This window comes from Ammodytes marinus, assembly GCF_949987685.1.
Source record: "Ammodytes marinus genome assembly, chromosome: 21".
In the NCBI taxonomy this organism is placed as follows: domain Eukaryota; kingdom Metazoa; phylum Chordata; class Actinopteri; order Uranoscopiformes; family Ammodytidae; genus Ammodytes; species Ammodytes marinus.
Genome location: NC_137225.1, coordinates 14,695,676 through 14,984,033, shown reverse-complemented (window position 1 = coordinate 14,984,033; position 288,358 = coordinate 14,695,676). Strand labels below are relative to the sequence as shown.

The 288,358-nt window shown below is 41.2% G+C and overlaps 13 protein-coding genes and 1 long non-coding RNA gene across 18 annotated transcripts in view; 6 read left to right on the top strand and 8 right to left on the bottom strand.

The window, feature by feature from the left end:
* Positions 1-1,675: 1,675 nt before the first annotated feature.
* trim55b (tripartite motif containing 55b) lies at positions 1,676-6,030 on the top strand (the record flags this gene model as incomplete). 2 transcript variants are annotated; one of them, XM_080049824.1, is made up of 8 exons in its annotated part: positions 1,676-1,804; positions 2,324-2,493; positions 3,168-3,345; positions 3,560-3,655; positions 4,357-4,590; positions 4,696-4,718; positions 5,110-5,234; positions 5,328-6,030. In XM_080049824.1, 8 exons carry the CDS (start codon positions 1,676-1,678, stop codon positions 5,486-5,488), a joined length of 1,116 nt encoding a protein of 371 aa, XP_079905950.1. In that variant the 3' UTR covers positions 5,489-6,030. The 2 variants fall into 2 exon arrangements, with proteins under 2 accessions (XP_079905950.1, XP_079905949.1); XM_080049823.1 differs by having other exon boundaries at positions 3,165-3,345.
* Positions 6,031-7,627: 1,597 nt separating this feature from the next.
* crhb (corticotropin releasing hormone b) lies at positions 7,628-8,140 on the bottom strand (the record flags this gene model as incomplete). The annotated part of the gene is made up of 1 exon (XM_080049968.1): positions 7,628-8,140. The coding sequence occupies one exon, from the start codon at positions 8,138-8,140 to the stop codon at positions 7,628-7,630; it is 513 nt and encodes a 170-aa protein (XP_079906094.1).
* A 20,922-nt stretch (positions 8,141-29,062) lies between these two features.
* rrs1 (ribosome biogenesis regulator 1 homolog) lies at positions 29,063-31,292 on the top strand. Its single transcript, XM_080050246.1, has one exon. It carries the CDS (start codon positions 29,082-29,084, stop codon positions 30,210-30,212), a length of 1,131 nt encoding a protein of 376 aa, XP_079906372.1. The 5' UTR covers positions 29,063-29,081; the 3' UTR covers positions 30,213-31,292.
* An 11,953-nt stretch (positions 31,293-43,245) lies between these two features.
* Positions 43,246-53,197, bottom strand: mybl1 (v-myb avian myeloblastosis viral oncogene homolog-like 1). Its single transcript, XM_080049789.1, has 16 exons — positions 53,085-53,197; positions 50,246-50,345; positions 49,929-50,000; positions 49,597-49,689; positions 48,651-48,871; positions 48,341-48,542; positions 48,177-48,251; positions 47,794-47,904; positions 46,320-46,559; positions 45,843-46,205; positions 45,564-45,703; positions 45,337-45,451; positions 45,079-45,195; positions 44,769-44,873; positions 43,978-44,169; positions 43,246-43,592 (listed from the first exon to the last, which is right to left on the bottom strand). Exons 1-16 carry the CDS (start codon positions 53,105-53,107, stop codon positions 43,467-43,469), a joined length of 2,295 nt encoding a protein of 764 aa, XP_079905915.1. The 5' UTR covers positions 53,108-53,197; the 3' UTR covers positions 43,246-43,466.
* Positions 53,198-58,828: 5,631 nt separating this feature from the next.
* Positions 58,829-73,241, top strand: sgk3 (serum/glucocorticoid regulated kinase family member 3). 2 transcript variants are annotated; one of them, XM_080050283.1, is made up of 17 exons: positions 58,829-59,019; positions 65,328-65,513; positions 65,637-65,720; positions 65,932-66,004; positions 66,136-66,211; positions 66,473-66,551; positions 66,978-67,027; positions 67,149-67,206; positions 67,525-67,608; positions 67,706-67,837; positions 68,378-68,490; positions 68,693-68,729; positions 69,205-69,291; positions 69,615-69,710; positions 69,938-70,093; positions 70,278-70,367; positions 72,379-73,241. In XM_080050283.1, exons 2-17 carry the CDS (start codon positions 65,418-65,420, stop codon positions 72,547-72,549), a joined length of 1,482 nt encoding a protein of 493 aa, XP_079906409.1. In that variant the 5' UTR covers positions 58,829-59,019; positions 65,328-65,417; the 3' UTR covers positions 72,550-73,241. The 2 variants fall into 2 exon arrangements, with proteins under 2 accessions (XP_079906409.1, XP_079906408.1); XM_080050282.1 differs by having other exon boundaries at positions 58,829-59,024.
* A 281-nt stretch (positions 73,242-73,522) lies between these two features.
* mcmdc2 (minichromosome maintenance domain containing 2) lies at positions 73,523-84,071 on the top strand (the record flags this gene model as incomplete). Its single annotated transcript, XM_080050674.1, has 14 exons — positions 73,523-73,619; positions 73,725-73,855; positions 73,950-74,009; positions 74,138-74,333; positions 74,465-74,587; positions 74,697-74,798; positions 77,041-77,169; positions 77,357-77,594; positions 77,704-77,909; positions 78,025-78,191; positions 82,627-82,806; positions 82,934-83,073; positions 83,438-83,547; positions 83,905-84,071. 14 exons carry the CDS (start codon positions 73,523-73,525, stop codon positions 84,069-84,071), a joined length of 2,046 nt encoding a protein of 681 aa, XP_079906800.1.
* Positions 84,072-91,040: 6,969 nt separating this feature from the next.
* On the bottom strand, positions 91,041-97,021 carry LOC307268034. 2 transcript variants are annotated; one of them, XR_013845434.1, is made up of 14 exons: positions 96,904-97,021; positions 95,657-95,710; positions 95,436-95,506; positions 95,290-95,343; positions 94,991-95,061; positions 94,525-94,578; positions 94,232-94,304; positions 93,280-93,333; positions 92,968-93,038; positions 92,512-92,556; positions 92,200-92,272; positions 91,748-91,796; positions 91,439-91,511; positions 91,041-91,134 (listed from the first exon to the last, which is right to left on the bottom strand). It is a non-coding gene; the product is annotated as an uncharacterized lncRNA (long non-coding RNA). The 2 variants fall into 2 exon arrangements; XR_013845435.1 differs by lacking the exon at positions 96,904-97,021 and adding an exon at positions 96,766-96,859.
* A 2,382-nt stretch (positions 97,022-99,403) lies between these two features.
* Positions 99,404-100,229, bottom strand: tcf24 (transcription factor 24; the record flags this gene model as incomplete). The annotated part of the gene is made up of 2 exons (XM_080050055.1): positions 99,404-99,517; positions 99,810-100,229. 2 exons carry the CDS (start codon positions 100,227-100,229, stop codon positions 99,404-99,406), a joined length of 534 nt encoding a protein of 177 aa, XP_079906181.1.
* A 2,785-nt stretch (positions 100,230-103,014) lies between these two features.
* Positions 103,015-107,465, bottom strand: ppp1r42 (protein phosphatase 1, regulatory subunit 42; the record flags this gene model as incomplete). Its single annotated transcript, XM_080050053.1, has 7 exons — positions 103,015-103,136; positions 103,688-103,822; positions 103,994-104,111; positions 105,830-105,946; positions 106,766-106,904; positions 107,090-107,256; positions 107,334-107,465. 7 exons carry the CDS (start codon positions 107,463-107,465, stop codon positions 103,015-103,017), a joined length of 930 nt encoding a protein of 309 aa, XP_079906179.1.
* A 5,999-nt stretch (positions 107,466-113,464) lies between these two features.
* cops5 (COP9 signalosome subunit 5) lies at positions 113,465-121,329 on the bottom strand. Its single transcript, XM_080049876.1, has 8 exons — positions 121,058-121,329; positions 120,556-120,790; positions 119,574-119,702; positions 119,098-119,163; positions 117,458-117,543; positions 117,164-117,275; positions 116,294-116,442; positions 113,465-113,761 (listed from the first exon to the last, which is right to left on the bottom strand). Exons 1-8 carry the CDS (start codon positions 121,192-121,194, stop codon positions 113,671-113,673), a joined length of 1,005 nt encoding a protein of 334 aa, XP_079906002.1. The 5' UTR covers positions 121,195-121,329; the 3' UTR covers positions 113,465-113,670.
* Positions 121,330-122,428: 1,099 nt separating this feature from the next.
* cspp1a (centrosome and spindle pole associated protein 1a) lies at positions 122,429-134,611 on the top strand (the record flags this gene model as incomplete). Its single annotated transcript, XM_080050052.1, has 28 exons — positions 122,429-122,474; positions 122,571-122,668; positions 122,787-122,867; positions 123,423-123,512; positions 123,800-124,044; positions 124,174-124,245; positions 124,793-124,884; positions 125,021-125,117; positions 125,199-125,256; positions 125,533-125,825; positions 125,922-126,028; positions 126,893-126,980; positions 127,253-127,349; positions 127,659-127,806; positions 127,916-128,056; positions 128,204-128,274; positions 128,437-128,580; positions 128,702-128,848; positions 128,935-129,033; positions 129,133-129,193; positions 130,079-130,205; positions 131,080-131,195; positions 132,292-132,429; positions 132,632-132,666; positions 132,778-132,838; positions 133,329-133,438; positions 133,900-134,038; positions 134,418-134,611. 28 exons carry the CDS (start codon positions 122,429-122,431, stop codon positions 134,609-134,611), a joined length of 3,195 nt encoding a protein of 1,064 aa, XP_079906178.1.
* Positions 134,612-134,950: 339 nt separating this feature from the next.
* On the bottom strand, positions 134,951-185,593 carry arfgef1 (ADP-ribosylation factor guanine nucleotide-exchange factor 1 (brefeldin A-inhibited)). 2 transcript variants are annotated; one of them, XM_080050330.1, is made up of 39 exons: positions 185,259-185,593; positions 169,984-170,014; positions 167,088-167,244; positions 166,731-166,877; positions 165,466-165,645; positions 162,298-162,703; positions 161,733-161,858; positions 160,092-160,342; positions 159,427-159,557; positions 155,199-155,433; positions 154,417-154,516; positions 153,937-154,076; positions 153,699-153,807; positions 150,904-151,105; positions 150,685-150,796; positions 148,918-149,123; positions 148,715-148,799; positions 148,418-148,583; positions 147,875-148,026; positions 147,615-147,743; positions 147,353-147,511; positions 146,525-146,669; positions 146,242-146,332; positions 145,922-145,962; positions 145,619-145,788; positions 144,954-145,105; positions 143,629-143,801; positions 141,811-141,971; positions 141,598-141,728; positions 141,242-141,371; positions 140,895-141,030; positions 140,314-140,452; positions 139,897-139,960; positions 139,614-139,755; positions 139,381-139,520; positions 138,858-139,029; positions 138,522-138,660; positions 136,742-136,859; positions 134,951-136,260 (listed from the first exon to the last, which is right to left on the bottom strand). In XM_080050330.1, the coding sequence occupies exons 1-39, from the start codon at positions 185,380-185,382 to the stop codon at positions 136,039-136,041; spliced, it is 5,814 nt and encodes a 1,937-aa protein (XP_079906456.1). In that variant the 5' UTR covers positions 185,383-185,593; the 3' UTR covers positions 134,951-136,038. The 2 variants fall into 2 exon arrangements, with proteins under 2 accessions (XP_079906456.1, XP_079906457.1); XM_080050331.1 differs by having other exon boundaries at positions 162,298-162,697.
* A 4,011-nt stretch (positions 185,594-189,604) lies between these two features.
* cpa6 (carboxypeptidase A6) lies at positions 189,605-204,582 on the bottom strand (the record flags this gene model as incomplete). Its single annotated transcript, XM_080050251.1, has 11 exons — positions 189,605-189,819; positions 190,247-190,331; positions 190,435-190,637; positions 191,395-191,485; positions 191,997-192,107; positions 193,475-193,579; positions 193,703-193,798; positions 194,262-194,382; positions 195,656-195,780; positions 200,060-200,135; positions 204,467-204,582. 11 exons carry the CDS (start codon positions 204,580-204,582, stop codon positions 189,605-189,607), a joined length of 1,344 nt encoding a protein of 447 aa, XP_079906377.1.
* A 13,770-nt stretch (positions 204,583-218,352) lies between these two features.
* prex2 (phosphatidylinositol-3,4,5-trisphosphate-dependent Rac exchange factor 2) overlaps positions 218,353-288,358 on the top strand; it is a 101,017-nt gene continuing 31,011 nt past the window's right edge. Inside the window, exons 1-32 of the mRNA XM_080050609.1 lie at positions 218,353-218,732; positions 233,761-233,832; positions 234,949-235,071; positions 236,639-236,743; positions 240,063-240,164; positions 241,101-241,262; positions 244,365-244,498; positions 245,745-245,848; positions 247,306-247,455; positions 248,194-248,335; positions 253,777-253,877; positions 254,910-255,013; positions 255,097-255,146; positions 260,697-260,772; positions 261,642-261,714; positions 263,337-263,479; positions 263,833-263,925; positions 264,980-265,128; positions 265,234-265,319; positions 267,507-267,643; positions 269,594-269,711; positions 270,379-270,563; positions 272,352-272,513; positions 274,933-275,179; positions 275,637-275,844; positions 281,250-281,432; positions 281,924-282,018; positions 282,731-282,813; positions 283,762-283,852; positions 285,983-286,111; positions 287,158-287,199; positions 288,113-288,210. Of these exons, the coding sequence (XP_079906735.1) occupies positions 218,595-218,732; positions 233,761-233,832; positions 234,949-235,071; positions 236,639-236,743; positions 240,063-240,164; positions 241,101-241,262; positions 244,365-244,498; positions 245,745-245,848; positions 247,306-247,455; positions 248,194-248,335; positions 253,777-253,877; positions 254,910-255,013; positions 255,097-255,146; positions 260,697-260,772; positions 261,642-261,714; positions 263,337-263,479; positions 263,833-263,925; positions 264,980-265,128; positions 265,234-265,319; positions 267,507-267,643; positions 269,594-269,711; positions 270,379-270,563; positions 272,352-272,513; positions 274,933-275,179; positions 275,637-275,844; positions 281,250-281,432; positions 281,924-282,018; positions 282,731-282,813; positions 283,762-283,852; positions 285,983-286,111; positions 287,158-287,199; positions 288,113-288,210 (3,885 nt within the window). The 5' untranslated portion in view covers positions 218,353-218,594. The remainder of the gene's footprint in view (positions 218,733-233,760; positions 233,833-234,948; positions 235,072-236,638; positions 236,744-240,062; positions 240,165-241,100; positions 241,263-244,364; positions 244,499-245,744; positions 245,849-247,305; positions 247,456-248,193; positions 248,336-253,776; positions 253,878-254,909; positions 255,014-255,096; positions 255,147-260,696; positions 260,773-261,641; positions 261,715-263,336; positions 263,480-263,832; positions 263,926-264,979; positions 265,129-265,233; positions 265,320-267,506; positions 267,644-269,593; positions 269,712-270,378; positions 270,564-272,351; positions 272,514-274,932; positions 275,180-275,636; positions 275,845-281,249; positions 281,433-281,923; positions 282,019-282,730; positions 282,814-283,761; positions 283,853-285,982; positions 286,112-287,157; positions 287,200-288,112; positions 288,211-288,358) is intronic.

The following is a 288,358-nucleotide window of genomic DNA, read 5'->3' as shown; positions in this document are numbered from 1 at the left end:
CTCCCTAGTGGTTCTGCGCATGCGCACTCCGAAAATAACAATCCTGCGTGAGCAGCCGTCAGATTCTGCTACCTTTTTTTGCTACCGAGTATTTTCTTCAAAACATGTTTTTAACTGCGTAATTATGCTACACATATGTTTAAATTGTGCCTTTTGACCTGTGAGCATGTAGACACTGGCTTTGCTGCTGAATATAGAAATAAAATTATAGGCTTTTCTATGTGTTAACTTTACCAGACTCGGAGTGGAGAAAGTTTTCGCCGGTGGTGGGGGGGGGGGGGGGGAGGGGTGTACATAGGTAGTGGTGTAAAATAACGTGATTCTGTAGTGGGAGCATTATTTGATAGAGACAATTGATCTCACATTATACCCTACTAAATCTATAATAACGTTTTAAAGTAGCATAAAAATATACAGCTTTCATTGTAGGCTACATGGGGTGAGTAGTGGTGTTGTAAGTAACGTGATTTTGTAGTGGGAGCATTATTTGATAGTTAATGGGTCTACAGATCAAATACGCTACCAATTACGTGAGGTAGCATTTTCTGATAGGGTATGCATCGTTTGATGAGGTAATTGTCTATACGCTACCATGACGTAGGGTAGCATTTTCTGATAGGTAGCAAAATCTGACGAGGGAGCAGAAAATGTCAGAACACCGGCTACTTGCTGCAGTTGGTGTAGCGCTCACAACGTCAAAAACCCATTCTGCCGTTGTAAACAGACGGACTACGGCTCTGACTCGCTCTGCCTACAGCGATAGGAGGTGATGACATAAATTCTCGGATGCTCAAAATTCTACTCGACCGCCGTAACCGTCCTCTCAACCGTCGTTGCTTAAAGTCCCGCGGTTCGGACCGTTCGGACTTATGTTGCCTTTGATGTCTCTCCAAAAAGCTAGCAAAAACGTCATGCTAATATTTAAGATAAACGTGCGATATACGTTGTCAACCTATGTCAACCTTATTTAGGCCAGGTTGAGATTCTAAACTTTTCAACTCTTCTTGACTTTTTATTAGGTCATTATTCTTTTTAGGTTTATCCTTTGTTTGCCTCTCCCTGGTGTTAATCTTTTTTCTCTCCTTTATTGTGTTTTTTTTCTTTTGTTTTGGCCAATTTGATGAAGGGAGGCTGAGACTCCAGAATTGCATTGCGTATTGTCCTTTCTTTGTTGAAAAGTTTCAAGAAAAAAATGTAATTGCCAACCATTGCTCCAGTTATGGTTGCTCATATGACAAATAAAAAATCTTAAATATTTCGGGTAGGTAGCCTAGCTTCCATCCTTTTACCCAATCCCGTAAAAAACACAAACAAAGCTCTCACTGCACAGACACGTAGCCGACACTGATAGCAGTGTAGAGGAGAATGCTTGGGCCGGTATAGACAGCTGTTCTGTAGGCCGTCTACTGCACTGCTCAGTTTCAAATATGGGCAAGGTATAAATGGCAACCTTTCACGTGACAGCAATAGCTGCTAAAAACAGAACTGACACCAGCGAGATAGAAGCCCCACACCCGCCAGGATAAGAGCAGCAGGCCCAGTCCTCAGCCTGCCTGGGGCACACTTTGGTTTGCTTTCAGAAACGCAGTGTTTACTAACTTTACTAGCTTAAGTGGGCTTTTTGTAACCAAGTCTTTGGTATTTTTTGGGGTCTTGCTAAGCTTGTTTTTGAAAAATGAATACCATGGACAACTTGGAGAAACAGCTGATTTGTCCCATATGCCTGGAAATGTTTACGAAGCCTGTGGTTATCCTTCCCTGCCAGCATAACCTCTGCAGAAAATGTGCCAATGATGTTTTCACGGTAAGAAACTGAAAAAAATGCCACTGCTTTGTTTTAGGTAGGCCTGGAATGAAGAGAGTAAATTCCTAATAACTTGAGGAACATTGTTATATGTTTACGAGCTTGCCATTTGCAGGTCCAAATTAGCCTATGTTTTTGGCATGAGGTAGGCCCATTTGTAAATATCTATCTATCTATCTATCTATCTATCTATCTATCTATCTATCTATCTATCTGATCATAAATCAATATTAAAAACATTAATAGGCCTAATAGCCTACATCTTTACCATCAGAAAACATCAGAACTGGAATTTGGTTGTTGTGTTGGTCCCTGCATTACGACATAACAGTGCAATTCACTGTATTGAGTTTTGATAATGGGGTTTAACTTGTTTTTATGGACCAGCAATCCATTTAATTAACAATTCACAACATACTGAGTCAATCAATTTCATTAATTGCTCCTACTGAAATTATTCTATGTATAAACCCCATCATACTAAATTTCGGGTTTGATTTTGTGACTTGTTTATCACAGGCCTCAAATCCATACCTTCCAACAAGAGCTGGCTCGCTGACGTCTGGTGGCCGCTTTCGATGCCCGTCCTGCAGGCATGAGGTTGTCCTGGATAGGCATGGGGTCTATGGGCTGCAAAGGAACCTGCTGGTGGAGAATATCATTGACATGTTCAAACAGGAGTCCAGCAGGTGAGACAAATCAGATACACAGAGGTAATCGATTCTGCTTGTCTTAATAAAAGACAAAAACAGCATGTTATTCCCTTCCCAGCTCAGAGCAAGGCTTTGTCTGTTAGTCAAAGCTGTCTTTAACCCTAAGGGTGAATAGAGATATGAAAAGGAGAATAGGGTGTGGCATTAGTTAGTGTCAGAGCTGGAGTAGATGACAGGAGGTTTTTCTAGTTGTAGTCATCATCTTTCTTTCAGATGATTTCCCTAATCTGAGTAGTTGGCTTTGTAGGCTTGTATGACATAAGATTCACAACACTTACACTCAGGAAGCTCAACATCTGATAATCGAGTTAAATGTTTCTGGACAATTAACTGATATGTTGACGATTACTTATGGGATAAACTGACCTGCCAATGTAAGAACGAGTCATTCTTATAATCAAGAAATCACAGATAACACCACGCACCTGCACCCATACCTTTATGCTTACGCGGTGTGATGGTGACGTATTGATTACAGTGCTGACAGTTCACGCGTGCATGTCAAGACAGCACGGATGGATTATCAATACACTACTGAGATGTGTACCTGTGACATTATCAAACTGACATCACTCATCACATCAGTATGCACTGATGCACTGTGCACCCCTGACTGGAAGATACAACTGTTTTTCCTTTCATCTCAGCAGCAGCAAGCCAGCGCCAGAGAGGAAGGAAGAGACGCCCATGTGCGACGTTCACGCCGAAGAAAAGATCAATATTTTCTGCGTGACCCACAGTGTGCCCACATGCTCCATGTGTAAGGTATTTGGGGCTCACAAAGACTGTGAGGTAGCACCCATAAGCAGCATCTACGAGACGAAGAAGGTGAGGCCCGAAATACTAATGGAGGTCATGGACACTGTCAATCATGAGATTATGATAGATGGATTGGATTGATTGATAAGTAAACTAAATCACTTAAATCTGGCCATGTTTCACAATGAAGTACTTCAACATGCATTTGAACTTTGTCCCAGATTTGAATCACACATGATCCCGGATTCCCTAGTATTTACTCTGTTGCGACCTTGCACCCCAGATGGAGCTGACTGACGGGATCGCCATGATGGTTGGTAACAACGACCGGATGCAAGGCATCGTTAGTCAGCTAGAGGAGGCCTGTCGTGTCATAGAGGTCAGTGTCCGATTGCTGTGGTGCCTGGCCGCTCACTCACGCAGCAAGCCTCTTGCTCCGTGCACACGCTAATGCACCTGCACTCACCTGAGCCGACGTACATTACTGACATAATGTGTCCTTGCCACTCTGCCACTGCTTTTAACCGTCCGTGAGATTTGGAAAGAGAGGAAAAAAATAATGTTTGGTATTCCTCCTTCTCTTCTACATGCACTTAGCAGGGCACTCCATTCCATTCTCACTCCGGCCTGTTGACATTAAAGAACTAGCGGTGTAATTGATGGAGGGAGAACAGACAGCTTTCCTGTGGTCCACATGCCACATTTGGGCATAGTAGGGAGGAAGCTGGATTGGCTCCAGTCCCCCAATGTATCACCTTCAGTGGCGTCACTCAGGACGGACATGCAGAATGAGCTTCACTGTCCTCCCTGCAAATATATTGCTATCCAATGGGCTAAATAATCAAAACATTTGCAAATTTTACACCGCATAGAACACAGAAAGCAACAACTATTACCTAATTTTCTTTGGCTAGGTCTTTGGACTTGAATTTCCTTAACTCAGTTGTACGCTAAAGTTACATTTACCACCCACCATCCTGTGATGAATGTTTAATATGGACGGACTTTTATAATTTGGGTTTGTTTCCCATGTGTGTACATGTGTGTGTTTCCTTTTGCCTTTCACTTGTGTGTGTATAGGAGAATGGTCGGAGGCAGAAGACTCTAGTTTGCGAGAAGTTCGACCATTTATACTCTATTTTGGAGGAGAAGAAGAGGGGGATGAGTCAAAAGGTAACCGCAGAACAGGACGAGAAGGTGAACTATATCCGAGGCCTGACCAGGAAGTATGGAGACCATCTGGAGGAGAGCTGTAAGGTCGTGGAGAAGGGAATACAGATAATGGAGGAGCCAGAAATGGCTGTATTTCTGCAGGTCATTGTCAATACACTATAGGGTTCAATTGATTGTATTAATCATCAATATTTGATGAAGTAGTTTGATGTTTATTTGCTCTTTCTTTCCTTGTGTTGCTTTCAGAACTCAAAACCTCTTCTCAAAAAGTGAGTACATATTTTCATGTATCAATCATTAGACAGTCAGAAAGGTAAAGGAATTAAACAATATGGAAAAAGACTAAACATTACTCAAATAGTATTTAAAATCGACTACTGGCTATATCTTTCTTATAATTTCAGTGCTTTTCAGTTGTTTTCTTGCTGTTTTCTCATATTGTTGTGAATTTTAAACCCAATGTGCGTCTGCAGCTGTGTCGTGCAGCAAGGTCACACCTGCTAGATCTGTGAAACGTAGCAAATCCCCATCTTGAGCTGTGACATCCTGAAATAACGTGTGATCACAAATTGATGATATAGGCTATGTAACAAGTGCCACATTAGATGAGGGACCTCCCCCCCCCCCCACAAATATGCTAATCTCACCTTTTGCACACAGTATTACAGATGCATCCAGTATGGCACACCTGGACAAAGTGGAGCGCGGCTACGAAAACATGGATCACTTCACCACCAATTTCAAGAAAGAGAGCATGGCCCTGCGCAGCATCGACTTCATCCAAGGTGAATGAACAAGGGTTGGGCGATTGGATGGCAGCAGTTAACTGCATTTGTGGCAGTCTTGACTTTTATTTCCCCTTCCTGTTCCCTCTACAGATGATGAAGACGAGGACGAAGAGGATGAGGATGGAGAAGCGGGCGCTGAGGAAGGAGAGGGGGCCCAGACTGTTTCGGGAGGCAGCGCTGCAGTTACAGCCGCCTCCGCCCAACCCTCTGCCCCGCAGCAGACCGCAGCAAAGACCACTGCTTCTCCCTAGCCGTCAGCCGCCGGCCCAGACAACATCTTAACCAGGAGCAGGATACGTTTTCCTCCCTAGATGTTGATTTCAGGTCAGTTGTGGTACTTTTTCTGCCAGATCGGGGGCAGCAGTGAGATGGATTTACATCGGCGCTAAAGGCCAAAAGTCTGAGTTGTTGTGGCAGATCATAAGGAGGGCACAGAAGTTTCAGTTCCCTTGCCCATTTATTGTGATTGTGTTAAACTGCGTCACTGCATACTGACTGATCTTTTTTTTTTGTCTGATTTCTTGTAACTGATCATTTTGGTTCCTTCTTTAGTTGTTTTGTTTTTTTATTTGACCTATTGAATGACAGACAGGCTATGATTGTCCACTGGTTACTTCCAGAAGTCAGACGTGCTCACACATTTTTTATAGCTGACCTTTTGCGACTCACTGCTTAAACTATATCATTAGAGAGAATGACAAGGGGGGGTGCTCAGGTTTTCCTGCCTGTCGTATACTTTTTTTTATGACTGATATATCTTTATGAGTAGTGTAGCAGAGTAAAGTAACTATCACTGTGACATTTCAGTATTTCATACATGATGTAGCAGCCTCTATTATGTGTTCATTGGTGTGTAACAAAGGTTAATTCTCCTGTTATGAACAAAAGGACAAAAACATTTTGCCCTATTATTGTTTATGATATTGTATGTGTCATTAAAACAGATTTGTACAAACACCTACGGAATGGCATTTCTAAAGTCGTGCTTTATACCAGATTAACCGAAATGCAACTGTTTCTGTCTCATCAAGCGTGAGAAAAGAAAATTATTTTTTTTCTCTGCCTGTATCTCTTCTTTGCACATTTTCATTTATTTCTGTTAAAGCAGATCCATCTACAAAAGGCATCAGTGACATTTTTATAGCTTGTTCAGACAGTTGTAAGCTTCCTCACCACAGTATTCTCAGGATACGGTTCCTGCTCACAACCTACTGTACATAACAGACTGCAGCGTACCAAGGGCCGCCGGTTATCTTATTTGCTGCCCTGCGATGGTCTCAGCTTTGCTTTGACTCCACTCTTGAGGCTGTCCACGTTGAGTCCCGACTAATTATTGTGAGAGTGAGTTGGATCCTTTACAAATGGGCTCAATGCAGCACTAAGCCCCAAGTCGCTAAGTGGGCCAAACAGAATGGGATGACTCACACCCACAGCTCTTGTTTGGTTTACCCCGGCACCGTGGGTCAGGGATCAGCACAGCATGCACAAACACAGCTTCTTTTACACCCATTAGATATCACTGTTGCATCCTTCAGCGGTCTGTGGATGCCTTTTGCCAGTATGATGAGAATTGCCTCTTGAGGTTTAAGGGGGTTTGGATGTAGAATGCTGTACAAATATCCTTCACCTGCATGACTAAACCATCCATATGAAAATGTTTGTATGTTGGTCAATTTTTGTTCTTGGCTCCAGAGCACTGCCTTGGTTACCCCATAGGATTTTTATATTCAGTTAGAAAAATCTTTTTATGTCAATCAATATTTGTGTCGGCAAGGCTCTCTTTTCTTCTTTTACCTTGAACCATTAAACCTATATTCATTTCTCCAATGTGATATTTCCAATCTATGAGTCAAAGAACATTATGGAACGCATCTGCTAATCCATATAGTGATTAAAAGCACCGGGAATAGTTAGTTTTGAAGAATTATTAACTCGTATGTAAGGATGTCCACAGAGAATTGAAAGCATTGCTTAGAATCTTTTATTAAAAAATATAGATATGAGATGTTCTCTTGCACAACAGAAAATGGCTGGTTGCACATAAGTTTATTAACAAACATAAATATCATAAATACAGTGACTCATAATCTAAAACATAATGCCAACTTTGTCAATTCTATTTTTCATGTCTCAACCAAAAAGATATTTAATATCAAATATGAACGGTGTAACTACAGTTTTGACACCAACATTACAATGGCAAGGTACAATCGGATCATAATAAGTCAAGCCTGCTAACGCTCCATAGTTTGAGGTTAAAGCAATAAATTATACCAGTGATAAAGCAGCACTATATTGTACAGAGCATGTTTTGTGCTGATGGTAAAAAATAAATAGGAGGAAAAAAAAGAACATGGAAAGGAGATCTTTGGCGGACTGAAAAGGGCTCTTTATTTCCCGAAGAGCTCCATCATTCGTCTGTTATTTTGCGCTTGTGTGGCCATCTGCTCCGCCTTGGACATCTCCATCATCTCCCGGAGAAGGTGGAAGGTCAGATCTAGGGAGATCGGGGGGTCCTCGGACCTCCTTCCCCGCTCCATCGACTCGAACCCGCGGTCACCGAAGCCGCCTAAGAGCGCCATGATGTTCCCAACTTTCCCTTGTAAAAGACGCCGCGTCTGCTGGAGTTGCAACGCTCTGTTGTAGAGTGCAGGTGACCCGCCCGGATACATGGATGATGATGGGAAAGAGTTCGAGTCCCCGTTGCCCAGTCGGATGAAATACTCCTCTCCAAGCCGCTCCAGGATGGGACCAGACTGCTGCTGCTGCTGCTGCTGGGAGTTTTGGCTTTGGGGAGCTGGGACGCGCAGGGCACCGCCAGGGCTCTCAATAGCCCGACATTCGTAGCGGGGTAAGAAGGCAACTAGCAGAATCACGGTGGTACCAAGTAAATTGAGCTTCATGTCAGGATATCAACAGGAATCTGAGAAGGAAAAGAAAATGCCTGCATTGTTTTCATGTTGTATGTTTATTTTTTAAATTCAATTTCTAGTGAAACATATGCTGCGTAAAGAGGAATTTACGCACGTATATCAGGCACGAAATACTCCACATTACATTAATGTGATTCATTTAATGTGATTCGTGTGGAATATTTCGTGCGTAAAGATTGTTTGGATTATTGGCACAGTAAACTAGACGCTATCTATGCTTCATTTCAGTACAATAAAACAAATTCACGTTTGACAACAAAAAAATAATAATATTAATAACAATCCACTTCGTGATCTGTAAATACATGTGTTAAAACGTTTGTGAAAACCAAAGATGTGATTCATCCGAATCAATTTGTGGAAACAACAACAACAACAACAAAAGGTAATTTGTAATATGCCAAATAAGGCATTCAAACAACTCACAATACGGATTAAATAAAATAAGCTTTTCATACCTTTAATCTTTAGATGAGGTCCAGTACAGCCGTGTAGGTTGCCAGGTAGTTGGCGAGATGCCGCCCTCCTTCACTTCTTTGGAGAAACAAGTATATAGTTACTTAAAAGAGTAGATGCTGAATGGACTTATATAGCCAACCTCACTATAAATGCCGCGCTCCAAACTGAGATGGAGTCTGCGCGTTCTTGCATGGGTGTAACGTGAATAGACGCCTCTGACAAAGTGCTTTAGTTTAGATGAGATGAGTCATATGTGAGAGTGCGCGCGCGTGCACGAGCGTCTACCTCTGTGCTTTCAGAATAGCCCTGGCTGTAAGTGCCACACCTGCTGATATTTTCACTTGAAGCAATTAGTTCAAAATATAGAGAATTGTATTTCTATTTAGAACGCTCAAAAGTGAAGGACAAGAGAATTATGTAAAAATAAAAGTGTGATTTTTGCTTTTGTCCTGCTCATTCTGAGATGAATGTGTCCAGGGATTTTAATATGCTTTGCATTGCACAAACATTTCTTATTAAATAACTCACTACAGGGACTGTTTCTTTTTTAACAACTTTGCATCAGTTACAGAGCCACACAGGGACAATGATGAAAAATGAAGAGACTAAACGAAAGTGGAATTGTATCAAATAGTAGGTTCAACAGGTGTATTTTTGTCTAATTGGTCCGGACTGACTTTGTTTGTCCACACCACAATAATGATTCTAACTCAGTTTAGAGGTTGACCTGTGTTGTAGTCAGAGAATGGGATTCTGCAGAAAGCTCAGGCTGAGAGATGGGCATTTTCTCCCAGTGATTAATTTCTACTGCTGCTGCACACACTTACGTCACTACCTCTGCAACTGGGTGCATCCTCCACCTCGCTCCAAATAGGCCCATCGCAGAGCCTTTCAAGATGGAAAGCTTAATCCAATATCAGAGAAACCATTAGACAGTTTGATGATAAAAACTAGAACTCTCAAATGCCTTCTATGAAGTCTGTTTTGCTCTTACGTCAACTATCGTGCCATACAATTCAATTACTAATAACTCATGTGTGTGGATTCACATATAGTGAAATGTTGAAATAATTAAATGAAAGATGAGAAACACATGGTACTTTTCCATTAAAGCATGAACTCCACATATTTGTTAAGTCACCTTTTACAACGTGGTAGAAACCCTTCCCATTAATCCTTAACTCTAAATCCATTTCACCCAGACTTTCAGCCTAGCAAAAAACTGAATTCCAGACATACCTTACTTGCAGAGGTCAAATTGAGCACGTATACTGTGCACTCAAATAAAGAAAGAGCCAATATAAGAAAGAGGAAATGCGAACATTTGATTTTGTGGTCACAAAGTACAAGGTTTATTTTTCCATCAATTCAAAGCCTATCTGAATACATTGTTGCAGTGAGGCCAGGGGTCAAAGAGTGATTTGTAACCGCTGTGAAGTTCTTTCATCCTATAGCATCTTCACTTTGTCGCTCTTTGTGCTCCATGTTGCTCCAGGGGAGGTGTCAGGTCCCATCATGAGAAACACATGTTGGCTGACACAAATAGAAAACACCACCCGATGAGGGAGTGAGTGCTCCTGGTCAACTCATGTCACCTCATTTTCAAATCACTGTCCCCTAAACACTTGGAGAGATATCCTCTCTTGTGACGCCATGCCGGAAAAGACTTCGGCATAAAACATTATCCCTTTGTTTCCTCCATTAGAGCGAGTCTCTCGGACAATTAGATTACATTAGATACAATTTTACTGATTCCTGAGGGGAAACTTAATTTGACCTCTGGTGCTGACCTCTCTTTGCTGATAGAACATGAAAAAACAAACAAATCAAAAGTTGAATCTCTACAGCAGACACTGCAGACTGCTTCTGAGAATGGCTTTCACAGAATCACTGTCAGGCAGACACTCTCCATGGCAACAGGTTCTTTTAATTGATCATTTGCTTTTCTAATTGTGATCCGTTACGTAGAGGGACAAGTGCTTCTCGCTAAACAGTCCCCTTCCTTCATTAATTGGACAGCTTTCCCCAAGTGGATTGCTGGTATTAGGGAGTGTTTTTTTTTTACCCCTAATACTCCATTTTGACAAACTAATTTTATTAAACAAGGTCACTCTGGCTGTTGAAATTGGACAGGTATTATGGTGCTGATCTCCGGGACACACTCAGACCACGGCGTGACCTTAGCACTGTAACACAGGCGTCCTTTTACTTTATGGTGCAGTGATATAACTTGCTAAGAACACCTCTCTAATAGAAGTGAGAGCTTGGCCTTTCGTCATAAGACAAGAAGACGCGGAACCTTCTTACATAAATGGATTTCCTCTTTTACAGTTGACCACAAAGCTTTCATTCATCCAGACCACTAGAAAAATAAGCCATTAAATGCATGATAATGATCACAGCGGGTTAAGGCTTAACAGACTCATCAATTATGTAGAAAGAAAGCTGCTGTACCTGCTCCAGTTGACTTGAGGTTTTGGTATTCTTCGGTGCTTATAAAAAAAAGTATCTATTTTGGAGTTGTCCTGCTGCGTGTTTCAGTATTTCCCTGCAAGATGTTCGAAAAAAGTTGAAATCCAACAATCTTCTGAAGCTTGTGAAATTATCACCTTTTAAAACATTAAACGTGAAACATCTGGCTTTCCTAGGCTTCCTCCTATGGTTTGCATGCAACTTAACAGTATGTATGCAGTCTGCATACAGAGAACGTGTGAAGAAAAGCTGTCCATAATGCAGCCGAACCCCCAAGGGACATTCTGTCTATACAAATTTAACATATGTAGCTCTGAAGGGGTTGAACCAGAAGCTTCGCTAATGCTTGTTCACATAGTGGATGCAAATCTCATCACACATCTGTAAGGACAATATTTAATCTCTTCTATAAAAAAGTAGATGAGAGGGTAAAAGCTTCCCTTCTCTCATTTGTGAAAAATATCAATGTACTCAAAACCCCTGATTGTTTGTATAGGCAACTCACACTCAGTTCTAATGCACACACATACCCCACTAGACATGCCACCAGTGGAAACTACACTATTCCACAAGCCAAAACAAATTCAAAACAACGTACAGTGTTGTATAGAGCTATGGTTGAATGGAACTCCCTCCCGGGGCATATCTCTAAAAATCTGAATAAAACTGGGTTCAAAAAACATGTGAAACAACACCTAATTGCTGTCCGCATTAGAGAGAGACCTGCTATTTTTATATTTTTAAATGCTTTTTGGTTTTTTTGTGTATTAATGGTTTCGTTCCTGTATGTTTTGTGATTGTTTTTCTTTGTATACATTTTTTGTTATTTATTTTTTTTTATTTATTTTTTTTTTTTTTTATATATATTTTTTTATATGTTTTTCTTTTTTGTATATGTTTTGTGTGGACCACAGGAAGAGTAGCTGATGTTTCTGCATCAGCTAATGGGGATCCTAATAAAATAAATAAAATAAAATCTATATGTTCACAATCATGGCTGGGGTCAAACAATGAGACCAAAGATCCTAATATCCTCCATTTAAAAACGTATCTGTAAATTGCATGGTAGATACAAGGTGTGACCACCAGTCTGCATTATACACTGAAAACATTTAATTAAAGGACAATCTGGTGTTTTTCTATATCTTCCTTATTTCCAACAAATCCTTGTAAAAAAAGAAAGAAGACAAGCTAGCCCATCCTTTATTACTTTCCAATGACTCTAGCCCGAGCCTATTTGTTCCAATAAAGGTGTTAACCTTTTTAAAAAAGAGAGAAAAAGGTCTCAAATAATTTTTTTTTTATAAATGCTGCAATTCTTTCCTACCACAGCTGTCATTTTATTTTACCAAAGGGTACTTAAACGTGAGTTGCAATTGTTCAGAACTATATAATACACGTTTGGTGTTTGAGGTTTTTACAGCACCAAGATGGTGGTATGGGGTATAAATGTTTTCATTGACAGGCCACGTCACTGGACCACATCTGGATTAAAACGACTTCACAGGGCAAAAGCAATAGAATGTGGCCTTGGATGTTAAATTAAACTTTTTATCACTGCAATTCTACTAGGAAATGAATGACCTGCTATACTGTTCAGCACTGACGCAGTATTTCAATCTCACTATTCAGTCTAAATTGAAAGTTTCTCGTTGTCATAAAAGTTATTCCTGCTTTGGAAGTTCATAGAATGCTATTATAATATGTATTGGATATCTTGGGTATATTCCCTAGCGACTAAGTCCATTTTCAGTATTTTATCCATCTGTTTTTTATGTAAATTGATATACATTTCTAGGGGTTTTTCAGGTAATGATTAAGGTTCTGCCTCTGTGCATGATTTCATGGTATCAAGTGACATTTTATTTCAGTGATTCGTGTCTTGCGCGGATAAGGTTTTGCTTAAATCCATGGCAGCAGATGTCCATGTTAGTCTGTGTAGATTTGATGGCTTCATAAAGTGACAAAAATTGCTATCTCAAGAAAAATCTGGGGCAAAGCCATTCTACCAAAATTGTTACCCACTTTCCTTTTCTCTGTGATAACACCTTTTGACCACGATTGGCTTCTGATTAATCTGAACATATAACTCTGTATGTTAGATGTGATACTGTCTTCTCTGTGTCGTCTCATCGTCTTTAAGTCATTTTTCAACCCAGTGTTTCTGTGAAAAAAGTCTGGGCTTGTCAATTCTTTATGTCCCTGTAAAGTGTGATCAGCAGCGGTAGAACAAAGGAACTCCAGGCCCTTGGTGCAGAGTGATTGACAAAAATGATATGTATCAACCCTGACAGTTATCAGGCCGGCTGACTTGACTGAAGACAGCCAGAGAAAAGAATCATTTCAAATGATTTTCTGAAGTTTCGACTATGGCGTGTTTTTGAGCCTCAATGACCTTAAAAATCTCTCATTTTGTTCTTGCAAAGGGGCTACAATCATTCCATGTAACAATCAGTGGCATAAAGGGCTGAACGGGTTTCCTCCTGTCTCTGTGGATGTCTGTCACTTTGTTCTGTCATATAGCAATCAGGGGTTTACTCAGATGTTTTTCTTTGAGGACATTTTGATCTGGGGTAGGATCCAAAACAAGTTCATCAGACCAGGCATAGTTGAAGCCAAAATGGTTGCGCCTGCTATCATACAACTTTATTTCCCTTGTGTAAAATTTTAATGTGTATGACAAAACTCTCCCCAAGTCCTATGCTTTGTTTAGAGGAAGAAATACAGTCAGATTTGGTAGATGTTTTCATTGTAAAGGGGTGTGCTAATGAGAGGAAACAGTGAAGTGGAGGCAACGTGGTCTTTTCTTCATTTCTTCAACAAATCATGTTGGCTGAGACTTCCTTTTTTTATTGGTCAAAAACATGCAGTCACAACAAGTTACAGTTCAAAAGCCAAGACTGCTTCATTACAGAAATGTTCATCTATTACTACAGGGCATTGACCAGTTCAGTCAATACACATAATAACAAATGTGACGTCAATTATGTCGGACTTGACTTCCCGGCCTAGAAATGGCTATATAATACAAACAAATACAAACACTTCTTGCACCTTCTTAAAGCCATGTGCACAAAACCTCTCAAATGGTTGCACTGGGCATTTGCCCCATAGCACGCATAATGGATGTCCTCCACCACATTAGACAGGATGCAAGCCAGTGAAGATGCAGTGAAATCAGCTGTGTTTGTGCGGTATGACACGCGTTGTTGTTTTTCAGAGAATGCATTTACAATAGTCTAATGAGGAAAACAAGGATTGTGTGAGTTATTGTGATGAGATTAAGAAATATCTTGACGTCCGTTGTACAGAAAGGGGACTACCCTTGACCACACAGACTTGACTCCGTCCAATAAAAACAGAACTCACCCCCTTATCTGTGCATGTTTAGCCCCTGGGTAAACCACATGAATCATCCCTTTTTTCTTTGTTTCTTTTCTCTCCTTTTTCTTGTTTAAGATCAGAAGATTACTGAGGGTTTTCTCCAGTTAAGTGGCAAAGTATTCCTAGGCATTCATCATCTGATCACGCAAGGGCACCAGGCATTAAAACAGACAATTACATCAGGCATCCCTCTCAAAATAGCACAGGAAAGGAAAAGATATACGGATAGACGTAAAGAGCTAAATTAAATTAACAAACTGCGGGGGGTTTGGCTTTGGTTACTGTTCAGGGAATAATACATTTTTTTATGAATAAAATCACTGCACTGAAAACATGAAACTGTGTCAGACAATCACTGCCGGACTGAATTGTGTTCACTGTGATTAATTCGAGTGAGTGGCTGTAATTTAAATGCTTCCTGGGCTTGGCATCAATCAAGCAAACTGGTCAGAATAAACTAATGCCTTAAATCACTCTATGGAGATTCACACATTAATCTGGAGCACTCAGAAAACCCTTTCAACCTCAGGCTTAACCCTCCTGTAAGAGAGAGAATATACAGTACGAGAGATATTGACAACACATGTGAGACATGTGGGTCTCCCAAACATTTAGCAACATGGAGGAACTGGTGCAACCGTCCCTGAGCTGCTTATTTTGAAACTTTAACATATGAGCAAAGCTAGCGAGCACATTTGTCATAAAATTCATACTGAGGTTTTCAAGTAGCCTGGAAATCCTAAATTTGCTCAGCCTGTTGGTCTGTACACAATCCATTGGAGCTCATTAGCGATGTCGGAAAATTCCAACCTGCCAATCATATAGTTCAATCTGATATGGGCAGTCCAGAGCCCTATGTATGGGGATCTGGGGCGGACATACCCAGAAGACTACAGTGCTGTGCATGCGCCGTCGAAGCTGTGATGTTTAACCGCAAAGATGACTGTGAATACGTTGTTTGAGTTTGAAACGGCTTTGGCCTCGACACTTAATATTTGGATTTTAACCCCGCTGTTTGCTAAACGAAAGGGGCTGAATGTCACCTTGTTCATTGCCCTGTTTAGTCCTAGTGCTTTCCAATTGCGAGCAGTGGTATTTGAAATGCACACGTAGGTGTCACCCTTTCAGTTGGGAAGGTAAAATAACCGTGGCCAGACCCTATATCGTTCTAGATGTGGGTCTGGATTTCCAAGCTAGATTTCAAGGCCATAACACTGCAAGTAGTGTGGTGTTAATTGTATCACCTAACTGTCGGAAAGAAAGAAAGAAATCGAATAAGCATATTTTTCAAACTATTCCTTCAAATTTGATTAAAAGGACCAAGATATGTGCTGAACAGAACATTTTACAGTTCAGAAATAAAATTGTAAGGCCACCCTGGTGGACATGTAATGGTGACCCATTTTCTCAATAAACACTAACATCTGACATCTCCAAACTGTGAATTCTTGGTCGACATATTCACCTAAAAGGATATATCTGTGACAAGTTAAAATCCACTGATAATGTCATCTATGCTTAGCATGTGTATCTGTCTGACTCCATATTGGTAGTTCGTGAAGGAGATATTTCCCCTATTCCTATCGTTTGAGTAGATTAAACTAGATCAAACTTTTTCTTTAAGATTATTTATTTCTATAATAAAAATCCATAAACCCGTCAGGTTGGCTGAGAAATACTTTGACACAAAGCTGAGAGCGGGACATGAAAAGTTGACATGTAGACACATGGTTCTACCTTCTTTTATGATAGTTTTAATCTCAGTTATCTAAAAGTTTTCCAGCTACCTTAAATTTCTTCCATTGTCTATTTTCACTAAAGACACATACTACCTTTGGTTCCTCTTGGCATCAAAGTTGTCATTTTTGAATCCTGAAATAATCTCTGTCTGTAGATTAAGTCTTAACTTGCTTGCTAGCACTGACCAGCACTGAGCTGCTAACCACATTCTGCTTCAATGCTGCAACCAACAACACTTTGATTAATTACTATACACTGTCTTCAAGGGAGAATACTCACTTTACCCAGTATCTATTATTTTCCAAATAATACAGACACAAGTCACACAACATAAAATTGAGGTTTGTCTCTGTCGCCCTTGCCCTGTCGAGACAGAAATTGAGATTTGCTTTAATGATGTCTTGTAATCAAATTACCACACCATTTAAAAACTCTTTAAGTGCTATGTGATGGAAGGAGACAGTGATTGCTTTGGAGCTCGCTCCGCTGCAGGCTACTGTGAATAGAAGAAATTAATTTCATCTCAGGTTGGAGTACCTGCATTTACATAACTAATTGTTGTTTGCACTTTTTACAAATTCATCAGTGTGTGCAAAACACATATTCCATATTACACTCAACAAGTATGCACAATAACTTTCCGATTAAGTGAACTGCTCTTTGAGCGCTCTTTCCATGCAGTGTTTGGTAATTAGATAGTTTTTTTTCTCTTCCTCGTCTTAATCCTTCCTGATTTGTCCAGTTCAGTGGACTGTGCATACAACTCCCACACAGGCGATTGTCAACTCAGGTGGGCTTCCCCTAGTTCCTTGACCCCTCTCAACATGGGCATTACATTAGCAACAGTTATGTCATCATTAATTAGATGAGGGATTTGGATATCGGCACAACACAAATCTCTTGCTCTGCACTGAACTGGAAGCCATCACTCTCCACTGCATTATTTATTGTATTTTACTTTGTGTATCCCAGCACACGTATATGTATGCATGGGTATATTTCTAACACGCACACAGCGACGCATACTTCACATCAATAGGAAGCATGCAGAGCTGAGCACATGCAGCCATCTGCCTGATTGATTTGAGTGATATAACAGTGAGCCGGGGGCTGGACATAGTTTCGATGAACTTGGGTTGGCAATGACTTTCAAGCAGGGCAGAAGGAGACAGTAGCCTAACTAACTACGAGTAGGTTGTAGATACCCTGCAGCGGTTCACACAATGCTGCTTTGGTGCACTGCCTGCAAAGGCATGTAAAGAATCACAAAATAGATCCGCCGTCCGGTATCTGTTCCAAATCATCTTTGACACTGAATCATTCTGTTTATAATCCGGGGTACACCATAGACTGTATATAAAGGGGGTACACATGGAGTTGAGGCCCTGCGGCTGTCACTCAGCGTTATTCACATTATTATCATTCACATATTGACACCATGTACACGTGCAGTCAAATGAATCCCAAGTGTAAATGATTCATAAATCTGTGCTTTGGAGGAAAGTATTGGTTTAAAATAAACCAGAGAATTAGCACAGTGCCGGGTGACTGTTTGTTCACAACAGAGTTTAGGATGTTTATAAGGACTCTATATAAATGGAATGAAAGACCTGTTTTCCTGTTTCTTTTCCCCCCCATCAGATCATTTTTGACCTTTGCCGTTATGATCCCAACTCACTCGAACCCCTTTCTCCTCTTCCTTTTGAGTCCAAAATGACAACAGAGTAGCGGGAACCCCACATTTAAAAACTACCACCTCACATTGAACCTCAGAGCCCAGAGGAGGGTGGACAAAATTAAAATAAATACCAAATCATATCAAGTACCAAGTATCAAGGGAAGCAGCGTCACAATTTGCTTTGAAAAGCATATTCGAGCCCTCTTTCGATGCTGTCACAGTCCGAAACTGTGTTTACTGAATAGCAAAAAATCCCCCCTTTGAAGGATGAATGAGGTGAGAACCTGACTTGCAGGCAGAGATCCAACATTTCCCATAAAGATTCATTAATTTTCAGATCATTTCATTTCTCAGGGGTGCAGTTTTTATGATACTTACACCAGGTTTGTTTGTTTGTTTTGCTTCTTTGTGCACAGGCATGTAAGTGGTTTCTGAAAGGCAACCCTTCATTCATTTCAAGCTTGGTGTGCTGAAGGTCACAAACTACATATTTCTGGAGACTGAGTGAAGAAAGGGGCCGCTTTTTGAGGCTGTACGTTCTGAGGCACTTTGTCCACATCTTCCATGTGCACCTTCCATCATGATGTCTGTATATTCGCTACACGATGCTTTGCAAATGTAATAGGGGACACATTCCACTAATGTCCAATCGACATATGAATGACTCACCATTGCATTTGTGATCATAATGTATGAATTCCATTTGTCATGTGGTGTTTTGTGACCACCTACGAATACAAATGGCTTTTAAATGCAAATCAGAGAGTTGGCTGTTCTGCCATATTAATGTCCTCATCATTATCCTCATCCCAATTCATTTTAATCTGGACATATCTTAAACTTCATGTTTAACTGTCTCTGATCAATTCAACACAGTTTAACAGAAATTATTGCTTTACTTCTAAGATCAAATGTTATTTTATTGTGTTTGAGTATTCTCAACCTGAGACCCCTCGTGAAATTGATCAAAATGGTTTTACTTACACAAAGTATAGGGCAAATAGAGAGGGGGAGGAGCAGGGATTGAATTTGCATATCAAAGCAAGCATACCAATGCTGGAGGGGTCCTTGCATAGATGTATGTGATCAATATTATTTATAGCTCGGGAACGTCCCCCTGGGATCCTGATGCTGTTCGGTGTCTGCCATGCTACATCGGAAGACAGCCCAGCGAGTGTAGCTTGCAATCATGGGACTGTTGCATCATGTCAGGCGAACGGGGGTTGCATGATGTGTGACCTACATTTAATCAAACAATGCAAACTGTCAATGAGGGGCGCTCTCATAAGAGCAGGGGACGGGACTATATCTTACCATCAGTTGATTTCCCTGCTCCGTGGATGACATGCATCTAGTCATACGGGAATGTTTAGCATGCCAGCAACACACTGACACTCTGTTAGCGATAAGTGACAGTGGCCCTGAGGATGAGAGGAGCAAGGTGACTTCTGCCCTTTTGCTAATGAGCACCTCTGATCCATTCAACAGCATTGACTGATACAGGAGGAGACGCCTCTGTTTAATGGCGGAGTATTCCCCAGTGAAATGCTCGGCACTGAACATATCATACAGAAGCAGGGTATGAAAAGTATGACGTTATTTACGGCCGCAGTAAGGTAAGATATTGGCCAATGAGATAGAAAATTGAAAAATAGCCACAACTTTACAGAGTAAATTAAACAGCTTGTAAAAATGATGGTGAGTAAGAAAAAAAAGACAAAAATAAGTTCATCTCTAAACTTGACCTCTGATGTAGAGCCAGGCCTGCCCAGACAAATGACTGGGCCCCTGAAAAGGTCCAGTCATTGGGCCCCCTTTACTCATACTGAACTTGTATCAATGTGCATGATGCGCTTATTCCTACATAAACACATACCTGTACACAGGGTCGGTTCTAGCCAGTTAGATTAGGGTGGGCTACTGGAAATAATAGTGGGCAGAGACACCGACGATGTGAGGGCGCGCAGCGCGCGAGAGGAAGTTTTGTGCTCTTGCAAGATCTCTGCACCTGCTTTTTGGCACATTCACTGTAACATTTACTGTAATGTAAGCTTTTAGACACACCAATGCTGTAAGGGGGGTTTACCATGATAGCACTGCTACCAGAAGCTTTCCTCATCAGTATAACAACCATCTGCTACCTTCGTTTAAAGGCTAAATATGTAATTTTCTGATTTTCTTAGAAAATAATAGATAACATATACAGAATAATTTCAAAGACACCTCAAAACTTGATGAAATATCACAGTATCTCTGAATTGAAAATACAGTTCTGCTAGCAGAAATACTGATATTAAGGAATTTTCCGGGGGTCTAAAGCCCTTGAAAGTTCCTTTTTTTTCTTTCTTTTCTGGTACCCTGATTTATGTCCAGGTCCTGGCATCACTGAGCTTGCTAGGTTAGCTTGCTCATCATCAATGCATGCAACGGTTTTGAGGGGGAAAAACGACCCATGATACTTTTAGTTTTTCAATATAAAATGTAATATATTTTACCCAAGTAACAATGAATTTTTTCTTTTATAGAAAGTTCTCTTGCGAATATAGCGTTCATAATAAAGGTTGGCTAAATTAAGTAATCTGCAAAAAAATTAATAAAAAATAAATCTCTCTGGGCCCCCCCTGGTGGGGGGGCCCTAGAAAGCTTTCCCACTTTCTACCCCTTATGGCCCTGTGTAGAGCCAATAACTTCATCCACTTTCCAGTTCTATTCACAATTGATGAAGAATTGTTGAGGTTCAATAGCCAGATAAAATGTCCAAATGACAAAAACCTCTCCAAACGGCAGTGGTGCCAGATTTGCTACCAACGAGGGAGACAACAGCACTTCCACGCACTTTCTCTGAAAAGGCCAATTTATCACTTGTGAGAGTGCATATTTAGTTACTTTGGAACAATTTCTTGCTTTATAATAATTTTTCCTTACTTTTCTCCATGGTCCACTGCCATCAAATCAGTTGGTTGTCAAGTTGAGGAGCACTTAGCCGCTAAAAGCCCTCTTGTCTTCGATAAAGCATGTGAAGGGTACGTCATCAAGGTGGCTCGCTTTCTTTCTAAAAGCCGCACTTTCGCACAGACTGATGAGTGCCCATTAAAATGCATTTAAAACACTTGTTATACATGAAGTTATATATACCATGTTCAGCTCTCTTTCGTGTACATACGATCTATAATAAGCACCAAATGATGTCTGATTGATCAAATCCTGCATCCTTCCTGCAGTGAACAATTCCCCAAAGGAATTATTGGCTGTCTGCATTCGTTAAGCCCAGTATCAGCCTAATTATACGCCAATGTTCACCTACGGACTAATTAACGATTGATCAATAAGGGCCCTGGATGCCCTAACGTAAGGGCCCGACACTCAGCCCCCTCATTATTGGAGCTGCACCGAAGCTTCAAAGAGGATTTCTCAGGCTCTACCTGAGGGTCTAGATGACACATTATTGGTTCGGCAAAAGTTGGTTCTTCATCTCTATTTCTATGTGTGTGTGTGTGTGTGTGTGTGTGTGTGTGTGTGTGTGTGTGTGTGTGTGTGTGTGTGTGTGTGTGTGTGTGTGTGTGTGTGTGTGTGTGTGTGTGTGTGCGTGTGCGTGTGCGTGTGCGTGTGCGTGTGCGTGTGTGCGTGTGTGTGTGTGTGCGTGTTCCTGGATGTGATTATAAGTAGGCCTATGTGAAAAATACCACAGGCTGTAGAAGATGATGACAAGCTATTTAAAGACACTTTACAAGTCATGAGGCAGAGAGGAGATTTAACATGATTATGAGGTGAAAGACGGGAGAAATCTGTTAGAGTACAAATTTAACCGTGATGCGTTTGAATTGCTCATTGTGTGCTCCTCTAAAAGAACACCAGTTAAATAAGTAGAATATATTAAAATATAAGTTTGGCATTTTTGTGAAATGTATTTATTTGTTTTCTTCCAGAGAATTAGATTGGAAGATTGACACCACTCTCATATCCGTCAGCCAAATATTAAGCTACTGTCTTTACTGTTAGCTTAGCTTATTGCACAAAGCCTGGAAATAGGAAAACAGCTATAGTGGTTCAGTCAAAAAAGAGGTAAAAAAAATCAACTTAAAAACATTATAAATCTTTTGTTAAATTAGCGCATATCATACACCCCTTTCTCCCCATGTATCTGCTCTCTCCACAATTTTACCATCAAAAATGCCAAAAAATATATTATATTAGTACGAAAGCCAAAGCATGAAGACTTTTGTATAGTTTGCTAGCTTCAGAGGTACAGAGCCTGGATAGCCGCTGCCCCCTCTTTCTAGTTTGTCTGCTGAGCTAAGCTAACTGGCTGCTTGCGATACCTTCACATTTTAGTTTCCAAACATCAGTGGTATCATTTTTTTTTCATTTAACTCTTGGCAAAAAAGCATATTTACCAAAATGTCAAACTTATTCAAGCATTTGACCAAATAGGCATTACACTCCTAAAACATTTTTAACTCACGTGGATAGTTTTTGATATTGTTTTTTTATTTTAAAATCAATTAACTAGAAATATCAATTTTTTAAAAACACATTTTTCTAACATGTCAAAACCTGGGGCCAATTTAATCCAAACTGCAACTCGACCTGAGTTGAGTGGCAAGCTACAAAGGTCTGGCAAGTTCTATAAAAAATTTCTTGACGGGTCCACAATCATATTACACTGAAGGTTGTATTTGCACTTCTGGATATGAAATTATTATAATTTTTTCTTCAGCTTTTGTCCTACGTGCATTCTTTTCCTAAACCACGACTGATTATTGAGGAAAGCAAATACAGAAAAAGGTGCCAGCGAGAAGTAAAAGATTCTTTCATCATTATTCTCACAAGGTACTTGGTAGAGATAGCACGGGGTGGTAGTCTATGATGTCACTGTGATGATGCCCCACAGTGTTGCTGAATACCAAACTGAGGGACGACCTCTGCAAGTTGCCATAACACCATAGGCGCTAAACAGTTCTGACTTCTTCCAACATCCAGCATGGAGCCACCGCAGCACATGCACACTCACACAAACACATACGTCATGCACTTGCCCTCATGATGCGTGCCCACTCCATCTCTCTTTCTCACACACACACAAACACACACACACACACACACACACACACACACACACACACACACACACACACACACACACACACACACACACACACACACACACACTCACACACACACACACACACACACACACACACACACACACACACACACACACACACACACTGGTAATGTGGTTGGAATGATATCTCAAGGACTCTCCCTTCTATGCCCAACTGGTTTTAGGAACCCAGCCAGGTTTGGGGCAGCAGTCGAACTGCGTCACGTCAGTGCACTTCCAGGAGAGACCACACCTGAGAACAGCACGCCCACTGTGAGCTGGCTCCAGAGTGCTGGGTAATACACGCCACAGCAAAAGGTCTGGACACAGGACTCCCCATTTTGTCGTACTTTTCAAATGTTTTAAATGAATAGTAGAGCTGCAGTTTAGTGGAGCCCTCGTGGATGCCCCTTTTACGCTGCAAAACATCAAACAGGTGATGCAGTTTATCTTCTGGCTTGTCCTTCTCCAAGTGTGAGATACCACGCGGAGCACACGTCAGTTTAGGGGGAGCGGGCAGCTGTGAGGCATTACACAGGGCCAAATAGTGTTACTGGCCCGACCACAACAGATCAATAAAGCCACTGACCTCAACTGTCAGACAACTAAACTCTGGGACGTTCATTTCCTTTTTGCATTGGGAACAGGAAGGGGATGTAATCTACAAAAGTGCCTATAAGCCTATCAGCTAGCAGCTCAGTCATGTGGATTTTTTGTTTTTGCATTAGCAGCTTAGGGTTAACCCGGACAGACAGTCCCTTTTTGTAGCGATTCCTCGCTGAGGAAACACGTCACTTGTGGCGCTGTTACCCATGATGTTTAACACTGCAATGGATCTATAGATCACTGTATGTTCAGGGAATATTCCTAAGCCTCCCATATGCTTCCTTTGACACGTTTGAACCTTGGGAATCGTCCTCTACATGCTCAATCAAAAGCAGACTTCATGCTATATGGTCTGATGTAAAGCGTATAGAAGTTAATTCAAGGCAACAAGAAAATACGTGTTAAATGTAATTATAAAAGACCAAGCAGGTCAAAGAATGCAATGTAATAATACAGCAACTATAAATACACGAATAAACTGTCAACAGCTAATCATGTTCAATTTAGGCCAGGAAGGCACTGATGAGATTATTTTCCCCTTCATACTCTATCTGGCCCTGCAGCGCTCTCACCGCTTCTTTGATGGCAACTTTAGGAAGGAGAAATAAGTTTCAGGCCTCAGGCTCCTTTTTTGCATGAATGCATGTCCTTTATTTTCCCCTCCTGTGATTCACGGTACCAGTGTGGACACCAGTCGGAGGGTATATTTAAAGATGACGTTGACAAAAAGTGAAGCACAGGTTTTCACTTGGCTTAACGTTTTCCTCTGTGAAGAAATGCAGTCTAGTCTAGTCATAGACAAAAAAAACTGTGTAGGTGACAATATGTGGCATGAATGGTCTTGGTTGTCCTTTAAATAATGCACACATCTTATCCTGTCAGAGTTTTGGCTTCACTCCTGCTTAGTCAACCATTCACAAACTGTTTTCATTCATAAAAAAAGAATGAACGTCTTCAAAAAATGAAGGGCTGTTCTGGATTTCAAATGTTTGAGGTAAGTGCCTCTGTTTGTTTGTTTGTTAGTTTGTTTGTTAGTTTCCATGTTCTCCCTGTATTCTCCCACATGATTATTATGGAGCCACACAAATAGTACAACAAAGTGATGTAGCAGATGCAGCTGAATTATGGACTTGGTGGGTAAGGCAGGTGAGAACATACTTGACCAGAAATGGATGATTGTCCAGTCTGGGATAAAAATAAGAATTTGTTAATTTAGTTATATTTATATTAACTTTGTTAAATCAGACAAAATAACTTGGGCTTAAGTTTGTTTGAACATCTCCCCTTTTGCCAATGTCCATTTAATCAATTACTATTCTTGGATAAAATGCTGAGGTACTTGATCTGAGTAACTTTTTTTCCAGCTACTTTATGCTTGTACTTCATTTCATGTCTTTCTTTATCTTGATATTATTTGCTCATAAGTAAAAGGTCTGACTACTTCTTCTGTCACTGTATATGACACTGTGAACTCTGGTGGTACTCCATGCACCATGATGATAAAATAAAAAGAATAAAAGAATCCGCTCTGTGAAGAGGATTGAGCTTCTTTGGCTGAGAGCAACAAATAGAAAAATCCAAACCTGTGAGAAGGGCTTTTCACATGAAAGCAGCAATAGGCTCACACTAGGGAGGGAGAGCATTTTTTCAAAATCTTATCCTTTAAGCACATTTAAGAGACGCAGACACTGAGGCTGCGGATGACTTTGCTCCATGGTCACACAGCTCATGGAGAATTGTATCTTGCCCGTGTATTCTTCCATAAAAAGAAAAACGCCATGGGGAAGTAATCCCATTTGGCTCAATTCAGCCTTGATCAGAAGTCAGCAGAAAAACCCTTCAACACTTGTGGAGACACTGGAGGCGGTGAGAAGTGGCCAACTGGAGGACTAGGTTTAAATTGGGATCTTTCAGACGATATAGCTACATTCACGTCACAGAGGACCATATAGCCTTCTCTAAGTCAGGACGGGGACTTTGGGCCCACTAATTACGCATTTTCTCCCCGCATCACAAACACAGCATCACTTGTGACCTTATCTCTGCGCCTGTCAGACTGTTAGCATTAACATGGCAAGTGTGGCGATGAATGTAATTACTGGAGCCCAAAATAATAATGCCATCGTCTCAGAGCCACCAGCAGCCAGTCAATTGTAAAAGGGCCCCCGCCCCCGCTCCTCTTCCCATATCCTCCAAGTCTGTGGAGACGGGGACCAAAATAGAGTTATTAGAGTGCTGGATCTATGGGAGAAAACAAGTACAGAATACATTACAGAGACGAACGGATATTATTAATACCTCAGTGAATTTAATCTCTCATGAAAACACTTACAGTAGGCTAATCGTATCAGGAAGTTTTTGACAACTCCAGAACTTTAAAATTATGTGCAGACATTATAAAGTTAAATTGTGAAGTGTTTTGAAATATTTCTCAATTCTTTAAAGAATGTTTTAGCCTTCAGCTAGATAAATATCTCTGATTTTGGAAAACAAAAGTAAATGAAAAAATATACAGGGGAGAGTGGACTTAGTTGTGCCAGTGGGGAAGTAGTGCCACCCCTTGTTTCTAGAAAACCGTGGAAGAAATTGGAAATGTGACCATTTAAGAAGAGCTATCCATTTGACTCATCCTGTAAAGAAGGGAGACACAAGGAATAAGATATAAGCACATTTAAGCTAAAAAAAACTGTGTTTTGCCTTTCAAAGTAAAATTTCCATGATCAAGGTTTTTTGATTATTGTGTCTGAACAATTATAGACAAGTTTGAAAACATTTGACACATGTTTTAGTGCTATAGTATGCTACACTTTGAGTCTATATAGTTAGCACGATGTCAACCCTAAACTGCTGCATCATGCTAATTATCCAAAATTCTGGGGTTGGGGTGATTTGTGCCAAAGGGCCTGGGTGAGTTATAAGTAAGTAAGTAAGTAACATGTATTTATAAAAGCACATTTATAACAGTTTGCACTGTCCAAAGTGCTGTACATAGTGCATTCAGTATAGGTAAACAATGAAGATAAAATAACAATAACAAAAATAAAAGACATAAAGCCCATACATACACATATAAACAAAGATAGTAGTGCAGAGGTAAGATAATTAATGGGGAGGAAAAGCCAGGTTGTACATATGGGTTTTGAGCCTTGATTTTAAGGCAGAAATGGAGGGGTAATCACATTTGTCAGGTGGCAGTTGGTTCCACAAGCACGGAGCAGCTAGTGCAAAGTAAATTTCTGAGAGTTGTGCCAGTGGCATGGCTGTATACGCTGGTCACCAAAAAGAAAGTGATTGTCTACAGTAGCTCAGAGGAGACTGACATCTCCATTCCACTTAACGACATCACTGATGAGAGTTCAGATGGCCAGAAAGATGATGATGGTGACTTTGTCATTGTGAGCTTAGCAGGTAAAACCACCTAGATCTGCTACGCCTTGTTTAAGAAAATTGACCATCAATCTTTGTAAAATATTTACTTTATTAACTTTAATTAAACCTTAAATAAGTAATTGTCATATGGATTTGTCTTGAATTACAGTTTATGAGATATATATCAATGGCACAATTTACCCCATAGTATTCTTTCCAAAGGCACAACTTACACCACACCGGGGGCAAGTTGTGCCACAAGACAACTTTTTTTCCGAAAGCTATATTTCTTAAACAGTTTATTCCAGATCCAAAGTTTGTATTGCCAGGGATGCACAACATCCTGAAATATATGTACATATTTGAGTTGGAGACATAACTGTCAAGGCCTCACTTAAAACGGCTACGAGTAACATTTAAATATCTTTTAAACAGCCTCATGTTTCCTCTGATAATCATAAATTACCTTTAACAGCAAACGAGACCATCAGTGCAAAGAAAGACGTTTTTATATAGTTTTTATTACTGCTTTTGGTCTGGTCGCACACCCAGTCCGATTTTCGGTTCGCTCGTGCAGGCTCTATGGTCACATATCCTTATTGGTCGCAGATTTCAGTGTGGAGCAGCAATGCGATTTGAGAAGCCTATCCCTCCAGGTGAGGGAAGGGGAGCCTTGTTTGAGACAGTTATTTGTCGTCATAATGACTGATAACGGGGCTGAACCATCAAAGAAAAAAAAGAGAATGCAATGAAGAAAAGCTAAAAGGGAGAGTGATATAGGCTACAGGCGGGACGAGGGCGTTGCCAAGCAACGTGTATACAATTTCACGAGAGCGAAACTAGACTGCAGTGTTGAATGAAGCGGTTGGTACTAACACAAAGTTTGCTTTGCTTCACCATCATCAGATAACCAGTATCTGAAATAGTCATTATTTACATCAACAACATAAACACATTACCTCATCGTGATCCATACTAACTGCCGTCTCTCGTTCATTTGCTTTCTGTGAGGACACGTAATCTTTCAGCTCCGTGAGAGAGGGTAGTTAGGTGACGCTGCTGCATCAACTCATTGCAATCAGGTGTGTGTAGCACTGACTGGCATTAGTTGATTAGCAGTGTCAAAACCACTCTCACGGAGCCGAAAAGAGTCCTCACACTTTCAACACACGGACATGCACTATATTGCGCCCTTCTCAGTTCACACTCGCACGCCTGGCACGAGCTAGAAAACAGCTTTGCAACAGCGGGCGTCGTAAAAATACTACCGCTTTTGTCCAAAGGGGACGCCAACGTGCCATGTTACTCGTAGTGGCTTTAAAAGTCACTTTGAGTAAAAAGTGGCACATCTCCCCCCACTCTCCCCTACACAGTTGCAAATCAATACGTTTTGATATTTTTCAGCAAATTCAAAAGTTATTCTATTTTATTCACTTTTTTATTTCTATTCAGCTCAGATTTTTCATGAATTGTTGTTATTTAGGGTTTTGAAGTTTCCGTGAACCGTAGCGTCTTGTCCCTGACATAATTTTTCTATTTTACTTTTACTATTTTTAGCACAAGGAAGTCAAATGCTCCAACATTTTGGCTCTAACTTAGTTTGCGAACTGTTTGCATGAGAAAGCATCATATACAGAGAATACTTTTTTGAAGTGTCAAAATTAAAAGGGAATGCAATATATATATATATATATATATATATATATATATATATATATATATATATATATATATATATATAATATTTTTATATTTTTTATATTTTTTATATGAATTTTATATATGAATGTTTTAGCATTTACGGGGTTATCCATTGAGGGATTATTATTATTATATTTATTAAACATAATATCATCATTATTTTATGTGTTTGTTACTTTAATTACAATTTAATTTGTATAATGCATGCATTTATTTATGCTGTATTCATTTTAAAGCGTCAAAAAGCAAGCTACTTAAAAATACAAATAAATTAAATTGACAAATGTCGCCCTCTTGTGGCCACACGTGGAACTTCACAGTCCCAACTTTGAACCGGAAGTGATTCTGTATGTTTTTCCTGTCTTTCCGCACGTGGGACGTCAACAGCAACGAGCAACATGGACGCGTTCAGTGTGGAAGCGCTGTTAGCCAAAGCCGACCAAGATGAGGCGGAAAAACTGAAAAGCATCTCCGTCAAAAAGGAGCTAGACCTGGAGTTTGACATCGGCAACTTGCTCGCGTTTGACAAGAACCGCATCGAGACCCGGGACTTCAGAGAGCAGAAGAAAGACATTTTCCTGCTCTCGTTAGCTCGTGACAACACGCAGCTGCTCATCAACGAGATATGGAAGCAGCCGCCGGTGAGGGTCGAGGAAGCTATCGTGGTGAAACTACCGGACACGGTGACCCCACTGCCCAGAGAGAAACGTCCTCCCAAACCAAGACCTCCCACTAAATGGGAAGAGTTCGCCAAGCTGAAGGGCATCCAGAAGAGGAAGAAGACCAACTTGGTTTGGGATGAGACCGCTAAGGATTGGAAGAGACGCTGGGGCTACCAGAGAGCCAAGGATGACACCAAGGAGTGGCTGATCGAGGTGCCCGAGACAGCGGACCCCAACGAGGACCAGTTCGTCAAACGCGCAAAAGCCAAGACGGAGAGAGTGGCCAAGAACGAGTATAACAGGCTGAAGAACATCGCCAGGGCGCAGAAAGGCAAAGTGCCAGGCGTGGGGCTGACACCCGTGGCCTCGCAGTCCAAATACGACCTGGCCAGAGCCGTGGGCGTGGCCAGAACCTCCACAGCGTCCATGGGCATGTTCCAGGACCGGCTGCCCAAAGAGAAACCGGCAAAGAACCAGGGCAAGAGGAGGAAGTTCGAGGCTGTCATCGGTGACTTCTCCAGCGAGAAGCAGAAGCAGCTGGAGCTCCTGAGGGTCATGGGCGGCAAGCAGCCCAAGCTGGACATCACCAAGGCGGTCAACAAGCAGATGAGAGAGGACGACAGAGAGGAGGCTGCCGCCAAGTACAAGAAAGGTGCAGGCAAGAAGGGACGCAAAAGCAGCATGGGAGGGGGAGGGAAAGGCAAAGGACAGGGTGGTAAAGGACAGGGTGGTAAAGGACAGGGTGGTAAAGGAATGGGTGGCAAAGGCATGGGTGGAAAAGGAAAGGGGCATAAAGGAAAAGGAGTCAAGCCTGGGGGAAAGGGAGCCCCAGGGGCGAAGAGGAGAGGTAAAGCTGGGAAGCGCTGAGTCAGGGCCCACTCCCATAAACCTCCTGTGATCCTGTGTGTGCCTTGGCGTTGGAACAACAGTCCGGACTTAAATGATGCAAATATGAAAAAGACTGTTTTGATTCATTTTTTGTCTTGATTCATCTGTGTCTGTTGGGACTATTGTGGACATTTGTGTCTCTTTCTCTTTCCAAACCTGTCAACAAATCAAAAACATGTGTATTATTGATTGCAAATACTTTAACTGCAGCCTGCAAAAATTAAAACAAAAAAACAGATGATTGTTTTTCCTTTCGTGTTGCAAGGTAAATGCAGAATTTTTATGTCTCTTTAAAGACCTTTTACAGAGCGGACAGGATTTCACGTCTAATGTAAGCAGGAAAGGGCGCAGGTTTATGGCATAACAACAACATACAATGTATGCATGACACAATCACGTAGAAGAAAGAATTTGCAACGTACAAAAAAAATAAGTTCATATAGCGCTGCATTACAAGATTTCTATCTAAAAGCGTAATTTTGTATTCAGTAGAAGGCATAACTTTTACACTGGTGTGGCAGTAGTTAGATAAATAGGAATTCCGCCACTATTCCTTGTGTTATTGTATGACGCTTTTACAACCGTGACATGTCAAATTATCTTTAGTAAAAAAACTAAAGTCCCGCTTATCGTTCTTCATTAAGAGTGCTGTATATTGAAACCAATGCATTAATTACTGTATAATGTTCCAGTATGCATGGCCAGCAGCTGGGATTAAAAAAGCTAAATTGCCTTCAGTCATAAATAAAAAATATTTATCACACCCAACCTGGATAAAGATGTATTTCTAATATAATCTGGCTATGTAAAATATAGCTGTGCAGCAACTAAGGAAGACTGATGACATGAAAAAAAGGAAAAAGTCTATCATGGTATATTTTATGTGGAAGGTGCACTATGCATGTTTAGCGGATGGGGGTTTGTTGACATTTGCAGAGCTTGCAGTTTGTTTACTTAACATACTTACTCAATGTAATTCTTAATATTTAATCATTCTATCATCATAAATCAAAACAATGATTTTGAAACACATGGAACCAAATGTAAGACTAGAATGTGTTAAACAAAACTGTTTGCCCTGCTGCTGTAAATAACAACAGTTAAAAGGTTTTCAGGTAGCTTTCTAACTTCAAACAGTGTTCCAGGGATCCAATTTTCCCATAAGGAAAGTTTGTTAATTAATTTATGAGAATATATCTTAGAAAATGTTCACTTCTCTGACACACCCAAAGCTACATAGTGCGCCTATAAATTATGTTAATGCATCATTATGAAGAACAGTTAATTAAGATAATTTTGTAGTAGTTTTTTTGTTGTAGATATTTATGGGTTTAGAAATCTTGGTAAAATGCTATGGCAATTTTATTTAATGTATTTATATAAATATATCTATATATATTCAAATAGCCCAACCCTTGAAAGATCTTTGTATTAAATCAGGTGCCACAAACTCGGGGCCAGTAAACGCATCACAGCAGCAGATTAAATATATTGTCAATGAAGAGACGATGGTTTGAATGAACCAATGACATCTAGCATTTCTGAATTATCAGCTGCATCTCTGCTAATGTCCAAATTAAACCAAACTAATGCAACAAAATAGTTTATTTTTTTCTGTATGATTTCATCTGTAATTTCATAGGGGCCCCTGTCCTGTCTGACCAGATACGTGCTTGAACACGGAGGTGCTCAGGGTTTGTGTATTTTCCTTTTAAGTAAGTAGCCCAAACATCAGATAGATTTTCTGTTTTAATCTATGGGTTTTTGGTTATGTAAAGGCTTTGCTCTGTCCTTGGTGTAAAAACTGGAGGCATCATGCTGAATTAGCAGCAAGAGAGAGAGAGTTACAGATAGCTAGAAAAGCCCAAAAGTTTGCATTATCATTAGTGAGCAATATTTTTTACCCTACAGGCATGAAATGTGAAGTGTTGCCTGCTATAAAGAGACTCCTCTCATAGCCTAAGGGTTTGCAGTCCAATCAAGAATTTTGCAAGACTACTGAAGCGCAAAATTATAATTAGGTTAATTAGTTTTCTCATCCATCTACAGTTGTTTCCTCTTTCAAACCCTAAATGCACCAACACACTTCTCCTTGTTTGGTTCCCCAAAACGCCTCACAGGATTGTTCCCTGTTGATGTTGATTGGGATATACATAAAAATAAAATGCACCTATTTTCTTGGTAGATTTGTCACAAGAAATTAATTTGTTCTGCCCTTAAAAAGCAAATGACATGACCCTTTTTTTTAAATACAATGTTTGGAGGTTTTGCTTTTAGCAGACTTCGAATCTCACAATTGTCCAGCTGAGTGATCTTCCATGTTATTGACTGATGCTTTTTAATCCCTGACACTAGCTCACAGCCAAGCTCCATCGAACTAAAAGCGGGAAAAAAGGCGTGTGTGTGTGTGTGTGTGTGTGTGTGTGTGTGTGTGTGTGTGTGTGTGTGTGTGTGTGTGTGTGTGTGTGTGTGTGTGTGTGTGTGTGTGTGTGTGTGTGTGATGGTTTGGGGAGGGGTGGTATTCAATCACCATCTGTTGAGCGGTCCGCCACCGTGTCCCCAAGCCCATCATTCATCTTTGTCCCTGCTCACCCAAGCCGCTGAAAAATGGGGACACACTCAATAACCCTAAATCAATCCAGCTCTCTTGACGAGGTAGAAATTATGAATCCTCAGCCACGTGAGGCGAGCAGCAGCAGTGGCCTCTAAACTTCTCTCACATGTGACCAGATGGTCAGGGAACAATAGGCGCTGACATGAAGATGATGAGGTGATCAGGCATGATCTCTGTCATGAACACTGCCTGTTTATTCCATCATTGAGCTAGAAACATACTGCAAATCTGTGTCTGAATTTAATCTTGAAAAATAAGAAAACTCAACAAATAGCATAATAATCATGCTTTTATGCCTTAAACTAAATTCAGTGTGTGTGTGTGTGTGTGTGTTTCGTCCTGTGCATGTTTATTCCTTTGAAGGACGTGTTGTTGCTTGTGTCCAGCTGAAGTCAGTGCTGCAGTGGGTTAGTCAGCTGCATTTATTTAAAAGGTAGTGCAGAGAGAGAGAGAGAGCGCAGGAGCAGTCAGCTGGCGTTCAAGAGTCAGATCTTCAAGATGCAGCACATCTACATGCACAGCAATGAACACTTTGAAGTCTTCACCACTGTCCTTGTTCCACAAGGTGAGTGGAATCATGTCTGCAGTGAAGTGTGGTGTAGCATCACATTATTTACACTGAGAGAGAGCAACTGTGTAAGATGTCAGATTCATAAATAATGGGGTAGCTCCTTTGATCTCTTTCCCTGCCCTCTGTGTATTCACTGAAGGACGTGGTTGTAGTGATGCTTATGTATATGCATTTATCTTAAGAGACTCTTGTGCACATTTTCAGCTATGACAAATGATGCAACTAACATTTTCTGCTGATTCACTTCCACTGTCAATGGTTAACAGGGAGGTATCGCTACAGAGCAGAAGCTGAAAAGGCAAGTTAAATATTCAGATTAATTTCAATATCCATCTCATATACTAAAAATGAAAAAGTATCATTGCCCGCAGGTTGTTGATTTAACATCATGTGATGCAGAAATATGTATCAGAGAGAATTCATTTGTGTTTTCCAAGCCATAAATGTGCTGGAGATTGTTTAATATGTGAGTTTGACATTGATGCAATGTCATATCAGTCAATTTTCTGTTGCTCCATCACGTGTTTCATCTCACTAATTATTCTGACACACATGGACCATATTAATGAATAAGAAAGTGAGGGGTAAACCAGATTGTGTCTTTCTATTTCACATCACAGCAGTCGAAGCCTTGACCTTAGACTGTATTTTGAGTTGAAACATATTCCTGTCCATTAAACCAACCTGTAGACTGCAGAGAACACACAAGCAGCGACTGCAGCTTTTATCAGTGATGGTTGAAAGTCAATTTCTGTGTATAATTTGAGAGTGCATCTTGCAGTTTTGAAATGCACTCACGAACACCAAAAAACAACCTGCGTGACTGTAATTCTCCCTCTGTCCACTAGATGGTAGTGGTGCACAGCTACAGGCCCCAGTGGCCAGACGAGCTGGAGCTGTCTCCGGGTGACGTCATCCTGGTGCTTTCCAAACATGAGGAGGAGAGGTGGTTTGGGCGGCTGCAGGGCGGCCAGCGGGGCTACTTCCCCGCCTCCTGTGTGATGGAGCTGAGCCAGGTTGGTCGGCTGCCCGAATGAGCTCAGCAATGCAGCAGTACAGAACTGTGCTGTTGTTGCTGCTGCTGCTTAATGTCAAAAGGCACATTGTACTATCTGTTTTTCTCTTCCACAACAGTGTAGCTTTTATAGACCATGACAACCTAGTTTCTCAGTCAGCTTTTTACTTTATGTAAAGGGTTCTGAATTAATAATATATAAGGAAGTGTTTCTCCCCACACTTTAATTTCACTTACATATTTAATCATGCATATTTGAAAGGGCGTCAAGATCAGTTTACTCACGAGGAATTCTTTCTATTAAAGTTTGATTAAAAAAAAACTGATGATGTCATTGTGATGTTATTAGGGTTATATCAGCTTTGACTTGAAATGTTTTTAAAAAACTTGAATCATGCCTTACAATCTGGAGTTGTGGCGTTTGCATCAAGCAAACATTTATATTAGGGAGGTTGGAGGAATGGTCGAATTAATGAAAATCTTGAATTTGCAATTATTGAAATGCATTGTGGGAAATTAAGTAACCAGTGTTTTTTTAGTCATTTCTCGCCATCTGCTGTTTCAATTTAGACCACTCCTTTTTTATTAGTCTCTTGTGTGTCTTAATGGACTTTATAGAAGTGTTAACTAAATTGCTCCAGTTAACAGGACAGCAACTGTAGCTTTTAGTTTTGCAGTTTAAAGCTCTTTGGCAGTGTTTTGAATTAGCATATTTTTGACAAAGAATCTTTTTAACATCGTTTTTTTTATAACAGCAAGAACAGGTTATGTAGTGGTTTAGACGTGTTTGATCTAAGTAAAGAAATCAATTAAAGCAAAATAATATCAAAGGAGTTTGAGCTTCATATAATATAACAGAAGATACTATAGGAAGTGTGCAGTTAATTTAAGGGCATCTGTTCGACTTTCTTTCTTTTGTTTCCTTTTTTTTACTCTAACACACACATTGGTTCCTTTTCTCAGGTGAACCTTCCTCCAAGACGAAGCTCAGTCTGCGCCAACGATTCAGGTGTGCGAAGTCGGCATGGAAAGTAAGTGCAAAACTCATACAGGGTTCACAATGACAAACAAACACGCCCCCCTCCCCCCCCCCCCCCCCCCAACAAGTGCACGCACATATACATCATGCTCACACCCAGCACCCAGCAGCTGTTCCATCACTGAACCCCCCCACACTTCCCCCATCCCAAAATCCCATCCCACTGCTCTCTGCCCAGCAGCGCCCCTGAACAGGTGGCCCCTCTCGTTCCTCATTAGTTGACAAAGCACACTGATTACTTACCCCCCCCCCCCAACACACACACACCTACACACACACACACACACAACACACACACACACACACACACACACACACACACACACACACACACACACACACACACACACACACACATGCAAGCTAGTCAATCCCGCTCTCACTGCATCTCATTAAGGCCAAAGAGGGGAAGCAGGGAGAGGAAAGACTTTGTACTTGTATCTAAAAGTGGATTTGAAAATATTCGATGGTTCAATGAAAATCTTGGGAATATTGAATAGTTATAATAAATCTTCAAATACAAAATAACTTTTATATCAGGGCAATTGATTCAGTGCTGCAGAAATTGTTTGGATAGATTACAGTATCTCTCGTGCAGTGTTTAACAGTAGGAGGCGTTTATATTTTGACAGCCTGCCACTTAGCTTTGCACACACACACACACACACACGCACACACACACACACAAGCACACACACAAACACAAACACACACACACACACACACACACACACAGCCCTCTGTATAGCTCTGTACGTGCCTGTCTTGTCTGCTTGCGGTGGAATTTGGGTCATGAGGAATAAACAGGGCCTTTGTGTTTGTTATTTCCTCTTTGTCCCCCAGTGGACACATTCTGCAGGCGCCCAAGAGGGGGAGCAGAGGAGGCGGGCTGGATGGGGGCCAAGGCGAGGGAGAGGGCCCCTTTCTGGTGCGGAGGCCTCAGATCCCTCTGCCTCAGTCCGTGGCCTCCCAACCTCAGACACATAGATCCCTGGGCCTGCTCCACAGGATCTTGTCCAAGTGCCGGAAAAAGAGTGAATGCCAGGGAGCAACCAACGGGGCCTTCGTGGACGACTAAAAAGAGGCCCTCTTCTTTGTCCTGGATGGCTGAGCTCAGTTCACCTCTGCGAAGCTGCACTACTGTGGGGGGATGGTGTGTGTGTGTGTGTGTGTGTGTGTGTGTGTGTGTGTGTGTGTGTGTGTGTGTGTGTGTGTGTGTGTGTGTGTGTGTGTGTGAACGAAAGAACCTACTGTTTGAAAAGACAGGTCTTGAATTCCCTGATGTGGGAAGCTTTTCATTACCACACTAGCTATTCTTGACTTGCCTGCATTTCTAGAAGCAAGAGGTTGAATGGTGGGTGTACAAACCTAGATCAGTGATGTCATAGAAGGTGTTGGCCTATGCCTGTTGTGACATCACTAATAGGGGCGTGGCCACAAGAGCAACATTCCTGAAAGTTTGAATGCACATGGAGTTGAGCAACTTTACATTTTTTTATTTGCCCTGTTTTTCACTATTACAAGTGCCAGGCTTATGCGTTGAAAACTAAATGATTACAATCATATGTGTAACAAAGAGCAGTAACATGGAAGTTAGTGGCAATCAATGCAATAAGCAATAAGTGACACATCACTTAATTAATGTAGCCTTTTTCTAGATGCTGTTACCTAAGGAAAAATGTTATTTCTATTGTCTCTGCGCATTTTATTACATGATTCATCTTCTCATGCACATCTGTTGATATGTGTATATTTGGCAGCTTGATATGCAAATATAACTATGATTATAAAACCAGTAAATCCTTCTTATTTCAGTGGAAACATGCCTCTGTGTGTTACTTCATACTTCAGCTTCTGCTCATTTTCTTTTTGAACACACTCACACTGGGCCTCCCTCCTAATAAACAGTGCTGGGAGGTAAAAAAAAAAAAATGAAAAAAAGAGGTCTCTCAAGCAAAAGGAAGTTTGATGGAGGCCTGCTGAAAGCCTCGCCAATGAGGACCAGGGATTGTGCCGGTTACCACGGCGACGCTGGAGCAGCTCTCAGATGTATCATGTAGTCTCCTTCCTCTGCGGTGCCTCCCAGCGTGTCCCCGTAGAGCGGGGTCTCTATAGGGTGGGCTGTAGATTACCTCCTTCCAGAATACACAAAAACCCAACCTAATCCTAACCTTGGCCTTGACCTCCGTAGGGAAAACACAAACACAACCCCCCTTTCACACACACACACCCCCTTCCCTCCCGCCACCATTTGATTTCTCTGTTGTATAATCCTTTGTAATGAAGGCTGTAGGAGGCAGTCACTCTGGGGCCAGTGTTTTGGGCGGCATGTCATGCACACACTGTAAACAATTGCTGTAAATTTACAGCAGGATTTCAACAGCATTTACCTGTTATTTATAAAAACAGCATTTAACTGTTAAAATAAAAGGCAGTCTGTTAAATTACAGTCCTTTGCTGTTATTTTACGGAACGGTAATGTTTTTCAGAAATACTGAACTTTCCTGTTAATTTACCATCAAACTTAGAAGGGACAACTTGACATGAGCTGCCTGCACATGTGAAGCTTATACAATTTTCTACATTAATCCTCATCCATCCACATCTTAACTATTAAGTGTTGTTTACTTTATATCCTCTGGTTAAGTTTACTTGAAGATGAGTTAAATCTACTTGGAAATGGAAATTGCAGTTAACGTAATTAAATCAAATTAGTTTTACTAAACTGAAGAGTTGTGTTTACTCAGTAGAATGAAGGAAACGGATTGCCTTAGATAAATCAAGTAAGCACAACAAAGTGTATTGTAGAGACGCCCCCTTTCCCACAATGACTTGCACTGGACTAAACGTTTGTTATGTTGCTATTTGCACCCTCAGTAAAGGGGATGTTTCATTCCATTACCTCACTATGCATTTTGTTTAAATAAAACATTTCTGTGTGAACTAACTGTTATTTTCGGTTATAACAAACGGTTTGTGGAAATCTTAAACAAGATCCCTAGTTCAACTCAGGAGACAATTTACAATAGAAATTAATCATTCCATTGAACTTGATATATTGTAAAAAAGTGTCTTGAAGTAACAAACAGAAGCTGCTCTCTGTGTTTAGCATTTGAACAAATAGCGGACATAGTAAACTTATATGGGGATGAAACACATCTGCCCAATGAAATATAACATCCCCTTCGCTCACGGTGCAAACAGCAACATAACAAACATTTAGTCCAGGTTCATCCCTTTTTTCATTAACAGTATAATCCTGTCAATTTTAGTGACAGTCAAATAATGTTAATTTAACAGTAAGAAAATGGCAACCCTGCTGCCAGTTGATTAATGTTTTTTTACAGGGAAATTTCTTACAGTGCAGGGAAGGGTTGGAAATGACACAAAGAGAGACAGCTCCACTGCTCCTCTGGACAAACTCTGATACACAGGGAGAATATCTGTGTGGGCCTTTCCATTGCCTTTACTGTTGCATCTTATCAGAGCTTGTGACTCTCACTTTTTAAATAGAGGGGATTACAATGAACACAATACATCAGGATCTTAAATAAGGTAATATGTGTACTTCCCTTAATGAGTTATACTGTACAATAGCAAAAGTGATGGATTATAAGGCCTACTCACTTACAGGTTGGAAGTAAATCATTTCAGTTCTGAAGATGAGGTTACATAGTGTGTAGATGTGATTTATTTGTAATCTTAATTTAAAAGAATATTGTCCACTTCAAAACATGGCAAATCCCCAGTCAAATGGGAGCCTTAAAATACCTCACAAGGCGCTGACACACAAGTGGAAACAGTGACCTATATAGGGCGTAAAGGCCAGGGTCCAATTTTAACACACACACATAAACAACCCCAGGGCTTTGGACTCTCCCGCCTAAAAGTGCTGTGCCCATGCCGTGTTGCGCTGGGTGTCTTCAGGGGGGATGAGGGTAGAGGGGGAGGAGGGGTAACAGGGTGCCTGCCAGATGACTGCTCTGTCAGCCCAATAATGGGTTGCCATCTGCTGTCTAGCATACACAAAGACAAACAGTGTGTGTGTGAGTGAGTGAGTGAGTGAGTGAGTGAGTATGAATTTGAGCACTCGCTTCTGGGTGTTTGTGAGCTTCAGGGGAAGAAGGCAGGAGAGATTTGGTCAGTCGCCTTGCAGGCTGTTTCATGTCTTCAATGTCTACCTTGTTAGACACAAACACACGTACATGTACACACACACACAACTTACTTAGTACATTAATGGCTTAAGATATCAAGGGTACTAGACCTGTAGTGGATAATAATAACAGGTGGTGAATGGCATGTTAGTCCATTAAAAAATTAGAAAAATATAATTCACTCTCAATAACATCTAACAATATCAGTTTTATAATACATCAAGGCAAGGCCCTGCACAACAGGTATGCCTAAATGTCAACCATATAGTCCAAGAATTGCTCAATTATATGCATGAAGCATACGGTGGAGGGGCGGCTGCCAATAACCAATTAAGAGGCAAAAGGTCCTTGACATCTTGCAACTCTTAGTGCGGGTCAAAAACAAAACAAAAGACCCTCATGTAGCGGGATGAGAGCGAAGGGAGGACAGATTGATTGAGAGGACATGGCGTGCATGCGGCGCCCGTGTGTTTATGTGCACATTGTTTATATGCATCTGCACTGCTGCCCCCTCAGCATAAGGCAAGTCGTCACGTCCTTTGCCGCCCTCCGTTTAGGGGGCAATGAGTGAATGGGCCTGTAAAACCAACAGCCCTGAGGACAAAGGAGCCCAGGGGCATTAAGTCATGGGTGAGTGGGCCCCTTTAGGGCCAGCAGCTGACCCTGTGGAGAGGCCTCTTGTTCTGGTGGAGGGGGCTCGTGTCCCTGGACCCCAGGCCAAGATGACAGCATCCCAACATATACATACACACATGACAGTAGAGGGGTTGTGGGGGGGTCGGCATAAACCACTCTATCAATTTGAGACCCCCAACCCCAACAGTTCACCTGCATGGCCTGTCAACTCCACCTGGGGCAAAAAGTGACAAAGTCAGATTAAAAAGGTGGACGGTTTTGATTTGTTCCGTCAAGAAAATGCCTTTCAAGGAATCTGTTTTTGGCAAGAGCTCAAGAGGTTGCTGAGTGCCTGCTGTGAGCATGTCAGAAAAACTACAGGATCATCAAAAATCTTTATTATGTGGAAAAACACCATGTAACCTATACTAATTTGTACAGGGGCACTTGGCAGAGAGGCAGCTCCACTCAATTGCAAATGTGTAAAAAAATAAAAAATAAAAATAAATGCAGACACAACATTTTAAAATGTCACGCAACATATGCATTTATTTATTTTTTCCAAATTAAGTACACAGTTACTAAGACAGTTGGCAGGATTACTATGGTACCTTGGTTATGATTTAAGATGAAAATGCTACAATACAGAGCAAGTGTTATATTTGTGATTTACCTCGTCAATTAAAGTCAGCATCTTGTGTATTTCATCATGCATAACTACAGTAGTATATGACAGCTGCTACTATCCTGTGTATACTGTACATATATATATGTACTCAATTCCCTCAAAACCTATGATGTTACATGGCCGGATGTTGTTAAACACACAAACATTTTAACTCCGACAAATGGAATGTACAAACACAAGTCAAACCAACAAACAGAACGTATAACACCATTATATACAGATTAGACACATCTCAGCCACTGGATTCAAATAGAAATGTCTCACATGGAGTCTGCTTTCTGTTTCAGAGTTATTTTCTGTGATCTTTCCACTTGATCCCCCCGACAAGATTCCCCTTTCTTATTCTCACTGGAGTGCTTAACGCAGGATAATCCAGATTATAACTAATACTGGATCCACTAATGCCGATAATACAAAGACCATATGTAGCTGTAGTGTAACTCCACGCAGATTATAGAACTTTTTTGTTGTAGGGATGGTTAAAAAAAAACCTGCATAAATCAAGCCTGTTAATAAGGAAGCACAGTGCAGTACATTTCTGAAGAATCACACCCGGTTTTGTGGATAATTATATTAAATTTTTAAGCATTTAGTTCTTACGCAGTGTGAAATAAAGAGTGAGCCTGTAGAGTGGGGTCAGAGGCCTTCTTCAAGGGCGTTTCAGCAGGATACAATGTTGTTGAGACTGTGGCTACCGCATTGGTCAAACGGCCATGTTTACCATTTTCCCCATAGCCACCCGTCTACAAATGTTGTGAATGTGAGACTTACTGAACACTACTGTATGTAGTGTAATTTAAGCACACATTTATGCAGCAGAACAGGAGAACTTGTTAAAATCAAGCAGCAAGATCCTCACAAAACACAGAGACAGCCGCACAGCACACAAGCAAACATAAAAACACACACAAAATAAAAATAAGGACAAGAGCTACATCATCAGAATGAACAAACATTTAAAATTAAATGATTAAATGATAAAAAGTGCAATTTGTCTATGATTAGAGGTTGGAGATGGAGTTCTGCTACCTATTAGCAAAGAACACATTTGACTTAAAAGGAGAGATAAAAATATGTCCTATCTATATGTAACAAGATGGCAGATACAACTACATAATTATTACTCCCTAGTTTAGTTTTGCCAGATCCGAATAATGTAATAACATTAATATTATTTTTCAGTGTGTGTTCTTCCAACTTGGAGTAATGAAACTGAATTGTAGCCCAATCCTGATTTTGAAAGAGAAAAGGCAATAAAATTCTTCAATAATTTCTCTTAAATGTTTTTTTTAAAGAAATAAATAAATTAGTAGACATTAAATAAATTAAAAAAAACTACAGCCTTCACATAATAAGTATATCCTTCTTGACCAAAAGCTTGTTGTAGAACACTGATGATATAAAAACTGGTCAGTATCAACCGTGACACACTGAAACGACCGACCGCAGCAATGGTGACCATTCATTCTCTATCAAAGAGACTTTACTTTAGAGCACAGTATGGGCTTTTAGGCTGTTTTGTCAGCAAAGTTAAACTTCTTAAAGAACTCATGGTGTCCGATTTATATTAATATCTAAGCTTTAGAGCCGTCAGATAATAAATTAAAAAAAACTGAAATAAACATAAAAGGTACCCTTCCATATCTTGAGGTTCCTACACATGTTCATTGCAATGAAATACATTCAACCGATGTCTGGACAGACACTATGGCCTTGGAAAAGAAACGTGTTGTTAAAAAAAAAAAAGACAATTGCCATCCAGTTTGCCCTTAAAAACTCAAAATTCACTCAGTAGTGCAACTGACCGTTTCTTATTTCCATCCTCACATCACAGTGGATAGGCATTTAACATTGTTGTCACCCGAAAATAACCACGCAACTGCTTTTTTTTGTTTCTCTAATTTTCAAAGCAATGCTTACTATGATGTTCTGTCCTGTATGTGTCTGGAAAAACCCATTGTGTGATCAAATAGATGGCTGTCAATAAAAAGCAACACATTTTGCCTGTACGTGGTTTTGATCTGATGACAGCAATGGGGCAGTTCAGCAAAACAAGCTGGAGGACATACACAATGAGTAGCGTTAGATTATAAAATGTTTTTCTTGTCATTTAAACAATATATTAACAATATATAACTCCGAAGCAGCCACTGCTAGCAATAAACACTATTTCTACAGCCTACTGTATGTGCAGGTTGCTTAACATTACAGACTAGTGCAGAAAACAATTCTAGCCTTTTCCTATCTGTACAGAACGGCTTATGTTGCCAGGTTGTGTGTATTCAAAAAGGAAAAATACAGGCCAAACCTATGAACAAGTACTTGGGCAGTGACCTAGAAATGTGTTGAAAACAATAATCAGCAGCCATGCCTTTTATGTGGATGTCCTTGGCAGTGCATTTCTGCTTCAAAAGAAATATAAAATAATTTGACTTCACTGGATTGTCTCTTACAGGATTCAGTGGAGGTTTTCAGTTGTTGGACGGGTGTAGTAGTAGTAGTATTAGTATTGCCTGCGCAGCAAGGGGGCGGCATTAAAGCACAAGAGCCCTTGAGGTAGAGCAAGAAGAGGGGTAAGGGTTCAGGTACTGACGGGCTTGTTCTGTCATGATCAGTTGGTCCTCTGTCTTCCCATAAACCACTGCTTCCCACTCACTCACCTGCAGAGAAGGCAACCAAGAATTACCAAATGGTATGGTTACCAAAGGAGCTTCACAATTAGAATCGAATATATTATGAATCTTATCTCTAGTTGCCACTGATCTACAGTTGGCAGATATGTTGCTATGTGCAAAGACAAGCAGGGAAAAAAGAGACTGCAAGCTAGTAAACATGTATATATTAACATTGCAGGAGTTGAAATACTTCAAAAATCAGTTCTGTGGGAGGAAATTATTTATGTTATTATGTTTGACCACAAGAATTCTGTTTTCAATAACACTTTATGAAAACAAAACTTCTGTTTGTTTAAGGTTAACTCATTTAGAAAAAAAACTATTTTATGCAGGTCACTTCAGATTGATCTAAAAACTACCCTTTACGTACCTGTCCTCTGGTGTGTTTTGGTGCTTTGTGGGAGGCAAGAAGCTTCTTCATGCGGGGGCTGGTGAAGTGTTGAGGGTGAACGGGGACCAGCGAGGGCTCCTCTCGCCCGGACGTCAAAGGACGGCTGCACTCCTCCTGCTCAGGGATTGGGGAGATCAGTGAAGAGCTCGTCAATAGATTTTCATCTGGCACCTGCGATATGAGGTTCAATAAATGATCATGGTGAGCTTAATCCAAGTAGCTTTTAAAAAGTAATGTCTATCACCAAAATGTCAAAAGGCTAAACATTTACCTAAATAATTTTAAATGTAGTTAGTTATCCAGAAGTTGAACATGCATGTGTTTTTCTACAACACCACATTCCAAATTCATACACTTACACAAACATCGTACACAAACACAGTTACAACCACACTTTACTATTGTTGGCCACTGAGTAGCCCTTTTATGTGCCCTATGGTAGTAACTGTTTTAATTGGGCTGTATTGTACTTTCACCCATTTCATTTTAATTGCAGCCATTCTACATCACTGTCTAAATGTTTCAATTGTTTTTGTCTCTTCATCAGCTTGTTGTGTATTTGATGTATTTGCATTGTATATTGTGCATGTATTGTTGTTTTCTACTTTGCATTTGTTTGACTCGACATCGTTGCAAAATTAGGGTCACCCCCTCAATTGATCTCTCGAGTATAAATAAAGGTTAAATGAAATCAAATTAAAAGCATTCTCAACTAGCAACAGAATCTGAACCAGTTATTATAAACCAGTATTGTGAGTTTTGTGACATACTTGTGCATCATTGTGCTGCTCTTGGAAGAGTTGGACGTTAAGGCAATCTTTCCCCCAGGGGTCCAGCACCAGAGACTTACGCACCTTTCTAGCTGGGCCATCAATCTGCAATCAAAGGGCCAAGATACAAATAACAGTAAACGCTCGAGTTCCACCCAGGGAAGAGCTACGTATACAGCTTTGTCTGACTACTATGAGTGAGCCCAGTAAAATCCTTTCATTTGTGAATCAGTATACATTTGTTTCTTCAGATAAAAAAAGCAAGTTGGTATATTTCAGTGAGGGATGAAAGTGTGCATGCTACACATACATTATGTTTCCAGGCTCTGTAGTCCAGCTGGACGTCCACTCTGTTAAAGATGTCTGCTCCAGTCTCCTGCTTCAGAACTTCTCGAATGTCTTCTTCTAGATAGGCCAACGGCTGTGGCTAATAAAAAAACACACGCATTAATACAACCGCGAAACCTTGCAGCTATACACTGTAGCAAGGTGTGAAAAAAGGTTATCATGAATATGCGTGAAGTGTGAGAACATACAGCTAATGTCATAACCACATATGACCGTTTACCTCCATCTTTAGTGGCCCATGCATTTTCTCCTGGGCGGCCAAAGCATTTTTGAAGGGAGTCGGTGTCCTCGGTGTTGGAAACATGACAGTTTTACGTAATTTGGGGGTCCGCAACCTAGAGAGTTGACAGATAATATTAATCTCTCTTTCGCTAACAATCTCATTAAATTAAAATTCAAGATTGGACAAGGATGTATACAGCATTTAAATATACTGTATTTAATTACCCATCATTCTCTTTCTGGTGCTTGGGTGTGGTTTCTTTCTGGAGCGGTGTGTTGAGGAGACACCTCTGGCCACACACAGGAGTTGAGGTGAGGGCGGGGTTATCCAGATTCAGATGCTCCATCCCTGATATGTTGCAAAACTGAGGATACAGAAATAAAAGGCATATTAGCCAAGTGAAAAAAATAAAATACTTCCTCATAGAGTCAAAGTACATCATTTCTATGAGAAAGTAGCCAACTGAGGGGTGGAGTAAAGGAAGACAAACAGGTTTCACTCACTCGAGAAGGCGTGAATGGCAGCAACTTTGTGGGAGTTTTCTTGGGAGAATTGGATATATTTTCCAAGAAGGAGGAGCAGGTCCTGTCACACAGAGGAGATGGCGGCTCCCCCCTCTCTCTCCTCCTCCGCCTCCCAATGGATGCCTGGGTGGGCTTGGATGCGTTGATAGGAGTCAGGGAGGTCACAAATGGAGCGCAGTTCTTATCGCGGCGAGAGACGGCAGTCGTAGTGTTGACGGTGTAGCCCATGGAGTTGTTGATCCTCTCTTGCAGGAGAGTGCTGTAGCCGGCCTGGTTGTGCCTGGGCGGCGTCACCGTCTCCGACAGGTCGAAACTGTCCACGTCGTTCCACGCCACAGGGTCCTGCAGAGCGAAACACATCTACACTGGATCTTTAATACATTCAGGACTTTTTTTGGGTGAACAAATTCCCACTGAGATGCATTTGTTCTCCATTGTGCTCCTTGTGCTACTCACTGAGTCAATGAGCTCCATGGTCTCGGCAAACTCCGGTATGGTCTGCAGGTTGGAGAGCACCGTGCCGGCCTCCGCAGCCAGGAACTTGCTGGGAGACACAGGAAGCTGTGGTGGAAGTCCCTGGGGGATTTCAGGGCCCCTCCAGGACCTTCTCTCTGCCGGCTCCTCTATGCTGCTGCTGCTTGTGGTCAGCGTGTCATCTGACAAACTGTCGGACCAGGCCGAGTACTGCTCCAGACTCTGGAGAGGGCAAGGGGGACGAAAGGTGTTAAGATTGGTAGATGTCAAGTACAATTCCTCTGCATCAGCTTTAACATGATGTGTGACTTGAAAACACTGGTGGTACTACAACATATCAGGCCAATCTTAAAGCCCCTGTAAACCTTAATCTACAAAAGCTTTCTGACTATGTAATTTAGGGAGTGAGTTGCATCAAAGTTAGCATCTGAAAAGAGTAAGGAATATTCATAAATCTAAATTAAAAAGGTATTGTCATGTTAGTTTGATTAACTTTTTTTAAAATTTGGTTAAGATGAGGCAGGCTATGCTTTGGTGCTTACACAATAAGTATTTTGAACCAATCGCGGCAGTACTCTGCCTGAACGTTCTAAAAAACAAAGAATGTTGCAATGGAGACTGTCTTATATGGCCACAGCCAAAATAAATTGTTTTAACTTTAAGTTTTAAAATATTTATAAACATTTATTTGTAATCAGATTTTTGTGAAAGCTAATCGAGACACCAAACTTTGATATCATATATTGATCTTGACTGTTTTAGACCAGGTTTCCAGAGGCTTTAACCATTCAATCATTCAATATGAATATGAAGTCTGAACTGACAGGAAAAGGATGACACATTACATGAATGGAATGAATTGAATGTGAAAAACAGCATCAGGGAGGGGACAGAACAGACACAGGAGAGACAGAGGAGAGTGCTTGGTTCAAACTGCTGGCTGTGCGTGGGCATGGGGGCGAGGGAGCAGCAGGTTTATGTTTGGAACGATGGTAATGGAGGCGGGAGTGGGGGGGGGGAGTAGTATGGCAACCAAGCACAGCTTCAGGCCAGTCTGAATGAGTAGCGAGATGGGGAAGGTGGTTACTATAGCAACACTACGGCAGATCAGGCTACAGACACACGTTCATGTGCGCCATTCTCATTTTCTCACGTATACACTGCAAAAAGTCAATTACACTGAGTCATTTTGGCACGAGTCTGTCAAGTCTTCTGTCAATCAAAGGATTTGGGGAATTTTCTACAAACAAGTGTGAAGTGTAAGAGAAAAAAATTCCCTTCTTTAATTCACTTTGATTTGATTTTATGACTCATGTTGAATGACTTTTTTTTTTAATCAATTGAGTTTAATTTGTACTGAATTTTTTTTAACTTTTTACAGTGTATGTAGGCTACAAACACACACAGGCTATGCTGACTAAGTATGCCAACACACATTTTCGGAGTGTGTTCTTACACGTGGACCTCTGCACTGCACTTGTCGTTGGACTTCACACTCTGCTGACATAAGCAGGAGCTCAAGCTCCTTTATTCTTTGCTCTCTGTCAGGGTCATCCAGGCAAGATGGCTGAAATAAACAAACGTCAGGGAGGAGAGGTTGAGAGGACAGGAGGAAAAGAAGAAGTTCAGAAAACCAGACAAAAAACAGATTTACACATAAAATACCATTTTTATGGGAGCGTCCGAGGTTTACAGAGATTGACGAAAGTTAGGTGAAAATAACAGGACATTCAAGCGTTTGATTTGGAGTCCAGAGTTAGCAATCACAAAGATAACCACAGAAAGTCCAGGAAAAAGGTGTTTTCCCACTAGCATGCAAAGACATACACAAAGACTCACCGACATGAAGTCTGAATTATCGGGAAGACTGTCCAACAAGTTTCCACTGTGAGGATCATAGGGATATCCCCCCATCTAAAATAGAGAGAATGATACTTGAATAAAAAGGAAATAAAAGAATAATAAAAACACTACATAGTTTGGAGTCTAGAGGGGAAATGGACCTGGTTGGGTCCTGGTATATGGAGGGGACTGCGATCACAGTGCTGGGGCTCTGCCGGAGTTGGAGGACATGGTCTGTGGTGGCGCCTCTTCCCTCCAGCTTGAGAAGAAGTGAAACTCTTGCTGCCATCTTGAAGGTACCCCTCATGCTCCACCTTCCTCCTCATGGTGGAGTTCCAGTGGTTCTTGATGGAGTTATCTGTCCTGTTGGAGATATTATTTTTTACAGCAGCAACATTTTAGCAAAGTGCCCGTTTCATGACCCAAACTGGAAGTGGAGATATGCAACGTGCATGTGCCAGACCATCTTACCTCCCAGGAAGAAGCTTGGAGATCTCTGCCCAGCGGTTGCCAAGGCGTTTGTGGGCTTCATAGATGATGCTGTCCTCTTCCTGAGTCCATGAAGACTTCTTCACTGCTGGGTTGAGGTGGTTGTGCCATCGTTCACGGCACTGCTTTCCAATCCTCCCCTGGAGGTGCTTGGCAATCACTGACCAACGCTTGGGCCCATACTTGTGGACCAGGTCTATAACCTGCACAAACCAAAGAAGGGAGAATTAATAGACAGTTTTATAACTTAAATCAGAAATGTATAATCTATATACGTACACTGCTGGATATTGTGGAAATGTACTCCGTCATACTGTATTCATTCAATCTATAAGATTGTATGAAGTGGAAAATAACATCCTTTTACTTTTCTAATTTCCAGCAATGGCAGTGTTTAGAAAGCATTGACTGTAGCAGTGCCTCGGCACCGTTTATTTGGCTGTGGCTGAAAAATGTTGTGATGTCATTGTTGGCGGCTCAGACTATTATTGATAGGTCTGTGTTTCTGTTATGATGCCAAGATGTTGGAGGAATGAAACACCATTCTTGAAGAATGGCGATCCATTTAAGGAATGCATTGTACATCTCAGAGCTGAGGGAGGATATACAAACTAAGGCTGGGCTACAAACTAGTGACTCGGAAAGTCCGTGTTTTATTAGGGATGACATAGTGGAGCATTTACTTTGCTAGAAAAGGGAGCCAAGGCAAAGAAAGTTTAAGCGCGAAAGTCACCTCGCGCATGTGCAAAGCCCCGCTGTCCCCTATCTGAAGGTAAAAGATACATTGCATATTGTGGCATTTGTGTTTGTATCGTGGTCATTCACTTAAGACTAAGCTGCTCTCCACAGCTTCCTTCTGTCTCCCCTATCATTTACCTGTTTCAAACCTCCCTCTTTAACCACAACAGGAACTCCCAGCTCCTCTTACCTTTTGATCCTCCTCTTTTGTCCAGGGTCCTTTCACCAGCTCTGGGTTGAGCACCTTCTGCCAACGGTGCTGACACTGGCCATCTGTCCTCCCCTGTGACAGAGCCAAACACTTCATTACACCACACCACTACCTAACATAAACACCTACAGACATCCGCCCATCCAGTCATTTACCATCACTGTTTAAAACATCCTATAGAGGAACAATGTTTATTATGAGATTGTTTGGATGGTCATTGACTGCGAGATTGCAAAGAGATGGAGCAATATGGCTCCCAGCAGTAAGACACCACGCTAATATTCTTACTACACAATGCAGTACATACTTACTGGGAAACAGTTGGCTATCAATTTCCAGGAGTCAGTTCCATGCTGCTCAACACGTTTTTTCAGCTTCTCATCCTGAGAAAAGGGGAGGGAAGAAATTAAAACACAATCCCTCCTGAGGAACCTCCAAAATCTACATTAACACATTGTCCACATTGTCATATTGATCCAATATAATTACAGCAGCAACCCTAACATGTGTGGAGCACACACTTCAACACCTTCCAATTTGCAAAAAAAATAAAGATAGTCACGGTTTGACTTGTTGAAAAAAAAAAATCTACAGAACCAGCATAGGTTCCAGCTCTAAATAAACTTGCCTCATCTCGGGACCACTTCACTTTGCACAGGGTCTTTTTATCTTGGCTCTTGTCTTTACTCTCTGGGTCTGTGGAGTGTTGCTCTTCATCCTCATCGTTGCTAAAAATACACAAGGAAAAATGTGGAAAGGGAGTAAAAGAAGAGTAGATTTTATTAAAGGAGCCAAAACATTTATTTAAAAAAGGTCAATGACTGAAAGCAGCAATAGTGATTGCTAATACAAGCACCAGAATCAGTTAGTTTCCCTTTCAAGAATTTGAAACTAAGATACAAGAATGTATCATGATGAGTGATTCAGAAAAAATATATGCCTCGAACATTCAAAGCTCTATACTTGTAAAATGTATCCTGCCATTGCACAAGCTCTGAAGGTAAGGGAGAGCACTAAGAAAAGATGCAAAGCGACTAACTATTACACAGGCACAGCTTTAAGTACATTCATTTAATTTTGTTCTTCTGATCTGTAGTGCATGCACGAATAAGTGTGGAAAAAGACAAGACCACTAACAATGTATCACTATTTACACCTGCCAATTATAAACTACAGCATTAAAATGTATAAGCACATTTTGGTGATTCAAAATAGATATTAAAAAAACAGGACAGAAAACAGTACCAAACTTTTCCTTGATAGATTTTGAACACCACCTGATTTTGACAATCTTTACCAGAATCAAAAGGAAAACATGACTGCATACAAGAACAAGAAATTCCTCTGTACTGACACAAGAAGTTGGCAGGTAGCACTGTACTTCTGTGTTCCCATAAAACTTGCTGCTGGGCTACACTCTCTTTGAGGTAGTGCTGAAGAGTTTGAGAAACTGAGGACAAAATTAAATTCTAAGGGCTGTTACAACACAGCAATCCTTCACAATCACACATGCACACAATTCAGCAGCGCACGCAGGAGTGTCTTCCTCAGGTTTAGTACTGGACTTTGTATGAAAGGTCTTCTTCAGTGTGGAAACATGAACATGGAAAGTGAATTTTTGGTGGGGCTTGATTCCCTCACTAGAGCAAAGAGGAGTGGGGAAGTCACTCTGAGCCTATGGCTGAACAGGACGGAGGGGAGCGAGAAACAGCGCGATCCTGCATCAACAGGCTCTTTCACCTTTAGAGGTGTGTTAGTGTGTGTGTGTGTGTGTGTGTGTGTGTGTGTGTGTGTGTGTGTGTGTGTGTGTGTGTGTGTGTGTGTGTGTGTGTGTGTGTGTCACTGAGATGGAGGAGGTGTGGTCAGGGGACTGGCAGAGCCCTAACGGTCCAGTTGTTCAAAAAATTAAAAAAAAACAGGCAGACTTTATATAATCGCTTCCCATTTCGTTTAACACATTATTTACTCCTAAGCACTTTGGAATAATGAAAATATAATGTTAAAATATGCTTAAAAAGTTGAAAAAGGCACAATTGTATCAGCTGAACACATCAGTAGCAGTAAAACAAATAGACAAACCATCATGTTTGCATCATTGAGTTTCGCTTTTATAAGCAGTTAACGGGATACTATTAAATAGAGGATTTGCATTCAGATCAAGGATAGGATAGGATGCCCTGAGCTGTTCTAATTAGAGGATTGGAACATAGTTAGTTCAAGCCTTATACAAGCAAAACTGAAGCTGCAGTTACCATTTCATTAATTGTTGATTGATCTGTTGATTTTTTCTTTCATAAAATGTTTATTTTAGAAATATCAGAAAACAGTAAGAAAAAAATATCAATCGCAATTTGTCACAGCCAAATGTCACATCTTCAAAAAGCTTATTCTATAAAAAAAATATATATTTATTTTAATATGAACTGACAGTATAGGCATATCTTACAATTTGATGACCTGCAACCAGCAAATATTCATCAGTTCTACTTGATTGATTAATAAAACTACTAGTTTATCAACAAATTTGGTGGCAACTATTATTACTTCGATCAACTAATACATTAATCAACTAAGGGTTTCAGCAATAATTGTGTGACAGTACTAGATTGCAGATACTGTATAACTTATCAAGTCTAAGCACAGAAAACCACATCTGTTTTCTTTCTCAGGTGTTTGGCGTTGGGGTCTTTGAAAAACAAAGAAGGGCTTTGGTAACACTTAGGTACTTTTTTTCCATTGGCATTCCCTCTCTCAGCAAAAACACAGTGTTCCAAGAAGACCAGATGATAAAAACTTGAATGTAAGAAACAGAAAACAATTTTACTAATGTCGCTCTTTTAGCTTGAGTTTGATTTAGAGAAAACTGTATCTGACCAGTTACCAAGTTTTGTTAAATGCAACTAATCTGAGTGATTTATCACTTTTAAGTGATGTGTTTCATAGGATGTTGCTGTTGAATAGCTGCTGTTTGACAATGTGCTGAGGGCCTCCCATGAATAGCAAAAACATTATGCAGCCCATATATTGCTGCACCATTAGGAAAACAACAGTGTTAGGTAACTCTATTTTTTTTTAATTATTATCTTTTTTTTTTTTTTTACATATAATTACATCATATACAACTTAAAAAGACGTACATGGTTAACAACATCTAAGCATACTGTCAGGATACTGGTAGAGGTACGTTCTTATAACAATTAATTATCATTCTCATTTATTATTTGTATTATTGTTACTCTGTACTAGTCAGCTATTACCATTCATACATCTCCTTGAACAGTATGACTGAGCAGGTGCACGTGAGGTTTATGCTATGCTGTCAAACATGAAAACTTGATGCACACACCATCATTAGGATACGGATACCAAAACTCATATTATATTTACTACAGGTACATTTAAGAAACTGTGACAAACAGACAGAGCAAATTGGACATTGAAACATTATTATTATCGCTGGCACCCACCTGCGTGTTTTCACGTCGTCCATGACAGTCAGTAGGATGGTTGAACTTTCTCAGAGACGAACCTGTGTTTTGCAGCTTTCTAAAATCCCTCATGAATAGATGTTTATCCATAGAAATCGCTGTCAATCATCGCTGGTTTTCTTCCGAGCATGTAGCTAGCACTTTGTCGGCTAGTCAGAGAGCTAACTTAATGTACAGTCCATAACATTACTCTCTCTCTGTAAAAGCCTTACTCAAAGTCGGTGACATATTTCCAAAGAAAAGTGTCTCTTATTCTCTTCTGGTACTTGTTTCTGAGAGCAATATCGCCACAAAAATCCGATATCAAGCAGCAGAGACTAGCACATTCGTGTCATTGCTGGCCGTCCGGACTGTTTCTATCTTTCTTGTCTATACCTCCTTTCAGCGTTATGATATTTGTCCATCCCGCCGATTCTCGCGCCCAGCCCTCTGCACAGGCGGCCTCGCTCCTGATTGGTCAGAAAGGGGGCTGTGAAAAGAGGAGTCGCTACTCGAAACGGATTGGGCAAACAAATGAGGAGAGGCTTGTGTGTGATTGGTTAGAAGTTTGATGAAGTCATGTTCCATTGGTTGAACATATTTGAGGAGGCGGGCGTTACGTTGCTGTCACCTTCTGCTGCAGAATGGATCTTTTCATCAAGGCGGTGGTGGCTCGAAGAAGGGTGCGGGGGACTTTCGGAGGCCCCTAAGGGGGTTCCGGGTTGCCACCATGGCCACAGTTTACTGAAACTCAAGTTCTATTCCTCTTTTCTACAGTTCTGAGATGTTATTTTGTTATAGTATCAATCAATAGTTATTATCAACACGTATTCACTGAAGAATACGTCTCTACTGAACATTTTTAAAGCGTATTCTGACAGATGGTGCACTACTAGGCCTATATGGAAATGCATTGCGCATTGTACCTGTGGGCTGTTGATTCATATGGCCAATGATATTGAATTGTCATTACATAATTGTGGTGCCTTATTAGAGTAGTGACAGAAATAGTGACAGCAATTATTATGATTAATGTAATTATCACATCATATTTGAGTGGTTAAGGCTTGGGGCTTGAGATTAAGTTAAGTTAAGTTAAGTTAAGTTAAGTGCCATAGATACACAATATTTCCTTTAGCCTTGACAGGCCTCCATATCTAAAGTGAATTTAGCTGCTTCTCAACATTGGCTTTTGCTGACACCTTGTGGACAAAACCTTTGCATCTGCACTGTTTATTGGTTTCATGAAACAGCAACAAATATATATATATATATATATATATATATTTTTTTTTTTTTTTTTTTATTATATATTAATATATTTAAAGTGAAAATGTATAGGCTATATGGTTTCTCCATCCTCTGAACTTTTCTAAATGTTTGACTATCCTTTTACTTAAGCAAAACACAAGTGGATATTATTATTTATACGTATGATTATTATTCTGGAAGCTCATTTCATAACAGCAACATTTCGTTGGTCAAGATGTTGACGTAGGCCTATAATCCTGAGGTAGCCTATTATCTCACACTTGTCACTCTTAATTCCTTTATTAGCCTAATTATTGTAAAACAATTTTGATACATTCTAATACATTCATAATTTATGATTTTCAATCTGTTCATTTTCTTTTGGCGGTCAATTTATGATGGATGATTTTTTTCTTTTTTTTTATATATATATATACGTACTGTCTTTCTACCTGTAGGTGACACTGTTTAACTGTTTGACTTCTCCATGTTGTCATTCCTGAGTGTAAAATAAACTGTATTAAGCAAACCACAAACTTCCGGAAATTAGATTTTCTACTTTTAAAAATAAAAGCACAAATTCGGCCTATCCAAAACAATCAAACTGTAATCACAAAACATAAAATAATATTGTATTATTGGATAAAAAGGTAACGCCTTGTATTTGATTTAGTCATTATTATACAAATACTACAAATTACACAGCTACAATAGTTCAAAACATTAAGAACACTATGTTCAACTTACTCTATAGGTAAATATTTTCCAACCATCTTGCACAGAGCAGAAGAACATTTTGCACCTGGGGCCAATTGCATAAAAGTGGAATTAAGACATCCAGGATGATTGATAAAGCCAGCCTTGACAAAGTCTAGCCTGGGCACTTTGGATTAGTCAATTGCATAAACGCCAATCCAGGATGAAAAGGGGCTGCTTTGTCAAGCCAGCTGTAAGTAATTCTGTTAAGTGCCAGCCCACAGCTTGCAGAGGTAGACTCAGAGATCGAACACAGATTTACTGATGGAAAAATGGAAAAGACGGCCCATTTTCCCACAATGCCTTGTAGTTTAAACCGTAACTCAGGGGGCAGTTCATTTCATACAGCAGATGTATTCTCTGCCATCTGATCTTAATGTACCTGCATTGTTTTATGATAAAATAGTTGACAGTGAGCAGTCTGCAGGTGTATTTAAAAAATAGAATATCATGGAAAGTCGATTCAAAAAGTGAAACTTTCATAGATTCATTACTCAAAGTGAAATATGTCGGGCCTTTTTTTGGATGATTGATTGATCATGTAATAAAAAATGCAGTATTTCAAAATATTAGAATATTGCTGCAACCAATCAGAAAAAGGATTTATAATACAGAAATGACGACCTTCTGAAAAGTATGTTTATTCTAGATTAATTTCACATAATGTGTAATGAATCCATATTTAAGTTTCAGTTTTTGAATTAAATTACAGAAAAAAGAACATTTTCATTGATATTTAATTGTGTTTCAAATGCACCTCGATATAGTTATAAGTATAAAGTGAATTTGTTTGACCGACATTTGCAACGTCATCTGCCATCGATAATCAATTGTATAAATATAGCCCGTAATATGAACAGACTATCACATAAGGTTCAGGTTAAATAAATAAAAAAGAAGAAGAACTATTTAACTAAATGACAATGCAGTCAAGATCATGGAATAACTGTTAAACACCTTGATTTCAGATTGGAGTGACAGCTGACTGAGCCAATCAGGCAACAGAATAAGTTTATCGACCAGGGGCCTATTGCATAAAACTAGGATAAGGGATTAACCTAGGATATTTCGGTTATCCTGGCTTGCGTTAGCCATGATCCGGTTGCATAAAAGCGGAGGGACAGAAGTTACCATGGAGATTTATCCTTTACGTTTAGCCTGGTCCCGACCAGGCTAAACGTAAAGGATAAACTTATTATGTTGCCTGATTGGCTCAGTCAGCTGTCACTCCGATCTGAAATCAAGGTGTTTAACAGTTATTCCATGATCTTCTGTGTATTGCTTTATTTTCATTAGCCTGTTTTAAGGTACCACATAAAAGACTGCATTGTTATTTAGTCAAATAGTTCTTCTTTTTTATTTATTTAACCTGAACCATTTATAATTAACTTAATTATAATTCGATTAAGATGCAATGATATAAATTATAATAATTGATGTTCAATATTGCAGGCTATATTTATACAATTGATTATCGATGGCAGATGACGTTGCAAGTGTGGGTCAAATAAATTAACTTTGTAGTTATCACTATATCGAGGTGCATCTAAAACAAAAAAATTCAATATCAATGAAAAATTCCTTTTTTCTGTAATTTAATTCAAAAAGTGAAACTTAAATATATTCTAGAAATTCATTACACATGGAGTGAAATTAATCTAGAATAAACGTACTTTTCAGAAGGTCGACATTTCTGTATTATAAATCCTTTTTCTGATTGGTTGTATGTAACATTCTAATATTTTGAGATACTGGATTTTTTATTCCATGATCAACCAATCATCCAAAAAAAGGCCTGACATATTTCACTTTGTGTAATGAATCTATGAAAGTTTCACTTTTTGAATCGACTTTCCATGATATTCAATTTTTTAGATGCACCTGCAGCAGACTGCTCACTGTCAACTATTTTATCATAAAACAATGCAGGGACATCAAGAACAGTTGGTAGAGAATACATGTCCAGTATGAAATGAACTGCCCCCTCACTTACGGTTTAAACTAGCAAGGCATTGTGGGAAAATGGGCCGTCTTTTCCATTTTTCCATCAGTAAATCTGTGTTCGATCTTTGGGTCTACTTCTGAAAGCTGTGGGCTGGCATTTAACAGAATTACTTACACCTGGCTTGACAAAGCAGCCCCTTTACATCCTGGATTGGCTTTTATGCAATTGACTAATCCAAAGTGCCCAGGCTAGACTTTGTCAAGGCTGGCTTTATCAATCATCCTGGATGTCTTTATTCCACTTTTATGCAATAGGCCCCAGGCTAAACGTAAAGGATAAATCTCCATGGTAATTTATGTCCCTCCGCTTTTATGCAACCGGAACGAGGCTAACTCAAGCCAGGATAACCGAAATATCCTAGGTTAATCCCTTATCTTGGTTTTATGCAACAGGCCCCAGGGCCCACATGTCTCAGATGTATATGTTTGTATGTGTTTGTTTGTTTTTGTTTTTCAATCTGATCAATGGAAAGATTGTATGTGTAAGCAAAGGCACCTGCATATTACAATATCAATTCAAGTCAGTGCTGTGTAGACATAGGCTTTTAAACAGTTTCCACATTATTCTTTAGGTCGATTTTGGTTGTGCAGGTTGTCTTTCAACATTTATTTATTCAAGCCCACCCTATTCCTATATAGATACATTTATTTTGGTCTACTTTGAAATGACAAAAAATGTATTATATCGTAATATTGTATTCATCCCAAATTCAAGGCAAACTGTATTGTTGCAGTAGCAAATAAATAAACAGAATCAAAAATCATATGATCATTAAAAATCAAATGTTCTAAAATTCAAGATACAAAATGTCCATGGTTTGTTTCTCATTTTTATGTGCATAGTCCATCGAACGTTTTCTATTAAAAGAAACTAACAAAAAGTAACTTCAGCTGTTCTTTTTGAGCTGAATACAAAGCACAAATACATCGAGATGATTCTTAAACCTGCAGTGTGTAGAATTTTGGGTTTTATTTCCTAGTAGATTTTGTAGAAAGTAATTATGATATCCATAAGTACATTTAATTTAGTGCATAATAGCTGAAAAACATTTTTAGATTTTTTTTTCCCCTTAGAAAGGGTCTCATATATGTCCATATTTCTGCATATTTTGGACCAAGGCCTAGTGCCGCCATCTTGAAAGTGTCATAGTTGGAATGTCATTAGGTGCATTGTTTAAAATGTAGAATTGTTCTTGTCCTTGAAGGCCATGTAGCTTCTGTTATTATTCTAAAGGGTTGGGGTTACCCAGGGAGCGTTGCATTCTAGAACTTTCTAGAACTTTCTTGATGATGTCATATTACACACTGCACCTTTAAAGGTGCAGTGTGTAATATAACAATGCACCTAATGACATTCCAACTATGACACTTTCAAGATGGCGGCACTAGGCCTTGGTCTAAAATATGCAGAAATATGGACATATATGAGACCCTTTCTAAGGGAAAAAATAATAATTCAAAACGTTTTTTTCAGATATTATGCACTAAATTAAATGTACTTATGGATATTATAATTACTTTCTACAAAATCTGCTAGGAAATAAAACCCAACATTCTACACACTGCAGGTTCAAATCAAAAACAAAATTCCGCCACCGTTTTATCTGCTTTTATTTTGAAATGAAGTTCAGGAAGTGCCCGGTGTATTCTGCCTAGACTGAGGCAGTAGCTGCAGTTTGTGAAGTCCCGTGACAAATCTCATTGGAAGTTTCTGCGGCCAGTAAAGACTGATGTTTCCTGGTTTTCTCACTTGTCAGACGCTTGTGGGCAGCACGAAAATATACTTTCGGGTTTGGGTGTTTGTTGGGGGCTTTTGCCCGACCTAAAACGCTGGAAACGTATCATGTATGGAAAGATTGAATGCTGGAGAGTGAAATATCCCTACTGGACATACGGAAATAGATGAACACCGCATTAAAATACTGTAAGGTACGTGGTGTTCATGTAAACGCTACCTTGTTCTGGTTTCGCTAACGTAACCACGGCCAGCTGTAGGGGAATATCTATCTAGCATACGATGCACTGGTATCAATATATGTAACATACAACATGTCGTTTGTAGTTAAACGTAGAGTTTGAAATTGTAACTTTTTCCTGATCCACTTAGAGACAAAACAGAAGTTTTACCGATGCAAAATAATATAAACAAAGCAAAGTTGGCTACTTAGCCGTGTGATGAGAGTCTCAAATTAGGAATATGTGGAATTGTTAGCTTTTGCTGTGTTGTTTACAGTTTTTATTAGGCTACACTGGAACTTGTTAGACTCTAGACTAGAGCATGTCAAACCTTCGATTTCGTGTGTGTCGGTATCTTATGTAGCCAGTGTGTGTGTGCGTGTGTGTGTGTGTGTGTGTGTGTGTGTGCGTGTGCGTGCGCGCGTGTGTGTGTGTTTTCAGCTCCTCCCTTCTCTGGCTAATTTTTTCCTCCTCTCGTTGGGGGAGAAGGCATGCTTTTTTTCTGTATGCCTATAGCAGGGGTGGCCAACCAGTCAGAGACAAAGAGCCACATTTTTAACTGTGTTACTGCAAAGAGCCACATCGTACACACGGGTACACACAGTGGCGATTCCAGGAAATTTTGACTGGGGGTGGCCAAGGTGGGCCACAGAGTTAGAGTGGGGTGGCCATCGCACCCCTGAATGAATAGCATGTGATATGCTGTACAACCAATTCAAAGATGATTTATAATCCCAAATGCCCACATCATGTTAGTATCCATTGTAATGTTTGTCAGAAAACTAAACCCCTGAAGGGGGGTCTGGGGGCATCCCCCCCCAGAAGATTTTTTTTGTGTTTTTAACATGTAATCTAAGCATTCTGGTGCATTCTGGCGAAGATAATAAAGGAAAAAGTCAATATTTATTTCAGCTCAGATGAATAGTAAAATTAGCAAGACAACATAACTTGCTAGCAGCCAGATGCCTAACAACTGCACAGAGGGACGGATGACCACTAGCTTTTGACCAAATATCTTGCTAAAAAAATAAACCTTTATTTATGAAAGTCTGCCCTTGCTAAGAACATGTTACACTCGCTAACTACAAACTTTAATTTTTTTATTCAGATTTCAAAAATCTGCTGGGACACGTGCCTATACACATGCATGGGTGGCACGCATGTCACAAGCACACTTATGCTGTTTTCAAGACCTTTGCTGACCAGAGACCAGTTCTAGTGCCTACCATTAATTTAGTAATTGAAAATTGAAAACTGATCTCATATCAGTGGATTGGAGTGTTTGTGTGATGAACTTGGCAACTACCTATCAAAAAAAGTTAAGAAAGAAAAAAAAATACATATCATCTCTGAACTAGGATACATATCAGGAAAAAAATGTAATTAAAAAAATAAAATGAAAATAAAAAATAACATTTGAACTGGGGGGGGGCACTGGGGTGGCCAGTAAGATTTCAGGGGGGGGGGGGGCGTTTTTATTTTCGCGGGGAGCTTGCACATGCATGCACAAGCATTATTTATCAAAAAAAAAAAACAGGGGGCCCCACACTAGGACTTGAAACGGGCCCCCAGATCGTTAAGGCCGCCCCTGTGATAATGACAGGACTGGACTCCTACAGTACTAAAGACGACAGGGCAGTCATTTTCAACAATGAACATTGTGTGCACTGCCTCACACACAAACTCTCAGTTCAACCAAGTCCACAAACAAAAATATAACAATTTAAAATAGCGTTTTTCTCTTACTATGCATGTTGCTTTGTGGGACTTACTTTTAGCATGGAGAGAGGTGAAGTGGCGCCGAAGATTTGAAGCCTTGAAATGCGCAAATGACACCTGGCATATAAGGCAGAATGGCTTGGCATAACGTTCAACAAAAAATATGAACTCTCCCACTCTGTTTCGGAACGAACTTGACACAAATAGTTTACTCACGGAAAACCTCCCTCCAAGCTGAGCGGGCAGTTTTATGTTGCGTCCGCACCAAACGTTTGCGAACGTTATGTTGCGTCCTCAATTAAACATTTGCGAACAGGCATACACATAGGGCCTACACATTAATGAAATAAAAAAGGAAATAATAGACAACATGTAAAACGAACGTAAGAGCCGCATGAAACGTTTGCGAACATGCACACACATAGACCAACACAAAAAAAAAGTATTAAAAAAAAAAAAAAAAAAAATTATAATCACATAATTTGATATGAACTGAAGAGCCGCACGAAGCTGGGCAAAGAGCCGCATGCGGCTCGCGAGCCTCGGGTTGGCCACCCCTGGCCTATAGGCTAATGCACGTATCCGTGGTGCAATTTTAGAGTTGTAGCCTAGGCTACTGGTACAAACTGTCACATAGTCTCAGGTGTTGTGAGCTTACCGAACGTTTCAGCCAAAACTAAGCAGAAGTAGGCTATAAGCGGGCCGATGCCGTGTTCTGGGGACATGTTGTCCACTTGTCCACCCACGCATAGTTGTTCTTTGACTAGATAAATTATGTGTCAGACCTCAGGCTGTCAAAATGAATCCCTACATTGGAAGTTGATTCAAGCTGTGTGGTATGGACTGTGGACAGTGACACACTACTTAGTTGGATGATGTAGCAGGCCTACTAATGTTTGTTTTTCTCCTGTGATGCTATTACATAAAACCCATTTTACAACATATTGGTTAAATATAAATTTGTGGTGACGTGAAGGATGCTTTTCTTCTGAATCCTTTCTTTTCTGTTCTCCAAAGACACAATTTCAATTCTGTTATGAAGAGATCTGCTACTCTTGTTTGCTATGAGTTGAACGCAGCTGGTTCATTTATGTAACAGGTGGCTAATAAGAGCATGTTTTGTAGAAATAGATGGACTTAATAGGTATAACCTACATGGCACACTATTTTGTCATCTGGTTTTGCCCAACTAGATCTAGTATTTCCTACATCTGCTGAAAGTGTCATATTGTTCGCCGCACAAGCTGATTCAGACCTGTTTCTAAAGGGAAGTGGACTCCATTGTTGCAGACAGGGGATGACTGTGGGCTGTCTGCACAGTCAGGTTAGGCTATTTGTCCAGATGCTGAGGTCAGTTGCACGAACCAGGGTTGACTGAGTTCATGCTCCACACTTCTTCAGCTGCACTTCCTCAAGTAGATTTCTGTCTCTGTTTATCGCCTTATAATTAGATACCCTTTTAAAATGAGTGTGATGTTTATGTTATTCAGTTTATCCCAAACTTAACAGATATCATAAACATGTGTCCAAACTTTTCATGTGTATTGTCAAAGCTTAAACATTGTAGCCTAAGTGAATCTAAACTTATTTTTGATAATTACTATAAGTAATGTGAGTAGTTGCACTACCTGGTCATAATGGCTTTAATAGACAGCACTTATAGGCTATCTACTTCAGGTATTTGTGTGGTTGTGTGGTCCACCGACAATTTCGGCACACTTCCGTGTGTTTTTGTTTTGTTTTATCTGTGGATGCATGCCTGATTGAGCTTTCACATCTGATTTACCATTGTAGGGGGACTTCTGCTTTGTTTTTCTTCACTTGTGCTTGTCACGTATGATACACAAGCACGCACCAAAAGAAAAAAATATGTTCAACATCCTTATAGGATATCCCCAGGCAAGGATGTGCGTTTGAGCTAAGCAGGAAGAATGCTATTTTTGATCCTGTGTAGTAGTAGTGCAGCGTTTTTGTGCCTGTCAGCACAAGTAAATTCATGCTGTGCAGCGAATGCACGGCACACTGATCTTAAACAGCAGCTAGGGAATTGGCTTTAAATCCTTATTACAAACTAGACCAAGTTTGGTGTGGTGAGCTGCTGCAGTATTCCCTGTGAAGGAGTAGCAGTGTCAGCTGAAAATTAAAGTTGTACTACAAGGGTATAGGTTATGTTTGCGTTTAACTAGAAATATGTCTGGAATGTTAAAAAGCGGGTCCTACCCAGTGACGTTCACGGACCATTTGCTATAAAGAAAACGAACAGATGTGATATAACTCAGGGGAAATAGTTAGCCATTTTTTGTGTATATACCAGCCACAGTTGCTCACACTCTACCAGCTCTATGGCTGGCAGAGGAGAGAAACATGTAGCTAGTTTTCCTTTGCCACAATAATAGTGTTTCAAATAACATTTGAGAACATTGAAGAGCTATAAGAATTTATAGATTTTTTATTTTAATTTGTCAAGATAACATGGAAAACTTCTTTTGGATTCAGTTTATCAAATGTTAAGATTTTCTCTTTATCTCTGTTCTATTTCATCGTCAAATGAGTATCTTTGGGTTGGCTTATCCACTACTCCAATTAAAGTCATTGTTAGCTCAAGTCTTAGGTTTAGTTTTAGAAAATTCAGCATCAAAGTAAAGACTATTCTTGTGGTTTGTCTTAAAAAGAGATGTAGGTCAAAAAATGGAACTAAAAGAAAGAAGAGGGCCAGTGATGCAGAGAGTATGGAGGTCCCTCCGACTGCACACATGCATTTTAAAGAGGGCGTCTCTTTTGCTGTATACCCTCACTCCAACGTGAGCAGAATGAGTGATCCATTCAGGATGCGTTCAAGATCAATACGCGAAGGGACAACGTTGACCTAAAGCAGGTTTTTCTGTGTTTTGTTAGCAAACAGTGAAATTAACACGGGCTGTGTCTAGTAGGACAATAAAACTACTAAACCAATTAGGCTGACCTCACTTACATGAAACAATAGACAAGTCAGTACATCAGACAAAGAGCTTTGTTTTAAAAGAAACAGGCGTTGCGTAACTCATGGTGAAGGAAAAAAGATTGTTTAGTATCTACCTTACCCATTATAGTTTTATATCATGTCCTCAGGTCAGTTGAAGACATATTCCCCTTTAAACTCTTTGCAATAGTCATGAACTTTGCCCCACTTCTTCAACTTCAAGGAACTGAGGTCTTGACCTTTTGTTTCTACATTTGTCAGGGGAAATACTAAAATCTGTTACACTTCAGCCATGAGCATTCCCTAAGCGTTGGGGAAGAACAACTCCGGGGGTCTAAGGCTTAACCTATTGTATAACTCCAGCTTCAAAGACACCATGGGAAGGTTATTTAAAAATACCTTTCTACTGACCGGAACAAGGGAGAATGTCAGAGACCCCAGCATGGGAAGAGAGCTGGCGTGCAGTCTCTCTCTCTCTCTCTCTCTCTCTCTCTCTCTCTCTCTCTCTCTCTCTCTCTCTCTCTCTCTCTCTCTCTCTCTCTCTCTCTCTCTCTCTCTCTCTCTCTCTCTCTCTCTCTCTCTCTCTTTTCTGTGTGTGTGTTTCTGTGAGCGCTTTCACAATGCTAGAGAACGTATGTGTGAGATGAGCACATGTGGAAGAGGTTGCACCGAAGAGACTTGTAATTCTAATGTAAGGGAAATAAATAGTAATTCATCCTAATTTATACATTAAAGATGTCAAAATGAGAGGGAAGATGGGATATTCATGCTCAGAAGAAGAAATTAGTTAACTGGTTCCTCTGGGAGGGAGCACACCTGCTGTCATGTTGCAGCTCACTGACCCTCCTGTTGTTGCCGGAGCACTCTCGCTACAATCTTTACCCTTCAAGAAATCATGGGCACCTCTAGATAAGGTCTCCAACCAGCAACCTTTAGGCATACACTTTTATTGTTTTGTGTGCAAGCAACAGTTGATATTTTTGCTAAATGTGCACTGATAGTTTCTTTAAATTTTTCCATCCATCTACTTCCCAAAAAGAAAGAAAGGAGTGCTTTTAACATTTACTACAATTACAGTCTTCTGCATGCTGCTAAATGGTAACAAAACTGTTCTCAATTTAGGGCCCCAGCAAATATCTGTTTAATAAACTCCTTTGCAGTGAGTTTTTCTTTTATTTAATTTCACAAGAACATAACAGGGGAGATTTAGGGATATTAGGGCCGTTACGTAACGCCAAGTGTGATACCTGCAGGCAAGCAACTGGTGGCAGCCAAGTGCTCTTTGGTCCACAGCTGGACATAAAGCAGCCCCAGAGAACCCTGCTACATAACTAGAGAGAAAATAGAAGGATAGACTGCTGGATGAGCTAATATGTAAAAGAGAACCTTAAGGCTTGTGAGCAGCTCTTGCCTATGACTAACAGTCCACCACCAGGCTATGTTATGGCTCAAACATTAAAAAATTACCTCACAAAACAGTGGTGAAGAATACAATTCATATCTTGTCAGGTGTAGACAACATGACCAGAGAGCAGAAGAAGAACCTCCAGTTTCACTTCCAGACTAACAGAGTGCTCTGTTCTCTTTTCTCATTGCAGCAGTGACCCAGGAAGGGGATGGACCCCTTGTGTACTTGAAGTCTACTTATCCTTTGTAGGACACATTACTTCACGACCTTGCAACTTTGAATGCCGACAGCCGCTAAGATGGAGGAGCAACCCGGTCCCCCCAATGTCAGCATACCCTGCCACAACGAGCAAAGGGACAAGAAGAAGCGTTACACAGTGCGTGCAAAAACTTGTGTAAAAAAAACTGTAAAATTTGCAACCACAAAATCATATCAATTGACCGTATTGGATATTACCCATTGTGTTTAAATGGACTCTCCTTGACCCCTTTTTTTCCAGGTGTACAAAGTGATAGTCAATGTAGGACAACAGGAATGGTTTGTCTTCAGGCGTTATGCAGAGTTTGATAAACTCTACAACACAGTGAGTGCTGGAACAATGTCCTTTTGATTTTGACACCTAACACATTACCATCATTCTATTCACAAGTATTTTATTCCTTTAGTCTTTGATTCACTGACTTTTGTGACAATGCTGTTCACATTGACAATTGGACTGATTGATACTTCTGACCATTGACGTGTCATAACTCTTTTGTCATTTATCTCTGTTGCTTGTGTGTCTTTTAATGCAGTTAAGGAAACAGTTTTCATCTATGAACTTGAAAATTCCTGCCAAGAGGATATTTGGGGACAATTTTGACCCTGGTAAGTGTTCACATAACGCAGAACCCCACACTTTAAAATAATAAATGCACTTTTCTTTTCTTTATCCATGTGGTATAAGCGTAGTGTGTTCGGTTGTATCTTTCTAAACAATATATGCATCTCCCCAATAGAGTTCATCAAGCAAAGAAGAGCAGGTTTGCATGAGTTCATCAAGCGAATTGTCTCACATCCTGAGCTTTGCAACCAGTAAGTCTTGCTTTTCTCAATGTCTTTGTATTATATTACATTACTGACTTTATTAAGATGAATGGCTCCAATGATTTGGATCCAAAAATCCAATGAGATCACATTTGTTTAGCCATACTTCACGATTGGCATGAATTAGATTAAAAACTATGGGGAAAGTTCTGCTTTGTCATGCTTTACTCACTGATACTTGACAGAACTTTGTAATTATTTAAAAAAAAATTACATTAGATTGCTTTGTCCCTTTTTCCAACTTTCCAGTCCAGATGTGAGGACCTTTCTACTGATGGACAAAATGCAACACTTTTCAGATGCTTCTGAGGATGAAGATGACAGAGTAGTAAGTTACTGATCATGAGGGATACATTTCTGTTTTCTTTTTGTTTATATTTCGACTACATATTTCAGTTGATGTGTTGTATGTGTCCAGACTGTGCCAGAAAGATGTTGATCCAGCTTTGTATCCCAAGGGTGTAGTTTGAACTTAATGGACTAAATAGACTAAAATTAAACACATTTCCCTTATAACCCAAAAAGGTTCATTTGGTCTGACTTAGTGATTAGACTTAAATGAATTGATAAACAGGCTAGTATGACTTTTTGTACCTTGACAATGTTTTGCCTGCCAACATTCCTACAGTCTTCTTCAGAAGCGTCACATGTTGCTGTGACTTGTCTTGGCAGCTGATTTTAATACAGGTTTGGTCTGTTCGGTTGTTTCATCTTGAAGGCTAATCCAGACAATGTTTTCTCTGCTGTTTAACAGAACAACTCTACCTCCAGAAACATTAACCTTGGACCCTCTGGAAATCCACAGTATGTTTACTGCTCAAATGGGCTTTAAGAAAATCTAATGTTTTAGCACAGTGCAGGCTGTTTTAACAGTTGTGTAATCACATACGTTTAACAAATGAACGTGCTGTCATTTCTATTTCAGTGCCAAGCCCACAGACTTTGACTTTTTAAAAGTCATAGGAAAGGGGAGTTTTGGGAAGGTATGTCTTGAATACACCTTTCATATCCATATCTCTTGGGCACAATCCAGTTTATGTTAGATAAGGTTTGTCTTCAATTTAATGTATTTGATTCATTACAGAAGGCAGTTTAAAAATGTAACAAGAATGATGATGATTTTTTAAATACATACAGTATATTATTATTTTTCCTGAGTTATGTTTAGAATGTTCTTGTTGTATGTGTTTTTCTGGGCAGCAACAGGTTTTAGTTCTGCATGTGTTGGTCTTGTCTTGCAGGAAGTGAGAACCAGATCTGGTGACGTAATGACGTAATGCTTTCTCTTCCTTGTGATGCAGGTTTTCCTCGCAAAGCGAAGACATGATGGGAAGTATTATGCAGTCAAGGTTTTACAGAAAAAGGTCATTCTCAACAGAAAAGAGGTAACTTTTTTATCAAATATGACCCTGATCCCTAACCATATCTCAGGCACTTAATTTGGGAATTACAATTCTTCTACTAAATAACTCCTTCTATCAGCAAAAGCACATCATGGCCGAGCGCAACGTGCTGCTGAAGAATGTGAAGCACCCTTTCCTGGTCGGGCTTCATTATTCCTTCCAGACCACAGACAAGTTATACTTCGTCTTGGACTTTATCAATGGAGGAGAAGTGAGTTGTTTCGGTTTTGTGAATAACACGCGCCCACATATATGAGTCACCAGCTCAAGAAAAGCCCAGAATGGCAGTAAGACATTAAGCATGTAGGCATGAACAGCAGTAGTTATCACACCTCCATGTGTGAAAAATCCAACTGAGAAGTCACAACATTACTCAGAAGGGCTCTAGAGTGTGACTTCCTCTGTGGATCTGCTTCAAGTGTGATCTGTCTTTTTAAAGCTGCCATGTGGGACTGACTACAGTCTGTAACCAAGTACATCTGCCTCTTGCCCTTCTGAATAGGTTGACTACTAAAAACACTAGCATGTTATTCCTTTCAGATCAATATTAAAACTTTGCAGTCAAAGTTATTAAGATTGAATAACAGTTTTATACATACAGGACAAGTGTTCCTTGCTCCTAAAAGCATTTTGCAACTTTGTTATATGATGAATAATTATAAGATCTTTGCACTCATGATGGTGTGCTCCAGTACTGTACCGGTGTCATTTAGTTCATTCCAATAATTGCATTGGAATATTTTCATTTCAGCTTTTCTTCCATCTTCAAAAAGAGCGGACTTTTCCAGAGCCCAGAGCAAAATTCTACATTGCTGAAATGGCAAGTGCACTGGGATATCTGCACTCTCTCAACATAGTTTACAGGTATGTTTGGGGGTTGCTTTATGTTAACCCATGCTTATTAAAAGATGTCTTGTCATTTAACATGACTTATAGGAAATGTGTCAATATTTGAATTTGTTGCCATTTTAAGATGTGTGACATATGTTGGCCTCTCTCATATGCTCCAGGCCATTTTGAGTTGCTGAAATGTATTCATTCATTAATTTCTTTAAATTTTTTCCAGAGATTTGAAGCCAGAAAACATCCTCCTTGACCACGAAGTGAGTATTCCAGTATTTTCACCAAACACACTATATGTGTACTTTATATACAGGTATAATCATTATAGCAGTAATTAAACTAAATAAACCTGGATGGCAGAGCACCGAAAAGGTAGATGTTATGTTGACAATACGAAACTAAAGTGCATGTATCTGCAGTGCCTGCTCTGAATTGTTGTATATTTATTACATAAGATCATAATGCAGCACAAGTTTCATATTTATACCACCAGTGAACATCAGTGTCATTGCCATTTTGGGCTCGACAGAATGTGTGTGATTGGGTCTGGTCTTATTAATGGTTTTCCTGCCTATAGCCTTATTGAGAAAGTGAGGTATCCGTGAATGGGACTGACCGAGCTGCGACACAGCCAACATTCCTGGGCAACAATAGAATCCTCAGTCCCCCGGGATAATGAGCTGCTTGTGTGGCACATGTTGTCTAAAGAAATCTCTCTTTGTCCTCTCTTTAAAGGGGCATATAATTTTGACGGACTTTGGATTGTGCAAGGAAGGCATTTCCCAGACAGACACCACCACTACATTTTGTGGAACACCTGAGGTAAGGCGGCATTGATTTGGGTGTTTACATGTTTGGATTACTGCCAATGTTGCACCGCTTCCAGAGAAGTCTCACCTTCAGTGTCAAAAAGTAATAATAATTAACAGACAATTTTGTTGATCATTTAACAAATTTGAGTGTTTTTTCCACCATGGGGCTATACATCTGTATGTGTAGTGATATAAGTCACATTTTCAGGGAGGAAAGTAGGCTTTTTGAGCAAAAATAGAAGTTAATGTATATTTAGTTGGTTCATTTTAAGCCAGAAACAAAATGTCAAAGTTAATGTTATATTATTATGTTTGTGTGTTTCTCCCGACCAGTACTTAGCTCCAGAGGTCCTAAGGAAGCAGCCGTATGATAATACGGTAGATTGGTGGTGTTTGGGTTCAGTGCTGTATGAAATGCTCTTCGGACTGGTGAGTTTTTACTTTCAACCCACAGTTGAATGATTTTTCTTATTTTTTTCTTTGGTATGCAGTCTTTTACCACTACTGCAGACGAAGCTTCGTATTTTAAACGTGGTGTCCTTCTAAAATTCACCAAATTGAACCATTTGTTTAAGTGCTAAAAGTTACAGCACACTAATTGCACTGTCACCACTAATTTACATGCCTCCAATTCTCTTTTTCTTTTCATATCCTAGCCGCCATTCTACAGCAGGGACACACATGAAATGTATGACAACATCCTCCACAAGCCGTTGGTAATGCGTCCCGGAGCCTCCAGCACAGCCTGGTCTCTCCTCCAGGGCCTGCTGGAGAAAGAAAACGCACACAGGCTGGGGTCTAGCGATGACTTTGTGAGTGGGATTATTAAATGCACTTGCACAGTTCAGAATACAGTCAGCACATGTAGGCTACAGCAAAAATGTCCTGTGTGTGGGCTCCCTCTGGTGGCCATCATTACTGCTAACGTGTTACAGATGTACAGTCATTGATGACTTACTTTTCTATGCTTAAATTGTTACATTTTCACATTTTCAGAATGAGATTAAAGCACATGACTTCTTCTCCTCCATCAACTGGGATGACCTAGAACAAAAGAAGATCCCTCCTCCATTTACACCTAATGTGGCAAGTATTTATTTCTTGCCCAGTAATAAGAGTATTTTTTCCAGTGGCTTTACTTTTTGGGCGACTACACTAGATACATCAAAGATCTCGTTGCTTTTGAAAAGAGATACATTATATATTGTATTTTAGCATATTTAAATGTATCCAGTTAATCCATGATCAAATGTATTAATTATATAAGACACAGGTTTAGAGTTGTTTCCAATTAGCATTAGAGGTTTCCTTATTATCTACCATTTATATTTTTCTCTTTTTAGTGTTTTATTTGTTGTTTTTGTTATTTTACATACAGTGGAGGAAATAAGTATTTGATCCCTCACCGATTTTGTAAGTTTGCCTACTTACAAAGAAATGAGCGGTCTATATTTTTAAAGCTAGGTTTATTTTAACAGTGATAGACAGAATATCAAAAAGAAAATCCAGAAAATCACATTTAAAAAAATATATAAATTATTTTGCATTTCATTGAGTGAAAAAAGTATTTGATCCCCTACCAATTATAAAGAATACTGGCTCCCACAGATTAGTCCTTGTGCTTTAAAAAAGTATTCCTAATCTCAACTAGTTTCCTCTATAAAACACACCTGTCTCAATTTACCTGTATAAAAGACACCTGTCCACAGAGTCAATAAATCAAACTCCAACATCTCCATCATGGGCAAGACCAAAGAGCTGTCTAAGGACATCAGGGACAAGATTGTAGACCTGTGCAAGGCTGGAATAGACTACAAGACCATTGGCAAGAAGCTGGGTGAGAAGGAGACAACTGTTGGTGCGATTATTCGAAAATTAAAGAAACACAAAATGACCATCAATCTCCCTCGGTCTGGGGCTCCATGCAAGATTTCACCTTGTGGGGTATCAATGATCATGAGAAAGGTGAGGGATCAGCCCAGATCTACATGGGAGGAGCTTGTTTATGATCCCAAGGCAGCTGGGACCACAGTCACCAAGAAAACCATTGGTAACACTCTATGCCGTAATGGATTGAAATCCTGTAGTGCCCGTAAGGTCCCCCTGCTCAAGAAGGGACATGTACAGAACCGTCTGAAGTTTGCCAATGAACACCTTAACGACTTAGAGAATGCTTGGGAGAAGGTGATGTGGTCAGATTAAAACAAAATCAAGTTCTTTGGTATCATAGTGACTCGCCATGCTTGGAGGAAGAGGAATTCTGACTATGACCCCAAGAACACCATCCCCACAGTCAAGCATGGAGGTTGAAGCATTATGCTTTGGGGGTGTTTCTCTTCCAAGTGGACAGGTGGACTTCACTGCATCGAGGGAACTATGGATGGGGCCATGTACCATGAAATACTAGGTGACAACCTCTTTCTCTCAGCCAGGTCTGTAAAAATGGGTCATGGATGGGTCTTCCAGCACGTCAATGACCCTAAAAATACAGCAAAGGCAACAAAGGAGTGGCTCAAGAAGAAGCACATTAAGGTCATGGAGTGGCCTAGCCAGTCTCCGGACCTTAATCCAATAGATCTGTGGAGGGAACTGAAGCTCAAGCGACAGCCTAGAAACCTTAAAGATTAGGAGAGGATCTGCAAAGAGGAGTGGTCCAAATATCCTCCTGAGATGTGTGCAAACTTGGTCATCAACTACAAGACACGTCTGACCTCTGCAAGGGTTTCTCCACCATGTTCTAAGCAATGTTTTGATAGGGGATCAAATACTTATTTCTCTCAATGAAATGCAAAATAATTTCTATCTTTTTTTTATGTGATTTTCTGGATTTTCTTTTTGATATTCTGTCTATCACTGTTAAAATAAACCTAGCATTAAAATTATAGACCGTTCATTTCATTGTAAGTGGGCAAACTTACAAAATCAATGAGGGATCAAATACTTAATTCCTCCACAGTATATTCAACTTTTAATTATTTTATAATTCATCAAAGTAAGTCCCCTTCAGGAGTACACAAATGCCTTTTGTTTTGTTTGTCTTCCATGGACACTTGTATGACCCACATTATTTTCCCCTCTTCCCCAAATGTTTTCACAGAGCTCTTACTGCGACATCTCCAACTTCGATCCCGAGTTCACGGATGAGATGGTCCCCAACTCCGTCTGTTGGTCTCAAGATCATTCCATAGTCAACGCCAGTGTAATGGAGGCCGACGATGCCTTTGTGGGCTTCTCTTACGCCCCACCGTCTGATGACTCTTTCCTATGAAACATTCCCGATGAGGTCGCCACTTGCCTTAACCATCATAACTTGTTTTGACTAAAGGGAAGATTTTAAACCATGGACCAACTTGTTCTATGAAGCCAAAGCAAGAAACGGCACTTACAACAGATTTTGGTGGGAACAAAGTTTGCCAGAAAAGTCTTTATATTTTACCAATTTGTATTTATATTAAATATATATATATATATATATTACAAATACATAGATAACAGATACTAGTTTTAAGAATTAAGGATAGCCATCCTCTATTGATGTAATTTCTGGTGGTTTCTAAAATAAATGAGCCTTTATAAAGCCTTAAACACTTAAATGAAATCCATAAGCAGTTTTCTGAAAAACTTGAACCATTTGCTGGACTTTTAAGCACACCATTTAACTGTTAGATGGTAATATGTTTGTCCATGTAATTACTGTAAAAATAAACGTATATTGTATTCATTTTTACTAAACTGGGAATAGGGATTACTTGAGAGACCACTCAATAAAGCAAAGGTCGTTTGTACACTAGGCTATCAGTTTGTCTTTGCCATTGCTGAGTAATTTTTTTATTGGATTGTTTGTGATTATTTTTGTATTTTTATGCTATTCTTTTCTTTAACACAAATTTACAGATATTAGAAACTCAATGCTTGCTTTGCCTGGCCTATACTTGTGTGCAGTAATAAAACAATATCAAATAAAAGTACTATGGGAGTGTCTGTGTATTTAATTAAAACAAATGTTTTCAAGTGTTTCGATTTTATCTTAATTAATAAAGTGAAAAATAATAGGCTATCATAAAATGTGATCATTCATGCTATTATAAGAGGCTACTTCACCACTGGTCACCATGGTAACGTGGTTGGAGCTCGCGCGCCAGTACAACCATGAGTATAACCTCCCAACAACAAAACAGTGATTAAACATCGTCATGCTAGCTTATTACAGCAAAGTACCGACTTCTAAACATTAGGCGAAAATGGCTGACATTTTATCGTTGAAAGAATCCGTTCTGGTCTATTTAGACAGAAGTGGTGGCCTTGAGAAACTGACCGAGGACTGCAAACCATTCAACGGTAGGCTAAATAATTAGCTAACTAACATTTTTGTTAGCTACATTAACCTAGCAGACATAACCTAAAGCCACTAAACTGTATTTTACTTGTGCGTGTCCTTCCCAGACCCCCAACAGACTGAGGCAGTCTACAGGTTTTGTATCGGTGTGAATCCTTCTGATTTGATAGAGGTGGATCCTGAACTGGGTGACTGTGTTCTGGGTGATCCCTTAAGAGCAACATCCTTGTTTCAGTCTGTAAGTACAACGTGAGACAGTGAGATAGATAGCTAAACATAAAATGCAAAATTATACTGTACATATAAATAAATATCCATAATTGCTCGTTCAGGTTTGCTTCCTGGCCATAAAGACACTGTCACTTGTTGAGAAAATTCACACAGAGAGTCAGGTATGAATATTTGGTGTAGGCTAGGGGGCCAAGCCAATCAATCCTAATTGCATGCAGCTGATAGGAGAAGGTATCTTGACTGTCCACTCAGTCCTGTGACAATGTGTCATCTTATTGTTCCTTTTGAGGTGAATGTTATTCTGAAGCTGACACACCTTCCTCCGTTCCCTGAGTACGAGTTGGACCTTTGTAGTTTTCCTCGTGGGTATGGCCCCATGAGGCCAGTGTCCATGGAGGGCCTGGTAATTGCCATGACGAGGGTCACCAAATACACCCAGGGGGCCAGGTTCCTCTGCATTGATGATGACTGTCCCTGCTCTACAGGTACTGCCTGAAAGACACATGGTCACCTCTTAAACCCCAATCCTTTCGCTTAGCTTCTTGCAGGACATGAAGCATTCCTAGACTTAAAACATCATTCACATTTGATTTCATTTCCTGAATGCTGACCCTAGGCTTTCACCACATCCGTGTCCATGCACCTGGAGCCACAGAGACAGCTACCGTGAGAAACAGCTTCAGCTGCATGCTCTGCGGCTCCCCACTGAAAGAGGATGTGAAGTTTAGAGTGCTGGGAGGTGAGAGCGTTGCTTCTGTATGCCACTGTTACTGGACACTAGAGGTTCAATAGTAAACTGTGTGCATTGTTATGCCATATCTATGAAAAATGTGTCTTTGTGGGGACAGATAAACAGCTTGTGGAGCTGATCCATGTCAAAGCACTGGATGGTCTGTGTGCCCATCAGCAAAGCTCACTCAGGTACCAGTCTGTCACCCTGTTTCTCAGAGGTAGGTCCACATCAGACAAGTTTACACAGTGTGATGTTTTTGTATTGCTCGAACACAGGCCCACTCTCTAATTGTATAATTATGTCCCCTATTATACAATGTCACACAGCTTAACAATTTTTTGATTTATTAAATCTGTTTGATAAATGCAACCATTTGAAGCAAGATATAATGTAACAAGGAACACAGCTAATAGTCTATTTCCATCGGGGGAAGAAAAAATGTGCACCAGCAGCATGTATAACAACACATCATGATCTTAAGTACCTGTAATAAAAAACAACATCAAAGGTTCACATCAGAGTAACCTACTCTTAAAACAACAAAGAATAGAAAATGAAACCATGCCCAAATCAGAGTGTGTGACTAGTTAGTACACCTCTGGTCTGCTTTTTCAAACCGGATCTGAATTTGTTTGTGTCTTTTGGGCTCTTTAATAGTCTTTATTTATCTGGAAAATAGCTGCAGAACACACAAATAACTAATTTCCTTTACAATTTATTAACTAAAAAGCAGTGAATAAGCATCCATGATGTCATGAACAACTTACAGCAACACATTAAACTAAATAACTTCATATCCTTTAACCAATTTAAACAAACTATCTTAAATCTGCCAAACTCTACCTGTAACTGTTTTAATTAGGCTATATTGTACTTTCACCCATTTAATTTTAATTGCTGCCACTTAATCTTCACCACTGTGTAAATCAGGGGTGTCCAAACTTTTTTCACTGAGGGCCACATACAGAAAAATCTACGAAGGGCCGGGCCACTTTGCAAAAATAATACATTTATCAGGACATGTAGCTGCTCTGATGTTTAGTTTCATAGTGTTTTCGTAAATTCTAATCCTTCTTCACGGCAACACTTTACTTGCACATTAAACAGATACATTCCCCCTCTTGTTAAATGCCATTGATACACCCAGTGTTTTCTGCTTTTGCGTCCAATGTCCAGCTGGGTGAAAATAGTAGCCAGCCGAGATCCCGCCCCTCCAAGGGGGGTCCGGGGGTATGCCCCCCCGGGAGATTTTTTTAAGTTTTTAAAGTGAAATGCATGAATCTGGTGCACTTTGAGAGGGAAATTAAGAGGCTAAAGCTGAAGAATTTTGTATGAAAAAAAATGGAGACACTGTGCCAGATGAATTAGAAGCTATTGGAGAAGGACACATGGATTTTCCATAATAATATTAATTTAAAATAAAATATTAAGCAGGGTCCTCTGGGATGGGCTTGGTGCTCTTTTTCTTTTATGGGACATATTTCTCTGTAATATAATGAGTGCATTTAAATTATTTAAAAATTAAAAGGGCCATATTACATTATATTTTTAAAATGTGCCAGGGGCCAATCAATCAGTGTTGACACCCCTGCACTAGTGGGTTAACTTAGAAATGCAAAAAAAAAAAAAAAAATTTTTTTTTTTTTTCAAAGGGCCATATTACATTATATCTTTAAAATCGGCCGCGGGCCAATAAAAAGCGGGCCGCGGGCCGCAGTTGGCCCGCGGGCCGTAGTTTGGACACCCCTGGTGTAAATGTTTCAATTGTTTTTCTCTTCACCTGTTGTTGTGTATTTGATGTATTTGCGTTTAATATTGTTTATGTATTGTTGTTTTACCTTTGAATTTGTTTGAACTCGACGTGATTGAAAATGAGGGTCACCCCTCAATTGGTCTCTCGAGGATAAATAAAAGTTAAATGAAAATTTTTCATCCATTGTATTCAATCTCAGTCCTGGATAATTGTATCTTATATTTGCACCCAGTCAACTGTATTGAGTTTTGTCATTAATTTTCTCTGGCTTTCTAAATGAGGCTCACTTTGTAACACAAACTTAGTGGGGGAGAGTTCAAATAAATAGATTTCTGTGCAGTCAGCGGCACACAGTGCCTCATGGCGGGATATTAAGTGTTTCTGTCCCCTCTAATAACATTGTCCAGCCGGTACCCCTGAGAGTTTAGCAAATCTCAGCACCAGGATTAACATATTCTGTTGACCCAGTCTTGTACAGGAATTCAATACACTGGGTTCCCGTTACTAAACATATATGTTAATAAATGCAAGGAACACTCATTAGCTGGCTGTGCGATTCACATACAGAGACATCTTTGTTCTGAAGGCCTCACTGTGTTTCTCTTGGCAGTGGTTTGTAGGTGGCATGCATTTTTTTCAATAGTCACCAGGCAGCATAGAACGTCTCCTTTGAGGGTGATTGCTTTGTTTCCCCCTATTCACACAGATGAGCTGTGCAACTCAATGAAAATCGGTCGACTCTACAGGGTGTTGGGCATTCCTGCGCATGTGCACCAGTGGCCCGGCATTACCTGGAGTGTAGAGGCAAATAGCATCCAACCGTGGGAGCTAGAGTGTAAGGCACTAAATGATCTCATGTTAAATCCTGCTCCAAAATCTAGAAATCCCAGCTAGAGGCTTACTGATAACATATATTAATCTTAGCACATCTTTACAGTCTGTATTCTGGTTAATCTGAGCAATTTTGTGACATTGTGCATCATAACTTTTTAAAACATCCTGTCTCACAACTCTACCTACAGATCCCCATAAAGTCAATACCAGCTTCCAGGAGTTGTTGAAGGCTACAGCCAGTTCTCCCTGGAGGTTCTCTGCCATTGTGGCTCACGGCTTTGGCTCGGCCGTGGCTCCCCCAGGCCTCTACAGCACCTTAAAGCTATGCTTGTTGCTCAGCTTGATGCAGACCAGAGAAAATACTATTGACAAATTCCACAACTTGGATCTCCTTGTTGTCACCACTGACACTCTCATACTAGACAGGTAAAGTAATCAACATGACATAACTTTGCACATCTTATACATTTTGCATATAATATGAAACCTGAGATTCAACCCTCCTCATTGTTCATAACCCCTGTGTTTGTGAAAGACTAATGACATACAGCCTGAGCTTGGCGGGCCGTGGGGTAAGGCACCAGGCATCGGGGGAGATGTTTGCATCTCTGTCCCGGGACGAACACGGAACAGGCACTGCTAACATCCATGCTGGCTCTGCCCTGCTAGCCACTGGTGGCATCTGCATGTTAGGAGATCTGGGCTGTTACAAAAAGGACAGGTTGGATGCCATTCAGTCAGGTAGAGCACCAAGGTGGTTAATTAAAAAAGTTACAACATATTTTGATAATATTGATTTTTCATGTAAAAAGCTAATGTACTCTTATATTCTTTCCCCCCTCTGAATTTTGCTCAGTTCTGGAGAGCAGCACACTGTCTGTGTTCATCCCAGGGAAGAAGTACGGTGAGGACGCTGACCAGCAGCTCACCTTTCCAGTCCAATGCAGCTTTTGGGGCCTGACAGATTCCACCGACGCCTCTCGGCGGTTTGGGAGGGCAGACAATGCCGTACTGGGAACAGCGGTAGATTAATTTTTTTTAGAGTGGTGTATTACCTCTGCATAGCTCTTTTTAAACATGGCTTTAGGGCGCAATCATTCTACGCCCAGTTGCCCTGTACCGTGCTTAAGCACAAAGTACCCCCTCCGAACTAAGTATCTGGGCTAGGCACGATTGCTATTTGCCAACACATTACCACGTCGTTATACGCGCAGGTTTGGTATTTGGAGTGTAATTGTATCCGATTGGGTAACACTTTACAATAAGGTACACAAAAAAAGAGTAGTTACCCTTTTAAAAAGGTTAGTTACCCTTTTGAAAAGAGTAGTTACCCTTTTCAAAAAGAGTAGTTACACTTTTCAAAAAGAGTAGTTACCCTTTTTGAAAAGAGTAGTTACCCTTTTTGAAAAGAGTAGTTACCCTTTTCAAAAAGAGTAGTTACACTTTTGAAAAGAGTAGTTACACTTTTGAAAAGAGTAGTTACCCTTTTCAAAAAGAGTAGTTACCCTTTTTGAAAAGAGTAGTTACCCTTTTCAAAAAGAGTAGTTACACTTTTGAAAAGAGTAGTTACCCTTTTGAAAAGAGTAGTTACCCTTTTCGAAAAGAGTAGTTACCCTTTTCGAAAAGAGTAGTTACCCTTTTTGAAAAGAGTAGTTACCCTTTTCAAAAAGAGTAGTTACACTTTTGAAAAGAGTAGTTACCCTTTTGAAAAGAGTAGTTACCCTTTTCAAAAAGAGTAGTTACACTTTTCAAAAAGAGTAGTTACCCTTTTTGAAAAGAGTAGTTACCCTTTTCAAAAAGAGTAGTTACACTTTTGAAAAGAGTAGTTACCCTTTTGAAAAGAGTAGTTACCCTTTTTGAAAAGAGTAGTTACCCTTTTCAAAAAGAGTAGTTACACTTTTGAAAAGAGTAGTTACCCTTTTGAAAAGAGTAGTTACCCTTTTCAAAAAGAGTAGTTACCCTTTTGAAAAGAGTAGTTACCCTTTTCAAAAAGAGTAGTTACCCTTTTTGAAAAGAGTAGTTACCCTTTTAAAAAGGTTAGTTACCCTTTTGAAAAGGTTAGTTACCCTTTTGAAAAAGAGTAGTTACCCTTTTGAAAAAGAGTAGTTACCCTTTTGAAAAGGTTAGTTACCCTTTTGAAAAGGTACGTTTTTGAATTTTCTCCATCCACTTAGAATGGGGCTGTGGAGTCATTTTTGGAAAATAACATTTCAGATCCACATACATATTTTCATATATTTTCATATTTTCGGGGTCCTGGGGCCCATTCCAGAGGAGGTAATTTCAAACTCCTGAAAAAGTTGAACATTTTGAAAGTTATTAGAGGAAAAGCATTCTCAAACTCTCGACTTAGGCAAATTTCACTTAGTTCAAAAGGGTAACTAACCTTTTCAAAAGGGTAACTACTCTTTTCAAAAGGGTAACTACTCTTTTTGAAAAGGGTAACTACTCTTTTCAAAAGGGTAACTACTCTTTTCAAAAAGGGTAACTACTCTTTTCAAAAGTGTAACTACTCTTTTCAAAAAGAGTAGTTACCCTTTTGAAAAGGTTAGTTACCCTTTTGAACTAAGTGAAATTTGCCTAAGTCGAGAGTTTGAGAATACTTTTCCTCTAATAACTTTCAAAATGTTCAACTTTTTCAGGAGTTTGAAATTACCTCCTCTGGAATGGGCCCCAGGACCCCGAAAATATGAAAATATATGAAAATATGTATGTGGATCTGAAATGTTATTTTCCAAAAATGACTCCACAGCCCCATTCTAAGTGGATGGAGAAAATTCAAAAACGTACCTTTTCAAAAGGGTAACTAACCTTTTCAAAAGGGTAACTACTCTTTTTCAAAAGGGTAACTAACCTTTTCAAAAGGGTAACTAACCTTTTTAAAAGGGTAACTACTCTTTTCAAAAAGGGTAACTACTCTTTTTGAAAAGGGTAACTACTCTTTTCAAAAGGGTAACTACTCTTTTCAAAAGTGTAACTACTCTTTTTGAAAAGGGTAACTACTCTTTTCAAAAAGGGTAACTACTCTTTTCGAAAAGGGTAACTACTCTTTTCAAAAGGGTAACTACTCTTTTCAAAAGTGTAACTACTCTTTTTGAAAAGGGTAACTACTCTTTTCAAAAAGGGTAACTACTCTTTTTGAAAAGTGTAACTACTCTTTTTGAAAAGGGTAACTACTCTTTTCAAAAGGGTAACTACTCTTTTCAAAAGTGTAACTACTCTTTTTGAAAAGGGTAACTACTCTTTTCAAAAAGGGTAACTACTCTTTTCGAAAAGGGTAACTACTCTTTTCGAAAAGGGTAACTACTCTTTTCAAAAGTGTAACTACTCTTTTTGAAAAGGGTAACTACTCTTTTGAAAAGTGTAACTACTCTTTTTGAAAAGGGTAACTACTCTTTTCAAAAGGGTAACTACTCTTTTCAAAAGTGTAACTACTCTTTTCGAAAAGGGTAACTACTCTTTTCAAAAAGGGTAACTACTCTTTTCGAAAAGGGTAACTACTCTTTTCGAAAAGGGTAACTACTCTTTTCGAAAAGGGTAACTACTCTTTTCAAAAGGGTAACTACTCTTTTCAAAAGTGTAACTACTCTTTTTGAAAAGGGTAACTACTCTTTTCAAAAAGGGTAACTACTCTTTTTGAAAAGTGTAACTACTCTTTTTCAAAAGTGTAACTACTCTTTTCAAAAGTGTAACTACTCTTTTCAAAAAGAGTAGTTACCCTTTTGAAAAGGTTAGTTACCCTTTTGAACTAAGTGAAATTTGCCTAAGTCGAGAGTTTGAGAATGCTTTTCCTCTAATAACTTTCAAAATGTTCAACTTTTTCAGGAGTTTGAAATTACCTCCTCTGGAATGGGCCCCAGGACCCCGAAAATATGAAAATATATGAAAATATGTATGTGGATCTGAAATGTTATTTTCCAAAAATGACTCCACAGCCCCATTCTAAGTGGATGGAGAAAATTCAAAAACTTACCTTTTCAAAAGGGTAACTAACCTTTTCAAAAGGGTAACTACTCTTTTTCAAAAGGGTAACTACTCTTTTTCAAAAGGGTAACTAACCTTTTCAAAAGGGTAACTAACCTTTTTAAAAGGGTAACTACTCTTTTCAAAAAGGGTAACTACTCTTTTTGAAAAGGGTAACTACTCTTTTCAAAAGGGTAACTACTCTTTTCAAAAGTGTAACTACTCTTTTTGAAAAGGGTAACTACTCTTTTCAAAAAGGGTAACTACTCTTTTCGAAAAGGGTAACTACTCTTTTCAAAAGGGTAACTACTCTTTTCAAAAGTGTAACTACTCTTTTTGAAAAGGGTAACTACTCTTTTCAAAAAGGGTAACTACTCTTTTCAAAAAGGGTAACTACTCTTTTTGAAAAGTGTAACTACTCTTTTTGAAAAGGGTAACTACTCTTTTCAAAAGGGTAACTACTCTTTTCAAAAGTGTAACTACTCTTTTTGAAAAGGGTAACTACTCTTTTCAAAAAGGGTAACTACTCTTTTCGAAAAGGGTAACTACTCTTTTCGAAAAGGGTAACTACTCTTTTCAAAAGGGTAACTACTCTTTTCAAAAGTGTAACTACTCTTTTTGAAAAGGGTAACTACTCTTTTCAAAAAGGGTAACTACTCTTTTTGAAAAGTGTAACTACTCTTTTTGAAAAGGGTAACTACTCTTTTCAAAAGTGTAACTACTCTTTTCAAAAGTGTAACTACTCTTTTTGAAAAGGGTAACTACTCTTTTCGAAAAGGGTAACTACTCTTTTCAAAAAGGGTAACTACTCTTTTTGAAAAGTGTAACTACTCTTTTTGAAAAGGGTAACTACTCTTTTCAAAAGGGTAACTAACCTTTTTAAAAGGGTAACTACTCTTTTTTTGTGTACCTTATTGTAAAGTGTTACCTCCGATTGTTTTGAATAATTTCATCCAAACAAATTTGCAGAAAACGATCCCCTTCCACTTCAGACCAACACGAACCCTTTGGCAACTTTTTACCAGCACTCGAACTAGACATTAGGGGGCAAACATACTTGGGCATTGGAAAGATGGCCTAGTGTGGGTGCGCCCCAGATGTGCACTAGCTGGTCTGCATTCTGGTTGTTTTTTGTTTTTTTTAATAGTGCAGTTATGTAAGTGGAACTGTGGTTGGGTGGTACAGTACACAGAGTTCTCAAAATGCCCCTTTCATTCAGCTCAGATGTTGTTTGTAGATAGTATACACAAAACAGGAAACTGAGACAATTTACTTTTCTTGAAGGAAGTGCCCTGCCCAGACAGCATTACTTCACAGCAGAGCCCTTGAGGATAATCAATGTTTCTATTTTTCTTCTCTTTTGCAGGACAAGGGTTGACAATACACTTTGTAACAAGTGAAACTGTTTACTCTCTGTTAGGTTGTCGGGAGGTTAACACTTTGAAAATTGTTCATTAAACAACTCTATGATGTAGAGTCTCTTCTTTTTGTGCAGGAAATTGGTCCTGTATCCATTCAGCTGGCAGACGCCTTTGGTCTGGTCATTCAGTGTAGGGACGTGGTGGGAGAACATGCACTGCTTGCCCAGACCGTCCACACCCTACAGCAGGCGGTGCAGCCTGGAAAACCCCTCTACTCATCCTGCTGGGAGTTTTCTACTCAAGACTATAAGGAGGTTAACAAACGTGCTTTGTTACCCAGTTATTTGAATAGCTTTTTTTATTAAAACACACTGCCTTGATTTTAATATTTATACATTGACCTTAAATTGCAATTGCTGTTTTGAACTCATTGCCCTCCAGCTGGTAGCTCATGCACAGAGTTTACAAGTGGAGCTCAGCCCTGGAGCAGAGAAAATCATCCATGGGTACTACATGGCAAGCCGTAGAATCCGAACACAGAGTCATGGTGTCAAGATGTCTGTGGCCTCTGTCAAACTACTGTAAGCGCTCCACTAAAAACATTAATTACATTTTTTCCTGCATCACTGCTAGTATGCATTTGTCATTGTCCAGTGTAACACCAATATTATCCACTAGGTGGAGAACTCTCCAAATTGTACACCAAGGACTATTTTTCATTTGGTTATGACAAATGTTTACATCTTTCACTGTGGTGACTTATGTGGAACTAAAACTATGAAAATAAATCTAAGCTTTAAATCTCAAAAACATTACCATGGCCTTTACAGGTGTTGAATACTTTTAATTTGTTGCCATCCTACATTAGCTTTACTTTTCATTTAAAGAAAAATTATGTACTTATGCAAAGTCCCTAAATGGTGCTTCCTATTTTTTTCTGAGAAGGATCTCTTTGACTGAGGCCCACTGCAAGTTGTGTCTAAGAACACGAGCACTGGAGGAAGATGCTGTGATTGCTGTGCTCCTGTGTGAAAACTCAGTCACTCTCAAACATGGTATTTTCTTTTTTAAGTCAACGGCTTGCTTCCTTATATACACTAATATAAGTCAAGTACAGTAATTGAAAGTCATAACCTACTTTGTAGTTTTATACAAACATGTCCTATTACACATCTTGTTAATTCCCATCTATGGTTAATTCCCATCTCATTTAATGCTATTTTGGTTTTTATAAGCATGGAATCAGTGTATAGTATACAATTCACTGAAGTCAAATGGTATACTGGAGACCTTCTTGCCACTTCATTGTGTTTCACCCAGGCCCAAAGTATTTTTAGTAAGCACTTTTAGGGTTTTATGTAGGCCAACACTTTAAAAATTATGTTTCTAGGTATGTCTGCCTCTTCCTACAGGGGCTTCTGCGCTCGTTATCCCACCAGATGCAGTGTTTCCTTGTGACCTGGGAGATGTGGATGGTTTGCACAGGAGAGACGTGACCCTGGATGAGCTGCACCAGAATATCCTACGCTTCATCTTCGCCTACGCACCAGGAGCAGCCACATACATCCAAGAGGAGTAACAACTCCCTAAAGGTTCAAAAACACAGGTAGGGAGCATAATCACACCAACCATACACCCAATTATTAGGGCCCGAGCACCGACTGGTGCGAAGCTCTATTGAAACTGTAAGGATTTTTATTCTCACGTTTCTTAATGGTTTTTGGCACTTTTCACCCCCTCCCATCATGCATAAGTTGAAAATGTTTTGCGTACCCATCAGACCTGCAAAAAGAAGCCTGAAATTTTAGGACAACATGTAATGGCCCAAGGCGCACATAAATACAATTTTATGTCCAGGGCCAAAATCAACAGGAAGTCGGCCATTTTGGATTTAGTCCCTAAAATCGCCATATTACAAATTTTCACATATCGACAAACTCGTCCTAGAGTTTTTACGCCAGGGACGTCAAACCACTTCTCAAATACTCAAGATGCTTGCCCGATGTTAAATTGCGAAAATATTTCAAAATTCTCATTGTACCAGGGAGCAATTGGGGGTCAAAGTTGGTCATCATAAATAACAAACCTCATGAAACTTTAATTCATCATAACTCAGGCTGTGTTATACCTAGCTGCACCAAATTTAAACCCCACAAAAAAGGCCCCACAAAAAAGCCTCTTGAAGCCCCGCCCCAAAATCAACAGGAAGTCTTTTAATTTGAAATATGTGAATTTCTGACTCGTAAATAATCACAATGTTCAAAAATTCAGAACTCCTAGCAGGAACATATTTAGCAAAACGAAAACTCTAGGGACACTCATAAGACATGGAAGATACACCAAAAAAAGTTGTTTGATTCCGAATAACTATGACAAAATGCTGGCCAATATTCGCCAGTATTTATTTATTTTTATTTAGTATTCTTTCGGACAATTCCACACAATACACAATTTTCTCTTGCAAATATTCATACATCATACTTTGTGTTGTCCGAAGGGAGACGGAAGAAGCCAAAGGCTTATCAGGTCCCGCCCCCATTTTCATCAAATTCGGATTCAGATACACAGATTACTGTTACAAAATAAAAATAAAACAAACAAAAAACATTATTTTTTATATATATATAGCTATATATGTATATATATATATATATACATACATACACACATACATACATATATACACACACATATATATACATATATATATATATATATATACATACACATACTTTTTTTTTTAAGAATCTGCAGTCCAATACACAGTCAATTTTAATCTAATTGCTTCAGCTTTTAAAATCAGTTCAGCACAGTTCAGTTTTTCTGTGACAATGCCAAGTGTATAAAGTGTGAAGTGGCCTTGTATTTGGCCTGTTCCATTACTAAACTGGTAGTCTAAACACTTCTGCAAAAGTATTCCAAAACAAGTCTGTCTGCTGGCCTGTATTATTTGTTACAACATTGTAATGAAAGTGACATTGACATTGTGCTCAGGTTATTAGTCTGTAATTTTCAATAATTTTTGAAACATAATTTGCTTTGAAATTGCGCAAACTGCAACTCCCTGTGACAACTTCATCAAGTCCATTCCACAGCTTAATACCATTTACAGATATCGAAAAGGATTTAAGTGTGGTCCGTAAATTTTTCTCAGTGAATTTACCTTTTCTTCTTAAATCATGCAAAACTTCTCTGTCTTCAAACATTGCTTGTAAACTGTTAGGAAGGCTTTTCTTTGAAGCCTTGTAAATAATTTGTACTGTGTGGTAATTTACCACATCACGTAATTTGAGAATTCTACCTTCAATAAAAAAGTTATTAGTGTGTGCCCTGTAATTGGCTTGGTAAATAATTCGTATTGCTTTCTTTTGAAGAATCTCCAACGGGTGCAATGTACCTTTGTAAGTGTTTCCCCATATTTCAGCACAGTAATGCAGATGTGGGGAAACTAAACTCCAGTATAATACAAGCAAGGCCTTTTGATTGAAACAATGTTGTGCTTTCCAAAGTATAGAAATACTCCTGGCTATTTTGCCCCTGAGATGGCTAACTTGTGGTTTCCAGCTTAATTTATCGTCAATTATTACCCCTAGGACTTTGTGTTGCTTGACCCTTTGAATTTCAATCCCATTTACCTTGATTTTTACAGCGACATCTGATGCTCTCCTGCCAAACATCATGAATTTAGTTTTTTCTAAATTTAGTGATAACTTATTTCGGTTTAACCACCCATGTAACTTAGTCAATTCACTGTTTACGATCTCAACCATATTATTCAGATCTTTCCCCGAATAGAAGATGTTTGTGTCGTCCGCAAATAAAATCAACCTTAAGACTTTCGACACTTTATATATGTCATTTATATAAAGCAGGAATAATTTCGGCCCCAAGATTGACCCCTGAGGGACCCCACAAACAATATCTAAGCATGTCGATGTGAACTCCCCTAATTTCACAAATTGTTTCCTGTCATGTAAATAACTTCTGACCCAGTCATGTGCCAAACCTCGAATGCCATATTTCTCCAGTTTATTAAGAAGGATGTCATGATTAATAGTGTCGAATGCTTTTTTGAGGTCTAAGAAAATTCCTATAGAGTACAATTTGTGATCAATAGCATTACTAATAATTTCTACCGATTCAGCCAAGGCCAGTGCGGTGGAATGATTCTTTCTAAAGCCAAATTGACTGTCATACAGAAGTTGATGTTTAGTAATGAATTCATCAAGTCTATTGCTGAATAACTTTTCCAGAATTTTAGAAAATTGTGTTAAAAGTGAGACTGGTCTATAATTAGTAAATGAATGTTCATCACCATTCTTATGTAATGGTATAACCTTAGCTACTTTCATGTTAGAAGGAAAAATTCCTGTTTGAAAAGATAGGTTAAAGAGGTGTGCTAGGGGTTTAATAATACTTTCTTGCACTGATTTGATTACTTTCATGTGAAACCCAAGCGCGTCTCTAGAGGTCTTTGTTTTCATTCCGAGCAATATCTCCCTTATCTCGTTGGCCTCGACTGGCTTCAAAAACATGGAGTGTTGAAGAGACGCTTCATTTTCGCCAGACTCCCCTACACTCTTCCCACAGATCCCTTTTGCTAAATTAGGTCCAATATTAACAAAAAATTCATTTAGTTTATTTACCGCAGTGTTCATGCATTCAAACTTAACGTTATTTTCATGGAAATACTGAGGATAATTATGTATTCTGCTGTCATTTCTTAACACTGTATTTACTATATCCCACAATTTTTTGGGTTGATTTGCATTTGTTTCTAACAACTTACCATAATATTTCTTTTTACAGTCTCTGAGAATGCTATTTAGCTTGTTACGATAGATTTTATATTTTAACTCCGCCTTTGGTGTCCTTGCTTTTATGAATCTTTTGTACAATGTATTTTTCTTTTTGCAAGCATTTATCAAGGATTTAGTTAGCCACTGTTTATCATGTCTTTGCTTTAAGTTCCTTTTTTTTAGTGGACAATTTTTTTCATACAGCCTTTGAAATATCTGCAGGAATAAATCGAAACTTGCATTAACATCCTTCCCCTTGTATACAGAGTCCCAATTTTGCGTCAATAAGTCATTTTTCAGTGCTTCTATCCTCTCATCAGTTTCCAACCTTACAAATATATCTTTGTTTGTTCTCTGCTGCAACTTTTGTTTCCAATCGTATATAGCAAATACAGGTAAATGGTCGCTTATGTCATTAATCAGGAGTCCACTTACTATTTCATCCCCCATAACATTCGTAAATATGTTGTCTATTAACGTGGCACTATTTACTGTAATCCTGCTTGGCCTTGTAATTAAGGGCTGAATACCCATAACATGCAATGTATTTACAAATTCTTCAGTCAGTGAATTAGTATTATTTAGTAAATCAATGTTTGTATCCCCACAGATAAATATCTTCTTTTGATTTGACTTAGAAAACAATTCTCCCATGTATTCTATAAAGTCTTCCATTTTTGAATCGGGTGTTCTGTACACACAGCTGATAATTAAACATTTATCCTTCATTAGAATTTCAATAGTCACACATTCCAAAAGGTTATCAATTGCAGTGCACATGCTATTTACGATTTCAAACCTTATATTTTCATCCACAAAAAGGGCCACTCCTCCCCCTCTCTTGTTCATTCTGTTGACACAAACCAGTTTATATCCCTTTAATTGGAAGTCCATGCCTTTGCCATCATTAATCCATGTTTCTGATACAGCAATGATGTTAAACGGGTTGGAGAATTTCTGTAGATAATCCTTAATCTGTGAAAAATTTGTGTAGAGACTTCTGCTATTAAAATGAATGATGGACAATTTCCCATTTGAATGAAAGCGACTTATGAATTGATCCTCAGTATGGTAATGACAGTCTCTATTCCCGATATTGTAGAAATGATTGTCTGGGTCAATTATTTCATTTGGGTCCGAAAATGTGGGTTCCACATAATGATTAGCTAATAACTCTAGCCTTTCATGATCATTTATCCAATCAGTTGTGTTACTCATCCTCGCTGCTTGAGTCGTTCAGGTCCTCTTCCCTCCGGAATTGAACCAGATCTTCCTCGGTTCTGATTTGCACAATTTTAGCTTCTTCGGGTGTAGCTCCATTCATTTTGATGAAGATTCTTCCATCTCTCGTCCAAGTTTGTTGGACCTGTCCACATTTTTTTAACCCTCTAGCTTGATAGGCCAAATAAGCGTTTCTCTTGGTTAGATTTTCGCTCATTCCAATTTGTTCGCCTTTAAGCTTCCTGCCTTGACTGAGCAAATTTATCTTGTGCTTTCTACTCACGAATTTCAGAATGACAGCACGCTTTTTGGCGAATTTTCCCTTCGGGAGAAGAAAACAGGAATCCACGTTCTCCAGATCCAGACTAATGCCTTTGCTTCTCAGGAACATTTCAACCTGGTTTTCCACCGACACATTCCCTGTATCGCCCTCTTCATCTCCACTCACGGCAGTTGCATACGACCTTGGTTTAATAACCATACCAGTCAGTATCACATCTCTGTTTTTTGCTTGTTGATCCTGTTCATCAATTTTATCTCCAAGCTCTTTCAAAAGCTGATCTTTCTTCACATTGACGGCATGAAGTTCCTTCAATTCGTTCATCAGTGGCTTCAGACCAGCAGCAATTTTCTCTTTGATTTTAACCTCAAAACGCCCCATCACTTCTTCCATAATTCCAGCCAGCTCAGCCTTCCGCACTGCTCGCTCATTCTCCCTCTCACTTTTTATTTCTCTCTTCAACTCTGCCAACATTCCTTTCTTCAAGTCTGCCAACTGTTTTTTCATTTCTTCGGCAAAGCCTTTGTCCTCTTCCTTATCAGTGTTTTTTCCTTTATTGGGCATCTTCAGAGAATTTTCAGAGTTTATCAGAATCTGAATTCTCCGCTGCTCTCAGTAAATAGCTGTTCACCCTCGACAAGCCGGAAGTGAATTTTATGTAAGTATGTACTCAAAAGTCATGACTCCACATTGCAGAGTAAAGTGGACTCATAACTTTTTGTGCAAAAAAAAATATGATAGGTTAAGTCCTCAGACATGGAAGATGATATACCCGAAAGCTCGTTTTTATCGGAACCACCGTCTTGCAGCACCGACGTGTCATTCGCCAAAAAACATCAAAAACAGACCTCATGAACCCTTTAATTGATCATAACTCAGGCTGTGTTACACCTAGATGCACAATATTTCATATAGCAATGTAAAATCCCAGGACAAACAAAAACGCCTCTTGAAGCCCCGCCCCAAAAACAGGAAGACTTTTAATTTGAAATATTCGCCAAAAAAAACAGGAAGTTGGCCTAACTCCACCATACTCTGGTTGCGTTCCGAATCGCATACCCTTTCTTTTTTCTATTCTACATACGACGATAAAAATAATCTAGTTAGGATGCAGTAGGCATACTATTGGGACATACTTTACTCTTATATCATAACATTGCGCCTTGATCTTGCCTCTTGCTTTTATATCCGTCGCATGCATCCCCGTTTGTTTTCATATGGAGGCTTCGTCGATGTGACGTCACTTCACGTGCGCAATGGATTGTGGGTCAGAATCGCCCAAATAGGATGCAGTTTAACAGTAACAATCTTGGCTGCATGAAGTAGGACATCCGGGTACTTCTTACCATCCTAAATCTGGCCACAAGAATCAGGACATCTTTTTTCTACATACTATATAGTAGAAAGTATGCGATTCGGAACGCAACCTGTCTCATCTTCTCCAAATTTGTTATGGTTAATGACACCCAAGGCCTGAGGAAGCCCAAACACTAATACTCATAGAAAGTGAGAGCGCCACCTGTCAAAATGCCTTCGACGTAGCTTGGCGTCTTCGCCACTAAACAGGAAGTAGCTGTTACTCCACTATACTCAGTCTGATCTTCTCAACATTTGATATGCTTAATGAGACCAAGGCCTGAGTAAGCGCACACAATAATATTAAGAAAAAGTGAGAGCGTTAACTACTGAGTCAAGTAAATATTGCATGCTAGTTATTTACCTTTAAGTCCTACACACTTGATCAAACCAACCTCAAAGCAGCTCAAGGAGGTCTAGAGACAATGAAAAACACGGGAAGCCAGTTCTGTCGGCTCCGTGGCCTTCGTAGTTTCTCGGCAGCATCGCCACGAAACAGGAAGTCGCTGTAATTTCGCTCTGCAATGTCCCATGCGCTCCAAACTTCACCTGCCTGGTAAGAGCCCAGGCCTGAGGACGTCCTCGCATCCGTATCAAGCGCGTCGAGGCAACTTCCATGCTTCCGGTGACAGGTATTACTGTGCTGCGCGCTCCGAAGAGGGGACCGCGGCGCGTTCTCTCGCCCGGGACCACGTCCAGCACGGGAGTGCGAGGGCCCGGTAATTGAGCATCGTTTTTTTTTCACATCAATGAAAGCATAAGAATTTTTTTACTTTACTGCAGTGGTGATAGTTAACCAATATCTAAATACAGTACACAATTTAAAAAGTCTCTTAACGGCAGAAAAAGATGTAGTGGATTTTTTTCTCTCAAAAGATAGTCAAGACAAGTTTGTTGCAGACAGATTTTATTAATTGGAGGCATCAAATGTCAAGGCAAATTACTCTAGATTTCCTCCATATGGTGATCCATCAGCTCTGGCAACCCTGTAAAAACACAAGGATGACCATTATAAAAAGGAAATGCAGTGAAGATTATGAAACCGACAGTAATGAAATCTGTTAACTAAAAAGTGAAGTCCATGTTAATGTCATTTCTCAGCAGGTCAAATAGCATAGCTCATTAAATAGCTTATGTTCCCCATAAGCTGTCTGATCAGTTAACTTGCTCCGTTAGCCTGCTGTAAGATTTTGTACAAAGTAAATTGGAGCAATGTATTTTTCTGCAATGACTCTGGTCACTGAAAATCTTCCAGCAACAATAAAGAAATTACCTTAGCAAGGAACTCACCTCCTGATCAGCAAGGCACACAAGAACTCCATCTGGTGCATCTCATGTGAACACAGCGTCACATCTCAAGCAGCTGAAGGAAAAATAAAATGCACTATTCACATCAAATGTACTCTTGTACAACCAGTCCAGACTTATGCTGGTAATTCAGTTTGACACAGTTTCACCACATTAATGTCTGATGGGTAAACGGCAAATGTTAAATCATCACTATTCCAGCAAGCAGGACAAAAGAAAGCACAAACTCCTTTAAAGTCCCTCGCATTATTAGATCATTCCTGCAAACACTGATATAAAATGTAATCTTACCTCATCATGTATACCAATTGTAGAGAATGTGCCATCTTCCTCTGGAAATCTATTTGAAGAAAGTAAATGTTCAGAATGAATACAATCACCTTAAAGTCTACCTTTTATGGCCATAGGTTATGTGAGCAAGTCAACATGTATACAAAGAGGACAAATGTCAGGTGTCTGAAACCTTACGTGCCTGGCAGTCAGGGGATGTTGACTGACAGGTATAGCGAGGAAACAAGTTAATTTTAGCAGGGGGAACGACAAAGCAGTACCAAACAAGCTGCATTGTAACTTATCCTGCTAACAAGGACTTTAAAAAGCAACATTTCAACACAAGATCTGTACAAGTCCGTCAGTGACTCTACTGAACCTCACAAGCTATGCATGTTCTAAAATGATTCTGGTCACTGAAAATATGACATCTTCCAGCAACAAGAATTATAATACTTTAGCAAGGAACTCACCTCCTGATCAGCAAGGCAAACAAACACTCCATCTGGTGCATCTCATGTGAACACAGCATCACATATGAAGCAGCTGAAAGAAAAAAAGACAATTATAATTTTTTTGTAAAAAAGTTGCATTATCCACATCCAATTTTACTCTTTTGCACGACCAGTCCTCCTGACTGATCTCAATATGCTGGTATTTCAGTTAGACACAATTTCACCACATAATTATCTGATGGGTAAACGGCATATGTTAAAAAAAATCATCACTATTCCAGCAAGCAGGACAAATAACATCATAAGTTAATTTGAATACCAAGTTCTCACCTTAATGTCTGATATGGAGCATGTTTGTCATCTTCCTCTGCAAATCTATTGGAAGAAAAAAGTCGATGTTCAAAATGAATACACGATCACGTTTGAATTCTATATTGGTACTTTATGGCCGTTAGATATGTGAGCAAGTCAACATGTATACAAAGAGGACAAATTGTCAGATGTCTGAAACCTTACGTGCCTGGTAGTCAGGGGATGTTGACTGACAGGTATAGCGTGGAAACAATTTATTTTTTGCAGGGGGAACGACAAAGCAGTACCAAACAAGCTGCATTGTAACTTATCCTGCCAAGTAATTTAAAAAGCAACATTTCCACACATGATCTGTACAAGTCTGTCAGTGACTACTGAACCTCACAGCATTACATGTTCTGAAGTGATTCTGGTCACTGGAAATATGACAATCTTCCAGCAACAATAAAGAAAATACCATAGCAAGGAACTCACCTCCTGATCAGCAAGGCACAAGAACTCCATCTGGTGCATCTCATGTGAACACAGCATCACATCTCAAGCAGCTGAATAAAAAAAAAGACACAAAAAAAGTATTTGTAAAAAAGTTGCATTATCATCCACATCCAATTTTACTCTTTTGCACAACCAGTCCTCCTGACTGATCTCAATATGCTGGTATTTCAGTTAGACACAATTTCACCACATAATTCTGATGGGTAAACGGCATATGTTAAAAAAATCATCACTATACCAGCAAGCAGGACAAATGAACAGCCCAACTTCATTTGAATACCAAGTTCTCACCTTAATGTCAGGTATACCAATTGGAGAGCATGTTTGTCATCTTCCTCAGCTAATCTATTGGAAGAAAAAAAGTCAATGTTCAAAATGAATGCACATCAGTTAATTCAAGATGGTACTTTTTTTTTAAAATAGCTGTTCATAATGTGAGCAAGTTAACATGTATACAAAGAGGACATATTGTCAGGTGTCTGAAACCTTACGTGCCTGGCAGTCAGGGGATGTTGACTGACAGGTATAGCGTGGAAACAAGTTAATTTTTGCAGGGGGAACGACAAAGCAGTACCAAACAAGCTGCATTGTAACTTATCCTGCTAAGTACTTTAAAAAGCAACATTCCCACACAAGATCTGTACAAGTCAGTCAGTGCATTTCCATGGGACAACTAGATTGGATTATCACATATACCAAACTTGCCACTCGACCGGACCGCCTCACTTGTCTGAGTATACATGGCCTTTCAGAGAATCGGATAAAAGGCTGGAGCATAGCTGACTCTGCTATGCCAGGTGGCGCTGTAGCCCTTTCAACAGGTGGTTATAGAGCCACAGCCGGTTCCCTTCCGGCAACAACACTACTATTTAGTACGTCGTCTCCCTCCACCCTCTTGTGAAATCCTCCGCAAGGATTCTCGAGCAAGTGCAGAACAAGTACTCCCGATACGAGATCCTGTACACATGCAGATATAATGCCGACTATGAACGAGTTATCTAGGTGTTCTTATCAGACTTTGCTTGTTCATTAATGTGCCGATTTGTGTGCAAACTAGATCGGATAAGGTGTTTACATGCATTTTACAAGTCCTGTTGAAGTCTTATTCGTTTATTTACCCGAAATGAGTCTGCATGTAAACGCACTGACTGACTCTACTGAACCTCATGAGCCATGTATAAGTTCTGAAGTGACTGGTCATCTTCCAGCAACGATGAAGAAAATACTTTAGCAAGGAACTCACCTCCTGATGAGCAAGGCACACAAGAGCTCCATCTGGTGCATCTCATGTGAACACAGCATCACATCTCAAGCAGCTGAAAGAAAAAGAAAAGTGTATAAAAAAATATCACATTATACACATCAGATTTTATTCTTTTGCACGAGCAGTCCTGACTGATATGCTGGCAATTCAGTTAGACACAATTTCACCACATAATATTCTGATGGGTAAACGGCATATGTTAAAAAATCATCACTATTCCAGCAAGCAGGACAAATGAACTGCACAACTTCATTTGAATACAAAGTTCTCACCTTAATGTCAGGTATAACAATCGTTGAGCACGTTTGGCATCTTCTTCTGCAAATCTATCGGGAGAAAAAAATTCAATGGTCAAAATTAATCCACGATCACGTTTAAATTCTATATTGGTACTTTATGGCCGTTAGATATGTGAGCAAGTCAACATTTATACAAAGAGGACAAATTGTCAGATGTCTGAAACCTTACGTGCCTGGTAGTCAGGGGATGTTGACTGACAGGTATAGCGTGGAAACAATTTATTTTTTGCAGGGGGAACGACAAAGCAGTACCAAACAAGCTGCATTGTAACTTATCCTGCCAAGTAATTTAAAAAGCAACATTTCCACACATGATCTGTACAAGTCTGTCAGTGACTACTGAACCTCACAGCATTACATGTTCTGAAGTGATTCTGGTCACTGGAAATATGACAATCTTCCAGCAACAATAAAGAAAATACCATAGCAAGGAACTCACCTCCTGATCAGCAAGGCACAAGAACTCCATCTGGTGCATCTCATGTGAACACAGCATCACATCTCAACCAGCTGAATGAAAAAAAAAAAGACAAAATTTGTAAAGTTACATTAGCCACAGCTAATTTTACTCTTGCCCGACCAGTCCTGACTGATCTCAACATGCTGGTATTTCAGTTAGACACAATTTCACCACATAATTCTCTGATGGGTAAACGGCATATGTTAAAAAAAATCATCACTATTCCAGCAAGCAGGACAAATGAACAGCCCAACTTCATTTGAATACCAAGTTCTCACCTTAATGTCAGGTATACCAATTGGACAGCATGTTTGTCATCTTCCTCAGCTAATCTATCGGGAGAAAAAAGTAAATGGTCAAAATGAATACAATCACGTTTAAAATTCCAGCAACAATAAAGAAAATACTTTAGCAAGGAACTCACCTCCTGATCAACAAGGCACAAGAACTCCATCTGGTGCATCTCATGTGAACACAGCATCACATCTCAAGCAGCTGAAGGAAAAATAAAAAAGTGTTTTCAGTTAGACACAATTTCACCACAATTATCTGATGGGTAAACGGCATATGTTAAAAAAAATCATCACTATTCCAGCAAGCAGGACAAATGAACAGCACAACTTTATTTGAATACCAAGTTCTCACCTTAATGTCAGATATAACAATCGTTGAGCATGTTTGTCATCTTCCTCTGCAAATCTATAGGTAGAAAAAAGTAAATGGTCTAAATTAATACACGGTCACGTTTAAATTCTATATTGGTAATTTTTAATGGCTGTTAGATATGTGAGCAAGTCAACATTTATACAAAGGATAAATTATCAGATGTCTGAAACCTTACGTGCCTGGCAGTCAGGGGATGTTGACTGACAGGTATAGCGAGGAAACAAGTAAATTTTTGCAGGGGGAACGACAAAGCAGTACCAAACAAGCTGCATTGTAACTTATCCTGCTAACAAGGACTTCAAAAGGCAACATTTCAACACAAGATCATTTCAACACAAGATCTGTACCAAGTCTGTCTGTGACCCTACTGAACCACCTCATATAATTACTCTCAGGAGTGATCTATTGATTTCTAGCTTGCATGAATAAGATGTACTGAAGAAATAGCCAATATGGTGACTACAGATGACAGATCACCCGAAGGTCAAAGGGTATGGCGTGACACAGCTTGGGAGCATGGCTAACGTCGCGGGTCTGAGGACGGGTTCAACAGCAGGTAGCGACCTCTGCCATGACCCTACGTCCTCAGAGCTGGGGGGGCCCTGATGAATTTCCCCAGTGAAATCATGGGCAGAGTGTAATTCCCTGACCAGCAGGACGACTGCTGTGCGGACCCCTGGACACAACCAGACATGGTCGAGGATGTACATTTGAATGACAGGACATCCCCCCTTCGAACTGTCTAAAATAATGATTTATTGTATTACTAAAGCGATGAGACGTCGTAATAGGTTTATTAGTAAGTAAGGCTACCTGGACGTTACATAACCAATATAGCGTTGCATTAAAGTAATCGATGGTCATTTTATTTGCATGCATATACATCAAAAATCGTTATGCATAGTAAATATACTATGGGAATTTCCCATCCAACCCCACGTTTAAGAGTTTTGCGACCAATCGTTTAAGTTAATTACCTTTCACTTTGAAACTCAATATATCAATGTGCATTTTATTATTTTAATAATATTGAACAACATAAGCTTCCGTTTTATGTTTGAGCATTTGTGAAAATTAGCTCAACCTACTGTTGAGCTGCAGGCTTTCCTCCCACGTGGCAGACGCATGAGCTAGCTGCTAGCTAACAGCGACTCAGTCTGAAAACACGTACACCGACAGGCAGACAACTATGTGAAATACATAGAAGACATCTCACTGTTGCCTACCTTCGTATTGGAGATTAAACATGACGGCGTCTTCTTAGTTTTCTTACGTGGTGAAGACAATGACTTATTATAAGGGTGAAGAGCAGAATGCTGCTCCCGTCTCCAGGTTGAGAGTCCGAGGAAAAGAGAGTGATTTCCGGATCCGATTTTCTTTTCAATGCGCCTCAGAGCTGCGCACGACAGAAGCGCACAGCTGCTCTACACTCCTCATGATAGACACATCTGAGCAATCATTATGTTGTCAGCACCAGCTGTGTCCTATTTCGTTGACGCTTGTTTTTAAACCAACTACAAAAATGGCTCAATTTTCTTCATTTTAGTACACCAAAGCACTAGATTTGTAACTGTAATCTTAATGGTGTTTCAGATAGCATAGGCTACTCTTTATTTTCTTTAGCACTGATCCAACAGACACTGGTCTTTATAATTTGTATAACAGTAGGCTACTCGTCAACGTCACACTGGCTAGAATAAACACAGATTTCCCTGTGTTTCCTCCTAAACAAATGTGTGATTTGCCCACACATTTATCAATAGCCTATTTAAGAAGTACCACTTCATAATCACATTAATGAAAGTTAAGGAAATGGACATGTTCTAATGTCAAATAAGAAAGAAAAAAAATAAGCAAGTCCGTATCACTTTTGTTTCCTTTCCACTGAAATAATAAAGAGGCCTATGTTAACATGTGAAATGTCAGGATGCTGATATGCTTAATATTTATTTAGTTGGCCTTTAATACATGTGTAATTATTGTTTGCTTGCTTAAACATGTCAGCTTAAGGCATAATATGAATTTGTATTAATTTAGTTGCAATTTAATGTTGTGTTTTGGCCTAATAAAGCCAGCCTACAGCCTACAATGTATTTATTTATTTTTATTTAACCTTTATTTAACCAGGAAAGTCCCATTGAGATTAAAAACCTGGCCAAGAGGCAGCAACAAGTTTCATGTTCACTCACAATATTACACTCACAACATATAGACAGAAATTAAAATGATAAAAAGCTGTTATAAAATAAAATCAGAAAAAACTGTTTTCAATTAAAATAATAAAAACAGTTACAAGTCAATTAAAAATCAGAAAAAAAACTACAAGTAAAAGAGGTGGTCTGAAATGCTCTCAGCTTAGATTTAAAAGCGTTCAAAGAAATCATTTCGGTTAATTTAAAATCTTTTTGTAGCCAGTTCCATGTGGTGGGAGCAGAATGGATGAAAGACCTTTTTCCTAATTATGTGCGTGCAAATGGAACTGACAGAAGCATCTGATTGTTTGAACGCAGATTGTGGGAAGCAACACTTTTCTGTGTGATTAAGTTACAAATATAGGAGGGAAGTAGCCCTAACATGGCCTTATAAATAAAAGTGCACCAGTGTCCCAGCCTTCTGGGCAAAGAGGGCCAACCCACTCGAGAATACAAGTCACAGTGATGGGTCAGGGCTCCACAATTAGTAATGAACCTCAGAGAAGCATGGTAAACAGCATCAATCTTACATAGACATTTAGCTGAGGCATTCATATAAATCAAGTCTCCATAATCTAAACTGGATAAAAACGTTGCAGTGACAAGCCGCTTTTTTACCTCAAAAGAAAAACTAAATTTGTTCCTGTAGAAGAAACCCAATTTGAGTTTCAGTTTCTTCACAAGATTATCAATATGGGGTTTGAAGAAAAGGGAGTCATCAATCAACACACCAAGATATTTGTACATACGAACCACCTCTATGACATTTCCCTCAAGAGTGAGCACAATAGCTGTAATTGATTGAATATAGCCTATTTTGTCACAGAGTGATTATCGCAAGAACAATCTTAATTGTTGGGAAATTATTATCAGTGTTGAAATATAGGCCAAACATATAATAATAACTAATAAAAAATTTAATTATATAAATGATGACCTGACAACTTTTATGTGGACTTTCAATTATCTTACTTTTTTTTCATTCCTTAAATAGTCCTAATAAAAAGATTGACACTTTAAACATCGTCAAAATCTTATGGGACTCGTCGTATTTCACTGAAGTCATTTATTCACAAACACATTTACAGCCATGCGTGTAAAAATAAGAAGGAACATGAGATGAAGAAGAAGAGCCATTGTTGACTCCCTGACAGACCACTTCACATGACAGATGTTGAGTTATTCACGCATGCATTTAGTGCAAAGGTTTTCTACTGAAGGTGCACACCTCAAGCATGACGGGCTCGTTACCCATTGGAATTTTCTACAAATATCATACCTGGGACAAGTACGGAGCTGCACAATGCCGGGGCAAACAGGATTAGCCAAAATAACAACAGAGAAACATAACGTATGCTCACTCTCAAAATCTATACAATAAAATTCACATAATATATTAATTTACAACGTGTTCCTATTGGCAGGGCTTTGGTGGAAGTGAAATGAGACAACCATAAGGCATATGCTGCTGCTGCCACAGTAAACAGCATGAACTCATGCAAATATGACATCGCTTCATACAAATTATTTGAGCCTATTTCTTGGAGGTGGACGATGAAGGGCCTTGATTCTCTGAATTGGACGATTTTGTGTTGTTTAGGAACTGTCCGCTGGCTCCGACGTACAGCCTGGATCTCATAGGCCATTTCTGTAAAAAAACAAAACAAAAAAAGACAAACAAACAAGAAAAAGGCATTTAATTCAGCAGTAAATCAACTTTCAAAAATAGATGTATCACCATGCATTGGAAATGTGTTAGTTAGGCTATAGAATAACTGCATATCGCCGTTTAAGAAGTAGCCTAGACTTAATAACAATAGGCCTATAAAGCCCTGAATCATAATTGACAACAGAATCAGATTAACGTTTAGGCTACAGTAACCTATATTAGGCAATTATTAAATTAGCCTATATCATTATAATAACAAGGTTGTTATTACCTTCACTGGGTGCAGATAGCCGTCACCTTTCAAAGAGTTTAATGCCTCTGTGTGTTTTGTGCTCTCTCCCTCCTCCATGCCTTCTTCTTGTAGTGTTCGAGTCAAATGGGCAATATAGGTGGTGGCCAGTATCAACACGTCGAGTTTGGACAACTTGGTGTCCGGCGGCACGGACGGCAAAGTCCTTTGGAGCTCCAGGAACGCGGTTCTCAGGGTTTGCACGCGGCTCCTCTCTCGCGCTGCGTTAGCGGCTGCTGGGCGTCCTTTGCCGCCCAGTCCGCCGCTCTGGAGCCCCCTGGCCCGATGATCACTACCGTCAGGGCTGGAGCTCGGACTGGATGCGGGGCTGTCATGATCCACCACCGGCGCTGCCCCGGAGAAATTAGCGCTGTCCATTCGGAGCGCCTGTCTTCCAACCATCGGGGTGCACTCACAGACCTGAAGGATTACCATCACATGGATAAAGACACATCACGTCACTTTTAGTTGTTGCCATTATATTGCACGTTTTACTGAGCTGACAAGACCATTTTTGAGACAACTTGTGAAATATTTATTGTAGACCATATGCCTCGATCTGTTTTTACCTTTAACTTATATTTTAAATTATTTGATCATTTAACTTATGCATGCATTTATTTATTAAACCATAACTTAATTTTTTCTTGTCTGCAGTCCATTATTAAAAATATAAAATTGCACGGTGCTTCTGCAAATTAAAAAAGACAACAGCTCATCCTCAAACATGATCAAATATCAAAACATGAAAATGACAGAAAAGACAGCTGCTCCTTGAGTTAGCCTACAGTAAAGTTGCACCAAAGACCCGTGAATCTGTGCTGATTTCCCAGTGACATGTCAAAAGAACCTGCATACGGCTACGAATGAACACTACAGTATGACCAGTCTGTATACAAACTCGCGAGAGCAGTGGTTTTTAGCCAGTGATGATATGGTGATTACCTTTATCTCTCAAAGGCGTCGTCTTGAGAAACTACATTAAGGCGATCCAAATAGGTCTTCGATGGGACAGAGAATTTTCTCTTCAGTGCAGCAGACTATAATCCCAGTCTTATCCTTATAAAGTGGTGCGTGTGCATGAAAGGTGCGCGGCGGTCCCTGCATGCGCGCTCATCCAACACTTCACCTGTGCGTAAAAAGCCCCAGGAGCCCTTAATTTATTGGATACACAAAGCGGTGGACAAGTATTTCACCTCCGATGTAATTAATCACTCGGTCCATAACACTCCCTCCTCACAGTGGAGAGGACTGCTCATTTCCCAACTTATATTTCTGTCTTGGGGGCAGCAGTCTCGCTTTCAACGCCAGAGGCAGGACTCCCCTTTCCTTCCACACTGATATGTTGGAAGGACATATCCCGCTCTGATTGGCTGCGAACCTGACACTTTGTTTGCTTTAAAAGCCTATCAAAATGGCAAGTTACTCAAAATTCCCCCCTAAATAGTGGTAAAAAAGGTGCTCGTCATGGTCAGAAATAAAGCTTAGTCTTTCAAACCCCCATTTGCAACGGACCGCGAAGACAAGCTTGTCAAGTGTAAGGTGATATGCAAAACATTTGACTAATTGCCAGGGCGTCTTGAATTGCAAGCTCATTGGGAACAGCTAATAAATAAACTCCAGCGCTGCAATCAACAGGCAGGCGTTGAGGACATTCTTGCGAGACTCCTAAATTAATCACTCTGATTTCCAAGGCTCCAAACGGAGATGTCGGCGAATTAATGAAAGGAATTATTCATAACATGTATATCCCCGGACTGTTCTTAATAAACATTGTTTTTGTAAGGATGAAGTAACATTGTTGCTCCGGGCCACTAATTATAAGGCGAAGTAAAAATAAGGTTAAGTAAGCTTGTTTCCCTAATAACCCTAATAGCATCTTTCAGGGGGGCTGCACACCCACGTGGCCCCTAAAAACCTCATTCAAACATTTGGTAAAACAGTGATAACAATACATACATTTGCATAGTTACTGTGTTTGCAATAAAAACAAAAAGTGAATTGTTTGAACAGAAGCATATGTTAGCTTTGGATACTTGGATAAAACCTTGCAGCAAACATTTTGATTGTGCCACTCTGCATCTCCTGCTTCACTTATACTTGCATAAATGCACACAGGAGAAAAATTACACACGCCATAGAAAATGTAGGACTGCCAGCAAGTAACTGTTAAGAGTTGGACGGATTATTTATAACCTCAGACCCCAAAAATGTAATTAGAAATAAACCAGCTGTGAAAGTGAGGGAAAGACATTTGCAAAGCATTAAATCATTATTTTACCCTTTATTTTTGTTTTGTTTTAACAAGGGTCGATCTTTTCCAACCCATTCATTCATATCAATTCACTCACTCACTCACAGGAAGTTAGATTTTGTCATGACAGAACGATAGAAATCCAAACATTTTACATTATGCTGTGACATACCTACATTTTCTTAACCACAATAATACACTAGGTCCAGTGCGACACTGCAGGGACTCTAAGGTGCCTGCAGCTATATGGAATATCACAGCAAGCGAGTAACAGTGGCTGTTTTCTGCTAAATATACAAGGTTAAAAGATGTACCAGGGCTGATGACCTGGGTGCTAATAAGAAGGCGGTGGCAGGGTTAGTAGGCTATTTTGTGTGCGTGTGTGGGGAAGACGTTGTGCAGCTGGACAAGACTGCAGATGGGTGATGAGGCAGGCACTTGATGGAGAATTCCACTCATAGGAATCTTCAATCGTTGTACCCTGTGATGTCAGAGAAAAGGGAGAAGTGTTAACAGATCGTTGGTCAACAATCATTTATCATAATTTCTCCTACAATTTTCTTGTATACCGCACTAAACGTAGTGATTGTTCGATAGAGATTGGCAGCACTACTACAGCACTTCTTGTTAGAAAAACATGACTACAAAACAGTAATTAACTTGTCAAGAAGGAAGAATGAAGAAAATTAAAATAACAGTGACATAAATAATTTAAAATACTTTACAATTAAACTAATCTTAAAACATTTCTTCTTGATTTTAGGGGGGATTGTAAGATGGATCACGTTGCGGTGTGAGCTCAAATCTATGGTCATCACTCAAAATTTCATTGTGTACCAATTCAGTTTCAACACCAAGAATTTGGTGTCTACAGTTAAATAATTTAGTGGCTGATACAGCAGAGCGAGTCAATACTGTATGTATTCTCTGGCGTTAAGTGAGATCTGTGGGAACTATGATTCTGGACCTGAGAGACGGCTGAGGCTTCCACCTCTGAACGTTGCCGTGGACGCAGATGTTACCAGGATGTGGACCCTGACCCATGTTAAAGTCCTCTGGAATGTAAACAAAGTCACAGCAGAGGACAGACACACACATGTAAACACACACACACACACGCTCACACACACACACACACACACACACACACACACACACACACACACACACACACACACACACACACACACACACAGTTAAAGGTGTAAAAACCCATAATAAAGTAAAGGATAATAAACACAAAATACTGTAAGCGATTTTTAAAAATCCAATGAATGCACTTTTATAATGCCTTCCACATTTTACAGTAAAAATTTCAAATGTTATTAGGATGCAGCCGTTTCTGTGGGTATACTTGCATTCACATTTCTAATACACTTAAATAATTGCTACATGTCTGACGAATTTAGAAGATGTAAAAAAAGAATACAAAAATCAAAGGGCAGTCAATACGAAGTATAGAAAATTTAAAAAATGCTGTAAAAAAAATAAAAGGGGACTTATTTGTTCAAAGGTACCCAATCCCATGAATTATAATAAGGGTACAATTGTGATTACGCTGGCAAATATGTTTATATCAACTAAAGTACTGAATAAAGGGACTTACCAGATAAAGGAAGGAGAATCCTCGGTCTGGTCATCCCATGTTTGTTGTTTTTCTTCTTCTTGGCCTCTTTGCATGCTTTCCAGTTAACTAGGAACTCTCTGGTTGACTCATTAATTTCCCTTCCATCCAGAACCTCTATAAAAAGTGAATTGAGAAAAATAGAAATGTATTTAAATTTGAAAAGTGAATAGTGTTTATTATTACTTCTATTATTAAGTGTTGTCCTTAATTTTAGCTTAGGTCAAAGCAATAATGTGCATTTTCATATTAGGATGCCTTTGAGCAGGAACATGAAAGATATCTTACTGAGGCTTTTGCACACGGTTATCAGGCGATCTCTGTACTTTGGTTTTTTACGCACAGGATTTCCACTCAAATCCATTTGAAGCAGCTGAGGCCAGTGGATGAACACATCCTCTAATTCCTGCAAATACACACAAAAAGAAAAACTTCAGCTGAATAAATGTGTGTTAATTTTAACCACAGACGGATTCAAATGACAATAGTGCAATGGACAACATTATTTTAAGCAAATATGATGCATATTAATAATTTGATTACTGATCAGAGACGAACATCGGCCAAACTTTAAAGTCATTGTATAAGTGAATGGTAATGCAAAATACAAGGGCTAATGGAAAGTGCATAAACAACACATCCATCTATTTTAATAAACAGTGTCGCCGGTGTCATGTAACTACAAGTTTTCTCCTGGGGGCAGTGTGAGGCTGGCTCCTCCAGCGAGTTGCCTGCAGTTGTATGTTTATCTAAAGGCACATTAATCCAAGCCGGGAAATATGAATACTCTCTGGACACGCTCTGATTGTTCATTGCCTTCCTGTCTTGGCCAAAGCGCTTCCACTTTTCCAGCTCGTGCTGCAATCAGTTCAGAGGGGACCCCTGAGCACCGTGCGCTCCCAAGCTTTGATAAATGATCGTGTCAGGGCCGTCACTCAGAAGGCCCTCACCGAAGAGCAGCCCAGCACCAAATTGCCCCCCGCGCGAGGGCGTGGAGAGCAGCGCGGCCTGGATACTCACTGAGCGTGGCTGGCTCACTCGCCTGGACTAATGATGGGCCAGTTATGAACCTGCATTTGACCAGGGCTTCGATTCCCCTGTCCCTTCCCCGCGCACAGCTAACGGCCTTCCAAGACGCTCCCCATTTGTCACCCCAAGCTGACTGCCTGTCATAATCTATTTTAAAAATCAATAGTGTTTCCTCTGGATTCTGAGCAAATAGCCCAGGAGAAGGGATTGATCCTTTGGAGTGCTGTCTTTGCAGGATCAATAGTGGCAGACGGGTTGTATAAATTATAGGAGTTATCTGCTAAAAATGACACATGTACAGCAATTACCTGCATCAACGTTTTCAAAGGAAAATCATTTCTGGTAAGAAAGTTGCCTTGGCAAAGGAGTCAATTATAAATTGCTTTCAATGTGTCATCCTGCTGTTAAAGGCCAGTGAGAAAGAAATATTAGGTCCTTTCAAGTGAAGTTATCAACCTTTTCAGTAAATATATCAATTCAAACAGAATACAAACGACTGCTCTCACAAAGTGAGCCTCAAAAACAAGCAGCTCATTTTTCAAGGAAGTCAGTGAGCATAAATCATATCTCTGCCCCTGATGGATCTCCCATAAAGTTAAGTACCCATGGTTTAGGGTATCAAATAGAGGATTCTAAAGGCAACGAGGAAAAATCAGCCTCCCAAGGAAAGAGAGAAACTTGTGCTTGCTTAAAGCTGTCAGCGCGAGGTCTCAGGGGAACAGCTTGCTGATTTGTTGAATAATTCTGACCCTGTGCAAGTCATGCAGACTGGGAACCTAGAGCGGGATTTGTGGGATTTGGGTTTTTAGAACCCTGTTCTCCATATCATTTCACACATCAGTGCAGAAAGCTACAGAACAATGTTAATGTTGACCCCGATCAACCAAAATCTGGCATGTTGACTTTAATACACCATGGCATGCATAGTTGCCAATGCCATGATGTGGAACTACTTACTTTGACTACACAGCAGGCAGTGAGTTTTTATTTATTTTTTTACTGCTGCCACACTGGAGAAAAAGTGCTGTATGGCAACTGGTTTCAGAGACACTTTTAGATAAGTTTAAAAAAAAGAAAAAAAAAAGCAATACTTGCCTCAATGTTGTGCAATTTATTGTATGCCGCAGAAAAATGCTTGAGTTCCTGCAGCACTTTCAGGTCCCTGAATTCATCAATGTTGTTGTTATTGATATTCAGGACACAAAGAGATTCCTGCGCAAATAATCAGAAGAGAAAGGAGTTCATTTTTACAGTTGATAGGATAACAGAATGCTACAAATATGTTACATTGTGTATCATACAGGAGACAACCCTTCTAAAAACTAAATTTTTTGGGGGGGACTACTCAATCAAATGGTAAACCTTCAAGTTATTAAAATATGTAACACAACTTCCAGTGTCATAAATTGATTGAGACAATCAGATCCTACTGTCTATTCAAAGGGAGAACATTACAGTACTATTTTGTGTAGACAATATACACTAGTTTAATCTTTTTCTTCACTTGTGATCCATTTGGATCAAGCAATATGGGATAGTTTTCAATGCCTAGGATATTGTCCAAAATCAGACTGTAGATAGTGCTGTTGCTAAATATTCATCTTGGTTTGAAGTTCTCTAACGGCACATTTATAAAAAGCTGGAACTCTTTAAATTTGCACAGCAATTTCTTTAATTATCTAAACAAACAAGAAGCCAAGAGTCTTGTTTATCCACAGGCCTGGGCACAGATTTGTCAGACCGGGGAGAGCAACAGAGGTCTCTTTGACATCATCAAACCCACAGCACAACACTGCTTTTACATGGGTCACTGGTCTTGGAGGAATCTCAGATCATTTAAAACTGGATGTGATAACCTACCAGGTTGATACACCACACACATCCTTGTGTAAAACAGGTCCTTCCTTTTACCTTTTGATAACTTAATTGTATACAATTTATATGAAGAGAGACAAAAAATGTGAAGGGAGTGTGATCATCTTTCTTTTCTCATACTATCTCTGAACTTCAAGGTGTAAAAATAGGTCATACAGACAGGGAGCGGAGAGTCATGGGGTCGAGGTGCAACTTTTCCCCTGGTGCCAGCCTTTGATTCTCCAGATGAAGCTCCTTGAGCTCGCTGAGCTTCTCCAAGCCCTCCACCACTGCAATCCTGTTTCCACCCAGATACCTACAGTACAGAGCAGCACAACCCGACACACACACACACACACACACACACACACACACACACACACACACACACACACACACACACACACACACACACACACACACACACACACACACACACACACACATATAACTTTAAATTATTAGCACAGCACAACAATCCCCCCGTCTTTGTTTACTTACAGTTTGGAGAGATTCTGCAGAGTGCAGAGATTATCTATATGGGTGATGTCGTTGTTCTGCATGTACAGATGGGTGAGGTTGGAGGCAAAGCCCAGATTGCAAATGTTTGTGATCTGATTGTCGTACAGATAAAGAACGTGGAGGTTCCTACACATTGAGAGATCACCCTGAAAGTAGAACAATGAAAGTGAGGCATATAAGAGGCATACAAAAACCTCAAGGTTAATAATATCGGGCCACTCACAATATCGTCAATATTCTTGCTGGAAAAGTGGAGGTGGGTGAGTGTCTTGAGGTACTCCGGGAGGGAGAGGCCCCTTTTCTTTTTGAAGTGGTTCCTAGATTTGGCGATCAGATCTAGGGTCAGGCGTACCATGGTGGCTCGTCACAGACGCTGCTTTGGAGTGGATCCCTTTCAGCTTCAGCCAAGCATTCAGCCCAGAGCAGTGCCTAGAGCTGTCTGCACAGGAGAAAAATACACACAAGTGGGCTGTGGGCTGAAATAGACCTTTGCAGGCAAACAAATGTTCGTCTGGATAACTATTTACCAACGCCCAATTACTTATGGGTTTGTAATAACAAATGACAGGCAACGATTAACCTTGTTCAGATCTTTAAATGGTCTAAAACCTGATTGTCAATTCACAATTAGGGATAATTGATGGTGAAAACCCCCCACTATTCTACAGAAACTTGCTAAGATTAATATCTACAGGCCACCTAAATACTGTGCAAACTTTTTTGATGACCTTACTGGACTACTATCTGTAATCTGTATGGAGTTTGACTGTTTATTGATTGTTGGGGATTTTAATATACATGTGGACAAACCCGAGGACAGAAGTGCTAAAGAACTATGCTATGTACTGGAAAATTTTGGACTCTCCCAACACGTAAACCAGCCTACACATAACAAAGGTCACACCCTGGACTTATTAATTTCAAAGGGCCTGGACATTTCAAACCTTTTAGTGTCTGATGTGGGTCTCTCCGACCATTCATGTTTGTTTTTTGGGAGTACAATATCTTTGAACACAACTGCAAAAACAAAGGTTATCAAAAAACGGTATATTACTGAAAACACGAGTGAACAATTTATCCAGGCATTTTCTCTGTCCCCGCTCCTCCCCTGTATCTCAGTTAATGAGCTTGTATGTAACTTCAACTCAAAAATTACAAATGTTATCGATGCTATTGCACCCACCAAGGTGAAAATCATCTCTGGTAAAAAAAGGTCCCCCTGGAGAAATACCCCTCAGGTCAGAATTGAAAAAAGAGAGTGCCGTAAAGCAGAACGCAGGTGGCGAAAAACAAATCTAAATGTTCACTATAACATCTTCAAAGAGAAACTACGCACGTTTAATCTAGAACTAAGAAATGCAAGACAGTCTTTCTTCTCTGACATCATCACCAAAAACAGCAACAATGCACATGCCTTGTTTGCTGCTGTTGACAGGCTAACAAACCCTCCTGTGTCAGTAGCGTCTGAGCATCTTTCCACGAGGGCCTGCAATGAATTTGCCTCCTTCTTTACTGAGAAAATTCATAAAATAAGACAAGCTGTCACTGCATCAATACCAGGTTCAAGATATGTTTTATCTCTGTACCCATTTAAAACAAATTCAGATGCCATGACAGAGTTTTTTCTGATAAACAAGAAAAACCTGGATGACATTATACAACACCTGAACTCCTCCTCCTGTTGCCTTGACATTCTGCCCACAGGCTTCTTTAAAACTGTTTTTAGCTGTATGGCCTCAGATGTCCTAGAAATTGTCAATATGTCCCTTCGCACTGGTGTATTCCCACAGGCCCTGAAAACAGCTGTCATCAAGCCACTCCTAAAAAAGAAAAATCTAGATTCATCACTCATGAACAATTATAGGCCGATATCCAACCTACCATTTTTAAGCAAGATCATTGAAAAAGCTGTTCATCATCAGCTAAATAACTACTTAGCAATGAATAACTGCTTTGATGTCTTTCAGTCAGGTTTTCGACAACACCACAGCACTGAGACTGCTCTGGTTAAGGTCCTCAATGACATCCACTTAAACACAGACAGTGGCAAAAGCTCTGTATTAGTTTTATTGGATCTCAGTGCTGCGTTCGACACAGTTGACCACAGCATATTGCTAGATCGACTTGCAAACTGGGTTGGACTTTCTGGAACTGTGCTAAACTGGTTTGAATCATACTTAAAGGAAAGAGACTACTATGTGTCAATAGGCAATTTCACATCCGAGCGAACAAATATTACATGCGGGGTCCCCCAAGGTTCCATTCTTGGGCCTCTTCTGTTTAACATATACATGCTACCGCTAGCTCAGATTATGAACAAAAACAAATTATGCTACCATAATTATGCAGACGACACACAAATTTACATAACCATATCACCAGGAGACTATGGTCCGATTCAAGCACTAAGTAAATGCATTGAACAAATCAATGACTGGATGTGCCAAAACTTTCTTCAATTAAACAGCGACAAAACTGAAGTAATTGTCTTTGGTGCCAGGGATGAACAATCAAAAGTCAGCGCACAGCTTAAATCTGTTATGTTAGAAAGCACACACCAAGCTAGAAATCTTGGAGTAGTGATAGATTCCGACTTGAATTTCAAAAAACACATTAAATCAATTACTAAGTCAGCCTACTACCACCTTAAAAATATATCGAGAATTAAAGGGCTAATATCTCAGCAGGACTTAGAAAAACTTGTCCATGCATTTATTTTTAGTAGACTTGACTACTGTAATAGTGTCTTTGCAGGCCTTCCTAAAAAATCAATCAGACAGCTTCAGCTAATTCAGAACGCTGCTGCTCGAGTCCTCACTAGGACCAAAAAAGTAGATCACATTACCCCAGTTCTTAGGTCTTTACACTGGCTTCCTGTCACTCAAAGAATTGATTTTAAAATATCGATGATGGTCTACAAAGCCTTAAATGGTTTAGGGCCAAAATACATTACTGATCTGCTGATACGTTATGAGCCGCCCAGAGCCCTTAGGTCGTCTGGGACAGGTCTTTTAAAAGTCCCCAGAGCTAGGACTAAACAGGGAGAGGCGGCATTCAGCGTTTATGCGCCCAATGTCTGGAACGGACTGCCAGAGAGTCTGAGGTCCGCTGAGACTCTCAGCTCTTTTAAATCGGGTCTCAAAACGTTCTTGTTTCCCTTTTAACCTGTAATTTTTTTTTTTTTTTTTTTTTTTTTTGGTAAAATGTTTTAATTCTTTTATTTAAATGTTGTATTTTTATCCATGTTTTAAATTTGTTCATTTTTTTTTTTTTTTTTTTTTTTTTTTTGTATTTGTATTCTTTATTTGATTTTAACCCTGTGAAGCACCTTGAGTGGCCCTGTGCCTGAAATGTGCTCTATAAATAAAATTGCCTTGCCTTGCCTAAGAGGCCAAAGGTTGGGTGACCACTCAATCTGTGTTGTAATTAAAGCGTGCAATTCCCCAAGCAGACCCTCAGCTTCCTCCTTTTCTTCTTCTTCAATTAGCAATTGGCCTGGTTTATTAGCCTGACCTGATATTGAGATATGCACTTTGATTTTTACTTTGCAAATATCTATGATTTCACTTCTCCGCCTGCAGCTGCAACATGGCGGTGGTAGAGGAAGGCAGAGATATGTGACAGCCGACAGCAGGTCTTTTCCACACTTGATCTCAAGGCATCAGGCCGAGGTTAAAGAAGACAGTAACTGATCGATAAACCCGAGCTGAACCATGGACAGAAGCTATAGGCTACCTGAACTTAGACACCCCTTTACTTGACCCCTCTTCCCCGGGGACGTTGGGGTTACAGCAGTTTATCACTGTCAAATACTGTGCGAATCTGCAGGGACAGGAAATATCAACTAAAGTTAAAGGTAGATATCAAGTGAAAGGTGGAGACGGTCCACGCCCAAAAATATAGGCTACCGTATGGGTGTGCTATGAATTAAAAGTGGAGCCAGAAAGCAATTGCTAGCCTACATTAATTTGAGCCAGGCTGGCTTAACAGCTAGCGTGAAACGGTAGCGGGTGTTATTAGCAAATCTAGCACGAAATCCTTTCTATCTACGGTGCATTTGGGCGTGTAAAATATTATCTTAACCCACCTACCTCTCGAGGTGGTCAGCTACTTTGGAGACGAACGTGAGTAGGTCCGTTTTGTTTGGACTCATGTTGCTATGGAAACCACGCAACGCATCTATATCAGAATCAGCGTCACAGTGCGACACCGGCGAACACAAAACAAAACAAAAAAACATAGGCTAATAACAATAATATAATAATCTTTATCATGAGTAGGATATTTCTGTGGCATCTGTATGTTTGGAACTACTATTTGGGTTACAATCAACCATGGGAAATATGAATAGTTGCTGTAGCCTGGGCCTGCATTAATTTAATGCAATTTATTTATTTAATTGCATAAAAGGGGCATGTTTAGTAAAATAAAATAGTTTCGTGAAAAGGCAGTGTCTAAGTTACCATATCCTTTATTATTCTACAACCTGGTAAGGGCTTTGGCTGTGTAAGGAAAGTAACAGGAATGTTTCAAACTATTTAGCATCTTGCAATCAATGGCCTTATTACACACGCACATCCACTGAACCATGCTAAAAATGTATGCTGTTTATTTTTCCTGGCCTTCTCTCTTTGCAGCTAAGATGACGTTCCTCCGAGCTATAGTGTCTATCTGTCGAGGCAACACACCAAATCAGGACCACGGCCCACTTCTGCCAGTAACCCCCTGCATTGTTAATAATATCATGTCAAGACCTGGGTTTCCTGTGAGGGAGTGACATGCCTCCACTTATGCAGGAGCACATGGCGGAAAGGAAGTGCAGCACCTCCAGGTTTCTGGTCTGGGATCAGCTTCTTTACAAAGGGGCACCGTTCTCATGGGGGTTAGTTCTTCTCAGAGCTAAACCTAACATAACATCTCCAGATCTGCGGTGGGGCCTAAATACTGTGGCTATACCCACATAGCTATTAATCATAAGCCTTATCAATCAGCTGCTTTCATATCAGCCAACACCAAATCATCCAGTGGTTCACCCCTTCAAGTCTGTGTGGACGGCAGAGAAGGCATTCCACTGTAATCCGTGAAGGTCTTTTTTTTTATAGTAATGGGGAACATATTGGGGAACATACTTTGGAATTAGAAAATTGCAACACGTTAAAAGAGTAAGGTGAATTACACTGGTAATGGTTCTTTGACTGCCCACAATTTGACTTGATTAGAATTTACATATATTTTCCTATTCCACCTTTAGTCATGCATACAAATGTCCATCTGGTGATAATCACAATATTTACATGTCCAACGAGTTCAATATGTTCCACAGATTCTTAAATAGCCATGAAAGACCAAATATAAGGCAAAACTATTTCCAAGCAGCATACTCTAAATACTTTCTCAGCACAGTGACGGTCATCCATGTAATACATTTAAATATCTGGCAAAAACATGAGCTATTGAGCAGGCCGTGTTCGCAGAAAAGCTATTCAACTATTTCATATTGCTAAATTACATTTAATTTAATCTAATAAGTTTCCTCTTCCTTCACCGCTATACCTAACACCCTCCCAATTTAAGACATGGCTTAAATAATGGTAAAAGAAAATCATTATAAGAAGTGGTGCCAAAGCTCATGCACATAAGAAAAAACAGACACTTTCACTGGCCCAGTGGGACTGTCTCCTATGCGATACATGACGTAAAAAAATATACTTTTAGCCATTACAATACCATTAAAAAAAGACACAACACAAACCCATGCCAAGGCGACTGTCTGTAAAAAAAGACAGACTCGGTGAGTGTCTGCTTCGATGGAGAGCAGACACGTTGGGTGAATAGACTCCAGTGTGTGCGGCTTCTGTTTCTGTGCTGCATCACTGCCACACTATAACCTGACGAGCCGGCCACTCGGACAGACTGTGTACCGCTGAGAGCCAAACTGTGCTGGAAGTGACTCCGCAGAGACATCCCACACATGGCAACCGATTCCCTTTGAGCCTACGCAGAAGCTTGAGTTTGTTGTTCCATTATGTAATGTCGTGACAGGCTACACCTCAATGACTGACTGGTGTTAGGTAAGGCTTTGCGTTACATGCAATAGCAGTGTGTTCCTTTGTCTGGCTGCAGAAGAATACTGGACCTGTATGCAAAAAGATTATTTGCAACAGCCAGAGCTGTAAAGGGAAAACAATTAAGTAGTGGTGGCTCACACCTTTAAAAAATATTTCAGGACAAATGTCCACCGTAAAACACTGCAGAAATTGCTAAATTTTGCAGCAACAAAATACTTTAAATTGCAAAATATATACAAAAATAGTATTTCACATTTTTTTCCAAAAGGAAAGAAAAACCCACATACAGCATTTGCAATTTTTATTTAGTTTTTTTGCATGACTTTTGCATGACTTCTGACTGTAAAATCCTTAGTTTCTTCTTGGACAAAAGAAGATGTTGAATTTAAAAAATAAAACTCCCAAGAAAAATCACAGATGATGCTATTCTTAGCAGTTAAACATAAACCACACAAAATCCAGGTGAAAACCAAATAGACTCATAGTTTAGGTTTAGTTGCCAGATGTGTTGACTTGATTGAAGAGTTTGTCCTTAATGACTTGAGACATCAGGCCATGAATTGCTTCAATGGTTGTCTTGCAACTGAAACAAAACACAGTGGAAAAATAGAGATTAGATCAATAAACCCCTGTAAAACAAGCACAGCAGACAGGAGACACATCTAGACTGGAATCATCCAATCTCAGAGGGCAATAATAGAGAAGGTGTTATTTGCAGTCTCAATCTTGGTATCAGATTTCACTGAAACTAGGATTAATAAACAGATAAGGAGGTTTAGTTCTGATCTTTCAGTTGTTCTGAATTTACAACCATATTTAATTATATGGTTTTATGACCGTTTTTAATCATAACAGGGTTCAACATAACTTTTTTTTCCTACTGGCCCGCCGGGCCAGTGGATCTGAGTTTTACTGGCCCCTTGTATATTTTCACTGGCCCTGCACACACTTTTTTTTTCTTCATAATTTAGTGTCAATAATTATAATACCTGTATTAGAAAGATAACCAGATCTAAAGGGAATATATATACTGTAACAGTATAGATATTCCCTTTAGATTTGGTTATTTTTATTTTAGTTAATTATATGAAATGTTGATATTGCTCATACACATAATATAAAACCAGGCAAACATATTGAATTAGAAGCCTACAACTGAAAGTATGTTGAAAGAGTCGGCCAGTATTTTAAAGTCCAGTAGTTTGATTTTATGATTTTTGATTGTTTTTATTCTTGAATTTGGGCAGTTTAATGAATAGTTCACCTGCAGAAGTCATGTTCAAACATAAAAAAAAAATAAGAGATGAAGGTCTGATCATTCTTTGTGGTGTGGTAGGCTGTTTTTACTTTCTCTATATGCATTAGGGATGTGAATGTGTCGACCGAATGACCGGTTTTCCACTTGCGCTCAAGTTGACTTTAAAAATAGAATAGAAATACGAAAATCAGGGGGTTATGCCGTTTTTTTAATGGGATATTTCACCGTGTATGTGAGTTCACGTCTGGTCGTGAGCGCGCTGCAGGAGTGTCACTTCTCCATGAAGTGTCAGCTTCACATAAGAGTCCGGTGTGGGACCATTTTTTCAAACTATTGATAAAAAACAATGCAGTGCAAAATATGCAGCATAAGTTAAACGCTCGTCTGAGACTATGACGTTAAATCACCTTAGAAACACACAATGCGTTCGTCCGATCACAGCAGCGTTTCACCGTGTGATCTCGCCAGCGAGTGAGCCGCCGCGCAGATGAACTGTGGTTTGTGGCTAAAATAATAACCAGGGATATTCTCCCCGTTAGCGATTTCAATGGGAAAGACTTCCGCGATTTGATTGAATGTCTCGAGCCTGAAAACACAGTGCCAAACTGCGCGACTATAGGAACTGTACAGTGAGCGGAGTCCCTCCGTTCGTTTCTGTCTACAACCGACACAATCACCGGAGACGCATTCACAGCGTTTAAATAACGCCTCTCATTTGTATTACCATTGGGGCTTGTATGCAAATACTGTAACATTACGGTGGCAGATAAAGGAAAAGCGCAGTTATCACTTTCTGCACCTCAACCTCTGCTGTGGGAAGAAAGAAAGGGGGCAAAGCAAGTCGATTGATTTGTCGACTCGCAGGCGGACGGTAGGCAGCTCTGCCAACGGAGCGAGAGTGCACCCGCTTCTTGCTCCACCTGTCAAAACGCCCACGCATCGGTTGTCCATTAAAAAATATATTTAATATTAGGTTTATTATATTGAGTCTTAAATAAACACTGCTTTCATTACGACTCTCAACGCGCATTTCAATGAACCATGATAGTCTACAAAAAAGGTAGTCTACAAAAAGATACTGAACTGTGATTGGCCAGTCACTGGCCCGGGCGGGACAGTGACTGGCCAATCAACTTGCCCTGCATATGATTTTACTGGCCCCGGGCCATCGGGCTATACGTTATGTCGAACCCTGCATAATACTTGTAAATGAGAAGATTTGAAACCCCAATAGAAGACAGATCAGGAAATACTTCTAGAGCTGAAATTCTAAGGCAATTAGTTGATCGACAGAAAATGAATCACCGGCTATTACGGTGACTGATGATTTGTTGGAAACAATCTCTATTTTATTTCATATCACTCCAAATCTCCTTGGGTTCTGAACAGTGAAACAGACAGTTTAGACAAAACTTATTTTTTGAATGTCTATTTTTGAAACTAATTTGTACCTATATTTTTTCTTTACCTTATAGATAGAATATATTTCTTGAATAGTTGAGAAAATAATCATCAGATTAATCAGTTATACAAATCATTTTGATTTCACCCCTAAATCAAACTTAACAAAATAACTCAATCATTAACTTCATACCATTGCTTTATTTCATTTAATGATTTGTGTTAATTGGATGGAAAAACACATCTTAAACAGGATACAGGTCATTGTTAATATAACATAAAGACAAGAATATACTCAGTTGAGTTGGGCGAATACTGTATATTACAATTAACAAAATATGGAGAAATTACTTAAAAGTAAGCAATGGGAAAGCAGGCTAGAGCCAAAGACAATGCTGAAATTACAGTTTCCAAAATCAATGAAGTTCACATTTGAGTATAGGTTTCAGGTTTTACCTGTCTCGCGTTGCTTTGGCCAGTTTGTCCTCAGACTTCCTGTCATGTGTGTCCAAGCCGAGCATGAAGCTGCCTCTACCCAGCTGGGCCTCCGACTGCTCCAGCTTCTCCGACAGGTCAAACACCTGGCCTGTGGTGTAGTCCGAGTTCTGACCGCCAACAAACACAGACACACGCACAGAAAACCATTCATGCACAATATGCCAACAAAAGCTGGATAACAGATTTTCCACAAAGAAGAAGGATTTTGCAGAACGGCAACAAATTTGTCTAACAGGCAGTAGGGGGAACACTTTGTGTGTTGTGGTGAATGAAAAGAAGTCAGGGAGAAGTTTGCTTAAGGTGAGGCCGTGTTTTTAGTGGAAAAGGTAATTAAAACACAATGACATAGGGGCCCCTGACTAGGGCGACAGTGTTGCAACTGACAAAGCCTGTCACCCAATGAGCAGCTCGTTCTTGACATGTAGTCAATTTATCTTCATCCAGAATGCCAAAGAGCTAACTGTTTGGATAAGCCCGGTGCCTATTTAGACTGTTTAGTCAAGCTCGGGACAGAGTGACTGCATCCACAAAGGGAATTCACATGAGGAGCTTTCAATCTTTAGAGTGAGCTATGGGGGGAAAGAGAGATAATCCGTGCTGAACCGTGACAGCATCTGTATCTAACGCTTATCTCCCTTGTTAAACAGTGTAAATTAATCTTATTACTAAAATAAATAAACAGGGACTCTCGGCTAATAAGCAGCAATTAATCACAACATCATAAGCGGTTGACCACATGTCTCAAATGAGTTATAGAGTAAAAATTAACCATTCATCAAAATGTCAAACAATTAGCAAACATGTTGCCTTTTGAAGTAGCCTACGTACCGTGAGGAGACTTGAGGAACTTAAGGTGTTGACCCAATATTTATTCCAAAGGAGTTCCAGAAGCTTTCTATCAAGGGAGGACTTGAAGTAAGTTACCTCCAAGGCGTAATACCTGAAAAAAATCAAACCAAAGCAAAAACATGAGCAATGAAAAGGATACAGTCAAACAGTAAAGAGTACACTATATTAAAGTAATAACAATTCTAAAATATGCATCTATATGATGTATAGGTATTGATATACATATCTCAAATAAAGTGACAGCACCCAGGTAAACAGTATATCAATACTTACTGTTTACAGTGAACACCAAAGTCTTCGATCTTGTTCAAGGGGATGGTCTGGTACTCTGAGGGTCCTTCATCAGGAGGTTTGTAACCCTGAAAATCCAAAGAGGAAACGCTAAGACATAACAACAGACAACAGCTTTTCTGTAACATAACCAGATAATTACTAAATCAATAAATTAAGAACTTGTTGCAGTTGTGCACATGGAGGAGCTGCGATGTTTCAACTCAAGGTGCCAAGATAAATGGGAAAAATCCTGGGGTCCCCTAATGCAACACTTGGGATCCATCCCTATGTAGACTAGGGGCCTATCCGAAAAGTCCAATCTCCTAACCTATAAGCCTCCTTTCCTATGCCTTAACCCCTAAACGTCATCGGGGTTAAGGAGAGATGAAAGGTGCTTCCTATCGAACATAGGAAAGGACAGCGCTGTTTCAAATGAATTCGACTCCACTTTTCCTAACCGACGTCATTGCGCGACGGCGAGTATTGCTGACGTGAGTCTAGCATGAAACTACACTATTCTCCGAAAATGGACTACAACAAGCGCTCGTTTGATCCATGCGTTCTTTTCATATTGATTTTAATCAGGTTGTCGCCAACAGAGTGAGAATCACTCCCATATATCCCAATTGACATGTGGAATAAAAAGAGGCTACACTTATGTTGATGTTGAAATGAACTGCCCCCAGTAACTTCATTAAATGTGAAGTTGGTATTTTCTTTTCTTATGGTGTAAATTATGTGCTACGAAAATAACTATTATGATGTTGGTCTTTTATGAGTTCTTTATTATCTTAATGGGGGAGAGGGGAGGGGGGTATTTTGTTTTAGCCGAGTTAAATCTTCCTCTCTTCTCTTCTCCTCTCCTCTCTTCTGTTTTACCTGTCGTTTGTATTCGTGTAGAGTCGGTAAACTCCGGCGGTGGCCTGTTGCTTTAAATCTTGACGCCGTAAAGGATTATGGGATACCACTATCTCCTTTCCTTTAGCATAGGTTGGTCAGGAGTAACCTATGCTAAAGGAGGGTTAAAGGATGAATCGAGGCTCCTTTCCTATGCCTTTCCTAAGCATTTTGGGAATTCGGATCACCTATCTGCCGAGTACTTCCGGTTCATCTCGATAGGAAAGGAAATTTCCTATGCAAAAAAAAGTTTTCGGATAGGCCCTAGGTCTTTTTCTTTTCTTTTTTTCTTTGTGTACTTCAATGCTAACGCTGCATTTTCAAAGTTGTTGTGTTCATATCAAATCTTGGCTGCAGTGGATGTTGTGTGCTGGCATGAGCTTTTGTCCTTGGGAGGCTAAGATAAATTTTGTTTGACTAGCAGTGACTCCTCCTGTATGTGTGAGTGCGTGTGATCGTATGTACCGGTAGTTTTTTTCTCTGAGTTTTGTGTATTGTTGTAGGTGTTGTTAATTAAAAAAACATATATAAATATGAAGAATGAAGTGAAGAGGTAGACAGGCAATAACAATATTATAAATTATAGCTTGTTTAAGTATAAGCAAACATATACAATATGACCAGAATTAAAAACTAAAACCATAAGATAAAACATATGTGCACCTGAATAATTAGAAGAAAATTGTTTTGTTAATTAAAGAATTAGCGCCTTAAGAAACTTGTGACTACATTCTTTGCTTTACCTTTGGGTAGGTCCTGAAGGCGCCTAGGTTGACTTTCCCTGCAGAAATAGTCCGAGTGGGGTCGATCTGTAGGAAGCGAGATACAGTACAACAGGAAAGCAAAGTCAGGGGTCATACAAACCACCAGGGACCACTCAAATCTGGCCATCAGGAGCCTTTTACTATGGATGTCAGTGTGCTGAAAATACACACTTAATTATATGACGCCCATGGCATTTAAGTACTGCTAAACCAAATTAAGTGTAAATAGGATATACGGTTGCAATAGCAAAATATTCATCAGTCCTACATGGAAACCGTACAACTCATACATCAAAAATCTTAACGCCCTTCTCAGTTTCACCCACTTTAACTATTGACATAGAAGAAAAAAAATCTTACTTTGCAGAATACAATTTTAACGTGGTGCAATTAGAAATCACAGTAATTTAGGCATTTGGCCTTAAATGATTTATATGTTTTTCGATCATTCTTACCACAACAGCCACAAAAGGCTCCTGAAACTGCTGGTTGAGCATCTGAGTGCTGACATCTATGCCTGAGAGCCAGCACCCATACCCTGGGTGACTGTGGTACCAGCCAATAGCATTCTCAAGCCGGCCAACCTGAGGGATAAGAGATACATGTATTTAAATGGAATATAACATTAAAAAAAGGATGGCCATAGATATTGTAAAAATACTGATAGTATAACAATTTTTTTATCATAAATTATCATTGCTATCAGTATATTTTTACAGTGCATTTTAAGGAATTTTGGAATATTTTTTTTAGGACCATGTCAAAAACTGATGATGTTGCAACAGAGTTTAAGTAATGATTTTTTTTAAGGGGATAAAAAAAACATCCAACATGTAACATCAATGTTAGGAGACATACAGTTACAAATAATTGAGGTAGTGGCATGATAGTGATGAAATATGTTTGGATAACAATCAACTTTCACTGTAAATGTATTTCATACTCCAAAATATATATAGTTATATAGGACATTTAAAACACTTGCTAGTGTGTTTAAGGATACAATCAAAAGACAATAATGTTTAGTTTTGACTAAACCAGTAATTACATTTTGCTACAACTAAAAGGTATTTTATCACATTGATGCAAAATTGCTTAGTGCTTTGCCAAATAAACCCATATCGGCTTATTGATGTAGGATAAAGTGATAGCTAGCTAGTAGTACAAACGTGTATAATCTAACGTTATGTATATCCTTATTGCCCAACCCTACAGTGAGCAAAACTTGCATCTTGGCATTAGCTTCAACAATGATGAAGATGTACACAAATAATGAAAGTATTTAGAGTTAAATGAGCCTATTCTAGAAAAAAAATGGTTGCAATCAATATCACGTACAGAAACATCTATCGATTAAAGATAGACTGTTTTAACTCCTTTCTTAATGATGAAATCTATGAGATGCCATATTATGGGGGAAGTCTGTGTCTGTCCTACCTGTTTAGCATTTTCAATGTAGGCAGCCATGTACTCATATGCTGCAGCCTGGGCATTGACCCGGGTTTCTGTGCCCTCGACAGGCAAGGCAAAGCTGTCCATAATCATCATGGTTTCACCATCCACCTTCCCCAGCATGAGGCCCATCACCTCCAGGTTTCCTCCGGACCTAGCATGCATCACCATCTTCAACAGGGCCAAGGCTGAGACCTTGCAGTACTTGAAATAGTGGTGACTAAGGATCAGAGAAATAATTACAGGTTACTCATTAACAGGTATATTAAGGACAATATAAGGGAGTGGAAACATTAGCAAATACACAACACTCAGTTTGCCGCACTGCTGTTTACAAACAAACCAATGCTAGGTTGTAGCCAAGCTACCAGTGGGGCTTCTAAAAATAAAGTACCTTGACATAACAAACGACACCAAGCATTTAGCTTAACAATAATTTGAACACTCAAGCTAAAAACGAATTACCTCATAACTGTTATGTACTTACTCCTTTGTCCAAGGCTTTGCAGCGAGGATTTCTTGTTGTTGCTTTTTGTCATATTTGTAAATTTCATCTATGCTCTGAACTTCAGTCATGCTGTTAGTTAGCTCCCATGTTTTCTGAGCCGTGCTGCTCCCCGCCATGATGAATTATCTAAGCCAAAAACTGAGTCTATAAAACCCCTTATTTGTGATCCAGAAAGCGAAGAAATTGTTGTATTTTATCAAGATTTTGAAACCGTAACAGAGCCGAACGCCGATTCACTCAGGAAGCCACCATAGTGGATGATACCAATATAGGAATGTGCAATCGCTTGGCATCGTTTGTTGTCATATTACACTAATAAGACGCTGATATGTTCGTATTTTAAACGGTATTTCTAAATACTAAGACTGAACTTAAGATAACAAAAATGTTACACCTGACGCGATATTTACCGTATTTATCATTCAAATGAAAGTACACGCAACCCCTCTAACAGACTGCATGGTTTAGTCCTGGAATGACCGTAACCGGCTGTAACCAACTGGCGGTCACGTGCTGACATCTAGCGGCGTGTTTGAGAAAAGCCATATTATATCTATAGAGAAAAGCAGGTTCCTCGGTTCCCTCGTGTGGGCTTTGGCTGTAATAGGTATTTGGCACACGTTGGCTGTAATAGGTATTTCGAACAAGTGAGTGCTAAAGGTATCTGAAAAATCGATCAAACTGCCGCTTATATTAAATGATTCAGGTAAATACACGTAACAAAGCCTGCAAGCAAAACTCAAATGGCTTTCTGATACTTGTTTTCGAGTGTTTGTTGTTAGTTTGGCTGTGAATCTTTTATTTTTATGTTAAAACCGCCTCAGCTGCCAAGGACACCAAAAAGCCAGCACTACCGTCTAATGTATCAGTTGTTAAACTGTGAGTTTGGTGGGTATTTTTTCTTTCTTTTTTTGGAGTTTAGTCTTTGCTAGTTTAGTTAGCCTCTCTCTTTTGTGGCATGGTTGCCCATAGCAACGAAATGACGCCGATAGACTACACAAGAGCGTGTGTCAGGCTTGGGACTATGAAGGCAATGTATAATGATAATTGTATGTATCTTAACAATGTTATGTAGGACTTATGTGGCCAGGACCGGGTTTAAAATGAGCTTTAAAACCACTATAGGCCTACTCTGATTACGAAGATGGGATGTTGTATTTTGAGGAGCAGGAAGAGGAAACACCCAAAGATCATCACTGAAGGGCGATACGTGCAAATCGAGGTATGTGAAATATTAATGAATTGTTAGACAACTTGTTACTTGTTAGACAAATATACCCAATGTTTTAACATAATGCATTGATGTTCTCCACAGTCAAGAGCTGGTCATTTCAACAACTCTGTGTAGACATGCCTCCAGCATCAGCAGCACATGGACTGCCTAATCCTGACAGAGGTATTGTTGAAGTCTCTGACACTTGATAGTTTACATTATTTTAGTCTAATGTTATGCCATGCAATTTATATATTTAATATATTTTACACTGTTCAGGTTTGGGCTTAAGTCTGCTTCTGGGAACTGACTACGAAAGGAAGAAGAATAAACTTCAGCGAGAGCTTCAGATGGACTACAAAAATTACGTTGCCAAGGTCTGGTGATGATGGATATGAATATATATATCGACCATTAGGACGTATTTAACTGTGTTGCCTCCGATCTGCATTTTGTTGACTCACAATCCTGTCCTTCATTATCATGTTCTTACAGAAAAAGGATCTGAAAAGTAATGAACTTTGTTCACAACCCCAGTATGTCTCCCTACCGATTGATGAAAAGCTGTCAGTTCAGGTGTGTCTGTGTGCCTGTATGCATGCTTCAGTTTTGTGTGTACCTTTGTGTGTCCCTGAGTGGAAGCAGGTAAATCTCCATGGCTATCAAAGTGGGACTCCTTCCCCCCCTGGCATGATGTCACTTGCTCACAACACCACTAATGATGTTGCCGTGCTGCAGCCTCAGCTTAAGCTGTTATGAATTGTTGATTGCACAGTGCTTATTGTTTCATGGCAACTGTTTTCATTTACAAGTGCTTGTGGACTTGTTGAGCATCTTAAAAAGACCCAGTGGCCTTATGGATAAGGCCTAAGCCACAGGAGATTGTGGGTTCACAGATGATACTTATTTAGTGCATGGGATGATACTAGATTATAAAGACGTTGCATCTTTGAAATATTGTGTACTATACAAGTTAAAGACAAGAGCATTTGTCAAATTAATGTGAAAAGCAGTTACTGTATCGTTTATATGCAAAAAGTGTGCTGCCGTTTATTACTGGGTTTGTATATTTATCTACCTGAATAAGATGGCTACTTATGTGACATAAATTTGAATTTGTTTCATCCACAGGAACATCTAAGAGATGAGAGAAATAAAGAGTACAACCTCTACCTTCAGGGACAAGCTCAAAACAGAAGGCTAAAGAGAGGGACACCTCACGTCACTTCAAAGGGAATGAGAATGATCAATAACCAAACATGATTTAATAGTAAAATGTTTGCAAAATACACTTGCAAATATAAAGAGCTTTCTAAACAAAACACATGGTTTGTAGAAGAGGAATGCTTTTCATATTCATTTTTTTCTTTTTCACATTTTCCATTTTTCAGCCTGGAGTGTTTCAAGCTTCAGATGGTGTCTGCATTCCTTCACCACCTTCTCCTCTGCCGATCATCAATGCCCGTACAAACATAAACCCTCCTTCTTGTGAGCATTCTTCATCAAAGGGAGACGCTGCCACCCTGGCAGGGTTGATGGATAATGGAAAAGGGACAGAGACTGGGGGTCCATGCCATCGGGGACGAAAGCGTTGGGAACTCCGTAGACCAAAGGACACCTATTTCTGTGAGGAGGAACTACTCAAAGACAAAGAGGACGAGTTGGAGTGCAGAGACAGGAGGAGACAAGAAAGACACACTCCAGGGCCTGAGTACAAAGAGGAGCGGAGAACCAGAGAACGCAGAGCTAAAAGGTTCAGCTTTTTTTCTATAGAATCATTTTGAGCTGTGATCATATTTACATTTATACCATAGACAAAAGGTTGTGTGGTATAATGACATAATTCCTCTGTACCTCTCTTGCTCTCTTGTCTCCATGGCAGAGCATCTCAGGACATAACAGAGGTGGAGGCCCCTAGTGTTCATGACCAGAAAAACAATGGAGGGGCTGGACGGTCAGAGTAAGCTAGATTGATTTCTATCATCAGTTCTGGTGGACTGCAGCAATGTGATTTGTAATGCTGAAACCAAATTCAGTCACTAAAGTTATCTGATTGATTGGACGAGCCAACACAGGGTAGCTGTAACACAAGAAAGATAGGCATATATAAATAGCTTCCATACTCAGTTTTAGCTTTCCAGCACTTCTCTCACATGCTGGTGCCTTACATGACTTCAGTGCCATTTGGTTGAGCCACTCTCAGTAAGCTGTTAATGCGTAGTGCAGTGATGGAGGGTGAACGTTGGCCACGCTCCAGGCAAACAATTACTCAACCCAGTTCTATCAGAGGAGCTGGACTGATTGGAGAAATGAGGCTTTGCTCCCTGTCTCTGAGACCGGGAATCTCTGCAAGTAAACTCTGAGGCGGTGGGTGATGTAAAATGGTAGCTGGGTGCGGCTCAGAGAGGAGGCGATTGCTGAGCTGTAACCCGTATCCATTGTTAGTAATTGGATGACTCCAGCAGAGAGCCTTAATCTGGCTGTGTATCTGTGTTTTATAGTGTGCAAATGCCAGGCAGCATGAGGTCGGCTACAAGATCCAGACCCGCCACCAGCAAGGAGAATGCAGACTTTGCTACTGGACTAATGATTGGTAAATACCATTCCTGTTGCATCATGCTTTTGGACACCTATTGACTTGCGGGAATATTGATGAAGTCACTTGAAATCCTTTTTCAGCATTACACATGAAAGCATTTGTATGTTTATGGTTCTCTGTTGTCACCCAGGAGCAATAGAAGAGCAGACGGCCTCTCAGATGAGGAAAGAACAATACAAGCAAGAGCTGCTGGAACAAATTGCTGAAAAGCAGAGAAATACGATCAGGTGAGTACTTATTTGAAAAATCAAACATTTAAAATCATTACATGCTATGGAATGGAATGATTTGCAGCAGCATTTTTCCAGGGAGAAGAAACTTGGGCTGAGGGCTGCCACCACTGGAGCCAAAGACTCTGAGAAAAAGGTTTTTAGACACGTATTACATGGTGTGATTTTCTTACCACCTTACTCACTCATCACATATAGCAGTTGTGCATTTGTTTTTATTGCTGTATCTTTCACAGTTAGTGGTTTACAATGAACACATCCCACCTGACAGAAAGTAATACAATCATAGATGAGGATTACATTATTTTGATGTGGTGGCACAATTTCACCTAGAGTAATGACCTATCTGGAAGTTTTCTCAATATTTGTTGACTTATTTTCTTTCTTTTCCCTGATGGATCATCTCTTCCAGCCTGGCCGAATGAAGCAGTTTGGGGCTGCGGGTCGTGGTTATGACAGCTACAGGCCTGGAGTAGATATGAATGCTGTTAGGAACGACCCAAATCTCATTCCTAGAGATGAACAACCCATCAAAGACACAGAAGAGATAGCAGCCCCAGGAAGGTTGCATGTGGACTACAGTACAGCTCTCAGTCAGCTGACAGGGAAGACTGTGCCGGCACATCGTGTCCCCTCTGTTGACTATTTTAACGAGGACTACCATAGGGACTTCTCAAACGTGCTAGGAGGGGTGGCCATCCCGAGGTAGCTCACTGTAGCCTAGTGTTAACTTTCTCGACTTAAATGACATCAACAACTCTGCTGTAAATTCATTGTAGTTTCTGTGATGTTGTTTTTCAGGGTGGCTGGTGTTCCTCATCCCGTTCCTCCTGCTATAACGAATGATTACAAGACTCCTTATGACGATGCCTATTACTACTATGGAGCAAGGAATCCATTATATCCTAGTATATTATTCATTGTATTATCAATTTTATTAATTTAAGATGTTTTTTATATATTTACCTTTCATGTGCTGCTAACCATTTTTAAAAGCAGACTTGAGTGTTTTGAAATGTGCTATCCCAACATCAGACCGACACTGGTTTCCATTCACTCCACCGTGGTTTGAACATAGACTGTATGAGTTACATCATTATTGTGCAGGAATGCAATTGTACGTGCAGATTGACACCTACAATGTGACAATTACATACTGACAAAAATGAGAGCTGTCATGGATCAGTTACTGCATCTTAAGAAAGGTTTAACTCTCTGCAAGTGGATTTTCATAATGTATGGAAATTAATGTTAAAAAAACCACTATTAAAATCCAAAACTACACTATATGCTTTGGAAATGGTCAGCAGTAATGTAAAGTATGCATATTTGTAGTACACACTCGTATGCTCCACTGTCATTGCTATGCCTGGTGTCTTCACTGTCATAAAATGACTTGCTGTATCTGGCAGTGTCACCCTAGAGGGGAGTAATTCATACTGGCTTAAATAAACCCCCAGACCTCTCTGTAGAGAACTATTTCTATTTTTTATGGAGCTCCTTTATCGCCATATCAATGGCCAAGAGGCCTTGGCACAGCAAACCATAAATCTCATCTTACAGCAGAACTGATTTTATTACTAACGGGATATTCAGTTTATTGGAAATGATCAGATCCAGATGGATCTCACTTCATCCAGCTGGTCTGTTTGGTTATATTTATTTTATTTTCCATTTCCATGTTGCAGCCGCTTTTCAGCGGATTGCTAATGAAGCTGTTTGTTTTAATATGTTTGTATTTCTTACCTTGTTTATGTGTATTTCTCAATTAGATGGATTTCCTGAAGGGGTGCAGCATTCTGGGAATTTCCACAGTCCTCCTCAAAGACCATCCCCAATCAGACTCATTGGCCACACTGAGTCAGTGTCCTTTTCACCACCTTGATTTTTGCAATAGAAGTTTATAAATTCAGTTGATTAATTCATTATACACACTTTAAAGCTGTTTCTAAATATGTGTGACTCCTTTTCTGTACACTGACAATCACATTGTGTGATTGATTTTACACTCATTAGCCTTTGTATGTCTCTTCCTGAAGATGGCCCTTACTGCAAAAAATAATAATTAGTTTTTCAGGATCTCTGGTGACCATATGCATCCTCATCATTCGCCATTTTCTGTCTGCTCCTAGGGCCGCTGATCTGCATAGAGTTTCTCCTAGAGATGTGGACAATTCCAAGCAGAAGAAAGAGAGGGCACTGAGCTACCAAGAAGCACTTAAACTGCAGGTATGACACAAGATCTACAAGATATCATCTGAATGCCATCAGTAGACCCTGTGCTTTCGTACATGATAACTAGCTTAATGAATTAGTGATGACAGTTTGTGAGCAACAAGTGTTTTGGTCAGCGTGTTTTTGTGACCACCTTCTAATTTTGTTGTTAGTTGACAGTACAGGTATTTTGACAGGCAAAGACCCCATCATGGGGGAACCAGTATTTCCCCGTGGGCAAATAAATGCATTATAGCAACTAAGACTAGCAAACAAACACAGACTTTCTGAACATTTCAAACACCCTGCCTTCCTCGAGTCCAGATCAAAGAAAGAGAGGAACGCAAAAGAAGAGAGAAAGAGGAGAAGGAGCGATATGACTCCAAGATAGAGGCCGAGATGAGGGCGTACAACCCCTGGGGGAGGAGTGGGGGAGGCGCTCCAATTAAAGACCAAAAAGGCAACCTTGTTAGTAAGTTGGCTCTCGCTTTCTGTGTTAATGAGGTCGGCTAAACCTGAGACGCTTTTATGGTGGATCATTCTAAACACTAATGCACCAATGAATGTGTCCTTTCCTTCAGGCGACCTGAATCAAATGCACAGGATCAATAGGGAGTCGTATAGGAATCCTTTGTCCGAGTGTAGTGGACAGACACAAAGTTCGGGGAACGGAGAAACTCCTGAAGCTGAAGCCAGGACTCCCCTTTCTCATCGACTATCAGGTACTGCTCAGTGTGTGGACCGATGGGCCAAAGTTTGGTTAAACTGGATCCTGTATGCTAGTGTTTTTCAATGCATTGTAAATTACAGTATATGTGACAAATGGCTCTTATTTATAGATACATTTCTATTCTCATGTGTCCTTGCAGGTTTTAGTGATGAGCAAACTTCAAAGCAGCACAACAAGCTGGACAGATACAAAGAAGAGCTGAAACAACAGGTAGGTCATGTGCCAAAGCCTTCTTTCTTTATAGTTACAGTAACTGTTTGGATCGGATGGATGGGGGGATTTTTTATAGATTACAACCATTTGTATGTTCAGTGTTCCTTAGGAACTTGTAAATGAACTGTAAATGTGACTTAACCATACCTCTACTGACAGATAGAGGAAAACAAGCGAAAGCAGGAAGAAGAGAGAGAACTAATGAGGATCGAAGAGGAGAAAATAGAGAAGAAGATTCAGGAGCAAAGGGCTCGCATACAGCGGGAGTATGAGGAAGAGCAAGGGAGGAAAACGCAGGCTAGGGTGAGGAGTTCATCTCTTTGATCAAGAGGACTTCATTATTCCTCCTTCCTTACAGTTAAGGGAGATTCCTCACACTGGGCTAGCCTTTGCGAAACAGTTTTTTTTACTATACTCTCTGCAGCGTAAGCCAGAAAACAAAACTCGGATTGAAGCACCCATATCACAACACCAGGAAGAGGAAAAGAGAGCGCAGGAAGAAGTGATTGAGAGGAAGGTTCCTCACAGCGCCAGGGGCAGAGGGGGGAAAAGGACACCGTTGAGTTACAAGGTACAGTAAGGCTCAAAAGCCATCGCTTCTGTGGCTTGCCGTTTTATTGGACATCGATTGATGTGACCCTGCTCGTATATTTGCAGAGAGAGCCATCACCTCCCATCCCAACCTTGCAGAAGAAGCAAACAAATCTCATTGCATCCAGACCGTCCACTGTGGAGAGCCAACCCTCCCCCAGGACTGTAAGTCACTTATTAAATGGATGCAGACACCTTCACATCAAGGCTGTTTTGTTGTAAATCTAGAGAATATAAAAAAATGACTGCCCTCAATTTCCACAGGAGCGCTCTGTGTCAGCACCCGAGCGCCGACCAGTCCCCGAGAAAATACCTGAGCCACAAGGTAAGACTGTCTTGAGAATATGAAATGCCTGGCTGCTTGTAAATCATAGATAGCCACTTAGGCCGTGTCTGAACTGCCATACTAGCGTCCTACATCCTACATACTCATGCATACTCTCTACTCAAAGATCGATTGTGTATGCGAGCTGCGTCTAAACGTTCTCAGTTGAAGTATACTCAAGCAATGAAGAATTTCTTCTTCTTCTTATAAGATTCAGGCAGTTTAGACACTGTTAAGCTTATAACCGCCCTCTACAGGTTAGATATTGAACTAGATTTTTACAGTCCTGTGTTCATCATCTGTGTTTTAGACCTCTTGTTTTATAATAATGATGTTTTGAGGCGGAGGATCCCTCCGACGCTCTCTGTCCGGCTCATCAGCACTCAGCTGTCTGTGAGTTGAGCTGGACGAGCCGCGGTGTGTGGAACAGCGATCTGTTCTAATCTCTCTCCACTATCAGACTCACAACACTCATTTCACTTAGTGACTCTAATGTTGTTAGGTATTTATCTTCATCTCTTATCTATTGTAAGAGTTTATGAATGACTGCACGTACAGTTGTCAGATCGCGGAACCCCAAACAATGTTGTTGCCTAGCAACTTGCTCGAAAATATTTCATTTTCCTGGGCGGGTAGAATTGACCCAGTGCATTATGGGGCGGTTGAGTAGGAAAAGTATACAATCGATTCATACCCAAAATCTTCCCGGAAGTTAGTACTCATCCGGGAATTTCTCACATACCCAAACTCGCATACCCAACCGTCACATACTCAAATTGAAGTCAAAATGAGTATGAGTAGGACGTTAGTATGGCAGTTCAGACACGGCCTTAGACATTTATTGTTCCCATCCTTGTCTCCTCTCACTCCCTTTGCCTTCTTCAGATGGACAGCAGGAAGTGATGAAAGAGCTCTCAGCCCTCCGTAGGTACCTGAGGAAAGAGCAGAGGCAACTGGAGGTTCAGCTGGGCCGCACAGATCGACAGGAGAGTCCCTTCACTACACCAAACAGGTATTACAGTCAAACACCTCAACACAGCACAGGTCATTTTAGCAGGTAAATTGTTCCCAGAATGACCTCCTATAATGTTTTTCCCGGGCTAAAAACCAGCCATTTAGAAAACCTATTAGTTGTGTTCTACCCCTTGAGGTCCATGTTCACCTAATACCAGATGCATTGAGGTAAATACACAATACACATTCTGTCTTGTTAAATGGCAATTATGATTTACTATTCCTTTTTAAGGAAGGTTTTTTTCTGCTCAGAGCTAATAAAAGTGACCCAGGTCAAATATTCTATCTCCTTATCTCCACTCAGATGTATTTCATGGACTCATTACTGCAGTAATGTAACAGTTTGATCCCAGAGGAGAAATGTTCTTTTCATGTCTCTTCACTGTGCAGTTCACAATGCTGCTGAAAAGCGTGGCTGCTTCTGACCCGCTTCAACCCCCCCTGAAAAACACGTGAATGTCCTACAAGCTACTTACAAAGTATCTGCTTGTATTTAAATAAGTTAACTGCGAATCATTAGGGAGATGCCGTTGAACTGTGGCCAGTTTCACTACTTTTCTTTGGTTCCAATATAAGCTGCTTACACAGAAAGCCCCAAGCCTCATACATGCATTTGGCAGTGCTGAACACACATACACAAGGTGTTATGGTGTTAAGTTCTTACTATTTCAAAGAAATACTCACTTTCTTATTTTAATGTCCAACTTATCAGAGGCCATCAATGTATGTATACTGTGTATGCATATGTAATGCATGCTGTAGCCATAGATCTACAGCATGTCAAGCATTCAGGATAGTGAACAATTTCGACATTGTGATATTTGAGATACTGCAGCTGCCCGGTTTTAAAGGATGTTTCTTCCTTTGCTCAGGCACAGAGGACGACCCAGAGTGGACGCCTTTGAGCCAGTGCACAGACAAGCTGTCCAGCCATCAAGCCATGTTAATCTGCAAAATATCAGGGAATTCAACCAGCTAAAATACAGAGGTAATGCCAGACACATTGCTCTCTTTTCAGTCACTGGAAGAGAAAAAAAACCCAACCTAAGTCAGTTTCCTGTGCGATCTTAAATGAGCCCCCTGTTGCAGTTCATTCCTTCTACTGTAAATGACCCAGGGATTACAAATCAGGACTACAAGAAGAAGTTGTACAATGCAGTAAGAAACTGCAGTAAAACTTCTCATGGTAGCTACTTTCTTTGGTGAAAGTGAAATACTGCCTCCTCTTACTTCTAGTGGTGAACTGAGCATCATACTTTGTGACAAATCAGTGTATCCCACTTAACTGAAACCAATTGGACACACTGGTTGCTTTGCTTCTGTACCAAATTCAGCCAGTTTTCAAACTTTGAGAGAGCTGTTGAAAAAGTCTTCTATAACTGCCTTGGTCATGGTAGTGATGTAAAGACAAGAGATGAGGATCACTGTGGTCCTAAACTAGCTGGGCCTTGCCAATGGTTTAGACTTCCCAGAGCCCCATCAGTCCTCTGTCTCCGTCTAGCCACATTGAAACTTTAATCTCATGAGGTCATTGGAGGCGTCCATCAGTGACAGGCAGTTTGGCAGCGTAGTGGATGAGGAGGCGACCAAGGAAATAGCTTTGTATGGCTTCCCAGACACAAGTTAATGCAGGGTTCTCAGAAGACACTCAGAGCTCCAGCTTGTAAAACCAACAAAATAGGAGGAAAAAATGCTACTTTGTGACAATTATACCAAATAATTTTATCGAAGTTTCACATATAAATTATGAAATTTATGCCAACTAACGCTTGAAAGCGTATTAATTCTGTCCTTTCAAACCTTGGTAGGATTTACTGTAGAAGAAAGGATAATGGAGCTGCCAAGCTGCTGCTTTAGAGAGAGAGTAATGAAGGAAGAAATTACAAATAACTCTTTGCAAATATGAAAATTGTTTGTTTCTCTTTCAATGTCTACCTTTAGTCTATGCCTCCTGACCTAACCTTTCTTATCCTCTGTTACTTTGCTTATGCAACTGTTATGACTGCATTAGTTGAGGAAAGCCACTTTGTTGCTACTGTAGGAGGAAAACGGGACAAGATGTTACCTTTCCTTTTATTTGTCAGACACAGAATCCCGCGAGGAGGTCCGTCACCGGTACCCCGAGCCCCCCACTGACGCACAAAGTCTGGACATCCAGCAGCAGGCACTTCTACGTCAACAACAACGGCAAATCAGACTTATGAAGAGGGAGCAAGAGCACGGTCAGTGAGAAGACAACACACACACACACACACACACACACACACACACACACACACACACACACACACACACACACACACACACACACACACACACACACACACACACACACACACACACACACACACACACACACACACACACAAACATTTATCCTTATACTTTTGTTCTTCTTAACTTGTTGCTTTGTGTTCCCTACAGACTTTCTGGACCATCACGCGAGCTACTACCGTTCTGTGAGTGGTCATCACTTTCTAAATATGGCTTTGTAATGTGACAGGCTAGTCAACACCATCTCGCATCATTTGCTACTCTTGGCTAACTCTGTTTAATTCTTCTCTCGGAAGAACAAGCCTGCACGCTTCATCCACAGAGACTCCAGATTGCCGCCCGAGACTGCTCTAATTGGTAAGCCCGGCTCAACAAAGTCTGTTTGTAAAATCTACCCCGTTCGTCTTTTTTTTTTTTTTCCCTCTTTCAAGTATGAATAACGTGTTTACATCAGTGGACACAAAATACTTTGAGGCTTTCTTTTTTTTTGTCAGGCTTCAGACATTTTACACAAAGGTGACATGACTTTGTGAGGTCAGCTACATACACCGTTACAATGCCCCACTACCAGCAGACTCTGCTTATTTAGTTCTTTGTCCATGTGCCAGGCGAGTTGTGCCACACGCCAGCTCGTTTCTCTGTCTTGCAGCTGGTGCCAGTTTGCAAGGCGCACGCACCAGCTGCAGGGTGGAGATAGTACATTGCCAGCCATTTGGGAATGGGGGGATGCTACAGAAATTGTTTAAAAAAAAAACTGGTGCGGGATGGGAGGCAATATTTTCCCCCCTACCCTTTTCCAGCTGTGAAGAGTTGTGTGTAATGGTGAATGGTTTTGGGGTTTTGTCAGATCTTTACAGTGGTGATTCATGTGAAGAGCGAGATCGTGAGCGGAGGCCCCCTCTCTTCTCAGCAGAGCACCGGGAGAGGACAGCCCCACAGAGGAGACATGACTATGATGTATGGTACTCATCACTGAATTTATTATTTTGTTTGCTCTAGTTATAATAACGACCAGACTCACAACAGTAACGGAGCGGTCCCTCTCCGATGCTTTCAAACAGAGCCGGCCCAAGCCTTCATGGGGCCCTAAGCAGAATTCGATTAGGGGGCCCTCTCCAATTTTAGCGCTGTCCAAATCTTTGACTATTGTTAAATGTCATTCAAACACCCAGTATTTTTCCGCTATTGTCTCCAATATCCAGCTGGGTGAAAATAGTAGCCAGCCGAGGCCGGGCGGTCGGGGGCCACAAGCAACCGCTTAGTTCGCTTATGCCTTGGGCCGGCTCTGCTTTCAATACTGTATAACTCAAGTCCAATTAGTTTTTGTAATTTTTCAACATGACGCCCATGTTATTGTATTCTCTTCCTTGTGATTTCTTTCTGTGTTGTATAAGTAGTTGCCTGTGTCTATTTATCAGAGGGACCGCCAAATCCAGCCAGATGCTCAATCTTTGCAGTCAGTGACTAGTTTGGACCTTGAATACAAAGTCAGGGCCCACAACCAGCAACGCTTCACAAGACAAGACAATCGCACTGGTGATCACATGGGCAGTTCAGGTGAGATCAGTAAAGTATATTAAATAATAAGCTGCATGCCACAAAACAAGTGAAGGACATGAACAGTGATACGGTTAACGTCTTTCACTAGTAAATCAAATGAACAGAAACAAACCTATGATACAATAAAATGCATATAACATTACATTTCAGATGCCCCTTTAAGTTTATCTTTTTAACAGATTTCTGACACATATGCCTCAGTCTCTTAAGCTTTGCAACCTTTTCAAATTATATATTAACTGTTATTTTAGAACAACCCAAAGAAATGACTCAACTGTGAAAATGATGGCACCTAAACAAAACGATCATGTTTGACATATTTTGAGCATCTTTTTTTCCCCCTGAAGTGTAATGGATAACTCTCTGTACTCTCCAGAGGGGCCGTTTGGTGATGAAGCTGACGTCTTTCCCCTGCGGTCTGCCCTGGAGAGGCGTGTATCCACAGAGACCGTTGCCACAGAGCCCTGGCTGCGGCCTGGCACTTCAGATGCTGTCAAACGCTCAGGCTCTAGGGAAAGGCCAAACAGCAGGATGGATGCTCCACACTGGATGACAAACCACATCACATAGCTTTCATCACTTGGTGTCAGAGGACAGGAAACTGCACTGAGTAGACAATAGTTCTCTGCCAATTCCTCTTTTCTTTGGATGCTCCCCCTGCTCCTGAGAATGCTTTGAAAAAAGACTCCGTTTGCCCAAGAAGTGAACTTTTTACCCTGGAGATTAGATTTAGCCCAGTTTTGTAAAGTGCATATCTGTGAATGTGGAAATACGTACATTTAATTAAGCTATAAATATACACCAGAGTTTATCTTTTAATACAAATGAATGTAAATTAAATGAATGTTGTCCTCTCATCCTTAATGATCATTTATAAGTCAGTGATTCAGCATTTAGAATAAACCAAGTTCAAAAACTTTATTGACCTAGAACCTGATTAGAATGCCAGATGATGTATTGTACAGAAAGTTGTACATTATCTTTTTTGCAACATAGAAAACTTTACATTGCTGTATCATATACATTTTGTTTTCTACATCGATGAGCAGGAATGCATCCCATTCATACTTTAAAGCACAGCTAACGTTTGTCATTTTCTCTATACATATAACTTTCCCCCAAACCAAACCAAAGAAACAAAAAACATTAAATATATTATTAACTTTTGATTTTGTACACAAGAGTGAAAACTAAACTCAAACATAAAAACAGAATAATGACGCACAAAGCAGCTAGCATCAGGTCTTATCTTCCAGTTTCAGAAGCCCAGTTATCATCCATCTACGATAAAAACAAAACATATAAAATGGAATAATTTAACCCTTCACTTGCCACGGTCTTGTTCAATTACAAATCATTCTGTGTAGGACAATCTACGGGAGGTGATACAGTCAAATAAATTATCACAAGTTAAATCTCCAGTGCATTGGAAAAAGAGATCAAGTGCAGCAAATAAACAAAAATAAATGAAATCTAGTGTTATATGATTATATTACACAGCGGCAGATCTGTACAACTAGTTTCATCCAAGAGGCTTTCAATGCTAATGTAAGCCATCTGCGGTGCAGACAGAAAGATCATTACTATCCATGTGTGACAAGAGAGTCACATTTCATAGTGACTAAATATGTCTTTTTGCATGTTGTTGAAATCACTCACTCTTTACTTTTTAGATATACAGTAAGAAGCACACATTTGTTGAAATTGATTCCTTCTGAGCAGATCACAGATATGGTAACCGTCAGTTGTTAATCAGTAGTTTCATTGCTACACCTCATACAAGTCATCACTTTTTCACTGTGATGTCAAGTACTCCGTCTGTGTGTATAGGCGTGTGTGTGTGTGTGTGTTGACGGGGTTAAGGGTGCGGGTGGGTGTTAGCAGAGAGCCGATTGATCATCAGCTATTCAAGTCAAGTGTTTTCCATAAAACTGCGTGGACGGGCCCCTGAAGTGACACTGAGCTTCGGTGCGCATGTGTCTGTGCTCCAGAGACCGTCACTGGGCCTCCTCTCCGGCCTCCTCCGCCACCTCCGTGTCTGCTTCCTGCGTGACGTGTGCCGGCTGGCGCTCCGCTTCAGGCTCAGGCAGCTGCGCGATGTGAAACACCAGGCCGATGCGCAGGTAAAACTTTCTCAGAACAGCCCGCAGCTCAGGGATCAGGTCGAACTGCATAATCTCACACAGCAGAGGGTAGTATCTGGACGCATGGGCCTTGAACTGAAGGTGGAGGTGGAAGGAGACATAATGAACAAACACTTTTAGACACTAATATATCTCATACATGTGCTGGCTATTTTGTCCAAATGGCTGAAAGTAAGAAATTGCATTCATTTCTGATATTTATACCATTTACCAAAAAATTGTATACATTTGCAATTGGCTGTAAAGTATGTGTTAATATAGAATGCATACTACTAGTAAACAGTTAAAGCACTCATTTAAAATCATTGCACAAGGCATATTTAACTGCAAGTTACAAATACAATCCCTGATTATCTTTAAAAAAAGATGACAATGTGATCAAAGCTTACATTTTTGGCTCGTTACCGGGATGATAGAAACTGTGATTACACTCTATGGACAGGAAATATATGGCCTCATCTGTTATTTCTTGATAGGAGTATAACAGTAAATTATCTTGTGTGTGTGTGTGCGCAGTCAGGAAAGATGTTATGAAGTTTTGTTTGTGGCCCCTTACCCGTTCATCGCTGATCTTTAGCACCTTGGTGAGGAAGAGCAGCAGCAGATTGGTCCAGGCCTCTCTGTGGCTCTCTGAGGTCAGAGCCAAGAAGTAAGCCACGGCCTCACTGCACACACTACAGCAACACAAAGAAAGATACATTTCAGAAAGAGAGCATACGGAATACTATGAAAAAAGCAAAACATCCTTTTAGAGCCGTCTTGTTCTATAACATATTGCAGCGTGAAAGCATCTGCGTCGCTGTCTTGCTTATCACAAGAAAAATTGCCCAGATTGGGGATTAAGAAGTCTGTTTCTCGCTCTGTAACTGCTAATTAAAAGCCACGACTGAGGCTATGACAAACACAATTAGACATTCCTTCCCACTGTTTAAGCTTGCGGGAAACCGACGACACCTCTGACCTTTCTACATCGGCCCTGAGGCTGCTCTTTTGACATCCGCGCCATCTGTTAGCCATTCATGTTAGCCCCCTCCACTCCCTCCCTCCCTCACTCATACTCACAGCTCTATTGTACTCCAAAATTTGTGCACTGATCAAACATTTCCTGTGTGCTGTACTTGGCCTCTGGTAAACAAGGATATTTGTATGTGTGTGTATGTGTTAAGGTTGAAAAAGAGAGAAGGAACGAAAAAAACAGGCACCGTGACAAAAAAACGGTGTCTATACGAATTAGGTTTCTGAGGCACTTGCACACACAGAGACTCTCCTTCCTCATCTTCTCTCTAATTATGAATGCAAGTAGGAGAGACGGGCAATGATTCTGCTTCATCTCGATATCATTATCAATTCGAGGGCGAGGCTGAGAGATAGAGGGGTTGACGGCTGCTTGCGAGGCGCTGAATAAAGATCCAGCGATGACAGCAGTGCTGACTGAACAATGGAACATCAGTGTCTCGATTCCCTTGGATCTAGACAGCACAGGGCACCTATTTCAGAGAGCTGCAGAGCTGTGCACACACTGTGCCTTTTCCATGAGTAAGTGACTGTAGAAAGTGACAACATCAATCCCCCCCTCCCTCCCTCTCTCTGTGTCTTTTGTTCCTATGAGGGAACTATGGACGGTTCTTTTCGGAGAAGTGGGATTTCTTTATTCCCACTTACGGAGCCAGTGCTGGTGAATGTGTTAGATACGTCTTGGGCTCAACTCCCAGTTCTCCCAGAGAACATGTGCATACACTCGCACGCCCACGCAGGCCGACGCTGGAGCAAACTGATGGCTATCCGTCGATATATTAATATTTTGCAGATGTATTGGCAAAAACATCCGTGATGTGGTGCCAACTGATTCTGCAGGATTGATGGTGAATGGAGCCCTAAAGGTCTGGAGTATTTTCAATAAAAACAAACTGCCCTCGAGCAATATCAAAATCATAAGCGTATTATCATTTTCTTCTGGATGTAATAGTCAGACCAAAAAGTCCCATATCCGTCGATCTCATGCAAAACTAATTAAATTAATAAACCAGTTTATTCAAGGGGGAAAGCGGTCCTGTTCTGAAAATTAAGAGCACATACATTTATTTTTTCCCTATGTCTCACAGAAACCAAAGATTAATAGTTTAATCTGTTAAGGGCATCTACGCTGCTATGCCTGCTAATGTTTTACTGACACAAGCACTTCAGTCATTTTCTGTGGGCATATTGTGGTATAGTAACCTGGGGACAGACAGTTAACTCCAGTAATGAGTGTTGGAACAATAGTACAACCCATATGGAAAATTGTAATTCTGACTACCATCAGCAGTTGAGCAGTGAGTCACATTTGTGTTCCTTACTTGAGCAGTCGTCTCTGCACCTCCTCCCAAGCGTCCCGCCGACCCTCATCTGTGTACATGCGAAACAGGATGCGCAGGCCGCACGCCAGGCTGCTGGTCTCCTGCTTCAATAGGTTGGGCTTCGACTTTCCTTTGAAACCTTGAACACACGCACACATACAGATACACACAGATAAATTCAGATCCCTTTTATTATTATGGATTATAACCACACAGCCGTAGGGATACAACACAGCCCCAAGTTAAAGTTAATCACATTTGAACTCAATGTTCATTTCTTCTGACCTTCCAATGAAAGCAGAACAACAACAATGCTGTAAGTGATATTTTTCCTACCTGCTTTCCACAGTAAGGTCCTCTGCTCGTTGTTGGAGTTGAAAGCCTTAGCGAAGTGGTGTGACTCTAGTAGGCAGTCCAGCAACTTGAAGAGCTGTTCTGAGGTCAGGTAGCGATACATGCCAGGGTCCTGGTTCTCCACTGGGACGTCTGCTGCACACGAGGGATCCCGCTTCACAAAGACAAAAAAAAAAACATTTGATTATTATTGGCATTTATCACACAGAGCAGAAACACAGAAAAAGACTTCAAGGAGCCGTAGCGTCTAAATCTTTTTTTTTTTTTTTTAAAGATATTTTTTGGCATTTTTATGCTTTATTGACAGTGCAGAGAGACAGAGGTGAAATGGGGCAGAGAGGGGAGTGACATGCAGAGAACGACCGCGGGTGGGAATCGAACCCGGGTCTGCTGCGGGCCACGCCTTACCAACTGAGCTAAAGGCGCCCCCAGCGTCTAAATGTTCTAAACCAAACAAATGCCATGTGACTCTTTTACTGTATCAGAGAGAGATAAGAGTTTGTACCTGAGCAGCAGCAAAGTTCTCAGCATCTTCCTTCTTACTGGTGGCAGGAAAGAACACAATGTTATCGATGGTCTGGATCAGCTCCAGCTGCACCACGCACTTTATCAGCAAAGCTGCAAATAATCGCTGCTCCTGGACCTCTGTAGAAAGACATGGGTAAACTTCCATCAGAACACACACAGACACACACACAGACAGCAGCATTTAGTCTTTGCGTAGAGGGACAGGCTTACTTGTTGGGGTCCGGCTCCTGGGGCCGTCCTCGCTGTACTGACTCTGCCGACGGCTCTCCACGGCAACCCTGTCTATGCTACTGATGGAGTGCTGGTCGTCTGAGCGGGACTGAAAATCCACTGACTTCTGGGAAATGGAGTCCTAGGAGCAAAGTGGGCAGAAATGAAATTCAACAAATGTGACCAAGAGGGAATTTTAAGTTCAGTCAAAGAAAATCACCTGGCACAAGTACCAAACACAGAGATTCATTCACAGGCGAAACAGATAAAAAATACTCCTCACCAGCTGTTTGTCTGACAGGCTCTGTGTTGTTAAGTGTTCCCCCTCTGGTCTCCATGTTAACAGCCTGAAAAATAATTTACTTAATGAATCAGATATAGTGAGGTATGAGGAGCTAGAAAATACAAGTTTTTTTTAATACTTTATTTGAAAATACATCAAGTTTAACAAAGTCTTGATTTGGTTATAGTCTTTGTTGATTGATAAACCCATTCCCTTATATGTTTGGTTAAAAAAAAAAAAAAAAAAAAAAACCTACATGAGAAATTCATTGCAGATTGAGTAAAATAGATTATAATTCTATTTTCCTGTAATGCCATTTACCAACCCAGTTTAAAATAAGAATCTGTGCTAAATTTAACACTGGGCTTGTCTATTTGACTTGGAAGAGAAGGCGGTTCCATATTCATGGCGGCTTACGTGTGTGGGATGGTGGTCTTGAAGATGTCCAACATGCAGTTACATGTCTTGTCCCAGGTCTCCGGGCAGAATTTCTCCCCGTTGAGGATGACCACATTCTCTAGACAGTTGGTGCCTGAACGGGCAAGCTGCTCGTTATCTACAGAGGCACAGGGGAAGAGGGTTTGGTCGAGTGGAGGGAGACACAAAAGAAAGAGTAAATTAAAAATGACAAAGTGAAAAAAAAAATGGTAAGACGTAACGATGTATAAAGTCTGCTGAGATTTCCACCTTTTTATCTATTTTCCAATAAACAACACAGGAGTCCAAAAAACGTTCATTGATTATGTCTTGACCTTCCTCTTTTTGTAAAGTGGACCAGGATTGATGCAGCACATAAAAGCTTGGAGGCAATCTCTAAAAGTTCTGTCAGCATGGGTTATTATTTTGACCTCCATAGCCTGCATCGAAAGTAAAAATGACTTCCTCTTTTCTGTGTCAGACAAGAAGAAAAAACAAAACCCTCACGCTGCACACTTCCCAGGATTCTCAAGGTACTTGTGTGAAAAGAAACATGAGTGGAAGCAGAAAGGGTTGCTCACCTTGCTGCACACACCAGTAGAGCTGAGCCAGAATGTCGTCCAGCAGGACTCCATTGAGGGACTCAAAGTACTGGGTGAAGACATCACAGATGGCGTAAAGTGCATGGTTGCAGGTGGTGGTCATCCACTCTGCTTTCTGTTGGTGCAACACAACGTATGTGAGAGGTTTCTCTAGCAACATGAGAACAAAAACTACAGCGACAATACTGCAAGCCTAGAGGTTAGAGATTGCCTATTGACGACCACTGGTCATGTCCAAGTGTTCCAACCAATGAAGATGGAGGTTAAAGCAGCTATGAAACACAGGTTTTGAATAGGCTATTGAGGATGTAAGCCTAGTCCTGTACCTCAGTTTGTTGCTCAGGAAGCTTCATGTTGTCAAATATCCTGAAGACAATTCTGAACAGGTCTTGCCACCAGTGTTTCTCAAACGTGTGTCCGTAGGTCTTCATCACTTCGAACATCACAGTCAGCCCCCTTGGGAATGCACACACACAAATTGTAATTTCCTTGGTGCCAGAACTGACAACTGACAATAGTCTATTTTGCAAAGATTTGGATGTGCAACAGCACTTGCTGGTCTTTATTGCTGTCTTTACAATGAAATCAAAAGTCAATGGGTTTTTAAAAATAAGTTTTATGGCTTTAACAATGCCCACTATTGTGGCCCTGAAATAGCAGACCGAAGGTGAACCGTGCTTACCTGGTCCTGACATCCAGCTTACACCTGTTGATGATGCAGGAGAGCTCGAAGAGGATGGGGAACCAGCCGCGCACCCACACGCGGTCCTCGGGCGCTACATTCATGTCATCGCTGGTGTAGTCTTTGAAGGCCTGCCACAGAAATTAGAGTTGATGTTCACCACTGTACTATTAGATTAATAAATGTGATTAAACGCGATAGACATAGCCTGACCTGTGGCCTCTCTGAGACGTATTTGGCGCAGTGTCTGATGAGGCGGATGGCTTCCATGCTGGTGTCCGGGAAGGACGCGTTACAGGCAAACTCAGACAGACACTTGACTGCATCCTGGAAGGAGTCGATGGTGGCTGCAAAGTGCTTTTCGAATACATTCGCTGGTGGAAAATGAAATCGAGGGAGATTAAAGGCAGAAAAATAGAGAGGGATGGGTGCAGGGAGATTTAGATATTCAAAGGGAGAGAGCAGATAAATAGATTAAAACATGAATGAAACCGGGGAACAAAATAAACTAGAAATGCAATTCCTTGAAGAAATTGCGGTGTGAATGCTGACGCTGCTGAAGCTGATGCTGAAGCTTCACTGCTGAATGTTGATGAAGAACGAAGGATAAATATATCTGAATCAACAGAATGGTTGAATAATAGAATGTTTGAAAAATGTGGAATATATGGAAGTTTGAATGGACTTTCTAGCTGAATTGAGGAATGAATTATGACCTTGAACTATGACCTCCAAAATGCAATCAGTTCATCTTTGAGTCAGAATCAACATTTGTGCAAAATTTGAAGAAAAACCGTGGAAGCGTTCATGAGATAATGCAGTCACAAAAGGCAATGTCACAGTGACCTTGAAATTTGACCTTTGACCTCTAAACTCTTGTGATGTCATCCCTGAGTCATAATCAACATCTGTGCAAAATTTGAAAAAAAAAAAAAACGTGGAAGCGTTCATGAGATAATGCAGTCACAAAAGGCAATGTCACAGTGACCTTGAAATTTGACCTCTAAACTCTTGTGATGTCATCTCTGAGTCATAATCAACATCTGTGCAAATTCTGAAGAAAATCCGTTGAAGTCTAAAATGTTGTGTTGGAACGGGGAATCGAACCCCCAACCCTGTGTTCAGCTCAATCAGGATACTACCATGTAATGTCCTGAAGGAGCTGAACATGTAAAATGTGGAATGAAGTTTATCGGATGAAAAATCACTGAGTTAACGCAATTTGAATTTTCTCCATCCGCATGGAATGGGGCTGTGGCGTCATTTCGGGACCACAAAATTTCAAATAAATATACATATTTTCGGGGTCCTAGAGCACATTCCAGAGGAGGTAATTTCAAACTCGTGAAAAAGTTGAACATTTAGAAAGTTATTAGAGGAAAAGCATTCTCAAACCCTCGACTTAGGCAAATTTCACTTGTATTCTGGATATATCATAAGAGATTGGACTCTTCTCCCATTCTGCGACCTACATTATCCTATGATGTCACAGACAGGTGCAGAGGTCTCCATAGTGACTGACAGCTAATCAGTGTCAATTGTAAACAGCTGGTACTGTACACACGTACAGACACTTCTCTCCCAAAGAGAATTATACAAATTAATGTCCTGAAATAGCTGAACAATTGGAAGGGTATATGAAGTTTCTGGGAATAAGTATGAATGAGTAGCAAGGATTTGAATATTTTTCATAAAACGTTGAAGAAGTATGAAATTATGATTTTTTTTTTAAATGTTGAAATGGTCCCAAGAAGCCCTTGAAGAGCTGAACATTTTGATATATGGAAGATGTTTGAAGGTTGAAGTATGTTGAAGTTATTGAAGGCCAAAAAAGTGGCGGAATAAAAATAAGAATAAATACGCAGAATATTAAAGCTGTGAATGCTTTCAGCATTTTGCTTTCAGCATTCACACCAATAATTTGAAGGCTGTAGGATATTAAAGCTGTGAATGCTTTCAGCATTCACACCGATCAGAGGTTGCCATTTAATTTCATCCCTTCCTAGGTGTCTTTGTGTGTGCTGGACTCACTGACGATGTGGCCGGTGGTCTGGAAGGCCAGCTCCACTATGCTCTCGTCTTGGTCTGAGGCCGCCAGGTGGAAGACGGAGAAGATGTTCTTCCAGCCTGAGCGGATGTTGGCTGCCTGGGAGTTAACCATCTGGGCTATGCAGCGCACCACCATGTCTCTGATGGTGGGAGACCTGGACATGGGAACACAACAGGGTTAGGCAGAGGATAAAGGGGAGCGAAAACAGGCGAGCCGCAGATGATGACGGATAAGAAAGAGTCAAAGAAATGGTGCTCAGCAGCATGAAGAAAATATGAAGCATAAGAGTCAAACAACTGAAATATAATAAAGGTAATTCAACTTCATTATAAGGGCGAGTCAGAGATTCTGGAAATGCTTGTTGTAAAAATCTTTGTTTTGTCAAATGAGCAGATATTCGCTGATTTTGACAAAAGGTGATTTTGACAACAAGCGTTCCGACTCCACATTTAATGTCAAATATCTTTGAAAGCACTGAAAGGATCCCATACTCGGGCATTACTCCAGCATTGGCTGGTCGTGGCATGACGTGTTTTCACACCGACAGTTGCCATAGTGAAGTGCACTCCTAATTGCTCAGAAGTTATGAATGAGAGAAAAAAAGGCTGCCTCAACTAACCACCCCCCAAAAACACAGACACACAGAAACAGACACAGACACACACACACACACACACAGCAGAGGGGGGCAGCCTGAGTGCGTCTAATGCACACTGCGCTGCGGGGTTTACATGGCTGCCTGCCATCTTCTCTTTGCAAAGGCTCTCAGCATGTTCAATCTTTAGTTGCTTTCCTACTAACACCGCTAATCCTCTTTCACATGAATGAAAATTGTTTTACATAATAACTTTACGTCTTTTGACGTTACAATGGCAACAAAAAACACAGCTAATTTATAACTGATCTCTGTTCAAAATTCAACAGAGGCTGATCAGGGACTCTGCAAGAAAGAAAAGGCTTTTGCATGAAACCACTTAGAGGGTAATGCAAACAGACTGAAATGGGTCAGTCAAAATTCTCAGTTGCTGCTTTTCACTGAGTGAGCAACCAAACAATCTGCCAACTCACTGCTATAAGAAAGAGAGAGAGAGAGGGTCGAGGCAGAGAGGGAAAGCGATTGAAGGAATAACAAATGAGGTCGAGGGGAGTGCCAGTCTGCAGCCTTGTGAGAAACAGCCCCAGAAATAGTAATTACTCAGAGCCACAATACAGGGTTCGTGTTTGCACCACCCAGCACTACAGATGTCCACGGGAGGAGTAACATAAGCACTCAACAGCTGTATTCTCCATCTGTATGTCTCTTTACCTGTTCTTTTTCATGATGTGCTCAAAAGGCCTCAGAAAGTCTTTCTGGAATCTGAAGTTGGCCAGCTCGCCCTTCTCCAGAAATTTCATGGAAAGTTGCCTGAGAGAGTCCACAGCGAAAATTGCCACGTCTTCATTGGAACTACAGCCAACCTGCATGATGCGGAGATGAGACATATTTCAGTAACATCGGATTATTTGAAACCATTTTCCAATTGAAGTGCAGCATTCCAAGAAAAATCTTTTTTCATTTGGAAATCCTGAGGAAATAGTTTACCCTTCAGCAGTAAAAAGGCAAACAATTTAAAATTGACTTCCAGACATGATCAAAGCCTATTTTAATGATTTGATTTTAACACATGCCAAACTGATTTTGCAGCTACAAAGTGACAAATGTGTCCTTGAATCACAAAGTACCAGAAAGCTTTTCTGGCAACCATTTGCGTTTATCTACAACCTAAATCAACCTTGTGTAAAACAGAAGGTGGGAGACGCGGTTTTGCAACCTCCTTCAGTCCATTCCCAACAGCAAAGGTTTATTCTCACTTTGGGCAATGTAGATGATCAATAATGGAAAATAGTCAACGAAAAATATATCCAACACTATTTAAATTTATTTTCCGTCTTAAAAACTTGCTTCTGCTTCGGTAACCCATCCTCACCCACCTTGTTGAAGTGGTCTCCGATAACTTCCCAGATCCTGGACCATTGCAGCCTGATGCGGCCCATGTTGTAGTAGGAGATCTCAACTATTTTTTGCAAACTGAACATACGTGGGTGTGTGGGCGAGGCCAGCTCATCCATGGACACTGCGCACAGCCAGCGCACAAAATCGACTGAGGGAAAGATGGGGAAAAAAAGATGTTGTTGGCAGTGGAAGTGACTCACAACAATTAAAAATAACTAAAGTGTACCTGCCCTTGAAGCAATAACAAGAACACAGTGTGGAGCTTGATCAGCTAGACGCACCTATTGCGTTACCATCCAGTCTGGTAGAACCGGTGAAAATCCTAAAGCAGAAACATATGTTAGACAGATTTAGACATCAATTTGCATTTTTTGCCAAAAACACGAGATAACATACTGCCCACATTAAGTACATGTATAACCCATTAATGTTAAACTGGCTTTCAATGTGTGTTTTAATCAGTCCTACTTTAATCTAATTTTTTTATTAAATTATGTTGGGGAAAATTGTATGGGAAAAAAATGAACGTGAAGTGTTCAACCAGACCAACTCAAGTCCAAGTTTTCCTGTTTTCTCTCAAATTGAGGGAGGACCACAGTACCTGTCCACAGCCACCACTACACTCTGAGAGCTGGTCTCCCCGATGGACTCCTGGATGCTGGCGATCTGCTTACGGTCCACAGTCCCTCCCACTAAAGGGCAAAACACACATGAAAGCAAATCATTACACAACATCTACAGCTGATATAACATTTTATGAGTTTATTTTAAACTCAAGAATAAGTTTAGTATTGAAATACAGTTCCAATGAAAAAAAGAGGCACAAGGACAGTGCTATAATGATGGACATGCTTTGTATGGAGTGTTTATAAGCTAGTGCTGACCTAGACCCAGGTACTCGTCGTTGCTCTGCTCCTTTGTGCTGGTGATAAAGCCCTCTTTCCCTCGCACAGTCCCTGAGATGTAGCGCGCCTTCACCCCTGTACCGATCAGCTGGGCCAGCTCCAGCTGACTGATGCACTTCATGATCTGAGGAGGAGCAAAGGAAGAGGCAGGACAGGGACATATTTAGAGAAAAAAACGCATATACAAAGAAACTAAAAAAGACATGACGGAATGGAAGAACGCGGGACTGTAAAATATGTGTATTGGGAAGGAAAAAGGGATAAGTAACAATCAAATAAGAAAAACAGGCAAAGATTAGAATCTATGGTATTTGTGTACCAGCATGACTGGCAGTATCCAACTGTCATAATATACTAAAAAAAAAAAAAAACTTATGACTCCTAAAGAGTTGAATGAAATATCGATGAACTACCAGAAAATCATTCAAAGTCATTCCTGTAGTTTTGGTTTGGAAAGCCTTTACTTTATATTTATTTATTTAACCTTTATTTTCACTTGAGAGATCAATTGAGGGGTGACCCTCATCTGCAATGATGTCGAGTCAGCTCTATAATCTAGATATAGCTCAAGTTAAAAACTTGCACGGCTTGTTTAATAAAATCTTTTTAATTTTTAGAACATATTTTTAAAGTAACAACCCACAAGAGAATGTTTCACGTTGTGTCTGGAAGCGAAAAATATCCATCGGAATTTGAGGCCTACTCTCGCTCAATGCTTGAATCAGGGAAATAAAATATGAGGGAAAAAAAATCACAGAGTTCCGGTGAGTGATTAAACAGCTTTGAGTGACGGTGAGCACAACACACCTCGTGCCAGGAGTTGCCCAGGTAGTTGCCGTCGGTATGTGCCACAGTGATGAGGGTCTTGATGGTGTCAATATTCTTCTGCTTCATCTCTGAGATACCGGAGCTGGCTGTCAGCAGGGTGAACCTCGCCAGGGCCTGCACATAAGCATCCCTCTCCAGCTGTTGCATTGACAAAAAAAAGGAAAAGAAACTGTGTAAAAAAAACTGCACGCTAAGAGATAGGGTAAGACAATATGATCCTTCCCAATTGAGACTGCGGTACCTGTATGCAGAAGATGCACGCTATCCTGATGGCAAAACGAATGCCCTCCAGACACAGGAAGGCCACCTCGGTGTCGTCACAGTCCTGAAGACCCACGCTGAAGGCAGCCAGGAAGGGTGTCCATGCCAGCTGGGGAACAGCAGAGGGAGGAGGGGTATAAATTGTGTGTGAAGCTGTGCATGTCCCTTACAGAGTATTTGTGTGTGTGTGTGTGTGTGTGTGTGTGTGTGTGTGTGTGTGTGTGTGTCTGTTCGCGTTACCTTGAACATGGGCCTGACGTGCTCCAGATGTGTGGCGCTAGTGAAGGGAGCCTGCACGTGACTGACGGCCTCCATCAAAGCCTTGGCCGTCTTAGCCATCTGCTCCATCTCCACGTTGTACAGCAGACGCCTCTGCTTCTCACTAGCCACACCTGTGACACAGACACACACACACACACACAGCAATATTTTTAACAGCAACCCAACAACCTCAGCAAGACAAAAAACACTGCAGCTTTAAAAATTATGTCAAACTCTGCCAAGCGTGAAAGAGGAACTATTTGGAGACAAAATATGACTTTGTGCCAATTGCAAAAAAAATTGCAAGCAGCTCATTCAAATGTTTTTCCACAGAACAATTGATTAAAAAGATTCCCAGCAGTGCATAACTCCTCCATTGAATTGCTTATTGTTATTTACACTGACATTTGGACCAATGGATTAATCAGCAGCATCATTACACCAACACATGTTTTAGGGTAAATGGCACAGGATAATAGCTGGAATCTCAGTCTTAGTATTTATCACATATTCCATACTCACTGTGCTTGTTGGACTTCATGGTGATCTCCTTGGTTTCCTTCATGGCGATCTTTTTCCCGGCGATCTCGTCGTAGATGGCCGAGAGGTATTCCTCGGGCAGGTCTTTGCTGTCGTTGATGCCGCGGTTCATCTTGATGTATTGCTCTTTTGTCATTTTATTCTTTACCTTTAGTAGAGAGAAACCGACAGCGCTACGGGTCAGACACCGACTATTGCGACGGCCTGCAATTTATTTTGCTCTAATATCTGAGGGAACGACTGTCGAAAACACATTCCCAAGAGTGCCGCTGGCCTCACCTGTGGACTGTGAAGGTCTGTCGTCAACATGATGATTGAGTAGGCGAGGACGTACGCGGTGTCGGCGCTAGCAAAGAGGGTTTGTCTGGAAAGAAATTGAAAGGGAAAGGACAGAATATGTATTGATTTGACATGCATGTTGTATAATCAAATTCAGCCATTTAACATAAGGCAGGATCTTTGGACCAGAGATATAAACTCACCCCTGATTGCATTCCAGATATCTTGCAGCAAATTTCTCCATGAGCCGGTCGATCTTCTGGGCCTCTCCGGGCAGCCGGAAACCCTCCAGGAATATCCTGAGCGCAGACACAAAGTCTTTGCCCTGAAAGTCCATTTGATCCACGTAGGCGTACATCACCTCTTTATTGAAACGGTCATTGTCCCCGAGGAATTCTCCCACTTGAGTCTAAGAGAGCAGACAGAGGTTGGTCATTTTTTTAACATCAGTGCAACATAGAAGAAAAAAAACAACAAAAAACAGACTTAAATCTTGCTAGACGACATGAGGTCTGTGTTGTTTCTTACACCCTGTGCGTCCCTTTCCACGAGAATCTAATAAGAACCACATTCACAGCAGCAGGACATTGTAGATAAAGTGACAGCTTGTGACACTCTTATGCTTATCTACTCTGTTCGCTACAACTGATGCGGCTGTGGTGGTGCCACTGCAACTAAGGGCCTGTGTCTCTAACCAGATGTTATGAATGCTCTTAAACGCTGATTATCACAGTGCACAGACACCCCGGGGGCTGTCCAATCAAGGCAGAGTGTGCTGCTCATTACGGCCTCTGCACACATCCTGAGTCTACCTCTGGAGCGCGTCGCCTTACCTTACTGCTGCGTCTCTCGGACTTTTCTCGGACACACATGGAACGTCTCAGCAGCTGCTGCAGCGCTGCTTCTAAAAGCCCTATCTTTCTACACAAAGTTTTCATAGATAATTCCCATTAAAAATTAAGTTCTTTCGTGTCATTTATGATGCATATGATTTATATTGAGTCTAATATTGAGTCTGGACAGTAATCCGTGCGCCAAATTGCATTTTTTTATTTTTGCCACATTTTCGCTTGTTGGAAGTTTTATTTTGAAAGGGACACACCAGGAAATGGTGAAACTACAGCGAAAGCTGCCGGTATGAAGTCAATATGACTCTCAGCAGAGTATTTCTCTATCAGTTAAAGCAGAGAGACCCGAGAGAGACGCGCGGCTCTCAGAAAAAAATAGGCGAGCCTCCTGAGGTAAAGGGGAGCGTCGCTGCAGACGTGCCTCCGACGCGCATCAGCAGTGCGTCTGAGGTTGGATGTGTGCCCGCTCTAGGTTGATTACACGGTCAGTGACAAAAAGTCAGACGCAGACGCGAGGTAGACGCGCGGTAGAGGTAGGATGTGTGTGGGGGTCGTTAGAGTTAGCATTTGCGCTGGTTCCTTTAGGATTTATGCCCGGGGACAGTGATTAGATTATTGTGTGTGGCTTCGGTGCGGTTTGGCCGGCTGATGCGCAAGTCAGAAATTGCAGAGTTGGTGGGGTTTGACGGGCTATTTGTTTATTGACCGAGCAATTTGCTGCTACTTTCAGCTGCAATACAGACACACCCAATTAAAAGGAGCTGGAGTTGAGGGCTAATGCAGGCTACAAGATGTTATTTGCCTGTCGCTGTGTGTCCCGGACACATTTTTTTGAATGGTGAGATCAAATTCAAGTTTCCTGCCTTTCCTTTACAATCATGTTGAGGAAATTTCACATTATTTTTCTATAATTATCATTCAATTACTTAGTTTTAGAGTTAACTGTGTTGCTAGGTTTTTGCTAACATGTTTTTAGGGCAGAATGCATCACACCTGCACTTCAAAATGTGTTTTTTTCAAGTGGAATAATCTTGTAATCAGTATACCACCCCTCAGATTATAACTCGTGTTGGGTTCGCTTGGCTGAAGAGAAATTCAATAAATACGGGTTTGACTTGTTACCGAATCAAGCCTCTCCTCCTGGTGCAAGAATTGAGCGAGATCCTCTGGGGTTGTACCCAGCATGCCTTGCTCTTGAAGGTACTGGATTCCTCTCTTTGGTTTCTTATTGAACCTGTGGAGAGACACAACACACTGCTGTAGTAGCTGCTGCAGTAGCGCAGTTTACACAGAAGAAAAATTCACATTTCTGTTTTAAGATGTGTGCGTATCAGAACGTACAGGTCGATGCCTTGCTCGATGATCTCCTTTTGCTGTTTGAGGACTTCAAACTGCTCGGGGTTGTCTGTGCCTGACATCTGGGTGCTGTAGCTGCCGATGCCCGACGAGGCTGTGGAGTCCAGAGAGTTGATGCTCCCGTAGCGGTTTATGGTCTCCGGGGCCTTGGTCTCTGTGCTCTCCTGCTCTGACGGTTTCTCTTGGCCTGAAGAGCAAAACAATAACAACAACACAACGTTAGGTAGACTCAGAAGAGGTGATCAATGAGTTGAAAATAAAGAAATAAAGAAATACAGGTGCATCTAAAAAAAAATAAAGTAATTTCATTGAAAAGTTAACTCAAAAAGTGAAACGTTCATATATTCTAGGTTCTACCTTATCCTAAAATCCAGAATCTGAAAATATAAGAATATAACATAAACTTCAAAGATTTTGAATGAAATGAATTACAGTTAAAATTAACATTTTGTTTATATTATTATTATTTTTAAATGCACCTGTATTTCTATAGTGACTGTAGGAAGCAACCGCCTGAGACCACTGCAAAGGTGAGAGTTTTCTTTAATGAAACTCTGCTGTTTGGCACCTACAACAGAACTAAGCTTTTACTGCAGGAGAGACAGTCTCCAGTAATTGAAAGGGCAAACTGCAACCCAGAGATCGAAATGACCTTTTTAATTAGTGTTGTTTGCAGGGAAGGTATGCACAATTGATTTACTCGCATGCAAACAAGACCAATTCTTTATGAACTCCAGAAAAACACACAATTATTGAAACGGAACAGGTGCAAAGCAGGCTGGGATATCATAAAAGGAGGAGCCACCATTAAATGCTGGTTTGTTAAGCCTGCCTAGACAAGCTCAGTAGTGATGTTTGGTCCATCCTGTAACCCTGCGCTAGGGGCCAGGCGTCTCATTACCCATCGGAAACTCTTTAAAACATTCAGGACAGTGTCGTGGTAATGTGAGCTGGCAGTGTGCTTCCCATTATTAAGCTTAGAGAGAAGAGAGAGAATGATGGAGGATAAGGGGAGGAGGGTCAAATGAACTGAACGTTTTAAAATGTGTCCTGCTGGTCAAATACTTAGAAACAAGACAGCATTAAAGCAAGACCAAAAAAACAGCATGTATTTTTTTTTACCATTCTTCCTTTTTGGCATTTTTCTTTTATCGGACAGTTTGAGAGACAGAGATGAAATGGGGTAGAGAGCGGACTGAAATGCAGAGAACGACACGGCCGGATTCCAACCCGGGTCTGCTGGGGTGAGGACTGTGCCTCATGGGGACGGGTGGGGGACACGGGACACACACACACACACACACACACACACACACACACACACACACACACACACACACACACACACACACACACACACACACACACACACACACACACACACACACACACACACACACACACACACACACACACACACACACACACACACACACACACACACACACACACACACACACACACACACACACACACACACACACACACACACACACACACACACACACACACTAACCACTACACCTACAAGTGTCCCCTTTACCATTAGTTTAATTAAATCCACACATGGTCTTGATTACAATCTACAAGGTGTAAGTGAATAACTGGGGAATACCTACAAACAACACAGGTTATATTAGGCAAGACGAGTACAAAATCATCTAAAAAGCTACAGACACAACAGGCTTTTGATTCTCATCACAGCAACACGTTCTAGCAAACACTCGTACTGTTCTTTGTTTACCTGCTCTCGCTTTGAAGTCATACACAAAAGGGAGAAAATGACACAACAAGGGACATGTGAAATATTGAAACTTGCACAATTCAGTGTTTTGTATTCATAAATTGTATTGCTCTTCCTCTTCACCACAGAAACAAGTCTCTGTCTGGAATCCCCAACAGCCAGCAGGGCGAATTTAACATTCAAAATTCTAATTCTGACCTATGAGCTCCTGCTGGATTACTAATGAGCGGTCATAAGTTTGGGAAAGATCACGTCTCTGCGAGTAAACTCAACTGCCTCAGCTGGTTAGGTTTGACAGCTGAGCCCCGGGCTAGCCGGTGGACAGTTCCAGGGATATTTGGGATCTCTTCCCAGACCATTTCACAAAGGTGCTCAGCTCTTGCTCTTCAGTTTGAGCTCCTCCTTTGGGAAACAACAGAAAGCCTGGGGTGTGCCGAGGAACACCGGTGGCCAGTCTCACAGGCGTTTCAGCTTCAGGTATTATGTTTCTAGACTGAAACCTCCTGGATTAGCCGGTCTGAGCTGGCTCTGTGGCCAATGGCCATCTTCATTCTGCTTGCTCTGGCTGTGGCAGAGCTGGACTGACACTCTGTAGCTTTTCTGATGATTGCCAACTGCCCAATCCTACAGCTGACTGTAGCTGAGACAGATTTTTCATTTTCATTTTCATTTAACTTTTATTTATCCTCGAGAGACCAATTGAGGGGTGACCCTCATTTTCAATGACGTCGAGTTAAAATTTGAGCTTTATGACTAACCCTAGTTAACCCTGATGATGAACTGGACTGATTGTGGCGAAAGGCAGTTATTACTTCGGCAGTATCATCTATGACATGCACTTTCCACCACACAGGTTCAATTCTACACAGATTTTTTTTTACCAACACTAAAAAGAAAAACATATTTTTGCCACTTAAGAATAAACTAAATATTTGGTCACTGTAAAAGGAACAAACTAAAGGTTGTTTTCTATTGTATTTAGTTCATGTTGACAGATGATCTTGATAAATCACACTCATGTTCATCGTGGTCTTACCGAGGCTGGTCTGGGAGTTGGGGTTGACGTATTGGTCTTTGCTCCATTCTACCATACATTTCAGGATGGACACCAGACATTCAAGGCCTTTTTTTCTCAGGGTCAGCTCCTAGAAAGAGAAACAAAAAGTTATCCCCAAAAGGAATGAAAAATAACCGTGATAATGCCATACATATTGAGATAACTGCAATACCAAAAAAAAACACTTATACTAAAAAATGAGAGAGAAGAGTATCACCTGTGGGGGAGTTGTACCAAGCTCGTGGCCTCCGCGACCCTGTGCAATTTTGGAGAGGTCGTTGACCAATCGCTCGAATATGTTAGCAGCATTCAAGTCACAATCATAGTTGACGTAGATGTCCACCACGCTCTGGGCATCTGGGAGACACAGAGGGAGAATGCCAGTATTAAGAATGTAAGAAACAGATACAGACAGCTTTTATGGAGTCTAAAGCCAGCATTTAAATACAATTGGGACCTTCACAACAGGGTAAATATAATCATTAAAATGAATTGAAACCCTCACCAAATGATGCCGCAATTAAACAAATTTTTAGCTGATAAGAGTATTTTTCTGGTTATTTGTACCAGTAGCTTCTCTCCTAAGCCTCAATTACTGCCTCATTATTAAATCTCCATTTCTTAATAATTACTAATCAAGAATTGCTGTTAAAAAGGCATTTTCCTTCATTCAAAAGAAGCAAACAGAGACACAAACCTGCGCATATTCTAGTGAGGGTCTGTATGACCATCCACTTGTGGTCGTAGGAGCTTGTGGATGTCTCGAGGATGTAGAGGAAAATCTCCTTGAAGAAGACCTGCAAACAGAGTCAGAACGGGAGTGTTACAGCACCATGGGATAAGTCAACTGGCTGTTGCATTGAATAAATAGTATCAGGTTGTCAATATCAGGATATTCCAAATGTGGTGTTCTTAAACAGAGAAAGACTAATGTAAGTAGAATAGGACAGATCCTAAATGGCTATCATATTTAGACTTACAGGAAAGTAGTTGAATATGAACCTATAATTTGTTGTGAGTACACATGTCAAAAGGACTGCTTTTTGAATTCTAATCTGTTGCAGCTGATATTTTTTTTAACCCTGTTTCATTCAATTATTCCCTTTTTAAAAAGGTGCTATGAGGAACTTTTAAATATTTCTGAAACAGTCAGTCTTATGACTGATGATCATAAATAACATGTAACATCAAACAAGAACACCAGTGCAAAGAATGCTATTTTTATAGAGTTTTTCTTAATGCCATTGTCATGGGCACGCTCACCCAGGAACAACAGCTGGCGTAGTAAAAACTGTACTGCTTTTGTCCAAAGGGGGTGCAAGAATGAACAAAAACTGAAAGTTCTCTCGGAGCACCTTTAATATAATTAATTTCCTGTGTTTCCCAGAAACTGCCATAGAAGGATATATACAGTAAAATAAAGCTACTGTACTTAGCCAACTAGTTCATCAGGTTACAGACTGAAATGTTCTGCATTACCTCGATTTGCATCTTGAGGTGCGTCTTGAAGTGGGAGAGCAGAGTGAGGAAAATGGAAAGGGAGAGCTCGAAGACCTCGGGAACGGAGGAGACTCCGTTCTTGGACAGGGCCACGCACAGGTACTGCTTGATGGCGTTGATGAACATCTCGTTGGTCTTGAAGATGGGCCCGGCATTCTGCAGGATGGACAGCAGCAGCTGGAGGGACAGCACCTTCGATCGCAGCTCGTGGGATCTAAAAAGGGAAGGAGGGAGAGAGAGAAAAGAGAGGGCTTGGTAAGGTTCCCCCACTAGACACTTTTACTTTACTTTTTATGCTTTCGACATTTTATGCACATCCCTGACCATTATGTGTAGGTGCAGAGCCGGCCCAAGCCTTCAGGGGGCCCTAAGCGAAATATGATTAGGGGGCCCCTCTCCAATGTTAGCGCTGCTGAAACTATAGATCTTTGTTAAATATCATTCACACACCCAGTGTTTTCCGCTAGTAACTCCACTGTGCGGCTGTGCGAAAATATTAGACAGCCGAGATTCAGACCCTCCTAGGGGGGTCCGGGGGTATGCCCCTCCGGGAGATTTTTTTAACCTTTTTAAAGTGAAATGCATGAATCTGGTGCACTTTGAGAGGAAAATTAAGAGGCTAAATCTGAGAAATTTTGTGTGGACAAATAATTTGGAGACACTGGGTCAGATGAATTAGAAGCTATTGAAGAAGGACACATGGATTTTCCATAAAAATATTAATATAAAATAAAATATTATGGGTTGGGCTTGGAGCTCTTTTTCTTTTACGGGACATATTTCTCTGTAATATAGTGAATGCATTTAAATGCAGTGTGAGGAACGAAGCAGAAGAACTCTGTTGTCCAGCTACTGTATATTTTTTTCCACAGACAAGGCTGACATAGGCTATAGACTATACACAGTGCATGGGCAACTGAGGGCAGCCCCATTTCCAATTGTTTTTAAATAAACTCAATACACACTGTGCATGGATGTGAACGTGACATGATCAGATAATTTCGGATTTCTTCCCAGATGAACTGATTACATTTTTAGGCTATTAAAGCGGCAACGAGTAACTTTTAAATATCTTTTAAACAGCCTCATGTTTCCTCTCATAATCATAAATTACCTTTAACAGCAAACGAGACCATCAGTGCAAAGAAAGACGTTTTTATATAGTTTTTATTACTGCATTTGATCTGGTCGTACACCCAGTCCGATTTTCGGTTCACGCGTGCATGCTCTATGGTCACATATCCGTATTGGTCACAGATTTCAGTGAGGTGCAGGAACGCGATTTGAGAAGCCTATCCCTCCAGGTGAGGGAAGGGGAGCGGGAGCCTTGTTTGAGACAGTTGTTTGTCGTCATAATGACCGATAACGGGGCTGAACCATAAAAGAAAAAAAAAAGAAAATGCAATGAAGAAAAGCTAAAAGGGAGAGTGATAGGCGGGCGGGAGGGCGTTGCCAAGCAACGTATACACAATTTCACGCAGCGAAACTAGACTGCAGTGTTTACTCCTAAATGAATGAGCGGTAGCCTACTAAAACAAAGTTTACTTTGCCTCACCAGCATCATCAGATGACCATTATTCATCGGAAATAGTCATTATTTACAACATAAACACATTACCTCATCGTGATCCATACTAACTAACTGCCATCTCTCGTTCATTCGCTTTGTGTGAGGACACGGGGACTCGTTCAGCTCCGTGAGAGGTGACAATGCATCAACTCATTGCAATCAGGTGTGTTTAGCACTTACTGGCATTAGTTGATGCTGTGTCACCCATAGACTCACGGAGCCGAAAAGAGTCCGGTGCCCTCACACTTTCAACACACGGACACGCACCATATTGCTTCCTGATTATTTGAATCTTGCACGCCTGCACGAGCTACAAAACAGCTTCACGACAGCTGGCGTCGTAATAATACTACCGCTTTTGTTCAAAGGTGTCGCCAACGTGCCGACTTACTCGTAGTAGCTTTAATTATCTAGACCAAAACATTTTATTCCTTTTTTTGTATGATAACTCACATTTGCATAGTATGATGTTAATAACAAACACACAAACTAAAAAAAAAAAAAAAAAATTTTTTTTTTTTTTTTTTTTTTTAGGGGGCCCCCCAGGCAGTCGGGGGCCCTAAGCGGCCGCTTAGTTCGCTTATGCCTCGGGCCGGCTCTGTGTAGGTGCGTGTGTTTTTTTAATGTTATTATTTGACTATTATATGTATGTGGTTTCCATCCATTCATCCATCCATCCCCAATTATTAAAACAGTTGTCTTTGGTGTATGAGTACATACAATTACAGGCCCGTACAGTACCTGTATCATTTGCTTTTGCACTGTTCTGTGTAACCTAACCCTTTGAGAATGAAGCTGGCTCCTGCATACAACAACTTGAGGGATTTTTTTCCTCCTAGCCATGTGCTCAAGACTGACTCAAGACACACTGTCCAATCTGATGAGCATTAACATTTGAGACGCAACACGTCCAGCTATAACAAGAAAGAAGTCACACTAAAACCAAGTAAGTATGGGCAAATTATCTGACCTTTAAGCAAAGTTATACCTCAGAGAAGCAGCAGTGTAATTCACATCATAACATATCCCCCATCTAGAGAGTTCACATCTTCAGCAGCCATCATAGAGATGCTAAGGCAACTAAATCAAAGCTCCTCTGTGTGTCGAGCCTTGTCTCGTCTGGGCTGTTGTTCCGCAGCAGCAGCAGGACAGAAAAACCAGAGCTCAAAAAACAGACTTTCAGCTACTTTATATGCAGAGATTGGCTGCCTCTCTGCAATGTCTTCTATCTCTGGCGAGCAGACAAAGTAGAATTTATGTGGTGCAACAAAAATGTGTGCGACTCTTCTGCTGCAATTACACAAGGACTACTTTGGAAAAAAATAAAAAGGCAACACTTTACAATAAGGGTGTAGTGTGTGTGTGTGTGTGTGTGTGTGTGTGTGTGTGTGTGTGTGTGTGTGTGTGTGTGTGTGTGTGTGTGTGTGTGTGTGTGTGTGTGTGTGTGTGCGCGCGACAGAGGGTGATACATCCTGCAGAGCAGCCTTGTTAGGTTGGTAAAAGGTTTCTATCTGGCAGTGATAGTCACATCAGGGCCAAGGACACAGCCTTCTTCAAACACACAAACCCACAAGCATCTCCACCACGTTCATTTTGATAAAAAAATGGCCTGAGTTAACATTTGGCTAACTGACATAAAAAATAACATGAATAAAAAAGCACACACACACACACACACACACACACACACACACACACACACACACACACACACACCTCTGTTTTTGTCAAAGCAGGAGCATGTTCAGTAAGGAATACTAAATGATGGCAATGTTTGATAATTTTTTCCTTTGAATAAGGAAACAGTTAACAAGCGGGGATTCTGTGCTTCATGAAACCAGGAAGTGATTCACAATAGCGATGAGCGATGCCTCATTGTCTCCTTCATCACTGTTTTGCAGCACAATGCGTTATCACTGGAGCAACCCTAATTTTAAACCATGACTCATGCCTATTCTTACACCCCAATGCACTCACACAGAATAATGACCAAGGCAATACAGTGGCTGGACTCACTGTCACGGCAGTAGCATCAAGTGGAAGTTCTGCTTTCTTCTGCTTATCAGGTGTAAAGATATTTATATTGTAATGTTCAGGGAAGTTAGGCAGCAAAGGTCAATATTTGTTGGAAAAGGTTAAATGCTAAAACAGTTTCAGTTTAATTATGGTAGAGCCTTTCTAGAAAGGGACGTACACAAATTGGAACTCATAGGTAAAGCTGCAACTAATGATTGATTTTATTATGGATTAATCTCTATCCATTCTTGGTCAAATCTATCGGAACCAACTCTCCAGAACCCAATCATGTTCACTTTATTATCAGAACATTTTCAAAACACATTAGAAATGAGTTCACCTGCAGATTATTTTATGCACACATAAAACATTTGTAAAATGAATCCATGTTGTGAAGAGATTAAAGCAAAGTAAATGTGAGCAGCTACTCGCCATCCCATCCAAACACTCTTGCCATCACTTGAGTTGTTTCTATCCGTTTCTAAACTGCAGAAGACGGACTTAACAATCCATTCATTTTAGAAGACCAAACTTTCAGATAAAGATTAAATAACAAACAAATTGGCAGAGTGCATAATACTATAATCCCATTTGTGCACACACCATCCAGTGAATTCTTACTTGGGATCAGGGGGTCCATCTGACAGCGGCTTCATTGACAGCTTGCAGAGCGAGCGAAACACAAGGAAGGCGTCTTTCTGGAGGATGTGGGAAAACTTTGCTCCTGGCGGGCCGGGCGTTGCTCCTGATTCCTACAGAGGAATAAAAAAACATATAAAGACCCTGTTAACCCAAATTCACAAAATCCTTCCAACTATGTTATTTTGGGAGTTAGTCACATGATAGTAAGCATCTGAAAAGAGTTTGGCATATGTGTCAATCCAAATGAAAGATATTGACATTTAAGTCTGATAAACTTTACAGAAATTAGTTTTTATTTTTATTTTTTTAAATGGGGCGGGCTATGCTCTAGGATGCTCTTATTACACAATAAGTATTCGGAAATAAATCACGTCAGTCCTCTGCCCAAACATTCTATAAAAACTGTTGACTGTTGCCATGGAGACAGTTTGATACAGCCAAGCTCACAGTCCTGTCCAACGGTCTACACATAGTAAAAAAAACTATTCATTAAGATTTCCTTAAAAGCTTATTGAGACACCCAACTTTGATGTCATATTTCCATTTTTACTATTTCAAACCAGTTTTCCAGACACTTGTGCACTCATCAACAGCTTATTTGGCTGTATCTCTTGTCCCCACGGCTCTTGTCTCGTCCGTTTTACCTGAGTGTCAGTGGAGGAGACGGACAGTCGGTCGTCGGGCAGCGAGGGGGTAAAGCTGGCAGAGATGGGCGTACCGGGGATGCCGTTGGCGTGGACGTGCTCGCTGTCACTGCTGCCCAGGGTGCCCTCCTCATCCAGGGAGCTCTGGGTGCCCTCCGTCACCGCCTCAGCTGGGTCAGACTCTGCAGGCTCACTCTCACCGCCAGTCTCCTTGGTGTCGGAGCAAAGGTTTGTGGGGTCCAAGCAATGCCCTGTGGTGGTGGTGATGGAGAAAGGGATGAATTGGAATGATGAAAAGGGATGGCAGATTGATCATAAGTCTTAATATGAAAGAGAGTTTAAAAATTGAGCACTATGCAGTTTCAGGAAGTGTGGATTTGTTTACATTTGCAGAGCCTGCAGTTAGTTTACAAAACATATATTTTCTTGACATGCACTCTTATTATTGAATTTTTCTATCATCCTAAATCAAGGCAAAATTATTTTGAGGCACCTTGAACCAAACGTAAGAAAAGAACGTGTTTGTAAACAAAATTGAGGGTTAAACAGTAACTTTTCGGATAGCTTTCTAGTGTTTTAGGGATCTAATGTTCCTGTAAGTAAGTTAGGAGAATATACCTGAGACATTTTTCACTTCTCTGACACACCGAAAGTTACCTAGTGCACCTTGAAACATCTTCTCGAACTACGTGTTTTATGACCGGAAAAGATTTTGACATGATGTTCTGGTCAATTACAAAAAGAGAAAAAAATGACAGTGGCACATGATCGAACAGCATGTTCAACATCCTCTCAGAGAACTTCCAGGTTAGGAGAGATACTAGAGTGCATTTCTGATTGATGTTCCTCCCCAGCATGAAAGCCTGTTTGTCAAAATTGCTGCTCTAGGCTAAAAGTGTACTTGAAAAAGGAAGCAAAAGCACTATTCTGTGTGTACAAGTTAATGAAGTTTTTACTTGCAGCCATAGATTATTTTTTCTGACTACAAAGCCAGAGTGCTTTGCCCTCTTTTGTTTGTTAGATTTTAAGGGAACATGAGGGAGCTTGACCTGACCTTTAATTATAGTGTACATTCAGAAACCTTGGTGGGTTCAGAGACCTTTTGTCACCAGAGAGGTGCTTCTTTATCTTTTATCAAACAAAGCACCATTTTCTTGTCACTGAGTTGCAGCTTGTATAGTCATTAAAATGCTCCTTTTTTCCATTCAAGAAGGGAATTTGCCAATAACTTGAAAATAAAATCCCATGCATGAGTGAAAGGGGAGGCGCCCTAAACAAAGAGCATAGGGGTAGTTCAGACGGTGGCAGTAGGACTTAAACGTGCTGTTCATTGATACTGATCGTTGATTCATTCATAACTGCAAACAAATGTACCAAAACAAATACACTGTTTTTACTTTTATTTTAAGGTGGATTGTGTTGCTAATCCCATTTTATGTGATTGTGCTCCTATTTCCTTAGAAATGACTCCTACAACATTAGATTTACAAATCTGCCTAATTATATATATATAAATACACATATACATACATACATACATATACATACATATATATATACACACACACACACACACAGGATAATTTAATATATTATATTATATATATATAATTTTTTGACTGCATAAAGAACACATCTCACCTCCTGCAACAGTATTGACCACCTCCTGCAGAATACTCTGGACAATTTCGTGGGCTTTCTCCTCATAGTTTGGGGTCTCCACCTCCTCCTCATCACCTGCCTCTGGATGCTGCTGGGCTGCTGCACCTGAACACACACACACAAACATACACAGTTTAAAAAACACACTCACACTCACATCTTTGTTGGCTAAAAATGTGTTTAGAATCAATTCTACTATGAGCGCAGTGCTTTCTGGGCCAGCAAGCATGCAAGGAGCAATTTGATTGACGGACTGTTTTTTTATCATGTTTTTAATCAAGCCTATACACACTAGTTCTCTCAGTGAATGGCCAATTGAAGTGCTGAATGTGGTATCAAATGTTTTGCGACAGTAAACATTGGTTGGGGCTGCTTTCTTTCCTTTGATCTTTTTTTCCAGCACACACAGCGGAATCGTGAGGAGACATCCAGAGATTTTGACAAAATAGTGATTATGACGACAAGCGTTTTCCAGAATCGCTGAGTCCACCTTTAAGTAGAGACCCAGACTCATGCAGAATCAGTCCCTGTATATAAGTCTTACTCTGTGCTGCTGCTGTGGTGGCTTGATCTGCCTCGGTCTGTTCATTTTCAGCCACGCAGAAATCGGAACCGTTTTCCGGGTCGGGGCTCTCGTAGACGGGCCCCTGCTCTCCCCCCTGCTCCTCTGGCTCTCCTCCTCCCCGCTCCTCCTGCTCCCCGGACACGGAGCGGCTGCTGCTGCTGCTGCTGCCCTCTGGGACAGGCGTGGAGGGTGTGGAGGGGGTGGATGGGCTGGTGACGCTGGGTGTGGGAGGGCTGACGGGCCCGTTGGCCTCTGGGGCAGGAGCCTTGGCCGGTGGTGGAGGGTGGGTGTGAGGAGTCTGGGGCGAGTCTGGCTCCGTGTGCTGCTGGGTGACCGGGGAGTGCTGCCGGTGACGCTCTCTCTCCAGCTGCTTGGCTTCCTGCAGCTGTGAGGGGGGCGGGGGGTAACACACACACACACACAAACGCACGCACACAAAAATTAAAAAAATAAAAACAAAACAAAAAGACAAGTACAAAAACAGCAAAAGTATTCACAGAACAGGCACACACATACACACACGCGCGCACACACACACACACGCGCGCACACGCACACACACACACACAAACACACACACAAAAAGACGGGGTAAGACAATGTTAACAAACTCATTACAGCAATTACAAGATTGAACAACCTGTCTACATTTCTCACTGAACCCATAGCAGAGCCACAACACTTCCAGATGTCAAAGCTAAGAGCGAACGGTGAGGCTTTAAGATGTATGTCTCTGTGTGTCAGCATACATTACATGTGTGATCTTATGGAAAAGTGTGTGAGTAAGCGCTCTATGAAAAGTGGGACATGCTACTTAAACAGCGATGAGACAAACTTTGTGAAATATATTCATGCCGGCTTGTTTAAACTGGGTCTATTTTGGTCAGCTGGAGGCAGGTTATTTCTACTGGAGAATGGCTCATACAGCCGTGTTCTGGCTGATGTGTCATGGCTGATCTACCACTGCTTCTGATATGGAGTACAGGAAAGTGAAAAGCTAAAAGTGGGTCACCAGACATTTTCACACAGTTGTGGTCCAGAGAATGTGTGATGTGAGTGAAAATAGTGTTATTTTGGTTAGAAGACTTCTTCACGGCAGAGGTAGATATTTATTTTTATTTTAGCACAGTACGAATATCTCTTCTGTGGTCCTTTAAGGGAAGAAGTACTTATTTGAACAGGTAAACATATACAAGTTTCCAAAAAAGAGAGCAAACAATTACAAGCAGTGGAAGTTTCTCTCAGCCAAGCTACATTAACAGCAGCCCATGGTGCATTTTTCAATCCAAGTGCTTTTATCGCTTTTTCGGGCATAAATGTAAAAAAAAAAACTTGAGAGATTCGAAGAGGAAAAAGCGCAGTAACTAAAGAGAGACATGGGTAACAGATGGAAAGAGAAGCGGTGTGTAACACATTTACAAAACAGAGGTGATAGATGGTGATGCCTCTATCTACAGCGGACCAGCTTTTTAATTAATAACCAGAATTAACTGTGTAAATCTGCCAAGTACGAGGGCAGTGACAACAAATGGGAATTTGTTTAAGTGAAGCAGTCAGTCTTATATTCCTTTCTGGCCAGGAGTCACAATTATACAAACCGTTTCACCTTGCTCCTTCCTAAAAAAAGGTGTTTTCTCTCTCTCACAAGTCAAACCAGAAGCTGTGTTTTGCCTCTACTCAATCCACGAACGCCCTTTATTAAAACCCATTATGTCCATGTTTTTAAGACCACACATCCTGAGGCTCTTTGGATTCTGATTAAATGAGCCTGCTGCCATTGTAATATCTAAATGTGAGCAGACTAAATTCAATGACACAGCATTCTGAATGAATCAATTAGTATTGAATATGAGCAAATAGTAACGAGGAAAGACAGCACACCTCAGCTGGAGGGGACAGGCGAGACAAACTAAGCTCATTATTTAAATGCCACTTCAGTCGGATAGTGAAGGCTGCGTCCGTGTAAGGAATAGCCCCACAAGCACTGCGTGTGTGTGTGCGCGTGTGCGTGCGTGTGTGTGTGAGATCCTACCACGCTGAGCTGCAGTCAGTAGGACACTTTCACACGCCAACACAGAAAGTGGATCTCCCTGTGTGGCAGTGTACGACACACTATGCAGGCAGTGACAACACTACAACAATATGCCTTTGCCTCAAAGTCTGCCTTGTATCTCTGTCTCTCCCCCTGACTGCCTCTTTATGTTATATCGCTGTGTCTGACTCAATACCAGTCGCTCATTGTTCTACAAGAACTATATTAGAGCCTTTGGAGAAAAACAAAGCACACACGGCAAAGCTGACCTGTGAAAATTTGCGAACATTTTACCGCGCGCAGGAGTGAATGTAGACTAAAATGTAAAATGGTGCAGGAAAAGCGAGATGATTTGTAAGGCAAGTCAACAAGAGCCACGGCAAGCACATGGTGGAGAGAGTGCACAGCATACCTGCTCCTGTGCAGTGTAGGAGCAAAAGGAAGAGATAGAGTATGAGGGCACAAATGGATAAGGAGAAAAAAGCTCAATGCGGAAAGAAATCACAGATACACAGAGAAAGAAGTTGAAAGAGTTTTTGATCAGGCAAGTCATGGCAGTCCTGCACGCTTTACCTGGCGGTCACGCTTTCTGGAGGCCAGAGACCAAGATAGCTTGTGATTTGTAAGCTATGTGTCCAAAAGGAAGGGAGGGAGGCAGGTGAGGAGGGGGGAAAGTGTCATTCAAAAAGAAAAAGATGACATTAGAGCAAGCTTTTGTTTTGAAGGCAACACCTAGAATATGTCCCTCTGGACACAAAGCAAACAGTAGACTTTAATCAAATGCGGAATAGGTTGGTTTTGAGTAAACCATCAAGCAGAAAGCTCTCCCAACAGAATATAATGTATTTTCAGTATATAACAATCCAATTTGACTCCATGCTAATATGGTTTTCAAATTGCTTATTTGTTGAAGCATTTTTAAGCTGCAACATTGTAGATGTTTTTGTGCCTACAGTTTGTTTGAACCTGAAAAAAGCCACACTGGCTTTTTTTTTTAAGTCTCAAATTGAGGGAGGAGTCGCCGTCTCTCTCGCTTTCTCACTTTGGTACATCTTCCTACATAAACAGCATTCTGTTTTACACAAGTGAAGGTTTTGCAGAGGGGTTGGACATACTGCTTGGTTCTCCATGCGCGCAAAGATGACGTTGAGCATCTGTGTGAGCGTGGCCTTGGCCGTGGTCTGGTTGATGAGGTTCTTGCTGGCCAGGTAGATGTTGTAACAGGTGCGCACGGCCTGCAGCACGGTGCCCTCGTGGATCTCTATGTGCTGGGAGGTCACCGCCGTCAACAGAGCCTGGGAGAAAGAGTTGAGAACAAGGGTAAGTGAAAGAAGGAAAGACAGGAGGTGAATCTAACCCAAACCTGTGGTCACTAAACTTGTATCATGTACGAGGTAAATACTTTGCTTGAAAGGAGTTCAGTGCTATAGAAAGTGTGCCCTGATTGGTCAGTCGTATAAATGTACCACTTATAACACAGAATGTCCACACACAATTGCTATATTTTTGTTATTTTAAGTTTTTTCCGATGAATCATGGGAAACATTTTTGACCATGTAGCCTCACCACTTGCCCAAATGTCAATATGTCTCTAAGGCCTCTTTCACACATGCGCTTTACTCCAGAAATGCTCTGGAAAGTTGCCACAACAGTGTTAAAAGAGAGCGCTGAATCTTTTGACGTTGGTAGGTTAACTGCTCAGAACCCGGTGAACATTTTCCAACACTCTTCGAAGTGTGAATCATTCACAGATAGATCACACATAGAAGGGAAAATGCTTAAGTTACAAAACAGACGTGAGAATGTTACTTAGAGCAAGGAGTTTCTTTCCATTGAGTGCAGCACAGCCAAAGTAAAAGCTGCAGCATTATTACAATTAATTTCTCAGTGATGAAGGCATTAATGAGAGAATGCGATGTCATGAGTTTAGAGGCTCAACAATGCCCATGGTTTACAATCAAGATAAAAACACGATTCAGTCTTTGACTGTCCTTTTTACCTTAGTGGAAACAGTTTACTATGAGTTATAACAAAAATTGCATTTTTGTAAATGCCTCCTTCAGGCTAGATCATCGAAGGGAACACTTTAGTGGATGAATACTACAAATGCAATTACTACAAATATAATTACACTTTTTATTTTGGTCTTAAAGATGGGCAAAATGGCTACCGAGTACTACAATCTTCTCCACTTCACTTTGATTTTCTGTCAAGTAACCAAAAGTAGTTCCTTATAGCGTGGTGAATTTATTTGATTCATTATCAATAAAAGCTTGATTTTTGATAAATATTTTAATTGTGATAGGGAATTAAAGAATTCTTAAAAGGCGTTTGAGTATCTGTGTGACAAACTGCGATGTTTCAGAGGACAGCTGCACACCTTGATAATCTGCAGCTGCACACCCTCATCGGTCTGCGGGCCTTGGAAACAAGCACAGATGGTCTCGATGATCCTGTCGATCAGCTTCTTGCCCGGGGCCGTGTTGTCCGGGGCGCTGCCCGTCAGGTGGCCATACGCTATCAGCTTCTACAAGGCGGACACAGGCGCACACACAATGCCTTTATGAAAGTACTTGAATGTACTGAATGTATATTTTCAGTTGCCTATCTATCTATTTAAGGGTAGGCATAAAATCTAAAAGGATGTTGCAAAAAGGTAGACCCCACCATACAGCGGACTGCCATATAGAAACACTCAACATTTCGGTTCTGCGTTCTGACATATCCTGCCACTGACCTGTAAACAGTCGAGCGAGGTGATGACGATGCGGGGACATTTGGACTGACATGCCAGCTCAAACGGCAAGAAGTACTTGTCGGCTTCAATGAAGTTGGTCTTTGATTTGATTGGCGGTAAAGTGCTGGATCCCGATTTGCCGTCTCCAGTGGGCGGACTGGGAAGAAGCGGCAAAGGAGGACAAAAGAAAAAAAAAGAGAGAGAGAGAGAGAGAGAGAGAGAGAGAGAGAGAGAGAGAGAGAGAGAGAGAGAGAGATGGAAACTGTAAGATAACCACAGTGAACCACAGTGATCACACAATGTTCCAGTCTATCAACTGGAGTCAATGGAGAAGAAGCAGGATTCAGAAAATCAGCCTGACACACTCACACTCCCTTCCACATCCAGCCATGACTAACAGTGCATGAATGGGAATGACATGTTTCACTGTACGGAGATACCGCTCCCCAGCCGCTGTTGTAACAGGGCAGTAAACGTGCTAAACCTTAAAAAAAAACTATTTTTTTTCTTGTTCCTAAGGGAAAAGGCAGAGTAACACAATCTTTATTATTACACTGAATTTAATGTTGTGCCTGACTGCTTCAAAAGAAAATGCACTTGGTGTCTCTTAGGGAGGGGCACTAATCCCAGAGGGTTGTTATTCAGGCTCAGACTTCTGCCACGTGTTCATGCTGACGCAAGCATCTCCTGGACCTCAGACTAACTCTTAAATCGACAATACAGCTATTATTTTTTTCCCCTGAATTTTTTTAAAGACCAGAGACATAAAACATGGACCATTGCGTTCAGCAGCAGCATCCCAGAGCACAGCCACCACACCCAAACTGCACTTGCTGGGATAAGTGAAGGGAACAGAGAGAAGGAGAGAGAGAGGGAGGGAGGGGAGGAGGAAGAGGGAGGGAGGGGAGGAGGAAGAAGAAGGGAGTGGTTTCATTGTTTATGTCTCGGCAATGAAATAGGGATGACTTCGGCTCATTTAAGAGGGGTGAACTCGCAGAGTGTAGCTGGTCACAACAGAGAAACAGAAGAAGAGGGGAAGGATGTAGTGCCTCGTGAAGGAGGGAAGCCATGGGAAGACATGTTAGAAAGAGGGCCATTGGAAAACTAAAGAGAAGAGAAAATGAGTAGTGTGAATTAGAGAGCAATTGGAGCGAGATCAAGAGATCATAAACATAAACACAAGAAAGGAGGAAGAGAGAGGATCTTAATGAAAGAAAGGGTGCCCACCATAACTAGCCACATGCCCGTTTACAATGCCTAGGTTGTGTGTTAACACTGGATTTTTATTCAGCACACACAGGTTGCGAATTGTGAGGAAATATTCACTGATTTGACAAAAGTGATTTTTGACAACATGCGTTCTCCAGAATCACTGACTCCACCTTTAAAGAGAAGCACATACTTATCAAAACGTAAATCTTTTGAACATGCCTTTAATCATTATCAAAACCTTTTGGAAAACAACAACATCACAGTGGAGCTGTGATTCAGCACTTCCACTCGGTTGGCTCATCCGTATGGTCTGACCGAGTCTGCCATCTCCCTCAGCAGCTATTGTGCTGTGTGTCTGCAGGGAACTCTTCTCCTCTGGCTTATCCCTGGGCCTCCCTGCTTAATGTCAGCCGGACTGCTCTCTTCCAGACGTCAGACTTAGCCTGCTTATAAACCATTATAGGGACACTAAATGGGTTTTTTAGTCAGACAGCAAGGTCTGCATCGGTGACTCCCCCGGTGCCATCGTGGGGTATTTCAGTTAGCTCAGAAGCTAGCAGTGCACATTTAATCATGGAAGGACAAGACAGATTTGTAAGGCGGTAAATCAATATAACTTCAATATCGTAAGATATGATTAAATGTCATCTGGTATCTGATTACAGCAGCATTGACGTGCAACTTGAATGCTGAGCTTGGCGGTTTATCCTTGACCTTGTAGCACAGCAGTTACACTTTGGGTTTTTGCATGGATGAAATAATATCAACATCACTGAGCTTTAGAGGTGCTGGGAGGTGGATTTTGTAACCAGGTTAGCCGTTTGTCCTTTTTTCCAGTTTTGGACTAAGTTAACCGTCTGCTGGCTGTATAGCTGCACATTTAGCATGCAGCTATGAGAGCATCTCCTCAACTAAGTCTTGGCAAGAAAGCAAATTCCAACTATGTGCCATTAAACATGTGATCTTTTTATTTACAGTATAAATGGCTGAGATTTTAAAGGTGTCCTTGTTGAATCTGTTCTCTTATACTACGACTACACTACAGAATGAATGTACATAGAGAAACAATTTAAACAGGGCTGCAGACTCACACAAAAAGTATATTTGTATTCTTGTGGAGGACGGCGTGGCAGCTGCATCTATATAGCAGGTGAAAAATCGGTGAGAATTGAAAAGTACCTCAGATGAATCCAAAAGCAGAAGCGTTTTGCGCGAGTCGGGGTGTGGCTGCACACAGCTAGCACTTCAATCTATCTTTGATCTGGAAGTCCTAACCTCAAGGGCAAAATCTGAATTAGCTTGGTTTCTGGTAATGCTAATTTGGAGAGAATGGAAGAGCTGGAGAGAAATAATGGGCAGTGACTGCAGAAGGAGGGAGGGAGCAAGGGGAGGGACAGTGTGTCAGAAGAAAAAAAGTGATGGACCGAAATGTGAGGCGGAAACTAAAACAGCAGGAGGAGGGAAAACAAAAGAAAGGATGGGGAAGAGGAGAGGTGGTGCTCATGCAAGGTTTCATTCCAAAGCCAAAGTTATTTGGCTGCCTATCCATGAGCACAGCGAACGCACATCAGAGAGGCTTGCAGTTGAACCATGAATTTTACAGATCCTGAGCATGCAGAAAGGAACAACACCAATTGAATGAAACCCGGAAGCCTTATTGTGTTGTAATAAATCCATTTCTTACCTTAATTTTTCTGATTCCTCTTTGATTTCCTCTGAAAGTAAAAAGGAAAGAAAGTAGAGATGTTACATTTGTCAATGATTAGCCTTGGGGAGTGTACATTCATCCGTATTTTCCTCAGCTAATGATACCACAGGGAGCAGAGCACGTATCAAGCCTGGCAGCACAGACGATTACACTTATTCATGAAGGAAGGCTCTTTTCTAAAAACTCCTAAATGCACAAATTATGTGTTTGCACACCCGACTAGATGATGTTTTATCTGCTGAAGCTGAAGGGGTGTGTGTGTGTGTGTGTATTTATTTGTGTGCAGCCACGTATTTTCTCTTCCACAAAACATAATATCTGCACATATTGAACATGTTTTAAATACTGTTGACGCAAGAATGCAGATGGGAACTCTCAAGACACACTTGCGTTAACTAGAAAAAAGAATGTCAGTACGTCATTGTCGTCATGGGGATGACATTGTTGATGTCCCACCAGCGAGCAGCATAAAGGAGCCTGGTTAATGTATCGCCTCTGCTGCAGCTCAGCCCCCTAAAAATGTAATCGTTATTCACTCTGCGCTGTGTCCGTGGTATGCCAGGCCAACAATTGTGTTTATTTCACAGATCCTCAGTCATGAAAGCAGTTGTATGAACTACTTGCTGAGGGCTGGCACAGCAGACCAGGGAAAAAAATATAAAAAGACAGATGGGCCGAAGAGCAGGGAGCTAGAGACAGGGAAAGAGTAGCCAATTGGTACTAGACAGTAAAGGGGGGTCTAAAAACACAATGGCTATAAGAGAAGTCCTCACAGGATGGGGACAACCCTAGTCCCAAGACAGCCCAATTAGTTAACTGCAGGACGTCTTACAGTGCTTTAAAAAGAAATCCATTTAGCGTGAATATTTAACACTAAACACTTGGTGGAATTCAATGAAGTCTGGTGGTTTCAAGCATTGTTTTACAGTACGCGCCGTGAGGGACACAAGAAGGGAAAAATAGGCATGAGTAGAAGAAACAAAAGCTAAGCGCTGTTTTTTTCTTTTATTTGGAACCATCTGACGTTAATGTATACATCCGTCAAATGCATTGCAGTCACAACTGAGACTACAGGACTCCTGTGAAAACAGCTCAGTGGTCCCCTATGGATCCACATGTGACAAGTTCCGAGCAGATGTCATATTTTCATGCCATTATATTCTGAGCCAGACTTAATGGGATGGTGAACCCCTCGACCAATTCTTGCCTGTCTTTCAGTTCTGTGCTGTCAGCTAAGGAACAAGTCCAAATTCAAGACTCCTGTTCTTGTACACACGGACAGATAATCTGAAAGATGATTGATCAAGCCTGTTCATTTTAACTTTAATTAACAATCAAGAAATCAACTAAAAACACAAATGTGAAAACGTGGTTTCAACACATGATGATATATCAGATCTTCCAACATTGTGAATATAGTGGAGCTTCCTGCTCAAGATGGATGACTGTTGTAGTCAGTGTTTATGAAGCATCAGATTTAACAGGATCAAATACAAATAGAGACGAGCCATAGTAACACACAGATGGTGAGATGTAGAAGCAGATGTGCTGAGAGAGATACTGTGCAACACTATTGTCCCTTGTAAAAATAATGACAAAGTTCTCATATTGGCTTTCATATTTTTCTTTTTTAGTATTTTTTTTAAAATCACGCAGCATTTTTGGGAAAACCCCCTCCCATTACATTGTGATTGTTTTATGCTCTTTCTTAATCTGAAGCCATAATTGTATGAATGACTTTTTGCTCCTAATCGAGACGCATTGACTAGACGTGCCTTTTATGTATCAAAATGTATGACCTGTACCACATACATTGCTAGAAGTCTGTTGTTTATCACTGTGACTGCAAAGAATTAGCTTTATAATCTAATTATCCGTGACTTTGTGATTATTCTATAAAATGTAAGAGAGAATACTGAAAAATGCCCTATCTTACATTCCCAGGATCCGAGGTGACATGTTCAAATAGCTTATTTTGTCTGATGGCATTTAATTTTGAATGATATAAAACAGAATAGCAGTGAAAAAAAATCATCAGCTATTTTCTGCTAGATAAATGACCCCAAAGATTGCTGTGGATTACTTTTCTGTTGATCGACTCACCAATTCATTTACTACTACTATAATGAGTACTGTATTGGGATGATCATGATTTTTGCTCTTCAATACAATCCTCGCTCTGTGTGTATTCCCTCCAAACTTTGGGATTCTTGACGAACAACCCTCTCACATGTTCTGATCACCAAAGTGAACTATCAGTTCAGTTCATCTTTTATCTCTCCCAGCTACTCTTTTTGTTTTACTTTAGCTAGAGTGACAGACAAAGCAAAACATCATGGAGCTGTACCCAAGAGACAAGAAGTGCAATATCCCACTACAGTGAGAAAAAGCTGCACATCTGTCTTTCGGTGTACACTTGCTGCTCTATAATACAAAAGTTACAGCTGGCCCTTTATAGGTCTCATTTCCAGGTGAAATCAAAAACTTGCATAGACCAAGGCTATTCCGCTATTAATATAAGCTTCAAGACATATAATATAATAATACACACACACACCGAAACAAAAAAGACAGGCAGACAGACCGTTTCGATGGGAGTGGTTGTGATTTTCACATCGAAAGTGTAAGTGACTGTCTGATAATTATTGGCTTGTGTCAGGTCAGGAGTGTGTTGATGAGGAATTGTCATCTTTGAACAGCAAAACCATGGCAACGGTGTGTGCGGTGTTGGTGATACGTGCCAGATACTCCTGGGACTGGGGCATACGCGAGCCGCAAAGTAAACCTGTGGCATCGCGACTGCTCTGCCAGCTATCGTTTTTCTTTTTAAACAAACACTGAGTTAAAGAGTGCAGCGGATGTACGCCGGGAGGCAGGAACAGACAGCCGAGTGGGACTAAAACAAACACATTACATTCTTTCTTTATTTATATCTTCTTCTTTTTCTACCAAACTGGCCATAATATAGTTGTAACAAATGCTGCAAATGCCCAGTATATACAAGAGAAAACTGATTATTCAACGTTGCATTTGCCAAGAGGCATACGGGGAGAGACATCAAAAATTGGCTTATAAAAGTCTAATCAGGTATCCCGAACTAAAACCAAGGAGCACGGGACGGGAGCCCTCTACATTTTCTGGTGTTCTATATGACTCCAGTTAGTCACATTTAAAAAACTAGCTAGCCAGGAGAATACAAGCTTTGAATTCTTGGCACTAATTTGTTGTCACTAAAATTTGCCTGACCCCCGCTACCTCAGCTCTGCAGCAGCCAAACTGCAAAAAAAAAAAAAAAATGCTGACCTTGAAGACGCTGTGTTCTGTGCCCTGGTTTTGTCCCAGGGCCGCGGTAGAAGAAGGGGCAAGGATAGCAGCAGCAGTTCAGTGGAGTGGTATAAACCTTGGGGCCTACTAAGCGGCTTTTGTGAGCCAGACAACTGAAATGAGAGAAACAGACTCCCACACAGAGTCCCTAATTGGTGTATTCATTACAAAGAAATCTCAGTCTACACACTCCCTTTAATCCCCTATAACATCTAAAAAACATATCGTTTGAGAAATTGTTCAGTGTGAGCACCCGCTTGTCTAAACCGATTAAACTTGATTTGTACTGGAAAAACATTGTTTATGTGAATACACGACGGCTTTAGTTTTTTGTATCAAAACACTTACTTTATTACTGGATTATAAGGTTCATTTGACTGCATCAGCTCCATTTGATGCTGCTCCTGGTGAGATTAGGATAACTCTACCCCCTTTAAAACCCCACTGAGGCTGAAACACTGCTTTTTAACCAGACCTCAAAGGGGAAGTGGCATTTATTAGACGTCCATTTCACGGACCAGACACATTAGCCACCCTGCTCTCCTGTGAGCTAAAGCATTGTCCAGACCTCAATACAAACCCCATTGAGAGCTCCATAATGTATAAGAGTGGCCTGTTAAGCCCTGTGTCCCCCTCCATCACTGCACTCATTTCCAAGGTAGCCTTTCCTCTTGCCCTGGCTTTGACCCAGATCCTTACAGTAGATGACAGTAACACATTAAAATGAGCACTAATGTCAAATTCCTCCTTTAGACCTACATTGAACTTTTCTCTCATCATCAAGAAGCAAGTGGGTCAGATAGGCTACATAGGAATGTCATATTTTCTTCATAGTGTTTTATTGCATTGTGCACAAAAGGCCACCTAACCAATACAGTCCTTACTAAAGTCAGTGTTATACTCTGGTTTCAGTTTGAATTGAATCCCATACACCCGGAGGTTGTCATCTATTCAACAGGCACCCATAAAACTGCCTCCGAGCTCGGGGGAGAAGGTCGGTCAGAATCTGGCTGATCATGCTCTGGAGTGACTGAAGTCTTCAACACTACAGGCAGGTTTTTCTTTTAATTTAATTTAATTAAATTTATTTATGGCTCTCGACCATAGTACATGTATGGACAACAACATTCAAATAATAACAAAACAAAACAATGGTGCACACGGCATGGCGAAAACAAAAACACAACTTGGTAGGTCATTTTTTTACAAAGGCTCCTTTTTTACTAATAACTTTTGGCTTCTGATAGCTAGCTAGCGCGAGTACAACATTAACATCAATTAATGTATGCAGCCGGATACAGGTACACGCTCCAGGTCAGGTACTTCCCCACTATCAAATGATATTGTATTGCCTACGCAGTATGAATGGACCTTTGTATTTCCAGATGGGGGAAATAAAACCCCTCTTGAATTTCAGAAAACCTCTGGCCCCGCAACCTCAGCTACCCCTATCCTGATACCATGACCCACTTGGAAGTTGCAGAGTCAATTCTGCCAACCATGAATAATTCATTAAAAGGTGTCATCCTTAGAACCATATTCCTTACCGGTGTATAATAGCAAACATTATAGCCTAGGTCCCCCAGTACAAGAACGTCTGATACACGACACCAACACAAAAACGGCGTCTCTGAAAAATACATGAGGTGGTGGAGACGACATCCAGGAAAAACCTTTGGTGCCTCGGGCCAAAATCGGTTTCACGCAAAACAACCAAATGCCACCTCTGACAGCATAACAGACAGCACTGTTTCAATGTTGCACTTGCCTAGGGAAAAACAAATGAGCGGGCATGGTACACTTGTGATTAGAAATGTAATGTACTTTATATGAAGATTGTGGTGGGCCATAAGTATTGAGTGAGTGCTATTGAAATTCTATGAGAAGGATAGCCGTTAGTTGGTGAGAGAGAAAGGAGAAAGCTCTCATCTTTCAGGTGACTGTGTGAATGAGAAGCTACAGTATATGAAAAACATAGCAGCCAGATCTAGACTCAAAGACAGCCACTCAGTCGCTTAACTTGACAGTGAGCAGGGACAGTTTTTTTTGCAGTGCTCTATATAATACACGTTTCAAAAAGGAGCTTATCAGTGATCCCTTCAATCACACTTACATTGAGCTATAGAGCAAAAGCCTATCATGGCCTTAGATATCAAGCACACAATGGTGTAGTCGGGATGCATAAGGCTGCTGTGATAGATAAGGCTGATGGAATCGGTGAGGGGAGTGTTTGGGAACCCTGGGCCAAAAGGTTAGAAGCCAGAGCTACAAAATCTGGAGGAATATTTGAGTCGAGAAATGTGCCTCCCTTATGCAGAAACTACTCCCCAAAATCCCTGGAGCATAGCATCTTGCACCCTTTTGCTCCAATATGTCTGGATGAGAGTAAACAGTGTTACTCAAAGATGTGCGTGCATATTCATTAAACCTTACACTGAATAAATAAACAAAAACTATAGGGAGACTAAGTCTATGCTATGTTTGCTAGGGGGTGGAGTTAAAAACAAATTATGCATTACAGAAAATTCCACATCCATTTTAAGCATATACAAGCGGAACAGTATCTGTTTTCATGATATATCACATCAAAAATCTGTTTCTCGAGGGCAGCATTACAGTCCAACCTGTTCCCTGTCTCTCACTGCTAACAAAAGAGCTGCTCAGGCTAGCTTAATGCTCCCTTCTTACTGGGCGCCACCCTGCCATAGTGGCGTGACAAAGCATTCCTCAGCCAGCAGCAACAGCAGAGCACCCTGCTGGGAGTGTCCGCCACAGGGAGGACGGCTCGCCAAAACCATTAACCCTGCAATCACAGATCCTATCCCCCTCCCCGGGTATTGTAGTGTATGAGTTCATGTCATGTGCTTGTGCTAACAGCACATTGAGGAAATGCAATGCAGCAGAACTAACTGGTGATTAAGCAAAAATTAAAGGTTTACGGATTTGGATTAAAGGATGTCATTTCATTCAGCTGTGTATGATATGAATGAACTAGCCTATGTTTCTCTATGAATGGGTCACATTTGTATTTATTTTGTGCAGGCACATGAGGATGCACATGCGCACAAAGGGTGACATGATACAGTCCAGCCAGTGGCTTCAAACTATTCCACTGATCAACAGGTGGCGGTAACACAAAAAGATACTGATGTAGCAATGAGTCAGCAAAGATAGTATTAGGAAGAAGCAAGCTAGTAAACTGAGATTTGAACTATGCATTACTTAGAAAACACTTTAAAGCTGCACATTACCCCACTAAGCCTAGGTAGAGCTATATTATGTTTGTAAACCAATCTAATTGTGTTATGTAGTAGCCTAGCCTGCATCACTTTCTTCCACTAGTGCTTTGTAAAAGGTCTTGTATATTGTACCTGTCGAGTGTGATGGGTCATCTACAGCATTTTCAACCCAAGCATAAACACAAACACAGATGCCTAAATGCAGTTTTCAACCAGCAGCAGCTCATCTGTAAAAAGTTGTTGAAATATAGGCAAAGCAACCATTGTTCAACCAAACGGGGCTTTGCTTGCTCTGTTTGCTGACACCTATTGTTGATTGTGGACACTTTTTTGAATACCTGGCTGCTACCCATTTGTCTGCACAGCCCCCCTGAAGCTGTCTTGCAAAGCTGTGTGTCATGAATAGATCTTTGGTTTTAAAAGTGAGGTACACCTGGAATTTAATGGCAAAAAAGTGATATTGCAGATACATACTGAACAGTGTCTTCCTGGAAAAAAAGACTTGATCATACTTTATACCGTATCAATTACAAGGTGCAAGAACAACAAAGGATATCTCTTACCAAGGCCAAGAAAATCTTTGACAGAGCAGCCCCATCCACTTACTGCACTCTCTCCTATGCTCAGCCGAATGAATGGTATCATCCTCTATAGGCTTCGGGTGTTCAACAGGTTGAGCCGTGCAATGGCAGGCCTCGGAAGCTGCACACACCTGGTCAAGTACTCTTGCTGACTAAAGCAGGATCAACACTAATTGAATAAGCAGATATTCCTCGAGCAAGACGTTCACACACGATCACAATCAAACATGGACAAAGACAACAGGACGTAACGCACATGCGTCGCAAAATCTCATAAGAGCGCTGCCAACCTTTTTCATCAATTAGCACACAGTGGAGCCTGCACACGACTGCGGCACGGTCGGGGAGGGACGAAGATAAACAGACATCTCTCTGGAGACAATCTGCGCTACGTCACGAGACCAGCAACAAGAAAAAAAATCAGCTCGCCAGGGACGCGGGTTCATATTCAGAGTGAGGCGAGAGAAGCCAGAGGAAAAGCAGGGACATGGACGCGGCTGGCTTCCAAAACAAATCAGCTATGTAAACCTGTCCCTCGCCAGCTCCATGTCCATGTGCTGTATGAGTGTCTGTATGTATGCTCATATTACAAGGCTACTAGAGGAGAACTGTATGTTAGGTCATATTTTTACATCGTATAGTAAGACATGTTTGGTTCTCTCTTTTTGTGGCCTTTTATATGGAAACGCATCAGTTTAAAATAATTTAGCATCCTTATCACATCTTGCCCTTTGGTCGGGTCAACAATATGCCATATGAAAACACATACCCCTTCCTAATGGGCTTCCAACCATCCACACAACTACACACCAACACACCCACCCCCACACACCAACCCCCACAGAGAGGAGAGGTTAGAGATCATTCCCTGACTCATCACCTGAACGATGAGCTGGAGACTGACAAAGGGCCTCTCGCCTCCTCCAGATACAGACCACTGACTTTGTGGGTTGCTCAAGGTATAGTAGATTTTATTTGGACATGGACATGACAATGTCATTGGACGAACCAGATGCATTGTTTACAGTGTGTTAGCATAAATGCTAGTTTACAACACCTGTCCACAGGAGGCTTTTTTAAAAACAACAAAATAAACTAAACAAAACAGAAACAAGATCAAATACTGATAAAACAATGATAATTAAAAGATTAAAAATGCAGTATACAATAGAGTACAGAGCAGCAATATAATGAGTCAAATATATATATATAGGCTAAGTAGAGTAAAACAAAGGCAGCATGATCAAACAATAAACCAGTTGTAAATTATTTGTGTGAGCACTGTTGATTTGATTTGAGCCGTTGTTTAAGTTCTCTGTTAAAAGTGTTGCTACTATTAGTCTCTAGTTTTAGACAGTATAGAGAAAGAGTGTGAGTGTGAGTGAGTGAGTGAGTGAGTGAGTGAGTGAGTGAGTGAGTGAGTGAGTGAGTGAGTGAGGGGATAATATAGGAGAAAAGGAGCCTGAGGACTGAGACAAACATAAACGATGATGTAAATCGAAAAGTTGTATCTCCATTTGGAGTTCAAAATTGAGCCGATTATCCAGGCCGTGAACATTATTACATCTCTGGTGTATTCATTAGGCAAGTGACAAAATTTTTACGAACAGTCTGTGATAAGTGTCCATGGCCGTAATAATAAAGACATCACTGTAGCTTTGGGCCGCTAAGATTGGCTTATCGGAGGACGGAAATCTATGTGTCCAACTCCACCTCCTACCTAACGCAGATAAACACGGGGCCCAGCTGAAGCCACCGACCGAGAAGAGCCTGAGAAATCACACCCCTGACATTTCTATTGTCCGGACTGAAAGGAAATGTTGCACAGCAGTAATTACATTTGGGGGGTGGGGGGGGGGGAACACTGTCAGAGGTTGTCCGGGCTACCTAATCGTGTGTGTGCGCTTATGCCTGTGTGCGTGCGTTACGTCTGCGAGCATGTGTGTGTGTATGTGTGGGCGTCCCAACCAATCCCCTCACTTACACTTGCATAAGCCTATGTCTAATCAATAGTCTCACTCCCATGGATAATTTTCTAGCCAAAAAGTCACAGGGCGCTCTGCCTCCAAAAGGCCGTGATTACTCAGCATTTGGCTTTGTTGTGGAAATTAATTAATATTCAATAAAGCCGGTGCTGATTCATGATTTGGCACTTTTTTTCTGCCCAAAGCTGTGAATTGCACTTGCCGTCCTCTGAAAACGGGGTTCTTGTTAAAGTGTAGGACTGTGCTGCTGAGCAAGGTGGAGATGAATAGCCAGTCGATGGAAGATAAATATGAGCACTGTGAACTGCATCCTTCCTCCTCGACTCATTCAGCCAAAGTGCCCTTTCTCCTCCAGCATGCCCTCATTTAGTTCCCAGCATGCTTAGCGGCAAGCTATGATGGAGCACAAACTTCCACCAAGGTTATAAAGTGAGGCTATGACGACCAAGTCACTTCCTCCCTCACTTTGCTTTTGAAGGTAAGCTTGAGTTTTGAATTATCCTCACCGATTGTGTCGAATACTGTAAATAAATAAGTTTTTTGAAATGTTTGCTTGAAAGTTTCAAGTCTTGGTGCGCCTAACATTTATTATAAGCTTTCATTAAACAGGTTAGTCCCATCGAGATTAAAATCTCTTTTTCAAGAGAGATCTAGCCAAGATGGAGACCTGGCCAGGATTTTGGGAGCTGCCGTTGATAGGAGAGATGCATTGTCAATTTTCGTGGTGTGCCAATTGTACAGCTTTGACCAAGTAGGGTACAATAGTTAAAAACTAAATTCCTTATAGGCCATCCTTTGTTTCCCTCCCTCAGTAGTGATGATGTATTATTTGCTTGGTACTGACTTCCTTTAGATGAATACAGAATAGATGTAAGATAAATACAAGATAGATGATACAAAGAACTACACGCGCCACAAGATGAGACGGAAGAAGAGAAAGAGGGGAGGGTTTCTTTTCATTAGCCCTCATCTGTTTGCGGTATAATTCATTTATCACCTGTTCCGGGACTGAAGGAGGAATGAGCGGAGAGAAATAATGCATTATGTATGGAGGTATCAGTGTTAAGAAAATAAAAGTACAAGGGAAAAGAAAACTCTTGTTTATAAATTCTGAATAGTCTCCTCCATATAGATAAAAGGAATATTTAAGTTTTGAGAGCAAGCATGCCCTGCCATGTTGTCTGAATACCAGTCAACCTTTGGGGTTACAAGCTGTTCAAAAAGTGTCTGCACTTTAATCTGGAGGGGAGAAAAGGTGACAGAAAACAGGCCTCACCCGTTCTCATTCAACCCTTTCCTTCATGGTAATTTAGCAGTAGACTTGCCTGTGGAAATATTTATCTCATATGCACATTGACTGTACTTTTTTTTAAACACATAAAAGCAGATTAAAAAATCAAGGTAGGACCATCTCACCCTATTCCATCAATCTTCATGAAACAGGCTGGGAAACCTTTTGCGTGTTACTATAACTGCAGTTACTGCACATAAGATTTATTTTCGTTAAGTACTGTTGGTGGAACAAAACAGGTTATTTTAAAAAGGTGTATCCTTGAGCTGAGGGCTTGCGATGGGCTTTTATCACTTTCTTTTCTCAAATTAATTTAATCAGCAGATTCATAAATAATGTAAATTACTGTTAGCTGCAGCCCGACAACACAAGAAAAGTACACTGCCAAAAAAAACATGTCTGCTTTTCCAAAAGGAAAGGTCTACCAAGTCTAATTTTTTAATTGTTTATACTCCACTGTGGAGCAAGATATGGGTGTCTTTCTGCACGCATACATGATTTCAGTTGAAGTTAAACTGTGAAACAGCCTCAGGGAAACTAATTTAGTGCCATTAACATTTTTTACAGCACCCTAACAAATACATAGAAATGTTCCTCACAATTGCTGCACAATAACAGAATCAACACTGATTTCCCCCTCTGGATCTACAAAACACTGGTGTAATGGTTGTCAGGTACACAAATTAGGGAATGCTTTTGTTATTCAGTAGGACAACAACAACCATCCAAGGATTGCCCCAATTAGTGGGTACATACAGTTTATAGAATTGGCTTCCCTGCCCCGGTTTGATGACTCTTAAGGAAAAGTTTTTTGCAGAGCAGGCAGCAGGCCTTGAGTTGGGTGTGAAAGAACAGTTTGCAAACTTTTGTTGATTGTGCCAGTGTTTACAACTTGTATTCCAAGGTCCCCGACTCCCTTTAACCTTGGATGGGAAAAACATTTGCCACAGTAATGCCACAAATGCAGAGGCAGTGCTTAAAGCTGTCAAATAATGTGTGTGTTTTATCTCAATGTAATCTGAAAGTGAAGCAAAAAATCCCAAGTATGAGCAGGAAACTTTTCTTCCAAATGAAATGTTGAATATTTACACACATTTGGGAATGGAGACGTGCATGATTAACTTGTATGGACAAGAATTTCATTAGAGCTCGAACGCGATTGAGTTTAGTATCAGGAATATGCTTCTAAATATCTATCTTACTGGTGAGGAAATATTTAATTTACTCAACTCAAGGAAACTTCTTTAAACAAATTGACAGCATGTCTCCTAACTTAGAATAGTTTACACATGTTTAAATGGATTCAACGTAACGTTTGGGAGCTCCAGTGCCACCTTTAAAAACATCCCCAAAGTGTAAGAACATTCAAAGTCAAAAACAGACAAAAGACAATTAGAAAAGGCTACTGTTGATGGAATTGGAGGAAGAGACAAAGACTATAACGAATACATTGCAGGAAACGAACAATCCAAGAGTCAGTGGACCATAATATAAGCTGCTAAAGCTCCTGGTCTATTGTTATTTATTCTCATAACCACCCCATGTTGTAAAACATTCAGATTTAATGAATGTCAAAACCCCTCAGAGCGTCAGGAACACACCACAGGCACTCAAACGGTCAATATCTACAGGAAGGCAGGCCGACAACAGTAACACTCCCTCAAAACAAGACATCTCTCTGGCATTAAAATGCACACACTGCTCTAACATACACCCATTAAGAAACAGATAAAGAAAACTGAGCATTTAAAAAGCCTAAACATTTATTCTCAAGAAGTTAATGGTTAATCAAAACCTGGAATCAGACACAGCAATATAGAGATGTAGCGTATGGGATGCCCATGATGTCCTGTGTGTGCTTACAGTGTATAGCAGCAATGCCAGTCAGAAATGATCACAGTATGAATTTGTCTGGACTCCAACCGTATTGGGTCACTAAATTTGAGCAACAGCCACTGAGATAAATAATTTATCTTCAGTCAGTGATGATTTTTTTAATGAGAAAAACAAACATACCAAAGACATAGTAATGACTATTGGACAACGCTTCAGATAGAGTGGTGTTCTCTTTCCAGTGGCTGCTTCCAGAACATGAATGAAATTTGCATCTTACATAAAAAAATAAAAATAATTGAAGGGGGGCATCAATGAATGCAGCTGTGATGGGGTTTCCAGGTTGCAGTGCCCCCTACAACTGACACTCAGATTAAAACACCCTAAGGGGAGAGATAATGAGCACCAGGCTCAGCAGGACCCAATCCTTCAGTGACTTTGAGCCTGCTAACAACTTCTCCCTCCTCTTAGCTTGTACAAAAGTTGTCCGTCACATTGACAATAATAGTTTTTTCATCAGCAGTAAAGCAACATTAACTTTTTCAGTTACAGAGGACAGGTTGGTGGGAACATCCAGCATCAAAGGCAGGTGGATAATATATATGAGCACATATAGTATGAACATGTGATGTGACAACAATGAACCAAAGCCTCTGTGTTTGCTTCTGAGAGGTGGTGGTGGGCATATACAGCCTTACGGGGGGGCCTTTGCTATGAGGCAACTGTCAGTCTTATCCCTCTTTCTTACTCCTTGCTATCAGACGTCTCCTCTCACAGAAGCTGACAGTATGATCCAATGATAATAGAAAAACCTGCAGAGCTGCAGTTCAAATAAATTGGGATGGTATTCTTTTTTGGAAAACTGCTGAGTGGCATTTTGATAATAATACAGAAGAAAGGTTAGTGAGCGAGGAGGGATGACTGTCTGGAAATGGTAGCCTAGCATATTGTGCTATGTGTGGAATAATTCTAACATAACAGTTTTAAACAGTCAATTAATAACATAACTTTCAGTGACAGCAAAGAGGAGACTCTGGCACAGGCACATCTTTAAGAGATATCTAAGAGCCCTAAGAGCTAGAGGGATTATGTAAGTCACTCAGTATACTGGGTCACCCAGTCGTTTTTTTTTAACATTTTTTAGATGTACCACTACTGTAGCACTGATATACAAAGATTGTCATTCTGTACAGAATTCAGACAGGGTTTTTTTTCTTCAGAAATTGTTATCTTTCCTTTTCTGTCAGAAAGACGCCCAAAGCTACTAACCATGTGAGTAACACGTACTGCTCCTTTCCTAAAAATGTAATCAAAAGTGTTGATTAGGACTGTACTGGTGAGGTCATCTGGACAAATTTTATGGAGCCTTCCTCCCATAAACGGTAAATAATGGGAAAACGGCTATAATACTGTCTATGTGACAGTTGGCAGCCATCAAGAGTTTCATGGTCTATGGTTGTTTTCTGACTCACAGCCTGATGACCTATATTTCAATAACCCTAACTCACCTACAATGGACTAGAGTCTCATCAGATGACATCATCAAATGTTGATGTGCCAGCTCCCAGGTGAAGACACAATACTCACTGGAGCAGCACTACTATACTCGAGCTGCAACTGAGCAAGCCTCGACAAACATGATGATAAGTGCATTCAACCTTCAAGGCTGTTGCAAAACCACATACTAGCAGAATGAGTTGATAAACACAGCCGTTGTTGGGGCAGGTAGTAGCCTGGATGTGTGACTTCTGCTCAACATAGACTCATTGTTTCACTGCTAGTGTCAGATTACTCCCTTCCCCAAAACAAAACGGGGCTTGTTCCAAAACACCGAGCAGTTCTAAAGTCTGGTATGTATAAAAAAAAAAAGTGTAAAAAATTACTGTGACCAGTGTTAGAAATTAAAACTTGTAAAGGTTTTGATCAAGTGTGAATATGTTTTGCCTAAATAGCTGTTAAAATAGCATATTACCCCAAGGACGTATTTCGAAAAATACACCTGCTAACAAAATACTTTGGTAAAGCTTCAACATATATGATACAGACGTAAAGTGATGTTGATTTCAAAATAAAAGTACAGTCCATGTGACTTTACGTGGCGTGGGTGCTGTTGACGTGGTGTACGACGAGAAAGTCTGCTATTATATATAAATTATTCAAAATACATTTCTTAATACACTTTGGTTTCCTAATTGCTTTGTGTGTGTTTTTGTCAGTAGCACCTTTATTTTAGTTTTAATTTGTATTTAGCTCTGACCGGAAATGCCATCTTTATTATTTCCGATAGCTTGACATTGTTCTAGCATAGAGGTGCTACTGACAGCTGTCACCTTCTGCTTTCACTGTCCCGTCTTCACATAGCTTAACAACGTAATAACGAAGAGGAGGGGCGAGAGGTATTCAATGATTAAACTGGTTAATGAATCAAAGATGTAATAAAAGACATATGCCTCCCAATACTCCCTGTAGTGAACGGGCACGGCTACGTCTCGTGTAGGCTACCAGGAAGAGACACAAACATATCACCTTTACGGGGATAAACACAAGGAAAGGAGCAGTTTAAATGAATTTAGTTCACACTCGACGAATGTGTAAGGTGTTGTCATGGGATGGCATGAAAATGGAGACGGACACAGCCGTTTACAACTTTGTTTTTCTGTCCTAGGGCTCGGCCTGTTCTCCCATCGCTACTTGTTTCGCAGCATCGGTTCAGTGTAGCAAATACCCACCCCTCCTGCACCATTTCCGTGTTCTACACGGAGTCATTTCCACGGAGCTCGTGCCACCGTGTCAATTAAAAACGCAGGTTTTCTCGTTAATAACGTCAAGACAATAAGACAACAACAACAGGCAATTAATGGAGAATATACCGTGTGGCTAAACAATGCGACATTTGTGCAGAATGAGCGTTTTATAAGTGAAAGGGTGTATGACGTGTCCAAGTCAATGAGTCCGAGACTTAAAAAAAAGAAAAAGATGCTAGAACAACGTAACGTACCTAGTGCCACCTCGCAGGCTTTGCGCAATTGTGAGTGGTGAGCCTTTTTCACCTCCTTGTCGGCCAGGATCTTTTCCAGAGCTCGCGTGAGGAACATGTTTTTCGTCTTTTTGCCCTCAAACATGTCGCACCGGGAATTCGGGGCGAGGTGTTGCCTGGTCCCAAGGTGGGTGAGGAGGTGGGGGCGGGTGGGTTGGGGAGGGGAGGCAGCAGACGCCTCGAATGGAGATGTATTCCCTTACAAATGTCAGCCGCAGAGCCCCGAGTAGACAAACATAAATAAACACAGAAGGTGGGGTAAATCCCTCAGATTTCCATTTAACGACCTGCCTCCTGCGCCATGTTGGAGAGGAGGAAACGACGTCACGTAGCGTTTGAGACAGAGCGGCCGCAGTGAGGCAGCAGGGGGAGAGAGAGGAGAGAGAGAGTCATGAGTGTGGACTTAAGGCTAAGCTTTCCCGACATGGGCTGTGTGCAACCCTACACGGGCGTATCAAACTCTGAAATACTCGCCATTAATATGCATGTGATGAATTAAACATCCAAGCATTCTAGCTTCAAAACGTGCAGAATTTCTCTCTTTATTTGCTGAATAAAATATGTCACTTTTTTGCTTACATAGCCTTTTTATAAATACACATATACTATTGAATTGTATTGAATACTTTTATTTGAGACATAATAATACAAAAAAATACAAAAAATAAAAAATTAGTTTGAAAAATAAAAGCATTTAACATGCATTTATTTGAGCCTGTAATTTATTGGGTACAGTTTGAATTATGGTAGCCGATAAACAGGAAAATGAAATAATTTGTTAATTTATTTATTGACAGCTCATAGTTGGACATTTAGGAGAATAACAAGCCTCAATTGTGATTCTCAGGTGATACTAATTTAAAATCAAGACAGGTTTCACAACAGTATTTAGAAATTTTACTGATGTCACATAGGCCTAACATTTGATTGGCTATTCATTATTAGGCCTGTTTGTTAAATTAAATTATTATTTATTTTGAAAAAGGGACACTGTAGGCTACTAGGCTACATGAATTTACATTCTTAAAAAAAAAGTAAATGCATCCGAGTAAGCTATTTTAATCGGCAGTTCCTTCAGGTTTTGCATGGTCATATTAAAGTTAAAACATCCTAAAAATACAACATGTGACAACATCAGATAGAAGCACATTACATTTTAAAGCATTAGCCTACACTTAAGTTGGTTCAGACAATTGATTTAAGTCTGAATAAAATTGAATTGGCCTAAACTGATTAGCTGAAGTCAGCATTTATGCCAAGACCTGTACATAGTATTTAATGATTCATAAAATAAAAAAATTAGGCTATGTATCCCAAATCTGTTCTGTAGGCCTAACACTTTTCACAATAATAGGCCTATGTTGCAAAAAATGTAATAAAGATTTTAACTGCTTTTTCCAAGATCTAGATTTTTGTTTTTAAAGATAGTCTATGAAAATCAGACCGATCGATGACATCATGTTTGATATCAATGATGACATCACAAACATTATATATAGGACTTAATTCATGTGACATCACATTCTTTTAGCCTTTTTCTGTGCAGGTCATGAATTGAAAACAAAGCCAAGGAGTTCACTAAAGACAAAGGATCGTCCTACGAAAACAGTCAACATGAATACAACAGCAGAAGAACTAGCAATGAAGATGCCGCAGATTTGCCTGGATACTGTTCGTCCACTTATCGAATCCTTTCTGAAAAGGATAACAAAGGAACAGTGGAGACTTTTAAAGTTAGGCACCTGTGATGATGCCACAAAAGTAATGTTGGCCGACCTACTGTTGGATACAACAACAGCAGTGTCTAAAGCATTGTTCATGGCTCTTAGGGGCATGGAAATGATGGTGTCTGAGGAGGGTGTGCTGTCCAGGCTGGGCAACATACCTCAGATTTTGGCCGAGGTACTGGACATTTGACATGAAGTTGTGAGTGTAAGTTCAAAACCTCTGACAAACCTTGTCAAAGAAGTAGCAGAAAGCGTTAACTCTGCCATCTTCAGCAGTGTGTGCAGTGGGGAGCCTGTGATAAATGAACGGATCACCACCCCCCACAAAATGAACTCTATGGTCTGACATGCCTGCAGTATGTTAAAGGCATTCACGGCCCAGATGAACATTTCCTGCTCATCAAGTAGACAGGGATGGGGTCAGGACAACTCACTAAAGACGGTCAGCCTGGGAGAAGGAAGGCTGGAACTCATGGAGCCGGCGGAAAAGGGACAAGAGACTGCGGACAAGAACTCAGTAGAGGATACTATTGTGACATCAAGGACAAAAGCTTTCCAGGAAATGATTAGGAAGCAAGTTGGTGAAATCTTAGAACCTCTTTTGGACGAAGTGTCAGAGACCAACTACGAGCTGCTGCAAACAGACACCTCAACGGAGATAGAGCTCGTTGCAGATGACGTCGCTCAGATAATTGTTCAAATGAATTTGGCAGAGATAGACCCTGCCAATTCAAGGTCAAATGCAGATCATCAGCAAAAACAGACTGTGAAGGCAGTAGGAGGCAAGATGAGCACCCTCTTTGCTAAACGCTTTGCCGAAGCGTCAATACAACGCATAGTGGCACAATTGAAGACCAACTTCAAACTTGCATCCAATGTTGAATGCAGGAGGTCAATGCAGTCACTCATAGCAAGTGTTGACTCTTTGCTTCTGAAAGAAAATAGTGACACACAGGGCGGGAAGGAGGTTTGTGTGGTTCAGAGATTTGCAAATATTTCAAGCGAAAATTTGCTGTTGTTCACGCAAAAACTTAGCGATCTCCTGTACAACCACATTACAGATGGAATCGTGCCCGATATCACTCAACAACCAAGTCAAATCAGTCCAACTTGCAGCACAGGGTCTGCTGATGTAACACAACATTAGGAACAAAGTATGGTGTTTCCTTGGACTGATGGGCTGGTGGGTAAACACTCAGGTTGGCGGCCACAGTAAAAGGGTAACACTGGCTTTGATGGACATTGAGCCACTGGTACCAACCCAGTTTCCAGAGGTTGTCACATTTATTGTTGATGATGAGCCACTGGTAGTAACACAGCAACCAGAGGTCGTCGCTTTAATGGATACTGAGCCACTGGTACCAATACAATGTCCAGAGGCTGTTTCTTCAAGTGATAATGCGCCACTGGCACCTACACAGTTGCTGGAGGTCATCGTGGTGGATGCGAGTAAACCTTTAGAAACAGCACCAGTTCAAGACAGAAAAACAGAGCAAGAAGAAACAACAACTGCTGCAGTAGGTGACTCAGTGTGCGAGGAGACTAGGGCTGAACCTGTTCGGGATTTAACAGCACTTATATACTACAACAGATACTTGTGGAGAAGGGGCCAGGGATGAGAGATATAGCAATAAGACCCAAGCTATTAGGCTCCACTTAAAAAATATATCTGCAACAACTTCAACAGAAACAACTTCAATAAAAATACTCAAATTAAAATGTCTGCATATCGTTTGTCATTTTCTGTCAACATTTATCTGACTAAAGTTAAAATAAGATGAGAAAGATGACACAAACATTTATTGTGTTATATAACAACATTTATTCAAGTCAGATATTAGACACTTAATAGAATCTCACATTTAGAATTTAAGCTGTCAAAAGTAAACATTTCTGACTGTTGTCAACAATCCATACCTGAGTAATGACACTGTAAGCTACTGAAGTGACAGGTCATTATTTTCCTAATTTCAGCCTTAAAAACAAAATGTAATAAAAAAAAACATCTCAACTTAAAACAAACCCAAGATTGCCGAATGATAGCATATCATTTACACCACCAATGTTGCAGTAATAAAGGCATCAATACATCAAAATCTAAACTGGCAACTGGTAGACTAATTTCAAAATAAAAAGCAACCAGAATAAAAATAGAGATAGGGTCATTAAAAACAGTTCCTGTGAACATTTTAACCGTTTCTTTAAAATAAAAAAAGTGCTGCTGTATCATGACAAGTGCTAACATGACCACCATTCACTGGAAAAAAGCTTATATTAAGTAACAAGTCTGCATTATTCACCAGGGCCCCCTCTGATCCAGCAGGATACTCCCTGACACTGTATGTGGGATCTTACTGTACGTCAACAGGCTGGTCGCTCATAGGATCCTTGGTTATTGGCACAAGAACCCACCACCATCAGTTCATATCTAAAGGTGAACAACCTCAAAAACAAGAAATGCAAAGAAGAATTCATGCGTTGCTCGTCCTCTTCCCTCGATAATATCTTTCAAAAGTACGAAATCTCACAGGAACATGAGGTGTTGATGAGATAAATAACTGTAGTGAGGGTCATAGTCAGTCATATATATGGAAATCTGTCCTTGTCCGTCTGGCACTTCTTCAGCAGACCGGTCGCAATGGCCTTCACTGCCCTTGTAGTCTCGGTGCAGGTCGGGCTGATCAGGGATTCGGGCAGGAGGAAGCCATAGTATCCTGTATCCCTCAACTCAAATGCAAACGTGTATGGTATCCCGTTTCTGTAGGCCCAGTCTATAGAGCTGCCTGAGCTGACATCTATAGGAAAACAAGTTTAAAACAAACAGAATGAGAAAAGATCGGGACTGTGATGTAAAAGCATTTTGATGAAGATTTTGATCCTTTAAGTGCATTTAAGTGCAGATAATTCTGTACATTGAGAATTCATAGAGGGTGTTCTTGCTACTTTCACATAAGTACACAATTTTGACAACACATTTCTGACATCCTTGTTGAATTTTAGGTGACTTTCATTCTTATTGATTTTACATTTCCATCTTCCAATTAAGCTCTTCTCAAGAAGGTGCATTCAGAACACTGTGTGCACGGTTAAATTGATCTTGTCTTTATAGAGAAACTGGCGCTTCTCACGACATTCAAAACATGCATGCAGAAACACAAAAACAAAACACAGATGAGGTTGGCTGCGACATGACAAATCATGCCCGTTTTCAACAGTACTCACACAGAGTTGTGGAGGCCGGTCCATATCTGTACCTCACTCCATAGGCAGAGTAGAGGGCTGTCACTGCATTATGAGCCGCTGACTCCTGGACAGTGAAAGCACAAGGCCCGCTCATCAGTAATCCTATACACGGTATCCTATTACAGTAGAGTTTTACATCAAGGCGTTGTAAGCGATGTATCTCTTACCACACAGCTGAAGTTGGGGATCGTGGCATACTTGTATGAATACGGGTAGAGCAGCATTTGGGCGTAGGCGTGGATGGATATGTACGCTTTGACGCGTTTCTTGTGCTTGCGCAAGAACTTGGCGACTGCCTTGACCTCGGGTTCAGACTCAGGGAAGGGACCACAGTAGGTGTCGTCACAGGGATGAGAGGAGGCGCCCTCTTCTGGGGAAGGAAAAGAGGAAAAATAATGTTATTAATCACACCAGAATGGATGTAGCGACTGAAAATGTACCATATTTCATTCAGACTTAAAAACTAAAAGAAGTGATGGAGAATCTCGAGACAAATCAGAAACAGGCAGGCAGTAAAAAAGAGATGGGGGGACGGGGGGGGGGAGAGAGAGATTGCACCAATGCAGTCACAAATTGAAATCACCAGTCACATTATAATGTAAACTGATCAAGAGCCAAACACAATGAAGTTCCAAAATGATTTGCAAGATTTTGGTTACCAAATTTCCACTGACAGCAGGTTCCCCATAAGAAACTATTTTCAATCAAGGACCCACATTACATAGCCCAATGTTTTGAGCTGATAATCCTTCCTGAGAAACTTGGTTCATCAATTCTCTCCATTTCTCTAGTCACTTAACATTGTGACATACTGAAAACATCTCTGCTATCTATTCTCTGAGACCTCCTAGAGCGATGATGATTCAGCAGAACTCCACCCCACCCACCCACCCGACTCTCACCAGGGATTTAATGCCATCAAACTCAGATTTTTGTCGCCACACAAATTATATTTAATCCACAGCTTGCAACTGATTTACACACAGTAAAAAAAAACTACATCAGCGACAGACAACGAGGGGCGCCCTGGCAAATTGCGGCGTGCGTGTCTCTGGGTATTTGTATGCAAGACGGAGATTCACTTTTTGATTCCAACTGAAGTTCAGTGTTTCTGTTGTCAAACTCACCACACCATTTCACTTTCCAGTTTCTGTTGGCGTCCACTCCTCGGCAGTGGAACTTGCGATTCTTGGAGCGCGTTTTCCTCCAGAACCGATCCTACGGGCAACAAAAATAGACACTGTCACTGTGTATGTTTGTCCACTGACTGTCCAACGGAGCTAGCCTACCATCTCCAAAATAATCCATCTGTCACTCACTCAGCTCCAGTTGGTGTATTACTTACAGTGGATATGTAGCTGAGGGGGTGGGTGTTATTTTTCCCTGAAGAAATAAGGGCTGCACAAAAATCACATTGTCATCTCTCTACTATTGGTATTTGTTCAACTGCTGCATACATTCTGATCCACCTCACACACAAAATATTTAGCATGCCGCCTTGAAAATATTCAAAATCTGTGACCAGAAGTGATCTGTCATCAGTTTCAGAAAGACATGAGTGAAATAAAGTGGGTTTTCCTCTGAGCCCTGAGAAACATGTCTAAAAATAGACAAGCTTTCCCCCTTCAAAACAATAATCAAAAATGCTGACTAATGCCATTTGAAAATTTGTCAACAGCTAGATCTGCTCTGTAGTTTGTGTATACTGTATATGAAGACCCTACAATACCGTGGTCCAGCTGAAATGGTATCCATCCACATTGAAGACAGGCATGATGTAGAAGTTGAGCTGGTTGAGCAGTCGTCTCATCACAGAGTCATGCTGGTACGAGTTGATAGCCTTCAATTATAACATAAAGTAAAATTATAATTCTTGTAATACAGGAAAATGATAGGGTATATTAATCTGCATTTTAACTGACAACACAAATCGAGACTGTGGTGTAATCATGCAAATACTAATTACTTCATCACTTCACTTTGTTTTCATTATTTTGTAGCCTTACACATAGCTCCCCACAGATCTTTGTATAAAGTGTGTTAATACGACTGAGACTTTAGATGAGGACTGGAGTGTGAGGAGATCTGGACTAATGCTACTTATACCTGCTCTTTAATCAGATGCAGGCCAAGGTTAATATGGTTTAAGCCTTGGACAAAGACGGCACCCTGACCTCCAGTGGCCAACCTTAGTTACTTCATTACAGAGGGTTCATATTTAATGGCCAAGAGGAGCGTCTTTGACTCTTTTTAAAATCAAAGACAAATGTTTTACTTTGTTTTTTTGTCCTTTCGTTCTTTATTCCTTATTTCATTCTGTTTCTGAATCCCTGCTGCCATTTGTCTTTTCTCTTCCACTTCCTTTCCCACTTCATCCCATCTGAACCTGTAAATCCATGTATTGGCCCAAGTCATGCATTTTAATAAATCATAACTAAACCACCCTATTGGAGGTCATTTGAAGAAGTTGCTGCAAACAAAAATACAGCAAATCACAATAAATCGTTATTTTGTAAATGGTACAGTCCAGTAAACCCTGAACAAGCTCAGCTTTAGAATGTGCATGTGCTACTTTGTAGAGTAACATGCCAAAGCAGTTATTTTCCCCTTAACGTGAGTTCATTTGATTACCAGATTTTTTACTTATTTTATTTTCAAGCATTTTTTAACGTACCTGTCAGTTGAGGTTTGCCATTCAAGAATGACTTAAATAGCCTGTGACTCACTGCTCTAACTTGATATCCATAGACTTTCCTTTCATTATTGTAACGCTCTGTGGCGCTCATTGTGTGTTGCACTGTGTTGCATATCCCTCTGGTCTGGCATGTGAGTATAGTATGAAACGAGCCATTAAAGGTTCCTGCAGTAAATGTCGGCTCGGCACTGGTACCGACCTCACTTCAGAGGGCACTACCTCACTAAGACTTACACGACGTGATGGAACTTGTGTTAACGTCTGGGTTATGTTCAACATCTGAACAATAAAGGGGATCTTAGGAATTTGCATAACCGCACATGACAACCGAACAGATGTTTGGTGGAACACCCGCAGAGACCTGACATCACTTGCTTGCTTAAGGCTATCATTTAAATAAGGGTTACTGTTAAGACATACTGTAGTTGAAACATGCATTGATGCAAAAAATGCATAAAATGTGAACAGTGTTTCATTATTTAAATATGCAGACTCAGAAAAACAAGAACTACCTCTTTGACAAACCACTGGCAGAAGGCGGGTCCTATCCACTCCCTGGCATGGACGCCACAGTCGATCCACACAGCTTTCTTCTGGTGACGACTTCTCTTTCCTAGCTGACAGGAGACAAGCACTGTTGGTTTATCTGGAGTATTGTGGATATGTTACGCGTCCATGTGTTTCTGTATGTCGTTTTCTTTGAACGTTGCAGGCCCTACGTCTCATGGTTTCTCTCCTACCTGAAGCACATACAGAGGCCTTCCCTCGTACGACTTCCCGACGGAGAACATGTCAACCAGGTCGGACTGGGTTCTGTTCATGTCAAACATCCAGCTCTGGATCTTAAGGACAGGACATGTAGAAGAGGAAATGTCATTTAATGATTTTTTTACAAAGGGTTTTTTCAAGAGTAAATGGCAGAAAAATAGTAGAAATAACAGACATAGCAGACACACAGCGTATACTTGTATGCATGTAGTATAGTTAGCATCCATGTGTGAGTGTGTCGTACAGTGAATGAGAGGATCAAAGCTCAGTGTAGGCTACTCAAGATGTGTGTGAGCTTCATAAAGCCTCGTAGACCTGGGAAAAAGAAACACTCAAGCTGTGAAGTGTCTTGTGAGTGAGTGAGAGCAGTTGGAGAGACAGACCTGTGAAAAGGGTGTAATTGGGTGTTTTCGAGAGCACCTGAGGGGGATGTTTTTCTTTACTTTTTTTCACATAATTCTTTACTATGTTGCGTGCATTAGATTGGAGAGCAGAGAGTGAGCGATAGGCAGGTAGATAGGCGGGCTTCACATCTACCTCGTCCAGCGAGTGATAAACCTCGTAGTCATACTGAGATTCTGACCTCCGCTTGCGAGAAGAGCGGTATCCCGTCTGCTTCTCAATTTCCTTCTGCAGATTGGAGATAAACACCCTGTGGGTGGATACAAAAGGGAGTATTGGTATTTACAAGCACAGTAACATCATTAGCAATAATATTAAAGCACGAGTATGTTGGTCAGCAGGTGTTATCCAAAGAATATTGTTTTTACATTATTTGTTCTTTTGTATATATATTAGTATTTTCAAAAAAGGGATTTCTGTAAGCTGTTTCCAACAGCAATAACTTTTAACTTGATGCAAGAAAAATAAAATTAGCAGATATCTCATTTCATAATTCGTAACATTTGCTCCCTGTTTGACGGCAGCGTCAGTGCATTGTAAATGAAAGCAATATGTGTGGCATGAAGTGGAGGATCAGGAGTCCTGGATGTATCATTGACTTGCTTCTACACACTATTATGCAACTGCTCTCATCCAAACCTGTTTTCTACATCAGCACAAATGAGATTAGTTATGTCACTGCTTTCCATCAGTAAATGAAATGTGTTGTCAGACAGCCAAAGCCAAATGATCGCCATCGTTATGTGTTTATAAAATGCTCTTGTGTATCTGAACAGACCCCTTTGCCTCTTCCCTTCCCACTCAAACCTAAAACACATTATTTGATCTGTTTTCTTGGCGAAAAACAGCCTGACTCTCCTAAAATACACCTCCTCATACGGCCCCTATATAAACACATTGCTATCTATGAATTTAACCACCTCAAAAACAGCAGAAAAAACAGGATATTTCCCTTTGATTAATTAAGATTGTTGATGCCTGATACATCCAAAAACAACACCACTTACCAAAACCTGTACCCTGCAGTGTTAAACAGTCTTGAAAAGTCCAAAGTCAATCAACACAGAGTAGGACCCCCCCCCCCCATCCTCAGATCTGCGATGCCTCCCTTAGGATGGAGATGACAATGGAATTCCTTCTAGCTGCGGCTGCTTTGATAAACCTCTATCATTTCAACGTTCATTTGGATGAGGGACGGGGCAGGGACATGAAAGGGAGCTGTTTGGGAGAGGGGCTCTGAAGTACTGTGTGTGTGTGTGTGTGTGTGTGTGTGTTCTTATGGATCCTCACTTTCAAGTACCAGAGCGTTTGCATGCAAACTATCACGGAGTCTACATGTGCAAATCATATACTCTGGCTGAGGAAGGTTTGGTAATTGCAACTCCCGTTGGATAACAGATGCGCCCAATAAGTTTAGAAGCTCTGCTCACAAGATAACTATATGTGTGAGAGTACGCAAGCGAGCACGCATTTGTACTGTCATTTATCTCTGGATGCATGGTTGGTGGTCTTTCCAGCCTTACCGGTAATCAATATGTTGCTTCTTTAAGCGTGCATGTAAGCCTCGTGTATCATTGCGTTTCACATGGACATCCACGGTTGAATTTTGACGGATTAGAGTTGCACTGTTCGGTTGCCAGAGGTCCACCTAAAAGGAAAAACACAAAAATATTAGATCAGAGGTTACAGAGACACAAACACCTAGCAGGATTTTTATTGGGAGTGGGTGAAAAAATAAATCCCCTATCCTGTTCAATTGAAATATCAGCATCCTGATAAATGCATTGTCATGCCAATCGTTTGGGAAAAACTGTTTGTGGGCAGAATTAATCCGACAGGTTTTCCACTAATCCAGCAAATCAAATACCTGACACATCAAGATACATTTTAATCATATTCAAATCCTATATTCAGCCATACGGTAGCCTTGTTCATTGATTTTTAATAAACTGTAACAACTGTAGAAAGCAAGGAAAAATCTCTGACAGCTGACACACTTATTTTGTCTCATGGTATACTGCATGTTATATCTCCTAACCGTGATGAAATGTTTCTTGGTTTGTTTATTTATTTATTATTATCCTTCATAAAGGATGCATTATGTATCTGGCATACCAAATTTGTGTATCCCAGGACTTTCATCTTTACACAGTGGCAATCCACTGACAATCGTCCAATAAAGATTATGTGTGAAATGGTATGTATGCCCTCTCACAATGTCAACTATTTAAACTAAACTAAACTAAACTACAGGGTCTTAAGAGCATATATGTAGAAAAAAGCACTGATTCCGAGACAGTCATTTCCACTTAATCTGCTTGTGGCTTAAAATAGCACCAAACATTTGGTGTCGACGAACAAATAGTTTTGGTAAGACCTGAACAGTTTAACATTCCTCTCGTCTCTACCTTCAGGCGATGCACCGAATCAGGGGAATGTTGACGACTTTACAGCGTTAATGGGGCGAAACGCACTCTGATGTGTGGCATTGACAATCTTCAATGGAATGGCTCTCCCTCTGCTTTACCCTTTTTACTGTTAGACCTCATATTAGCAACAAAACACCTCTCTTTAAGCACCCGTAATCAAGCCATAATAGATGGGACAGCCCATTGGCTATGCTAGGCAGCTAATATAAACACAGACACCATGTGGTAACTGATAAAATAACAGAGAGGGAGAAAAACTAGAAGAAAGAATAATGATTTTTGAGCGGTCATCTGCAGACGACACGCACGGTAGTCAGTCAAAGTAGTGAATATCGTGCGTATCCATTGTTTCTGTGTTTGCAGGCATGTTCCTCAGCTGGCTTTCATTTGTGCTATAGCATGGGGGCAAGAGACATGCAGGCTGGCACACATGGTTGTTAATGTGTCGATTAGTTTAATGGTTTACAGAATACCAAATTAATTTCACTACGTTAAGAGGCAGAGGAGTAGAAAATCTTCTCCTGGAATGTTTGGTGCCCTCGAGTGTAAACCGCTCTGGACTGCTGCACTTTTATGGCGTTTCCAAATGGTTAAGTGCCCCAATAGTTTCAGCAGTGCTCCACACATGAGACTACAAAAGGCACTCACATGTACTTGATCAGATAAAACAACTTCTCACAAACAAACCTCTTTGTCTAAAATGTTATAGCTGTATTTACGAGCATTGAACATGCATTCTTTGTCTGCTTAATACATCTTTTGTCCCCTTTACACATACAATTCTTTTCACATACTCCTTCTTCTGTGTGTGTGTGTGTGTGTGTGTGTGTGTGTGTTTGGTGTGGGGGGGGGGGGGGGGGTGCGTGTGTGTCTGACTGTATATACAAGGCAGCCATAAATTACATTTTGCGTTGTTGTGGTTGACTGTGGGATGGGCAGAACAAGAAAGGAAAAGTTATAGTTCCATAAAAAAAGAGCTGACTTTCCTAAAGGCAAACCAAGGACCAAAGAAGGTCTACGGAAAGGAGTAGTTTGCCATTTTTGGAAATACACTTAGGCCTATTCACTTTCTTGCTGATGGTAAGATGAGAAGATCCATATCACTCATCTCAAGCTATAAAGCATACAGCCAGCAGCTGGTTAGCTTAGCTTAGCACACAGGCTTGAAACAGGGAGAAACACCTAGCTCTGGCTCTGTTCAAAGGTAACAACAACCGCCTAAACAACTAACACCTGCGTAACTCACCAATAAAAAATCAACAACGGTCTGGTTTTACAGTGGGGTTACTGAATGGGCCAAATAATTTCTTGGCAGAACACAGGGACTTCCTTAACATGAGGCCACGCTTTTCCTTAAAGAATGTTGTAGGCCTACTAGTATTACGTGTTTAGAGTGTGTAATATATTTGTAAAAAGTATTTTGGCGTGTCTACCCCTCCCATTTGGAGAATTTACTGAAGCTCGGGAGGCCTACAAGGATGAGAAGCTAGTTACTTAAGATGGAATCATCCACCACTGTCTCAACAAGTATGATGAGGTGAATATGTATTTAGTTATTTATTCTACAGCAGCCTCCTTATTCTTCTTCTTCCAACAGGTGCATTTCCAGCAGACGCCCATTATTTATAAAAGAAACGCGCAAGGCCGTTAAGTATTCTGTTCTGTGCTACTGTAGAATCGTGGATGTGCAACATGGCGGCCTCTGCTCATATGTAGATAGTGCACTATTCTAAGGTAATTAAACACTTTTATTTTCAAGAAATTATACACTAATTAAAACACACATGAATATTATATTCTATTTCTACAGTTGTGAGAAATGCCAATTACACCTTTAATGAAGTTGCTTTCTTTCATAGCCAATGCTATTTAAGGTTAAAGTTGCTGTTGTTGCTTCATATAGAAATGCAAAACAACATTAAATCATTCAAAATGTGTTATTTTGTTGATGATGGATCTGATTCCTGACAATCTTGCATTCTGTAGTGTAAAGTAGTTGCTAATTATTTGACCCCATGCCCAGCCTGGGTTGAAAAAGTTTGACTCTGGCACTGGCAGTGTGGCTAAGCTACTGAAAACACATGTCCACAGCTGTCCAAACAGTAGCTGCCACTGCCTTGGTTGGACTTGGCCCTGTCTGTGCCACTACATACATAAAACTCAGGCCGGTCCGAACCAGCAGCCTGGCATCTCTCCTCACTAATCATCATTACTTTTGCCCTCTTCTGTTCTTTTCCCTGCTCGGAGCTGTATTGGTTCTGGACCACGTAACAAAAGCCTGACCTGAACCCCAACTTTCGTACATGTTGGTGAAGCACCTGGTTGCACAAATACAACAAAAGTGGACTGAACCAAACCAAACCAAACCAAACCAGAGAAATGGATGTGAGGGAAATTCTTGATAAAGTCATGAATAGTAAGTTGGAATACTTACGTATTTTCCTAATTGTTTATTCTATACTTCTGGTCTGCAAGCGTTTTATGTTGAAATGTTAATTTTACATTTGTACTATTCTCGTATTTAATTTGTTTTGTGTTGAATGGTCTATTTTATATTTCTACCCTTGTGTATCTATTTCTGTTTAGCGTCCGCCCTTACGTTTGCTTTTTAAAAATGTGTCCGAATTATCTAATGGGGTGGTCGACCATAGAGAAGCAGCCGGACACACAAATAATAAATACAGTCCATTAATTATTCCATTTGGAATTCTATAATATTGCTTTAGCTTTTTCCTAAAACATGAAAGATTTAGATGAAGTAAGACAATAGTCTGCCCTATCTCCACCTTGTTAGGTTGTTCAACTACAAGAACAATATGAGCTTTAGTTCAATCAACTGTTCATTCTTAAATCAACTTAAATTCTTTGACCGCGTCGTATAGGAATGTGTATAATTGCATCATGCTTTCAATGCTTTGCGAACAATCTTTGCTGTGTATTTGCAAACTAAAACAATGTGCTGAGGAAGGTCAGCCGTGGTCTTGAGGCTGATGGGTAATTACTCCCAAATGACTTTGGGAAAAGGGGCAAGGCCTTTCTTTTCCTTTGGGGTTTCCTCCCCACCCCCTAATTTCAGTCTTTGAAGCACATGTCTATATCGTTTCCAAACATTCAGCGTCATTGTGAGGAAATCTTTTGTATAAACCCTCCATTTTTGGGGGGTTGGCTTCTCACTGAAAACCATACAGAGCCTCCTATCAACAATTTCTCAGTCTTTCCGAAAAACTTTCTAGCTGTGACAGATGACCACACTTGACTGCTCCTTGTCTCTCTGGTTCCCTATCGCTGTCTGTCCCCCGCCACACACACATTTTAACTTGGCCCACGTGAAATGTTTGACTGTGTCTAACACACACACACACACACACACACACACACACACACACACACACACACACACACACACACACACACACACACACACACACACACACACACACACACACACACACACACAGTGTGTTTGAAGGAAATATAAGAAAAAAAACATGTGCCAACCTTCATATGTCCCAGAACTTTCTTCAGTACTCGAACCTCCTCGTCATTACTAGGAGTTATCCTGAAGACTTGATCGCTGCAGAACAAAACAAACAACAGAGCTCCTCTGAGTGTCGTCTTACAGCTGTAAGAGGGCTCAGATCCATTTCCTCTCCCAGTGCACATCATTTCAAAAACACTTGGGACATGCAGTCACAGGTAATGCAACCTCCTTTTGTGTACGATTGAAGTTGGTGCTTATAATAGCAGATGTTTGATGGTGAAATGGGTGGTTTCCCCTTTTTTAGATTCCTGGATGACAGGGTCAAACCCAGCCAAACAATTCTTGAGAGACGTCATTATAGGATTATATTTCATTGTTTCCAGCTCGGCAGGTATTGCACCTGGAACTATTCTTTGGGCGGATACAGTAGCAGCAGCTGTTTCACATTTTCATACTGTAACTATACATCCATCATATCCAGATATCTGTCGTAGATACTGTATATGTGAAAAACACCTGTTTGAATGTCAAAAGTCCACAGACAATATATCTTTTAGAAATCTAGCATTCAACATTTATTATAAGAGGAGAAACATTGGATCGACTGCTTAAATCTGACTTCTATTTGGCTATTTTAACAGTGGGTGTAAATGCACAGAAAATAAATCCTTTATGATTATAACTATATTATAGTTTAATGTGGAGGCCGATGTCAAAATTCATGGACGAAATGAGGCTTAGAATTATAGCTGTAGTAAAAACAAGGCAACTTTTCGGATTTTGAGTACACTTCATTTATGTATATCATATAAAGTCAAAGTGTATATGAATTTGTAATAATATACATGCATTATTATAGTATATATAAATCACAATGAAAGCTATTATTATACAGGAATATTCTTCTTCACCTGTTTCCCTTCGGCAGAACTTTGAAACAAAAACCGTGAGCAAACAAAGAAGCAAACCACTATCTTTTATATCACCTTGCTGCAAAACAAAGATATTCTTTCTCCTCATCATGAATCTGACGCAGTGTTGCTTTTACTCTCACATTTCCCGAGGTCGACCCCTAAAGCTTGCATGCTGCCAATTATTCATTACAGTCCCTTAATTATGGGCCCGGTTACCCGTCAGTCTGCCAGGTTGTATATGTTTTTGTACACCTCTTTCTTCCTCCCTCTCACGTTTCACTTTTCAAAGAGCTTTTTTTTTCTTTTTTTTTACCATGTGTCATGCAGGAAGTTTGGGCCCCCCTAAACAAAGGTGGCAACAGGCCACTCTGAGGTTTGTGGGAACAAAAGGGGTCTGGGGTGCCCCATGCGAGTGGCCACCCCATTTTTAGTAAACCAAAACATAGTGCCAAAAAAACAGCCTGTTACAATGGCGAGTGCAGTGATAGAAGATTAACCTCAAAGCAGGCAGGCAGAAGTTTTTTGGTGGTAGAAATACTTTTGGGAGTTGAAAGAAATGGAGGAAACTCCAACTGATTATGAGAGAAGCCTTCAGCATAAAACTATTTCAAACAGATTTTAAAAAACAAACTCATATCATATACAGTCCCCTCCATAAGTATCGGAACAGTGAGGCCAATTCCTTTATTTTTGCTGTAGACTGGAAACATTTGGGTATGACACCAAAATATGAATATGAGACAATAGATCAACATTTCAGCTTTAATTTCCAGGTATTCACATCTGGATCTGATACACAACTGAGAAGATAGCATTATTTGTAAAGGAACACCACATTTTTAGGTGAGCAAAAGTATTGGAACAGATAGACTTAAAATAAATTAAAGTGAATAAGACTTTATATTTTGTTGCAAAGCCTTCGCTTGCAATAACTGCATCAAGCATGTGACCCATTGACATCACAAAACTTTTGAATCCTCCTTTTTGATGCTTTTCCAGGCTTTCACCGCAGCCTTTTTCAGTTGCTGTTTGTTTACTCTCTTCAGTCTCCTATTTAGCAGGTAAAATGCTTGCTCTATAGGGTTTAAGTCTGGAGATTGACTTGACCAGTCTAAAACCTTCAATTTCGTCACCCTGATTAACTCCTTTGTTGTTTTTGCAGTGTGTTTTCAGTCATTATCTTGCTGCATTATGAAGGATCTTCCAATCAGTTTGGTTGCATCTTTCTTTAAATTGTCAGACAAAATGTTTGTGTAAACTTCTGAGTTCATTTAGCTGTTGCCATCATGTGTTACATCATCAAAGATTAATGAGCCCATCCGAGAAGAAGCCATACAAGCCCAAGCCATGACATTGCCTCCACCGTGTTTCACAGATGAGCTTGTATGCTTGGGGTTATGAGCAGATCCTTTTTTCTCCAAACCTTAGCCTTTCCATCACTTTGGTAAAGGTTCATCTTGACAAAAACACAGTAACACATGATGGCAGCAGCAAAATGAACTTAGAAGTCTACAGAAACATTCTGCCAATTTAAAGAAAGATGCAACCAAACTGATTGGAAGATCCTTCATCATGCAGCAAGGTAATGACCCAAAAAAACTGCAAAAACAACAAAGGAGTTCATCAGGGGCAAGAAATGGAAAGTTTTAGACTGGCCAAGTCAATCTCCAGACTTAAACCCTATAGAGCATGCATTTTACCTGCTAAAGAGGAGACCAAAGGGTGTAACCCCCCAAAACAAACAGCAACTGAATGAGGCTAGGGTAAAGGCCTGGAAAAGCATCACAAAAGAAGAATGCAAAAGTTTAGTTATGTCAATGGGTCACATGCTTGATGCAGTTATTGCAAGCGAAGGATTTGCAACAAAATATAAAGTCTTATTCACTTTATTTTATTTTAAGTCTATCTGTTCCAATACTTTTGCTCACCTAAAATGTGGTGTTCCTTTACAAAAAATGCTATCTTCTCAGTTGTGTATCAGATCCAGATATAAATACCTGGAAATGAAAGCTTAAATGTTGATCTATTGTCTCATATTCATATTTTGGTGTCAAACCCAAATGTTTCCAGTCTACAGCAAAAATAAATGAATTGGCCTCACTGTTCCGATACTTATGGAGGGGACTGTATTCTCTCTTTCTGAAATACCAGAGAAATATGGTTCCCATATCAAATTAGCAGGACTTCTGTTTTAACCAGTGCATTCAGTAGGCTACAGTGTACACACAGTCCAAGAGAAGATAAAAAAAGAGGCACCCCAGAGCTCTACTGCAGTTCAAATTGAACCGTTTCTTCTTCTTTTAGTGATTGTCAAAGATGACAGATTGTTTTGGTTATAGCGTTGGCCCTGGCAAAGGCATTCTGCTTTGTATCTACCGGCTGCGGGGCTTTCTGAGCTAAAGCTGTCCGTTAGTTGTCAGACTGTTGATTCCCACAGCAGTGCGCTGTCTGGGACGGAAGCACTTTGATTTTAAGATCTGGCCCTTAAACCAAGCTGTTGACTTTCAGTAGCGTCTTTCTGTAGTGGGTATTGCACATCAACATGTTCTACATTTCTTTAAGCATTGAAATCTTGGTGTCCAATAACGATAAGATGTTATTTTAGTGAATGATATGAAATGTTATGACAGTGAAAGTCATCTTTGGCATATTGGGACATTCTGTATCATACGGGGGTGACATACGCAATTATTTTGGAGTATATCCAAAATATATGTTGTTGGAGACATATGTTGGGGGGGAGGGGGTTCCAGCATAGGTGGTCTACCCCTGCCCTGCCTCTGCTGAGTTATATCAAAAGCTCTTTTGAAAAACATTGCCAACATACAAATCACACAACACCATAAATCCTGCCATGCCCCTCTCATGCCTTGTACATTTTTAACAAAATCACTATATATCCAGCTCCAGACAGTCCCATTGGAGACCGAAGGCATCTTACATTTCACATTCAAGGTCAGATACTGGGTGTTGCTACTTTTAGGGGTCTGGAGGAAAAGTGTCCCCCCACTGTTCAGCTTCATAGACATGTAGACAACTGATATTCAAACTTTAGTTATAACTTATTGTCTCTTGTAATTATAGAAACATACAGGAGGAGAGTTGGGAGTTGCTGCCATCTCACTGATTTTTATTTTATTTTATTATAAAATAATGTTTTGAGCTGTTTGACAGGCCGATGTTCTTCCCCTGTGGCATGTGCTGCCTATCACGAGCAATCTGAATGCCTTCCTGCAGCGCAGCATGACAGATACAGCCTTTATCCAAATGCCATCAGGGGAAGGTAAAACATTGTATTATGTCTCAAACTGGAAGCATGTCCCAAAACGATGGGGAGCATAAAGACTTTCTTTGTTGTCATTGTCAATATAAGATAAAGCCCGTCTCCTGGTCGTGAGCAGATAGGCTATGTCTCCGCAGAAAAACTTTCTTCTGTGCGCTTTTCCTGCACAGTCTGTAGCCTACAACCAGGCTCGTGAGCCCCAGAAATGAATGGGGGTCTTTACTCACCCTGCGTAGCGGTTGTTGTAGAGGTAGGCACCGACGGGACATAGCACGTTGCTGCAGATTATCACACAAGCCAGTAAAACGGAGGCGCGAAATGCGCTCCTGTGGTCCAGCACCATCCTCGTCCAGCGGATCAAAGACACCGGGAGACAGCGGTGGGGCGACTATGCAGGATGCACGCCAACTTAATACCAGAGAAGCAATGTGAATGAAAGTCAATGGGACACGGTCCAGCGCCCCGTCAGCAGATTGGCAAAGTCACTTTTTTTGGAGGGGGGGGGGGGGGGGGCGGGGTTGTCTCTCCAGTGGTTGTCCCTCTGACGCAGAAGGTGCAAAAGGTGCGAAAGTCGGTCATCTGGCACAGGGGAAGCATTTACCACCTCTATGAAGCTCTGGAGGGAATAGCAGGGTAGCAGCTATTTTTTTTAAATGAGGAGGACCTGAGTCACGTGGCCCGGTGTCGGGGAAGTTGGTAACTGGATCCTTGATCTACTGGTGGAGCACAGTGAGCTCAGGGGATGATCTATTCTACACATTTACGATAGAGCTTTTTTTTCTTATTTTTTTCAAGTGGAAAATTCTGCGTCTCCTAACAATCTAAATGATGCGTGGCGTTTTTTTTCTGTGGAGACATGAACTGTATCAAGTAACTCATCTTCTCTCGCGTCAGAACAACAGGCTTATTATTCTGCAATGCTCGGCGCAGGTCTTTGAAGAGGACACTATTAAGATCTTTTTCATAAAACATCTGAGAGCTTTTTTTGCTGCCCACTGTCTGGGGCACTTGAAATGATAGACATTCACTTCAGACCCTCACAAAGTAGCTGCCATCTGCACATGGGAGTTTATTCTTTTTAGGATGTATATATCTCATGAATTGACACTAAAGAACAGTAGGATGTCCCATTGATCACCCCCTATTGTGCCATCATGCAGTGTGATGTTGGACACCAAATTTGACCAATATGAGCTACAAAAGAAATATGGAGAGGGAGAAAATAATGGATCCAGAGAACAATAAGGGAGAATTAAAGGGCCCACTGTACCCTCAGCTTCCTGTTCTCTTGCACATTTTACACACCCAAAATCCATGTGTGATAACCAGCCACCATGCAGTGCCTTGGCCTGGCTCCACCAGGAATCCCTCTGTGGAGCTTTAGGTTGGTCTCCCTGTTATTCCAGGCTTTTCGTGCCTCCGTTTGATCCTCTACTTATCACCCCAACACGGTGATTAAATGTCTAAGTCAACCAGCCAGCCTTTTCCTTTTGTGATTGCACGGCAGCAGCACATTTTTCACATGCTTCTATTCCCCTCTCTCGACAGCGCGCCACCTGTTTTACGCCAAAAATTACTGTACAACACAACCCCAAACACTGCCCGCAAACCCAACAACCCCCCCCCCCCCCTGCCCCATCCCATCCCATCCCATCTCCAATCCAAACAGACACTAGACATGGAAGGACAGGAATGCTGTTTATGACAACAACCGCTTCAGTGCACAGGAGATGCACAAAAGTGGAATTAGGCTCCAGATTATACAGTTGAGATGATCATTTACAGGACACAGACGCTCAAATGACCATAAAAAAGCTTGATGATAGGATTTAGGTATCAGTGGTTTCATCTTGAACTGTCACAAATACAGGCCCTTACCGCGGTTCGAGAGGTGAACCGCAATATAAAATCATGCCGTAAATAGCGTTAATATGCCGAATGTACAGGCTGGTTTTGATTGCAGTGCTGAACTTGCACTTTTTTTGGGAGATTTTGCAGCAGTATTCTTTATATATACTGTATATATTTTTATACATCTTATTTATATATTTAATATCATTTGAAACACTTGCTGAATCACTGACATCAAACAAAGGTTTGTTTTCTTTTAACTGAGAACTGTACCGTACTGTACCGAACCGTGCCTTTTGTGTACCGTTAGTTTTTTAGAATTTAAGACATCACAGATATGCTTATTCAATATCATCTCTCTTCTTTCACTTAACAGAGCAACATCTATAAGCCTGGTATCCTGCTTTATTCTCTCCAAATCAATCGCAGAACCTTAACAGAGTGCAGAGTTTGTAGTAGCGTGAGCATGCCTGCAATTATTACCAATATTATTTTTTTACACAGCAGTGTGGTCTGTGGAACCCCAAACAATGAGGGAGGTAAGGCCAACAACATCTTAAAAACCGGTTAAAGTGAAGTTAAAGTTTTGTATTTCATTTCTGTAGGTAGCACTTGATCAGCACACCATGTGTGGATTAAAAGAGTGATAGTTTAAATGCCATAAAAAATCCTCCTCTTTTGGAAAATGTCGTCAGAATTCAATTAAATTCAATGTACCAGGGTTAAAAGAGGGATTTACAGACAGAGCTGTTTTTGCAAAAAAATAACATAACAAACCCCAGAAACGGAGGTGTTTTTGAGGGCCACGACAGCTGCACACAGAAGCATATTCATAAATTGCTTGCTTTTGCTTTCAGTGTATATGGAAAAACGATTATTGAGGCAGTTTTTATGTCTGTCCTTGATTACGGTGATGTGGTCTACCGGCATGCATCACATTCATGTCTAAAACTCCTAGACTCAGTTTTTCACTCTGCTTTAAGGTTCATCACAGGAGATGCTTATGACACACACCATTGTCTTTTATATGAGAAGGTTGGGTGGCCCTCCCTTAAAGAGAGACGTGATGCACATTGGCATGTTTTTATTTACAAAGCCTTGACTGGGAAGCTTCCTCGTTATTTAACAGAAATGCTGCTTGTTTCAGATGGGCTTTATCAGACCCGCTCCACTGACATGCTTATGCTTTATGTCCCACAAGCCCGGTCTGAGCTGGGAAAGACAGCTTTTAGCTTCAGTGCACCTGACTCCTGGAACAACTTACAGCTAAAAATTAAACTAAATACATTCATATCCTTTGGCCAATTTAAACAGACTATCTTGGATCTGCCAAACTCTACTTGTAACTGTTTTAATTAGACTATATTGTACTGTATGCCTTTTAATTGCTGCCTCTCTTCCCCACTCTGTAAATGTTTCAATCGTTTTGTTTTTTCTTCTCTTCACTTGTTGTGTATTTGATGTTTTTGCATTGAATATTTTGTTTGTATTGTTGTTTTGAATTTGTTTTGACTCGACGTCATTGAAAATGAGGGTCACCCCTCAATTGGTCTCTCGAGGATAAATAAAAGTTAAATGAAATGAAAATATCATGTTCAGAGACTTGCAGGTAAAGGCTGTTAGGTTGGCCTTGACCGGTTGAGCACGGAGACGTGGGTTGAAGGCACCTCCGGGGATCAGCGTGGTGGTCTGGGTGTTGTTTTTAACACACAGGAACGCTGAACCAGGGCATGTGGCACTGCCTTGGCCTGCCTGCGGTCTGTGGGAAAGTTGCGAGAACCAAACATCTTTCTCATGGGGGCTAAAGTCAAACGCTGTGCGATACTCAGAAAAAAAGGCACCGTCGTCCAAGCAAACCACTATGGTTCCCCTATGAGTCTCCAACTGTGCCGAGCGGGTGTGAATGAGCTCTTTGATAAGCATGCAGTCGGAGAGCGGGGCTTGAACTGGTTGTGGTGGTGAAGAGGGTTGGTGAGTAGTGGGTGGTTGTGTGTGTGTGTGGGGGGGAGATCTGGTCAAACTGTGGGGCTAACTGCAACTCTTTGTGATGTTGCTAGGCCTTCTGCAGGATCTGAGAGATCCCTGGAGGGGAGAGGTAAAGAAAAGGAGGGGGGGGGGGGGGGTCAAAGATGGTGCACAGTCTGGGGAGTTTGGCCATTTGGCGGCCAGAACACTTTGTCACACTCACAATGAATAAAGAACTCAGGGGGGGAAGATGAACTCAATGACAAGGACTTGCGTTTTGCAATCATCCATCATCGTGAATCAAATAGAAAGTTGAAACATGGGCTTAAGCTTTGCTCTGACATCCGCAGCCCACAGACTTATGTGTCAGATCACAAAGCAAAGCACAAAGACTCGCATACACACACACACACAACAAACTGTACATTTAAAAACAGGGTGGCTTTAAACAGTGGCGGACTCAGACTGTTTGAAGGGCAGGGGCGAAAAAATTAAAAGGGCACCATGTGGACACACAGTGGCGTTTATAACTCGATGGTGTTTTGTTCCCCCAGCGGAGCCTTAAAGGCAGCACTGCCTGGAAGGCCCCGTTCTGGGCACCTGTTACATCTCCATGTAGCACTTACTTGTGGCACTTTGTAGTTTGGTTTATTTGCAGCTATAGTACTGACGTGATTCTTGTCGTTCTGAGTTTGTACCCTCATTGTTGAATGCACTTAATGGAAGTTGCTTTGGATAAAAGTGTCAGCTAAATAGAATGTAATGTAACGAAACACCAAACACTGTGTTTGTAGATGTTAAAAAAAAACTGTTGGGCTCATACAATTAAACGGGGGTCTGCCCCCCCCCCCCCCCCCAGAAAAAAATGTGCTTCAAAGACACTGTTTCCCCTAATTCTAGCGACTTTATAAACACTAAAATTAGTTGTTCACATCATTGTGCACTTTCACATTTTAGCCTAAGAAGGGAGGATGCCTTGCTGCTTTCATCTTTACTAACATTAAGTAAATTAGACTGGAGAAAAATCAATGTGCCACTACCATACAGTCTTTGACCGCTGACAGCCAGCTACGGAAATATTGAAGGAAGTTTTCCTTCATGTTGAGGTGATAGCTGACTATTATCGTCTCTCTTGCATGAAATGACCTACACTTGAATGAGGACCGGATCTTGACATTCAAAAAATGTATATCCATTTTAAATGGATTATGCAAACTGAAAATATTAAGTTTTTCTAACTTGGCATCTAATTGCGCTTTTCCACTATGGGTACGGACGGACATACTCTTAATCCGCTTTTTGCTTTGTTATCCAGTAGAGATTTGAATACCACTCGATGTAGCTGTTTGTCATAGCGACGCCACATGAAAGCAACGCCTCTTTCGCATTCCCCGTTCGTTGGCTACCAAAGAGAGGAACGTCTGCACCTCATTAGAGTACCGCAACATATCTTTTCGTTTTGCCGTATTCTTGCTCCAGAGGGCTCATCATCATCATTTAGGCCTATTGTATGGAGGGGCAACCTAGGGCACTCAATCATTTTTGTTCACATGTAAAGGGCAGCCAATAAGGCACTTTCTCTCATTTTCACCACCATGGAGGGCACTTTAGCACACTTTTTCAACCATGTGGGCACCACATGGGGAGAAGGACACTAGAAGGGCATGAGGGCACTAGAAGGACCAGACGGGCAGAAGGGCACTATCAGAGCACTAGAAGGACCAGACGGGCACTAGAAGGGCACTATCAGGGTACTAGAAGGGCACTAGAAGGGCACCAGACGGGCAGAAGGGGACTATAAGAGCACTCATTAAGGCATGTCATCGAATTTTCTTGTTCTAGAGGGCACATCATCGTCATTTATTGTATGAAGGGGCATCCTAGAGGGCACCCAATCATGTTTTGCACGTGAAAAGGGCAGCAAATAAGGCATTTCCTCTCGTTTTTACCACTCTTGAGGGCACTTTAGCGCGCTTTTTCAACCATTGAGCCACGAGGGGGGGCGGTCGCCACTGGCTTTAAACAGCAGGGTTTAAAGGGTGCTTGTTATCACAGGTGGAGGTATTGCTTAAGTTAGGTTGGTAATGACGGGGCTTGGAGAGAAATATGACTGTTTTTTTTAACACAGGTTTGCAGAAACTTGGAGGTGGTTCTTTAATCGTCCACTCGTAGTTTCTCTTGTTTTATTTGGATTATTTTTAAGAAGACTGAAGAGGTGAACGTATTCAGGACTTAACATGAAAAAAGAGGAACATATGAACATAATCAATGTAATGATAAACACAATGTGTTTCCTTGGCTCTCCTATCCAATCTTCAGAACTTTACTTTAACCCTTAAGATTCATTTTTGCGAACCACAGTTTTCACCCCAAAAGTTTGGATTCACATTTGCTCTGTAACTCCAACATCCCCTTTTAATGAGAAATAAGAGGGCGGGGATTGATCAGCACTGGGACATTTAATTAAATTCTGACGAAACACTCTCCAAAAAACATCTGATGAAATTACATTACACTATCGTCTCTTGCGGCATGATCACTGATCATTTTCATCTCCTTATTACACAATTGATTAAATGTAGGGCCTTCTACGTCTGGTGCAAATGGATCAATTCTCATTATGGAGATGCCTTGTTATTTTTTACCACATCATTTCAATATCATGCGGGGAATCATATTATACTACCTATTGCTGGATTTTGATTAATAGCTGCAGGAACTAAGTGATATTGCTGGTAGAAGGGGGACATCTTTGCTGCTACTTTTTATTCATATCAGTCACCAGGCAAAGGGAAACTTGGCAGAAAGAGGGGGAAAAACATAAATATGATGTAAGTATGTTTTAGCAGCACGTCAGAACTATATAGAAGCAATTATCTAGACCCCCTATTGGCAATGATTGCAACATGAGCTTGTGCAAATTAAACAAAGGCAGTAATGCCAATGAAAGAGTTTTTTTTCTGATTAGAAAGGGACATATAGCTCTGGATAAAATTAAGAGACCGCTCCAAATGATAAGTGTCTCTGGTTTTAGTATTTATAGCTATGTGTTTGAGAGAAATAAGTATTTTTGTTTTATTCTATGGACTGCTGCTGACAACATTCCCCCAAAATTCCACCCACAATATTGTCATTTAATAAAGCAATAGTTAATAAATGTACCGATGCTGATTAAATTTTATTTTGGAGTGGTTTTGGAATCAGCGTAGGATTCAGCATTTCAGTCAAAACACACCAGTGCTCTCTGGTGGCAGCAAAGAAACAGTACAGCACATAACTTTGTCCTCCAGTGAAAAAACACCAAGAGCATACAGTACTGCAGTTAACCACCAGAGTCTACCACATGTCAAGATTTACTCACCCTTAAGAGCCGTGTCCTTGTCTCACCTCACAAAACTGACACCAGGCAGTAATTGAGACATAAAACAACTCCATAAAATAAAGACTCCCACTGGTGCTGATAAATTAGTTGTGGTAGTTAGTATAGTCATCCGTTGAGTTTATTTTTCTCTTTGGGGGATTGTGCTCCAATAGATTAGAATATGCTGAGATACGTAAAAAAAAAAGGGAATTGGAATGAAAAAAAAAATAGTATGGATTTTCTGTATAATGCAGTTAACAAAATCCCTTATTGTTGAAATTTTGTAATCTGTAAATCATTATGTGCTGCTAATCCCCTCAAAAGACTTTGAAGCTGGTGAAATTAAAGATGATTTAAGTGATGATTGTGCTGCTATTTACCCAGGCGCAGAATGACTCTGACTGTGAATCAATATGTGAACTGCACTTCAGTGTAGGCAGAGACTATGGAGGGAGGTTGGACATAGCTTGCACATCCCAAGAGTGCCATTTCTGTCCTTATTCAACATGCAGAGACTGATCGCTGTTTGCACGTTTGGTCATCTTATTGCTTCTTAGTTTAGTTTAGTTTTATTTGTGCAGATAAACAAGATTAAAATGGCAAGAAGATGCGCATAGACATACATAAATGCACGGGTGGGACAAAAGAAACCCCGAAGGGCTTATGAGGGATGTCCGCCTGATATTAAAATACAATAAGGTAAAGAAATAAAGTAAAAGAAAAAAAGATAAACAAAAATAAAATTAAAGAGCTAAAACAACTACAAAGTCATGTTACAAAAATGAAAATACATTTAAGTACATATAGTAAAAAAGCAAAGTAAAGATGTAACTAGTCTCGCAAAGCCAGACCAAACTACAGCAAGTAGTAGGGTCTGGAAGCACTCTGTTTAGAGCCGTCTATTCGGGTGGGGAAACCGGGGAAACTGGGCTAGCCTGTTTGTATTTGTTTAAACCAATCACAATCATCTAGGGCGGGGCTAACCCCGGGAAGCAGCAGCGGTGTCCTTCAAAATAGTGCCGGGGGGGGGACTTATTTTGATGGAACGTCTTTACGTCCAGAGACTGTCAGAGAAATGGCTAAACCCGCAAACGCCACACAAAAACTATTAAAGACAAAAGGAATATACATAGTGTGTTGCTTTCTAACCAGCATGTCAAGACACCATACACTTTAGCCCCCGAGGAGCTCACGGGATAACTTAACCGGAGTTAACTAGCCACCCACGTAGTGTTATCTCTGGTAACATTATCATCGGCGGTTGAGAGGACGGCTACGGCGGTCGAGTAGAATTTTTAGCATTCGAGAACTTATGTCACCACCTCCTATCGCTGTAGTCAGAGCCGTAGTCCGTCTGTTTACAGGCAGAACAGGGTTTTGACGTTGTGAGCGCTACACCAACTGCAGCAAGTAGCCGTAAGAGTTGCTAGGTGATAGTGGAAGCCGTTGGAATCTTTCCCCGTCGCTAAAACACCGCTGCATAGTCCCTAATTCACCAAAGAAAGGGAACGGCGGATCTTAATCTAGCTGGTTATAAGGTCCGGTGCTCAATTCAAACCCCCACGCTTCATTTTCCAGAGTTTATGAGGGTATTTCTGCCCGGGGGTAGTTGTACAATGAAGTTGGACAGCTAGGCTAAGCTAGGATGCATCCCGGACCGCCGCCGCCAATATTATTATCCCGAAGTATCGCCACACTTTATATCTGTCTACAGTAATGTGACTTCTCACACCCTGTGTGTGTGTGTGTGTGTGTGTGTGTGTGTGTGTGTGTGTGTGTGTGTGTGTGTGTGTGTGTGTGTGAGAGAGAGAGAGCGCTGCACATAAGCACACGGGTTGACTGAGCGAATTGTTTCCGAATTTGAGGGGGATCACAATAGGGGAAAGCCAGCAACCGGGGGCTGCGTAGCTTTTCGACGCAAGCGAATAGACGCTGGCGGAAGTGGTCATGCCAGACTAAGATGTAACTAACAAGCAAAAAGACAATATAACATACATTCAGTTTCACACAGTATCGTAAGCTTTTAAAATGAGGTACATTTTAAGATGTTTTTTGAAAGTAACTAAAGATGAGTGTTTACGTAGAGTAACAGGAAAGCTGTTCCAAATGACTGGACCTCTATCCCTAATTGAAAACTGTCCAAGATTTGTTCTGTAAAATTGACGGTGAAGGAGATCTACAGAGGTCATCTGGTCTGATGACTATGGATCTGTGACCTGGTTATAAAAAAACTGTTAAAAGAAGAGGGAAGTAAATTATTGAAAAACTGGAAAACAAAAGTGCCGATCTGAAGAGTATTCACATCATATATGCTTAACAACTTCAGACTTTGAAATAACGGAGCACTATGAGCGTCCCAACTGGAGTTGGTTACAGTTCTAACAAACTTTTTCTGTAACATAAAAATCGAATCTAGACTGGTTTTGTATGTGCTTGCCCATACTATATTTCCATAGGATATAAAGGGATAAATAAGGCAGTAATATAAATCCATACCAGGGCTGTACGCTTATTTTTTTAGGTGGTAGCACTGGTGCTAGCAAGCAAAAAAATTCAGTAGCACAAAAATAAATTTGGTAGCACACAAAGTATGATTGAAAACTTGCATAACCTTAACCCTTGCATTTCGCTCTAATTACCTTTGAGCATGTCATCTTGGTCTCATTTGAGATTCTCAACTCATATTATATCCTAGTGTGTGTAGTAATAATTATGGAAAAATGAATAGGGGTGCACTGATTGCAATTTAGAAAAAATAATCTAACCTGCCAATTGCTTCTGTTAATTAAAACCAAACTTTAAAACATTAAACATAGCCTATTAAATAAATAAGTATACATATTGGTACAATTTAGGATACATTAGGCCTAAATAGGTTGTTGTGAATGTGTTGGGAGTAGCTTTTCAGTGGCTTATTTAAAACTTTGTAAATAGACTAGGCTACTGTTGACTGCTCGCTGCAGCTGAATGAGTTGCCTTTCAAGCTAGAAAAAAGCGCTAACTTCCTGTTCTTACCGGCTTCAAAATAAAAGTCAACTCACGTTTGGCTAGTAACAGGCTTTTAATGTGAAGGCGCACAGGAAATGCTCTGTTTGTACACGCGCTAACTTAACTGCGGTAATGTGCCGTCTCCTTCCGGTAATTGCCGTTGGTGAAGTTTTTATAGGTAGAATCGCTGCACGAGCACAGATCGCGAGGACACATATCTTTCACCAGCCAAAGTGAAGGGTGGACTCAATAACTTACTTGCCTAAGACTCATTTACCCGCAGTGTTAATGTAGAGCCCTCTAAGCAGTGTTGTGCAGCGCTCCTCTGTGTTTCAAAGACAGCCTCTCCTCATTATCAACCTGTCGCATGAGTGCGAATGGATTTGTATTCATCATCGCACGTGATCAATTTCAGTAGCAAATGCGATCAAAACTGTCGCACTGTACAGCCCTGCATACAAATTTTTCTTGACAGCACAGGTCTTACTCGTCGTATAACCCCAGTGTTTCTCGCTAATTTATTGGACACCTGTGATATGTGTTTTTTCCAATTGAGCTTATTGTCAATAAAAACCCCTAAGAACTTAACATTGGAAACATTTTCGAGTGCATTGTTCGCCATAAAAATTGGCTGGATATGATCAGATAGAATAATATTTTTAGGCTTAAATATCATATAAGCACACTTCTCTACATTAAGGGATAATTTGTTGAATTTGAACCAGTTATCCAACCGATCAAGTAAGCTATTCATTCTTCATTCGATCTATCAACTTCTGTTCATCTTTATCGGTAATGAAAATATTTGTGTCATCGGCATACAAAATAAAAAGAGCTTCTTCAGATATTAAATGCAAATCATTTATGTAAATGAGGAATAAAAGAGGTCCAAGTATGGAGCCTTGAGGAACTCCACACTGTAGATGACTGTAAGTCGAGTTAGCTCCATTCCATACTACATACTGTTTCCTGTTGAACAGATAACTTTTAAACCAATCAAGCTCAGTCCCAGAAACACCATGAGCCTGAAGCTCAGTTAATAATATATTCGGATCAACGGTATCAAAAGCCTTAGACAAATCAATGAACACTCCAATTGTGAGTTCCTTGTTGTCTAAAGCTGTAGATATTCTGTTCTTCTTTCTCTCTCTCTCTCTCTCTCTCTCTCTCTCTCTCTCTCTGCATTTTAAGAATGACAAATTGCATACAAATTCCAAGCAAACGTCACTGTGAGAGGTACATTTGTTGTCAACAAGCATTGCAACTCAATGGGATTCCTATACGTTACCAGCGTGTAAAGAGGAGCTGTCACATAAACAGCATCTGCTCTTAAATCAAACCTAAACAAAAAAACAGAAAAAGGAACTTTCCTGCAGATGAGACACATTTAAGAAGAAACATTTCTGCAGGAAAGGCCAAGATGTATCATTACACTTCATTAGCACAACAATTAACTTTTCTTGTCAAATAGCAACAACATGTAGGCCTACAGGGTGTTTTAGTGTTTATGAAGAAATATAGCTTCTACTGTGGAAGAGAAATGGGCTAAATGGGTTTCAGCTATCTGTTATGAATCACTATAATGTAGTACAACTTCAATTGATTATTTGACTCCTTCTTTGATTAAAGCTGGGGTTGAGGATTTGGGGAGAAAATGGCAGTTGGGATAGAGATTTGAATCCAAATACCTCAATCGCTCCACTTGTTCTCTTTGGTCCCTCCCCTATGGTCCCTCCCTGACACGCTCTACATCAACAAAGTCGTGCCAATGTGAATGGACAGTCCCAACAGCCAATAAGAACAGAGAATCGGAGCCTCGCTCTGATTGGTCAAAGTGTCAGCTCATGTTAACTTTGACCAATCAGAAATCATATACCCCAGCTTTAAGTCCCATCCCCCTCGCAGTCCACAAATCCTATTTATCCTGCTACAAAAAAATAATAATGGAAATGATCGTTTTTGGGCCCCAAGCAAGAACGATTGAAAGTCAGTGCGCCCCTTGAATCCATGACGCTAAAATCTATAAATCTACCCGTAAATCTTGGTGTGCTGCCTGTAGATTCTGGCTATATAGTAGGCAAAATCGGCCTACTAGCCTATAAACCACTGCAATGGCTTCCTGTATGTCGAAGGATAGGCTCCATTTTAAGGACTAAATGATCTGGGACCCGAACACATCTCTGATTTTAGTTGTGTATTATACAAAGCCTCCAGACCCCCTCAGGTCATCTGGAACAGGTTTACTCACCCAAGTGTTTCCAGGATCAAAACCAGGCAAAGGTGATTTTAGTTCCTGCTTCCCACCTGTAGAACAAAGCTTCCTGAACACCTGAGGTCTGCTAAATCTCTCATCTCGTTTAAAGCAGCTCCTAAAATGGTTTAATGTGGCTTAAAAACAAATTGCATATATCCTACAGAAATTCCGTTTTAAAATATTATTTGCTTGCTTTTGTGTTCATTGTCTCTTAAATGCTAATAATTTTCATGTTCAACTATTCATTTGCCTATTTTCATGTGTTTTTGGTCTTTAAAATGCTTTTTAATTTTTTTTAGATGTCTTTATTGTTGGTGTATTTTGATGCCCCTGTAAAGCACTTTGAATTGCCTTTTGTCTGAATGGTGCTGTATTAATACACTTGACCTGACTTGCTGTCTTGGAATAAAATAGTTTTTGAATCTGTATTCAAGAGGAACCCAAAGTGCAGCGACAGTCTGTTGAGAGAGGCTGTCATTATGAGAGAAGAAGGACTTTGGGAGTAAAGCAAATGCAGATCCATGTGTGACTCACTCTTTACTTTAAGTTAACCAATTGCATGTTCGTTTTTATGCATTATTCACAAGAACTGATGCATCACATTGACATACATATAAATTGGGCATGCATGGGAATCATTATACAGCTGCATTCTTTCAAATACAATTAGATATCTGTGTCTTTTTTCATTGCCTATCTAAAGAACTGATGGTGTTGGAAAGTATAGGTTTTTCTATACAAAGATATTGATGATAGTGAAACTAATTTGCAACTTAATGATGCAAACCAAGGTTTTATGACCCAATTGAATTACTTCATTAACAGACTGCTGTGTGTTTTTGAAAGGTGAAGGAAAACAATACAAAACAATAATTCGAGCAATGCAACACAATTCTCTTGCGTGGTTCAGATTTGCAGTGACACTCAGGGTCCTCGAAGAGGTTTCTCAGACAAATTAGGGACACTTTAATTTGCTCATTAATTCACTTCATGAATTTCAGTGGAGGGAAACGGAGGGAAATAAAAATAAAATAAAATAATGGGCCGTGGCTCAAAAACTGAACTCAGGGGGGAGCTCATCAAACACACACACATTTTTTTTTTTTTTTTTTTTTTACAATTATTTTTAGGGGTGACAGGATAAAATTGAGGTGTGCTGAGGCACCACTAAAAGGGGCTTAATTCGCCTCTTCTCTGCTGTTTTGACCTTATCTTTACAAAAATAAACAGTGTAGCCTATTTGTTTCCCAGATTTTGCTATCAGTTTAATTATCTATTCTAATAAGTCTATGTAGGTTATTAAGGACATAAACAGTAATGGTTCCTTCAAACTGAAAGAATGAAAGTGGCAAATATAAGCATATGGTATCAATTCGGCCAGTGTACAAAATTTCTAAAATGACGGCATGATCATGACAAATATAGGGTTAATATGGTGAAATAAGTCGGTGTTTGTTTTTACCATAGATAGTATATATTATATATATATTTTACAAACCAGTCGCTACAGTTTTATTTTGAAAACAGGACCCGGAAGTAACGCCTTGAATTGTGGCAGATTTGACATTGGTCCTTTTGCGTTACAGGTTACAGGCTGCTGGGAGGCTGGATTAAGATGAAAATTGGAGGAGTCACATGGACCCAATTTCCAAACTGGAGACCAGTTGTCGTCCACTGTCCAGTCACGCTCTGAGAGGAGCTGTCTGGCATTGTTATGTAACTTTCCAACCTTGTTTTATATTTTAAACTCACGCGTTTCCATCGATCATTCCTGGTTTGTTTTTGTTTATTTTCCAGAGACCGGTTAGTTGCTCCTTCCACTTTTTGAACATGCTGCAAACTCTACACTTTCGCGACTGAAAACCCCAGGCAGTCCTGTCATGTGAACCTGTACACCGCTGGAGAAAATAATAGGGTTTGCATTCATTTACTCACAATGACTGAGGAGAGCAGAAGTGAGCACAGAGCTGAAAGCGGGAAGGATTTGGAGAAACAGCTCCGGTTACGAGTGTGCGTCCTGAATGAACTTTTAAAGACCGAACGGGATTATGTCGGGACACTGGAGTTTCTCTCGGTGAGTTTCGACAAGTATGTTAACTCAAAAGTTCACATTTGACTCATGGCAATGAAACCCCACAGCAAACAAACAAACAACAGCCAGCCTGTTTAGTATGCATGGTGCATCAGGATCCAGAGCAAGAATCCCTCCGCTTATGTGCTATGTGAAATAACCTGTTCAAACTCTCCTGTGTGCTGCTGTTTCCCCCTTCTGTATAGCCTAATGCGAGCAGGATGTCAAGCATTAACTACTTTTCATAGTGTTAACTGTATATTACTGTCCTAAGCCATCGCATTGATGGAGATATTCACTTTTCAGATTGCAAGTGTGAAATTGGGAAAGCAGGCACAAAGAGGCATGGCAAAGCTTCAGTTCTTGCACAGCCAGAGGGCTGTTTAATCCTCCTCTCAGTGTTCATCATAGACTGTTAGAGGATCATTGTGGTTTGCCTGGCAATAGTTGATCGGAAGTAATTTGGGGGATTTGATTGTCAAACTAAAAATCCAAATAATCCATAATGGCATCAAATGTTTTCCCCTAATTCCTTTCTAATTCTTTTTCTTTCAAAAGATCATAATAATCCCGTATATTTCTTCATGTTTAGAAGTGTATTGGATAAATCCAGGTCGTTGTAACCACATGTGCAGTGCAATCATTTCATGTTAGGAAGCACATGTGAATTTGAGGGAGAGAAGAAAGGGTGAAATCCATGATCAGGGAAAACTTCTCCAGTTGACATCTGTTGTTTCAGCTCACTCTGTCCTTGTCACGCTCAGGCTACTATTCCATCCATGTGATTACTCCACTTCCCACACAGCAGTGTGGAGAGGGGGGGGGGGGGGGGGGGCGAGGGGGGGAGTACAGGAGAGCGAATATTTGCTGCTTCCTTCCTCTGCCAACTTCTGATCAAATCCAGAAGTGGAGGGAGTTCTGCCAAGGACGGCACAGGTGGACTCCAATGAGAAACCGCTGGGGCTGGCACTCAGCTGGCAACACATCTCTGGCCGCACACGGAGAGAAGCACTTGGCAGGATAAGAATGATGTGCTATCAGCTTAATGCCATTATGTAAATTAATAACGCCTAACCTCAAAGATGGGATGGAAGGGACACTTAGGAACTGTCCCTCTGTCTACTCTAAACCAGAAAGCTGAGAAAATGTGTCACAGTGTAAAGTTGGTAGCTATAGCTATAGGTTTTGATGGGAAATACCTTGCCGTCAACATACACAGAACAGTTAAAGGTGCTCTATGTAACTTAGGGTGTGTCAGAGAAGTGAAACATCTGTAAGATGTATTCTCATTACTGAATAAACAAAATTTCCTCACAGTAAAATTGGATCCCTGGAAAACGGTTTGAAGTTAGAAAGCTAACCCAAAAGTAACTGTTTCACTGTTGTTGTTGTTGATAACAGCAGTGCCCACAGTTTTGTTTACAAACATATTCTAGTCGTGCTTTTGGTTCCAAGTGCCTCAAAATAATTTTGTTATGTTTTAACATGATAGAATTATTCAATTCTAAGAATTAAATGTAGAGTATTTATGTTTTGTAAACTAACTGCAGACTCTACAAATGTAAACAAATCCCCCTCCCCTGAAACTGCATAGTGCACCTTTAATGTAATCTGGACTGCGGGTGTGGGTGGCTTTGATCGTATTTTCTCAGCCGTTTCAGCTCCTCGTTACAAAAGGAACTCTGGGGTGGAAGTCGGGTCGAAGGGGCACTGTGTTGTGTGTCGTTCAAAGCGCCATATCCCAGACCACATGTATGAATGTGTTCAGCCTGACCTCCCTCCCACTTCCCAGATGTTTCCAATGTAGGACAGAGGGACCAGGGAGGGGATGGAACTCTGTCTGGCCTTTTTCTTAGAAGTGGCATCACTGGAGGAACGGAGGAGGCAATTGCACCAGGGAATGTGTCCTCTGTCCTAGTGGTGGAGGGTGGTGGGGTTCAGAGAATGCAGCCAGCCCTCCTTCATCTCTCCCCTGTGGTGCTGGAACTTGGATTCATTTCAGAAGTGACTGATCCTTCCTTACAAGGCAACTCTGTTCTGGCCCCAGGAAACGTCAGAATGCGTGCATCAGATGTGGATCTGACCGTGAACGATAGCTATTGGTTTTAGCCGCATGAGCTGATGGCTACATGATTTCTATAAAGACGTTTGAGAAACAAGACAAAAGAGCCACTATTATCTACTGTCTTGGTGTCTTATCATCTTGGAGGTCCTGGGGAGCATCATGTCAGATACTCTGGGATTGATCAAAGACAGCCCTCCTGGAGAGAAGGGTCACATTAAAGACTTTCATCCGATCACACACAGACACTCTATTGCGTCCCCCGCTTCCCCTGCTGCTAAGCTAGAACCAGCTACGAACCACACAGGCTTCTGTGTGTCTAGAGGTCAGAATGGACAAACCCGCGCCCCCCTCTGTGGGACTCCCTGTTGGGATAATCCAGGGGACACCGAGCACCAGCAGGGAGAGGGCTAGACGGTAGATTGCCAGAGGGGTAAAAGGGAAAAGGGTAGAGCAGATCACACGATAGATGTTGCCAGGAGGGTGAAGGGTGGGTTGGAGGTTGGGGGGGTGGTGTCCGAAAGTGGCTGGGCTTGGTGCCTTCTCTTGTTAACCATATTTCCTGGAGGAGGAATTCCTCCGAGGGTTAGGAAATGCTAGGGAACAATGAGGCTCCGGTCAGTAGCCGAAGTCGAACAGCAGAGCAGAGATTGCGGCTGCTGATCCGTGGGACCCGAACACAATGCACGTCGCACATACTTTACTCTTAAGGTAGTGGAAAACAACATGGGAGAACAAGGATGATTAGAGCAAAGTGTCCCAGGATAAGTCTGAGGCCTATAGAGCCACCGTACCGAAACCTCGTGACAACACAGGAGAACAACCTCTCCGAAAACCTCTCGTGGGAAAATGTGCAGATTGCGTCTTGAAGGTGTCAGTACTAGAGAGAGTCCAAATTTGACTTTCTTCTGATTGTAGCTGAATGTACCGAACTTACACAGTAGTCTTCAAAGCTCCAGGGAAGCCAGCCGGAAATATCTTGTGTCCATCTTATATAATGAACAATTATAGCTGGAGATAGAGGGCGGCGGTGGACACTGGTGTTTATCTTGGACGGCCCGAGCCAATAAAATGACAGTCATTCTTAAAGGATGTCTCAATGGGGGGAACAAATCAAGACATAATGTAAACAGCCGCTTTAATGAAGTGTTTGTCATTCTGCAGTATTTTCTTCAAGTCACAGGGTCAAATAAGTCTTCCTTTGTTCGCCCGTTGATGGAGAGACATCGAAAGCCAGTCGCTGGCATACAAAGCACTTAGGAGAGAGAATGTAAGAAGTGAATGGACAGTGGAGAAAACCTTTCATGCTCTGATTCTGGAGGGAGATCTGAGCCACAACTTACAACTTAAGATATTCAAAAGAGCCTTGCAGTGTAATAAGCAGTCCCTCAGCTGCTGCCCTCCTCTCCCCAACAAAACACTGTTGAACTGAAGCCGCCACGGACTGCAGTGTAATGTTTACATCATTTTTTAAAATCCCATGAATACATTGATTGATTAAATACATGCGGTTTGAGGCATTGTAATGCAGTCGAATATCTCATTTGCACATATTTTACAGCTGCATGTGATTATCCTTGTTATATTTCATGCTGTATGTGAGAAAGTTATTGGTCAACGAACATGTCGGTGCTGGTCACTTTAAGCCTGTAGTGTCTTTTCAGTGAAGATGGCTGCAGGAAGTTGGGGAATTGAGTCTAATGGAGAAAACAGTCGATAGCTCACTGGATCTTAGAACCCCAGGTGTTTAAGTAAGCTGTGTGTGTGTGTGTGTGTGTGTGTGTGTGTGTGTGTGTGTGTGTGTGTGTGTGTGTGCGTGCGTGCGTGCGTGCGTGCGTGCGTGCGTGCGTGCGTGCGTGCGTGTGTGTGTGTGTGTGTGTGTGTGTGTGTGTGTGTGTGTGTGTGTGTGTGTGTGTGTGTGTGTGTGTGTGTGTGTGTGTGTGTGTGTGTGTGTATTTGTATATACAGCCTCTACATTTTTCTCTTGCAGGGTTTGGATTTGTTTATATCTAGGCTTGGACGGTTAGGTTTGGCCCCAGGATGCTGGGCCAAAAAGCCTTTCTCCCCTTGTTGTAACATACGTGTGTCCAGTGGACAGTCCTTAAGAGGGGATGAGGTCAAGGAAGCATGAGAGGAGGGTTCATATATGCCCTTTAAAGACAGCTGATGACCCCAAAAGGTTCACGACCTCTCACTCCTATCCCTTTCCTATTTTATAATCCACTCACTTCATGCAAACTCCCAGCTCCCTCCTAAGTCCTGAAGGAAACGAAGATGTTGACGGTCACTGCGTCCTGATTTGACGGAAAAACACACAAAAACCAAACTGTGCTTTTGCGTGTGTCTAGTATCAGGGTCATGTTGTATTTGTGTTGGTAACTAAACTGTCAACTGTTCTTTGGGTCGGAAGCTAGAAATGTCAAGAGCTCTGTGTATGTTGTTTGAGGAGATGCTGGGTTAAGAGGGCACAAATCAAAAGATGTTTATGATATGGTAATGAGACTGAAACCCTGCCATACAGCCCCTAGTACATATTCTACTTAACAATATTAATAGCCTTTTAACATGATAAAATTAGACCGTCCACATTCGACATGTGTGCTCACATGATGCTAGTGGTGGGTTGGGATTGCCGGGGGATTTTCAAGGCTGAGAGGGAGTGCTTTGAGCCGGCCAGTGGCGATTCAGTGCTTGTGAGTTTGTCTCCACAATGGGCGAAAAGTTGGTGATGAGAGGTTCCACAAAGAGCAGTGTGTTTGCAAAGGCATTTGTTCTCTTCTTTATCCCTTAAAAACGTTCTTTATTCAGATGTCACCTCTTTAATTTAGCTTCTATTCCACCTATACAAAAACAACTCTGTCTGTTCCTTGCATAGGTGATAGGTTTTTCTCCTTGACTCTTTTTAATTGGATTGGGCCATTCTCTGCTCACTTAGAATACAGACAGTTGCTCTCTTGTATCTGTCCCCAGTGTGAGGCCCCTGAACTCAGAATGATTTGTCTCACTTGCATTTCAATTTCACACCACCACCACACTGCACATGGCAGCCCACCGGATTTGTACGTGCATGCATTCCATCTCTGTTTGGTCACACTATATGTTTTTTTACGCCTTTTAATGCCTTGCGTAGAATATGTGTGCGTATTAAACCTGTTAAGTGTCCCCGCCTTAAAGATGCATCAATGTATTTCGCCAGCAGTCTGAAGATATAAGATAATGAGGATTAGTTTAGTGACGGCTGAGCCCATCTCACGCTGAGCATTTTGCATCAACCTTAAGTCCCTTATCAATAAAAACACTGAGTGGGATAATCCTTCATCTTCCCATTGAGAAATTCTGCCATGAGAGCTGCTTTAGAAAAAAAAGCGATAGATTTTGTAGTTTCTTAGATGCAGATAAAGAGATTACAATTTGGATATATTCAGTAACAAGCATGCCTTCATTATGCCAAGTTGTAGAGCTACCTATATAGAACATTGTAATTTTCAATAAATAGCATGATTGTGATAGTTAATTTGATTAGTAGCTTGTTGCCTGGGTTCTTGAGCTGTGTGGTAGCATAAAAGATGCTGTAGATTTTGATAGTTGACTTCCTATGTTTTCCTGTCTTTATGCTTATGGTATGCTAAGCTCACCATGCTGCTACTCATATATGGTATCAATCTAATCGTCTAACTCGGCAAGGAAAGAAATTAAGCATGATTTAAAAATGTTTAACATTTAAAAAAATGATGATGCCGTAGTTGCAAACTACTAAAACCACAAGTTGTGCATCAGGGGAAAACAAACCTTGCCTTTGTTATCGTGTTGTATAGTCTTGTCTATGACTTTGGTCACAGTCCTATACACCTTTCTTTCTGTCAGTGTAAAAACCTTTTAGTCCCTCGAGCAGGTTCTTGTACGGCAAAGAGTTCTTTTGCTTTTGTCTCGGTGGCCATTTTTTTCTTCTCCAAGCAGGATTTCCTTCCTTCCTGGCCCTCCCTGGCTTTACATTGTGCTGCATGTTTCCTGCTTCACCACACACATACACACAAACGCACGCACACGCACACACGCACGCACGCACACACGCACGCATGCACACATGCACGCACGCACGCACGCACACACACGTCACAGATGCCCACTTGGCAACATGGGTTTAATTTCATAGGGGGGGATAGGGCTGCTTGCATTGTATCCAGGAGGCAGAGGTGGTGCCATCCTTGCTTCCCAGAGGAGAAGGTGGCCTTTGATTTGGCCCGTGCCAGCTGCCTGCTCACATGGTGGCTACGTGCAACAAGTAGAAGAGTGGCGGGACTACGGTAGACGCTAGAAAGGATGTTTAGGAGTGTGAAGGGGTCATCGTCACAAGGAGGCCTGTGTTTTAGCTTGGTTGCTCTGCTGCAGACACGCAGACACGCACGCACGCACGCACACACACACACACACACTCACACTCACACACACAGTATGCACAAGCTTGCTCAGATCAGTATGCCTGCAGTGTCTGTTTAGCTCTCTCTGAACCTCCTCCTCCTTATCTTTAAGTGTCCCAGAAATGCCACATGGCAGGTTTCTCTACAATTCACAAATATTTACAAACATTTGTGAAGTGTCCTTTAGACAATCTTGCATGCGCACACTTTGTGTTTTAAACTCAAACTTTCCATGTCATTCATGCTACAATCCATAAACATCCAGAGTTCCCCAGCCAGACCTGATGGCAAATTCCACTCAATTGGTCATTTCTACAGAAGCGCTGAGATGCAGACAACTGTCTTTCTGTCTCTTAGCATTTTCCGCAGACATCCTTTTCATGTCTGTGTGTGTGTCTGTCTGTCTGCTTTATTTTCTCTTCCCGTATTATTTTCATTCTGCAACAATTTGACCCTGAGTCTTAAATACCAATGACTGGACCTTGTTTGAGGCGTAGACAGTGAGTAAGCCTCTACCACTTCCCACTTTTAATATTCCAACCAACATTTCTAAATCTGACCATAATAGAATGTTCTGCAGGGAAATATGCCACCCGTTTCAGGTTAACTTTGAGGAGAAATTATGACATTTGTGGTGGTGTTGTGTAGGTTTGCTAAAAAAAAGTGTAGGACAGGTGAGTTTATTAACCATAAAGTAGTAGTAACCATAAAGTTAGCTTTAGCATAGTCAGAAAGGCCAGGCCATATTATTTGAAAGATATAGTGGATTAAATCAAGTTGAGGTCTACACTGCTCTGTTGCATCCATTTTGGCATGGCACCTTCTCCTCTGTCCATTCACACAGACAAAAAGAAGGAACGATGAGCCCAAAACACTGGTAGGGGGATTTGTATTAGTGGACTTGGCCTTAATAGTGTGCTTGGGGAGACAGGGAGTCTGGGAGAAACCGGCAAGTTGTAGCTGTACAATTCTCCATCTACAGTGGCTGCTTCTACGTGTGATAGAGAGAGGCTGACTATGCAGGCTTCCTTTTTTTTTAATCGTCATGCTGCGATGGATGTCTGGATTTGGAAGCCTGGAGCGGTAATCAAATGAACAATCTGGGGTGTGTGACAGTCGTGCTTGGGAGAGTGCCACAGATTGGGGAGATTGATGATTCCGCTTAGTCATCTCGGAGATCAATAACAGGGTTCTGGTGTGTGGCTCGCATGGGAATTTGCCAGCTATCAGTGGGTGCATGGGTGGTGGTTTGCATGGCTGCACATAGAGATTGGGGAAGCGTAGTAGGTTTGGTCTCCACAGACTCACTCTCCATCTACTGGAGGCTGGTCCCACTGCTTTAATATCCAATTTTCACAAGTCGAAAGATCTTCCTAATATACTTAAGTTGCCTGCCATTAATAGTGCTGTGATGGGGGAAATTAAACAGACCCCACAAACCAAATGGACATGACCCCCCAGGCATCATTTCATAGTCACTTTACTCACACGCTTGTTAACCCACGACCAAGACTCAGACTTATACTGTGGACACGGACATATTCATTAGATAAACTGCTTCATTCCAGCTGTTTATGCATTCCCTTGGGTCCCAGGGTCACTGTAAGGACAAGAATAACATCAAAGACAAGAATCTTTTTCTACCCGTCACATATAAAAAGTAAGTTCTTGGAGATGTCCCAAAACACATTAGTCAATTTTTTTTCTTTTTGCAAGCCTTAACGTTCCTGCAGTTTTCACAAAATGAGCATTGTTGGAAAAGAAGCTTCTTTATCTACAGTAGACCGACCATATATAATATATGTATATATAGATATTTGAGAGTCTTCTAATGCTCATACAGACTGCCTGATTTTAAAAAGTGAATGCGCACAGGTCACCCAAAGACAAATGAGCTTTTATTTACTAGAAAATAAATGAATAGCCTACACATCATGTTGTTAATTAGAACAAGAGAACCCTGGATTGAGCTGGGCAGATGGGCCTTAATTGCCACTCCCAAGATAGACACATTAACATTCCCCGCTGCATTTATAGTGTCTGTTTCCTGTATACATTCCAAATGAGTGCAGAGTAAAAAACAGGACAGTTTGGGGGACAACTAGCCAGAGGCCTAATGAGATAAGGAGCCCCAGTTTGAGTCGAGGAGGTGTCATCAGGACCCGTTAAAGACTTATGGGGAAGGAATCACTACAAAGAGCCTTTTCTCTCTCTCTCTCTCTCTCTTTTCGGATGTTCCCCTGTGTGCTCTCAGCTTTAGAGACTGACTCGGTTTTGTCTCTTGTCAAGACTTTTTGGGGGTGGTTCAACTTTTTCGCTTGCCAGGAATTTGGGGTGTGTGTGTGTGTGTGTGTGTGTGTGTGTGTGTGTGTGTGTGTGTGTGTGTGTGTGTGTGTGTGTGTGTGTGTGTGTGTGTGTGTGTGTGTGTGTGTGTGTGTGTGTGTGTGTGTGTGTGTGTGTGTGTGTGTGTGTGTGTGTGTGTGTGTGTGTGTGTGTGTGTAGGTGATAGTGTGTGTATATGTGTGTGTGTAGGCGGCCTTTGTGCAGGACATTTAACCCTGTAATGTTTGGATTCCGGTGTACAAAAGCAGTTCCTATGTGTGCAGGAAGTACGGTAAAGGCAGCAGCATATCCTCCCTAAAGGGTTGTCGCATTAAGATGGCCAGACAAGGCTCTCTTTTTTTTCTTCTTTTTATCTTCTCCTTCTTCTCTCCCTCGCCCTTTCTACTTCCTCTCCATGTGTTTATCCTTTTCTTCCTTGTCTATTTCCATCGCTGCAGCTCTCTCATTTCGAGAGCCTTTCCTGAAGGTGTCGAGCTGCTATTGCACACACCTGTTACCTGCTCTGTTAGCTGCTGTCACCGGCTTTACTTTTAAGTTGGGCCCGTCCCAGGGGCCACATGCATGACAAAGACTGTTGCGTTAATGAGCACGCCTTCACAGTCTGATGATTCACTACAGTGAGGGTTTTCTTGTGGAAACTGTTGTTTGTCTCTCTTTGGTTTTGAATGGACTTTGTTTTGTCCTTTTTTTTTCTTTTCTTTTCGCTAACGAGAGAGGATTCTTTTACAGATTTGAAATACCTGTACATGTGTCTAGTAGATCCCGATACACTGGAATCTTTTCTTTTTTTAAATTCTTTTTTTATTACAACATATAAAATGAAATATAAAGTGGAATATTTCTTGTACACTCAGGACGTGTACAGTATGTGTGTTTGTTTGCCAGCTCTCCAATCCTCACAACAAAGCAAATCAGTGAATCATCAGTGGACAAAGGAGACAGTATGTCCAATAGACTGTGAAGAAGGCCTGTTCATTCTTCCACAGTTTATACTGGTGACCAGTGCCAACAAACTCCGATCTGACCTTTTTCAGTTGTTAGCAATAGATGTCACATTACAGCAAAGGCATTTCAACTTTGCTAGTGGAAGAAGCTTTACAATTGCGCTGATATTGCATTTAATCTGTTTTTCACTCCTCGTATTACAGAGCCTTCAGTACATGGAGAGAGCATGGTGTTCTTTAGTCGAACCTATCGATCCACAGGGAACCAAAATGGCCTTTTTCCCCTTGCATGTAATGCATCAAACAGGCCTCATGTTCCTACCCACCTCTCCAAAAGTTCAGACTTGAATGCATTAGCAGATGTTTGAGGCTAGCTTTGTACTCTATTCAAAGTCATTCTTGTAGCATGGGAGCCACTAGATAGATTTTTTTTTCTTATCAAAGCAATTTGCTGTATAATTTCTGCTCTTTTGCATCTGTTTAGTGCTGTTTTCCTCTTCCTCCGGGTGGGATTTGTATTCCCATCGCAGCCCACTCTGCCGGAGTGTGTGGCTGTGGAACGTGATGAACGACATGACACAAGTTCACAAGCATGTTTTCAAGTACACACATTTTATTTTTGAAGCGCAAGAATGTCATTGTCCTCTTGTTATGTCACTGTTAGTTTACATGTTTGAGGAAGCAAATGGCCTCTGTTGTTGCCAAACGCCTCTCTGTTGACTGTTTCATTGACTCAGAGATCAACATATACAGGTGGAAAGTCTAGCCTTCCGCTGATTGTATCTTTTTCCAATCTGGTGGAGAGATGGCTGAAGGAGGGGTGGGGGGTGGGGGACGTGGCATAATCTGTCGTCATGGAAACAGCCCTCCAGCCAGCCAGTCTGTTTACCCCTCTACCTCTCCTTTCCCATATGACACCAAAATCCAGAGGATGCTGGCTGTAATTTCAACAAGCCTACTCCAGTCCTGAGCAAAGAGCACATATATCGGCAAGCTGCACTTTATTAAGCGAGCTGTCACTCATGTAAGATCCAAGCAGTTCTGTTGATAGCTGAACCTCATTTGAGTCTCCCGAATGAATTGTTTAGTCTGACAAAAATGGTCATGCTGTTGTTATGTCTTTTTGGTAGACAATTACTGCGTCAGGCGCTACCGCCACGATTTCCGCCACCACGCTATGGTTGCACACAGCATGTGAGCCTGTTTTGATTAATGGCAGGTAGGCCCACACGCGGTGATTCGTCCAAACTATTCATCACACCCATCTGCTCTGGAATAATGAAAACTTTAATGGGCTTTTAATGTGCAGCCCATCAGAATGGCAATCCAGGTGATTGTACCTGGGCCTCAGGGTAGAAATTACTTTCTGAGAGGTTCTCCTCGTTGAAAGCTGTTGATGCATGATTACTAAGGATAGAAAATGTGTGTTTTTGTATGTCCAACAGGTAAGGAAGAAAAATGTTTGCTGCAGAAAAAGGGACCGCCAATTTTTAATTCCCTTGCCGAATAAAACTGAGTCTATTTGTGTGTGTCTTGGTGTGTCTGTGGATGCCATTTTGGAGATGACTCCTACTTATTTTGAATGGCCAATGGAAAGAACACTAAGAAAAATCACTTCTGCCGTGCAACTCTTTTGTCCTTCTGTCTTCTGAGCTCATCACTTTATCTCATAGTTTTTCCAAGTAGCTTAAGAAACATGCCAAGGAAGGATAAAAAAAAGCAAGACTTTATTTTCAACACATGTCGTCCCAAAGTTACATTCTTTCAGTAAAAAGTAGCACTATGTGGTGCCGTATTTCCTGCCCAGTTCAACATGTCTGTCCATCTCTGGTGACAGAACGCATGACCAGGATCACCAACAACTCCTATTGAGCTTGACAAAGCCACCAAGTAGTCAGCTTGTGATTCAGTAGTGGCAGCAGGACATGGTGGATTCCTGCTAGAGAGCACATCCAGTCCTAGGGAACAAAATGTGTCCCTCTGGAATTCAATTGATCATTACCGAGTAGGAGAAGAAAGTCAGCAGCCACAGTGGACCTGAAGTTGTTTCCCAAAAATGGACAACAGAATTCAAATGAAAACTGCGGGGGTCCGTTTTCGTGCCTTTGCTGGACACATTACTTCTTTTAATATGACTTGTTTCTTGTCAGTTATTGTTATGAACATAGACAGAACTATCAATCTCTCTTGCATCCAAAGCTTTGAAGCAGAGAGCAGAAGCAAACCCTGGATGTGCTCCACTGACACTGAATTACAAAACTGGATTTGGATGTCTCACACACCATGCCAAATTCAAAAACAATACATCTAGGCTTTTGCAGATGAGCTGCACATTCATACGCTGCAGAGCTGTCAAGTACTGTAGAAAACCTGGAAATGGGGCTTATATTCACAGTCACCCTGGGTGCCGTTATTCTGTCCGTAAATCCAGTCAGTCACTCAGCCTCCCATTCACCGTCTGTGGAGCCGTTCCAGGATGAGTCTCTTTAACGACAACAACAAGGCCTTCTTACAAGGCCTTCTTGGCCGTCTCTTTCGGAAGAGACATGTTCGTTTCCACAAATCAAGCCCGGCCTGTCCACAATTCTAGGAACAACATGAATGCTGTCCTCAAGCAAGTGAATTATACCAACATTTGTGTGGCCCAATACGGCTTTTACGTGGCGTGTACTTTTTTGAAAATTTACGCGTGAACGATGTTTTAAATTTAAACACCATAGATTTCCGAGCGACAAAAATCGAAAATGCTTCCTATATTTGTGGCGATAATAACACAATTTCATTTTGGATCTCCATCCATCTATCCAATGTAATTTAGAGTTCCCTAGCACTCCATCATTCTGTGTGTTTTTGCTTATGTTAACTTCTGATAAGCATTTGCCATGTGACTCCTCATGCTCTGCTGCAGAGACCCCAGAGCTGTAGATTTACAGCATAATTAAAACTTTTCAAATATAATGACTACTTCCTGACTGTTGATACTTCATTAAAACTGAAGTGATAGACTACATAATGATCCCATGTTTGATGCCACACATCAATGATGGGAATTATTTTTTTTTCAAATGCAAATTGGCACCACTTCTGCCCAGCTGAGGTCCTGTACTGTAAGCCCTGTCAGGCCTTTCGCGAGGGCCTGTTGAAAGTCTGCTCCGTGTTTGTACATATTAGACTTGCTAATCAGATGCTAATGCTCGTGAGTGGCAGAGTTGCGAGGCGAGGCAGTACACAGAATGGTAATCAGCGTGGAGTTGGCCTGCAACAAAGACTCGATTATTTAAGCCCGGTTCTTTTCCGACCACTAGCCCGGATGCAGTCGTTCACTCGCACAGTTCCTCTTTGAAGTGTTGCTTGACGTCAATACAACGCGATTAGGATGGTTTCGGTAATTTTTTTTTCATGTCTGTTATGTAATGCAACAGAGCACTGGCTTTAAGTAATGAGCGAGAAATGGAGATTTTCACCACTGATTTAGCCAAACCACCTTTCCATCTGTCCACAATTAATCAAGTGAACTTTTCAATAAGCTTACTTTAGTCCTAAACCACTCACTTAGATCTCTATGTCAAGGAATACTTTTTGGCTTGTCTGATCATTAAAGCAAGATGTTTACATGCTTTGTGTTTGTATCATGTGAGCTTGCTCAGGTCAGGCGGCCTGCTGCGTGGCTGCATTGGGTGACAGATGGCATTATGGCCCTCAGTGGGGCTGTAAAGTGGGGATGCCCATGATTAGGGGGCAACTGCAAATACAGATGTAACTTTCTCAGTGCACTCAGTGTTGGTCTTGTGTTTACGGAGCTGCTGCTGTCAGTTTGTGTCACCATGCGCAATGAAATAAAGCCTTTGCACTGCTGAGAGCTGAAGTTTTTTTTGTTGGGATAGGATTGTGTTCTATTGTAGCACTGTCTCTGTACCTATTGTTTTCTTGAGGAGGATTGGTGTGATCAGTGACAGGCCATTGACTTAAGTCTGGATGTGAGTTTTGACAGGCCTGCTGCATTCTGGGAGATCTTTTTTTTTCTTCTTCTAAATGCTATTATGATGGATACAGTTGGAGAATCAAACAATTGATTAAAGTAACATTTCCTTCCTTCTCTTTTCTTTCACTTGGTTGATTTATCTTCAGCGTCATGAATCTTTCCCCTGTGTTTCAGCAGACAGGTCTGGCATAATAAAATCTCAAGTAGTGGTTTTATTTTGGGTCCGAGATCTCATCTACGCTTTATCTTACTTGAGTTACTGCCTTTCATGCTACTCGGCGGGTAAATAGTCAGTTGCATGGCATGGGAAATGAAAACAATAGTTGGTAAGACCAAACCCACATCACAGAAAAACTTCTTTTGTGATGTTATGCCAAGGACATATTTTTTTGATTCTGCTTGTCTTGCTCTCATTTAAGTTTGATATTAATACGATCATCGGGGACATTGTGGCTGCTGTTGCTTAATATCAGTCTTATTTGGGGCAATTTCACACATAGTTTATACTTTATGAAAGCTTCTGTTTTAAAAGCCTTGCGTTGGATTTCGTCATGTCTCCCCCTGAATGGAAGTGCTTTACCGACATCATTTCAAATCAAAGTTCATCATTCAATCATTTTGTTTCCCACAGATATTTCCAGTGACGATAGATTCCTCTCTGACAAACCGTGCTCCAATCATTGCACACATAAACATAAGGATTCTTCACTGGTACCTGTTGATGGATGCCCTCTTCTTTAAAAGCTCTCGCCTCAGGAAGATTTCAGAAAATGACTAATTCCTCTTTAGTCACAATTTAAGAATACATTTAAAAAGCACACCTTATTAATTTGCCAGTCTCACAAAGTGCCCCGAAGCAAGCATTAAATAGGTTGTTATGTGCATTTGCGGCAAAGTAGCCTGGGAACCTTCGTCCTTAGGGGCCAGAGAAAGTAAAAGCATTTCCCATCCATCTCAATTCACACGCTGCTGGCCCCTCTCCAACTCAAAGCCCCCCCCCCACCCATCTCCCCCAGGCACTTAACATGGCCGTTTGAAATAATGTTTTTTTCATCCAGTGCGAAGATTGTGTTTCGTGTGTATCAGGTGTCCATTGTGTTGGGTACTACCAATTTAGTCTGGCCGCCAATTGTTGCAGCTAGGCGCACAAAGCCTCCAAATTTAGTCTTCTATTTGTCTCGTAAAAAGGTGCGAGCGATCAGATGCCGATATGTAATTTAATCGCCAGGCCCACGTTCAAAAATGTTAACCGTTGTTGTCCTTTTTTTCTGCTCTGCTTCAGGTGTTTCTACATCGTCTCAACCAGTATGCGGCCACCAAACTGGACAAGAACATCACAGAGGAAACCGTTAAGGTGAGGGTCAACCTGTGAGGTATGGCGCGGCATAATTCCCATCTGGAAAAATGGTTACTGCAATTGACTTTTGCTCTTGACGCCCCCGCACACAGACGCCATTTTCTAAAACAGTAACCCGATCCACGAAAAAGAGATCCAGAAATGACACTAGCAACCTTTTTAATAAAGTGGGTCCGTTGTTTGGGCTCTGCTCTTTCAACCTAAAATAGCCAAGTTCTGAATGGAGAAAGAAGAAGCAGTGGGCGCTCCAGGAAGCAGCTGCAAATATAATCTATTTATAAATGATTCCGGCTGGAAGATTATAAAGGATGCTCTCTCACAGTGGGAGTGTGTCCGTGACTGTTTGAGCAGGGCTTGCTTACACTGGAAGGTAAATACGCATTCAGTGGATATTTACTGCACGCCCCGTGTTTTGTAATATGTCTGGCCGTGCAACGTTTTATTTGGGAACATGCTGTTCGGAAGAGGGGTTTGGATAACATGGGTCAGCGCGGGGTTGGGCAGCAGCGGGTAGGCTAGTGATGTCACCAAGTTGGCGGACTGACACCCTGGTTCCATTTTTCGGAGCAGCATTGATTACATTTGACCAGATCTTTTTTTAGCATCACTTAAAAATTTATTTTTTGCTTTGCGACGCCCATAAAAGATTTCTCTGGGTTTTCATGCGTTTGATTTCATTTCATGTGCTTCTCTTTCTCCATCCAGATTGTTTTGTCCTTTTTTAAGATTCCCACAAAACTGACATAAAAGGGGGCAGAAGTCAACACCACATGAAGGGAACGATTCCGTACACCACCAGATCATAAAAAATATGCTCCTTATTTTAGCTTTTCTATTGAAATATCTCTAATAGGGTTTGAAATTCAGCTAATCAAAGGCGTCTCGAGGCCCGAGATGACCATTACAAAGAAACCTCAGTCATTGTTCTGTGGCCACAAGAAATTCCCTTCGCCGAGTGCTACCGGCCACAAAAGAAGCAAGCAGCATATGCCAAAGTATTGATTCAGAACACCATTGGGGGAAAAAACTGCTGGCAGATGCACCGAAAACTAAAGAATAAATGCGTAGTTTCATGTGACAATCCCTTCTCTTTATTTCCCTTTTCTCTCTCAGGTTTTATTCTCCAACATCGAGGAGATTCTGGCCGTTCACAAGGACTTCCTGTCCATGGTGGAAGAGCTGCTCCAGCCAGACCCTCACGCTCACCATGACATTGGGCGCTGCTTCTTGCACTTTGTAAGGAATACTTGCCTCTGCACAACCGCCATTACTTACTCCCTACTTTTTCTCTTGCAAGTTGAAAGCCCCTCCCCCTTTTTACGTATCATCTTGCCGTTCTGTCCACGGCACGTTCTTGCACTTCAGCCACATCCATTCAACCTCTGTTTGCAATGATCAAAAAAATTTATAAATCACCCCTACTTATTTATCAGAGCCTAAATGCAGTTATGCCTATGAGAGCTGCTGAAAAATGGTGAGATACACCACATGTTGTCAATTTATCTCTCTCTGGATTTTTACCCCTTCATGAGAGAGTGCACATGTGTGATATGTTTGATAGGGCTCTGATGTACTGCTCTCCCCTGCTGTATATCAAATCGCTTTGATGCAGAGCCTTTGGGGCATGCTGGCATATAATAGCTTTCAAAGTCTAATAAATCTTACCATCCTTCTGTTGGGCATAAGGCGACTCCTCTGCCAGACTTCACGGCCCCTGATGCCGGGCTGCTGTTGATACACATCAGAAGGGAGACGATCTAGCAGCAGTGCAGATGGTATGGTTAGGTTTATGATGAGATGACCTCATTGAGAAAGTCGGACGTAAATTCACGGCATAACTGAAAACCCCCTTGACCCGCGATTATAATTTAATCTCGAGTTATCGTGTGAATCCAAAGAGATGCAACTTTGACACATTTTTTTTTTCCAATCCACCTATTTTGTTTCTCTCATTCTCTCGCAGGGTTTTTTTTTCATTATTTTCTTTTTTTCAAAATGTTCCTTTCTGCACTGATTTGTTGCTGCTCTCAAATTTCCAAGTAAAGAATTACACAATCTATCTTTACTTCAGAAAACCCAAATGGGTAGGGATAAGCCAGCTGGACAGTGGCTCTAAAATTAGAATCCCTTGTTTCAGGCCTGCAAAATGGTTCACGCTGGCCAAAGACTCCACTTTTGTACTACAGTAAAATCGGTCCAGGGAAAAATCCTCTTTTTTGGGGTGGGGGGACAGACACATGATTCAATAAGAAGGGGCATACTGTACTGCTAATCAGGAGGTTGTGTTTTTCGTGAGTGCCCCTGCTTGTTGTTATGACAGCTACGTCTCTCCACATCACCAGCTTTGTCTTACTGAAGGCAGATTAGCATGTCTGAGGACCTTGTGCTATTCTTGGTGCTGTGTGGCCACTTTGTAGTGCATGATTTAAAGGCTTTGTGGTCCCGCGGCCGCCTCCTGAAAGACAATGGAATACGAATGTCATGAGAAACTGCTTTGCTTGGAAAGTTGTCAGTTATTTGGCTGCAAGGCAGATGACAAGATATGAGTGGAGGTGGAGCGCCCGTGCACACTATGTATACAAAATGCATTATATGAAGGACAGGAGAGCGTGGAGAGGAATACATACCCCACTATAAATCATATAACACACTTCTGCTTTTTTTTAACCTTCTGTTCTCTCCTTTCTCTTTATTTCTTTAGTCATTACATTTCTTTCTCCTGCATTGCATTATCTGGTCGTATTAATTTTTTCTACACCCCTCTCTTGCTTTATCTCACCTTTTGTGTGCGTCTTTCTTGCAGAGGAGCCGCTTCCAGATTTATGACGAATACTGCGGGAATCATGAGAAGGCCCAGAGGCTGCTGCTGGAGCTCAACAAGATCAGGAGCGTCCGGACATGTTTACTGGTGAGAGAGGGGGGACTGTGAACATGCACATAATGTCAATTGATTACATTCTATATACTGTTTATATACAGCTAGAGTCAGCAGATCAGTACATACTGTATGTCGGAGTTACTTTTTCCAGTCCATGCTTACACGCACGCACACACACACGCACGCACACACATGCACATACACACGCACATACACACACGATAAATTACATTCTGGTGGTTTGTTTCTTTGTTTCTAAAGTTCTTTCTTGGAATTTGTTGACATGAGGTCCAAGTGGGGTGATTAAGTAATGAGAACTGCTCACATTTGAAAGCACACCGCTACTCCTTAGACATACAAACACAGTCACCCACACACAGCAGCTGGACATTGTAACACTCTGTACTTGATGTTCCAGTGTTTCTGACAGCTGATGTGAGTTTGCCCCTGGTGTGGGTGGACTTGCTCTTCCTGTCCCGACGCTCTGAGAGACTTTCACGTCCACAGGGGAGCGTGGTGTTGCGAGAACAAAAGATAACTACATTTCTACTGCTGGCCAGCCAAACTCTGTCTGTCTGTGTGTCTGTGTGTGTGTGTGTGTGTGTGTGTGTGTGTGTGTGTGTGTGTGTGTGTGTGTGTGTGTGTGTGTGTGTGTGTGTGTGTGTGTGTGTGTGTGTGTGTGTGTGTGTGTGTGTGTGTGTGTGTGTGTGTGTGTGTGTGTGTGTGTGTGTGTGTGTGTGTGTGTGTGTGTGTGTGTGTGTGTCCAGTTTAAGAGCTCAAAATGTTCTCACAGCTCCTCATTCGATGCTGCATACTTCAATTTGACTTTTCTTTTCTTGCACTCCTAGGCTAAAATCTGTAATGCTAGTCCGTCTCACTCCTCACTCATTTTGCCTCAGAGCGGCAAACGCTTGTATCACAACATCACCTGTTATGGTTTTAGGACTTCCAGAAAAAACGAGCAGCACATTGAAATGTAGATCTACAGCAGAGTTGCACAACCGGAAGAACGGGGGCATGATCACAGACTTGCTTGTCCTGATAGGCCTGCTCTTGACTGTAACCTATGACCTGGGAAATGAAACACACACAAACACATGCAGATACCATACATGCCATCAGAGAAGAAGAGTGGCTTCAAAAGCTCTGTTTCTGATTACTGTCCATGTGTGCCTTTTTAATGTAGGTAGCCCGAGGAGACGAAGGTATCATTAATTGACTTTGATTTAATGGGCTTTTCATAGGCTTGACCTCTCCTTGACCTTAACTTCCATCAGGGCTATCCGGGTGTTGTGTTACCCCGCAAACCTACACTTAGTTATGGTTTAATATACCTCAGGTCACCTCCCTAGCCTTGCATTGACCACGGTGGTGACATCCTCTAACCTCTACTAAACCTTTGGCCTTTCCGGCTACTATAAAGCCAAGTTTATTGTTTACACTGTTATTCAACACCTAATGGGAATTTCAGGTGAAAGGGAGGTGAGAATGAGCTTTGGCAGTTGACCTCATCAACCTGCAACCTCAGTCGTTCCTTTGATCACTTAGTTTATACTAAATCTAAATTAAGGGATAGCTACGTTGGGCTGTGGATTGCTCCACCACTGTGACTCCAGACTGAATTATTTCAACTACTATCAGATAGAGTGCTATTCAAATGTCCAGACATTCACGGTCCCCAAAGGATGCGTCCTACTTACTTTGGTGATCCCTAGACTGACCCCTGTGTGCTTTATAAATACAGTTACCTACAAGCAGGTCAGGCCGCCGCTCCCTATACGCAGAGTACGCAGACTGCGTAGGGCACCAAGTTCCTGGGGGGGGCACCCCAAAAAAAAAAAAAAATTATAATTATAATTATAATTTTTTATTTATTTTATTTTTTTAATTAAAAAGGAAAAAGAGATGGTCCGGGGGCCCCCCAAAATAGTTAATTTTTTTTAAAGTTCATGATAATCATTACATTACAAAAAATATATAAATTAGTTATGAACAGGCCCATCGTTGTTTTTTCTTAATTGTGTAACCTATCCAGGGGTGGATTACTGCACTGGCACACCGGGCACAGGCCCAGGGGCCCAAGGGCTCAGGGGGGCCCTTAGCCAGAGATACTGATAGTAACTTTTCATGTTGCATAGTCAAAGAGCTCAGTCACTGATGTCAATAACAGGGTCCAAAAAGGAATAGCCTAAATATAAGTACTCATTAAAATGTAACAAGATATAAATCATCATGGGCCCCTCAACTAGTAGGGGAGAAATACAAAAGCAAGTTAAAAACAACAGCATTAGTAGCTCTGTCTAAGGGGGTTGAAGGCCCCCTCACACATACACAAATAAACTTTATATGTGTGAATTCTAAATTGTTCATATCCACCCTTTATCTGTTGAAATGGGCCTCTCCATCATAGAACATGGGCCAGCAGACCAATCTACTGTTTTTACAGTTGCAGAGTAAAGAGTGCTACCTGTTTAAGAACAATCTGAAAAATAATGTTCCTTCTGCATCTCAGGATTTGATATCTCTCTAGTCTCTAAAATTTCCTCACAAAGTGCACCAGATTGATGCATTTTACTTTAAAAAGGTAAAAAAAATTCCACCCACCCCCCAACAAGGTACAGGGTCCCTCCAACAATACCCCAAGATCCTGTGGGAAACACTGACTTCCTTAATATGTTTTTGCCATTAATTGTATGTATCCGTGTAGAAAATTCAGTGTACCTGACTGGATAGGGACAAGTGGGGGGCCCTTTAAGAGTGTAAGCCCAGGGGCCCATTATCTCATAATCAGTCTATGATCCTATCACTCAATTCCTTTGCAAAGGCAGTTTTTTCACAAGTTAAGCTGTTCTTTCTGTTAGTAAATGCTGGCAAATGTGCCAAAAAGCAGTCGCAGAGATCTTGCAATGGCAAAAAAATTTTGCTCGCGCCCTGCGGACGAGAGCTTCTGGGTGTTTTTTTTTGGGGGGGGGGTGGCATCACTGACAATTTCTGCTTAAGGCACCCAAAAGCGTAGCAGCGGCCCTGGGTCAGACTTTCAATTTGTCCAATAGTTAGATTAATGGCCAAAAACCTAGGAAACCAATGGTATTCCCATTAGCCTCAGCGAAAGTTTTACATCCTTGCGCACTCAGCAATAAAATTCCATCTTGAAATCTCAAGAAGTGAGTTAACACAGTGACCTTTTCTGCTTGCTCCCACCATACACACTATTGTATTTAGACTACCGTGAAGGCTTAAATCAAACAAACACGTTGGACCTTAACTTTTATCTATCAATCATGAGCATTAAAGCCTCACAGAGCCGCCAACATTAGCCAGTTTTTAAGACTGTACTCCTCTCCTTCAGAACTGCATGCTGCTGGGAGGCAGAAAAAACACAGAGGTCCCACTGGAGGGTTACCTGGTCGCTCCTATTCAGAGGATCTGCAAGTACCCATTGCTGCTCAGAGTGAGTATGGTCTTTTAAGTGTGTATTATGGAGATACCACACACACCCTTGTGCCCACCTTCCACTCCTCTTTTTATCCACCACCACCTAGTCATTAGTTAGGGTTAGTCCTGTACCATTCACATCAACCTCTCCCCTCGCTAATTAAACACCAGTTCTCATATTTTGACACGTATCTGCTTTGGTTTCCCCGGCACAACCGCATCAACGTAGCAATAACACAGGGCCTATCATCACAGCTCTCCTGCCCAGCTGCTCGTTCAGACACTTTTGACTGGGCCTCATTCATACCTGCGCTCTCTGTTGAGAACACTTCCATTTTCCCAGACGCGCGGAGAAACGTGAGCGAAACCAAATCCCCTTTCAAAGGCTCTTGAGAGTCGGTGATCGGAGCTATCCCGTCTCATTGGTCTTGTTATGATCTATTCATTCGCCCAGGCGTTCTCTAGGGCAGCCACAAGCGAGGTCGCGTAGACGTAGTAATAATAATAAGGCGGTAATCTGATGCTGTGCCATTTGAAGTCTTCCAGCTGCCAGAGCCTCCTCCTCCTCCTCCTCCTCCTTCTCTTCTTCAGGAAATGATACGGATAGCCATCAACTGGCTGCAGATATATCCAGAAAACAGTGTAAATCAGCCATTATAGTAGCTGAAAAAAAAACAGTGTTTAGACTAAAGACGGAGAGATTGCAATCACTTCTGCTAGCTAGACCGTTGCATGAAGTAGCAGGGTTCTTAACCACTAAACATGAGGAACCACTGAAAGGTAAACAAATATGAAGTGATTTTCTTTCATGCTTTTTCGTCTTGTATAAATTATGATTCAGGGTCAGATTTGCCACAAATGAGACCGACTGTGTGTATCTAATGTCATGTAACTATTTTTGTGTGTGTGTGTGTGTTTGTGTGTGCGCGGGCAACTTTGTTTGCATGTGCAGGAGCTGCTGAAAAGGACCCCTAAGAGGCACAACGACTACGGCCTGGTGCAGGAGTCTCTGCAGGTGATGAAGGCTGTGTGCTCCAGCATCAACGAAGCCAAGAGACAGATGGAGAAGTTGGAGATTCTGGAGGAGTGGCAGTCCCACATCGAGGGCTGGGAGGTGGGCCTCGAACTCAACCGTGTAAACTTCACTGTGTTGACTGATTTAATCTCATACAATAGGTTCAACCTCATTGACATCTCGCTTTGTCGTCTTTGAGTTGGCTTTTAAGGTTTTTTCCGTTGTTGCCTGTAACTCACGGCAGAGCTTTCCCCCCCCGAAACCAAAGCCCAAAGTCATGACTTATTGAAAGCCACTTAGCCTTACGCCATCAATTCAACAAGCATTCCAAGTGGCGTGACTTTTGTAGCCCTGTTAAGCTTCTCTTGTTCTCTCTGGGAACAATGACTTGTATTCACAATGGCCAAATGATTTCTGCCTGAATGAGCCTGTTGCCTGTTCTTATAGCCGTATTACTTTGGGGTGACAGACAGTTCCAATCATCACCATCAGATATACCGAACTTCTCCACCTGCAGAGTTGGCTTTTAGGATTAGTTTTCCTTGAGTTTTTTGCGGGTGGGTAAAATGAGTGGTCAGTGGGCCTAGTGGTGGTTGCAAAAAGATAACAGTGGTGGTGATTTTTTAAGCAAGAGGCTTGGATGCTGCTTATGTAATCGACCTGGCCTCATGCAAAGAGGGCCCGAAGGTTTCCTGGACACATGCAGACAAAGAGACATTGCCGGTGTTGATACAGCTTTTCACTAAGGTGTGGGTAGTAACTGACTGTTGTTTCTGAATGAAACCCAGGCTTTTAACTCCGATATGAATAAGACAAGAGACTTCCTTGCATGAGTTGACTGGGATATTCAGGTTTCTGTGAATGTGTTGTTTCAGGGCCGCTGACAATATTAGAGCATTAGCAAGGCTTTTTAGTTACACTTTTAGCAAGATTTTGTGCTTTGTAGTGAAAAAAAAATAGTGCCGAAACATAAAAAAAACATCTTGAACCAATTAGTATAGAGGCGAACCTTATTAAAAAACAAAACAGTTTTAAATTAATTTAGACATATATTTAGGAGTATATAACAACTCAGTTGTACACTTATTAAAAAGGAGACATAATCTCAATTATGTTCACAAAACAACAACACAGGTTTTTAGACACACACTTACACAAGGACTTTAAAAACTAAGACAAGTGGGATCTGATTGAGGTTTAGCGTTGGGTGGGGTGACATGTCGTAGTCAACACGATCCTGGCTGCTGTAGCCACTCTGCGGTTCCCCTTGAGCACTTTATATTATTAATTGTAAACATGAGCTCATTCTGAATCGGGACCCTCTTTCTCTGCAGCTCTAAACGAGATGGAACTTAAAGGAAAAATACAAAGAAAAAAAGGGGGGAAAAAAGGAAGAGAGCGCCCTTTTCACTGTGGGTGTGAGAGGAATGATGGAGGGACGAGGAGTGTTTTAGTTGAGAGCTGCTCCCTCCGCCCCCGGCCTGATTGCTTGTTAGCGCGCTGACCTGCTCCACAGCTGGCCGCCCCTTTGGGCATCCTGGCAGGTTCACCTCGCGTGGGAGAGACAGGGCGATGGCCCGGCCGTGGTCACCATGGTGACGGACGACTGCCAGCATTCGTCAGGGCGGGGATTGCCAGTTGGTTAGTGTTGCGAGTATCTGTGTGTTGTCGCTGTGTTGTACCAGAGAAGTATGTTCATTTTAGAACCGCGGGTAGTTGTTTCCAGTCATGCTCACTTCACAGACTGTTCTCTTGTTTCAGATTAATTAGTATTCTTAAAATCTACTCAAGTTGCAGAGTTTTCCATGATTTGCCTTGTTTAGTTTAAAAGCTTTGGACAAGAATTCTCTCATCTCACCAGCTAATTGACAAATACCACTTTAGAGTTAGACCCAAACTTTCCTTTTATTAATGGCATACCCTGCTTTTTTCAATTTAATAAAAAAAAAAATATATAAATCCTTTTAGTTATTATGTCTGGCAGTTGTCTGCCTATTAAAATAGAGTGTTGACATTAAGATGAAACACATGACCCAGGGTTTAAAGTGTTGCTTAAGTTTATGACTGAATACACCCTCTGTGGAGCTTTGGCTTGGAACAAGATTAATGTTAGGAGGAGTTCAAGAAAAATGCTGCAGAGGGAAATAAAAACTAAAGAAAGCTGCAGCAAAAAAAAGTAAACGGGCAGGGGGCTCTGTTAAAAGAGCCCCACAACCCAAAAGGGAAGTGTCTGTTCTTCCACTGAGGAAATGCTCTAGTCTGGACCGGTGTGATTTTTTGCCTTTGCCCCCCCCCCCCCCACTTCAAGTGACCAAGACAAGTTGGCCTTTCCCATGTCTGGTGTGCACACATTCAAACTGGCTGCAAAATGAGTTTAACATCTGGTCATGGGCTGTGGTGTTAAAAAGGCCCTAAAAGAGCGGGAGCCTCAAAAGAAAAAGTTTGGAGGATGAAATGAAAGTGATAGAAGGAATACACTTGGGAATGTAAAGGGGAAGAGAGTGAGAGATGATGTGCAGAAAGGGGAGGGAGGAGGACGAGAATGAAAAGAGGGGGATGAAAAGAAAAAAGAAAGAAGGAATGAGCGGGGGATAGGTTTTTTGGCCCTGTCGATGTCTCAAATAGGAGGAAATGCTTAACACATTTTCCGGCTCTGTGCGCATGGGAGTTATTTTTAGCTCTGAAGGGCCGATCAAACGAGGTACATACATTTCCCAGAGCAGGACATGGTAAGGGGAAAAAGACAGCGCAGTTTATCGCTTAAAGCAGGAACCCCCCAACCAATATGGTGACCAGGCGCGACGGCCGCAGCAACACATAATTTGGGACTGGACGGGATGTTATTCTATAGAGGCTAATAACGGCCCCAGTATTTTAAAGGCCTACGGCAATCTGCTCAGAGGAAGCCGGCAGTGTTTTGACAGACCCCTGAGAGAGAGGGAGCAGGAAAGGCTGGACTTTTGTAATCCCTCCTCCTGTTCAGACGCTAAGTGTGAATACTTGAATGGCATAGAAAACACTTTTTGTAGGAAGATTTCCACAACATAAATAGCCTACTTAAAAATACCATGGAGATGATTCGCTAGTTTGAATAACTTCTTTCCTGCATTCCCCTGTGTGTCAATCCACATCCAATCATTTGTTTCACTCTGTTTTTTTTCTCTCTCCGTTTTGACCTTTTGTCCACATGTCCGCTGACAGGGCTCAAATATCACAGACATATGCACGGAGATGCTAATGCACGGCGTCCTCCTCAAGATCTCGGCTGGAAACATCCAAGAGAGGATTTTCTTCCTGTTTGACAAGCTGCTGGTGTACTGCAAGAAGAAAAACAGGTACCCGGGGCCCTCTTTTACCTGTCACTGTATATATGCCAAGGAGATTAATTTGAATTCTCATTACAATATGTATATAGGGGAGAACGGGGTAATCTGAGACACTTTTTACATTCGCTCCCCTCTAAGCGAGCTAAAATGATTCATCGCTCAAATGTACACATTTCCCAAAGAAAATGTACTTTTACTTGCAAAAAAGACATTTTTGTGAAAAAAAAACATGCTTACAACATCACCATGAGGTCCTCTCTTTCATGGCCAAGGGGAAATGAGAGGGGCTTGAAAACATATATCTCACATGACCAAAAATGTGTTCCGTGTCCTAGATACAGGGGGTGTCTCACATTACCCGATGTCTCACATTCCCCCGTCCTCCCCTATGTAGAATAAAAAAGAATATCGTTTTTTTTTGTTGCCAATTTCAAATTTCATTTTCGTCTCTGTACGGCTACAGGACATTTAGTGTTGACTTTATAAGTGATTCACTGCACGGGTGCCTTTTACTTTTTTTTAAGAAAAAGGGAGCAGTGAAATGTGGGAAGCACTTTAGCTCTTCTTGAGGGAGTTGAAAGGAGAGTTAGGCGCTAGAGGAAGGGACACGTGAGAAAGGGATTCGGGAGGTTTTTTTAAACTTGGGGAAATGGGGACATGTGATTAGTCTGGGTGGGGAATATTATTCACCATCTGTGGACACACACACACACACACACACACACACACACACACACACACACACACACACACACACACACACACACACACACACTAATGTTCTTTGCCTCCAGTAGATTAATCTCATAGGTACTTTCTGAGGAAATATACCATATATATATATATAATATGTAACATGTATCAGTGCAAGTTCAGTCAGGAAACTCTTGCTGATTACAGACCATTGTTTTGCTTCTGCAGGCGGAACACCTGTTGAATGGTCTGTTCTGTTAAAAGCTGAACCTATATGTCCCCAGATATGTGCCTTGTCATTCACACTGAGCTACCGATGCATATGCTAACAATGCCCATAAACGTCCATTGTATGCATTTCTGGCAGCTTAAACTAACAAGCTGGCACCTGCTTTGATTTTGCCATTACGCTACAGTGTAGAGTCTGCAGGTAGTACAGAAAAAGCAGATCCCTTCCCCTAACAAAATCAAAAATAAAACTAGAAAGAAAATAACATGTGTCACTCTAACCTTGAATTCTATGCATTGGTTAAATTCTTGTGATTGCTTCTCTCCACCCAAGGCGTTTAAAAAACAGCAAGACGGCCACAGAGGGTCCCCGCTACCTGTTCAGAGGCAGAATCAACACAGAGGTGATGGAGGTGGAAAATGTGGACGATGGCACGGGTGAGTGGTCCAGTTAAAAGAGTTTATTTTGGGGCTAATAAATGTTTACGTGGTTAGACTTTCTTTCTCTTATTTGCTCTAACTCGCTCTCAGCTCCTCATTTATTATTTCAGCACTGCTGGCAGCAGGGGTTAAAGTATGTGCCATAATAACCCACACAGGAACATTGACAACATAGTCCTTGGCTTGAACCGGTGGTGCGCAACTGTGTGATTTCATTCCTGGAGTCTTGTAAAAATAAGAGATTTACCTACGAACATTTCTGTTTAGACATCTATAGTTACATATCCTTGGGACTGCGCTGGTACTTGGTGAACTCCAGCACTTGTGTCTCTTGGCCTCGCACAGCCACTGATTATCATTTATATTTGTAGAAAACCGTCATTTCCTCTCCAGCAAACCTAGATGGGCAGTAGTATTGAGTGTTTTTTTGGTAAGAGATGGATGGCTTTTGGTCGGGAGAGGCAGGTCGGCGGTGCTGTAACTCCTGGGTGATCTGCGCCACCACAGGCAGCAATCTGAAATCCAGGGCGTCCAGGAGTATTTTAGCACGGATTCCTACGTAATGAAAGCGCAGAGACTTTTTTTCTCTCCTAGGCACACACTTGCTGTCTGAGGTTGAAGAACGCCCTACTGCATAACACATTAAGGACACCACACTGTAGATGCTTTTAGACAAGATTTGAAATTGATAATTGTATTGGTTTGTGTTGAGTAAGAGGGAGAAAACTAGACGTCCCTTTGGAGAACAAAATAATAAGAGATTCAGGTAACAGCAAAGCAACATTTTCCATTTGCTTTGGGTTTCTTCACTTTGTTAACATCCAAACTTAATCGTAGGTGTTTAATCACGAACATCCATCAGTTGTGTGGGAGTATTCTGGAGACTCTGGTAGTAAATAACGCTGATGGATGGCCCCCCCTTCTGCATGCGTGTCCCCTCGTTTATCTCATTAAAAGGGGAAGAGCGATAATCGATGAAGCACTCGATAAAGAGTGGCTATGAGGGCCCCGGCACTACAGCTGAAAAAAAAAAAAAAAAAAAAGAGAGCCTAGAGCGAGTGTTTACCCTGAGATGGATTACGTTATCCTGGAGCCCACAGTGTTACGATCACAGCCTCATTTGGCTCTCCAGTCTCTCCTCTGGAGTCCTGCCTCGTGTTATTGCTGCGTTTTATGCAGTGACCCTCGTTTACCGTGCAACCCGCCTTCCCAACAGCTCTGTTTACAGTTGCCGTGATCAGCGCCACCACTAATTGGCGGCCCCTCCCTTTCCGACACGAACAGATATACTCTGAGAGGCTAAATGGGTCTTAAAAAAGTCGACCTGCGTTGCTCATATTCCAACCCCTTTCACCAGGAGAGAGAGAGGGCTTTATAAAAACTATGGCAAATTCAAAGATCTGTGTGTCTGTGTCTGTCCTCTCTGCCCCCTCCTCTTGTCTGGTGCCTCGCAGCTGACTACCACAGCAGTGGGAACATAGTAAACAACGGCTGGAAGATCCACAACACGGCCAAGAACAAGTGGTTCGTCTGCATGGCCAAGACCCCGGAGGAGAAGCAGGAGTGGCTGGAGGCCATCATGAAGGAGAGGGAGCGCAGGAAAAGTAAGAAAAGGCGCTCTAGCCGTATCAGTGTCAGGGCGGGGGTAGGGTTAACTTTTAATGCAGTCGCTTAGGGTGAACTCCTTTTTTCCTTTTTTTTTCTCCCCTTCCCACCATCTGTATTGAGTCAAATTACTGAGAAATACTGTATATGCTGTGTTTGGGAAAAGCAATACCAAGACAATTTTAACCTGAACAATTGTAAAAAGTGATTTGCATCTAATAGTGAAAACGAGAAATACAGCACTATAGTGCCTGTCTTTGCAAGCCCAGTTAAAGGTGGGGTCAGCGTTTCTGGAGAATGGCTGTTATCAAAATCACTGAGTATGCGCTGTGTGTACTGTGTGTGCGCAGAAAATAAATCCAGTGTTGTTAATACACAGCCTAGGCTCTTTAAACTGGTATGTAAACAAAGTGTAAGAAAACACATGTGGCCCACCGTAGCTTGCATAATGCCCGTTTACAGAGCTAAGACAGACAACACAAATTGAAGATGGCATATTTTTCTGTTTCTGTTTCACCAATTTACTTTATATTTGGGTGTGCAGGATAAACTGTTGTGTCACCGTGTCAGTGCCTATAAGCCTTTTGAAAGCTGACACTGAACACACCGCTAATTAATAGGAGACATTAACCTTATCCAGACAGTAATAGATGTCACGTCTACTTTAGCTCGAGTGCGAAGATTGCCAATGCCACCATATTGACAGCAGGCTTTTTGCTCCTTCCTCTGCTGAACAGGTCTTAGGCTGGGCATGGAGCAGGACACATGGGTGATGGTGTCAGAGAAGGGTGAGAAGCTCTACCACCTCATGACCAAGGGGAACCTCATTAAGGACCGCAAACGCAAGCTCACCACCTTCCCCAAGTGCTTCCTGGGAAGGTAAGGAGATCCCACTGTGCCACAAATCGGTGCAATCTCTGTCACTGAGATGAAAGAAGGGAGTAAGCGCGTGTCAAACGGGGGGGATGACAGTGTGCTGTGAGTGTGTCAGATAAACCAGACCGAATATGTAATGTTGAATTCTCAGATGTACCGGCCTCAACATTTAATGGAAAGTAGGTATAGAGAGAGGCTTTGTGCTAGTGTTAAGGGAGTAATATAAGAACCTACAGTGAATGGTAGTATCTCCAAAAGCGGATTACGCACAGCACTTTAGTACAATAGATCTCCCATACCTGCTTTCATTTTTTAAATTGGCAAAGGATTTTCTGAAGTCAGCAGCTACGGTAGCGAGAGGGGGAAGAAAGCGCCTGTGCTCATTGTTCGGCGGTCTGTGTGTTGTTGTACATATCTGCAGTATCAGTCGTGGGAAAATCAAATCCTGCCAGGTCTTAGCCCGTGAATCTTATTTGAAGGATTATTGGTGTGCTGTGCCTGTCTGGGTAACGGATCGGAACATCGAACGCATAGATGTAAATCACAGGGAGATATCTCTGTGCGGCTCAGCTGACTTGCCCGTTTTGTCCCCCGTAAGCTTTCTCTGCTGACAGGAATCTATGAGGTCACTGCAGTTGAGGGCCTGTTATACCAGAAGGGCAGCTGTGCATGTGTGCACACATATGACATGTTTGTCGTTGCCTCATGCCCTTGAGTTTTCCTAGCTACCCCGGTTGCACTTTCCATGCTTAGTTTCTAGTCTAAACAGAGTCCGTCTATCCTTCCCCGTGCTGCTGATAGGTGAGGATATTTACTGTAAAGGGCTGCTTTGCTCACAATCCTGTCCTTGAGCTATTTTTAAGCACACGAGTCGGTGCCCCCATTTCGCTATTTCGCTTTCATCGTTTAGGATGTAGACGTCTTGCTGTCATATCGGTTTGCCAGGTTTTAATGCAAGTCAATGAGTTTGAAAAAAAAGTTTGCTCTGAGTTTGCCCAGGGTTTAATCCTGTCCAGGGAAACATTTCTTAAACTATGTTTTTTTTTTAAACTTTCTTTTTATTTGTTTTTCAGGTTTAGTGATAACAAACAAACAGACAAAGAACACGTAGGGCAAGCATGGGCCATACTAGAATATAAGTACAAGTACAACAGAGTTCAAGAATAATAATTTAAGAAAATGACAGGAAAATGTACAATTAGAGTGGGTTACATTCCTCACAATGGTCAGACCATTTTTTCCAGGCCTTGATATAGCGGTCAAACTGTAGCCTTAGGGAAAAAGGTCAGTCTCTCCATACAGTTTATTTCATTGACAATAGCGACCCATTCTTCTTTAGAGGGTGGCTCTTCCCTTAGCCACTTTCGGGTGATGGCTTTCTTACATGCAACAAGAAGGATTTTGTAGAGGTATTTATCATGGGTCATAAGGTTGTCCGGCAGTTTACCCAGGTATAGTATAACAAAGGAGTTAGCAACTTTTATTCCAAAAATTGAACTTATTTCTTTGGAAATCTCATCCGAAAATGGCTGGATAAAAGAGCAGTCCCAAAATATATGAAAATTATCAGCCATGGGTTTACCGCACTGCCTCCAACATCCACTCGGGCCCTGAGATCCCTGCTGCATGTATTTAATTTTTGGAGTCACAAAAAAACGTATTGTATTCTTCCAGGAAGATTCACGCCAAGATCTTGAGTTGGTAGTTTTAACCTGGTTTTCCCAAATATCACTCCATTCTTCTTCAGTTATCTCCAGGCCCGATTCCTTCTCCCATTTTTGTCTGACCTGGTCGGTGGACTGGTCTTTAGAATTCTGCAGTTCCTTATATATCCAAGAGATTAAATGTTTGCTGCCTTTGACCTTGTATGCCTCGGAAAATATATTTATCAATTTAGATTCACTATCCGCTAGATGTTTAATTTCTCTATTAAAATAGTCCCTGACCTGGAGATACCTGAAGAAGTCACAAGGTCAAATACATTTGAGAGACGACTAAATGACTCCAGAATACAACCATTGGTTATAGAACAATAAGCAGTTATACCTTTGTGGACCCACTGTTTAAATTGCATATCAAGGCTAGATGGTGTATGAGAATAATACAAATCTACAGACATCTGGCTGCAGCCAAAGATCATGTTTAAAAGGGAAAATTGTAAGTGACGGCCAACAAGTGTTTCCATAGAGCTATGACACCATGCAATTCAAAAGTAAAATGAAAAGAGACATAAAATGAAATACAATCTTGGTCGGATGTGTATTGAAACCGTGCTCATATCTTGACTCCTTTCTTGAGACCCTATACCAAATTTCCCCCTGCTAACGCCTCCGCTGCATACCGAGGTTTTACAAGTGTGTTTTTTAACGTAGATGTTATGACTGGTAGTAATCACACAGACGAGATATATTGTCATTTCAAAATCTCTGTTATTTTTAAGAGCATGGAGAAAAAGAAAACGAGGGAGACAGAGAGAGGGGAAAAAAAGAAACACCCCAAAAGTACAATTGGACATAGTTGTGGCCATGTTACATGGCATGGTGGTTTTGGAATGAGGAGCTATACTTTCTCCTTCGGTCCTGCGCAGACGACACCGGATCCCTCGCGGTCTGGATTGAGGAATGGATCTGTCAGCTGAAAAGACTAAGCGGATCAAACGTTGGTCATATGTGGGCACCTCATTTGAGTGTGAGGAGATCATGTGGTGAGAAAAGCTCAGGGAAGCTCCCCCTTTGGAAAACCCAACCCCTCTTTGTACATCTTGGCCGATACCTGGGTGAGCACTTGAGACATCTCTAGCCCCTTCTGTACTTCCCCCTTGTGTGAGATGATCTCGGAGATGAATGGACGTAGGCGTAATTGGTGAATTGGAACCAGCGTGGTATGTCTCTGATGAAAGCCACATTGCCTAGGGCTTCAACTCGGGGCCCACTCCCTCCATTGTAAAAGGCATTGCTTTTATTCTGTTTTCCACTCCTCCTCTTTCTCTTGTTTGATTTTTAATTCATTTCCTTAAGGCCGACGGCTATTTTTGGGTCCCGACTCGAACTCCTCCCCTATAAGTGGTAACAATCGTACTTGCGGTTCGGTTTCCTGTGACAGTGTAATTCATCAAAGGAAATGTGTGTGACAGCCACCTACTCCCAGTTATCGTCCCGTTTTTAACCTGGGAATAGAACAGAAGGAAAATAAAAGAGATTCAAAGTGGTAGCCTTTTATTTTTTTGACAGAGAATAGTAAATGCTTGTGTTGATGAAAAGCCCTTCTAAAGAGCCAAATGAAAAGGTCAGGACAGTGTGTAAGAAATGCCCTTTGTCTTTGTCAACCTCTGCTCTTTCTTTTTGACATTACTTAGAACACACCTTCTGCTATCTCGGCATACAGAAATTATTTGTCCAAGCAGAAGCTCAATAGAAAGACTGCTGCTTTTGCTCCATATAGCTACAGTCATGCCCAAAATTATTCATTATTCAAATTTTTACATAAAGTTACTTTTATTCAACCAGCAAGTTTTTTCTTGATCAGAAATTACACAGGCTTCTCCCAGAAGATAGTAAGACGATGTACATGAGGCATCATTTTGGAAGAAAAAAAATTCATTGGGCGCTCCGGTGGCGTAGTGGATAGAGCGCGTACCATATTAGCTCCGGCCTTCGTTGCAGTGGTCGCGGGTTCAAATCCGACCCGTGGACCTTTACTGCAGGTCATCCCCCCTCTCTCTGTCTCCCCATTTCAACTATGTACTATCTAATAAAGCTTGAAAATGCCAAAAAAATTATATAAAAAATAATAATAATAATCTTCTTTTATTTACATTTGAACAAAAAGTGACATGTCCAAAATTATTCATACCCTTCTCAATAATCAAAAGAAAAAGCCCTTATCGCTATTACAGCAATCAAACACTTCCTTTAATTGCTGACCAGCTTTTTGCATGTCTCCACTAATATTTTTGCCTATTCATCTTTAGCAATGAGCTCCAACTCTTTCAGTTTGGAGGGTCTCACTGCCATCACCCTGATCTTTAGCTCCCTCCACAGATTCTCAATTGGATTCAAGTCAGGACTATGGCAGGGCCACTGTAAAACGTATGAATAATTTCGGGCTTGACTGTATATGCACCAATTAAAGTGCGAGACACAACAAAACACCAATAGTTGCACTCTCTGATCTACAGTAATGAGTCTCAAACATATGGATATTCAATTTGCTCCACATGCAGATTTCAATTGCATTAAAAACTGTTTGTTTAACACGTTAAGTGTGTGACCCTAGCCTGCTCCAGGCCATGGGAACCGCGTCGTCCAAACCTTTCTTGGTGTTTTCCCTTTTCCACGGTTAAGGTACAGAGGTTGACGAATTGACATTGTTATAGACTTGTGTTTTTCCCCCTGTGGTCTGCAGCAGAGAGTTAAGACGCCAAGGATGAGTGGTTAAAGTGTGTAAGACATTTGAGCGGCCGGACGGAGGAGGGGGTGGAAGTGGGCTGTTTGGTCAGTTGTCTCTCTGAAAACATTGGTAATTGCTCCTGTTGGCTGGATGCTGACACCCGGGCCACCTCTGTCATGGCCTGGATGTGAATTTCCGCGGAATTCCAGCGGTGCTGCTGGCCGTGTTTGTTTGTCTTTGGGGAGACAGGACTTCAAGGATGTAATCAGATAGGCTACTACCGCGTCTCTGCCTCCCCTCTTTCTTTCTTCATTTTGTCCTCTTTCTTTCACTCTCTCTCTCTCTCAATCTCTCCCTCTGAGTCACTACATTATGGAGAATCATCCCATTTGCTCATTTGGAGAGATGGGAATGATTGGATCCTGTGTTTGTTGTTTTGGCCGCCGGTTTGCCTACTCTTCCCAGTTGTTAATGACACAGAGCAAAAATTGTATCTTTTATTTTCCATCGTGAACTTCCTATGATCCTGTTGAATCCTGTGTGTTTGATAGTGTCAAGGGATACGTTACATTGTTAAAAACACAAAACAAGACACACAGACTAAACTAAATCCCGCTGGTTATTTCAACAGACAGATTTGGCCCCCATCAGTAAATAAATCACCCCTCTTCGCCAGGATGGTGTTTGTTGCCATAGTCACATCAATTTAGAGTAAATGTTGTCCGTAGCAAGTTGTAAAGACTCTCTGTAATGATGGCAAAGGTCAACACTTCTTTTCCCCTTTTTTTCCTATTTACAGATTATCAAGAGTAAATTCAAAGCTCTCTGCACCGATCACAAACACACACACAGTCTCCCTGTTGGAGTAATGGGATTTCCCATGGGGATTTTTTGTGTGTACTTTTTTTGTTTTGTTTTCCCTGAGTGAGTATGTGTGTTTACTATGCCTTTACTATGTTTTTCTTTTGTTGTGTGTGTGTGTGTGTGTGTGTGTGTGTGTGTGTGTGTGTGTGTGTGTGTGTGTGTGTGTGTGTGTGTGTGTGTTTTCCCCCCAGTGAGTTTGTGTCTTGGCTGATGGAAATTGGTGAGACCGGCAACCCAGAAGAAGGGGTTCACCTGGGTCAAGCTCTGCTGGAGAATGGCATCATCCACCATGGTTAGTTCTCACAATATACTCCCTCCCCCCCACCCTCTTTTCTTCCACCACTCAAACCTGCTTCATCATCCTTTCCTATTTCATATCTCAAACCAAATCTACCACAGTCTAATTTACTTTGCACCTCATGGCTTGGAGCATGCAAATCCCGCGGCCACTTGCCTGACCTAACCTCTAGCCATGTCTAATAAATGTTCCTCATTCAACAAGCAGAGTTTCACAACAACCCTTCCTGTCTTGAGCCTTACGGTGCAGATGCAGCTGTGTTATTCATGTCTTAGCAGGTGTCCCATTTAAACACTCTCTTGACTCACTGTTTAGGTAAGGGATTATTAATCTCTTCTCGCCGTAATGTTTTGGTCATATTTTTCTCAGTGGCTGTTCTGTGGAGAGTGAGGCTTAACCTGCCTTATGCTCTTCTGCATTCATACTAAATGGCGCGTACTGCTCTGCTCAGCATGTATTTCTTTCCTCAAAAGCGCGGGGCCCCAAGCCAAGCTGTATCTTAAATCATTGAGGGGGTTGCTTTATTGCTTCCTCAGAGAAATGTGATCGCACTGTGGAGCTGTTCCTGACCGGGAGGAATAACTCTGGGTCCCTTCTGAGCCCTCTTTCAGTGCAGTAGTTACAAGTCCCCATGTGAAAAAACTCATAGAATATGATTTCATAAAATCCTTTAATGGAACCCGCACGGCTGCGGCCAAAAAAAAGCCAGAGCCAACTGTCATTACTTTTAGAAGGGTCCTCGACAAAGTTCCCCTAAAGCAAGCGTACTAGTAGGAAGTTATTAACAGCTGTGTTATCTGTGACCACTCACTCTGTATTGTGGTTTGAGTCTTCCGCTAGTCTGGAAAGCTTGTTTCACCGTGCAGCAGCCCCTGCTTGGCTTGTGTGTATTTTCAAACCTCTTGTACTTTCAAATTTGAAAGCTAAAATTAAAAAAATGCTCCCTCAGGGCTTTGAGACTTTTTCATTCTGGTACTCCTCTTTGGGGAAAAAAAAGTCCTGATGTTTTGAATTGCATTCCTTCAGTCACAGACAAACACCAGTTCAAACCGGAGCCTGTACTGTACCGCTTTCGCTACGACGACGGCACCTACCACCCCAGAAGTGACATGCAAGATGTCATATCTAAGGTAACAAGTGCAATATCACATACATTGCATTTAAACTCCTAATGCACACAGTAACACAGAATCTTCTCTCATTTTTGCCACAGGGTGTTCGGCTCTTTTGCCGCCTTCATAGCCTCTTCACTCCCGTCATCAGGTAGGCGGCCATGATTTTCATTCCTCTTCACAGCACTGCGACCCATCCAGGTGGGACCCCAGTATAGATTAGCGTTTGTCTCCTTCTCCTTAAAAATAGCTTCACCACAAATCAACCACGACTAGAGGAGGAAAATATCATGATGAATTATAAGCTCATGATTTGAAAAGAGGAACTGAATTAGGGGTAGTTGGCAGAGAGGGTGATGGAGTGCGAGCAGGGGCCTGTGGGTGATCTGGGCTTGGCAGGTTTTATCTGCTCGGTCTCGAAACACAGATGCGGTGGGAAAGATGGAGTCTACTTTACGAGCAGTTTGGGTACGTGTGGAACACAGTTAAATTGGTAACAGTGTGATGAATCTCCCTTGGTGCTTTTGACATCTAGTTTTCTGGATTTAATAGCCCGTTGGAAAATGTAGTAACAATGTGACGAGTCAATGTCGAAAGCTCAAAAAAAGGGTTACTAAGTGGACCTTTGGTTGGGATTGTGATGTCAAAGGATATTGCCAGTTTGTGTCTCTCTCTCTTTCCCCTGTTTTCTAAACTCAAACATACAGGTGGTTTCTGCTCACTTTATCATTATTTTTGATGTATTTCTATACAATAACTGTCACATTGCTTAATCCATTCATCACAGCTAATATCCTAAAAAAAATAGTATATATAAGGCATTTTTACAGGAGGCATTCAACTGCAATACACAGGTCTTATACAATTCACGAGTGACTGAGAGCATATTGATCCTGCGCTCTAAAAATCCTGGCACAGAGTTGTGCCGCAGGACGGAAAACATTGATTCCAATTCTTCACCATGCCACGGGATGCCAAATAGCCTTTTTGATATCTGGAGTTCATCACTGCCGTTTCCAAAGTTTCTGTGCTGAGAGTTCTGTGTTCCATTATATCATTTGGATAAACACTTGGAATAAAAAAAAAATTATTTGCTGAGAAACAAGTGTCTTGTAGTGGGTAATTAGTGGAAACAAGTGAAAGCAGAAACCTCCAACATGCCCATGAAACAGTCACTTAAACCCAAATGCAAAACAGGTGTTTTTTTTTTCTTTTTCAATTTTGGTATTTTGATGAAACAATTGTACAACAATTGGAGCAAATCAAGCCTTGCTGCATGTAATTCGCCCATCTCTTTTGGTGCTTCCTCTCAATCTTCACTATAATATCAAATAAAGTACAAAAAATGGCAAGAAAATAAATAAAGTAGTAGGGGAGAGTGGCCTAAATTGTGCCACTTTTTACTCAAAGTGACTTTAAAGTGAGGCTTTGACAGTAACGTCTCCAACTCTCATATGTACATATATTTTAGGGTGTTGTGCATCCCTGGCAATAAAAACTTTGGATCTGGAATAAACTGTTGAAGAAATATAGCTTTCGGAAAAAAAGTTGTCTTGTGGCAAAACTTGCCCCCTGTGTGGTGTAAGTTGTGCCGTTGGAGAGAATACCATGGGGTACATTGTGCCATTGATATATATCTCATAAACTGTAATGCAAGACAAATCCATTAGACAATCACTTATTTAAGGTGTATTTAAAGTAAATATTTTACAAAGATTGAAGACAATTTTCTTAAACAAGGCCTAGCAGATCTAGGTGGTTATGCCTGCAAAGCTCACAATGACAAAGTCACCATCATCATCTTTCTGGCCATCTGAACTCTCATCAGTGGTGTCGTTAAGTGGAATGGAGATGTTAGTCTGAGCTACTGTAGACAATCACTTTATTTTGGTGACCATCGTATACAGCCATGCCACTAGCACAACCCTCAGAAATGTAATTTGCACTAGCTGCTCCGCCCTTGTAGAACCAACTGCCACCTGGCATATGCGATTCCCCCTCCATTTCTGCCTTTAAATCAAGGCTCAAAACCCTTCTGTACACCATGGTTTTTCCTCCCCATTAACTATCTTACCTCTGCACTACTATCTTTGTTTATATGTGGATGTCTGGGCTTTATGACTTTTATTTTGGTTATTGTTATTTTACCTTCATTTTTTACCTACTGAATGCACTATGTACAGCACTTTGGACAGTGCAAACTGTTCTAAATGTGCTTTTATAAATACATTTGACTTACTTACTTATAACTCACCCCAGGCCCTCTGGCACAAATCACCCCAACCCCAGAATTTTGGATAATAAGCATGATGCAGCAGTTTAGGGCTGACATCGTGCTAACTATACTCAACAAAAATATAAACGCAACACTTTTGTTTTTGCTCCCATTTTTCATGAGATGGACTTAAAGATCTAAAATTCATTCCAGATACACAATTGTACCATTTCTCTCAAACATTGTTCACAAATCTGTCTAAATGTGTGATAGTGAGCACTTCTGCTTTGCTGAGATAATCCATCCCACCTCACAGGTGTGCCACATCAAGATGCTGATCTGACATCATGATTAGTGCACAGGTGTGCCTTAGACTGTCCACAATAAAAGGCCACTCTGAAATGTGAATTTTTTTGCTTTATTGGGGGTCTGGGGACTCAGAACCAGTCAGTATCTGGTGTGACCACCATTTGCCTCATGCAGTGCAACACATCTTCTTCGCATAGAGTTTATCAGATTGTCAATTGTGGCCTGTGGAATGTTGGTCCACTCCTCTTCAATGGCTGTGCGAAGTTGCTGGAGACGGCTTATGGTGGAGAAATTAACATTCAATGCACGAGCAACAGATCTGGTTGACATTCCTGCTGTCAGCATGCCAATTGCACGCTCCCTCAATGCTTGTGGCATCTGTGGCATTTTGCTGTGAGACAAAACTGCACATTTCAGGGTGGCCTTTTATTGTGGACAGTCTAAGGCACACCTGTGCACTAATCATGATGTCAGATCAGCATCTTGATGTGGCACACCTGTGAGGTGGGATGGATTATCTCAGCAAAGCAGAAGTGCTCACTATCACACATTTAGACCGATTTGTGAACAATGTTTGAGAGAAATGGTACAATTGTGGATCTGGAATGAATTTTAGATCTTTAAGTCCATCTCATGAAAAATGGGAGCAAAAACAAAAGTGTTGCGTTTATATTTTTGTTGAGAGACACAAAGTATAGCATACTAAAGCACTAAAACATGTGTCAAATGTTTTCAAACGTGTTTATAATTGTTCAGACTCAATAATCAAAAAACCTTGATCATGGAAATTTTACTTTGAAAGTCAAAAAACTGTTTTTTGAGCTTAAATGTGCTTATATCTTATTCCATGTTTCTCCCTTCTTTACAGGATGAGTTAAATGGATGGCTCTTCTTAAATATGTGGTCACATTTCCAATTTCTTCTATGGTTTTCTAGAAACAAGGGGTGGCACATCTTCCCCACCGGCACAACTTAGGCCACTCTCCCCTATTTAGATATTAAATCTGAACAGTGTTTGAGGAGCAGGCTTCTTGTGTTTGAACACAAAGCCCGCTGGATTTCAAATGGCCTGATAAAAAGCTTCAATTTCACACAAAACTGTGCTATAGCTGGAGGGGGCACACTGATGCTGCATGTATTCCAGCATAGAAGCTTCTCTGTATTTCTGTTTGATCCAGCTACTGAAAAGCCTAAAGGGTGATTTTGAATGTGTGTGTGTGTGTCAGCATTTAGTCCATCAACATTTGTATTTAGGTCAAACCTCTTGATGGAAAAACTCCTGTCGATGTACTAGAGGTGTGTGTGTGTGTGTGTGTGTGTGTGTGTGTGTGTGTGTGTGCATGCGTGCGTGCGTGCATGTGCGCGCGCGCGTGTGTGTGTTGTTCTCTCACTGAGGGCCCCAGTACAAAGCATCACAGGGCCTGGGAATGCCAGAGTTTAATTGGAGCAACCAGCCCCTGCCTAATTAGGTAACATTTTCTGGCAGAGCGATGGAGAGAAGCAGGGGGGGGGGTGGATTCAAAGTTTTCTGAATCCATCCATCAACTCCGGGGGATCTGATTGCACAAGTTGAAATGTAAACCAAAGAACACTACTATGTACAACACAGGGGTAAACGTTTCATTATGCAATTAGAAGATTTTTTTAATATGCACACGGGAAGGCTACAAACCCACAAAATGCAGCAGAAGTCACTTATTAATGATCTGCATACAGATTCGTCAAACCACCCATTTAGTTCAGAATCTGAGCACTATTGACAAGTTCTCTTCATTACACTAATGACTAAATTTTTCAAAATTACTAACAATATGGTGCATGATACTTTAGCAACTCATCAGGATTGAAACAGTTGATTGAATCATGAACTTTCAGCACCTTCTGTATAATGTATTCCAAAGAATGCTTTAAAAAAATAGAAGCAAAACATTTCCTTTATTGTCCATATACCCTCAACAAAATGTCAAGGCAAACTTTTCTATTTGCACAGCAAGTTAAAAACTCTCTCTCTGACCTTTCCCTCTGTTACTCCTCAAAGTGCTGCTGCCTCACGCCTAACATATGGCTGCCCACTGGTCCGCTGTTTAGCCCTCCATTTTTCACTCTTGACAGCATCACTGTGCCCCAGCCACACTCTACCCCCGAATCTCCCTTGTCTCCAGTTTTCAATTTGGGGTGGATAACAGGCTGCCTCTTCTGGTCCAAGTGGTTTACGCCACAGCATGGCAGGGCAGGGCTGAGCAACGTACCTCAACGGCTGATACAGCGCTAATGTCCAAATCACAGACCAACACAGACTGTCAAATACAGTTACACAACAAAATGATCCATTGTTGGGGGAAACGGGGGCAGAACTCTTTCGCCTCTCACGCTTCGCATGCTGAAGTGCTCCAGACAGCTGAGATTGGACTTTTAACTTGGCCCACATGTAATGTTTGACTGTGTCTGACACACACACCCACACACACACACACACACACACACACACACACACGTACCGGCGTACACACACACACACACACACACACACACACACACACACACACACACACACACACACACACACACACACACACACACAGTTCAAATAGGCATTTGTGTGTGTGCGGTCGCGTGTGTCTGAGTGAGTGTTTGCATGTGGTCAAAACGGTGGAGTGTTGGTGGTGGTGGTTCTGGACTTTCCCAGTCTGCAGCCCAGGCCCTGAGTGTCCCCTAGGGAGGCCCTCGTGTTCATGGGAAAGTCACGGCTCCATTTCAAAAACAGGCATTCTCTCTCTGGATGCCTTGAAGCCGTGTGGGTAACACTGTAAACAGCAGCACCAGACTGAGATGGGGGCAGCCCAGTGCCAAACACTGCTGTTGCCGTGGTCACAATAAAGCTGTTTTGCCGTCACCAACTGTCAGAAACTCACTCAGATGCAGCTCACAAGCACTTATGATGCAATTGTAAGTGCTTAAAAAAGCGACCACGCCTTGCAGACAGTGGGAATTATTAGTTCTTTATTTTTGGGATTTGTGTTTAAAATAGACCAAGCAATTATTCTTCTCTGCATGTTCCCCAGCATCTGGGTTTATGACACGTTTTACAGAACTGTAACATGGCACAGACCCAAGTTTAAAGGTGTCATTTTGTTTTCCTACTTCTTCTAATGAAGTTTTTCCTTTCTGCCCATCCAGGGATAAGGACTACCATTTGCGGACCTACAAATCAGTGGTGATGGCCAACAAGCTGATAGACTGGCTTATTGCACAGGTAAGCCCTACAACTTTAATGTCGTATTTCAACCTTCAGTGCATTTCATTCATAGATGATCATATAGTGTTATACTTTATACCAAATAAACCAAATTGTAATGAAAGTTTCTGAAGTAATACACAACTTTAAAATCATGAATTCAATGATTTTATGTTGATCTGTGGATCGCTTTGAATGTGCAACAGAGACAAGAAAACCGAGACAACAAAGCCTTTCTTGCCATTAGACTCAATGCTCTCAGTGGAGCTGAAAAGAAACGAAGAAAAGGCAAAAGCAGAATTGATTGGACAGCTGAGCTTGATTGACTTTGACGGCAAGCTTTGAGGTTTTGAGGTTGACAGATTGATAGTCCTGTTCAGGATGACAACAAAGAAATTAAATGTATATGGCGACCACCACAGAATCAATGGCAGACATTGCCTGTCTGTGCAATGTGCATATAAGTGCATCTGTGTGTGTGTGTGTGTGTGTGTGTGTGTGTGTGTGTGTGTGTGTGTGTGTGTGTGGTATATGAATGTGTTTGATGCACGCCTTGTGTAATAGCTCTCACTCTTTCAGTGGGACTTCAAGGAGCTGTCACACTATGCTTTCTTGACATGATTTTGGCCGTGATGGAGCGTGTGCTGGCCTTGGGGCTTTTTGATACTGGAACAAAGGAGGAGGGTGTCTGTGTGTGAGCGTGTGTGTGTATGTGTTTTTGTGAATGTGACATTTCTCTAAATGCACAATGTCTTTTCTTCTGTCTCTCTTTCTACCTTTTTCCCTTGACTTACTTCCTCCATCCACTCTTTTCTACTTAAATCTCTCTCCTCCCTCCACTGCGTTACAATCTATGTCTTTCTCTTGTCTATTTTTTTCTGGTGCAGGGCGACTGCAGAACCAGGGAGGAGGCGTTGATCTTGGGGGTGGAGCTGTGCGACAATGGCTTCATGCATCACGGTACAGCATTTTTCACTGCTAAGGGATTTCCACAGACCAAAACAAAAAGAAAAGAAAAAGAAAGACAATTTCTGATCCTGCTGTTCACAAACCGTGAATTAGTCATCATCACATCATTGACTAAATGAAAGCTCAATGCTTTGGGAGCAACCGCACAGAGGGCGCTTGGCATTTAGCATCCTGTATTAGAACACAAACCACTCTTGTTCTCTTTCCATTTCTACTTATAATCCCTTTGACACGCCACTGGAATAGAACTTTTTTTTCCAATCCAGTGAATTAATTCATGCGTTCTATAACTCCACGTAAACCTGTTCACATATGACTTAATAAGTAACTGAGAGTACACGCATGGCTTGCTTTAGCTGTGAGAACTTGACGGCTAACACATGGATGTTTGGCGGTTTAAGTGCAAAATTGTCAGTAACCATGGTTACTGTTGGTCCATGTGAGTCAGGCTTGTTTTTAACTCTGCGCTTCCCCTCGTGCCAAAGTCCACATCATGCCCAGTATGAGTCACGGCATGTCTCCCCAAAACTGCTCCATGATGTAACCGCTTTGAACGACCCAAGGTTCAAGCCCCTCACACTGCAAATTACCAGCACATCTATGGAGCATAATAGTCCCCAGCCATCAAACTTCCTTTGACATCCACAACCTGCAGGGTAATTTGACCATTCGTGCCAGTAAATTATTTGGCCTGACGATACAGCCATTAAAACTATTGGCACTATATCTGCTGTTGAGTAGAGTGAAGTGAGGGAATGTTAGAAGGAAACTCTGTGTTTTTTGCCTCTGGGTTATTTTTTTGTTCAAAATGTTGAAGTCTGGGTGAAGGCGCTACATTGCCTTGGAGACTGGGTTCATTCAAAAGTGATATCTTACCACAAAAGTGGGGTCTCCCTTTCTGTCATGGTGTGTATTTGGGCATTCTTGGATACACAGTGTGCTTAGTCATGCTACATTTATGGCATGTCATTGATAAGGTTTTAACTTCTTGACTTTTTGCTGTTTTCTACTTTTGCACAGCACCAGACACATGTTCTAGATGTGAAGAGTTTCAGATATTCTCCACTGTGTCCAAGAAAGAAGGGAGAGTCAAGTTTAGAATATTTTGCAGCCCATTTCACACAAATCACTGATAAAACCTGTGTGTGTAATACATACATTATTATCATTTTTTGGGGGGGGCATTTCTATGCTTTATAAGACGGCTTTGGAGACACAGAGATGAAATGGGTTAAAGAGGGGAATGACATGTAGAGAACCAACCATGAGCCGGATTCAAACCCTTGGTCTGCTGCTCTAACCACTACCCCACAAGTGCCCCTGTAATAAATACATTTCAATGGATTTTCTAGCTGTCCAAGCATCCGTTAGTTTCCATAAATTTCCCTACAATTTGTCAAGTCTTCCTAATTTTAGTCAAAGTTGTGCAACCGTTAGGAAGTAATGCAGTGCATACTTTCAAATCTACAAATCTAACTGTTTGTCAAAAATGATTGCAGAGGTGATGGATTACATATCTATTTGCCATTAACATAAAGATTCAGCAAGGTTAATTAAATTTTTTTTTTTTTTGGACATTCATTCATTCATGACTTTGATGTTCTCTCCTTTAGTGTTGGAAAAGAGCGAATTCAAGGACGAGCCCTTGTTGTTCCGTTTCTTTGCCGACGAGGAGATGGAGGGTTCTAACACCAAGCACAAACCCATGAAGCACGACCTGAAAATAGTTGAGAACGTCATCTCCAAGTCTCTCCTGGTGAGCGCTCTCTCAATCACAGTGCTCCTCTGCGGTTTGTTAAATGAGTCGGTCAGACTTATGTGTTTTGGCATTGCTAAAAACGAACACACTACTCAGAACAAATAAATCATTACGAAGCACACAGCTGTGTGGAAGAAAAAAGTCATAACTCTGCGTAAGTCCCTTTTATACCTCAGTAAGCATTCTTATCAAAAGGGGGTGAGCAAACACTAGTGTGGCTGCAATCTGTCTGTACCAGTATCTGCTTCTGTTGTGTGCATGTGTTCCTCTGTGAAAATGTCTCGGCCTGCTGGCTTGGGATTTTGCTGATGGTAGACGTGTCGCTTTTTTTCTTTTCTTTTTTTTTAAAGATAAGGCCCAGCGATGGAGGCTACGGCTTTACCCTGGAAGAGAGGAACAGAGTCCCCATCATCAAATCTGTAGAGAAGGGCTCCCCAGCAGAGGTACATGAATGCACCACACATGGACTGTTTTGTGTTTTGAATTAGCCTTTCAGACACAGACAACGTCTTAGTCCCAGAACATAACACCATGTGACGATCTTTACACTTTCAGTTGTTTATGGGCTTCTTCTGTCTACCAGATTTCCTTAAAAAAGATGATTACCGCATGGGCAGAATTGAACATGGCTTTGGTTATTTCAATAGAACTGGCTACAAATAGGAAATCTCTATAGCCATTTTGCATTCAGCAAAATGCAGATTGGGCAAGTGTAAGATTAGATGGTGCGACACAACTTATTAAATGATTGCTCCTCCATTTAGGAGTCTCCAGTTTTGTCTGTTACCTCAATGTCAGCATCATCAAAGCAATCAAAAGTCAGCTACACAAATTCAAGTGTCAAAGTTACCAACGTTGAACTGTATTTGGAAGCATCGTGAAATGTTCCTTTTTCTCATTACGCAATTCTACACAGAGCGGTGCAATCAATCAAACAAAATATAAACCTCTCACTCTTTGTTCCTCCACTAAGGCTGCTTTAGTGCAGTAAGTGATGAACATGAGCACATTAAAATCATTTTTGGTGCACTATATATTTCCTTTTCCTTTGGTGTTCAGCTTTGATCTGATGGGCGAAAATGGGGCGGAGGAGTTTGAAGGCGAGTGTGATCACTCCGAACGCACCACTCCTAATTCCCTGCAGCCCTGAAATTAGTACTGAGTGCATCTGGAAGGTCTGGATTGCATAGAGAATGGGTGTTTTTTGCTTTTAAATATTCAATCTGGGACAATGAAATTCACAACAGAATCCAGCTGTATACTCAGAGATAAAAGTTATCCCACATTGTCTCCTATGACTGGGAATGTGTACGCTCTTTCTTTGTGATTTGTAGAAATCCTTTGGGAATATCTGTGTATCTAGTGTACCCAAAAAAGTTAACTCTAAGCTAAAAATGGCAAACATTTCATTGTGATTCCGTATGGCATTGAAACATGATGCTTGACTGTCATCTGTTCTTTTCTCTCCTCTTCTGTTATATTCTATTTATCTCTAAGATGGCCGGCCTGGAGGTGGGAAAGAAGTTGTTTGCAATAAATGGAGACCTGGTGTTTCTCAGGCCTTTCTCTGAAGTGGAAGTTCTTCTCAGGCAGTATTTCAACAGCATGGGGCCCCTCAGGGTGCTGGTCAGCACCAAGCCAAGAGAGTAAGTCAGATTGTGCATAGGTGTGTGCATCTGTGTCAAGGTAGATATACTGTCCAAGTATCTTATTGTATCAGCTTGCCTCTTCTTCTTTCCCTTGGTCCCCAGGACGGTAAAGATCCCGGACTCGGCTGATGGTTTGGGTTTCCAGATTCGTGGCTTCGGTCCGTCTGTGGTCCATGCTGTTGGGAGGGGTAAGAGACATTTCTTCATCTACCACTTGAGCAGTCTGGCTTCATCAGAAACGGGGCCTCCCACCTTTTCTGTTATCGTGACACAGCTGGCAAACAGCTGCCACACCAGTCGTTGTGGGCGTGCGTGACTTGGCCGTGAGGGGCCAATTTCCCCCCCTGCTCATTCCATCCATGTGTGGCTCATATGGTTGGTTAATGGCGCTGCCAAAACGGAGAATTAGCTAGTTTATCTGTCACTTTCCACTTCACAATGATTCCCACGTACCTATTCAAATATTCCTCAGCCGATCGGTTCCTTTGTGTGATGGGAAGGCACTCTGATATTTTTTCTTCTCCCTACCTCCTGAGTCCTGAGTCTTTGTCTCAAAACACAGCATGTTTAGTGGCACTGCTATCAGACCTGGCACAAGAAAGATAAGGTCCAATCCAAAAACAATCCATGGCCTTGTCTGGCTGTTCTCAGGCGAAATTGAATCTCTTTTTTCCCCCCTTTCTTTTTCTTAAGCAATCTAAGTGGGATAGCAGGGTAGAAAAAGTGCTGTGGTATGTGCTTGCATCTGTTCAACCGTGCTTGTGTGTGTGTTTGTGTGCATGTGTTGGCTCGATGATGTGGTTGCCTGGGAACCTGTGTGTTTAAGTAGATGGACCCGATCCCCCGCGAGACCACAAGGTTCGACAGGAGCAGGTAGCAGGAATTAGAGGCAGAGAAAGTGGGAGGCCGAAAGGTTTATCTTAGGTTCTTCAAATACATTTTATTTGACAATTCCCTGTATTTTCATTGCTTTATCTTGGCACTATTATCGGTGATAAGATGTCTTTCCTTCGATGGTTTTACTCTGCACTTCTTTGACATTGCTTTGCTATCAATTCGTCTATTTCACTTTAGGTACTTTTCTCGATGAAGTTTGTGGTGCCTATTTTAGCTTGCCACGTTTGCCAGTGAGTCTACCACTTTGTTTGAGACTGGAATATCGCAACAAATACAAGATGAATTGCCCCTAAATATGAGCAATCAAGGTTCTCAGAAGATGAAGATAAATCCCAAATCACTTATTTCACCTTTAGCGATAGTGGATAGATTACCATGACCTATGTCCACCATGCTAATGCTACACTAAGATGTTGAACATGGTAAACAGCATGATAACATTGTTTTGGTGAGCATGATAACAGGCTGACGTTAGCATTTAGTTTAAAGCTCTGCTGGGCCTGAGTACAACCTCATAAAGCTGCTAGCTTGGCAGTGGACTCTTCTCTTGTTTAATTTTAGCAGAAGTATCTACACCACTGGCACTCTAACTATCCAAAGTTTTTGGTTCTTAGTCCAAAAAACTTGTTGTTTCTGTTATGAATATGAAAACACTTCACAGCATGTTTACTTGAGGAGTTTTTCCAAATAGAGTGTATACAGTTATTGACTATTGCATTATGTCACTGTGGGAAAGGAAAACAAATATATGCTTCACATTCACACATGAAGTGGTGCAAGCCCCAATAATATGAAGGCCGGAGTGCTGTGTCTTGTACTGCACCTGTTTGTATCCTTGGCTTCCGAACATTCCCTATCGCATTGTTGTGTTGACCTGTGGGTTGTTCTTCTGTTCTATTATTAAATACAGTGGACCTTCTTTTTAAATATATCTTCTTACTTACTCACAGACTGTTGAAGCAGTAGAGAAACCACAGCGTGATCATTTTATTCTTCCAGTATTACAGGGGATACATATTCTGTATATTGCCATGTGAGGTATGCTTGGTGTGTGTGTGTTTAAGGAGATATGAAAACAAATGGGGAGGAATATTTAGTCTGCCATTGCACTTCCCTCCGATAGCTGTAAACCTTGAAAGTCTCTTTCTGGTCTGAATCACAGCATCCCTCAGTAGAGTAGAGAGGCCCCAGATAAACAACTTCCCTCCTCCACACTTCGCTCCCTCTTTCTCACACTCGTCCCGAGCTGCCAAACAGGAAGCAAAGTTGCAAATACAAGGACCTAAGAAGGAATGTTGCTTGGGTCCAAATTATTTGTGTACATGATGTGAAAGATGTGATGTTTTTTTGGGGGGGAATGTGCCGCTGGTGTTGGTTTTTACTGACTCAGCTCTTCACCTGCATGATAACGTTGCTGTAGTGTAGCCCTTGATACCTCTCCTTTATCTCTGTGTGCCCTTGTCTCGGTCTCACGCCAGGCACGGTGGCAGCCATCGCCGGTCTCCACCCTGGCCAGTGCATCATCAAGGTGAACGGAATCAATGTGAGCAAAGAGAGCCACGCCAGCGTCATCGCTCATGTCACCGCGTGCAGGAAGTACCGACGACCCACACAGGTGAGGCCATGGGGACGGGAAGGAGGCCAAACGCACAACAACACACACTGCAGTTCTCTAGGAAGTTTAACTTTAAATGTGGAGTGAGTCAGCGATTCTGGATAATGCTTGCTGACAATAATTTTTGTCAAAATGAGTGAATATCTCTCTCTCATAATCCGCTACCTGTACATGGTGTGTGTGTGTGTGTGTGTGCGCCGGAAAATGCAACACATGTTATTACACACAGCCTAGGATCTGTAATCATCAGGCATGTTGTAAGCTACAGTGGGGCCCCCTTTGTTTACATACCCATTGTTTAGATACCAGTTTACTAGGCTGGGTATTAACACTAATTTTTAATTCAGGGAATAAACAGTGCGGACAGGTAGTGGATTGTGAGGAGATATTCACTGATTTTGACAAAAAAGTGATTTCGACGACAAGCGTCCTCCAGAATTGCCGAATGTTGGAATAGTTCTCCCAATTTTTAAGGGACTGTACACTATAACTTTAATGTGTTTGATTTGGAGAACGTCCTTTCATTTCCCATGAATTCCCGTGAGAAAAATACATTGCACACAGACCTCATGGCTCTTGTTTACCTCCATATCTCTCTTTCTTACTTTCTTTTTCCTCACTTGGGTCATTACGCTGAAATAATAGTAGTGTTGGCTCCTCCATGGCTGACCCCTGGCTCACTGCGCTGGGCCTGCTGAGGGGAGAGAGGTGGGAAAAGATCTGGGGGTGTCTGGCGCTCTGGGTGGGGGAAATCCCTGGAGAAAGAGTGAGGAGAAAGATGGAGGGGCGTTAGGACTGCCAGGTTTTTTTTTCTTTTCTGGGAGAGTGGGTGACAGCAGAATAGTTTTGGGGGAGGTTGGAAGCTCACTCCACCTGTTGAAAATAGAAAACCAAAAAGTAGGTGTATAGCGTAAATTAATGTAGTGTGTCATTATAATTGACCCCCGTCGGGATTTAGGAGGCTTAATGAGGCACTTCAGGGTTCAAACACTACAGGAGACCTGGTTTACATCAAGTTAGGAAACAGAGGTAACACCCTCTCTTTCTCATTCACTTTGTGTGTGTGTGTGTGTGTGTGTGTGTGTGTGTGTGTGTGTGTGTGTGTGTGTGTGTGTGTGTGTGTGTGTGTGTGTGTGTGTGTGTGTGTGTGTGTGTGTGTGTGTGTGTGTGTGTGTGTGTGTGTGTGTGTGTGTGTGTGTGTGTGTGTGTGTGTGTGTGTGTGTGTGTGTGTGTGTGTGTGTGTGTGTGTGTGTGTGTGAGTGTGAGAGAGACATACTAGAAGACCGCAGACCAGTAGGCAGACACAGCATGTAGCCTTGGCAGAATACCCACTGTGGGCTCGGGTGCGGTGTGGAGAGAACAGACACACACACACACACACACACACACACACACACACACACACACACACAGGGCTGTATGGTACGCTAGAGTGAGTTGATGAGATTGGCAAGGGTTTACTTTTGCGGGCTCACCAAGCGCCGCATTCCCATATGTTTGCGAGGGCTTTCCACTGTATGCTCTGCCAACCCAACTGCGACACTGTACACCGTAATGTGGGAAGAGTTGGCTAAACATGCTGCATCACAACCAAACCTCAGCTTGTGTTCACACACACACACACACACACACACACACACACACACACACACACACACACACACACACACACACACACACACACACACACACACACACACACACACACACACAAGTACTCTTTTTTTTATAACAATACAAGTGCCACCTGTTAACCGCAAATGAGAGTGGAAGGATAAGAGATGACTGTAAGGGTTCCAGTAAAAAAAGTTAACAATTCAACATAAGTTCAAAGCGTAAATGGTAAAATTCAATAATTTCATAGAGACCCAACATCTGTTCATATTTGTTATGATGCGAAAGATTTCCCTTAACCGTCTAAATTATCTCCTTTATTGTAATCCTATGCAGCAAGATACTATTAAGTGGGTGTACAACAACAGTGAGAGCGCCAAGGAGGACAACCAGAAAACTAACCAGAGGCCCACCCTCGAGGAGAATGAAGACGGCTTCGAGTGTAAAGTAGAAGGTGACCGCACACATATACACACACATTTACAAGAAACCACATAGCAACTACTCATTTTGGGGGAAAGCAATTCCGCCTAAGGTAACACAGGCTTGTTCGCAGGGGAACACCCCCACCCCTCCCCCACACACACACACGCCCCACGTTTACAAGTCCGAACAGGCTCATCTGGATTGCGTTAGTCTGAGAACAGCCGTCTCCTCTGGCTCAACAAGTGTTAATTCTGCCCCCCTACGATTTATGGATCCCAATGAGAAAGTAAAAGAGGAAAGCTATTCCCTTCATAGCAAACAGCTTCAGAGGAGGATTTACTGCTGTATTAAGTCATCGCGTTAGCATAAGGCCGGTTAACTCTAGGAAATGCTCATCATTTTCTGAGGTTGATGGAGGGAAGCCATGTGCAGCAAGCCTTCCTCTGAAATGAGCTGCAGATTTGGTGGTCTTAGGCCTCCCACAGATGTGTGTGATGATGAAAATGCTTTTTTGTTGGAGGGATCAGGCATTTTTTCCTCTGCTGAGGACTATTTTATTATTTATCACAGAACATGATCAGTACATCTCAATTCGTGATTTGCTCAATTGCGCTGCCATGTTTGCGTGCAAGTTGCCAGTGAAAATGTAACCGCTGTCTCTTTGTTATTCTACTCCTGTCATTCTGCAATCTCAGAGGTCATGGACAAGTTCAACACTATAGCCATTATCGACGGAAAGAAGGACCATGTAAGTCTGACAGTGGACAACGTGCACCTGGAGTATGGAGTGATGTACGAGTATGACAGCACAGCTGGCATCAAGTGTCATGTGCTGGAAAAGATGGTGGAACCCAAAGGATTCTTCAGCCTCACTGCCAAGGTATTATATCCTGAACCTTTTGATCCAGTGTCTATATATAAAAATGATATATTATCACATCTATATGGATGATAATAAGTATCACTTGCTCATTACAGTCCTTCTTCTTAGCTGGATTCATTTTTCAGTCAGAAGTAATTATGGTAAAAACAAGATTTGACTTCACCCTGATTGGTTAGTTGACATTTTCTATAGTGGTCTTATTTTGTGGGATTCAGACTATTTATTTTGCGATGTTTTTAATTTAATAAAAATGCTTTGTGTGGTGCAGCTGCAACACTACCTCCCCAGGTTGTGTGACATTTGAATAATTGGATAGTTTGTTAATATTCACAATTGGATTTATTTGCTAACCCAAACCCTTTTGTTTTCTTCTTAAATGTGATTTGTTGTCTTGCATAAGGGACGTGTCAAAATGAAGTTTTGATACCTCTAATATATCGGTAGATATTATAATTAAATGGAGCATATTCCTCACTTTATTTGTGTAGCATGACATGAATGACATGTATCACTTGTTTCCAGCTGAAAATCCAGGTTGGTTTTTGGGTTAGTGGGCAAAATGTACCAAAGCTGCAATGCGCTTAGGGCACTGTAGGGAGGAACCACAGCAATTATTTTGATGAGCCTTGTCTGATGAGAAAAACCCCCACAGACTAGCAGTAGAGCAACTCTTAAATGATTTTGACAAGTTATCTCTTTTCTTTTTTCCTTTCAGCCCCCTGTTTGGATGAAAGTGAAATTTCAGTAGAATGTGCAATCAATCACAGTCTAACTGATAATCCGAAAGCACTTTTTAATGGCATTTTCCACACAAAGACGTAACCTAAGCACACACATAACCAGCCAACAGTTCTCATGCTGTGTAAATTGAGGGACTTGATGCTAGTTAAACCTGAAAGCTTTATTAAAGTCGTGTTAGTTCCCAGCTGTGTTAAGTGCGTGCCTTTTACATCCCAGTAGTGAGGTTCACAGAATGATCATTATTGATTTGAAGATACACAGAATTGGAAAAAAAGAGAATCACTCAGACATACCGTAGAGATCCACACAAGCTATCAGGGGGGGAAATAAAAATCTGTTTTGCAGTGTCTTTCTGCCAAATTCCAGGATGAAGCACATCTCTCTTGTTCATGGTACATTAGGAGAGTTGGGTTCATTTCTTTAAGCCCATGTAGATTTACAGCCCTTGTGCTTGAAAGCACCATCTTAAATGAAACCCAGTGACATGCACACAAATAAAACTTGCCATGTCCCCTCCGGCTAGAAGTGTTTTTCCCATTGCTCCAAAGTGAAAGTAATTTTAGTATTATTATAAACATCTGCCCTAGCAGTGCGCCATGTCCTCTTGAGTCCTCTGTGAATTTTAATATCGCTCACACTGTCCGGGGCGGATGGGTTTTTCTTCTGCTTTAGTCTCTTCCTGCTATTACATTTCCTCCTGCTGCTTTTCTATCTCCTCCACCGGGCATCTCGTTAAGAGATGGCTCAGAGATGTGTGTCTCTCTTCCTCCTCATCTCTAATCTCTGATCTGGAACGCCAGGGTCTGCATACGTGCAGCATATGTATCACAATCTTGATTTGTCTCCATGGATTTTTCCAGGGAGGGCTATTTGAGATGTCCGAGTTAAACTGCTCACGAGTGCAATCAGCCCTTCAGCCAAATTTAGATTTTTGTTTCCCAATGCAAAGGAGCTATTCATCCCCTCAGTTGTTCAGAAAGGGACTTAAGAGACATTTGTATACCAGTTTATCTTACTTCCCTTCATGTTTGCCCTTCTGACCAGATACTTGAAGCGCTGGCGCGTAATGATGACACGTTGGTGCAGATGTGCGGCAGGTTGAGTTTCAGCTGCGACGTGCTTCCCGAGGAGCTGCAGGTACGCTTCAACGCCATGTGTGGTGAGAGGGTGGAGCACATCAACCGACGTATCACCAACTACAGAAAGGTAACTGTCGTGTGACGCTCTGATTGACAAACATAAAGAGTCTTCAGCGGTCTCTACCATACTTTGGATGATATTTCTCTACACCATGAACTGCATATACTCTATATCATTTTTTTAACACAGCTTTCTACCATAATGCGGTCTTCTGCAATTCACTATAGGCCGGCAAAAATGTAAACGTGACACAACTGGTGTTCAAATACCACTTTTACATTTTTTTATGCTGTGTTTCTAAGCTGTGTGTTTTTGTCAGCATGGAAGAGTCGAAACCCTGTTGAACCAATTATTTCTTGACGCACCTTGATCGAACTTTTACGGCGACCTCCGCTGCTCACTGGCTGAGATTGAAAAGAGTCTCCTATACATGTATGAAAGACCTCTGCAAAAGTCAGGGAAAAGTACGGAAAAGGTCCTAAAAAGACACCGACGTCCTTGATGCATGCCTGTTTTTCGCTGCGTTGGTGCCCACATGTCAGAAAACCAATGACACACTGAAAAGAAGTCCAACACAAGTGTCAGTGTGTGAAGGCTGCTGTGCTTGAATGTAAACCGTTCTCATTGGTGGTGAAGAAAAAACATTTAGCCCGAGATGTCTGTCATTGGCCTTCAAACCTGTCATAGACTGTGTGAAAATTAAAGCACTATGCAGTGTTATCCGGCGCTTTGTTTGTAATTAGGTTACAGCTGGTTGACAGAGCCAGTGCTTCCATCAGTCTTCTTCATTCACATCTGTAAGCGCATGACTGTAGGCCAAACATCCCAATGCGTGCAAATATGCGTGAGGCGGGGGGAGAAAGGAAAAGATCTGACTCAACATTAGAGTGTTCCTGCTTGGATTAATAACCAGTCCATTTTATAAATAGCCATGGCACGGCCGAAGCCAGCTCTTTGGTTGTGTAAGAACTCCTCCCTGCACTGGAGCATTCCTTCTCAGTCCCCCTAGAGAGCAAGAAGGAAGGGAGGGAAGAATGAGAGAAGCCAGGATGAACGAGGGAGGAAACTGGCAGAGAGAGACGGAAAGACAGAAAGCAGAGAGCGATACGTAGAAAAAAACGTCAACCTGAGGCCACAGATGTGTTGAGACTCTTGGGTCTCAAAGAGAGGGTCGGGCTCATTGTTCCATCTGGAGCACATCATCTCGCGTGTGGGGGCTTTGGTATAGTACACATACTTGGGCTATCTGAGATAACTGAGAAGACTTGTTTGGTTTAAGTGTCTTAGTTGACATTTACATTATGTTCTGCTTACGTTGCCTGACAGTCCAAGTTGCTAAAAAAACTGATCCGAAGTGTTTAAGGCATCTGCCCGTTGGAACAACCGAGACAGGATGCAGGCCCCCACGTTGAGGGAGGGTTCAAGGAAAGTGCAAGCAAAATGTTGCAAAGAAAAAAAGAATGTGTTCATTATATATTCTGTATCAGCTCTATTGGATCCAAGCGGTCTGTCCGGCTCCGTGTGTGTGTGTGTGTGTGTGTGTGTGTGTGTGTGTGTGTGTGTGTGTGTGTGTGTGTGTGTGTGTGTGTGTGTGTGTGTGTGTGTGTGTGTGTGTGTGTGTGTGTGTGTGTGTGTGTGTGTGTGTGTGTGTGTGTGTGTGTGTGTGTGTGTGTGAACACAAGCTGAGGTTTGGTTGTGATGCAGCATGTTTAGCCAACTCTTCCCACATTACGGTGTACAGTGTTCGCACTCGATTAACGGCCCATGTGATGTTAACTTATCGGAAGGAATCTTTATTATATTTGAAGCGTCATCCTTTTTTCTGTTGTGTTGTGGAAAGCCTGTTTGATATTACTGGGATGAAATAAAAGCTACAGTTCCTCTGTGACAAATTCAAAACATGAGCTTTGTGTTCTGGTGGTGGGTTGATGCTACAAATCACATCACAAACAGCAAAACATAATCTTTCAACACGACTAGGCGAGCTGCTAACACAGCAGTCTAATTGAAATCATATCAATTTAAATGATAAGTGTGTCTCATGTTGTTGGGCTCTGGAGTTCTTCTTCCCATATGCGAGCAAAGGTGACACTGATTTGGGTTAAATATTTCAGTTGCCATATAACAAAGGCTGTCAAGTATGTATAACAAAACAGTAGATCAAGTCGACAGATATTCTGTACTGTGTTTCTCATGGAGCCTTTTGTTCTTATGCCAGTCAGGTACACCTATCAGTGGTATAATGTGAAACCTTTGAAGCCTGTCTGATCTAAAAATTTCCATTTAAATACCCATTCCCACTTTGATTGATCAAACCTTCCTGCCAAAAGAGTCATCGGACGACATCCACTATGAAAAATAAAAAAGCCATTATAGTGCAATATCTCTATCCATATTTGTGACTCAAGGTTAACCTTTTCACTTTAGCAACACATTAACTAAAACATAGGAAAATATATTTTCTTATTTTTCTACTGTGTAACAGTTTGCACGGGTACTGAAGAACAGAGCATGGCCCACCTTCAAGCAGGCTAAGGCCAAGGTGTCCCCCCTCCACAGCAGCGACTTCTGCCCTACAAACTGCCACATCAATGTGATGGAGGTGTCCTACCCAAAGACCACCACCTCCCTGGGCAGTGCCTTTGGCGTGCAGCTGGATAACAGGAAGAACACGCTGGAGAAGGGAGGACGCAGCAGCAGCAGCAGCAGCAGCAGTAGCAGCGCGGAGCACGGTGAGAGGAGACGGGGAGCATGGAAAACCGCCTGCACAGTGGAATAATGATGCATATTCATCTGAATATTTGATTGAATAATATTTTTTTTCATATTCTAGGTAAACTAAACCCCATGGTTTAACGTCCAGCACACTATCACCACCATGTAGATTTACAGCCCTTGTGCTCTTAAGTGTTTGAAAGCACCATCTTGAATGAAACCCAGTGACATGCACACAAATAAAACTTGCCATATCCCCTCCGGCTATAAGGGTTTTCTCATTCCTCCAAAGTGAAAGTAATTTTAGTATTATTATAAACATCTGCCTTAGCGCTGCGCCATGTCCTCTTGAGTCCTCTGTGAATTTTGATATCACTAACGCTGTCCGGTGCGGATGGGTTTTTCTTCTGATATTATAAGAGGCGCATATTAGTCAGAATATTTAATTAAAAAAAGAATTCTGTCATATTTTAGGTAAACTAAACCCCATGGTTAACGTCCAGCACACTATCACCACCATGGCGGCACCATCGGGTCACAGCCTGGGCCGGACCGAGGGGCATGGTCTCCGCTTCCTGCTCAGAGAGGAAGACCTGCTCACGCTGGACGCTTACCAGAAACTCCTCTACAAACTCACCACGGTGGTCAAAGAGATGGAGACGCACGGTGCCCATATTCACGAGTGAGTGGCGGCACTACACACGCTACACCTGCGCCTGTACAATCATATGTATGTCGCGAACGTAAAGGTACTCACAAGAGACACATGAACTTGGTCCTCATTATGTACAACCCCGCAAGTGATTCGGGGCTCTGTTTCATTAAATGGGCTTGTGTTTGAGATGAATCTATTCTAACAAATTCCCCCTAGAAATGACAAAACAGAGGAAACGTTTATTTATTTTTGATACTATTCCAATCTCCTTTTTCATTTTGGCAGAGAGAGGTGCCCTCACACTGATGTTATCTGACTTGATTTGAAGTGTTCTTTGAAACCAGATTGCTTTGTATAACGGGCTGTAACTTTAGCAGCCTTTATGGTCGATGTGCTGCATCTGGCACCGGGCGGGCATACATTTTGGTCATTACTCTGGCACCTGTGTGTGTGTGTGTGTGTGTGTGTGTGTGTGTGTGTGTGTGTGTGTGTGTGTGTGTGTGTGTGTGTGTGTGTGTGTGTGTGTGTGTGTGTGTGTGTGTGTGTGTGTGTGTGTGTGTGTGTGTGTGTGTGTGTGTGTGTGTGTGTGTGTGTGTGTGTGTGTGTGTGTGTGTGTGTGTGTGTGTGTGTGTGTGTGTGTGTGTGACAGAGAAATAAACAGAAGGAAATGAAAAAAACAAAACTTTCTCTGCCATGTGTCTGCACAATTTGTGCACCACGGTATGCTTGTGCTTCATTTGTGCTCAGGATTTAAAACTGATATGTTGTGTGTGTGTGTGTGTATTTGGGGGACGGGGTGTATTTATGTATGTGTGCGTATTAGATCAGTGTTTCATGGCTGGCCGCTCTGGGTTCAGCATGGTTTGCTGGGTTCATTGTTTGGAGGCGCACAAGGCTACGGAAAGGAAATTGGAAACACTGCACCAGTTGTACTCCCACCCCCAAACAGGAAATACAAATCTCAATGAAGTGCAGGGTGTGTCATTAGGGCCAGGTGCCTTCTGGAAATGCCATTCATCAAAAACAAACCACTCATATATGCATGCCTGCTCAGTACACAGAAATACACTAGTACACACATACCATGGTTACTCTTTCAAAATAAGACAAAAGGCTCTTCCAGATTTCCCCTGCAGGAGTTGGTCAATTTTGGTGGGCAACTGACTGATTATAAGAGATGTATCTGTTATGTTATCTGATTGATTTAGTTATTACAAGTCGCCTCGGCTAAGGCAGAAGCATTTTGACAATGACATTGAAAGTCTCCGCACCTAGATGGTGCGGAGCTGTCCCCTCACCGTGGTAACGATGAGCCCAGTCCACAGCGGGGCCCTTAACCTGATGCCTTTTTATTTATTTTTAATTAGTTTTTTTTAGCTGTATGTATTAGCTTGTTTTTATATAGCCTGTTATGAAGTGTAATTTTAGCATTATAGTGTCAATTGTGGTGTACTTTGTTTGTGTGTGTGTGTGGCCTTGTGCAAATTCTGCAACTTCTTTTCTGCTGCCTGTCTTGGCCAGGACTCCCTTTGAGAAGAGTTACTGTAACTCAATGGGACCTTCCTGGTGAAATAAAGGTTAAATAAATAAATTTAAAAAAATGACCGAGTACGGACACATTTGGTCGCGCTCCTGTCACTGCCAATTAGCATTGCCTTGTCCATGAGGCGCGCAGTCAAATGGTCCGAGACAAGGCTGTTGAGGGGCTAATGACTTTTACCATCTGCTATCTGTTCAAACATGCACAAACACACACACACGCATACGCACATGCACACACACACTTCAGGAGCTTGTTAAGAGCAAACAGCGCGGGTGAGCGTGAGGGCTTCGCAGCAGCGGGACTAATATGGGTTGCTTTGCTTCTGGGTGCTTTGCTCCGACTCTGTGGGTGTGATCAGCCCTCCTGAACTCTTCATTAATTTAGTTTGCATATTAACCTATTTGTTGACTTGTGCTATAGGATCAATATTGCTCATTTTGTTCGTACATACACCCTTATCTTCCTTCTCCAACTCTCCTGGCATTGTCTAAGTCCCTCAGTGGCTATTTCTCCTGCCTCATTTCCTCCATGTCTTGCTGTCTGCACGCACGCACGCACGCACGCACGCACGCACGCACACACACACACACACACACACACACACACAGATATTCTTCCCTCCCTGGGTCTCTTTCCGTACTGGGTGTGACTAACTTTGGACAGCACCACTTAACTATGGTGTAATAATAATGAACTGAGCGGAAACATTGATGACTTTTTATTTTTGGTGCACCATCAAACCCAAACCCCCCCTCCCACCCCCCAACGTTCCCAAACCCAAAATGAATAGAGGAAGTCTGCGTCGGAGATTAGAAATATCCTTAAGTAATTTAGGAAAAGACAACAACTGGTCATAGAGTGTCGTTACATAACTTCTTGGCCGATTTTTAGTGGCGGATCCAGTTGGAGGCCAGAGACCTGTGAACCTTTGTCTCTGGGCCTAAGACGAGGGGGTCACAGCTGTGTGTGGACGTTTCCCCCATGTGACATGCTTTATATCAAGACTTTCTCCCTTCCTGGATCAAACGTCCCCCTCACCACTTTCCTTTTTCCATTTGTTTCACATATTTTCTCCTCATTCTTTGCACATCATTAATAATAGCGTCAATGACTTGCAGGGGTTGCTGAACTACAGGTTCCCCTGAATTACTAACCTCAGGTATGGATTAGAACATGCAAATGCCCTTTAAAAAAAACCTGGAGCTCTGTAATCAGGCCCGGTTCTAGACAGTTAGATTAGGGTGGGCCTTTAGAAATTTTAGGTGGGCACACAGACCGAGGATGAGAGCGCGAGCGCAGAGCGCGCAAGCAGAATTCTTTTGCCCTTGTAAGATCTCTGCGTCTGCTTTTTGGCACATTTACTGTGAATTGTGTTGAACACAATATGCAAATACATTTTGAGTGTTGCTGTGTGGGAGATTTGATTCTTGCATGTTTTTTTTCCAAAATGTTAATGAATAACATAATATACATTATATACAACATAATGTATCTTTTTTTGAAATCGCAGTATTAACTGTAGTCAGCTTGAGCTGATTGAAGAGAAAGCTTTGGGACTGGGCAACCTGGATGTTGGTAGTCCAGAACTACAGTATATACTATACACACTATATAGATGTATAGTCTTTCCACTATTGGCTCCGATGTCCAGCTGGGTGAAAATAGTAGCCAGCCGAGGTCACAACCCTGTTAGTGGGGTCCGGGGGTATGCCCCCCCGGGAGATTTGTTTTTACCTTTTTAAAGTGAAATGCATGAATCTGAAAATTAAGAGGCTAAATCTGAGAAATTTTGTGTGAACAAATAATTTGGAGACACTGGGTCAGATGGATTATTGAAGAAAGACACATGGATTTTCCATAGAAATATAAATTTGAAATAAAATATTATGCAGGGTGTTCTGGGATAGGCTTGGTGCTCTTTTTCTTTTACGGGACATATGTTTCTGTAATATAATGAATTCATTTAAATGCAGTGAGAGGAACGAAGCAGAAGAACTCTGTTGTCCAGTTATCTTTTTTTCCACAGATGAGGCTGAAATAGGCTATATGCATGGGCAACTGAGGGCAGCCCCATTTTCAAATATTTTTAAATAAACTTAATACACACTGTGCATGCCATGGACTTGAACGTGACGTGATCAGTTAACCTCGGATTACCTCCCATATGAACTGATTCAATTATTAAGCTATTAACTACCTACCAAAACATTGTATTCCTTTTATTGTATGATAATTTACATTTACATAATATGATGTTGATATCAAACACACAAACTAAAAAAATAAAATAAAATGGGTGGGCCCCCCTGGCAGTCGGGACCCTAAGCAACCGCTCATTTCGCTTATGCCTCGGGCCGGCTCTGCTGACCAGTGACCATTATAAGCGGGTGGGTAACTTGGAGGCAGGCTGTCCTGCCCACCCAATAATACAATTAGAAGCAATGCATGGTAATGGTATATTCTCTAGTATTAATTAATTGTCTGAATTGTATTTGACATTTTCTTGGACAGCGAATGAACAGGTCCGTCCGTTTTATTTTTTTGATTGGGTGGGCACTGCCCACATTTGGGTGGACACGGCCCACCCTGGCTACGGCCGGCCCTGTCTGTAATGCAAATGAGTGCGTGGAAGCGTCTATTGATGTCTAATGGTTTAATGTGGCAAAGTGGGTTAAAGAGCTTCCAGTGAGAGATTATGAGATCTTTCTGATGAACAGTGGTCTCTCTCTCTCTCTCTCTCTCTCTCTCTCTCTCTCTCTCTCTCTCTCTCTCTCTCTCTCTCTCTCTCTCTCTGTGTGTGTTGAAGCCCCTTCTCTGATCCAGTGATTACTATTCTCCCGTGCGCTCTTCGGATAGTTTGCATCCCGAAAGGCCCCCCCTCCCAAACTGTGTTCACACCTTTTGTGAACCAATGACCAATCAGAGAGCCCGGAGAGCTTCTCCATGGCGATTGGAATGCCACTCTGCAGCACTGGAGGCTGCTTTGTGGCGGCTCCTGGAGTGGACCATAATGAGGGCATCTCTGTGGCCCAGTCGGCCTGTGAATGGGTAGAAAAAGGGGGTCAATGGTGAGAGGGGGGAGAGGTGTTTAAAAATCATAAAGACTGAGGCATAAAAATCTGAGACTCATTTGGGTGACATGTCTCCAATTTAAAAGGAGCGGATGTTATGACACAATGGAAAATGTAAGCGCACAACAAATTAGAATAAGGCTGAAATGTAAACAGATATCGCGTGTGTGTGTGTGCGCGTGGGGAGGCATTAAAAAACACAAATCCAGCATTTATTGGAATATGGCTTTAAATGCCCCCATGTGTTGCTGCAACTGTGAAAATATCCGGGGCAGCTTCTTCCTGCTCCTCTTGACTGATACACCCGTCTGATTACAATACAGGCCGGCGGTGACAGTGAGAAGGGAGCTGCTCTGTGTGCAGTGGAGTTGCAGCGTGTTGACACAGCTGTACCCTTTACGCACGTTTGAACCTATTTATAAAACCAATGCCGATCCCCGAGCCACCGGAAGCTGTTTAGCGGAAGCAGAGCACAAACAGGCCGGTTGCTTTTGATTAGCCCTCTCAGTCAGCTGTGGGGAGTCCAACACTTGAGCCCACGCACATGTACACATGGATGCCATAACTGCCACGATTGGTTAAAAAATACTTACTGTGTCATAAGAACCAGAGCAGAGCCCGCCTCATCTAAACCCAATTCCTGTAAAGTTTATCAAACTTAAATGACAATATCTTACATTTTTGATTGATAACTATTCCTAACTCTTTTTTTAGATTCAAAAGTTAGAAGGATTTTTGCGCATTAGGGGTTTACAGGGGGCTTTAAGTAATCACTCAACTCTTTTCTTTTTTACTAATGTTCTCCCTCTCTTCGGCAGCCTTTTATCCTCCATCACCCACCCTCCGCCGTCCGAGGCGAGAACCCCTACAGAGAGCTTCATATCGGCGGAGAGCGAGGGGGAGAAGGGCGAGCGCAACGGGAAGAAAGTGTGTTTCAATGTGGCGGGGGACGAGCAGGAGGACTCTGGACACGACACCATTAGCAACAGAGACTCCTACAGGTAAAAAGCCAAGTTGAAGGGGTGGTTGCAGGAGATATTCCTCGATACGTGAGTAAAGTTAAAGGTACACTATGCATTTTCAGAGAAGGGGGATTGTGTACAATTTTCAGAGTCTGCAAGTTAGTTTACAAAACACATTTACTCTACATTTATTTCTAAGTTTTGAATAATTCTGTCATCATAAATCAAATTATTTTGAGGTATCTGGATCCAAACGTAAGACTAGAATGTGTTTGTGAACAAAACTCTGGACTGTGCTGCTGTAAACAACAACAGTGAAACAGTAACTTTTCAGGTAGCTTTCTTACTTCAAACAGTGTTCCAGGGATCCAATTATCCTGTGAGGAAAATGTTGGTTTATTCAGTTAGCTGAGAATATACCTTAGAAAATGTTCACTTCTCTGACACACCCAAAGTTGCATAGTGCACCTTTAAGCTAATGAAGTATATTTTTTCCTCATTTAAAATTTTTCCCCAATGTTTCTTCCCAGCGACTGTAATAGCAACAGGAACTCCATCGCCTCCTTCACCAGCATCTGCAGCAGCCACTGTAGCTCCTATGTTCACAGTGATGAGATGGACTCAGGTATGCACGAGTGCGGACTGCAAGCATTGTTCTAGACACATGAGTTAACTTTGGCACACACACTAACTAATTCACTGTACATCTATACACTCTCTCTCTCTCTCTCTCTCTCTCTCTCTCTCTCACACACACACACTCGCACACGCACAGGCACTGCAATCATATGGAAGTAAGAAAGAAGAAAAAAAAGTTCCCATCTTCTGGCTGTCATAATCAATGCTCTCCAATCAACCCAAAAACGTTGCAAAGTAGTCCCATAAGTTACAGGTCATGATTACAATTGAGCTTCAAAATGATAGCGTCTATTAGACAGGAACCAAAAAAAATAAAAACTTGGGCCTGAAGTTGACTCTAATTAGAGATGACAGTGTTTGGCTGCACATCTCAGCTGGATTTGATATTAACGTCTTCAACAGCTGTGTATCCTGTCAAATATCCTGTCCTCCGTCTCTTAAGAAGTCTCTGTCACACAAATGCGCACACACAGCCATACACACACGCATTGCAACTGTACACAACGTCGGATATATTAGCTCTTCTCTTTTTCTTTATGGTAAAATCATAGAACTTTCTATAAGAAACATGTAAAATTGGAGTAAGGATTTTGCCATTGTCGATGTGTCTAATAGCACAGTCAGTAAGTGACACTGTGTTTTAATATAGTAATACTTTTGTGGTCTGATGCTGACCAGTTGTAACCCCACCCCTGCAGGAGATGAGATGCCCTCCAGTGTGTGGCTGTCCCACGATAAGCAGAAGAAACTTCACGGCTTTTTGGAACATCTGTTCAGCCAGGTGGGTCTGCCAAACATTTCCATATACGTGGTTGATGTGCCAGTTGGAAAACTTAACTTAGATTTAAGATTTTTTATAGATGATATATTTCTGGATAGGTTTCATGCAGCACATTCCCACAATCTATTTGCTCTCGCAGATGAACATTCTTTTTAATGTAATTTATCTGATTTGCCTCCTTAAGAAAAAACATTTCCATTTTTTTAATTTTGTTAAGCTGAAAGGTCAATTGTTGTGTTGTCTACTGTATATTGCGATAGATTGCAAGTGGCTGGGATTTGATTGGTCTTTCACGCACAAGCAAGGTGTATTGGCCCGGTTAAAAAGAGAAAGAAATTGCAACATATGTAGAACTATTAGCATATTTCATGTTCAACAAAATGTATATATATACAAATATATATTTAGACTAATATGAAAGAAAAACAGAAAGTGTGGGGCTTTTCTTTACCTCAGGAAGGGAACATTGTGACAGCACTTAAGCCTGACCTTTTAGACCTTTTTGAAGCAAAAGTTGACCATATCTGATTTTACACACACACACACACACACACACATGCACGTACGCACGCACACGCACACACCATTCAGGAGAAGTTTTATGAGGATGTCTCAGTCGGCAGTGGAAAAGTAGAAGAAAAAAAGTCCTCTGCCTTGCTGCCTCTGCACTTTTGGGCCGCTTCCTGTCATTTGTTTTATTGTCGAGCAGTTTCCCCAGCTTTGTTTACATACTGCTTAGCAAATTGTATTATTTGGGGCTCTGAGGGATTGCGTGCGTGCGTGCGTGTGTGTGTTCCAGAGAGAGTGAGAGAAGCAGGTGTTGGTTATGTTTCGGGCCTCAGTTTTTATTTTTTTTTGGCTTCCCTCCTCCGCATACTGTTTGATCTTAGCTCAGTGGGATACTGTATCATGAAAGCGCTCCTGCTTGACCCCTTGTGTTTCCTTCAGGTGGACTCAATCAGCAGCATGCTGCGAGGGCCGGTGGTGGCTCGGGCCTTCGAGCAGACCAAGTGCTTCACACCTGGAAGAGGACTACAAGGTAAATCACCAACCACACATCATTCCACAGTGTATATATTAGTTGAACCGCTTGAGCAAGAAATCTACTTTGACTTTCAGAATAGAAAATATTGATCGTTCTGTCTTAGTATCTTCACAACATATCTCAATTTCTGACAAGTTCTGACAATTCTACATTAATTTTTCTATGTTTTTATTTATTTTTTGGTGCATAGTCGGCTGGAGAGAAGAAATAATATGTTGGAGCCCCACCAGCACATACACTAAGAGAAAACACAGCACACACTGGGAATGTTGCAGCCGCCTGCGCACAGGGGCTGAAACTTCCTGTCGGTGTGTGTGTGTGTGTGTGTGTGTGTGTCTGTGTGTCTGTGTGTGTGTCTTTGTTTTTACTTGTGGGGACAGATGTCATTGTAGCAACAAGCGGAAAAGTTCTAAAGTATAACATTCCTGCTTCAAAAATTCCCATCCATTCCTCCCTCCTGTCCTGTCTTTGGCCCTTCACTCTGCAGCGTTCTCAGTATTGAAACAGCACCTTTCCACTTTTACGGTCACTGTAAGTGCCCAGCCAAAGTAACAGCTATTGTGCCTGCGTGTTATCTCATTACTATATTTTGACTATGTGTTTATTTGCCACCGCGCTTCACCTTGGCCTTGGTGTTGTAACCACGCTGTCTATTGTTAACACTTTATCTATTGCGGGAAAAATGTAGGAAATGTCACTGGAAATGGCTAAATATATCCTTATCTCTTCCCGCCTTAAATGTATAAAACTAGCTGACGGTGCCCTTTGTTTATCTGTGGAACACTGTGTTCAGACATCTCAAGCCATTTGTTGGAGATAAGATAGAAGAAAACACTCGAAAGCAACACGTGGTGTGAGCGTTGTTTCCCAGACTGCATGTTTCCCATTGGTCTGTATTATACTCTGTTCATAAGCTCTGCTATGGAGAAAAAAAAGTTTGCTTGTTTGATGTCCTTGAAAGTGACTTTAATGGATTGCGATGCTCAATAATAGCTAAAGAGCAGATTACTCAAATATTCTGTATGTTTTGATAAGTGAATCTTCTAAAACCCCCCTGACCCATTTGGCTTAAAGACTCCCCTCTCATCTCAGGCCGTATTCAAGTGTGCGCTGATACGCTTGAAGTGAAAATAGGTCTGCATGTGTTTTCTGTGTGTGTGTGTGTGTTTGTATGAATAAATGCCTTTGGGAGGGATGCGAAAGGCCTTGATCAGAGCCGATCTATCTCCACTGAATTAATGTGTGTGGTTGATAACAAAGCAAATAGGATTATCTAACAAGTGGAGCATTCCTGGATCTGATCTCTCACACTCACTCTCTCTCTCTCTCTCTCTCTCTCTCTCTCTCTCTCTCTCCCTCCCCGTCACCAATTACAACAACACACACACACACACACACACACACACACACACACAGATTTTATGCGGTCTGAAACTGGTGGTGAGATGCGCCGATAAAATAAGAGGACTGCTGCTTGGTTCTCTGGGTTTGTCTGACCTACATTTCTGTCAATTCATTCGGCGAGAAAAAGCACAAGACCAATATGAAAAGAAAAGAAAAGATGATTAGAGAATGGTGACAAGAAAAAGACTAGCAAAGCAGGGAAAGACCCAGAGTGTGGAGATTGCTTGGCACGTGTCATCTTTTTCTCTTTTTTTTTCCAGAAATATTTTTTTGACTGATCAATCGAAATCTCCTAAATAATTAAACCATGTTCATGTTGCATTGTTATAAGACTCTGATGCACCCTAACTGCGGCAGTAAAGAAATGGCTATTTCATCACACCCATAAACATCAGTGTATATAATTGACGACTAGATAAGAGTCGGAGAGAAATGGAGCTGGAGAAGATAGAGATTAGAACAGATGGAGGAAGACCATTAAGTGAGATGCGTCAGGGGGGAGGAATAAAATAATAAGCTTGTTTCTCTTTCATTACTATTTAATTATGCATGAAGTGGAACAAGGCAGTTTCCCATATGTATCCACTTTGTGCCTATGCAAAGTTTGCCTTCCAGTTGATTCACGTAGAGTCATGTATCTTAGCTAATTCTCTGTGCACGTCCTTGTGTGTGTGTGTGTGTGTGTGTGTGTGTGTGTGTGTGTGTGTGTTCTTCTGTCAGAGTTCCAGCAGGAGATGGAGCCCAAGGTCAACTGCACCAAAAAGTTACGTCTCCATGTCAAGCAGGACCCCTGGAACCTCCCAAGCAGCGTTCAGACCCTCACGCAAACAATCGCTAAATATGTTGAGGGTAAGTTTGTGTGTGTGTCTGAGTCTGTGTGTGTGTGTGTGTGCCTGTCTGTGTGTGTGTGTGTGTGTGTGTGTGTGTGTGTGCCTGTCTGTGTGTGTGTGTGTGTTAGTGTGTGCTTGTCCGAACTGTTCCAAACACGGTTTAAAACACACACACACAAAATGTGGGAACAGTAACATGTCTGCAGTATTTTTCTTGTAAAGGCACGGCAGGCTTGGGAGGGTAATGTACATTAAATTGACCAATTCTCCAGTGTGCCTCATATTTATTAGATGCAGTAATGGCCCCTGTTTACAGTGGTGTGGTTACGGGCAGCACCGGACCGCTAACTGCACTGCGCTCTTTAAACTTTGAAGCCTAACACCATCCTGGGATACATAAATTACAGCTACGGAGTCAGAGATGAAAACTGGGGATTTGAGAACAATTGAAATGAGATATATATATATATTTTTGCTCCAGATGGGAAGTTCAGCCTCATTGATTCCCAACAGTTTGTGTGTGGGTTCTTTTTGTGTGTTTGTTGGCGCACGGATTCAACACACAGACACATACAGGCTACGGGCGTACATACAGGCCCAGCCACATGACACTCCTGGGAAAGGTGAGCTGCCGGTCACAACCAGAGAGAGTGCAAATAAGCAGAGTTAATATTAATGTGCAGCTTGGCCCTGTGTACAGCCCTTCTTTTTTCCCTCCACCCTCCCTTTTCCTTCTCCCCATGATGGGTTTTTCTTGCAGTGCAGCGTCCTGCCAAGCTTCCCCGCAGCTCTGATATGACTATAAACAAATGCGGATTTATGTTATTATCTTTGCCTGTGGCTGGTTTTTATGATACCGTTTTTTTTTGCCTACATGTGAAGATAAACAGCTGTGTAGCTAGGATGGAGTAGAAAGAGTTATACAGCGCTGTCCCGTTTATGACGTTAAGGTGGTGGATTTTATAGGACAGGTCATGTTTTTGCAGTAGGGGCTCTTTGGGAGTTGATATGAGGTTGTTTCGCTGTCTAACTGCTTTTATTTGTTTTTTTTTGTTTTTTTTTCAGAGGTGAAGACACGGCTGCTCTTGGTCTTGCTACAGTACACAGGTTGGTATCGCTCTCTTGCAGTAAGACAGAAACAAGGAATACAGCACAGACACGGACATGTTCTAAAACGTGTGCTCAATTAAGATCAAAAGAAAACTCCAAAATAGAAAGTAAACATGACGGAAAATAACCAAAAGGAACGGAAATCAGAAACACACACTCCGAAACTTAAGAGTTTCATGAAGGAGAAACAGAACAGTTACAACTTAAAGAGTTTAGTAGCAAATTATTAAGACATCTGCAATCATTTTAGTATACTAATTTTTACCATGCATTATTGCTACAGGCTCTGAGAGGTATTGCAATACTGAAATATAATCTATTCTGCTCTGTTACTTTATGTACTTGGCTGTTTTTAATATTCTATTCCTGCTGTTTTCAAAAGAAAATACAACGAAAGTAAAAAATAAAATAAAAAGTAGTTTGAGCCCATGAGGTGCATAACACTAATAGATGCTATGGTTGAAAAGGTATAAATTAATTAAAAAAAAAGAAAAGGAAGTAGGAAAAGATAATTTTTTTGTACTAGAATGTGTTAATAGAGTCAAAGCAGTCCTTCCTCGTGACACATTATTCACCTCTGAGAGGGATAATTATGCCAGCCAATTATTTTCCACACGAGCACACCTGTCATTAGCTCTCCTTCTCTTCTTATACAATATTTAATACCCAGGCGGAAAAAGAAAATACTTCACCTTATTGAAAGCTTTTCTGAACTGTAGTGTGTTTTAATAACCCAACACTACTCATGTCACTTCATTCCTGTCCCTTCTTTTCACACCTTACTTTGTGATTTTGCATTCTAATATGACCTATGTCTGACTATTCATCTAACTTTTCTTTTGTATCGTGTGTACTTTTTTAAGCATGGCTTTTCTCATTGACCTTACATCCTCTTCCTTTCCCCCTCCAGACTCGGAGATCCAGCTGCGTCGAGATATGGTGTTCTGTCAGTCTCTAGTTGCGGCCGTGTGTGCCTTCTCAGAGCACCTGCTGGCAGTCCTCAACCAGGTAGATCACACACACACACACACACACACACACACACACACACACACACACACACACACACACACACACACACACACACAAAATACAACATTTACATTGGTATGAAATACAGAGCATAAGCATAATCTTATCTTTTTTCTGTTGTTGT

Excerpts from the sequence above, each read along its gene's own strand:
- rrs1 (XM_080050246.1), top strand. The coding sequence starts at position 29,082 with ATGGACGCGTTCAGTGTGGAAGCGCTGTTAGCCAAAGCCGACCAAGAT.
- mybl1 (XM_080049789.1), bottom strand. The coding sequence starts at position 53,107 with ATGGACGACGTGAAAACACGCAG. Across the intron at positions 50,001-50,245 it reads TGAAGTGGTCCCGAGATGAG|GATGAGAAGCTGAAAAAACG; the intron begins GCAAGTTTATTT and ends CCCTTTTCTCAG. Across the intron at positions 45,452-45,563 it reads CACCAGAAAGAGAATGATGG|GTTGCGGACCCCCAAATTAC; the intron begins GTAATTAAATAC and ends TCAACTCTCTAG.
- sgk3 (XM_080050283.1), top strand. The coding sequence starts at position 65,418 with ATGCCGACAGCCGCTAAGATGGAGGAGCAACCCGGTCCCCCCAATGTC. Across the intron at positions 65,514-65,636 it reads ACAAGAAGAAGCGTTACACA|GTGTACAAAGTGATAGTCAA; the intron begins GTGCGTGCAAAA and ends CTTTTTTTCCAG. Across the intron at positions 70,368-72,378 it reads CTCCATTTACACCTAATGTG|AGCTCTTACTGCGACATCTC; the intron begins GCAAGTATTTAT and ends ATGTTTTCACAG.
- cops5 (XM_080049876.1), bottom strand. The coding sequence starts at position 121,194 with ATGGCGGGGAGCAGCACGGCTCAGAAAACATGGGAGCTAACTAACAGC. Across the intron at positions 119,164-119,573 it reads AGCCTTTTGTGGCTGTTGTG|ATCGACCCCACTCGGACTAT; the intron begins GTAAGAATGATC and ends CGCTTCCTACAG. Across the intron at positions 116,443-117,163 it reads GTTCCTCAAGTCTCCTCACG|AACTCGGACTACACCACAGG; the intron begins GTACGTAGGCTA and ends GTTGGCGGTCAG.
- arfgef1 (XM_080050330.1), bottom strand. The coding sequence starts at position 185,382 with ATGTTTGAGGGCAAAAAGACGAAAAACATGTTCCTCACGCGAGCTCTG. Across the intron at positions 148,027-148,417 it reads CATGAAGTCCAACAAGCACA|GTGTGGCTAGTGAGAAGCAG; the intron begins GTGAGTATGGAA and ends TCTGTGTCACAG. Across the intron at positions 146,333-146,524 it reads CGACGAGTACCTGGGTCTAG|TGGGAGGGACTGTGGACCGT; the intron begins GTCAGCACTAGC and ends TTTGCCCTTTAG.